The sequence below is a fragment of the Oncorhynchus mykiss genome, chromosome 18 (assembly GCF_013265735.2).
Source record: "Oncorhynchus mykiss isolate Arlee chromosome 18, USDA_OmykA_1.1, whole genome shotgun sequence".
In the NCBI taxonomy this organism is placed as follows: domain Eukaryota; kingdom Metazoa; phylum Chordata; class Actinopteri; order Salmoniformes; family Salmonidae; genus Oncorhynchus; species Oncorhynchus mykiss.
Window position 1 is genome coordinate 24,032,501 of NC_048582.1, and position 245,689 is coordinate 24,278,189.

At 44.7% G+C, this 245,689-nt stretch overlaps 13 protein-coding genes and 1 non-coding gene across 73 annotated transcripts; 10 read left to right on the forward strand and 4 right to left on the reverse strand.

Moving 5' to 3' along the window:
* Nucleotides 1-10,735: 10,735 nt before the first annotated feature.
* On the reverse strand, nt 10,736-39,859 carry LOC110495873 (cyclin-dependent kinase 15). Its single transcript, XM_036952332.1, has 13 exons — nt 38,930-39,859; nt 29,465-29,496; nt 25,558-25,698; nt 24,876-24,970; nt 23,328-23,407; nt 22,971-23,128; nt 22,688-22,811; nt 20,294-20,414; nt 19,228-19,321; nt 18,846-18,909; nt 14,932-14,980; nt 13,592-13,734; nt 10,736-11,787 (listed from the first exon to the last, which is right to left on the reverse strand). The coding sequence occupies exons 1-13, from the start codon at nt 38,973-38,975 to the stop codon at nt 11,672-11,674; spliced, it is 1,263 nt and encodes a 420-aa protein (XP_036808227.1). The 5' UTR covers nt 38,976-39,859; the 3' UTR covers nt 10,736-11,671.
* A 6,373-nt stretch (nt 39,860-46,232) lies between these two features.
* Nucleotides 46,233-68,142, forward strand: LOC110497102 (alsin). Of its 7 annotated transcripts, XR_005037409.1 has the most exons (36): nt 46,233-46,377; nt 46,983-47,087; nt 47,355-47,503; nt 47,693-48,687; nt 48,933-49,362; nt 53,306-53,477; nt 53,704-53,800; nt 53,899-53,976; nt 54,942-55,139; nt 55,277-55,448; nt 55,771-55,960; nt 56,106-56,171; nt 57,154-57,316; nt 57,449-57,592; nt 57,858-57,986; nt 58,170-58,193; nt 59,232-59,302; nt 59,589-59,655; nt 59,850-60,040; nt 60,173-60,238; nt 60,338-60,436; nt 60,615-60,779; nt 60,953-61,064; nt 61,187-61,264; nt 61,419-61,552; nt 61,831-61,995; nt 62,107-62,230; nt 62,498-62,655; nt 62,763-62,879; nt 63,261-63,437; nt 63,688-63,733; nt 63,826-63,887; nt 64,001-64,150; nt 65,766-65,862; nt 66,065-66,176; nt 66,224-68,142. XR_005037409.1 is itself a non-coding variant. In XM_036952333.1 (35 exons), the coding sequence occupies exons 2-35, from the start codon at nt 47,068-47,070 to the stop codon at nt 66,101-66,103; spliced, it is 5,145 nt and encodes a 1,714-aa protein (XP_036808228.1). In that variant the 5' UTR covers nt 46,233-46,377; nt 46,983-47,067; the 3' UTR covers nt 66,104-68,142. The 7 variants fall into 7 exon arrangements, 6 of the variants coding, with proteins under 6 accessions (XP_036808228.1, XP_036808229.1, XP_036808232.1 ...); XM_036952333.1 differs by having other exon boundaries at nt 66,065-68,142; XM_036952334.1 differs by having other exon boundaries at nt 57,449-57,580; nt 66,065-68,142.
* Nucleotides 68,143-78,771: 10,629 nt separating this feature from the next.
* LOC110495875 (MAGUK p55 subfamily member 4-like) lies at nt 78,772-90,145 on the forward strand. Of its 7 annotated transcripts, none has more exons than XM_036952347.1 (10): nt 84,805-84,976; nt 85,060-85,145; nt 85,276-85,347; nt 85,565-85,833; nt 85,981-85,994; nt 87,258-87,299; nt 87,695-87,912; nt 88,149-88,229; nt 88,406-88,499; nt 88,913-90,145. In XM_036952347.1, exons 3-8 carry the CDS (start codon nt 85,297-85,299, stop codon nt 88,167-88,169), a joined length of 615 nt encoding a protein of 204 aa, XP_036808242.1. In that variant the 5' UTR covers nt 84,805-84,976; nt 85,060-85,145; nt 85,276-85,296; the 3' UTR covers nt 88,170-88,229; nt 88,406-88,499; nt 88,913-90,145. The 7 variants fall into 7 exon arrangements, with proteins under 7 accessions (XP_036808241.1, XP_036808242.1, XP_036808238.1 ...); XM_036952343.1 differs by lacking the exon at nt 85,981-85,994 and having other exon boundaries at nt 88,913-89,141; nt 89,244-90,145; XM_036952346.1 differs by lacking the exons at nt 85,981-85,994; nt 87,258-87,299; nt 87,695-87,912; ... (1 more) ...; nt 88,406-88,499; nt 88,913-90,145 and adding exons at nt 78,772-80,752; nt 80,878-80,999; nt 81,193-81,270; nt 81,403-81,486; nt 81,639-81,770 and having other exon boundaries at nt 84,895-84,976; nt 85,565-85,633.
* Nucleotides 81,790-84,092, forward strand: LOC118941123 (formin-like protein 13). Its single transcript, XM_036952340.1, has 2 exons — nt 81,790-82,652; nt 82,846-84,092. The coding sequence occupies exons 1-2, from the start codon at nt 82,358-82,360 to the stop codon at nt 83,790-83,792; spliced, it is 1,242 nt and encodes a 413-aa protein (XP_036808235.1). The 5' UTR covers nt 81,790-82,357; the 3' UTR covers nt 83,793-84,092.
* Nucleotides 90,146-90,255: 110 nt separating the features above from the next.
* LOC110495876 (transmembrane protein 237B) lies at nt 90,256-101,727 on the forward strand. 4 transcript variants are annotated; one of them, XM_021571379.2, is made up of 14 exons: nt 90,256-90,447; nt 90,650-90,691; nt 92,001-92,032; nt 92,153-92,166; nt 92,275-92,346; nt 92,594-92,731; nt 98,598-98,697; nt 99,211-99,368; nt 99,635-99,758; nt 99,850-100,041; nt 100,341-100,414; nt 100,568-100,655; nt 100,843-100,964; nt 101,483-101,727. In XM_021571379.2, exons 1-14 carry the CDS (start codon nt 90,427-90,429, stop codon nt 101,545-101,547), a joined length of 1,242 nt encoding a protein of 413 aa, XP_021427054.1. In that variant the 5' UTR covers nt 90,256-90,426; the 3' UTR covers nt 101,548-101,727. The 4 variants fall into 4 exon arrangements, with proteins under 4 accessions (XP_021427054.1, XP_021427055.1, XP_036808245.1 ...); XM_021571380.2 differs by having other exon boundaries at nt 92,597-92,731; XM_036952350.1 differs by lacking the exons at nt 90,256-90,447; nt 90,650-90,691 and adding an exon at nt 90,804-91,317 and having other exon boundaries at nt 92,597-92,731.
* A 13,773-nt stretch (nt 101,728-115,500) lies between these two features.
* On the forward strand, nt 115,501-120,585 carry LOC110495879 (cytochrome P450 20A1). Its single transcript, XM_021571383.2, has 13 exons — nt 115,501-115,803; nt 116,154-116,203; nt 116,466-116,632; nt 117,074-117,219; nt 117,636-117,803; nt 117,905-117,983; nt 118,128-118,240; nt 118,394-118,448; nt 118,617-118,737; nt 119,028-119,139; nt 119,288-119,352; nt 119,454-119,543; nt 119,762-120,585. Exons 1-13 carry the CDS (start codon nt 115,732-115,734, stop codon nt 119,910-119,912), a joined length of 1,389 nt encoding a protein of 462 aa, XP_021427058.1. The 5' UTR covers nt 115,501-115,731; the 3' UTR covers nt 119,913-120,585.
* Nucleotides 120,586-120,744: 159 nt separating this feature from the next.
* On the forward strand, nt 120,745-135,095 carry LOC110495878 (abl interactor 2). 19 transcript variants are annotated; one of them, XM_036952356.1, is made up of 12 exons: nt 120,746-120,959; nt 126,349-126,516; nt 126,800-126,976; nt 127,394-127,411; nt 127,565-127,668; nt 128,733-128,885; nt 130,033-130,163; nt 130,410-130,628; nt 131,125-131,295; nt 131,926-132,012; nt 132,346-132,537; nt 132,693-135,095. In XM_036952356.1, exons 1-12 carry the CDS (start codon nt 120,843-120,845, stop codon nt 132,866-132,868), a joined length of 1,713 nt encoding a protein of 570 aa, XP_036808251.1. In that variant the 5' UTR covers nt 120,746-120,842; the 3' UTR covers nt 132,869-135,095. The 19 variants fall into 19 exon arrangements, with proteins under 19 accessions (XP_036808268.1, XP_036808251.1, XP_036808256.1 ...); XM_036952355.1 differs by having other exon boundaries at nt 120,747-120,959; nt 131,923-132,012; XM_036952357.1 differs by having other exon boundaries at nt 120,747-120,959; nt 130,419-130,628; nt 131,923-132,012.
* On the reverse strand, nt 135,080-143,483 carry LOC110495882 (integral membrane protein 2B). The gene is made up of 6 exons (XM_021571393.2): nt 143,271-143,483; nt 138,668-138,796; nt 137,440-137,640; nt 136,249-136,359; nt 135,961-136,111; nt 135,080-135,729 (listed from the first exon to the last, which is right to left on the reverse strand). Exons 1-6 carry the CDS (start codon nt 143,355-143,357, stop codon nt 135,641-135,643), a joined length of 768 nt encoding a protein of 255 aa, XP_021427068.1. The 5' UTR covers nt 143,358-143,483; the 3' UTR covers nt 135,080-135,640.
* Nucleotides 143,484-143,810: 327 nt separating this feature from the next.
* shroom2b (shroom family member 2b) lies at nt 143,811-166,930 on the forward strand. Of its 7 annotated transcripts, none has more exons than XM_036952351.1 (12): nt 151,962-152,115; nt 155,664-155,755; nt 156,049-156,159; nt 156,545-156,562; nt 156,655-156,789; nt 157,105-159,724; nt 159,943-160,028; nt 160,534-161,259; nt 162,019-162,609; nt 163,447-163,627; nt 164,625-164,897; nt 165,182-166,930. In XM_036952351.1, the coding sequence occupies exons 3-12, from the start codon at nt 156,053-156,055 to the stop codon at nt 165,452-165,454; spliced, it is 5,010 nt and encodes a 1,669-aa protein (XP_036808246.1). In that variant the 5' UTR covers nt 151,962-152,115; nt 155,664-155,755; nt 156,049-156,052; the 3' UTR covers nt 165,455-166,930. The 7 variants fall into 7 exon arrangements, with proteins under 7 accessions (XP_021427060.2, XP_021427059.2, XP_021427067.2 ...); XM_021571389.2 differs by lacking the exon at nt 151,962-152,115 and adding an exon at nt 153,832-154,309; XM_036952352.1 differs by lacking the exons at nt 151,962-152,115; nt 156,545-156,562 and adding an exon at nt 153,834-154,309.
* A 143-nt stretch (nt 166,931-167,073) lies between these two features.
* Nucleotides 167,074-169,114, forward strand: LOC110497103 (claudin-34-like). The gene is made up of 2 exons (XM_021573101.2): nt 167,074-167,255; nt 167,917-169,114. The coding sequence occupies exon 2, from the start codon at nt 168,218-168,220 to the stop codon at nt 168,995-168,997; it is 780 nt and encodes a 259-aa protein (XP_021428776.2). The 5' UTR covers nt 167,074-167,255; nt 167,917-168,217; the 3' UTR covers nt 168,998-169,114.
* A 5,729-nt stretch (nt 169,115-174,843) lies between these two features.
* On the reverse strand, nt 174,844-176,955 carry LOC110495883 (putative claudin-24). The gene has a single exon (XM_021571394.2). The coding sequence runs from the start codon at nt 176,591-176,593 to the stop codon at nt 175,910-175,912; it is 684 nt and encodes a 227-aa protein (XP_021427069.2). The 5' UTR covers nt 176,594-176,955; the 3' UTR covers nt 174,844-175,909.
* Nucleotides 176,956-178,484: 1,529 nt separating this feature from the next.
* On the forward strand, nt 178,485-188,599 carry LOC100653456 (H(+)/Cl(-) exchange transporter 4). Its single transcript, XM_036952374.1, has 14 exons — nt 178,485-178,662; nt 179,362-179,522; nt 179,759-179,858; nt 180,105-180,292; nt 180,502-180,624; nt 180,790-180,996; nt 181,095-181,175; nt 181,346-181,618; nt 183,294-183,566; nt 184,539-184,725; nt 184,847-185,048; nt 185,312-185,508; nt 186,360-186,579; nt 187,282-188,599. Exons 1-14 carry the CDS (start codon nt 178,650-178,652, stop codon nt 187,370-187,372), a joined length of 2,316 nt encoding a protein of 771 aa, XP_036808269.1. The 5' UTR covers nt 178,485-178,649; the 3' UTR covers nt 187,373-188,599.
* A 1,729-nt stretch (nt 188,600-190,328) lies between these two features.
* LOC110495884 (CLIP-associating protein 1-B) lies at nt 190,329-230,606 on the forward strand. Of its 21 annotated transcripts, XM_036952375.1 has the most exons (42): nt 190,329-190,475; nt 191,144-191,708; nt 194,234-194,312; nt 194,519-194,622; nt 194,736-194,827; nt 194,936-195,011; nt 196,212-196,309; nt 196,483-196,553; nt 203,638-203,772; nt 204,515-204,600; nt 204,751-204,843; nt 205,091-205,236; nt 205,442-205,577; nt 208,264-208,334; nt 208,431-208,490; nt 209,127-209,204; nt 209,406-209,573; nt 210,222-210,268; nt 212,977-213,156; nt 213,692-213,721; nt 214,577-214,684; nt 215,673-215,828; nt 216,097-216,201; nt 216,931-216,993; nt 217,431-217,561; nt 217,814-218,058; nt 218,680-218,743; nt 218,874-218,876; nt 219,054-219,217; nt 219,803-220,025; nt 220,303-220,404; nt 221,479-221,622; nt 222,136-222,251; nt 222,469-222,588; nt 222,966-223,107; nt 223,367-223,577; nt 223,959-224,032; nt 224,194-224,361; nt 224,534-224,662; nt 226,368-226,574; nt 227,351-227,467; nt 227,685-230,606. In XM_036952375.1, exons 2-42 carry the CDS (start codon nt 191,514-191,516, stop codon nt 227,766-227,768), a joined length of 4,821 nt encoding a protein of 1,606 aa, XP_036808270.1. In that variant the 5' UTR covers nt 190,329-190,475; nt 191,144-191,513; the 3' UTR covers nt 227,769-230,606. The 21 variants fall into 21 exon arrangements, with proteins under 21 accessions (XP_036808270.1, XP_036808277.1, XP_036808274.1 ...); XM_036952382.1 differs by lacking the exon at nt 222,469-222,588; XM_036952379.1 differs by lacking the exon at nt 220,303-220,404.
* LOC118941245 lies at nt 193,770-193,899 on the reverse strand. Its single transcript, XR_005037574.1, has one exon. It is a non-coding gene; the product is annotated as a U4atac minor spliceosomal RNA (small nuclear RNA).
* Nucleotides 230,607-245,689: the final 15,083 nt, after the last annotated feature.

The window sequence follows — 245,689 nt, forward strand, 5'->3', positions numbered from 1 at the left end:
TGCAGTGGTCTGATACTCCTTCCATTTCAATATTATCGCTTGCACAGTGCTCCTTGGGATGTTTAAAGCTTGGGAAATCTGTTTGTATCCAAATCCAGCTTTAAACTTCTTCACAACAGTATCTCGGACCTGCCTGGTGTGTTCCTTGTTCTTCATGATGCTCTCTGCGCTTTTAACGGACCTCTGAGACTATCACAGTGCAGGTGCATTTATACGGAGACTTGATTACACACAGGTGGATTGTATTTATCATCATTAGTCATTTAGGTCAACATTGGATCATTCAGAGATCCTCACTGAACTTCTGGAGAGAGTTTGCTGCACTGAAAGTAAAGGGGCTGAATAATTTTGCACGCCCAATATTTCAGTTTTTGATTTGTTAAAAAAGTTTGAAATATCCAATAAATGTCGTTCCACTTCATGATTGTGTCCCACTTGTTGTTGATTCTTCACAAAATAATACAGTTTTATATCTTTATGTTTGAAGCCTGAAATGTGGCAAAAGGTCGCAAAGTTCAAGGGGGCCGAATACTTTCGCAAGGCACTGTACCTCGGCCTTAACATCAGCGCCACAGGTAACTTCCAAAAAGCTGTGAACGAGCTGAGAGACAAGGCAAGAAGAGCCTTCTATGCCATCAAAAGCAACATAACATTCAACATACCAATTAGGATCTGGCTAAAAATACTTGAATCAGTTATAGAACCCATTGCCCTTTATGGTTGTGAGATCTGGGGTCCGCTCACCAACCAAGAATTCACAAAATGGAACAAACACCAAATTGAGACTGCAGCAGAATTTGACAAAAATATCCTCAGTGTACAACGTAAACACCAAATAATGCTTGCAGAGCATTAGGCCGATACCCGCTAATTAACAAAATTCAGAAAAGAGCCGTTAAATTACAACCACCTAAAAGGAAGTGATTCCCAAACCTTCCATAACAAAGCCATCACCTACAGAGACATTGGCCTGGAGAAGAGCCCTCTAAGCAAGCTGGTCCTGGGGCTCTGTTCATAAACACAAACAGACCCCACTGAGCTCCAGGACAGCGACATAATTAGACCCAACCAAATCATGAGAAAACAAAAAGAGAATTACTTGACACATTTGAAAGAATTGACAGAAAAAAACTGAGCAAACTAGAATGGTATTTGGCCCTAAACAGAGAGTACACAGTGGCAGAATACCTGACCACTGTGACTGACTCAAAATTAAGGAAAGCTTTGACTATGTACAGACTCAGTGAGCATAGCCTTGCTATTGAGAGAGCCCCCCTCCCCCCCCCCATAGGCAGACCTGGCTCTCAAGAGAAGACAGGCTATGTGTACACTGCCTACACAAGTAAGTGGAAACTGAGCTGCACTTCCTAACCTCCTGCCAAATGTATTACCATTTTAGAGACACAAAGAATTCAAAAACAAATCCAATTTTGATCAACTCCCATGTCTATTGAGTGGAATTCCACAATGTGCCTTCACAGCAGCAAGATGTGTTGCCACAAAAAAGGGAAACCAGTGAAGAACAAACGCCATTGTAAATACAGCACATATTTATGCTTATTTATTTTTCCCTTTTGTACTTCCACTATTTGCACATTGTTATAACACTGTATACAGCCATAATATGACATTTGAAATGTCTCTATTCCTTTGGAACTTTTGTGTGTGTGATGTTTACCGTTCATTTTTTTGTTGTTTATTTCACTGTTGTTTAAATATTTATTTCACTTGCTTTGTCAATGCAAACATATGTTTCCCATGCCAATAAAGCCTTTGAATTGGAGAGAGAGACAGAGACAGAGACAGAGACAGAGAGAGAGACAGAGAGAGAGAGAGACAGAGAGAGAGAGGAGACAGAGAGAGAGAGAGAGAGAGACAGACAGAGAGACAGAGAGAGAGACAGAGAGACAGAGAGAGAGAGGGAGTTAGAGACAGAGAGACAGAGAGGGAGTTAGAGACAGAGAGACAGAGAGGGAGTTAGAGACAGAGAGACAGAGAGAGAGAGAGAGACAGAGACATAGACAGAGACAGAGACAGAGACAGAGAGAGAGACAGAGAGAGAGAGAGACAGAGAGAGAGAGAGGAGACAGAGAGAGAGAGAGAGAGAGACAGAGAGACAGAGAGAGAGACAGAGGGAGTTAGAGACAGAGAGAGGAGACAGACAGAGAGAGAGAGAGAGAGCGAGAGAGACAGAGAGAAAGAGAGAGAGACAGAGAGAGAGAGGAGACAGACACACAGAGAGAGAGAGAGAGAGAGAGAGACAGAGAGACAGAGAGAGAGACAGAGAGAGAGAGGAGACAGACAGACAGACAGACAGACAGACAGACAGACAGACAGACTGAGAGAGAGAGAGACAGAGAGACAGAGAGAGAGAGAGACAGAGAGGGAGTTAGACAGAGAGAGGAGACAGACAGAGAGAGAGAGAGAGAGAGAGAGACAGAGAGAAAGAGAGAGACAGAGAGAGAGACAGAGAGAGGCAGAGAGAGAGAGAGAGAGACAGAGAGGGAGTTAGAGACAGAGAGACAGAGAGGGAGTTAGACAGAGAGACAGAGAGAGAGAGAGAGAGAGAGAGAGAGACAGAGACATAGACAGAGACAGAGACAGAGACAGAGAGAGAGACAGAGAGAGAGAGACAGAGAGAGAGAGAGAGAGAGACAGAGAGACAGAGAGAGAGACAGAGAGACAGAGAGAGAGACAGAGGGAGTTAGAGACAGAGAGAGGAGACAGACAGAGAGAGAGAGAGAGAGAGAGCGAGAGAGACAGAGAGAAAGAGAGAGAGACAGAGAGAGAGAGGAGACAGACACAGAGAGAGAGAGAGAGAGAGAGAGAGAGACAGAGAGACAGAGAGAGAGACAGAGAGAGAGAGGAGACAGACAGACAGACAGACAGACAGACAGACAGACAGACAGACAGACAGACAGACAGACAGACAGACAGACAGACAGACTGAGAGAGAGAGAGAGAGAGAGAGACAGACAGAGAGACAGAGAGCGAGAGAGACAGAGACAGAGAGGGAGTTAGACAGAGAGAGGAGACAGACAGAGAGAGAGAGAGAGAGAGAGACAGAGAGAAAGAGAGAGACAGAGAGAGAGACAGAGAGAGACAGAGAGAGAGAGAAAGAGAGAGAGAGAGACAGACAGACACAGAGAGAAACATAGAGGGAGACAGAGAGAGAGAGACAGAGAGACAGAGAGAGAGGAGACAGACACAGAGACAGACAGACAGACAGACAGACAGACAGAGAGAGAGAGAGAGAGAGAGAGAGAGAGATAAAACAACATTGACATCAATATTCTCACACCTGGCTCAGACACCTGTGCTGATATAAAACTCCTAGAACCACAGGTGTCCTGGATAGAGTTCCATGCAGCTGGCACAGTAGCCTTCCATGGCCTGAGGTCTGACACGCTATATGGATGTACCACATTGCCCTGCCTCAGCTGCTTTCAGCCCCATAGGCTAAGGACAACACTAGTAATGTCCCAAACGGCAAAGTAGTGCACTAAATAGGATATAGAGAGCCATTTGGGACGCACTCACTCTCTGTCTGCTGAGAACAATCATAACCAGTCCCAAAGAGGAGACAGGGAAACCGTGAATCTCTCTAAAGGATCAGCTAATATCCCTGGCATTCTGAAGAGAGGGCTGCTGCTCCACTTGGACTGACAAGGCCAGCAGGTTTTCTTACAGTTTTATCGAAATCAGTCTCCAAAAACTCATTCAACTCTGCGTTGGAAAATGAGCAGCCATCTTCTTATTTATAACATGTCTGTATGGTCTGGCCCTCTCTCTTTCGTCTCTCTCTCTCTCTCTCTCTCTCTCTCTCTCTCTCTCTCTCTCTCTGTCTGTCTCTCGGTCTGTCTCTGTCTGTCTCCCTCTGTCTCTCTCTCTGTGTCTGTCTCCTCTCTCTTTCGTCTCGATCTCTCTCCGTCTCTTTCTCTCTTTCTGGCGTCTCCACGGAGTCCTGTTTATCTAGTTGTGTTTATTTACCGTCTCTCAGTCAGATGACATCTGTTGCTGTGGGGGCTCCTCGTGGCTAGTGTGTGTGTGTTTATATATGTGTGTGTGTGTGTGTGTTCTCACATGGGGGGAGGACCAACACCAGGCCCAGGCTAGAGATTTGTTCTCCTCTGGAGGTGTTATGCTAATGGTAGGAGGGGTGAGAAGCTACAGGGAAGGGTAGTAGTGGGTGTGGTCACACACACACACACACACACACACACACACACACACACACACACACACACACACACACACACACACACACACACACACACACACACACACACACACACACACACACACACGGGTGGGAAATTAGATTCCTTTGGTCCCCCCTCTCAAAGTGCTCCTCCCCCTTCGGCTCCCATCTGCTGTGACAGAGGTAGAAGTTGAGCGTGAATGACAAACACAGTCAAACATCCACAGCCACCCGGCCGTTCATTCTAGCTCTGTGAGAGAGAATGGGAGAGTGAATGAGTGACCCCATCCCCCCCAAAGCTACCTCTCCTCTATCCGTCTCCAGAAAGGAAGGGAATCATTTTTAAGATCTTACAAAATAATATCTTACCCTGGCTCAAATTTGAATCAGGTACTTTGAGTTGTGTCTAGCACCATTCCCTGCCCCCTCGCTATCCCTTAAGTGGATAGAGAGAAAACAATAGACATTTTCCTAGACAATTGAATTAAGCCCATATCAGGCCATGGGATCTCCATGCAAAAGAGAGCACTATTTACATGCTAATGTAATGCAGGGCCCCTGAGCTCCAGTCCCTACAGGTGTGCATCACAAAACACTGAGGCCCCCTGTTCGTATAATAGCCTGTTTCCTCTGAGATAATGTTTTGAATAGGATTAAAATAATGAGGTATGCATTGTGCATTCAATGACTCAATTTGACACCTGCTGACATTGGATAGGGACAGAATTACATTTACTCAGGGGGAGGGTTGGTCCAAAAGGGGTCTCCCAAGTGGCGCAGGGGTCCAAGGCACTGCATCTCAGTGCTTAGAGGCATCACTACAGTTCGATTCCAGGCTGTATCACAACTGGCCCGTGATTGGACGTTCCATAGGGCAGCGCACAATTGGCCCAGCATTGTCCTAGTTAAATAAAGGTTAAAAAATAATTAAAATAGAGGGTTGTCAAACGTTTTATTTTTGCTTTGTGGAGGGTTGGGTGTTTTTTTTTACAGGGATAAAGTTTAGAAACATTTGTGAAGGTTTGGTGTGGTGTGGCTATTATTAAGCTTTAGCTGCTGCAGGTCTATGATATGAAGGCAGTGCGCACCGGCGCTCCAACTGACACCGACATTTGAACATGAGTTGAGGAAGACTTACTCCTATAATCTAACAACAACCCGCTTATCTTTTAAGGACACGTACATGTGGCTCATTTGGCCAATATTCCTCGTTTATTGGTGGCGCAGGCTGCGCCAGGTCGGATCTGAATGCATATGGATGTCCGTTAAATTTCGCAAATGGTAAATTAAAATCTTCCCGGTCATGTTGTCCAGCGTTAACATTTTCTAAAAGAAACTCTGAAATTGCACATCATTTTAATGATGATTTTTTTGAATATCCACATGAAAACCTGTTGCCAGTTGGATGGAAACCTAGCTATAGACACCCTAAAGACTCTGGCAAGTGCGCTAGGCCAGTGTCACGTTTGATTTTGCCTGCACATCACGGTTCACCAGCAGCTCCAAACATCTAAAGAATACGCTACCAGCCAAACAAGCTTGTAAGAATTGTACCCAAACTCCCCCGTCATACTCATCTGGAGGTTGAGAATGTTTTTGACTTTATTGTGCAATCCCAGTCGCTTTTAAAAATCTTTGTGTATATATTTATTTTTTGAACTGACAAATCAAATCAATCAATCCAAACTGTGCAGTGGCCATTTGATGAATGGAAAGAGACATCTGTTACAAAACATCAAAACTGTAACGGTTTTCTTCCTGGGAAGGAGAGGAGGACCAAAATGCAGCGTGGTTATTTATAAACATCTTTAATGAAAGATGAAAACGTGAACACTATACAAAATAAGAAAACGTGGAAAAAAAAACGAAACAGTCCTAGCTGGTGCAACACACAGAGACAGGAACAATCACCCACAAGATACCTAAAGAATATGGCTGCCTAAATATGGTTCCCAATCAGAGACAACGATAAACACCTGCCTCTGATTGAGAACCACTCCAGGCAACCATAGACTTACCTAGAACACTCAACTGAACACAACCCCATAGACTACAAAACCCCTAGACAAAACAAGACACATAAATCACCCATGTCACACCCTGGCCTAACCAAAATAATAAAGAAAACACAGAATACTAAGGCCAGGGCATGACAAAAACATTTAATGACATTTGGAGATGGGGTGTTCAATTTATTTTACAGTACAGTGGGAGGGTCATGTGACAATCTTTTAATGTTGGGGCGGGGGATGCATTTATTCAGCACACCTTGAGTTGGACCAGCCCCTCTCCCGCGTACATTTCAATCTATCCCTAAGCTCTCATTAAATGAAAGATGCTAGGATGAATTACTGTAAAGGATCATAAATATTATCACACAGAACTCAGTTAGACAACACTTTACAATAAGGTAAGCGTTGTAATGGGTTTATTATATTGCAATGGGCACACCTGACGTTATCATTGTAAGACTTCAGTCTTCTAAATGGCACCCTATAGTCCACTTCTCTTGACGCTATGGGCTCTGGTCAACATCTGTGCACTACATAGGGAATAGGGTGCAATTTCAGACGCGCCCATGGTATTTCCCATCAGGGAAACAGAGTGCAAAAATGGAAGAGCGACTCCTGCCTTTAGTTTCCTTACATTCTCTGACGACGTTTGTAAGGAAACGCTCTATCTCCCCTATCTCCTTTGTCTGTGCCTGTAAAAACACTTGCCTTCTCCAGCGTCTTCCTGCAGTCTTCCTTTCCTGCCTTTCCTGTCCTCCCTGGATATCTCATACTGCACTCCGCTTCTCCACCTCCCTCATACTGCACTCTCTGTCTCTCTGCAGATCTGATTTCAAATTTGGAGGCCTCCTGGAATTCCTAAAAACGTTTCTCCCCCCCCCAATCCCTTATTCCTCTAGTTGTGTAACACTGAGTGTGATTTTATGGACATCTGGCAGGGATGGAAGACAGGCATGTCTCCTTCTGGGGAAAAAAAATAGATGATCAGCTTGTGTAATACAAGCTAAACTACTCAGTTACAACTGAAGCATGATAAATAAACAAAATACAATCATTCATCCAAATACTGTCATAGCATTTTCATTGGCTTGAGAAAGAGTTTCGATAATGGAAGAGGTGGGTGTAAAGACAAAGCAGTAGAGCAAATGAGAAGATAGACAAGACAGTGATTGAGTGGGAGGGGGGGGGGGGGGCATAAGCCAGTGAGAGACCATTTATTTATAGCCCAGTGGTTGATAGCTGGCAAGGCTGAGCGGAGGGAAAGGTCGTGGTGCTGGGGGGAGTCTGGCCCTGTGGAGAGGGGGTCAGTGTGGATGCTGTGAGGGCTTGACCACGCTGTGGGACCAGACCTCCGCTCCCAGACCCAGAGCATATGGTCCCTCTCACCGCTGCCCACAGGACCGTTCACACACACTCCTGGAAGTCACATGTGCTAAGCAAGCAACTGTTACTGAGTGAGGCAGCCAGGGTTCAAGTTCACCATCCCAGGCCCTTGCTCTACAGTTCTCCGGGTTCGTATTGCTTTAGCCTGACTAGTTGGATCCAGTCTAGTACTGTGTGAGTGTGGAGGTCGCCCAATGCCTAGTGACACCTCAGCCAGCGGGCGACTTAAACGGGCCAAATGTCAAGGTGTTTGAGTAGGGAAGTTGAAGGGTTGGACACCTTAGGAATACTCATAGGATGTTTGTCAGGGGGGAAGATGGTGTGTGGGCATGGAGCATCCCATTACATTGTCTGGCCTTCAAAAGGAGGCTGATGGTGTGAGGTGGATTAGGGGCTGTTGAATGTAGGAAGCAGCTGTCAATCATCAGTTAGGGACATGTCAGTTAGTGGTGGCTCACTAAGCATAGTAAATCACATTAGTTTGTTAGACAACGTTTATGTTACACGGTAACACATACCCCCCCATTCTGGAGAACAGCTTGTTTGAATAGGAGTCTTACCTGGCTGTTCGATTCTCGGTCTTTGTTGTAGTTCTAGGACCATTTTGTCATTGTTGGCTGTAAACTGAGCGAGAGCTGGCTCAGAAATGCTATAGGCTTCATGGCACAGAGTGATGACAAGCTAGCTAGGTGTCATGTGTGTCACCTCGGTTAGGTGTCACCTCGGTCCCCTGTGCTTGTCACACCTCCTCGTGAACTGGCAAAGCAACACTTCCATTTGGATAAGTTTCTGCTCAAATAAACACAATGTACCCTCTCCATCTGTGCGTGTGTGTGTGTGTGTGTGTGTGTGTGTGTGAACTTCTCGATAAAACTCTCAGCATAACAACCACCTGTGTACCAGTGCGGTCTCAAGGGGACGACATGCATAGCTTGCAGTGTCCCCTAGTGGCCAACATATACACTGCCCTCAGATGATGGGAGAGAACAACTTCATTTAGGGTAAACCCTCGCTCGGGGGTGAAGGTCCCTTAAGTACAGATGTAGGATTAGCTCCCCCTCCCCCAATCCTAACCATAGCCATTAGTGGGGGAAAATGCAAAACGGACCCAAGATCAGCATCTAGGCCCTAAGGGTAACTTCACCCTACTCCTTAACCCTCAGACTAGGGAGTTAACGCAGGACATGTGAGACTGGAACTCTCTTGCTTCTCACAGAGACTCTGTAAGTAAACATAACATTGCCCCATATTTCTACTCAATTTCCTCTCCCCTTGCTCTCCTTCTCTCCCTCTGCGGTGACCTGGTGTCTTTTCATTAAGTATGAAAGCTAATACAGTACATGAGAGCCAGCCAGTGGGGATAGTGTTGTGAAATGAGATTATGACAGAAAAGGAAGTCAGAGTTGTTCATCACCTGGACATGTCTTATTTTACACGGTTACGCTACATTTAGCCCCCCCACACGCACACCTTTCTCTCTGCCCTCCCTCTATGTCTCACACACACACAGATGTGCACACACACGACGCACGCGAACACACGACGCAGGCACGCACCTTTCTCTCCCCCCCTCTATCTCTCTCACACACACAAAGATGCACACACACATTTTGTCTTGTGCCAGCCCAGTCCTGTGTCTTCAGTTTGTTTTACAGTATACTAGAGTTGAAACATGATGTAGTGGTAGATTACATACCAGCTGAGGCCCTGCAGCAGCCAGTCTTCAGGAGGTCCAGACTTGCAGTCTTAGAGGAGAGATGGTCTGTGGGACGATAATGGACGGAGTCGGAACGACTGGAGGAGCCTCCTAGGAATGTAGTCACTTCACAAAACAACGCGGTTGCCATGCTACAGAAGTCTTTCTAAGTTCATGAGAGAAAAGGGGAGGATGGCAGGAAGGACAAAAGCCATTTACAACAATATACACCACATGACCAAAAGTATGTGGACACCTGCTATACGAACATCTCATTCCAAAATCCACTCTACTGGGAAGGCTTTCCACTCGATGTTGGAACATTGCTGCAGGGACTGGCTTCCATTCAGTCGCGAGCATTAGTCAAGTCGGTCACTGATGCTGGGCGATTAGGGCTGGCTTGCAGTCGGCATTCCAATTCATCCCAAAGGTGTTCGATGGTGTTGAGGTCAGGGCTCTGTGCAGGCCAGTCAAGTTCTTCCACACCAATCTCAACAAACCATTTCTGCATGGACCTCGCTTTGAACACAGTGACATTGTCATGCTGAAACAGGAAAGGCCTTTCTCCAAACTGTTGCCACAAAGTTGAAAGCACAGAATCGCCTAGAATGTAATTGTATGCTGTATGGGCCCGAACCATGAAAAACAGCCCCAGACCATTATTCCTCCTCCACCAAACTTTACAGTTGCCACTATGCATTGCGGCAGATAGCGTTCTCATGGCATCCGCCAAACACAGATTAGTCCGTCGGACTGCCAGATGGTGAAGCGTGCGTGACTCATCACCCCAGAGAACACATTTCCACTGCTCCAGAGTCCAATGGTGGTGAGCTTTACACCACACCAGCCGGCGCTTGGCATTTGCGCAGGTGATTTTAGGCTTATGTGTGGCAGCTCGGCCATGGAAACCCATTTCATGAAGCTCCCCTGACGAACAGTTATTGTGCTGACGTTGCTTCCAGAGGCAGTTTGGAACTCGGTAGTGAGTTTTGCAACTGAGGACAGAAGATTTTTTACGTGCTTCAGCACTCGGCGGTCCCGTTCTGTGAGCTTGTGTGGCCTACCACTGCGTGGCTGAACCCTTGTTGATCCTAGACGTTTCCACTTCACAATAACAGCACTTACAGTTGAGCGGGGCAGCTCTAGCAGGGCAGAGATTTGACTAACTGACTTGTTGGAAAGGTGGCGTCCTATGACGGTGCCACGTTGAAAGTCACCGAGCTTTTCAGTGAGGCCATTCTGCTGCCAATGTTTGTTTTTGGAGATTGCATGGCTTTGTGCTCGATTTTAGACGCCTGAAATAACCAAATTCACTCATTTGAAGGGGTGTCCGTGTACTTTTGTATAGATAGTGTAGCGTGTTTGAGAAGACAACAAATTACATATGATATGTAGACCTGCAGGCATATCTACATGTATACATCAGAAAATAACACAAATATATCATTACTGCAACATTTATTGACTCACACACTCCTTCACTCATTCTCACGAAACACACACACACACACACACACACACACACACACACATTTTAAAGGCAAAGCTGCACCCAAGTGTAGGACAATTGAAGAGTGGACATCACAAGATTGCCGAAAAATACATAGCGTGGGGTGTTGAGGAGGAAGTTTCACGGTACAATACGTCTTGAGTTACAGTGTACACACAACCGTCACAGTCGTTCTGTTGCAGGGATACCCACCCACATGCTGTGCAAAAGAACAATCATGGTTCACAAGGACCTGATTAATATAAGAGGTATATAATATATGCATGTTTTGGCAGTACAAAATAAAACGCTCATCTGCAAAACAAACCCATAGTCATCATTGAATCTCAGTGTAGATTTAGAAGGAGGCAGAGAGAGCATAGTGAGTCCAGGGAGACGCTCTGATAAGGAGAGGGAGGACGCAGGAGGAGGTGGTTCCGCAGAAGGAAGATGTTAAGGAGTTCTGAGCTTCCTGTCAGTTCTCTTAGACATTGCCTAGCTTTCCGTTGCCACCAACAACAGACACCGGGTCTCAGATAGAGAGTATATACAGTGCATACCGTACTTCTGACATCATCTAATATGTGATATACCAGGTACCATTCAAAACCTCCCTCTTCTCTCCTGTCTTCTTACAACATGGGAACTGTGACTGAGGAATGCTGGGTGGAGTCAAGAGCAGAGGTTGGTGGAGGACGCTGGTGGTGTAGTTAAGTGTTGTGTGTGTGTGAGACGCCTCATGCCTCTCCATCTTGATCAGATGGGGGTCTAGCCTGCAGGCGGGGCTAGGAGCCTGGGGTTAGGGGCCTGGGGCTAGGGGCCTGGGGCTATGGGCCTGGGGTTAGGGGCTAGGGGTCAGGGGTCAAGCCCAGTGGTTTAGGGGTCCATTATCACCAGCACTTAGCCAAGGGCACCAGCTGGGACGGTCTGATCCTTAGACTGGGACTGAAGATATCCTTCACCTCTGTCTCCAGCCTCACTCCGGGGACCTTGAAGACTGATACAGCTAGAGAGAGAGGGGGGGGGGGGGGGTACAGAGAGAGACAGATACAGAGGGGGAGAGAGAGAGAGCGAAAGAGAGCGAGAGAGAGAGCGAGAGTCAGGCAACTCTTACGGCTTCACATCATTATAAAGTCAGGTGAAAAAGTTCCTCAGCCAGCTCACTAACAGTAACCAAAAGATAAACATCTCCCACACTAACTCCCGGAGAAGCCTTATAGGGCAGTTGGTCTGACAGATACCGATCATGGCAGCTCAGACAGCTTAGAGCCTAAAACGCCACCACGCCCTCCTTCCAGACTTACTGGCTACTCGCTGGGACGCGATCAAAGGGGCCTCTCATAGGCACCTGGTGTTGGGTGTGGTCGTGTACAGTCCAGCTAGAGCCCCATCCCTAACAACTACAATGACTTCTCTTCTCAACACTTGATGCTGCTCGCCTCTGTTCCAGTTATATTGTGATACATTGTGTGAAATTAGAAGGGCTACTCATTACTACTGGTCTGTTTCTAGGCCTTCTCCCTTCTGCCCTGCCAAGACCTTGGCATCATTAAAATAAGTTTGTTCTTCCTGGAGAGAACCTTTTCTCCCCACGCTCTTTCACTTCTTAGTTGCTCTCTCTCGCTCTCTTTCTCTCAGTTGCTCTCTCTCGCTCCCTATTCTCCTTCTCCGCTCTGTGCATTGATGTCTCTCCCCTACTGTCTATTCTCCCTGTCTGGGATGCCATGCAGAGTAGTAGTAGTAATGATGGCTCATTCTCGAAAGAGCAGAGTGTGTGTGTGTGTTTAACTATACTTGTGGGGATAGTAAACAAACAAAACATTTATCAACTGGGGAAATTTTGTTGGTGGCAGGTCAAATGTGTTCAGTTTTGGGTTAGGGTTAGGAGCTAGGGTTAGGTTTATGGTTAAGGTTAGGTTTTTGGGTTAGGGTAAGAGTACGGGTTTGGGGTTAAGAAAAATAGGATTTTGAATGGGACTGAATTGTATGTCCCCACAAGGTTAGATGCGCAAGACTGTGTGTGTGTGTGTGTGTACGCTCCCGCGCATGCATCTGCCAGCATGTGTGTGTAGGACACATTCAGCTGGAAGGCTACTGCTTGACCATATCAGACACTATCCCCTGAGGCTTTATTCCTGTCTAATACATTCCTACATTTTCACTAATATCTATCCCTGTACTCTTCCTCTGTTCACTGAATATTATTTCTACGGCCTGGAAAAACACATCTATGTTCAAACCGAACCAGGCAGACTGTCAGCGGGATAGACAGACAGGTGGAGAGAGACTTCAAATGCAACTCTGCTTACTTATACATCCACTTTCCTGATGTATATCTATTTAGCCACCCGAGAGCTGTGGAGACAGTCTGATCTCTTCAAAGGAGCCATCTGTGCTCACAGTAGGAAGCTCGTGTCTTTAATCATGCGTCGGATGGGTAGACTGTTTAAGTGACAAACTGCACTGGAGTTTAGTGCAACGGAGTGTCAATCTCTCTCCCCGGCAGGGAGAAACAGAGAATGTTGATGGGGGGTGTCAGAGGAGGGAAATACTGTATATGAATACGCACGCACACGTACAAACACATGCTTAGTCTCCCACATGTGTATACGACACACACACACACACACACACACACACACACACACACACACACACACACACACACACACACACACACACACACACACACACACCACATTATGCATCACTTGACTGTCATTGCTGTGACAAAATAACACAAATTCATTTTGCATAGATAGATTGATATGTTATGTGTTTCATTGATGTGGAGTGACACACACACTCACTGTCTCGTAGCTGCATGATGGGGGGCGGTAGCGTGTTGAAATAGGGGTGCTGCAGTGCATCCTGGGCCGAGATGCGGTCTCGTGGGATGGTGATCAGAATCTTCTGGGCCAGGTCCTCCGTCTTATAGGGCAACTTGGACAGTCTGAGGGGGAGGCAGAGGGGACTGACTATAAGAGATACAAACACACACACTGACGGACAACCCCCAATAGATACACGTACTTTATGTAAATGATTTTACATCCACAGCCATTAGACATATAACAACAACCCAGCCACACTTCACTTCTCAGTCATTTGCATTAATTCAAGTAAATTTACCCTACTGGCGTGCATAGCTCTGTACCCCCCCCCCCCCGCTTTGTGTGCCTCCTCGCTGTCCTACCGAAGCAACTTTTATTTCACAATGTAATTATCTGCTATTTCTGTGTGTGTTTTTCTGACAGTGTCCATGTATTTGGAGAAAAGAGCGTTTGGTCCCAACAGGGGGTCTAGTTAATTAAATCCATGGCTAGAACAAGAGAGAGAGGGGGAGATGGGTGGGGGAGGGGGGGGGGGAGATGGGCGGGGGAGAGACCGACTCCCATTCATCAGTCTTGAAAAGACCTGCATTAAAAATCACACCATAACTCCCCTGAGTCTCGCTCAAACTCTCTCTCTCTCTCTCTCTCCCTTCCTCACTGTCTCTCATTTAAATCCATTAGATCCATATTCCTAGTAATGTGTTTTCCTATTTCAGAGTGATTTTTTTTCAGACAAGACTGCATTAGTGTGCTACAGACTGTTGAGTGGGTCTCATATTTGTTATGACAGCGAGTCAGAGACTACTCCAGACATCCTCTCTCTCCCATAACCCGACTGTGTGTGTGTGCACGTGTGTGTGTGCGTGTGTGTGTGTCTGGCCCCCCCTGTGGGCTGATACAGGAGCAGAGCTGTGTTGGGTCAGATGTCACCATGATGGTAGGAAGGGGGAGGAAGGCGGGAGGAGGGGAGGAGACACGCCTAGCCAGACAAAGAATCTCCTGTTACCACAGGGCTAACTGCCCACCTCTGCTGCCCCCCCCCCCCCAGCCAGAGGCAATGGAATGGGCAAACACACACGACCGTCCAAAACGGGGTAGTTCCGTACCCTACACTATGTACACATGTGTCCAAACTCTACCTCTACAGTCACTTATATGCTGGAACGGAATACTATTTGTATCAAATGTTCACATTTGCAGGTTGCTGAGATACATTAGACGAACCTGCACGAGTTAAACACATCTGCAAGACATGTTAAACACATTCCCAAACTCATAGTACTGACAGAACACTGAGCAAACTGATTTCACCGTACCTTTTCCAAACATTCCTGAATTGCTGGGGCTCACACGGTTGAAACCACTCTGTAGGAAGAGGAGAGCAGCACGAGCAGGTTAGTTAGGAAATGTTTGGCCTGCAACTATGGCTGCAAAGGCACGCACGATGGAACAGGGAGGTGGTCAGCCCACAGGACACAACAACAACAACAACAAAGAATATCTGTGTAAACTTCCAGTAAAGTAGGCCTTGTTCTCTTTGATGATTAATGCTACAGCTAGGGTATCCTGGCGGCGAGACTAAGTGAAACATGCTTTGGCACTACTGATCGCAATTTGTGGTTTCTGGGCCCTGGCGTAGAGTTTTAATGAGAGTGTTTTAACGGGTTGATTAGCCGGTGCTTTGGACAGCTCCGATGGTCCATGATGAATTAATAGTGAACCGTGGAGATTGAACTGTTTGAAATAAAAAACACTTCAAAAAAATATTTAAAAAATGTATACGCTCAGTCTCGCCTGCAGGGTGCAACGGAGCATAAACAAACATACATCTTTAGACAAGCATTCTCTATAGTATAGGCTAGCTATCGCTTTCCCCTGGCCAGTCAGGTCACTGAAGGAATATTTTCCCAATATTTTCCCTCTTCCCTTCTTGGCCTCTCCCTGTTCTGTGCTGGCCACCCGCTCTGCCCTGCTGAAAGCCGCCCAGGCCTTTATCTATTAGTCCATTCAGCTCCCACATCTGGAGAGGCCCAGTGGTGCCAGCAGCAGTCAGGGGGCCAGGTAGGGAGCTAGCCAGGAGGGAGAGAGGGGGAGAGGAGAAGATACCTAGGGTCATGCCCACACAAGGACAACCAACATGGGTGTCCTAAAACACCACAGTAACGTGCATGTAACGTGCAACACCACACGCCTGCACTCGCTCTCACCCCCCCCCGTCAGACACAGAGATTCTAAGTCCAGCCATTCTTCATGCCCAGATTGCGCCCCCCCCCCCCCACACAGACAGGGCAGAGAAAGCTGTCTGGCTCACCCTCCTGCCTGTGTGTGTGTGTTTGTGTGTGTGTGTGTACCAGAGCATGTGAGCGGAGTTGAGCGGTTGAAAGTCCCGCTCATCTCTGGAGTTGATGCTTGCACACTGTTCCCGGCGCTCCATGTGCTTCCATACTGCTCAGCTAAAAACCACTCCGGGCTCACAGGGGAAATCAAACTGCCAAATTCGCTCCATTCATTCAAATCCCAATTTAACCAACACCCATCTATTTTCGTGCCTACCTGGAACTACCAATTGGTTTTTAAGTATTGAAACCAAACCATATGGATTTGAATGAAAACTATTTTGAATAAACATGAAAAGGTGAATGTAAGAATGTCATATAAACACTCTAAATAGGTCAGGAGACAGACAGGAAGCGTAAGAAGGAACGGAAACGGAATTACTTAGGCTATATTATTTCAATTATTTCAAAGCTATAGCATACAAAGAAATACATTGTGAAGCGTTTATGAGTGCGACACAATAGGCTGGTAGGGACACAAAGGGCTCAGTATTTCAACCACATTTCATTGTATTAAACCATTATAATCTATATATTGTGCACATAGGCTGCGACTTACTTAGAATGAAATACAAATTCAACAAAAAAAAAATGAAAGCATTTAAAGAATTCATTTTTCAGAAACATGAGTGATGGTACCTGGAGAGCCGGTCAGCAGCTGACAATAATATCCTCCCCACACTTGCAGAACAGTTGTGGATGTTAAACACCCTTTTGGTCCTTCTTGCCAGGTTGGGCAGAGACGCTGAGTTGTGTTTTGTTTTTCTATAGGTAGGCCTAAAGTTTTTTTAGGCAAAATAACTAAATGAAAACGGAAGCTCCTTGAACGTGGGAATATGCCAGGCCCATTGGGCCAAAATCAATTATGGCCTATTGTATAGATATTAGAACGAAAATGAACAAAACGTTTAAGTTTATAAATACTTTGCCACGATGACACACTTAGTTATCTACCCACCTATTTCCTTTCTTTTAGCAGGTGCACATAGCATGCTTTTGGGATATGTGTCTTTTCAGGTTCCACAAGGATTCTTTAGTTGTGGACACTACATCATCGCACTTGCTCTTCATCCTCATCTTTGTACGTCACCTTGATTTAGCACCTGTGTGTTTTATCAGTGTCTTTATGAACATATTTAGGGAACTCCATGACAGTAGCTAAATCAAAGGGCTATAGCAGCACACACGCAGACTACAAATGCATGCTGGGACGGGCATGCCCTGAGCTCGTGAAATGAGCGCTACCGAAGCAAAATTGGAGCGGGCGAGAAGACCGACGCTCCAGTCTTTAAAAATCTCGCTCTTATGCTCCAGTCAAATTGGGCACGCTCTGCTCCTCGCTCCGCTCCACTCCACTCACATACTTTAGTGTGCGCAAGCATCTGCCTGTCTTGTCTATCTTCTCATCTCCCAGCCTCACCGCTCTGTTTGTTTTACACATATTTTATACAGAACGTTCTCTCTTTTTGACTTCCAGACCTTTCTACTAGCCCATCTTCTCTCAGCATCTCGTCGCCCCCAACCAATGTCCGAGCCCTTATTGAACTGCATGGGGCAGCGCAGACAGGACCCACTGTGTAGTTTGGAGATTCATCTATGCATTTATTCAGCATTTATGAATCTTATGTTTATTTATTCATGTTTGCTGAGGAACTGTAAGACTTTTAACAGTCTGAGGTTTTGAATTCCTATGGGTCTTGTAGGGGAGGAATTAGCAGAGACAAAGAGCAGCCCATATTTTCTGCAGCGCAACACACACACACACACACACACACACACACACACACACACACACACACACACACACACAGTATTGTATAACTAACCTTGTGGAGACACACAATTCAGTCCTTCAAAATGCTATTTTCCCTAACCCCTAACCCTAACCTTAATGCCAAAACCTAATCTTAACCCCAAAATGTAACCTTCACCATAACCCTAGCTCCTGACCCTAACACGAATTCTAACCTTAACCCTAAAACCCAAAGGAATAGCATTTTAACTTGTGGGGACTAACAAAATGTCCCCAGTTGGACAAATGTTTGTTTGTTTACTATTCTTGTATAGTTTACTATTCTTGTATAGTTTACTATTCTTGTATAGTGTAGTATAGTATAGTTAAACACACAGTCAGCTGTGAAACATGTCACCCTCGAACTCCCTTAGCCCATTACTGGAAGAGTGGGAAGACAGGCTGACTCAGGTTCAACTCAGCATGAGGTTTAAATCTCAGGGTTGGATGGAAGAGTACAAAAGACTGACAAGTACACACACCTGGGTATGGTGTCATTGAGCGTGGTTTACAAGGTGAAAGTGAGAGATCAGCATAGGCGAGTCAGAGGAGTAGAGCTCTGTCCAAAACCACACCGTCTGGAGGTCCATTTGAAGGTCTTTCTCGTTCCTGACATCATTCTCTCTCAGACCAAAGAGTTAACTCCCACACATAGCCTTCACACGGACTCCTCTCGCAGGTGTGTTTGTCGGCCACACGCCATGCATCTCAACTCTCTTAAACCACAGTGCATTAGAAAGAGCTGAAATACTCTCTTCCCACAGCCGTCTTAAATGCCACGAGTCTGGAAAGCAAAAGTAGTACAACAGACCAACAGGCCCACAGTCCCATACAACCCCAACAAAAATGTATCTCGTTGACTTCTTCTACCCCCTAGTGGTTAGGGATGAGCCACACAGCAAACCATGAGTCTCGTCTGCTGTGGTTTATGTCGAGCTTTATTAAGTGTGTAGATTACCCAGACTAATCCCAAACTAATCCCTCCCTGACCTTTCTCTGACCCAATGGGAATGACTGTATTTTCTCAGCAGCACATAGATTGAATTAATGTAATGGTCATGAGGGAGGAGGAGGAGGATGAAAGGGATGAAGAGGTTCTGACCTGGTTTGAAGTTGGGCAGCTCGTTCACTCCTGGCCACGTCTCCTCAGTCGGGACCCCTACGACCTGGAGACAGACAAAAAGGGTCCAGAGTGAGCCGTCAACCGCCATCTCTACTAGTTTTTATGGATCTACACTCTTAGTAAAAAGGCTTCCAAAGGGGTTCTTCGTCTGTCCCCATAGGAAAACACTTTTGGGTTCCAGGTAGAACCTTTTTGGGGTTCCACGAAGAACCCGCTGTAGAACGGTTCTACCTGGAACCAAAAATGGTTCTCCAAAGGGAACAGCCAAAGAACCCGTTAAGCATCTAGATATCACTTTTTTTTTCTAAGAGTGGAGAGAGGATGATACCATTGAAAAGAGTGAAAGGGGGATCCTACTCACAGTCCATACGTTCTGCAGCTGCTCAAAGACGTCTGCCACCCCTGGAAAGGCTGGCGTCCCCTGGAGCATCTCAATGAAGATGCATCCAGCTCCCCTGGAAGACAACACAGGTTGGAGGGAGTCATTTAATAATCAGTGAAAAGACAGAGAAGGACGGGACATCTTTCTTCAGTACTTCATAATCGGCACAATTAAGTGTCCTTGGTAAAATATGAAAACCTTCCGAAATATACAGCACGAAAGCAAATACCTAGGTTATGCCCAACCCATTTGATTATTGCTGTTAAAATACTAACCCTTTTGGTACATTTCTCTTCGTGTTCAAAGACCTTAAACAACATGTGGTCCCAATCTTTTCTATTTGGAAAGGTCACATAGAAACCTGCCCAGATATCATTAACAGTAATGCACAGGATGGTTTATACCAACGCTTATGCTATTCATTAGTACAAAATTATTTTAACTCTGGGGGGAAATAATATTTTGCTTAGGAGAGCAACTCTAAACGTTTGTTTTTCAGTATGGCACCAAAACATCGTTAGACGAAGGCCAAGAGGTTAAACTCTTCTGAACACGCAACATTCTCTGAGCCAACCTGAGGTAACTCACTCTGTAGGAGAGTACTGGTGGCAACACTAGTGGCAGCTACTCTTAAACCACCACTGATGCCGCGTTCAAAACAACTGAGAACTAGGAAATCTCCCACTTCAGTGCGTTCAAGGTAACTGGGAACTCCACTAGGAGAACAGCTCCGACTAGGAAAAATGACGTCATGATTTGACCTAGTTTCCCCCCCCCCCCCAGAGTTCCCAGTTGTCTTGAAAGAACCATGATACAGTGGTCTAAGTAGTTATGCAGTCTCTAGAACAGTATGGACACGGTCCAGTGGTATTCTGGTGTTGATCTGGTTCAATAATGGTGGGTTCAGATCTGGCTGTCCAGTGGGAAAAAGCTGATTGAAATGACGTTATTGCAACCTTGCCTGCAGGGTGGTTGTTTATGGAGGATGTTCAGACCCTGTCCAAATATGGGATATTGTATGTCCAAATATGTCCAGTCCACTCACCAGATGTCCAGAGCAGTGGAGTAATCAGTGGAACCCAGGAGGACATCAGGAGGTCGGTACCACAGAGTCACCACCTCAGACGAATAGGTCTGGCACGGGATGGACTTGGACCGGGCCAGCCCTAGTGGACACAGACGGAACCATATAGTTATAACATGAATACAATACCACATATAACACACATATCATATCAAATTTTATTTGTCACATACACATGGCTAGCAGATGTTCATGTGAGTGTAGTGAAATGCTTGTGCTTCTGGTTCCGACAGTGCAGTAATATCTAACAAGTAATCTAACAATTCCCCAACAACTATCTAATACACACAAATCTAAAGGGGTGAATGAGAATATGTACATGAAAGTATATGGATGAGCGATGGCTGAGCGGCATAGGCAAGGTGCAGTAGATGGTATAAAACACAGTATATACAGTCGAAGTCGGAAGTTTACATACACCTTAGCCAAATACATTTAAACTCAGTTTTTCACAATTCCTGACATTTAATCCAAGTAAAAATTCCCTGTCTTAGGTCAGTTAGGATCACCACTTTATTTTAAGAATGTGAAATGTCAGAATAATAGCAGAGAGAATGATTTATTCAGCTTTATTTCTTTCACCACATTCCCAGTGGGTCAGAAGTTTACATACACTCAATTAGTATTTGGTAGCATTGCCTTTAAATGGTTTAACTTGGGTCAAATGTTTTGGGTAGCCTTCCACAAGCTTCCCACAATAAGTTGGGTGAATTTTGGCCCATTCCTCCTGACAGAGCTGGTGTAACTGAGTCAGGTTTGTAGGCCTCCTTGCTCGCACACGCTTTTTCAGTTCTGCCCACAAATTTTCTATAGGATTGAGGTCAGGGCTTTGTGATGGCCACTCCAATACCTTGACTTTGTTGTCCTTAAGCCATTTTGCCACAACTTTGGAAGTATGCTTGGGGTAATAGTCCATTTGGAAGACCCATTTGCAACCAAGCTTCAACTTCCTGACTGATGTTTTGAGATGTTGCTTCAATATATCCACAGAATTTTCTTTCCTCATGGTGGCATATATTTTGTGAAGTGCACTAGTCCCTCCAAAGCACCCCCATAACATGATGCTGCCACCCCCATGCTTCACGGTTGGGATGGTGTTTTTTTGGCTTGCAAGCATCCCCCTTTTTCCTCCAAACATAACGATGGTCATTATGGCCAAACAGTTCTATTTTTGTTTCATCAGACCAGAGGACATTTCTTTGTCCCCATGTGCAGTTGCAAACCGTAGTCTGGCTTTTTTATGGCGATTTGGAGCAGTGGCTTCTTCCTTGCTGAGCGGCCTTTCAGGTTATGTCGATATAGGACTCAGTTTTACTGTGGATATAGATACTTTTGTACCTGTTTCCGCCAGCATCTTCACAAGATCCAAGGTCCTTTGCTCTGGGATTGATTTGCACTTTTTGCACCAAAGTACGTTCACCTCTAGGAGACAGAACTCCTTCCTGAGCGGTATGATGGCTGCGTGGTCCCATGGTGTTTATACTTGCGTACTATTGTTTGTACAGATGAATGTGGTACCTTCAGGCGTTTGGAAATTGCTCCCATGGATGAACCAGACCTGTGGAGGTCTCCAATTTTTTTTCTGAGGTCTTGGCTGATTTCTTTTGATTTTCCCATGATGTCAAGCAAAGGCACTGAGTTTGAAGGTAGACCTTGAAATTAATCCACAGGTACACCTCCAATTGACTCAAATTATGTCAATTATCCTATCAAAAGCATCTAAAGCCATGACATCATTGTCTGGAATTTTCCAAGCTGTTTAAAGGCACAGTCAACTTAGTGTATGTAAACTTCTGACCCACTGGAATTGTGATACAGTGAATGATAAGTGAAATAATCTGTCTGTAAACAATTGTTGGAAAAATGACTTGTGTCATACACAAAGTAGATGTCCTAACCGACTTGCCAAAACTATAGTTTGTTAACAAGATATATATATATCCAGGATGTGGATATGAAGCTAGGGTTAGGGTTGTGGTTGAGGCTAAGGTTAGGTTTGAACCGGGATGTGGATATGAAGCTAGGGTTAGGGTTGTGGTTGAGGCTAGGGTTAGGTTTGAACCGGGATGTGGATATGAAGCTAGGGTTAGGGTTGTGGTGGAGGCTAGGGTTAGGTTTGAACCGGGATGTGGATATGAAGCTAGGGTTAGGGTTGTGGTGGAGGCTAGGGTTAGGGTTGAACCTGGATGTGGACATGAACCTAGGGCTAGGGTAGAACCGGGATGTGGACATGAAGCTTGGGTTAAGGTTGTGGTGGAGGGTTAGTGTAGAGTCGGGGTGTGGACATGAAACTAGGATTAGGATTGAGGTTAGGGTTGAACCAGAATGTGGACATGAAGCTAGGGTTTGGTCTACCGAAGTCGGCCAGTTTGAGCTCCCCCAGGTAGCTGATGAGCAAGTTCTGGGGTTTGAGGTCCCGATGCAGGATCCTCCGACCGTGGATGTAGGACAGACCCCGCAGCAGCTGGAACATGAAGATCTGATGGACACACAGACAGACAGACAGACAGACATGCAGGAAGAGTATGGTCAATGGTGAACAATTAAAACAACTGAAAGAGCAGAGGACAGATTTTCGGGTGAGAGGGAAAAGGTATGGTATTTGTTGAGGTTCTGTTGATCAAAATATTGAACTTACCCTGACATTGTAGGAATGCAGGCCCCCTGGGTGCTGCGTCATATACTCAGCCAAGTCTGTTTGTACGTACTCAAAGACAAATGTGAGTGCCTCTTTGGTGTGGATGATGTCATGGAGCAGGACAATGTTGGCGTGTTTCAGGCCTTTCAGGAGGGAGGCTGGACAGAGACACAGAGCGAATACTAATTCACCTTGCTCACAGTGGAAATGGAATTCGATAAGCACCTGCAATTCTCCTTAACATGCTAAAGCTAACATGACTTGACTTCAGTTCATTTCCTGGGTGGTTGCTCTGAGACGTCGAAGTATCAATCCTGTTTCGCATGTACAGCATGTGCCTCCTGGAAAAGCTCTCACCCTCTCGGATGGCAGTGAATGGTACGCCTTCTTCCGTCTTCATACGGATCACCTTCAAGGCCACAAGGTGCCCGTTTATCCTGAGGGCAGAGTAGAGGAGAGTAACAGAGAAGGTGAACATCCCACGGCTCAGTTATGGTAAGAGAGGATACAGGCAAATACAGTAATCTATTATAATTTATAACGGAGAGATACAATTAAGGACCTCATTAAATGTCAAGAAAAACACAATCAAACCTCGCCCTCCATTTCTGCATTGCTGCCAACCAATCAAATCACATCTCCTACCTGACCGAAAAAACCCTTATCTTAGTGCAGCTGTGGCTTTTGGCAGCTCTCTGCCAGCTCTTCTGAAGTCTGACTTGATGAGTTAATAAAGCTCTCTGCCTGGTCTTCTGAAGTCTGACTTGATGAGTTAATAAAGCTCTCTGCCAGCTCTTCTGAAGTCTGACTTGATGAGTTAATAAAGCTCTCTGCCTGGTCTTCTGGAGTCTGACTTGATGAGTTAATAAAGCTCTCTGCCAGCTCTTCTGAAGTCTGACTTGATGAGTTAATAAAGCTCTCTGCCTGGTCTTCTGAAGTCTGACTTGATGAGTTAATAAAGCTTTCTGCCTGGTCTTCTGGAGTCTGACTTGATGAGTTAATTAAGCTCTCTGCCTGGTCTTCTGGAGTCTGACTTAATGAGTTAATAAAGCTCTTTGTCCTGAACATTAGCATAACGTCACCAACGATTTGTATAACTGAAGCAGGACAGACACACAGCCTGTCGTTTCAAATGGGTGGGCAGAGCCAAGCACAAGCTTGCGAGATCCTGTTGTCACGTTCTAGCACACACTTGCATATTTCCGTTAGGGAAAGCCTACTCTGTGAAGTGTGCGTGTGCAATAACTAAATAACTACATTTGCCTTCTAAACAAGGGTAAAGTCTACAAAACTTAGTCTCACTCTATTCGTAACAGATTATACTTTTGGAAACCATAAACTGTATTGAGATCAATCGTTTATTTGTCGGCCAAAATCCATCTCGTTCCATCTTCTCCCACTGCCGGCCACTGGGCTTCCTCTCACTACCATATTTGGTGAAATCCGGTGAAATACCTGTTCTATCTGTGACGTGACCTCTGGCAGCCTCGACTGTGTGCTGTGTGACCGTATGAAGGGAAACCACTGTGAGAGGCTTTATACGCTCTTTGCTCGTCAGCGTAGAACCGTCCAATAGACCCTCACAAAAAAAAAACAACCTTGTCCTTCGTCAAACAAACAGCACAGGGGGCAAATAGGGTCAGTCAAATCAATACCAGCTGACATAGCGGTTTAGTTTGTAGGGATAATATAAAAGATGTGTCATAGACGAATGACTACACTGACCTATTGGACGTTGTCAGGGTGGGTGACGTAATTATTGAGCTGTTGATCAGTGTTGAGTTGTGGTAATGTCTTACAACTTATAGCACCTGTACTGACTTCAGATTCCACTTGCTCTTCGGGGTCAAGGTCGGGTTACAGCATAAGCACTTGATGACAACTGATTGATTGATTGATACTGACCGGCTGATTCCCTTGTAGACTGTAGCGTATGTCCCCTCCCCTATCTTCTCCAGGTTCAGGTAGGAGTTAGCTGTGCCAAACTGTAGGCCTGTTTTCTGTGAGGACGGACACGCGTGTGTTAGGTGGGGTAAGGTGCCGACCTCAAACATTTACAGTACATCTTCATATTGACAGAGTGCGGTAACTGCAGGTACATTACAGATATAACCAGGTGCCCACCTACCTCACCAAGCCTGATCCCAGATCTGTTTGTACTATCTTGCCAAATCCTAAAGTCATTGTCACACATCATACAGGTGCATCAAAGCTGGGACCGAGTGACTGAAAAATTGCTTCTACCTCTTGGCCATCAGACTGTTAAACAGCCGTCACTAACACAGAGAGGCTGCTGCCTACATACAGACTTGAAATCATTGGCCACTCTAACAAATGGATCACTAGTCACATTATTCATGTCACTGTAATAATGATGTTTACATATCTTGCATTACTCATCTCATATGTATATACTGTATTTTATACCATCTATTGCATCTTGCCTATGTCACTCGGTCATTGCTCATCCATATATTTATAAGTACATATTCTTATTTCATCCCTTTACTTAGATTTGTGTGTATTGGGTAGTAACATTTGATTTGATAACAGATTCTGGGATCAGGCTAAACTTCCCAGTGCTCACCCATTGGAAGTCCTGATCGAAACTTTTCCCTCCCATAGGGTCACTGTTGCTGCGTCCTCTCTGGACCGCCAGCCTGCCGACCTGCATCGTGTGGAACCAGTGAGGCCGGGGCTTGGAGTAGGACGGGTCTGTCTCATCCAACTGGCCAGGTGAAGGAGAGAGAATAGAAGGAGACAGGAGAGAGAGAGTGGTGGATGCAAATAAACACATGGCAGGAGAGAGAGAGAGAGAGAGAGAGAGAGAGAGAGAGAGAGATAGACAGAGAGAGACAGAGAGAGACAGAGAGAGACAGAGAGAGACAGAGAGAGAGAGAGAGAGACACAGAGAGAGAGAGAGACACAGAGAGAGAGAGAGAGAGAGACACAGAGAGAGAGAGAGAGACAGAGAGAGAGAGAGAGAGAGAGAGAGAGACAGAGAGAGAGAGAGAGAGACAGAGAGAGAGAGAGAGAGAGAGAGCGAGAGAGAGAGAGAGAGAGAGCGAGAGAGAGAGAGAGAGACACAGAGAGAGAGAGAGAGAGACGGAGAGAGAGAGAGAGACAGAGACAGAGACAGAGACAGAGAGAGAGAGAGAGAGAGAGAGAGAGAGAGAGAGAGAGAGAGACGGATAGACACAGAAGGACAGACACAAGAGGCAATATGAGGAGACTGTTATGGGTTGAAAAGTTTCTCAGTCTCCCCACCAAACTGTGGCTAACAACATGAAAGACACAGAGGATGCTGGGTATACAAAACATTAAGAACACCTGCTCTTTCCATGACATAGACTGACCAGGTGAATCCAGGTGAAAGCTATGATCCCTTGTTGATGTCAGTGTAGACAGAAAGGGAGGAGGCAGGTTAAAGAAGGATTTTAAAGCCGTGACACAATTGAAACATGGATTGTGTAGGTGTGCCAGTCAGAGTGTGAATCGGCAAGACAAAATATTTAAGTGCCTTTGAACGGGGATATGGTAGTAGGTGCCAGGCGCAGTGTCGAGAACTGCAGGTTCCCCTGTGTATCAAAAATGGTCCACCACCAAAAGGACATCCAGCCAATTTGACACAACTGTGGGAAGCACTGGGCCAGCATCCCTGTGTGACACTTCTGACACCTTGTGGAACTCATGCCCCGACAAATCGAGGCTGTTCTGAGGGTAAAGAGGGGGGGTTCCTAATGTTTGGTGTACTCAGTGTAAAAGTCACAGTAGAGTACAGGACGTTTCAATGTGAGCTGTGCTGATCTAGAGGCCTGTGATGTCCCACGGGAACACTATCCATCACCTCACCACCGCTACGCTACTCAATTGAAACGCTTTCCTCTGTAGAATGTGTGTTGTGGATTCTCTGAATGTTGTGGACAGGCGTGGGCGGAGAAAGTGCCAAGAGAGACAGGCAGCCCGCTGTTGTGATGACACCTCTATTATCGTAACTGGCCATCTTGCAGCTAGTCAGCTAGAATACATTACCCACCAGCTTGGTTTACAACTTTGACATAAAAACAAAGGGGAATTCCCCGAGAGAAAAGGTTACTGTCAATGCAGAGGTAGGAGCGTTTTCCCCGAGAGAAAAGGTTACTGTCAATGCAGAGGTAGGAGCGTTTTCCCCGAGAGAAAAGGTTACTGTCAATGCAGAGGTAGGAGCGTTTTCCCTGAGAGAAAAGGTTACTGTCAATGCAGAGGTAGGAGCGTTTTCCCCGAGAGAAAAGGTTACTGTCAATGCAGAGGTAGGAGCGTTTTCCCCGAGAGAAAAGGTTACTGTCAATGCAGAGGTAGGAGCGTTTTCCCCGAGAGAAAAGGTTACTGTCAATGCAGAGGTAGGAGCGTTTTCCCCGAGAGAAAAGGTTACTGTCAATGCAGAGGTAGGAGCGTTTTCCCCGAGAGAAAAGGTTACTGTCAATGCAGAGGTAGGAGCGTTTTCCCCGAGAGAAAAGGTTACTGTCAATGCAGAGGTAGGAGCGTTTTCCCCGAGAGAAAAGGTTACTGTCAATGCAGAGGTAGGAGCGTTTTCCCCGAGAGAGAATTCCCCGTCAGGAGCATTTCATTGAACTTAATTGGTGTGCGCACAGGGCACACTGACAGCCAGAGAGAGATCCTTAAAGTCACGACAACATTGACATCATGTGACACTCAGTGTTGGTGTGATAATCCAAGGACACTGACAGTAATAACACAGTGGCACCAGCCGTCACCTTAACCAAGCCTGCAGAATCAGACATACGCACGTGCGCGCACACACACAAACACACACACACACACACACACACACACACACACGCACACGCTCACTGCTACCTCAGCAGACGGTAAGGACGTGACACTCCTGCTCTGGGGAGATGGGGGCTCCTCCATTCCCTCCTCCTCTTGCTCATCCTCCCTCCCCCCTCCTTCTCCTCTTTCTCCATCTTCTTCGACCACAACACAGCACCAGCAGCAACTCCGGGCACACAGAGTAGCTGTGGCCCTGACCACCCATCTCAAATCTTCTAATCTTCCTTTCCCTCCTCTCTTACTTTCTAGGCACTTTCATCTCTCCTCACACTCCTTCCCTCTCTCGGTCTCTCTTTCTTTCCTGTTTTCGGTGCGGTGGGTTGGCCCTGAATCTCATATGACAAGCGTGAGTCTGGCTCCAGGAGTACAGTCCCATGACCCCCTCCCTATCCCAGTAGCAGATAAACGCAAACACCATGGTAACTCGACCTAATTTGAACAAGAGTGTACATTCAAGTCAGCACAAGCTGAAGAAGAGATGACAAGTGTGTCTCGGAGTGCGTGTGTGTGTGAAGAGAGACGCAAAGGGAAGGGGACAGAGAGGAACTCATGGAGGGAAATCTAATTTGAGTGTTTTATACGAATTGACATTCTATTTCTGTTCCATTTAGGGGTTGGTGGAGGGGGGAAGGGGTTCTGTCTCATTTCCTCTACACACCACCGGAGGCTTCTCTCCTGTCTTCTTCTCTGGTATTTATTTGAATGGAATCACAAATATTTGCATGGGGCGTTCCGAATACAATACAGTGAGTGATTGATAGAATTCCTCCATTATCCCTCAACCGCCAGCGCTCATTGCTCATCCACCCCTCCAGAAAGACGTGGCGTGCCCGAAAACACAGTTTGAGGCCTAACACAAGCTAGCTCCAGACCCAGGGCGAGGTGTGAGGACTGAGGGGGACTGCGTGTGAGAGGAGAGACCAGCGGGTGAAAACAGTCCCCCACAGTGCTGCCATAACCTGCCAATCTGAACCACGAGCAGCTTTTACTGTATGTGGTCTATTTTCCCCATTTTCCATCCCCTGAAAACATTTTCTTAACTGCATACATAACATTTCTGTGTAGGTTTTGGAGGACACAGGGCAGTTAGTACCACCACATAATGATGCTTTCTGTGAGTGCTGAGTGGTCCATGTAGAGCAGCATCAAATGGGAATTAGCTCCATAAAGAGTGTAATTACTGTTTTAGTATTCGAGGTCAGGGCAGGCTAGGATGTAGAGCTCAGAGGGGAGACAAGGCTATTTTTGTCTCGCTTTCTTTTCAGAGACGTAGAATGTCGAATCTGACGGTGCTCTTTCCACTATGGGGAGGAGACAGGACTTAATGGCCCTTGAAATGAAATGCCTCTCCAACTTCAACGTGATAGCGGGAGCAACGCTGAGTGGTGGTGGTGGTGGTGGAGTGTGTGTGTGTATGTATCTACAGCCCCTCCCTCCCTCCATCTCCTCCACCCACTCTTCTCAGCAGGGGGCAGTGTTGACTATTCTGTTCATCTTCTCTCTTCCCAGGAGGGACGGAGGACGCCAGAGAGAACCAGAGAGAGGGAACAACAAAGTACGTCTAACTGTCTAAAACTCTTGTGATACATAGTCGAATCTGACCCTTAAAAATAGTATTTCGTAAGTGTTTCAGTCACAGACAATAACATAGGGTATCTTACCTCCTCATATCCCAGCTGTCTTTGCTTCAGACCTGCCAGGAACAAAAAACAGAAAGAGTGAACACTTGTTAAGAACACTTGGATAGAACACTGGTTAGAACACTATGATAGAACACTTGGATAGAACACTTGTTAGAACTTATGATAGAACACTTGTTAAGAACACTGGTTAGAACACTATGATAGAACACCTGGATAGAACACTGGTTAGAACTGATGATAGAACACTTGGATAGAACACTGGTTAGAACACTATGATAGAACACCTGGATAGAACACTGGTTAGAACTTATGATAGAACACTTGGATAGAACACTGGTTAGAACACTGTGATAGAACACTTGGATAGAACACTGGTTAGAACACTATGATAGAACACCTGGATAGAACACTGGTTAGAACTTATGATAGAACACTTGGATAGAACACTTGTTAGAACTTATGATAGAACACTTGTTAAGAACACTGGTTAGAACACTATGATAGAACATTGGTTAGAACACTATGATAGAACCCTGGTTAGAACACTATGATAGAACACTTGGATAGAACACTGGTTAGAACACTATGATAGAACACTTGGATAGAACACAGGTTAGAACACTATGATAGAACACTTGGATAGAACACAGGTTAGAACGCTATGATAGAACACTTGGATAGAACGCTATGATAGAACACTTGGATAGAACACTATGATAGAACACTTGGATAGAACACTGGTTAGAACACTATGATAGAACACTATGATAGAACCCTGGTTAGAACACTATGATAGAACACTTGGATAGAACACTGGTTAGAACACTATGATAGAACACTTGGATAGACCACTATGATAGAACACTTGGATAGAACACTTGGATAGAACACTATGATAGAACACTTGGATAGAACACTGGTTAGAACACTATGATGGAACACTTGGATAGAACACTGGTTAGAACACTATGATAGAACACTTGGATAGAACACTTGGATAGAAACACTGGTTAGAACACTTGGATAGAACACTTGGATAGAACACTGTTTAGAACACTATGATAGAACACTTGGATAGAACACATGGTTGGAACACTATGATAGAACACTTGGATAGAACACATGGTTGGAACACATGGTTGGAACACTTGGATAGAACACATGGTTGGAACACATGGTTGGAACACATGGCTAGAACACTATGATAGAACACTTGGATAGAACACTGGTTAGAACACTATGATAGAACACTATGATAGAACCCTGGTTAGAACACTATGATAGAACACTTGGATAGAACACTGGTTAGAACACTATGATAGAACACTTGGATAGAACACTGGTTAGAACACTATGATAGAACACTTGGATAGACCACTATGATAGAACACTTGGATAGAACACTTGGATAGAACACTATGATAGAACACTTGGATAGAACACTGGTTAGAACACTATGATGGAACACTTGGATAGAACACTGGTTAGAACACTATGATAGAACACTTGGATAGAACACTTGGATAGAAACACTGGTTAGAACACTTGGATAGAACACTTGGATAGAACACTGTTTAGAACACTATGATAGAACACTTAGATAGAACACATGGTTGGAACACTATGATAGAACACTTGGATAGAACACATGGTTGGAACACTATGATAGAACACTTGGATAGAACACATGGTTGGAACACATGGTTGGAACACTTGGATAGAACACATGGTTGGAACACATGGTTGGAACACATGGCTAGAACACTATGATAGAACACTTGGATAGAACACTTGGATAGAACACATGGTTGGAACACATGGAAACAACATTTGGACCAAACCATTTGGACCAAACCATAAACTTTAAGGTCCTGTGTTACAAGGATGCTACAATGTCTACTGCTGCTATCGTTGCTTTATAAGAATTCAGCTGAAGATAACATTGAACGTTAAGTCCATTGTGGTAAAATTCTGTAGCTGAGAGATTCTAATGGAATGTGAAAAGTGGAGCAGAGAAGTCAAATGAGAGAGGAGTGGAGCAGGGAAGGAAAGAGAGGAGGAGGAGGGAGAGGAAGAGGATGAGTGACAGGAGGAAGAGATGGAAATGTGAGCGTGTGACGTGAGTGATGATGATGATATAAGTTGGGGAGTGTGAGACAGTGAGAGACAGAGAGAGACTTGGAGAAAGACACGGACAGACAGAGAGACAGAGCGAGACTTGGAGAGAGAGACACGGACAGACAGAGAGAGACTTGGAGAGAGACACGGACAGACAGAGAGACAGAGAGAGACTTGGAGAGAGAGACAGAGAGACAGAGAGAGACTTGGAGAGAGAGACAGAGACAGAGAGAGACTTTGAGAGAGAGACAGAGAGACAGAGAGAGACTTGGAGAGAGAGACAGAGAGGGAGAGAGAGACAGAGAGACAGAGAGAGACTTGGAGAGAGAGACAGCGAGACACGGACAGATAGAGAGACAGAGAGAGACTTGGAGAGAGATACAGAGAGACAGAGAGAGACAGAGAGACAGTGACAGAGAGACAGAGAGAGAGAGACAGAGAGAGAGATACACAGACTTGGAGAGAGACACGGACAGACAGAGAGAGACTTGGAGAGAGAGACAGAGACACAGAGAAAGACCGAGAGACACAGAGAGACAGAGAGAGAGCGACACAGAGAGACAGAGACACAGAGAGACATGGAGAGACAGAGAGACTTGGAGAGAGACACAGAGACACAGAGAGATACAGAGACTCAGACAGAAGGGGAGAGAGAGAAAGAAAGAGATACAAAGACAGAGAGAGAGAGAACTTCGAGAGGAGTCTGGGTCAGTAGCTCTTTCTCATAAGTGACAGTCAAAATTTGCAGGAACATGACTGCTCCTTATCTTCTAAATGGGAAGGCTTCACTGTACCCATCCAGACAAGACATTACCATTAGGGCTGCTTGACTTTAATAACAATAGGCTTTACAGAAAGCCTTTTTCCCTGTATAGCAACACATACAGTGAGGCAAAAAAGTATTTAGTCAGCCACCAATTGTGCAAGTTCTCCCACTTAAAAAGATGAGAGAGGCCTGTAAAAAAAATAAATCCAGAAAATCACATTGTAGGAATTTATTTGCAAATGATGGTGGAAAATAAGTATTTGGTCAATAACAAAAGTTTATCTCAATACTTTGTTATATACCCTTTGTTGGCAATGACAGAGGTCAAAGTTTTCTGTAAGTCTTCACAAGATTTTCACACACTGTTGCTGGTATTTTGGCCCATTCCTCCATGCAGATATCCTCTAGAGCAGTGATGTTTTGGGGCTGTTGCTGGGCAACACGGACTTTCAACTGCCTCCAAAGATTTTCTATAGGGTTGAGAACTGGAGACTGGCTAGGCCACTCCAGGACCTTGAAATGCTTCTTACGAAGCCACTCCTTCATTTCCCGGGCGGTGTGTTTGGGATCATTGTCATGCTGAAAGACCCATCCACGTTTCATCTTCAATGCCCTTGCTGATGGAAGGAGGTTTTCACTCAAAATCTCACGATACATGGCCCCATTCATTCTTTCCTTTACACGGATCAGTCGTCCTGGTCCCTTTGCAGAAAAACAGCCCCAAAGCATGATGTTTCCACCCCCATACTTCACAGTAGGTATGGTGTTCTTTGGTTGCAACTCAGCATTCTTTGTCCTCCAAACACGACGAGTTGAGTTTTTACCAAAAAGTTATATTTTGGTTTCATCTGACCATATGACATTCTCCCAATCTTCTTCTGGATCATCCAAATGCTCTCTAGCAAACTTCAGACGGGCCTGGACATGTACTGGCTTAAGCAGGGGGACACGTCTGGCACTGCAGGATTTGAGTCTCTGGCGGCGTAGTGTGTTACTGATGGAAGGCTTTGTTACATTGGTCCCAGCTCTCTGCAGGTCATTCACTAGGTCCCCCGCGTGGTTCTGGGATTTTTGCTCACCGTTCTTGTGATAATTATGACCCCACGGGTTGAGATCTTGCATGGAGCCCCAGATCGAGGGAGATTATCAGTGGTCTTGTATGTCTTCCATTTCCTAATAATTGCTCCCACAGTTGATTTCTTCAAACCAAGCTGCTTACCTATTGCAGATTCAGTCTTCCCAGCCTGGTGCAGGTCTACAATTTTGTTTCTGGTGTCCTTTGACAGCTCTTTGGTCTTGGCCATAGTGGAGTTTGGAGTGTGACTGTTTGAGGTTGTGGACAGGTGTCTTTTATACTGATATCAAGTTCAAACAGGTGCCATTAATACAGGTAACGAGTGGAGGACAGAGGAGCCTCTTAAAGAAGAAGTTACAGGTCTGTGAGAGCCAGAAATCTTGCTTGTTTGTAGGTGACCAAATACTTACTTTCCACCATAATTTGCAAATAAATTCATTAAAAATCCTACAATGTGATTTTCTGGATTTTTTTTCTCATTTTGTCTGTCATAGTTGAAGTGTACCTATGATGAAAATTACAGGCCTCTCATCTTTTTAAGTGGGAGAACTTGCACAATTGGTGGCTGACTAAATACTTTTTTTCCCCACTATATAGTATTTAAACAGGAAAAGATACTGTAATATAAAGCTATAATTGTTTGTCAACAACCAATTTGATATGGGAAATTATTGAGGGTATAAATGTATGTTGTTGTTCATATAAAAGCCACATCTATAAATTGACACATTGGGTAATTAAACCCATCCAGTCTAAATATATTTGTCTTGGAAGAATACAGTACAGCTGGCACATTGCCTTTTCCAACTAACTAAAACTCCTCTTGGCTCAGCATGTGCAGCCATCGACAAAGTCAAGCTATAATTAGATTGGGTAGAAACTAGGAATGCCAACCAGAAAATGGAGGTCACGATCTCTGCAGTATGTGCAGCCATCCTGGGGTAGGGACGTTCTGGTATGACTCTGACTGAAGGGCATTGGACTAAGGTGAGGTAAAGTAGCTACCATAGAAATAGAATCCCTAGAACGGAGGTCTCCCGAGTGGTGCAGCGGTCTAAGGTACTGCATTGCAGTTCTTGAGGAGTCACTACAGACCCTGGTTCGATCCCGGGCTGTGTCACAGCCAGCCGTGACCGGGAGATCCATGAGGCAGCACACAATTGTCCCAGCGTCGTTCAGGTAAGGGGAAGGCTTGGCCGGCCGGGATGTCCTTGTCCCATCGCGCTCTAGTAACTCCTGGTGGCGGGCCGGGCGCCTGCAAGCTGACCACGGTTGCCAGTTTGGCGTTTCCAACGACACATTGGTGCGGCTGGCTTCCGGGTTAAGCGAGCAGTGTGTCAAGAAGCAGTAAGGCTTGGCAGGGTCGTGTTTCGGAAGACGCGTGGCTCTCGACCTTCACCTGACCCGAGTCCGAACGGGAGTTGCAGCGTTGGGACAAGACTGTAACTACCAATTGGGGAGAAAAAGGGGGAAAAGTAGGTTAGGATATTAGGATATTATATTATAGCCACTAGCTCTGCCTTGGTACAGCACGTCAGGGTTGTTTATGGAGGCACAGAAAGACAGTCACTCATGCTCCATCACACGCCGAGCCCACCTACCCTCCTCCCTCCATTCCTATCCCTCCATCTCGCCCTCATACAGACCCGTACATACAGATAGCCCTCATCAGTATTCCTGAGGCAGAACAGAGCAGAGCGGGCCGTAGCTGTTGGAGGTGGACACTTGTCACAGGATGGCAGGCTGCTTCCAGGCAGCTTGTTAATCCACTACCCACTGGGAGCAGCCTGGGGGGCTCAGGCAGGCATATGTTGAACGGACCGAGCCGCTGTAGCCTTCCAGCCAGGTCTACCAGACAGTCACACACAGATAGACATCACACAGATGGGCACTACACAGGTACAGCTTTGAGGGGTGTCGAAAAACGTTTGTGCGACTTTGTCTATTGTCCAACTCACCCAGGGGGGAGTGGGGGTATTGAGGAGGTGATGAGATGTGTCAGAGAGAGAGAGAGAGAGCGAAGCTGAAAAAGCACACACACACACACACACAGATTGGATTCTTCAAGTACCCACTCCTCAATGAATTGAGGTTGAGGCATTTTTGGGGGGAGTCGATGTGTCATTGATGCTCTTATACTATTTCCTCTGAGCTCTATTGGAATTGGAATGCCCTGTGGCGTGTCCCTCGTAGCCAGTCTAAGCCAGTCCTGTCCTCTGTAATCTTACCTCTGGCATACTATCATACTGTGTTGTGTGGGATACATGGAAAATAGCACAAGTACGTAATTATTCAAGACATGAGTAAACATGCAATCATGTGCAGAAGCAGTGTACTAGCAGCCTAGTGTTCAGACATACTATCAGCATCTCTGAATAGCGTAGAGATAGGCGCTCGTTTGGACACCCTGTGAGTTATGCTCCCAGGCCAAGCAGCTGAGCAGTACAGCTGCTCTCTCTCTCTGATAGAAATGTGCAACGCTCATCCGAGTCTCTTCAGATCACAGGAAACAACAGTTTCCTTGTTCAAACTGACAGGACAATAGAGAGGAGGAATATCGGCTGTCCTGTCTGTGTACGATAACAAAATCACTTAGCACAGTTCTGATTCGAACAAGACACAACCAATGTGGCGGAAACTGGTTAGTGGACGTGCCATTGCATTTGAATTGGCAGTGACCCCTTACAGATTTGCCCTGAGTCTTTTAGAGGACTACAGAGCACTTACTTTATTTTGTTTACACTGCAGCTGTGAGAGTGATGCATTATTCATCTCTGTCTACAGAACCACCAGCATCCTGCTTCCCCAGCACTATAAAATTATAACTACCCTGACTGTATAACAGCACTATAACTACCCTGACTGTATAACAGCACTATAACTACCCTGACTGTATAACAGCACTATAACATAACTACCCTGACTGTATAACAGCACTATAACTACCCTGAATGTATAACAGCACTATAACATTATAACTACCCTGACTGTATAACAGCTCTATAACATTATAACTACCCTGACTGTATAACAGCACTATAACATTACAACTACCCTGACTGTATAACAGCACTATATACATTATAACTACCCTGACTGTATAACAGCACTATATACATTATAACTACCCTGAGTGTATAACAGCACTATAACTACCCTGAGTGTATGACAGCACTATAACATTATAACTACCCTGAGTGTATAACAGCACTATAACTACCCTGACTGTATAACAGCACTATAACATTATAACTACCCTGACTGTATAACAGCACTATAACTACCCTGAGTGTATAACAGCACTATAACTACCATGAGTGTATAACAGCACTATAACTACCCTGAGTGTATAACAGCACTATAACATTATAACTACCCTGAGTGTATAACAGCATTATAACTACCCTGAGTGTATAACAGCACAATAACTACCCTGAGTGTATAACAGCTCTATAACATTATGACTACCCTGAGTGTATAACAGCACTATACCTACCCTGACTGTATAACAGCACTAAAACATTATAACGACCCTGACTGTATAACAGCTCTATAACATTATAACTACCCTGAGTGTATAACAGCACTATAACTACCCTGAGTGTATAACAGCACTATAACTACCCTGAGTGTATAACAGCACTATAACTACCCTGACTGTATAACAGCACTATAACATTATAACTACCCTGACTGTATAACAGCACTATAACATTCTAACTACCCTGACTGTTTAACAGCACTATAACATTCTAACTACCCTGACTGTATAACAGCTCTATAACATTATAACTACCCTGACTGTATAACAGCACTATAACTACCCTGACTGTATAACAGCACTATAACATTATAACTACCCTGAGTGTATAACAGCACTGTAACTACCCACAGTGTATAACAGCGCTATAACATTATAACTACCCTGAGTATATAACAGCACTATAACATTTTAACTACCCTGAGTGTATAACAGCACTATAACTACCCTGACTGTATAACAGCACTATAACTACCCTGAGTGTATAACAGCACTATAACTACCCTGACTGTATAACAGCACTATAACATTATAACTACCCAGACTGTATAACAGCACTATAACTACCCTGAGTGTATAACAGCACTATAACTACCCTGAGTGTATAACAGCACTATAACTACCCTGAGTGTATAACAGCACTATAACTACCCTGACTGTATAACAGCACTATAACTACCCTGAGTGAATAACAGCACTATAACTACCCTGACTGTATAACAGCACTATAACATTATAACTACCCTGAGTGTATAACAGCACTATAACTACCCTGAGTGTATGACAGCACTATAACATTATAACTACCCTGAGTGTATAACAGCACTATAACTACCCTGACTGTATAACAGCACTATAACATTATAACTACCCTGACTGTATAACAGCACTATAACTACCCTGACTGTATAACAGCACTATAACTACCCTGAGTGTATAACAGCTCTATAACATTATAACTACCCTGAGTGTATAACAGCTCTATAACATTATAACTACCCTGACTGTATAACAGCACTATAACTACCCTGACTGTATAACAGCACTATAACTACCCTGACTGTATAACAGCACTATAACTACCCTGAGTGTATAACAGCACTATAACTACCCAGTACCCATCCCCCCTGATAACCAACCTCCCCCCTAGGGACTGGAACCACCTGCACCTTGATACCTTAGCTGTCTACCTTCCCTCCCCCTGACAATCTGCACCTTGATGCCTTAGCTGCCTACCTTCCCTCCCCCTGAGAACCTGCACCCACCCTGGGGGAGATGTGGGTTACCATCTCACTCCTCTCCCGTCTTCTCTCCCACTCAGTGAGACAAACACATGTTCTGCTTCTTACCTCATCCTTCACCTCTCTCCTCACCCCTTTCCTCTCCCACTTAGCGAGCAAAATACCCCTATGCTCCCGCTGGGGCTGCCTCCTCTCTTCTCCTCTCTCCCCTCGTCATCACGTCACCCCTCACGTGTCTTCTCTCCCACTTTGGGAGCAAAACAGCCCCTTTGCTCATCATCATTTTTATGCTTTATTCAATAAGCTGTGGGCTTCCAAGCTGTATCTGCAGATCAGCAGTATAACTTGCCAGTCCGTGCCAAGCTACTGACGCTTGGAAAAGTCCAGTCCCTAAGGGTGCCCGCATCCCTGGAACACGGCAACATACCACACTACAACACCAGACCCTGTTAACAAGCTGCTGCCTGTCATTACCTGTAGAGTGTGTAAGGATAGTTGTCCTGCCAACAAGTTAGGTATTGTGTTCCCTAGGTAACATACAGTACATTCCCCATGCAGTGTATCCTGGAATCTGGCATAGTACAAAGATGGAACACAATAAGCATAGCAGGCTACCAACGAGAACTCTGTAAATACTGTTTGTGGGTATGAGGAAGCTTGAGCAAGCATTGCTCGATCCCCTAACCCGACTGGAGCCAGTGTGCTACTGTTTCTAGGGAGGGTAGGTTTGACTGATAGTCACCCAGGCGATGGAAAGCCTCCGTGGCTGCTTGTCGTAGGTTCTGCATCCCAGCGTTGGTTCCTGCCTGGTGGTACTGTGGAACTGCTGTGGAACCGCTATAGAACCTCACTTCCACCCCGGCATCCTTAGAACTGGACCCAGCTACAGCAGCGCTCTCATCTCAGTCACAGCCCCTCCTTGTCTTCAGCAACCTCGGACGTAAACAGCTTTAGCACCACAGACAGGATTTTCCTACTTTCCCTTTTTCTTCTTCCTCCTTTTGCCTGAAGGTGCTCTTGCTTCCTCTATTACTCTCTCTGTTTTGCTCTCTCCCTCTCACAATATTGCACTGTATCCTCCCTCTCTCTCTTTCCCTTCTTTCTCCCTGTCCCCTCCTGCTGACAGTTCCTCTGCTGCCTGGTAGACAACATTCAATAGCCAATCAGCGGAGTCAGATAGGAGGCACTGCCCAATGAGCTCTCAGTGGAGGAGAGAGCCGGGGCTGCTGGTGTGTTTTGAAAGGTTGGAGCTTGAACATTGTGTTCAGGGAGTCACTAATGTGTGTGTGTGCTGTGGGCAGAAGTGAGCCACACTTTTGATCATCTTCATTCCAATAACTCAAGCATAGATTGGTTAAAAAAAACAACACCTAATTCGGCACACAGAAACTAGAGGCCGTGAGTAACTTGGTCAAAAAGAATGGCACTTAAACCCTCATATTCGCCGACCCGTTTGACCTCGAGACTTGAAATACAGGGGTCTTTCCTCATGCTGAACAAACTTGCCTCAAGGACCCGTAAGGTCCATTAGGATAGATTTTCCTCCATCTTGGACATTTTGGAAAACCTGAAAAACATATTCTCACGAACCATATGTCCAAAGAACACCAAGTTTGGTATGTAGGTCCATGGTACATTGCTTAACTTAGTTTGAGAAACGCTTGATTGGTTAAGAGATGTCCTGATTTATCAATAACTCAGACATCTGATGTGACATGTCCACTTAAAATAAGTCCTTTGTAAATCCCCTTCACAATGGTCTATCAACTTGAAACATTGTAGGGTCATCACAGACATTACCACGGTGAACCATGTTAAGTTTTGATTATGTAATGATAATGCTTTGAATAATCCAAAAAAACTTCTCATTAACTAAAAGTCAGATTCACTCCAAATTAGTTGCTAAGGAGTATGAGAAAAGAACATTGACGCATTCAAAGATGGCCGCACGATAACAGCAGATGCATATTAGCATCTATGCTAAAATATGCCAAAAATAGATACATTTTTAAACATTTGAAAAACTTATTCTCATGAACCATAGGACCAATTAACAAATCAAATGAGTTAGTAACAAATCCAAAATCAGATTTTATGTGTCCATTTAAACCACTGTAAATCTACTCCATAGCGGCCTATCGACTTGAAATGTGTCACCACTATCGTGGACGTCCCTAAGATGAACCGTGCTGAATTTGGTTTTGATACCTGAAAAAACAAGGAAACTATGAACAACTCATTCATTGCATATGTAACTCTAACGCTCCAAATGATCTGCAATCATCTTCTCCTCATGAACCATACAGTGGCAAGAAAAAGTATGTGAACCCTTTGGAATTACCTGGATTTCTGCATAACTTTGACATACAATTTCATCTGATCTTCATCTAAGTCACAACAATAGACCAACTCAGTGTGCTTAAACTAATAACACACAAATTATTGTATTTTTCTTCTCTATATTGAATACATCATTTAAACATTCACAGTGTAGGTTGGAAAAAGTATGTGAACCCCAAGGCTAATGACTCCAAAAGCTAATTGAAGTCAGGAGTCAACTAACCTGGAGTCGAATCAATTAGACGAGATTGGAGATTTTGGTTAGAGCTGCCCTGACCCATAAAAAACACTCACAACATTTGAGTTTGCTATTCACAAGAAGCATTGCCTGATGTGAGCCATGCCTCAAACAAAATAGATCTCAGAAGACCCAAGATGAAGAATTGTTGCCTTGCATAAAGCTGGAAAGGGTGACAAAAGTATCTCTAAAAGTCAGTCCACGTTAAGACAAATTGTCAAATCAAATCAAATTGATTTATATAGCCCTTCTTACATCAGCTGATATCTCAAAGTGCTGCACAGAAACGCAGCCTAAAACCCCAAACAGCAAGCAATGCATGTGTAGAAGCACAGTGGCTAGGAAAAACTCCCTAGAAAGGCCAAAACCTAGGAAGAAACCTAGAGAGGAACCAGGCTATGAGGGGTGGCCTGTCCTCTTCTGGCTGTGCCGGGTGGAGATTATAACAGAACATGGCCAAGATGTTCAAATGTTCATAAATGACCAGCATGGTCAGATAATAATAATCACAGTAGTTGTCGAGGGTGCAACAGGTCACCACCCCAGGAGTAAATGTCAGTTGGCTTTTCATAGCCAATCATTAGGAGTATCTATACCGCTCCTGCTGTCTCCAGAGAGTTGAAAACAGCAGGTCTGGGACAGGTAGCACGTCCGGTGCACGTCCGGTGATGAACACGTCCAAGATGTTCAAATGTTCATAAATGACCACCATGGTCGAATAATAATAAGGCAGAACAGTTGAAACTGGAGCAGCAGCACGGTCAGGTGGACTGGGGACAGCAAGGAGTCATCATGCCAGGTAGTCATGTAGTCCTGAGGCATGGTCCTAGGGCTCAGGTCCCCGAGAGAGAGAAAGAAAGAGAGAATTAGAGAAAGCATACTTAAATTCACACAGGACACTGGATAAGGCAGGAGAAGTACTCCAGATATAACAAACTGACCCTAGCCCCCCGACACATAAACTACTGCAGCATAAATACTGGAGGCTGAGACAGGAGGGGTCAGGAGACACTGTGGCCCCGTCCGATGATACCTCCGGACAGGGCCAAACAGGAAGAATCCTGGAGTGTCAGCTAAAGACTTACAGAAATCTCTGGAAGATGCTAACATCTCTGTTGACGAGTCTACAATGCGTAAAAAACTAAACAAGAATGGTGTTCATGGGAGGACACCATGGAAGAAGCCACTGATTCTGACTATCTCTGAAACTCACTAAGATAATACCTTTGATGATACAGTGGTAGCAATAGATGGTTATAACATCTACCGAAAATACAGAAATGTTGCAGTCTATATTCAGAACCAGATTCCTGTAAAGCTTGGAGACGATCTAATGTTAAATACTGTTGAAGTAATATGGCTACAGGTTCATCTGCCTCACCTAAAGCCTATTCTTGTGGGAAGCTGCTATAGACCACCAAGTGCTAACAGTCAGTATTTGGATAATATGTGTGAAATGCTTGATAATGTATGTGATGTCAACAGGGAAGTATATTTTCTGGGTGATTTAAATATTGACTGGCTATAATCAAGCTGCCACCCCAGGAAAAAACTTCAAACGGTAACCAGTGCCTGCAACCTGGATCGGGTCGTCAGTCAACCTACCAGGGTAGTTACAAACAGCACAGGAATTAAATCATGCATTGATCACATCTGCAGTGTCAGTAAAGATATTTGCTTTAAAGCAGTATCCAAATCCAGAGGATGTAGTGTTCACAATATAATAGCCATATCTATGAAAACCAAAGTTCCAAAGGCTGGGCCTAATATAGTGTTAGAGAGGTCATAGAAGAAGTTTTGTAGTGATTCATATGTTGATGATGTAAAGAATACTTGCTGGTCTGTGGTGTGTAATGAGGAGAAACCAGACGCTGCACTTGACGCATTTATGAAACTACTTATTCCAGTTACTAATAAGCACACACCCATTATGAGAATGACTGTAAAAACGGTTAAAATCCCCTTGGATTGATGAGGATGGTTGAGAGGGATGAGGCGAAAGGTATGGCAATTAAGTCTGGCATCCCAAATGATTGGCAAACGTACTGCAAATTAAGAAATCATGTGACTAAACTAAATAAAATAAAAAAATAAACTACACTATGAAACAAAGATAAATTATATAAAGAATGATAGTAAAAAGCTTTGGGGCACCTTAAATTAAATTTAGGGGAAAAAAGCCAACTCCTTCATTTATTGAATCAGATGGCTCATTCATCACAAAGCCCACTGATATTGGAAACTACTTTAATGACTTTTTCATTGGCAAGATGAGAAAACTTAGGGATGACAGGCCAGCAACAAACGCTGACACTACACATCCAAATATATCAGACCAAATTATAAACGACAAGAATTGTACTTTTGAATTCCGTAAAGTCAGTGTGGAAGAGGTGAAAATAAATATTTTTCTCAATCAACAATGACAAGCCACCAGGGTCTGACAATCTAGATGGAACATTTCTGAGGATAATAGCAGAAATGTGCCACTCCTGTTTGCAACATCTTCAATTTAAGCCTACTAGAGAGCGTGTGCCCTCAGGCCTGGAGGGAAGCTTTACTGACTCAAATAGCCGACCAATCAGCCTGTTATCAACCCTTAGTAAACTTCTGGAAAGAATTGTTTTTGACCAGATACAATGCTATTTTACAGTAAACAAACTGACAACAGAATTTCAGCATGCTCATAGGAAAGGACACTCAGCAAGCATAGCACTATGCTTGATGACTGATGATTTGCTGAGAGAAATTGATGATAAAACGATTGTGGGGGCTGTCTTGTTAGACTTCAGTGCAGCTTTTGACATTATTGATCATGGTCTGCTGCTGGAAAAACGTATGTGTTATGGCTTTACACCCCTGCTATAATGTGGATAAAGAGTTACTTATCTAACAACACAGAAGGGGTTCTTTAATGGAAGCCTATCAAATATAATCCAGTTAGAATCAGGAATTCCCGAGGGTAGCTGTTTAGGCCCCTTGCTTTTTTCAATTTTTACTAACGACATGCCACTGACTTTGAGTAAAGCCAGAGTTTCTATGTATGCAGATGACTCAACATTATACACGTCAGCTACTACAGCGACTGAAATTACTACAACACTCAACAAAGAGCTGCAGTTAGTTTCAATATGGGTGGCAAGGAATAAGTTAGCCCTAAATATTTCTAAAACTTAAAGCATTGGAACAAAACACCCACTAAACCCTAAACCTCAACTAAATCTTGTTATAAATAATGTGGAGATTGGGGAAGTTGAGATGACTAAACTAACTGCTTGGAGTAACACTATATTGTAAACTGTCATGGTCAAAACATGTTGATACAACAGTAGCTAAGATGGGGAGAAGTCTGTCTATAATAAAGCGATGCTCTGCCTTCTTAACAAGACTATCAACACGACAGGTCCTACAGGTCCTAGTTTTGTCACACCTTGACTACTGTTCAGTCGTGTGGTCAGGTGCCATAAAAAAGGACTTAGGAAAATGGCAATTGGCTCAGAACAAGGCAGCATGGCTGGCCCTTGGATGTACACAGAGAGCTAATATGAATAACATGCATGGCTGAAAGTGGAGGAGAGGCTGACTTCAACACTACTTTTATTTATGAGAGGTATTGAAATGTTGAATGCACTGAGCTGTCTGCCTAAACTACTGGCACACAGCTCGGACACCCATGCATACCCCACAAGACATGCCACAAGAGGTCTCTTCACAGTCCTCAAGTCCAGAACAGACTATGGGAGGCACACAGTACTACTGTCAGAGTGTGCGCAACTGGTCGGAGGAAGTCAGGTGCAGGAGAGCAGAGATGAGTGAACAGGCACACTTTATTCAGGCAGAGGAAAACAGCCAGACGCAACTGCGTCACAACACTCCTGCCCAAGGGAAAAAAGTGAATGCGCACAAATGACACAAAATGATACAAAATACAAAAACCACGGGTACAACCATACCCTGGGGCAAAACCAGCCTGAAGCGTCACACACGTAATGAAACGAACAATACCACACACAGACATGGGGGGAACAGAGGATAATATACACGTAGAGTAATGAGGGGATATAAACCAGGTGTGCGGAAAAACAAGACAAAACAAATGGAAAATGAAAGGTGGAGCGGCGATGGCTAGAAGACCGGTGACGTTGACCGCTGAACGCCACCCGAACAAGTAGAGGGACCGACTTTGGCGGGAGTCGTGACAACTACATAGAGCCTTGACTACATGGAACTCTATTCCACATCAAGAAATTGACGCAAGCAGTAAAATTTGATTTAAAAAGCAGATAAGAAACACCTTATGGAACAGCGGGGACTGTGAAGCAACACACACACTGGCACAGACACACGCACACACACTATACATACACATGGATTTAGTACTGTAGATAGGTGGTAGTGGTGGAGTAGGGACCTGAGGGCACACAGTGTGTTATGAGGGAGCATCGTGGTTTGGGGCTGCTTTGCTGCCTAAGGGCCTGGACAGCTTGCTATCATCGATGGAAAAATGAATTCCCAACTTTATCAAGACATTTTGCAGGAGAATGTAAGGCTATCTGTCTGCCAATGCAAAATAAGTTAGGTGATGAAACAGGACAACAACACATACGACAGAAGTAAATCAACAACAGAATGGCTTGAACAGAAGAAAATGTGCCTTCTGGAGTGGCCCAGTCAGTCCTGACCTCAACCCGATTGTGATGCTGTGGCATGACCTCAAGAGAGCAGTTCACGCCAGACATCCCAAGAATATTGTGGATTTGAAACTGTTTTGTAAAGAGGAATGGTCCAAAATTTAGCCTGACCATTGTGCAGGTCTGATCCGCAACAACAGAAAACATTTGGTTGAGGTTATTGCTGCCAAAGGAAGGTGTTATTAGTTTAAGCAGACTGTTTGTCTATTGTTGTGACTTAGATGAAAATCAGATCAAATTTTATGACCAATTTATGCAGAAATCCAGGTAATTCTAAAGGGTTCACATACTTTTTCTTCCCACTGTATGTCAGAGTCACTCCAGATTTTGTATTTAGAGTCATTCAAATATGACTGCACTGTACCTATAGATACAAGTTAGCACATACTCTAAATCTAAAAATACTTATCATAATTTTTTCACTGATTGCACATAAAGAAAGATAGTTCCTACATGACAGAGTGCTTGCTTTGTTATCCAACTGATATTGTCCTTTCTCATCTTGTGGACCCCGATCATTGCTGCTCGCAGCTATATTTTTCCAAAATGTACAAATTGAAAAAAAAAAAACGTATCACCTACCTGCACCTTGTACCTGCACCCGTTTTTCACCTTGACATTGACACACATTAATCAAATAGGAAATTACAGTGTAAAACAGCAGAATTCCATATCTGGTGTATTTCAAAATAGATAGCTAACAAAGCTAAGCTACTTGACAGAATCGATGTAATAATTTATTTTTTGAAAGGCAAGAAAATACGCACGCTTTGAGGCCTCTCGGCTTCCGTTCAACTTGTGGTCACAACGACAAAGCGAAAATAAAAAGGATAGCAATTAGCTAGCCAGCTAATCCCTTGCATGACTCAGTCGCTGTACATTTCACAGGTTTATGAAAAAATGGATATGGTCAGGGGACCGGTAAGTGAAAGACAATTGTATCTCAGATTGTAAATAATACATGGTTAGTAGCTACAGTACAAGGAGCAAGTGGGAGGATACATGTCAGCTCCGGGTTGCTATTTAACGTTAGTTATACGGAGACTATAACGAAGTCAATACAGTATTGAGACTGTCAAAGGCTTTGGTAGGCATCTAGTAATTATGGCATGACGTAATTCTCCTAGCTAGTTACGTCATTTCAAGCAAACGCATTAGCTAATGGACTGAAAATAGTATTTCATCAAATAAATAGCTAATAGTATCTAGCTAACGTTAGTTAGCTGGCTACTCAAATAGGGGGGGGGGGGGGGGGGGGGGGGGAGTCAGTGTTAGCTAGTTTACCTCACTCCCACATGATTGACAGCTAGCCATGTAAACCGTGAAAAGAAACTCTCTCTCTCGCTCTCTCTCTCTCCTGTCAACAACAACACAAGCTTTCGCGTACTGTCACTCGTGCTGGTTATTCTGAAGCCACCCTAGCTACCTGTAGGGTCTGTATGCAATTCAGTTAGGCAGTGTTACCATTAGCTAGTCATTTTTGTAAGTTGTCTTGTGTCCAATGTTGTTTACCGTATTCGATACAGGGCTGAATTTAGAAACGGATTTGGAGTTTTTCAAGTTGAATTTCACCAGTCTATGCATCAGCATTGCCATGGATAAATCTCAGTGATGGAGTCCCAGAGGAAAAGGTATGTAGCCCGTAGGTAGGGTGTTGTCAATAAATGTTATGTGATCATCGTATGACAACAAATAATATTATTTGTGTAAGTCTGTCCTCACAAAGCTCTTGTTGTTTCTCTAGCTAGCTACTATAACTTCTGTTCCAGGGCATGTTTTGTCTTGGTAATTCAAAAACAATGTATGCTTTATCAGTGTGGTTGTTCAGAATCCTTGAGACATGACTTGTCTCTGTCTGTCTGTTTGACTGACTGTCTACTTCTGTATGTATTCTACAGCTCTGATGAGGAGGACAGTTCAGGGGAGCGAGGGTCGCTCCACACCTGGAAGGGCTACTCCTATAGTGTCACCCCAGAGAGAGTGCTCCTGTCCAGGCCTGTGCTGCAGGCTGCCCTGGGGACACGCCATGGGGTTCTACTGGTGGAGGGTGAGAGTCAATGGACAGCCTTTGATATAATGGCAAAACTCTGACATTTATGATTAGCCTGCTTGATCTATAATTAAAATATAAATGTATTTTGCTTTGTTTTTTAAAATTACTTATGTACACATACTACTGGCAATCATTTCTAACAGATCCTCTTGTCTAATAACTGGAATGTTGTGATGTATTTAGGCGGGCAGGTGTACAGCTTCGGTGAGTTCCCATGGAAACAGAGCCAGGTGTCAGAGGTGGGCCCCCTGAAGCCTGTCCTAGAGAGCGCTCTCAGTGGCCAGCGCGTGGTCGCCGTGGCAGCGGGCAGTTTCCATAGCGGGGCGCTTACTGAGGACGGCGGGGTCCACATGTGGGGGGAGAACTCGTTCGGCCAGTGTGGCCTGTCCAGCCTCACTGTAGTCCCCAATCCTACTCCAGTGGCTGTCATGGACCCCGACACCAGCCCCCCCCATACCATCCGGGTCCTGGAGCTGGCCTGCGGGGAGCAGCACTCCCTTGCTCTCTCTGCCCAGCACGAGGTGTGGGCCTGGGGCAGCGGCTGCCAGCTGGGCCTGGTCACCACCATCTTCCCCGTTTGGAAGCCCCAAAAGGTGGAGCACCTGGTGGGCAGATACGTCCTTCAGGTGGCCTGTGGGGCCTTCCACAGCCTTGCCTTGGTGCGTTGCCTACCACCTCAGGAGTCCCGGCGGCCCCTGCCAGACAAGTGTGGCCAGTGCAACCAGCTGCTCTACACCATGACGGACAAGGAGGACCACGTCATTATCTCAGATAGTCATTACTGCCCCCTAGGGGTGGAGTTGCTGGCTGAAGGAGAGACCAGGCTGGGGCCTGGAAGGTCCCCTCCACTAGGGCTTCTGAGCTCCCCTTCAGAGCCCCTCCTCTCCTCTCATGCCTCTGACTCAGCGCCAGGTCCCCATCCCTCCATAACAGAACATACAGACTATGAGAGGGGGAGGACAGTGGCACAGAATGGGGAAGTCTTGACCACCACAGATGCTGACATCTCTGCTTCTGGGACAGACTCTGATCGAGCTGTTGGAGGTGTGGGGGGTGCAAGGTCTCAGAACTCCCCCTACCCTAATGATCAGGCAGTGAAAGAATATCTCAAGAAACTGTCTGACACCTCTTTGGCTGAGGAGACTGCCAAGATGACCATAGCAGGAGCAAGTTTTCAGGTTAGTAATGATGAGTTGATGCTTTAAGCCTAAAGTTACCCATATGTGCGTACTTGGTGGGTGACAAATTGACTTTCTTGTAGTTTGAGGTCTTTGAAAAGTGACAATGAGCTGTCACGCTGTGTTTCCTGGGTTGTGTTCATTAAGGCACGCAAAATACGCTTTTCTTACAGGTCATAGGAACTCTTCCTGTTTCTGTCAGTTTTCTTTTGTGTGTTGCCTAATGCACCTTGTGTTTGTTTCAGCCCCCAGCAGATAGCCTTGACCTCCTGACCTCTGACCTCATCCCCGGGGTCATGCCAGTGACCACCAGCTCTGCCCTCAACAACCTGGTCTCATCCTGTGCCTCCGCCGTGGGCGAGAGAGTGGTCTCCACCTACGAGGCTCTGTCCCTGAAGAAGATGATTAACTACTACTACCCTGGGGTTGGGGGTGTAGCAGGAGTACCCGGTGGGTTTCCAGGGGGACCCGCGGAGGTGCGGGTGCGTCTGGAGGAGTCCATGCAGGGGAAGAAGAGCTGCAGCACGGGGGATATCCGTGAGGAAGAAGCCGAGGGCCTGAGTCGACGTCTCTCTCTGCCTGGACTCCTCTCTCAGGGTAGATACGCTGTTCGTCTCTTATCCTCCTTCTCTGCTCATCGCCTCTTATCCTTATCTTCCTCCTATACTCTGATGTGTAAGTATGCGTGTGTCCCCCCACTCATCCAGTCTGCGAACTATGTGTGTGTGTGTACGGTGGTTTTTGTTCTGAGATTAAAGCACTCCGCCATAGAGGAATGTGAGGCCATATTAATGTGAGGACTTAACCAGAAGGGTTACAGTAAGGAATGAGGGTGTGAGAATAAGATGGAGAAGGGAGCGAGAGGGAAGGAGAGAGAGAGCTGGGTAAGTCGGTGTGAAAAAATATATATCTGTGTGGGGGGGGGGGGCAAGATTGCCTAATAATCTCTTGAGAAACACAGTCAGTGGTAGGGCCTGCAGTAACGGAGGAATCCTCTATTGTCACTTTGGTAGGGTGAAAGCTGAAAGGTAGGATTTGTCCCTAGCTCTCTGAGGTTGTCTTAAGTGAATTTTGGATATGCAAGAAACTAATATGACACATGGGTATAATACACGCTTGAACATGTACTGTGAAACAGTACAAATTAAACACCCACCAAATGATTATTATTAGCTCTCTGCTGCAGCCAAGAAGGGGATAGACAGCTCACCGCTCTCTCTCTGGGCTGGCAGACCGCTCTCTCTCTCTCTGGGCTGGCAGACCGCTCTCTCTCTCTCTGGGCTGGCAGACCGCTCTCTCTCTCTCTGGGCTGGCAGACCGCTCTCTCTCTCTCTGGGCTGGCAGACCGCTCTCTCTCTCTCTGGGCTGGCAGATCGCTCTCTCTCTCTCTGGGCTGGCAGATCGCTCTCTCTCTCTCTGGGCTGGCAGATCGCTCTCTCTCTCTCTGGGCTGGCAGATCGCTCTCTCTCTCTCTGGGCTGGCAGACCGCTCTCTCTCTCTCTGGGCTGGCAGACCGCTCTCTCTGGGCTGGCAGACCGCTCTCTCTGGGCTGGCAGACCGCTCTCTCTGGGCTGGCAGACCGCTCTCTCTGGGCTGGCAGACCGCTCTCTCTGGGCTGGCAGACCGCTCTCTCTGGGCTGGCAGACCGCTCTCTCTGGGCTGGCAGACCGCGCTCTCTCTCTCTCTCTCTCTCTCTCTCTGGGCTGGCAGACCGCTCTCTCTCTCTCTCTCTCTCTGGGCTGGCAGACCGCTCTCTCTCTTTCTGGGCTGGCAGACCGCTCTCTCTCTTTCTGGGCTGGCAGACCGCTCTCTCTCTTTCTGGGCTGGCAGACCGCTCTCTCTCTCTCTGGGCTGGCAGACCGCTCTCTCTCTCTCTCTGGGCTGGCAGACCGCTCTCTCTCTCTCTCTCTCTGGGCTGGCAGACCGCTCTCTCTCTCTCTCTCTCTGGGCTGGCAGACCGCTCTCTCTCTCTCTCTCTCTGGGCTGGCAGACCGCTCTCTCTCTCTCTCTCTGGGCTGGCAGACCGCTCTCTCTCTCTCTCTGGGCTGGCAGACCGCTCTCTCTCTCTCTCTCTGGGCTGGCAGACCGCTCTCTCTCTCTCTCTCTCTCTGGGCTGGCAGACCGCTCTCTCTCTCTCTCTGGGCTGGCAGACCGCTCTCTCTCTCTCTCTGGGCTGGCAGACCGCTCTCTCTCTCTCTCTCTGGGCTGGCAGACCGCTCTCTCTCTCTCTCTCTGGGCTGGCAGACCGCTCTCTCTCTCTCTCTCTCTGGGCTGGCAGACCGCTCTCTCTCTCTCTCTCTCTGGGCTGGCAGACCGCTCTCTCTCTCTCTCTCTCTCTGGGCTGGCAGACCGCTCTCTCTCTCTCTCTCTCTGGGCTGGCAGACCGCTCTCTCTCTCTCTCTCTCTGGGCTGGCAGACCGCTCTCTCTCTCTCTCTCTCTCTCTGGGCTGGCAGACCGCTCTCTCTCTCTCTCTCTCTCTCTCTGGGCTGGCAGACCGCTCTCTCTCTCTCTCTCTCTCTCTCTCTCTCTCTGGGCTGGCAGACCGCTCTCTCTCTCTCTCTCTGGGCTGGCAGACCGCTCTCTCTCTCTCTCTCTCTCTCTCTGGGCTGGCAGACCGCTCTCTCTCTCTCTCTCTCTGGGCTGGCAGACCGCTCTCTCTCTCTCTCTGGGCTGGCAGACCGCTCTCTCTCTCTCTGGGCTGGCAGACCGCTCTCTCTCTCTCTCTCTCTCTCTCTCTCTCTCTCTCTCTCTGGGCTGGCAGACCGCTCTCTCTCTCTCTCTCTGGGCTGGCAGACCGCTCTCTCTCTCTCTCTCTCTCTGGGCTGGCAGACCGCTCTCTCTCTCTCTCTCTCTCTCTCTGGGCTGGCAGACCGCTCTCTCTCTCTCTCTCTCTCTCTCTCTGGGCTGGCAGACCGCTCTCTCTCTCTCTCTCTCTCTGGGCTGGCAGACCGCTCTCTCTCTCTCTCTGGGCTGGCAGACCGCTCTCTCTCTCTCTCTGGGCTGGCAGACCGCTCTCTCTCTCTCTCTGGGCTGGCAGACCGCTCTCTCTCTCTCTCTCTCTGGGCTGGCAGACCGCTCTCTCTCTCTCTCTCTGGGCTGGCAGACCGCTCTCTCTCTCTCTCTCTGGGCTGGCAGACCGCTCTCTCTCTCTCTCTCTGGGCTGGCAGACCTCTCTCTCTCTCTCTGGGCTGGCAGACCGCTCTCTCTCTCTCTCTCTCTCTCTGGGCTGGCAGACCGCTCTCTCTCTCTCTCTCTCTCTCTGGGCTGGCAGACCGCTCTCTCTCTCTCTCTCTCTGGGCTGGCAGACCGCTCTCTCTCTCTCTCTCTCTCTGGGCTGGCAGACCGCTCTCTCTCTCTCTCTCTGGGCTGGCAGACCGCTCTCTCTCTCTCTCTCTCTGGGCTGGCAGACCGCTCTCTCTCTCTCTCTCTCTCTCTCTGGGCTGGCAGACCGCTCTCTCTCTCTCTGGGCTGGCAGACCGCTCTCTCTCTCTCTCTCTCTCTCTCTCTCTCTGGGCTGGCAGACCGCTCTCTCTCTCTCTCTCTCTCTCTGGGCTGGCAGACCGCTCTCTCTCTCTCTCTCTCTCTCTGGGCTGGCAGACCGCTCTCTCTCTCTCTCTCTCTCTCTCTCTGGGCTGGCAGACCGCTCTCTCTCTCTCTGGGCTGGCAGACCGCTCTCTCTCTCTCTCTCTCTCTCTCTGGGCTGGCAGACCGCTCTCTCTCTCTCTCTCTCTCTGGGCTGGCAGACCGCTCTCTCTCTCTCTCTCTCTCTCTGGGCTGGCAGACCGCTCTCTCTCTCTCTCTCTCTCTCTCTGGGCTGGCAGACCGCTCTCTCTCTCTCTGGGCTGGCAGACCGCTCTCTCTCTCTCTGGGCTGGCAGACCGCTCTCTCTCTCTCTCTCTCTCTCTCTCTCTCTCTCTGGGCTGGCAGACCGCTCTCTCTCTCTCTCTCTCTCTCTCTGGGCTGGCAGACCGCTCTCTCTCTCTCTCTCTCTCTCTGGGCTGGCAGACCGCTCTCTCTCTCTCTCTCTCTCTCTCTCTCTCTCTGGGCTGGCAGACCGCTCTCTCTCTCTCTCTCTCTCTGGGCTGGCAGACCGCGCTCGCTCTCTCTCTCTGGGCTGGCAGACCGCGCTCTCTCTCTCTCTCTGGGCTGGCAGACCGCTCTCTCTCTCTCTCTCTCTGGGCTGGCAGACCGCTCTCTCTCTCTCTCTCTCTGGGCTGGCATACCGCTCTCTCTCTGGGCTGGCAGACCGCTCTCTCTCTCGCTCTCTCGCTCTCTCATCATCATCATTAACAGTCCCTCCCATACTCTTACTGTGGTACAGGACCTGTCTCCAGCGGGGCTCAATGCCTCGTCGTCTGGAGGATGCTGTGAGGGCTGCGTTTCTGGGTTATTGCAGGGGCTTAGAAATGTTTTGTATTTCCAGAGTAGACGAAGATCACTCCATGACTAAACCAGTCATCCTGAGCATTTCTTTAGTTGTTTACACTCACCTGTGGAACAGAGAGGACTTCATCTGTAACATTAACAGCAGTTGACCGTCGTAACTGAACATGGTTTGAGAGGAAGCGTAGAAAATGTACCATTTTAAGAAACATATTGGTCTGTCTCCGTCTGTAGTGTCCCCCAGGTTGCTGCGGAGGGCCAGCCGGCCCAGGGTGCGAGCGGTGCCCCTCACCCCTGTGGGAGGGCTCCCAGAGGCGGGGGAGCTGCTCCCCTCCCTGCAGACCGAGGTGTGGAGCTGGGGGCGGGGCGAGGAGGGCCAGCTAGGCCACGGGGACAACCTCCCCAGGTCAGTGTCCACTTCATCAATCGCTGGGGGATGAGAACCATGATGATTGACAGTTGTGTAGGCCATTAAAGCATCATAGTATGAACGCTAAATCTGACCTAGAATCTGTTTGGCTTTTGAGATAAATAAGATTACATGGACAGGTCGGACCTGATCCTAGATCAGCACTCCTACTCTGAAATGCTTTGGCCCTGGTTGTTGACTGAGAGGTGTTTCTGACCTGCAGGCTGCAGCCACTGTGCATCAAGTGCCTGAGCAGTAAGGAGGTGGTGCTTGTGGCTGCTGGGGCACATCACTCCCTGGCCCTGACTGCACAGTCCCAGGTCAGAAACTACATTATCACTCCTCATGGGAGTCTTGAGGGATTCCTCCCAACTGTGTGAACATTTTGTGTGTTTGTGTGCGTGTGTGTGTGTTCAAGGTCTTCTCCTGGGGTAGTAACAGCTCTGGCCAGCTGGGACACATGGCATCTCCTACTACTATCCCTCGCCTTGCCAAGGTAAGTGTGTTTCTATAATTGAGGAAAATGGTGCCCATACAGTAATCTTTACCACACACTAAGCCAGTGTTCCTCCTTTATTCATTCACCAGCGATGCCCCACCGCTGGGCAATGCATGTGAAGGGTGTTCTTTGGCTCCCTGCTACCTTGGCCACGGCTGCTGAAAACAGTCTTAGGAGAAACACTGCTAACCTTATATACCCACATGACTAAACTCTGCAACAGCGATTTAAAGCACTCTCCGTCGTAGAACAATAACGCCACATTTCCACTGGGGATTTAACCCAGTGTTTTACCCCCAAAGGCTGAGACTTTTCTGTTTCCTTCAACGCTCGCCTGCTCCTGCGTCTCACTGGGCCATGGCTCCAGCGGCCCTGCTCTGACTTGGAGCCAAGCCCTGGGTTATTTTCTGATTTTTATTTAACTAACTGTGAACTTGAACACCTCACGAAGCAACGGTCTTGAATGATGCGGAGGTTGTTGTTTCTGATGGAAACACAGTAAGACTACCTCAACATAAAACACAGGAGACACCCTGGTGTGGGGCTAAGTCTCAATGGAAAAGCACCCTCCGCTGCTTAGTGATCGCATATCATAGGACAAATATATAACTATTGAATTTGTGCAGGACTGTTTGTATAAGCGTGAGTAGCCTTGGCGTGTATCTCCTTTATTTGTAGCATGAGGCAGCTTGATGTACAAATACACCCCCTGGACAGAACACTAGTCTATCGCAGAGCCTTCCCTCCAATCTATCTCCTTAATGCTGATTGCCAAACAGAGACGCGTCAGGTCCCATTTTTACAGTCTTTGGTATGACTTGGCCGGGGATCGAGCTCCCAACCTTCCATTCTCGGGGTTGACTCTAACCACAAGGCCACCGAGTTGTAGAAGCCTAGCGCAACACAAGACTGTATGTACAGTGATCTGATCTGCTCTGTTTGTCCCTGGTGTGACCCTGTAGCTGTCTGAGGGGATCCGTGTCTGGGACGTGGGTGCGGGGGCGCAGCACACCCTCCTCCTGGCCGATGGGGACTGTTATCAGCCCATCCTTTACTATAGCGGACAGCAGGTCAGAGAGGGGGCGCAGGACGCAACCCAGGACCAGACGGAGGGGTACAGCTACACCCAGCAACCAGTGCTGCTCCCCTTCTGCATGAACGTGAGTAGTGGATAACACACACACAGTACTGAACCCCTGCTGTGTTCCACTTTTATTGTAGTAAGCATCTGCTTCGTGATTTCAACTGCCATTTGGCCTGACGGTGGTGTGTGTGGGTTTGTGTATCCGTGTTTTAGTTGGGCTACGTGAGCGGTGTGTTTGCGGGGGGCCAGAGCTGCGTGGCGCTAGCCGACCGCAACGTCATGGGTTTCATCGCCAGCCTCCACGAGCTGGCTGCTGCTGAGAGGAAGTTCTACTGCAAGCTGAGCTCTGTGAAGAACCACATCCTGCGCCCCTTGTTGGACCTGGGTGAGAACTACTGCTGCCGCTATAGCTCCGCTGGACAGAGGCCATGGGTCAGAGGTTAGGGAGAGAGGGAAGGATTAGTTTTTTTTATTTTATTATAATGGTAACCATGTCCAATCAAAAGCAACAAAAAAAAGTGAACAGTCCGTGTTCAAAAAGATCTGGCATAAAGCTTACATAATGTTGTTGTTCGTACAGACCTGTAACTGTGTGCTGAAATAAAGTTAGTAAGTATTAGGTTGATTTCTCTTGGATGTGTGTGTTCTTTCACATGGTGTTTGTTAACAGGTGTGTGTGTGTGGTGTGTTCTCCGTCTACCTCTCAGAGTCGTTGAGTACAGCTCTAGGCCCGGCGTCCACAGTGCTGCTACGGAGCCTGGCGAGGTGTTATAGCCGCCTGTGTCACCTGACTGGCCAGCACTCTGCCTCCCTCACCGCCAACCTTCGCCGCCGCCGGGAGTTTAAAAGCCTGGTTATGCTGGAGCATGCCAGCATCTTCCTGGACACGTACAATGAGTATGTACTGTTGTGTACACAAACGCACAATGTCTGACACTCCCACTGGTTTTTAACAGGTTGTTTACATGCAGTTCTGTGTGGATAATGACCTCTCCTTCTCTCCTCTTTCCATTCCTTCTCCCTCCTCATCGCTCCCTGCCAGGTACTGCTGCTCTGTGGGTAACTTCCTGGTGATGGGGGGCTTCCAGGCTCTGGCCAAGCCCTCGCTGTGAGTGTGTACACACACTAGGACATCTGGCAGCCCTAGCTTATTATCCTTACCATTTGCGTGCCCATTATACTATATGTTCATTATCTTTACCATTGACCTAGGCCTGTGTGCTCATTATCCTTGACATTGACCTAGGCCTGTGTGCTCATTATCCTTGACATTGACCTAGGCCTGTGTGCTCATTATCCTTGACATTGACCTAGGCCTGTGTGCTCATTATCCTTGACATTGACCTAGGCCTGTGTGCTCATTGACCTAGGCCTGTGTGCTCATTGACCTAGGCCTGTGTGCTCATTGACCTAGGCCTGTGTGCTCATTGACCTAGGCCTGTGTGCTCATTGACCTAGGCCCGTGTGCTCATTGACCTAGGCCCGTGTGCTCATTATCCTGGACATTGACCTGTGTGCTCATTATCCTTGACATTGACCTAGGCCTGTGTCAGAGGACAGCTGTTTGATGCCTCGTAATTCTGCACACGAGACTCAGGAAGCTCATGCAGCTTTAATTGGAAAGGGAAAAGTCAAAGGATTAATTCTTATGGATTATTTTTAATTATGAAACGGGTGGTAAGAGTCCTTAATGTTGATTGGCTGACAGTACCACGGGTATGACAAAACATTTTTTTTTTTTATATATACTATTCTAATTACGTGGGTAACCAGTTTATAATAGCGATAGGGCACCTTGGGGGTTTGTGGTATATGGCCAATATATCAGGCTAAGGGCTGTATCCAGGGACTCCATGTTGCGTCGTGGTATATTGGCCATGTACCACAAACCCCCGAGGTGCCTTATTGCTTAATTATAAACCAATGTGTTTCTTCATCAAGGCTTCAACCAAGAGTGACTAAATTACCCTTCTCATGCTTTTAACTGGAACAGTGAATTAAAACAGGAAATCTCTTATTTCCTTTTCCATCTCTCCTCTCTTCCCCGTCCTCCCTCCATCCCCTCCACCATCTTCTGTTCCTCTGCTCAGAGAATTCTTTGGGAAGTGTCCAGAGCTGTTGCAGCGGCTGGCAGAGTCCAGCGAGGAGAACATTCCTCTGAGTGACCTGTTGGTGACGCTCTTCTACCTGCCCATGAGACACCTTCACGAGTATGGCAGGCTGCTGCTCAAACTGGGAACCTGCTTCGAGGTGGTACGTAGAGGAACTAGGACCGGGGCGTGCACACACACACACACACACGCACACGCTCACACACCTTCATACATACTCTCACTTTCTTGTGTCTCTCTCTCTCTCGGTCTCTCTTTCTCTCGGTCTCTCCAGAGCTCAGTGGACTACCAGAAGCTGCAGGACGGCTGCTCTAAGTTTGAGGCCCTGGCTCTTCATCTGAAGAGGAGGAGGAAAGAGGCAGAGTACACATACCACTTCTGGAAGAGCTTCCCTGGCAAGATGACGGTCAGTGGCCTGGTCAGTTGGTTTGACCACAGTAGTCCGTGCCAGATTCACACTATTGAGCCAATGCCAACCATACTGTGCTCGCTCAGATATTTTCTTTTCACATTGTCCTTTCAATGGTTCCAGCAACTATGGTGGATTTATAGTCAGGCCACCACAGTACAGCTTGGTTTGGGTTTGGCTCCATAGTGTGAAATGGGTATAAGAGCTTTTATTCAGCCCAAAATCTCCAGTTTACCAACCTCTTATCCCATTTAACCTGGCGATCCTGTTCCAGGATTCCCTGCGTAAGCCCCGCCGGAGGCTGATCTGTGAGAGCAGTAACAAGGCCCTGACGCTACAGAACTCTGGAAGGTTCTCTGTCAACTGGTTCATCCTCTTCAACGATGCACTCGTCCACGCTCAGGTAAACACAGCTCCTCACAGCTCTTACAGCTGGTTCTTACAAAGGTGCCAATGTCCTTTTAGTTTGTTCGTTCTTTCTTTCACTTAAAAAAAATGGGTTAACACCCTCAGAGCATTTGATATGAATATATCTGGTGTGTTGACTGACTCCTATCAAGTTGTGTGTTTGTCTTTGTCCTATCAGGGAGTGGTTCCCTATAAAAGCCTTGTAAGTATGCAGCAGCCAGTGTACTGACCCCTAGTCATATGCAGCGCCCCCATGTGGCCAGGGCTTGGCTTAGGATGTAGGTTTGATGTAGCAGCTCTTTAGGCACCTTCTGCCTGTCCTAAACCACAAACACTGGCTTCCCAGCTTGAAGCAACACCCACACAGACAGACAGACAGACACAGTTTTTCTGATCTTCTTCATGCACATATGGTGTACTAACACCTGGCTGGAATAAGCCTTGATTTCTTGAAGCTCGCAGTAAAGCGTAAAAAATGGTGGTTATTTACCTTCTCTGCCTTCTCCCTCAGGCTTTAACTAATACAACTGCTCCTGAACATCAGGAGCCCCAGAGCGGGATCTGTACCCCACTCTACAGTGTGCAGCTTCTCCTCAGCCGAGCCCAGTGCCCCCTTGCCCTCTGATGCTAGCCTCAGGATACTGTGTTTTTAAAGCTGAACTGATACTTTTTAATAACTAAGGCTCTGTAGTATATTGCCTACTTCTATGACCTCGTCATAGCAACATAGACATCAATATAAACACAAATCTAAAAAGTTAAGACTGACGTTATTGGGTCTTCCCAACGTGTGCGTCTTGGTTATTTAACTAAGATGCCATTTGGGCCATTTTTAAAACCTTTTTTTTTGTTTGTTTTTGCTTTCTGGAGCCTTAGTTATCATTACTCTGAAACCATGTGACACAACACGTGAGGATCAGCCGTCTCAGGTTCACTTCTCTCAAACAGTTTCTGTTCCTTTTTGATTTATGTTTAATTCCCAGGAGAGCATTTTCTTGTGTTTTGATGACGTAGTGAGCGTTTTTAATCCCCGTCGGTTCCACCGTATGTGTGCTGTCTGTCGGCCTGCCTCGTGCCCTGTCGCCCTCGCCTTTCCGTGTGCCATGCATATTGGCATCTCCTAGGTCATGTGACTGTGTTAGCTCCAGTGCCCTGACTACTTCCCTGACTGTTGAACCAGTGTACTGTAGCTGAGTGTATCGGCATACTGAGGTCTCGCTCTCCCCTCCCTCTCCTGCAGTTCTCCACCCACCACGTCTTCCCATTGGCCACACTGTGGGTCGAGCCCATCCCGGAGGAGAACACTGGCCTGTGAGTCTGTCAATCACCCTATCTGTCCAATCAGTGTTTAACTGGTGTGTTGTTGACCCCTTAGCTCAGCGTTTCCCAAACTCGGTCCTGGGGACCCCAAAGGGTGCACAATTTATTTTATTTTTTTCCCAAGCACTACACAGCTGATTCAACTAATCATCAAGCTTTGATCATTTGAATCAGCTGTGTAGTGCTAGGGCAAAAACCAAAACGTGCACCCCTTGGGGTCCCCAGGACCGAGTTAGGGAAACGCTGCCTCAGCTGAGCTGTGCTATGTTCCATCCAGGCATGGACTGAAGTTGATCTCACCTGAGGAGACCTTCACCCTGTTGGCCTGTTCTTCCATGGAGAAGGTAGGCCACTAGCCAATAGCCAGGCTTCACTACTCACCTGCTCAGGTTACAAGTATGTAGTGGTTGTCTTTGTAGAGCTAAAGCTGCCTAGTTGGGTTCTGTTTGTGGAGCGTGTGGTGACAGATGGTGTAACAACCCATTCAGTTAAATAAAATTCACTTCAATATGACTATTAACCGACCTGTGTTCTCCAGGCCAAGTGGCTTCGCTCAATCAACCAGGCGGTGGACCAGGCCATGACTGGGGCGGGGCAGTCAGGCTCAGGGGCAGGGCAGAGGGCGGAGCCTCCCATCTCCCGGACCGCCTCCTACACCTTCTACAAGGACAGCCGTCTGAAGGAGGCCACCTACGAGGGTCGCTGGCTGGCCGGCAAGCCCAATGGGAGGTGGGTCTAGCTGGGGAAGGAGGGAATCAAGACCTTGTACTTCTGGTTCCACTTCTGTACAGTCACAATGAATTGAAAATTGAGGGGTTGTAGGAAAGCGCTGACTTGTTGTGTATGTGTCCTTGTTTCCAGGGGTATGGTGAAGTGGCTTGATGGGAGAATTTACACGGGGACGTTCAAGAACGGACTGGAGGATGGGTCAGTCAGTGTAAATCGATCAATAAATCAATGTATCAATCACCCTAGTCAGAAATAAAGGCATTTCTCATTGTTCTGCTATTTGTTTATGGGTCGTAGTTTTGGAGATTACGTTATGCCCAGCAAGACGTTGAACCTGAACGACCACTATCAAGGCCACTGGAAAGAAGGGAAGATGCACGGCATCGGAACGTACAAGTGAGTCTGTTTGCCTTTGTGACGAGTTCCAACGTTATTTAACAAAGACCCTTAAGATTAAAAATCACTTAAAAAAAAAAAAAAAAAGCTTGACCTGGAGTTTGCAGGCATGTCTATGTGTACATCGGCTGTAGGGTTTCCGCTGTGTATCCTACCAATGTGACTGTCATCTATGCAGGTATGCTACAGGTGAGTTGTACGAGGGCTCGTTCCAGGACAACATGCGCCACGGTCACGGGATGCTGCGCAGCGGCACGCTGAACTCCTCCTCCCCCAGCGTCTTCATCGGCCAATGGGTGCACGACAAGAAGACGGGCTACGGCGTCTTTGATGACATCATCAGGTAGTGGACCGCTCCAGCCCTCCCTTTTCATCCTACCGCGCTAAACTGTACCGAACTGGCCTGGTTACGCATCCAGCTAGCTCAGTACGGTTGGGGTTGGATTGATAGTGTGAAAGGGGTATTAGTGTATCTGAAGTACTGATGTTACGTGGTGACCTGTGTTGTTCCGTCAGAGGAGAGAAGTACATGGGCATGTGGCAGGATGACCAGCGGCAGGGCACGGGCGTCATAGTAACCCAGTTTGGCCTGTACTACGAGGGAGCCTTCAACAACAACAAGATGCAGGTGAGTTCTGGTCAGTGCGGTTCTTCCTCCTGATGCTAGCTGAACGTTAGCACCAAGGTGTTAGAGGAGAGGAAGAAGATCACCTCTCCATTTTGCTTCTTTTTTTTTTCTCGCTGTCTCAGGGCACAGGGGTCCTGCTGTCTGAGGACAACACCACATATGAAGGAGAGTTCTCGGAGGACTGGACTCTCAACGGAAAGGTCAGTGAAAGAGGAGCGGCACACAAACAAGCCTGAACACTCTGTCTGTCTCTCACACACACACACAGCTTGCACTCATACATATTTTCGCTTAGCCACATACATTTAAGCAGACACGTGTATAATACAGCACATTGCTGTCCCTATCTCTCAGGGTGTGCTGACTATGCCTAATGGGGACTACTTTGAGGGCTCCTTCACCGGGGAGTGGGGCTCCGGCCTGAAGGTCACCGGATCCTTCTTCAAACCCAACCTCTACGACTCAGACGGGGACAAGGGTCGCGCTGTGTACGTCTCTGTGCCATTGGTTTTAGTATGGTGGAGGATTAGCATATTCAAAGATTTTTGGTTTTGATCTTTAGTGTTTTAAAAAAAAGATGTATGTGTGTATATATATGTGTGTGTATGTATGTGTGTGTGTACAAATAAATTGCAAGGCTGTCTGTCTGCAGGACATCTTTTTGCATCTATGCCTTGAAAAAAGGTTTGATCGTTTTGAAATGAACCCGGTCAAGTGAATGTGTACATAGAAAATGTGTATTAATTCCTTGTATGTGTGTCTCCAGTAAGCTGGGGCGCCTGGCAGTGCCTCCGGAGGAGAAGTGGAGGGTAGTGTTTGAGGAGTGTTGGATGAGGCTGGGCTGTGAGGCCCCTGGCCAGGGAGAGAACCAGCGAGCCTGGGAGAACATCGCTGTAGCCTTGACCACCAGCAGGAGACAGCACAGAGACAGGTTGAGAGAACAGAGACCACACACAGTACTTCCATCTCACATTCACTCGCTATTTCACTCTCACTCACACACAGTGCAGTAGTCTAAGTGATATTGGTGTGTGTGTTGCAGCCCGGAGATGAACCTGAGTCGGACTCAAAACAGAATGCTGGAGAGTCTGGAGTTCATCCCTCAGCATCATGTTGGTCCTGTTACCATGGAGAAGTATGACAGTATCCGACGTTACCTCATCAAGGTGAGCCAACGACCCCAGGTGACTTACTAACCCGCCTAATCCCCCTCAGCTGATGGACCAACGTGTCTGACAAGCAATATCTTTCAGTATGGGTGAAGTTGTTTTTCTAATAATCATGAAGAGATGTCTGAACCGTCGTCCTGAGGTGTCCTTGTTCATACTGATTTACTCTTTAGTTCTAACCTCTGACTTAACACCACAAAACATGAATATCCTGAAACTCACACATGAACCTTCTGTCCTCCATTCTGTGCCCCTCCCCCCCAGGCGTGTGACATGCCCCTGCACCCCCTGGGCAGGCTGATGGAGACCCTGGTGGCTGTCTACAGGATGACCTACGTGGGGGTGGGGGCCAACCGCCGCCTTCTGCTGCAGGCTGTCAACGAGATCATGTCCTACCTGGCCCGCATCTTCCAGCTCGTCAGGTGTGTGTTGCCTTAAACAGTTGGATACTATTTTTCCATTCAGTTTGGCCCTAGGCTAGCCTGTTTAAGCCATGTGATGTACTGAATGTGTGGTGATTGTCTTTCAGGTTCCTGTTTCCAGATCTGCCTGAGGAGGGTGGAGCGATCCCTGAACCATCCTCTGACCCCCAGGACAAGAAGGACTCCAACTGCGCAGACACCCAGCTAGAATCCCCCAAACCTGGGTACGACAATAGCATATCCACCCTCCCTGGTTGGAGCCTGTGGAGAGTCTTCAGTGGTGTGGCTACGCAGCAGTCATATACTGAAGCCATAGTCTTAGAGATGACTTCTAGATAAATATGTAGGCTATGTATTTGGGTGTTTATTTGATTGAGAACACATCTATATCATGGATCTGTTTTGCAGTGGAGGGTCCAATGGGTGCTACCTATGGAGGATTATGTACAAAACTATAGAAGATTACGTTACAGTATGTCTTATGTAAAAAGAGCACATGTCACTTGTTCTTTAAATACTGTTTCCTTCTAGAAGAAAAATTACGTATTTAAGCCCCTGAATGTGTGTTGAATGATGTCCTGTGTGTGTGTGTGGGGTTTCCCCAGGCGTGTGGTGAGTAGCTCCGCTCTGCTCCTGCCGGTGTTGCTGCCTCGTCTCTACCCCCCTCTCTTCACCCTGTACGCCCTGGAGAAGGAGAAGGAGGACGACGTGTACTGGGAGTGTGTCCTCCGCCTCAACAAACAGCCAGACGTGGCCCTGCTCGCCTTCCTCGGCGTGCAACAGTGAGTCTCTCTCGGACTGACCAATGAGGTTGGGAATGAATAGTAGCCTCTACTGATCTCGCCATCTTACATTCTGTTGAATCCGTGTAGCGAAACAGAATGTAAGCTTGCGAGGTCAGGATAGTTGTACGAGGCTAAATGAAAAGGACACAAGTTTTTATTTTTTTTATCAATCATGTAACCTGACTGTCCTGACCTGGAAAAAAACTGTAATTATAGCATGTTAAAATGCATCTCTTTTTGCTTTCAGTAAGTTTTGGCCGGTTTCGGTTCCAGTGCTGGGGGAGAAGACCGAGGTATGACACTAAGTACATTCTGAATCACACTGCCCTCCTGTGGGTGAATTACAACATTACATCAAGTACATATTAGATTGTCGTCTTTCTAGGTTGTGTCCAGCACAAAAGACGCCTGTTTTGCCTCTGCAACGGAGACCTTACAGCAGATCAGGTACGCTTTATCCAGAGCAGTACTATATCGTCATGAATAAATGGGTCTCATGCACTCTTATGATATTGCAGTTCAATGTGGTTGATGTATATTAAGACTGTTTCTTTTGTCAGCACAACGTTCACCCCATCCGACAAGCTGCAGGTGATCCAGCTGACATTCGAGGAGATCACAAAGGAAGTGATGTCATCTCTGGAGGATAACTTCCTGTGGTCCATGGACGACCTGTTTCCTGTGTTCCTCTACGTGGTGCTGCGCGCCCGGTGAGTCGATGAGAACACACACGTCTCTGTTCCTGAGAGATGCACAGAAATCTGATTTTCATCAAATTACAATCAGAACTACAAATATATTTACAGTACCAGTCAAAAGTTAGGACACAACTACTCATTCCAGGGTTTTTCTTTATTTTTACTATTTTCTACATCGTTGAATAATAGTGAAGACATCAAAACTATGAAATAACACACATGGAATCATGTAGTAACCAAAAAATTGTTAAACAAATCAAAATATATTTGAGATTCTTCAAAGTAGCCACCCTTTGCCTTTGACAGCTTTGTACACGCTTGGCATTCTCTCAACCAGCTTCATGAGGTAATCACCTGGAATGCATTTCAGTTAACAGGTGTACCTTGTTAAAAGTTAATTTGTGGAATATCTTTTCTTAATGCGTTTGAGCCAATCCGTTGTGGCAAGGTAGTGTTGGTATACACAAGATAGCCCTATTTGGTACAATAACAAGTCCATATTATGGCAAGAACAATTCAAATAAGCAAAAAAGACAGTCCATTATTTTAGACATGAAGGTCAGTCAATCCCGAAAATTTAAAGCACTATGATCGTTTCTTCAACTGCAGTTGCAAAAACCATCAAGCGCTATGATGAAACTTGCTCATGAGGACCGCCACAGGAAAGGAAGGCCCAGAGTTACCTCTGCCTCAGAGGACAAGTTCATTAGAGTTACCAGCCTCAGAAATTTCAGCCCAAATAAATATTTCAGAGTTCAAGTAACACACATATCAACTGTTCAGAGGAGACTGTGTGAATCAGGCCTTCATGGTCGAATTGCTGAAGAAGAAACCACTAAAGGAAACCAATAAGAAGAGACTTGCTTGTGCCAAGAAACACAAGCAATGGACATTGTGGTGGAAACCTGTCCTTTGGTCTGAGTCCAAATTTGAGACTTTTGGTTCCAACCGTCGTGTCTTTGCGAGATGTTGAGTAGGTGAAGGGATGATCTCCGCATGTGTGGTTCCCACCATGAAGCATGGAGGAGGAGGTGTGTGGGTGCTTTGGTCTGTATAATTTTAGAATTCAAGGCACACTTAACCAGCATGACTACCACAGCATTCTGCAGCGATACACCATCCCATCTGGTTGGGGCTTAGTGGGATTATCATTTGTTTTTCAACAGGACAAACACCCAACACACATCCAGACTGTGTAAGGGGTATTTGACCAAGAAGGATAGTGATGGAATGCTGCTTCAGATGACCTGGCCTCCACAATCACCCAACCTCAACCCAAATGGGATGAATTGGAGGGCAGAGTGAAGGAAAAGCAGCCAACAAGTGCTCCGCTTCAAGACTGTTGGATAAACGTTCCAGGTGAAGCTGGTTGAGAGAATGCCATGTGTGCAAAGCTGTCAAGGCAAAGGGTGGCTACTTTGAAGAATCTCATATAAAATCTGTTTTGATTTGTTTAACACTTTGTTGGTTACTACATGAGTCATGTGTTATTTCATAGTTTTGATGTCTCCACTATTATTCTACAATGTAGAAAATAGTAAAAAAATAAAGAAAAACCCTTGAATGAGTAGGTGTTCAAACTTTTGACTGGTTGCGTTGTGTTAACCAAGGCTATGTTTCTCTTAAGGATCAGGAACCTGGGGTCAGAGGTGAGTCTGATAGAGGACCTGATGGACCCCTGTGTACAGCACGGAGAACACGGCATCATGTTCACCACACTCAAGGTATATATATATACACACACACACACACACACACAGCATACATTCTATGGCAGATACCATCCAAATGCATGCACTCAAACTCAACTTATTCAGATACTCATAACATATTAATGTGATTGATGCAGACTTTAACACACTGCTTCATAGATTCATTTATTCCCTATCTGTATAATATATTCATTTTTATTTCCCTGTCCGTCAGGCGTGTTACTATCAGATCCAGCATGAGAAGACCACATAAGAACCACAGAGAATCTCTGTACTGTATACTGCAGCAGCTCTATGTAGTGGCAGTCAGCCAATTAGAGGGCAGGGTTGGGAGAGGTTTGGAGTGATGCTGTCTCAGGGTCGTCACAGGAGGGTCACGATGACTGACAGACAGGCTGCTGAGTGTCCATCTGTTCCCCCGTAGCAGGACCACCTCCCCCTTACATACACACATACACTGACGCATGCGCTTACACACACATACGTAAACACCCACACACTACACAGCTCCCCGCTCTAACCACTACCTTTTGGTGACCATGTCATCAGGCTCATACACCTACTTGATTGATCAGGTTGACCTCTGTAAACCCAAGGTGTTGTAAAACTGTATTGGCAGTTTGGCCAGTTCATCTGTCCATAGGCTTTGTGACTCCTTAGCCCCTGAATGAAGGAACCTGCTCCTCGAGCCGTCTGGAATAGGGGCTTACTGTGATGTGCGCCGAGCCAGTGGCGATTTAGCTTGATCGTGGACTGTTGTGAATATGACTGGCTATTTCCTATTCGCGCTACACTAGTGGCAGAGATGATAACCGCCTCGTTTGTCACCCAGCTCTGGTAGTGAAATGGAAGTCTATGAAGAGAAACTGCAACGTTTAAAATCCAAGTGAGACTCACCCTGAACTTGGAGCCTGTCTAATAACAAGACACCATCCTGTATGTACAGTATAAGGTGGCAACTTCCATTGGACCTCAGCCCTCAAAAGCACATGTTATTTAATGGACCAACGCAATATGTCACATTGATGCCACTTAAAACACGGAAAAGGATTTAACCTCCGTGATATCTGAGGCTGTGTACGGATCGCTAGCCTGCGCTAGCCTGCGCTGTTTTGTAGTTGAAATGTCAAATGCACACTCGGTACAGTTTTGGTGTTATTGTTGTGTTCATTGTTCGGGGGGGGAACAGCTCTGTATTCAGGTGATTTTTGAAGATGTGAGGTTGGGTGACGCTCTAATTTTTCTCACGTGATGCAGTTAAATGACAGCCAGCTAATGTGCACCTCAAATGCTAGCCTTTTAAAATATTTCCATTCGTACTGCGTCATATGTATTTATAACCACTCTGTTTGCGCGGTATTTATAATGCTACAAGGTGTTTGTTTTTTCAGGTCACTTTGTTATTGTACACCAGAGCTGTAATTCAAATGAGCACCTATATGAAATGTTGACATTTGATGGGTAACACACAGTAGAAGCCATTTTCTTTTTTTTTGTTATAAATCTCTTCCTGCAATATAGCTCATGTAATGTTCATGTTTGGGGTTTGTCAAATCAGATTGAGGCTATTACCAGGAAGCAATATTGTTAATGTATTTGTTTGGTGTGCTCCTTTCATGCAGACAGACTTATGACAGTATGATGCAGTATTTGTTACTACCTGCAAGGCAATCACTACCCTGAAAAAACTGTCTCTGTTCAACTAGTTGGGGGCTGATCATGCTGTAGTGGCATTGTGATGGTTAGACAGTGGTTATACAGTGACATTGAAGTTGACCAAAAGCAATTTTCTTTTTTTATATCTCAAATCTAGGCAGAATTATTAATCTGGGGAATATAGTTTGTTACAACTATGAATTGAGTGTTTGATGGGACACGCAGTACATAAGAATTGCTATTTTAAACAGAATTTGATTGTAGCCTGGTATTTGGTTTATTCAGCTTGTTTGTAATTTGTATGGTCATTCCAAGATTTACCTCCATTTTCCCCAATAATTCCTTTGGCAAGGACTGGTTATTTATCTGTATATTTGTTTACACCTGAAACACATGACATGCTTCATGATAGGAAATGTATCAAGTGTTTGACCCATAGACTGACTAACACATCTTCCTTCATAGATTATGATGTGACTGCTTGTACTTCCAAGGTGTGTTCAATTGGGTAGCGTTATCTGTATGTTGTCACGGTCTTTTTTAGGGGAATGATGTCACCATTTGTCTAATGTACATCTTAATGTAAAGAAAGGGCAATAAAGCGAGCTGACAAATTTCCCTTTTAAATGACATTTGTGTCTGTATAAGTTTGCCTTTAAAAAGTAAACCGTCTGTTCCCTGTTTGGTTTAATTGTTTAGATACTTTGTTACAACCAGTCAGATTAGAGGCCAAAGGTGACTGTTTTGTAAATATTTGTAGTGCTGCCGACAATCCTCTAAGATTTGTCCCATTTCTAAAAAGCTAGAGGCAGGGGGTGAATTAATGACCATACAAAAATAACTTTTTAAATCCAAAGCCTTTTTAAAGTGCAGCAAGATAATCTTAGATTAATAAATTACTTCATAAATCACCATCAACAACCAGTTTCTGATGTTTGATGAAACGTTGGTAAATAAATCCACAGTAAGGAGTTGACTGTGTGACAGGCTTAGATTCAATCGGATAGAGGATGTTTTGGTGGTGTCGGAAGTGGAACTGCGTTGGAGCCGTCAAATTGGTGAGCAGCTGTTCTGGTGTTCTATTATGCTTGCCCGGGTGGAACTGGGCAAATCAAAATATGTTTTAGATTATTCAATGTAGCCACCCTTTGATGACAGCTTTGGACACTTGGCATTCTCTCAACCAGCTTCACTTGGAATGCTTTTCCAACAGTCTTGAAGGAGTTCCCACATATGCTGAGCACTCGTTGGCTGTGTTTCTTTCACAGCACTCCTGGTCAGTCCTTAAATGGGAAACCAGATGCTGCTGGAAGTGGTTTTGGAGGGCCAGTAGGAGGTACTCTTTCCTCTGGTCAAAATAAAAAAATATCCCAATGCCCCAGGGGACAGTGATTGGGGATATTGCCGTGTGTTGGGTCCTGTCTTTCGGATGGGACACTAAATGGGTGTCCTGACTCTCTGGGCACTAAAGATCCCATGAAACATATTGTAGGAGTATTAACTCCGGTGTCCTGGCTAAATTCCAAATCTGGCCCTCATACCACCACGGTCACCTAATCATCCCCAGCTTACAATTGGCCCATTCATCCCCCTCCTCTCCTCTGTAACTATTCCCCAGGCCGTTGCTGTAAATGAGAATGTGTTCTCAGTCCACTTACCTGGTAAAATAAGGGTTAAATGAAAAAAACATCCCAAACCACCTCAATTGGGTTGAGGTCGGGTGATGCAGCACTCCATCACTCTCCTTGGTCAAATACCCCTTACACAGCCTGGAGCTGTGTTGGGTCATTGTCCTGTTGAAAAACAAATGATAGTCCGACTAAGTGCAAACCAGATGGGATGGTGTATCGCTGCAGAATGCTGTGGTGGCCATGCTGGTTAAGTGTGCCTTGAATTCAAAATAAATTGCTGACAGTGTCATGAGCACAGCACCCACGCACCACCTCCTCCATGCTTCACGGTGGGAACCACACATGCGGAGATCATCCTACTCTGCGTCTCACAAAACACGGCGGTTGGAACCAATAATCTCATTTGGGCTCATCAGACAAAGTACAGATTTCCACTGGTCTATTGCTTGTGTTTCTTGGCCCAAGTCCCAACTCCCTTCCTCTCATTGGTGTCCTTTAGTAGTGGTTTCTTTGCAGCAATTGTATTTTTATACCCCCTTTTCGTGGTATCCAATTGTTAGTAATTACTATCTTGTCTCATCGCTACAACTCCCTTACAGGCTCGGGAGAGACGAAGGTCGAAAGCCATGTGTCCTCCGAAACACAACCCAACCAAGCCGCACTGCTACACAGCGCGCCTCCAACCCGGAAGCCAGCTGCACCAATGTGTCAGAGGAAACACCGTGCACCTGGCTACCTTGGTTAGCGCGCACTGCATCCGGCCCGCCACAGGAGTCACTGGTGCGCGATGAGACAAGGATATCCTAACCCTCCCTAACCTGGACGACGCTAGGCCAATTGTGCATCGCCCCACGGACCTCCCGGTCGCGGCCGGCTGTGACAGAGCCTGGGCGCGAACCCAGAGTCTCTGGTGCCACAGCTAGCGCTGCGATGCAGTGCCCTAGACCACTGCGCCACTCGGGAGGCCCTCTTTGCAGCAAAATCAAATTTTATTTGTCACATACACATGGTTAGCAGATGTTAATGCGAGTGTAGCGAAATGCTTGTGCTTCTAGTTCCGACAATGCAGTAATAACCAACGAGTAATCTAGCTAACAATTCCAAAACTTCTACCTTATACACACAAGTGTAAAGGGATAAAGAATATGTACATAAATATATATGAATGAGTGATGATACAGAGCGGCATAGGCAAGATGCAGTAGATGGTATCGAGTACAGTATATACATATGAGATGAGTATGTAAACAAAGTGGCATAGTTAAAGTGGCTAGTGATACATGTATTACATAAAGATGCAGTAGATGATATAGAGTACAGTATATACGTATACATATGAGATAAATAATGTAGGGTATGTAAACATTATATTAAGTAGCATTGTTTAAAGTGGCTAGTGATATATTTTACATCAATTCCCATCAATTCCCATTATTAAAGTGGCTGGAGTTGAGTCAGTGTGTTGGCAGCAGCCACTCAATGTTAGAGGTGGCTGTTTAACAGTCTGATGGCCTTGAGATAGAAGCTGTTTTTCAGTCTCTCGGTCCCAGCTTTGATGCACCTGTACTGACCTCGCCTTCTGGATGATAGCGGGGTGAACAGGCAGTGGCTCGGGTGGTTGTTGTCCTTGATGATCTTTATGGCCTTCCTGTGACATCGGGTGGTGTAGGTGTCCTGGAGGGCAGGTAGTTTTCCCCCGGTGATGCGTTGTGCAGACCTCACTACCCTCTGGAGAGCCTTACGGTTGTGGGCTGAGCAGTTGCCGTACCAGGCGGTGATACAGCCCGACAGGATGCTCTCGATTGTGCATCTGTAGAAGTTTGTGAGTGCTTTTGGTGACAAGCTGAATTTCTTCAGCCTCCTGAGGTTGAAGAGGCGCTGCTGTGTGGGTGGACCAATTCAGTTTGTCTGTGATGTGTATGCCGAGGAACTTAAAACTTACTACCCTCTCCACTACTGTTCCATCGACGTGTTCCCTCTGCTGTTTCCTGAAGTCCACAATCATCTTCTTAGTTTTGTTGACGTTGAGTGTGAGGTTATTTTCCTGACACCACACTCCGAGGGCCCTCACCTCCTCCCTGTAGGCCGTCTCGTCGTTGTTGGTAATCAAGCCTACCACTGTTGTGTCGTCCGCAAACTTGATGATTGAGTTGGAGGCGTGCGTGGCCACGCAGTCGTGGGTGAACAGGGAGTACAGGAGAGGGCTCAGAACGCACCCTTGTGGGGCCCCAGTGTTGAGGATCAGCGGGGTGGAGATGTTACCTACCCTCACCACCTGGGGGCGGCCCGTCAGGAAGTCCAGTACCCAGTTGCACAGGGCGGGGTCGAGACCCAGGGTCTCGAACTTGATGATGAGGTTGGAGGGTACTATGGTGTTAAATGCTGAGCTGTAGTCGATGAACAGCATTCTCACATAGGTATTCCTCTTGTCCAGATGGGTTAGGGCAGTGTGCAGTGTGGTTGAGATTGCATCGTCAGTGGACCTATTTGGGCGGTAAGCAAATTGGAGTGGGTCTAGGGTGTCAGGTAGGGTGGAGGTGATATGGTCCTTGATTAGTCTCTCAAAGCACTTCATGATGACGGAGGTGAGTGCTACGGGGCGGTAGTCGTTTAGCTCAGCTACCTTAGCTTTCTTGGGAACAGGAACAATGGTGGCCCCCTTGAAGCATGTGGGGACAGCAGACTGGGATAGGGATCGATTGAATATGTCCGTAAACACACCAGCCAGCTGGTCTGCGCATGCTCTGAGGGAGCGGCTGGGGATGCCGTCTGGGCCTGCAGCCTTGCGAGGGTTAACACGTTTAAATGTTTTACTCACCTCGGCTGCAGTGAAGGAGAGTCCGCATGTTTTGGTTGCGGGCCGTGTCAGTGGCACTGTTTTGTCCTCAAAGCGGGCAAAAAAGTTTAGTCTGCCTGGGAGCAAGGCATCCTGGTCTGTGACGGGGCTGGTTTTCTTTTTGTAATCCGTGATTGACTGTAGACCCTGCCACATACCTCTTGTGTCTGAGCCGTTGAATTGCGATTCTACTTTGTCTCTATACTGACGCTTAGCTTGTTTGATTGCCTTGCGGAGGGAATAGCTACACTGTTTGTATTCGGTCATGTTTCCGGTCACCTTGCCCTGATTTAAAAGCAGTGGTTCGCGCTTTCAGTTTCACGCGAATGCTGCCATCAATCCACGGTTTCTAGTTTGGGAATGTTTTAATCGTTGCTATGGGAACGACATCTTCAACGCACGTTCTAATGAACTCGCTCACCGAATCAGCGTGTTCGTCAATGTTGTTGTCTGACGCAATACGAAACATATCCCAGTCCACGTAATGGAAGCAGTCTTGGAGCGTGGAATCAGATTGGTTGGACCAGCGTTGAACAGACCTCAGCGTGGGAGCTTCTTGTTTTAGCTTCTGTCTGTAGGCAGGGAGCAACAAAATGGAGTCGTGGTCAGCTTTTCCGAAAGGAGGGTGGGGGAGGGCCTTATATGCATCGCGGAAGTTAGAATAGCAATGATCCAAGGTTTTACCAGCTCTGGTTGCGCAATCGATATGCTGATACAATTTAGGGAGTCTTGTTTTCAGATTAGCCTTGTTAAAATCCCTAGTTACAATGAATGCAGCCTCAGGATATATGGATTCCAGTTTGCAAAGAGTCAAATAAAGTTAGTTCAGAGCCATCGATGTGTCTACTTGGGGGGAATATATACGGCTGTGATTATAATTGAAGAGAATTCCCTTGGTAGACAATGCGGTCGACATTTGATTGTGAGGAATTCTAAATCAGGTGAACAGAAGGACTTGAGTTCCTGTATGTTGTTGTGACCACACCATGTCTCGTTAACCATAAAGCATACGCCCCCACCCCTCTTCTTACCAGAAAGATGTTTGTTTCTGTCGGCGCGATGCATTCCTGATGTCCCTCTGGAATGCTACCCTTGCTCGGATTTCATCAACCTTGTTGTCAAGAGACTGGACATTGGCGAGTAGTATGCTAGGGAGTGGCGCGCGATGTGCCCCGTCTCCGGAGCCTGACCAGAAGACCGCTTCGTTTGCCTCTTTAACGACGTTGTTGTTTTGGGTCGCAGGCTGGGATCCATTCCGTTGTCCTGGGTGAAAGGCAGAACACAGGATCCGCTCCGGGAAAGTCATATTCTTGGTCGTACTGATGGTGAGTTGACGCTGCTCTTATATTCAGTAGTTCTTCTCGACTGTATGTAATGAAACCTAAGATGACCTGGGGTACCAATGTAAGAAATAACACGTAAAAAAAACAAAAAACTGCATAGTTTCCTAGGAACGTGAAGCGAGGCGGCCATCTCTGTCGGCGCCGGACAGTATTTGATACACTGCCGATTTTGCAGGTTTTCCTACTTACAAAGCATGTAGAGGTCTGTAATTGTTATCATAGATACACTTCAACTCTGAGAGATGGAATCTAAAACAAGTCATGCAATGAAATGCTAATTAATTACTTAAAAATCATACAATGTGATTTTCTGCATTTTGTTTTAGATTCCGTCTCTCACAGTTGAAGTGTATCTATGATAAAAATGACAGACCTCTACATGCTTTGTAAGTAGGAAACACTGCCGATTTGGCAGGTTATCAAATACTTGTTCTCCCCACTGTATGTGTCTGTTACTTGAACTCTGTGAAGCATTTATTTGGGCTGCAATTTCTGAGGCTGGTAACTCGAATGAACTCTAATCCTCTGTAGCAGAGGTAACTCTGGGTCTTCCTTCCCTGTGGCGGTCCTCGTGAGAGCCGGTTTCATCATAGCGCTTGATGGTTTTTGCGACTGCGCTTGTAGGAATGTGAAAGTTATTGACCTTTTCTGGATTGATGTACCTTCATGTCTTAAAGTAGTAATGTACTGTTGTTTCTCTTTGCTTATTTGAGCAGTTATTCCCATGTTATGGACTTGGTATTGTACCAAATAGGGCTATCTTGTGTATACCACCCCTACCTTGTCACAAGACAACTGATTGGCTTGTGGAAACAGCAGAGGGAACACCCCCCTATCCACATCGATGGAACAGTAGTGGAGAGGGTAGCAAGTTTTAAGTTCCTCGGCATACACATCACAGACAAACTGAATTGGTCCACTCACACAGACAGCATTGTGAAGAAGGCGCAGCAGCGCCTCTTCAACCTCAGGAGGCTGAAGAAATTTGGCTTGTCACCAAAAGCACTCACAAACTTCTACAGATGCACAATCGAGAGCATCCTGGCGGGCTGTATCACCGCCTGGTACGGCAACTGCTCCGCCCTCAACCGTAAGGCTCTCCAGAGGGTGGTGAGGTCTGCACAACGCATCACCGGGGGCAAACTACCTGCCCTCCAGGACACCTACACCACCCGATGTCACAGGAAGGCCATAAAGATCATCAAGGACATCAACCACCCGAGCCACTGCCTGTTCACCCCGCTATCATCCAGAAGGCGAGGTCAGTACAGGTGCATCAAAGCTGGGACCGAGAGACTGAAAAACAGCTTCTATCTCAAGGCCATCAGACTGTTAAACAGCCACCACTAACATTGAGTGGCTGCTGCCAACACACTGACACTGACTCAACTCCAGCCACTTTAATAATGGGAATTGATGGGAAATGATGTAAATATATCACTAGCCACTTTAAACAATGCTACCTTATATAATGTTACTTACCCTACATTATTAATCTCATATGCATACGTATATACTGTACTCTATATCATCGACTGTATCCTTATGTAATACATGTATCACTAGCCACTTTAAACTATGCCACTTTGTTTACATACTCATCTCATTTGTACATACTGTACTCGATACCATCTACTGTATCTTGCCTATGCTGCTCTGTACCATCACTCATTCATATATCCTTATGTACATATTCTTTATCCCCTTACACTGTGTACAAGACAGTAGTTTTGGAATTGTTAGTTAGATTACTTGTTGGTTATTACTGCATTGTCGGAACTAGAAGCACAAGCATTTCGCTACACTCGCATTAACATCTGCTAACCATGTGTATGTGACAAATAAAATTTGATTTGATTTGATTTGGCTCAAACATATTAAGAAGAAAAGAAATTCCACAAAATAACTTTTAACAAGGCACACCTGTTAATTGAAATTAATTCCAGGTGACTACCAAAATAAGCTGGTTGAGAGAATGCCATGAGTGTGCAAAGCTGTCGTCAAGTCAAAGGGTGGCTACTTTGAAGAATCTCAAATTTAAAATAAATTTTGATTTTTTTAAACAATTTGTTGTAAACTACATGATTGCAAATGTGTTATTTCATATTTTTGATGTCTTCACTATTATTCTACAATGTAGAAAATAGTAAAAATAAAGAAAAACCCTGGAATGAGTAGGTGTCCTAACTTTTGACTGGTACTGTATATATATTATTTCTCATTTTTAAAGGGTTTTATATGGTGTCAAAGTTCAGGGACAGCATTACCACCATAATTCGGGAATGATCGACTAACTATTGGGGAATGGAACCAGAGAGGAAGCTTGTGTAACCTTTCTCACACCACTACAGTATTCATTTCAACAGACCCTGTTGAAATGCCCAGTTGATTATGCTAGTAGTCTTGTAGAACTGGTATTGACGGTCAATTTGAGGTTGACTCATTGATATGCATGCTCAGAGTGAAAGAGCTGTGAACTCACCTGTGGTGACTCATGTCTACCACAGCCTTTCCTAGTGTGTTAGTACGCACCACAGCATTTAAGGCAGCCATTGTTCAAAATGTGTTCATACGTACAGTACAAAGCGAGGGGGTGTAACATGCACAGAAGTAGACCAGGAGGTTGATCTCAGAATCTATTAATGACTAGGATCCTTCCACACAGAGTCCAAACCTAAAGTCACTGTGTCCTGATTGTGACAGTGGAGTGCAGTTTGCACCGTAGGAACCAGTGATGGCATCAGTGAAGCTAGAAGAACGCAGTCAAACACTGGAGCTGAATGTCAACATTAAAGATGAAGAAGAGGGGGAGATTGGGAAATCTGTTTATCATGGTAAGAGCAGGTTCTATCTGTCTATAAGTTATCTTCACAAGTTAGACCTCCATAAGTTATGACCCAGTCTATTGCTAGGTTGAAATCTGCAGTTCTGACATTACATGTCCTTGATGAACTCCAGACTGCACAGCAAAGCTTGTTGTTCATTGCAACTTCCCACTGTGCATGAAAAGTTTATTGTTTTATGATGAACTGTTTCAATGACAAGTTAGATGTTATTTCGTTCTACTAAGACTAACTTGGTTTGACACTAGTATTGCCAGCATGTTTTATTCACTGGGCTGTCTGGAGTGATCAGAGAGTAGACTAAAGAAATGAAGTAGACAAACCGCCATTGTTTAGAAGTTCTATGAAATGAGACCTACAAGACATGAGACCTACAACGGCTGTGGGCTACACTAGTTCGTTTAGCAGACAAGATTTGCTTAGAATTCCATGACATTATTTTATATTATTTTACAGTATGAGGAATACAATTGGACAAAGCTGAATAAAATAGAAAGGATATTTTCTCCAAACAAGTTCCAAGGAAGTGTGCACGTGGCTATTTTGTGTTGAGCGGTTAACAAAAAAACAGGTCCTCCTGTATGCTTAATTTAGAGTTAGTTATGCAACTTTAGTCGTGATACAAATGTTGGGCTATATGTTTTGATTTTCAATACATTCCAAGGCTGCATGACGCAACTCTGATGATGATCTTGTGATGGCTGCACCCACTTCATCAGTCTTTCATTCACAAGCACTTGATAATATTCTCCCTTGTGTAGCCATAATGCCCCCCTAAAAAATCCATGCCTTTTGAGGCCAAGGTGGCTCTTGGGTTGAATATAACAATTCTAATTTCCTTCTTCCGGCTGCCACGCTTCCGAAGCACCTCTCACTCCCATGGCTCTATCAGATATCTAAATTCTTATTAGCCAATGCTTGTCACGTGATCGGGTCCTTCTCACAGGAATATCAACTAAGAGGTAGGCTACAAGTGAAGACAGACACATCGGGGACGCAACTGCACCCGTCCCTCTTATCGAATTCCAAGGCCCATATTGGCTTTTCGTCAGCCAACAAGATAAGTAGGCCTAATGAACAGAAAAAGTGCTAGCTTATGTCAATCTACTATCCCCCATAATACAAAAGTTAATACAGTTGAAGTCGGAAGTTTACATACACCTTAGCCAAATATATTTCAACCTCATTTTTCACAATTCCTGACATTTTAAACCTTGAACAAATTCCCTGTCTTAAGTCAGTTAGGATCACCACTTTATTTTAAGAATGTGAAATGTCAGAATAATAGTAGAAATAATTATTTATTTCAGCTTTTATTTCTTTCATCACATTCCCAGTGGGTCAGAAGTTTATATACACTCAATTAGTATTTGGTAGCATTGCCTTCAATTGTTTAACTTGGGTCAAATGTTTGGGTAGCCTTCCACAAGCTTCCCACAATAAGTTGGGTGAATTTTGGCCCATTCCTCCTGATGGAGCTGGTGTAACTGAGTCAGGTTTGTAGGCCTCCTTGCTTATACACGCTTTTTCAGTTCTGCCCACACATTTTCTATGGGATTGAGGTCAGGGCTTTGTGATGGCCACTCCAATACCTTCACTTTGTTGTCCTTAAGCCAACTTTGGAAGTATGCTTGGGGTCATTGTCCATTTGGAAGACCCATTTACGACCAAGCTTTAACTTCCTGACTGATGTCTTGAGAGGTTGCTTCAATATATCCACATACTTTTCTTTCTTCATGATGCCATCTATTTTGTAAAGTGCACCAGTCCCTCTTGCAGCAAAGCACCCCCACAACATGATGTTGCCACCCGCATGCTTCACGGTTGGGATGGTGTTCTTCGGCTTGCAAGCATCCCCCTTTTTCCTCCAAACATAACGATGGTCATTATGGCCAAACAGATCTATTTTGTTTCATCAGACCAGAGGACATTTCTCCAAAAAGTACAATCTTTGTCCCCATGTGCAGTTGCAAACCGTAGTCTGGCTTTTTTATGGCGGTTTTGGAGCAGTGGCTTCTTCCTTGCTGAGTGGCCTTTTAGGTTATGTCGATATAGGACTCGTTTTACTGTGGATATAGATACTTTTGTACCTGTTTCCTCCAGCATCTTCACAAGGACCTTTGCTGTAGTTCTGGGAATGATTTGCACTTTTCGCACCAAAGTACGTTCATCTTTAGGAGACAGAACGCATCTGAGCGGTATGACGGCTGCGTGGTCCCATGGTGTTTAAACTTGCGTACTATTGTTTGTACAGATGAACGTGGTACCTTCAGGTGTTTGGAAATTGCTCCCAAGGATGAACTAGACTTGTGGAGGTCTACAGTTTTTTTTCTGAGGTCTTGGCTGATTTCTTTTGATTTTCCCATGATGTCAAGCAAAGAGGCACTGAGTTTGAAGCTAGGCCTTGAAATACATGCACAGGTACATTTCCAATTGACTCAAATGATGTCAATTAGCCCATCAGAAGCTTCTAAAGCCATGACATCATTTTCTGAAATTTTCCATGTTTCATGAGCTGAAATAAAAGATCCCAGAAATTTTCCATTTGCACTAAAAGCATATTTCTCTCAAATGTTGTGCACAAATTTGTTTGCATCCCTGGTTGTGAGCATTTTTCCTTTGCCAAGATAATCCATCCACCTGACAGGTGTGGCATATCAAGAAGCTTGTGTCCTATATTTATAGTGTGTTATACTGTAGCATTGTATTGATGTATTAATGTTGATTGTTTTCTGCCCAAGGACTACAGATGAAAATTGGCTATCTAGCTAAATCTGGTGCAATGGAATGTTGTACACGATCCCTTACAAATAAACGTGATAATAATAATGCTTTGGTTTTAACAGTCACATTAGAGGTCAAAGATGACTATTTCGTAAATATCTCTAGTGCTGCTGATAATCCTCTAGCTTTGACCTATTTCTCTTCCTAAAAAGCTACCCAGACGGAGGGTAAATTAATGACAATACAAAAATAAGAATTTTAAAGCCAAAGCTTTTTACAGTGCAGCAAGATAATCTTAGGTTAAAGTTCATCTCTAAAATCAATTCTGGATTGTCCTCAACATTAAATCACATTTTTTCCCTGGCAGATTACTTCAAAAATCACCATCGGCCACCAGTTTCTGATCAAATAAGTCTAATAAGTCCACAGCAAGGAGATGAGTGTGCGACAGACTTCCATGATCATTTGTATGGTTAGAGAAGCAAAAGTAGTTGTAGGGTACTAAAGTATATAATGACATCATCATGTTCTGTCCCCATCTCCTCCAGCTGTTGGGAGCTCAGTACAGTGATGTGTTTAATTACACACTGTGGGATATCCCCTCTTTTCCCTCTATTCAACACAGGGTAGCTGTGTGGCCATGGTTACGTCCCAAATGCACCCTATTCCCTATATAGGGCACAACTGTTGACCAGAGCCCTCCAGGGCCCATAGGGCTCTGGTCAAAAGTAGTGCACTGTATAGGGAAAAGGGTGCCATTTAGGACACAAGCTTTATCAGGCCACGGTCTGGCGGGTTTTATAAGCAGAAAGAGTTGAAGCTTTGGGAGCAGAGCTGTAGCATAGCCTTGGACAGGCCAGCAGCAGGTTGGACATGCTTCTGTCAATTCCGGAGAGTGAGAGACAACGGCTCACTTGCCCAGGATTAACTGGGATAGAGAGAGGATTACGCTCTTCTCTCCTTTCTTTCCGGCTCGCTACGTAGTAAAAGCACAGACCTGTTACCAGCAGATCCCCTGGGGATTCTCACTCTGCGGCAAAAATCGGTGAACTGTATTATACAGATGACAAATCCTCCTCTGGAGCTAAATATTAAGGGTTGAGGAAGCGGGTCAAAGGGACTGCAAGAAAGGAGACCACAGAGGTAAGTAGTGCGCACGCAGGAATGTGTGTTAAGTCTTTTATAGTTGGCACGAGCCCAGATACAGTAGACTCTCACTCTGACCGTTTTCAGGATTTTCATTGTTTTCCCATCAAGGGGATCCACTGTTTTTAATCCAAGTATTACTACATATTAGAGTCAATTTGACGCACCCACCCGTCAAGTAACATGATGAAAAATCCTCATACTTCGGTTTAAGATGTAATACTACGAGTATTGTTTTTTTCTTTCTGTTGAATGGGTGACATTGACCCACACAGGGACATGGTAGCACGTAGAATACGGAATTAGAAGAGACTGTGTTTAAGTGTGCCATTGACCTTTGAACCCTGAGTTTATTTCACACTCAGGGCATTTAAATTACCCCTAGGGCTTTTAATGTGTGACAGTTATTAACACCCCGTTGACATCCATCATAGCAGAACTGATGACTATGTACTAGACATGGAGTCTTATTAATCAGGATTAATGTTATGTTATTGTTATCTAAAATGTGTACAAAGATTAGATGTTATCATTCAGCTTTTAGATGAACTATTAAGCAATATTCTTAAAAAAAAAAAAAATGTATTACATTTTCTTTGTTCATTTCTCTCGTTCCAATGTCTGGGTTGGGGTGAATTTCCAGCAGTCAGTGCTGGGTGATCACCATGAGGCAGGCTGTGGAAGCCGAGAGGGTGATGTTGTCCCCTAGACCGAGTGAACATGGTCAGTAATAGGAAACAGCCTCTCTCTCAACTAGCTGATGGCAATGCACTTCTCTCCTGTATGTTGTGATAATCCTATGGTTGTTCATCTTTACGATTTACGTTTTTGTTGCTGTTGTCCTCCAGGCCTAAGGCAGATCCTGTCTGACGTGGTAGAGGAGGTGAAACATTCCATCAATAAGGAAATCAACGGAGCAAAGCTCCTAAACAGCCTCCTCAACGCCCCCTGGCTTAAGTCTCTGCTCCAAGTTAGTCTGGGAGTCTAGTTTGTGATATACTCTCATCTGGGGTTTAGAAAAGCTGTGTTTCACTATATCTCTATGTTCTCTCAGTCTCTGCTCCACCCAGTGAGTGGAGGGTGTCTTTGACTTGTGTTTGTCCATACTCTTGTCTTGTTCTCGGTGTAGGTTTTAACCTTTTCTCTGTCTCTGCACCACCCAGGTGTATGAGTGTCTGCAGCAACACCAGAGAGAGCCAGCTGCTCCCTTCCTACCGTACACAACACAGCTCATCCAACAGGTAGGACCTTTCCCTCTACTGCTTTGCCTCCTTCCCTCTTTGGCTTGTCAGAAGTGTCAGTGGTGTCAGTCCTGTCCTGTGTCCACTCTGCTGCTGTCTGTGTTCCAACCCGTCTTTCTGCTTCTCTTCTAGATTCTGGCTGACCTCAGAACAGTTCGGAACACTTCTGCTGAGGCCAGGGAGCTTTACAGTCTCCTCAGAGGACCACATTTCCAGGTGAGAGATCCTGAGGCAACAAGGGCTCCTATGATCCTAACCTTTGTATCTGTTGTTGCAGTAACTAAGGTCTTCTGGGTTGTGTGAGTTATTTATGTGTGTTGAGTCCGCCTGAATGAATGAATGTACTTAATAGCTGTGCTCTGTCCTAGGCTCTGACATCAGCCCATGATACGGTGGCCCAGAAGGACTATAACCCTGTGCTGCCTCCTATCCCTGACAACCTCGCTGACGATGAGGAGGCCATGAGGATAGTCTGTCTGGTGAAGAACAAGCAGCAGCTGGTGAGTCGTGGATTGGATACAACTGAACGTTTTTATTGCAAGGTTACAGAAATGCTGTACTTTATGCACACCGCGTGCAAAGCATCAACTCCTGAGGACCTGACAGAAGCTGTAAGAAAGAGCAGATGATTCTTTCATAACATGTCCTTCTTTTGATTGTTAAATTGTGTGACAGATGACTTCAATCAGAGTAATAGTAGTAGAGATGGTTTTAATACTTCAACATTTCAGGATGGCTTATGATTAGTGTCACGATGGGTCAGTTATGGACACCAAAATATACAATTTCCAGTCACTCAATTTGAACACAAAATGCTTTCCTATAGTTATTAAGCTGTATATACTCGGAAGCTCCTACCCATCCACATCTGACATTGCGACCTCTTTTGGAACCCATTTGGAACAAATCTAAATCCAATCCTGGTGGCAGACAGTTTTAGCAGTACCCTGTGTACCCAGATCCCCATTTCAGGGCTATAGAGGTATCTGTGGTCTCAGACAGAGGTAATCTTGTCTAGCCCTGTCTCTCCCCCTGAAAGAGGAGCTCGGGAGAGGGGATCCGCAGTCGCTGGGATACCCTGAGGAAGATGACCCGCCGAAGGCTGATCCACGGTGGGGCCAGGGCTGTGGAGGGCCCCTGGCACGGTGTGGGGGCTCTGGGGGACGTAGTGCCCGGGGAGCGACCAGTCATGCCCAGCACAAGGAGAGTCAGCTACCCACCAGCTGAATTGCTATCTTCTGCAGGTCCACCACCCCTGGGCAAGCCCCGCGCTCTGCCACATTTTAAGCCAATGAGTAACTGCAGAACGTACCAGACTGATGCACTCTGGAAAGAAGGTCTTAATCGCTCTGCCCCCTCGGTCTGTAGCTCTGTCCTGATTGGTAAGAACTACAGTTGAAAAGACCCTGAAAACAATATGATGCAATACTGTATCTACTGCCATGAGTTGTACAGTGCTGTACACTGCAATACATATCAGTTCAGTACATTATAATACAACACAATGGAACTTCTACTCTAATTCAGGCTAATAGATTACCTTTTCCAACCTCTCTCTCCTCCCTGCTTCTGGAGATAATGTGATCGAGGAGCTAGACAGCGACGAAGACAGAGAGTCAGCTAACACCCTGTCCCCTCTCCCACACCACAATCCACCCCTCCAGCCCCGGACTCTCACCCCTCCCTGCATGGCTGCATTCCATCTCTCCATGGGTAACTACCACCATTCCCCTGGAACTCCTCCGCGGTTCCGGAGCTACAGCGTCAGTCCCCGGGTGCGCACGGCTCCCCCCAGCCCCATGCAGCATCGGCGGGTAGATGAGATGCCTCTCAACCCCCCTGTGGAGCTGGCTAAGCAGAAGAGCCTGGATGAGTTGAGGTCCACAGTGCAGCAGGCTGCCAGCTCTATGGAGCGCAGCACCAATGATGTCCGGCTGCTGGGGCAGAAGATGGCCGCCGCCACAGAGCGCATGTCTGAGAGTGTCCAGGAGAATGCCCAGGCCCTGACACTGCTGGCCCAGGTGGTGAGCAGACTGCAGACACTCATCGCTGCCAGCAGGGCGGTAGCAGATACACCGGAACCACACAGAGGAACCAGCAGCAGTAGCCTGCCAGTCAACATATCAGCCAGGGTACAAGAACACACAGCCAGCAGCTTGAAGACTCAGACGTCCCTTTCACACCAGTCCAGAGTATGCTCCCTGAACACCTCTTCCTCCTCCTCCAGCTCCTTCACTGGCTCTATGGATGGCATATCCACATCCCAGGGGAAGATCTCTCAGCCTCGGCCCCCAGCCTGTAATGGGTCACCCAAAGCAGGGTTGAAGACCAGGGTTCCGCCTATGTCTCCCAAAAAGCATGTTGGTGCTTCCCCCACATCTCAAAAGAAGCATGTGGAGCCCCAGCAACCCCACCTCTACAACAGCCTCTCAACACCTCCACCACCTGCCCCACCTGCCCCCAACCACAACAAGACTGGCTGCTGCTCCAGCTCCAGCCAGGGGAAGAAGAAGAGGAAGTGAACCAGCCAGGAGGACAGTGGTGCTCTGGTATCTTCAGGGGATCTTATATTCCTCTGCTTCAGGGAATGGTCCTCTCCTCAAGATTCCCTCAGAGATCTCGGCTTCAAAAGGCATTTAACCTTCTGTTATCTTCGTCACCATCATGTCGCCCCCCCCATTCATCCCACAATTGTTATGTGTTGGCTATGTTCATTGTTGCGTTTCCATCCTCAAGCAATCCGTCTGTGTTTCATGCTACTCTGTTTCCCGAATGTCATCTGTTATTTTCACATTATTTCATTTTGTAATTGTAAATAAAGCATGTCCATTATTCCTTGATGACTCATGATGTTTTCATCTCATATCACATGACACCCTCCATAACCTGTAATTGGCCAAATGTGTCACTGTTGCTGTTCCACCCCAGCGATAATTCTCAGTTTGCATTGAGCTCCAAAAGTATTTGGACAGTGACACAATTGTTGTTGTTTTGACTTTGTCCTCCAGCACTTTGGATTTGAAATGATACAATGAGGTTGAAGTGCAGACTGTCAGCTTTAATTTGAGGGTATTTTCATCCATATCGGGTGAATCGTTTAGAAATGACAGCAGTTTTTGCACATTCACTTTTGTGTATTAAAGTAGTAAAAAGTGAAGTATTTGGTCCCAAATTCATAGCACGCAATGACTACATCAAGCTTGTGAGTCTAAACATATGTTGGATGCATTTCCTGTTTGTAATGTTTGTGTTTCATATTATTTTGTGCCCAATAGAAGAATGGTAAATAATGTATTGTGTCATTTTGGAGTCACTATTATTGTAAATAAGAATATGTTTTTAAACACTTCTACATTAATGTGGATGCTACCATGATTAATGATAATCCTGAATGAATCATGAATAATGATGAGTGAGAATGTTAGATGCACAACTATGGTATTAAAGTCTGCACTTTAACCTCATAATCATTGCATCATTTAAAAACCAAAGTGCTGGAGTACAGAGCCAAAGCAACTAAACATTTGCCAAAGTTCCAATACTTTTGGAGCTCACTCTATGTGTGAGAGCTACAGGAAAAGGTTTTAACCCTGGATTTATGTCCCCTCTCTGTCTCTCTCTTAGGGAGCCACGATAAAGCGAAATGGGATAACAGGGGAGATCTTTGTGGCACGGATGATCCATGGAGGACTGGCAGATCGTGGCGGTGAGACCACCTCTCTCTCTCTCTCACTCTGCCTTTAATCTGTTTCTTCTTTCTCATTTGTGCCCTCCCCCCTCTCCCTCTAGGTCTGCTGCATGCAGGGGACAGGATCACAGGGGTGAATGGCTACTCTGTAGATGGCCTGGAGCCTGAGTAGGTCATTGAGACACTGGTGAGTAGCAGAACACTGCCTGGCTGCCCAAACATGCACACATTTCACACAGTCAACACAGATAGTGTCTGTAGTACGTCTTTATCCACCAGTGATGTACATGGGTGTTTATCTGTCTTTGGACCCACAGGCCCAGTCTCAAGGCACTCTCATGTCCAAAGTGGTTCCCATCACAGATAGACCAGTCAGCAACCAGACGATAGTGAGTAATGGCATGTTTATCGACTTGCCCTTCCCTGGTAACAGTATCAGACAAGTCATGTAAGCTGATTGAACCATAATGGCACCAAAACCAAAGTCTTTCTCTTGACAATAGGAGGTTACTATTACCAAGAAAACCTATGGCTCAGTTCCTGTCTTCAGTGTTGTAGTAAAGATCTTTTCATTGCATTGTCCTTGTGTCTTGTTATCTGTTGTAGTGTGTCTCCTGGTGTCCCAGCTGTATGTGCTTGTCATGGCAGACTACAGTCCCCAGCAGGACCCGGCCATTCCCTGCGCCGAGGCAGGTATGGACTTCAGGAAGGGAGACCTGCTGGAGATCGTGGGCCAGTCAGACACCCTCTGGTGGCAGGCCAAGAAACTACCCAGCACCTCGGCCTGCGCTGGACTTATCCCCTCCACCAACCTGCTCAGGAGGAAACAGAACGAGTTCTGGTGGTCTCAGCACTACCAGCCTACATCAAACCCTGTGAGTAGAGTTCCCTACTCATCTTTACATCTGGCTTTTCAGCTCTTGTAGACCAAATTATAAGCAGCTGGTAACAATTATTACTGTATATCCATAACAGTAATACACATGCCAATGATCTTATTCCTCTTGCTTACCTGAATTGAGCACTGTGAATGAAGGTAAGAACTATGATCCTTTTTTATGGTGCCAGTTCTCAATTTGAGGCAGTTATTGTTACAATAGATGACCAAAAGTACAGTATGTGTACACCTGCTTGTCGAACATCTCATTCCAAAATCATGGACGTTATATGGAGTTGGTCTCCCCTTTGCTGCTATAACATCCTCCACTCTTCTGGGAATGCTTTCCACTAGATGTTGGAACATTACTGTGGGGACTTGCTTCCATTCAGCCACAAGAGCATTAGTGAGGTCGGGGACTGATGTTGGGCTCGCAGTCGGCGTTCCAATTCATCCCAAAGGTGTTCAATAGGATTGAGGTCAGGTCTTTGTGCAGGCCAGTCAAGTTCTTCCACACCGATCTTGAACAACCATTTCTGTATGGACCTGACTTTCTGCAAGGGGGTATTGTCATGGTGAAACAGGAAAGGGCCTTCTCCAAACTGTTGTCACAAAGTTGGAAGCACAGAACCATCTAGAATGTCATTGTATGCTGTAGCGTTAAGATTTCCCTTCACTGGAGCTAAGGGGCATAGCCCGAACAATGAAAAGCAGCCCCAGACCAATATTACTTATCCACCAAACTTTACAGTTGGAACTATGCATTGGAGCAGGTAGCGTTCTCCTGGCATCTGCCAAACCCAGATTTGTCTGTCAGAGTCCAATAGCGGCGAGCTTTACAGCTAACGCGTTGCATTGCGCATGGTGATCTTAGGCTTGTGTGCAGCTGCTCAGCCTTGGAAACTAATTTCCTGAAGCTCCCAACGAACAATTCATCTGCTGACATTTCTTCCAGAGGCAGTTTGGAACTTGGTAGTGTGTGTTACAACAGAAGACAGGCAATTTTTATGAGCTACGCTCTTCAGCACTAGGGGATCCCGTTCTATGAACTTGTGTGGTCTAACACTTTGCGGCACGTTGTTGCTCCTAGACGTTTCCACTTCACAGTAACAGCACTTACAGTTGACTGGGGCAGCTCTAGCAGGGCAGAAATTTGATGAACTGACTTGTTGGAAAGGTGGCATCCTACGAAGGTGCCACGTTGAAAGTAACGGAACTCTTCAGTTACTACTAGGCCATTCTACTGCTAATGTTTGTCTATGGAGATTGCATGGCTGTGTGCTCCATTTTATATATCTGTCAGCAACAGATGTGGCTGAAATAGACAAATCCACTAATTTGAAAGGGTGTCCACGTACTTTTGTATATCTAGTGCATTTCATTATTGACTTTGCACTGACCTGTCATACTTGGCTCTTTCAGATAAAGACCTGATGGCCATTGATGAAAAGTCTGACGAAGCTGGTAAGATTTCCCAAATTTCCTCTACAATGAATCATATTGTTTCACTCATTTGTTTACTTCAAGATTTGGTGGATTTTTTTGTATGTTTTTGTTCTATATTCTAAGAGATGAGGAAGATTTTTAATCTTTTAGGTAAGTCTTTGTTGAAGTAAGTTCTTCATGTAGCCTGTGGTATACAAAATACAGTATCACTCAACTATAACACTGTTTACTTTATTTCAATCATTTCTGAATTACAATTTGGAATGTGAGAGGAGCTAAGAGAAGGTGAACATAACTTGCTCTACTGAGCTCTCCTTTGATCTCAATTAGAATAAATTCCAACACCATGTCTAGTGACATACACATTCATCCCATTATCATGCTCTCCCCCTCCCTTTTCCCCCTGCTCCTAGAGGAGGGTGAGTTCAGCACTAAAATCGAGGGGATCTATCTAACTGGGTTCAGACGTAGCCTGCGTCTGTGCCGGCGCCAGTCCCTAAGCACAGGTTCCAGTCAGCAGTCCTGCTACACCCGCTGCTCCGGCAGCTGCTACAGTGCCCTCAACAACCCATACGAAGAGGTGGTACGATACCAGTGCAACCCACAGGACAAGCACCGCCTGATCACCCTGGTGGGTAATTCATCAGTCTGGCACTAACCAGCTACACAAATAGATTGGCACAAGATTCAAATATGTATTGACTGTCATGAGTACGTGCTAACGCGTAAATGGTTCTGTGGCCAATAATGCAGTATGATTCATGCTGTCACTGTTTTTGTACATGGGCAGTGTGCCTCTACTTGTATTGGCGCAGAATATGTGTGACGACATGACAGAGACCTCACAAGTGTGTTCTTCTCTCTCAGGTCCCTCTGGCATTGGAGTGAACGAACTTCACAGGCGGTTAATCGAAATCAATCCAGTGACCTTTCAAGGGGCCGTGCCTCGTAAGTAAACCACCTAACCTCTGTGAACCTGCCAATCTATTTGACTTTCTTCCATTGTTGACATGGATACAATCAATGTCTTGTTTGATGTCGTCCTATGATGTCTTGATATGATGATATGACGTCTTGTCTTCTTCCTAGGATGTCATCTGAAATATTTGTCCTTCCTGCTCCAGACACAACACGAGCCGCTAAGAGCCATGAGGAGTCTGATAAAGAGTATCAATTCATCAACAGAGAACTGTTTGAGAACATGGTTTACAACAACAAGTAGGTACTAACTGAATAACAGCTTATCACTTTCCTCTCACAAACACATGAATGGGGACAAAGAGGATTAAGTAAGTTAATAACATTGATGTGGACCACCTGATATTAAGCCAGGGTTTTGTGTTGCGTTTGTTTTAAACCATGTTTCTGGAAAATGGGGAGTACAAAGGTCATTTCTACAGCACAAGCTTTGACGCTGTGAAGGATGTTTTGAACAGTGGAAGGATCTGTGTCATCGAAATCGAGCCTCATGTGGGTCCTGCTGGGGTTCTTCCCCAGTGGGGCTTCATCATTGACTTGGCCCTATTGTGGAGTTAGCTCTGTGTTGACCTCAGTTGCATCTTGGCCAGGTCTTCATTGAAAATGAGAATTAGTTCTCAATTGCCCCATGTATGATGACTGTCCCGTTCTAGGCCATCCAGTCAGTGAGGACACATGTGCTCATGGCCTACATCATCTATGTGAAGCCGCCCACCGCAGAACAAATTAAGGAGACCAGAAAGGACACTCAGATCGCCACAAATGACTACGTCAACATCCCTTTCTAAATAAGCCCTCTTATGGTTTTATTATCATTTCTCCTTTTTTTTATTGACCAGGAAGTCGCTCACGGTTTGAACCTCTTTTTTCCAAAGATACCTGGTAATAATATGCCATCCCTATGGTGATCAATTGGTTGAAATACTGACCATCATGCCATAGTTAGGATAGTAACCAACTGTCATGTTATTCTGTTCCCAATAGGAGGAAGACTTCCAGGAGATTGAGGAGACAGCCAGAAAGATGGAGTTTCACAACTGCTAGTTCTTTGAAAATGTGATGGTGAACGACAGACTGCAAGACTCCTGTGTTCAACAACTGAGGGCTGTGAGGAGGGCTCAGGACGAGACACAGTGGGTTCCTGCCAACTAGATACGACCCACAGAGGAGTTTTGATGAGAAAAGAGGAGAGGAGAGAACATGAAAGGATCACAAACAGGGCATCGTAAAAGAGGGAATGGAGAACAACATGGATGTGGAGTGTCTGTCACCTTTGGCTGCTACTTCTGAAGATGCCCTCTGCTCTTCAGTGGAATTGGTTTTAGATTGGATTTCTTGTTTTGTTTTGTTTTGTTTAGTGTGAGTTTGAGAGACTCATACAGATACTGTCCTTGTGTCTGCTTGAATCTGTTGTTGACTAATTTGCCTATTCAAGGCTATGATGGCGCTGGATTAAACCAAAAATCATGTGTCTGTTTTTCTCTGAAATTGTGTGCATAGTTGGAGATAATGTATTGATGTGCTACATAGGTATGCTATGGGAGGTTGTAGGTTAACTTCTCATCTTTCGTTTACAATCAGAGCAAATAATTGTCCGTGCTGAATTTCTGTATTTTCTTAATGTTTTTATTTGATTTAATAGAATGAATGTTAACGCCAAAGAACGTATATTCAAGTGCTCTAGATTGGTACGATGTTTCAGTAGGAAGGTGAGCAAGTTAGTGGAGTTGTGTGCTTTAACACAATGTTTTCATAGTACTGAAGGATACCTTCAGCACAGGCTGTAATCCCAGGCTATTATTATACATCGTATTTTTTTGTGTAACATAATGGGATATGGAATAATGGTAAAATATGTGATGTAAAATTGTATAAATTGTATAAAAATACAATTTTATGTGTGAACGCGTGTTATTTAATATGTGCTTGTGTGACTTTTTGTGTCAACATGTGTAGAAGATAGGCTTTTATTTTGAAAACCGGAAGTTCCTTTTTGTTTTCTCAGCTAAAAATCACTGTAATGGCAAGGCAACGAGTGTAAACAAAGTGGTCGGGTAAACACCGTGGCTACCAACATGCGGACGTTACAAGCCCAAAACGTTTTAACAGCTAGGTAGCTAACTAGCTATCTCTTATCGGGGTTGTTTTAATAGGGTATCCCGCAGAAATGGACACAGGAGGATTCCAGGTATGTAGTTTACTAATCTTGTAAAGGTTGCTCTAGCCTAAATGTGCTAGCTAGCTAATTTAGCTGACCAGCTAGTTATTATTTTGCTCTGTCTTAGTTAGCTATTACTATTTATCCATAAATTCGTTATAACTAGTGATTTTTGTCCTATTCCAGTTGCCCAGTGTGTGCAGTTTGTTTTTTAATCCAAATATTTATTTAGGAACAAAGTTTGCGACGGAGGGACCTTCCGCCTCTTCCACAGGTACCATTAGCCGCGCATGCGCCAATACACTTACACGACAATCCATATCATAAATCTTAAGAGTATTTCGACTTGTAACTAGCTAGTATGCAGCACATTGGTAGCCTATGAGCACAAGCCGAGTCAAAAGACTGCTCTCAGACAGCCAGTTCCAATAGGTCTCTGGTTTCTGCACCCTGCAGAGGGCCCAACAACAACAAATCAGAGAGGGTGTAACAGGGACCTTGCTGCAGAACCATACAGCATTAGGGGTTAAGGTCAACAACCCCATGAAGAGGTGTAGTTTATGTCACTTCAAAACTGTGGCCCAATATGAGAGGGAAATGAAATACGGCCTTAATAATCAACATTGTTCTTACACCAAATTATTGCATCAATAAAGGTGTTGTAGTTTACTCTAGGCTATTTTTTGAGGGTCTTCTTCACTTTCACCTCAAGGGGTCAAATCCCTCAAGTCTGAATAGTCTGATCTGATCTATGCCTGGATTGGTTGGTATTCCAGTTCCTTGGCAGATGCATACTGCAGATTTAGCCCAGGATTAGGCAGTGCCACCAAGGCTGTGGCACAGGAATATCCTCAGAGCCCTTTCTGATTCTTGGGTGGAATGGTGAGAAAACAAATCACGGTAAGTTCTCTCTCATACACAGTCCTGGGCCTAGTTTTGGGAAACCAGGCCCTGGTGCTGCTGGATCTTCTCTCTGTACGAGAAGGACTCTGTTTTCTGAGTCCAGGTTGTTGAGTTTTGGAGGATTTTATTGTTGAGATTAGAGGTCGAACGATTAATCGGAATGGTCAATACATTTTTCATCTGCGTTGAAAAATCATAATCGATCGACCTAGTTGAGATCAATTGGAGAAATGTACTGTTTGTGACTGGGAGTGTTATCTACTTTAAGTTTTGGAGAGCGCTTTGTACAACCACTTGCTTTGTTCCTTGGTTCCCCTCTGATCCTATCTCTTGGCATGTATGGATTGAGGGCCTCCCAAGAGCGCAGCAGTCTAAGGCACTGCATTGCAGTGTTAGAGGCGTCACTACAGACCCTGGTTTGTTCTCAGGCTGTGTCATAACCGGCCGTGATTGGGAGTCCCATAGGGCAGCTCACAATTGGCCCAGCGTTGTCTGGGTTAGGGGAGTGTTCAGCCGGGGGGGTTGGCCGTCAATGTAAATAAGAATTTGTTCTTAAACTGACTTGCCTAGTTAAATAAAGGTTAAATAAGTGAATATAATGAAGTATATTAAGTAATCATTAAGGTGTGTTATGTAAGATGTTGGCCAAGCCTCATTCTCTTCTTCCTTGTCCTCTTTAGCGTGGACAGCGTGCCCTGCCCCCCATGTCAAGGTGAGTCTCGCCTCCTTATGCTGTTGTGATACTGTTTCAACTCATTTATCCCAGCAGAACATCTCTCTCACGCTCTCTCTTTCCCTTTTATATGTATGGCATTTGAACAACTGCATGAAGTCAAGATACAGGTGGTGAGTTGCCTTCAGAATGATGTTGTAATAGATAATTTAACTATTGAATATTGGTTGGCGCTGCTGGCTTGGATATAGTTTTCTTTACCTGTTTTGTCTCATATGTAGACGAGATGCCGGTCCCTAAAAGCAAGAGGAAGAAGTCGAAGAGTCAGGTGGATGGTGTTGAAAGCCCAGAGGGTGGGTGGAAAATGAATATTTCCAAGGAATAGTTATCGGGAGCTCCTTCTGTTGAACTGCTGGTGAACAGCATTGTTCCAGATTTTGGAGGCACTTTGCCTTTAAGTTTCAGGCTATGGGTTAACTATAAAGCTTGCATTCCACTGTCAAATAATCATGTATATACAGTTACTAGTAATGACTTGAACCACATAGTAAGTACACCTCAAGTATATAATAAGAGAGTTGTGTTGTTTTGTATGTGCAGCAGACTCAGGGATGGAGATGGCCCAGGTGGGGGGTCTGAGCAGTCGTAGGTCATCTGAGGTCATCCAGGCCTTGACCCCCGATTCGCCGGAAGCTGCATCACAGAGAAGGAAGAAGAAGAAAAAGGCAGCGACCGTAGGTAAACAACAAATCTCACTATAGCTACACAACATGTCTGGCTATAGGTAAACAGCATGCCTAACTATAGGTAAACAACATGCCTGACTAGGTAAACAGCATGCCTGACTATAGGTAAACAACATGCCTGACTATAGGTAAACAACATGCCTGACTATAGGTAAACAACATGCCTGACTATAGGTAAACAACATGCCTGGCTATAGGTAAACAGCATGCCTGACTATAGGTAAACAGCATGCCTGACTATAGGTAAACAGCATGCCTGACTATAGGTAAACAGCATGCCTGACTATAGGTAAACAGCATGCCTGACTATTGGTAAAAAACAGCATGCCTGACTATTGGTAAAAAACAGCATGCCTGACTATTGGTAAAAAACAGCATGCCTGACTATTGGTAAAAAACAGCATGCCTGACTATTGGTAAAAAACAGCATGCCTGACTATTGGTAAAAAACAGCATGCCTGACTATTGGTAAACAGCATGCCTGACTATTGGTAAACAGCATGCCTGACTATAGGTAAACAGCATGCCTGACTATAGGTAAACAGCATGCCTGACTATAGGTAAACAGCATGCCTGACTATAGGTAAACAGCATGCCTGACTATAGGTAAACAACAGGCTTGACTATACAGTTGAAGTCGGAAGTTTACATACACCTTAGCCAAATACATTTAAACTCAGTTTTTCACAATTCCTGACATTTAATCCTAGTAAAAAAATTCTCTGTCATAGGTCAGTTAGGGTCACCACTTTATTTTAGTGTGAAATGTCAGAATAATAGTAGAGAAAATTATTTATTTCAGCTTTTCTTTCATCACATTCCCAGTGGGTCAGAAGTTTACGTACACTCAATTAGTATTTGGTAGCATTGACTTTAAATTGTTTAACTTGGGTCAAATGTTCCGGGTAGCCTTCCACAAGCTTTCCACAATAAGTCCTCCTGACAGAGCTGGTGTAACTGAGTCAGGTTTGTAGGCCTCCTTGCTCGCACACGCATTTTCAGTTCTGCCCACTAATTTTCTATGGGATTGATGTCAGGGCTTTGTGATGGCCACTCCAATACCTTGACTTTGTTGTCCTTAAGCCATTTTGCCACAACTTTATAAGTAGGCTTGGGGTCATTGTTCATTTGGAAGCTTGCGACCAAGCTTTAACTTCCTGACTGATGTCTTGAGATGTTGCTTCCATATATCCACGTAATTTTCCTCCTCATAATGTCATCTATTTTGTGGAGTGCACCAGTCACTCCTGCAACAAAGCACCCCCACAACATGATGTTGCCACCCGCATGCTTCACGGTTGGGATGGTGTTCTTCGGCTTGCAAGCATCCCCCTTTTTCCTCCAAACATAACGATGGTCATTATGGCCAAACAGATCTATTTTGTTTCATCAGACCAGAGGACATTTCTCCAAAAAGTACAATCTTTGTCCCCATGTGCAGTTGCAAACCGTAGTCTGGCTTTTTTATGGCGGTTTTGGAGCAGTGGCTTCTTCCTTGCTGAGTGGCCTTTTAGGTTCTGTCGATATAGGACTCGTTTTACTGTGGATATAGATACTTTTGTACCTGTTTCCTCCAGCATCTTCACATGCTCCTTTGCTGTAGTTCTGGGAATGATTTGCATTTTTCGCACCAAAGTACGTTCATCTCTAGGAGACAGAACGCATCTCCTTCCTGAGCGGTATGACGGCTGCATGGTCCCATGGTTTTTATATTTGCGTACTATTGTTTGTACAGATGAACGTGGTACCTTCAGGCGTTTGGCGTTTGGCTCCCAAGGATGAACTACACTTGTGGAGGTCTACAGTTTTATTCTCTGAGGTCTTGGCTGATTTCTTTAGATTTTCCCATGATGTTAAGCAAAGAGGCACTGAGTTTGAAGGTAGGCCTTGAAATACATGCACAGGTACATCTCCAATTGACTCAAATGATGTCAATTAGCCCATCAGAAGCTTCTAAAGCCATGACATTTTCTTAAATTTTCCAAGCTGTTTACAGGCACAGTCAATTTAGTGTATGTAAACTTCTGACCCACTGGAATTGTGATACAGTGAATTATAAGTGAAATAATCTGTCTGCAAACAATTGTTGGCAAAATTACTTGTCATTCACAAAGTAGATAGCCTAACTGACTTGCCAAAATTATAGTTTGTTATCAAGAAATTTGTGGAGTGGTTGAAAAATGTGTTTTACTGACTCCAACCTAAGTGTATGTAAACTTCCGACTTCAACTGTGGGTAAACAACAGGCTTGACTAGGTAAACAACACGCTTGACTATAAGTAAACAACACGCTTGACTATAGAAAAACAACAGGCTTGACTATAGATAAACAACACGCTTGACTATAGGTAAACAACACGCTTGACTATAGGTAAACAACACGCTTGACTATAGGTAAACAACACGCTTGACTATAGAAAAACAACAAGCTTGACTATAGAAAAACAACAGGCCTGACTATAGGTAAACAACACATTTGACTATAGGTAAACAACACGCTTGACTATAGGTAAACAACACGCTTGACTATAGGTAAACAACACGCTTGACTATAGGTAAACAACACGCTTGACTATAGGTAAACAACACGCTTGACTATAGAAAAACAACAAGCTTGACTATAGAAAAACAACAGGCCTGACTATAGGTAAACAACACATTTGACTATAGGTAAACAACACGCTTGACTATAGGTAAACAACACGCTTGACTATAGAAAAACAACAGGCCTGACTATAGGTAAACAACACATTTGACTATAGGTAAACAACACGCTTGACTATAGGTAAACAACACATTTGACCATAGAAAAACAACACGCTTGACTATAGGTAAACAACACATTTGACTATAGGTAAACAACACGCTTGACTATAGGTAAACAACACGCTTGACTATAGGTAAACAACACGCGTGACTATAGGTAAACAACACATTTGACTGTAGGTAAACAACACGCTTGACTATAGGTAAACAACACGCTTGACTATAGGTAAACAACACGCTTGACTATAGGTAAACAACACGCTTGACTATAGGTAAACAACACGCTTGACTATAGAAAAAAAACAGGCCTGACTATAGGTAAGCAACACGCTTGACTATAGGTAAACAACACGCTTGACTATAGGTAAACAACACGCTTGACTATAGGTAAACAACACGCTTGACTATAGGTAAACAACACGCTTGACTATAGGTAAACAACACATTTGACCATAGAAAAACAACACGCTTGACTATAGGTAAACAACATGCTTGACTATAGGTAAACAACACGCTTGACTATAGGTAAACAGCAGGCTTGACTATAGGTAAACAACACGCTTGACTATAGAAAAACAACAGGCCTGACTATAGGTAAACAACACGCTTGACTATAGGTAAACAACACGCTTGACTATAGGTAAACAACACACTTGACTATAGGTAAACAACATGCTTGACTATAGGAAAAAACAGGCCTGACTATAGGTAAACAACACATTTGACTATAGGTAAACAACACGCTTGACTATAGGTAAACAACACGCTTGACTATAGGTAAACAACACGCTTGACTATAGGTAAACAACACGCTTGACTATAGGTAAACAACACGCTTGACTATAGAAAAACAACAAGCTTGACTATAGAAAAACAACAGGCCTGACTATAGGTAAACAACACATTTGACTATAGGTAAACAACACGCTTGACTATAGGTAAACAACACGCTTGACTATAGGTAAACAACACGCTTGACTATAGAAAAACAACAGGCCTGACTATAGGTAAACAACACATTTGACTATAGGTAAACAACACGCTTGACTATAGGTAAACAACACATTTGACCATAGAAAAACAACACGCTTGACTATAGGTAAACAACACATTTGACTATAGGTAAACAACACGCTTGACTATAGGTAAACAACACGCTTGACTATAGGTAAACAACACGCGTGACTATAGGTAAACAACACATTTGACTGTAGGTAAACAACACGCTTGACTATAGGTAAACAACACGCTTGACTATAGGTAAACAACACGCTTGACTATAGGTAAACAACACGCTTGACTATAGGTAAACAGCAGGCTTGACTATAGGTAAACAACACGCTTGACTATAGAAAAAAAACAGGCCTGACTATAGGTAAGCAACACGCTTGACTATAGGTAAACAACACATTTGACCATAGAAAAACAACACGCTTGACTATAGGTAAACAACACATTTGACTGTAGGTAAACAACACGCTTGACTATAGGTAAACAACACGCTTGACTATAGGTAAACAACACGCTTGACTATAGGTAAACAACACATTTGACCATAGAAAAACAACACGCTTGACTATAGGTAAACAACATGCTTGACTATAGGTAAACAACACGCTTGACTATAGGTAAACAGCAGGCTTGACTATAGGTAAACAACACGCTTGACTATAGAAAAACAACAGGCCTGACTATAGGTAAACAACACGCTTGACTATAGGTAAACAACACGCTTGACTATAGGTAAACAACACACTTGACTATAGGTAAACAGCAGGCTTGACTATAGGTAAACAACATGCTTGACTATAGGAAAAAACAGGCCTGACTATAGGTAAACAACACATTTGACTATAGGTAAACAACACGCTTGACTATAGGTAAACAACACGCTTGACTATAGGTAAACAACACATTTGACTATAGGTAAGCAACACGCTTGACTATAGGTAAACAACAGGCCTGACTATAGGTAAACAACACGGTTGACTATAGGTAAGCAACACGCTTGACTATAGGTAAACAGCACGCTTGACTATAGGTAAACAACACATTTGACTATAGGTAAGCAACACGCTTGACTATAGGTAAACAACAGGCCTGACTATAGGTAAACAACACATTTGACTATATGTAAGCAACACGCTTGACTATAGGTAAACAACACGCTTGACTATAGGTAAACAACACATTTGACTATAGGTAAGCAACACGCTTGACTATAGGTAAACAACACGCCTGACTATAGGTAAACAGCACGCTTGACTAGGTAAACAGCACGCTTGACTATAGGTAAACAACACATTTGACTATAGGTAAACAACACGCTTGACTATAGGTAAACAACACGCTTGACTATAGGTAAACAACACATTTGACTATAAGTAAACAACACGCTTGACTATAGGTAAACAGCACGCTTGACTATAGGTAAACAGCACATTTGACTATAGGTAAACAACACGCTTGACTATAGGTAAACAGCACGCTTGACTATAGGTAAACAGCACGCTTGACTATAGGTAAACAGCACGCTTGACTAAAGGTAAACAACACGCTTGACTATAGGTAAACAACACGCTTGACTATAGGTAAACAGCAGGCTTGACTATAGGTAAACAACACGCTTGACTATAGGTAAACAACAGGCCTGACTATAGGTAAACAACACATTTGACTATAGGTAAACAACACGCTTGACTATAGGTAAACAACACATTTGACTATAGGTAAACAACAGGCTTGACTATAGGTAAACAACACGCTTGACTATAGGTAAACAGCAGGCTTGACTATAGGTAAACAACAGGCTTGACTATAGGTAAACGACACGCTTGACTATAGGTAAACAGCATGCCTCAGGGGAACCATATACCTACTCTTCCTACTTTTAACTCAAACACATCTTGATTGTGTATTATTTATTCTATTACTTCTGCATGGTTAAGATTATATTACACTTATATTCAATACATTCCGTTCTGTTTTACCAAAACCATTTATAGGCTATATGTCATAGTTGTACTTACTGTATTTGTGAAATGTATTAAGTTACATGTGGAGCGTTGTTCGTTCGCTTGTTTGTGTCTCAGACATGGAGGATGACCAGGCTGACCTGGTGAATGGTGATGGACTGGTCCAGAACACAGCAGAGGCAGGGGAAGAAGTGACCAAAAAACCCAAGAGGAAGAAGTAAGAGACACTGTAATATGGCCTATCTATTCTACGGTATCTTAGTCACTTAATGTTTACATATCTGGTATTACTCATCTCATGTGTATATACTGTTTTCTATACTATTCTACGGTATCTCATTCACTTAATGTTTTCAAATCTTGTATTACTCATTTCGTATGTATATACTGTTTTCTATATTATTCTACGGTATCTTAGTCCGTTGTACTGTGACATTGCTCGTCCATATGATGTATATAGTCTTAATTCATTCCAACTTAGATTTGTGTCTATTGGGTATATGTTGTGTAATTTGTTAGATATTACTGCATATTACTGTATTTCGCTACACCCACAATAACATCTACTAATCTCATGTATGTGACAAATCTAATTTTATTGATTTATGGTGTAGAGTAAAATGTGTGTGGTATGTTTTCACTTGTATGGTTCTATTATGATGTGCTTTATTAATGAGCTCAGTTTCCCTCTCTTTTGTTCTTTCTTTCTTTTTTCGTGATAACTCCCTAGGAAGTCGAAAGTGTCAGAGACACAGTACGTCAACGAGCTTCATGTAGAGGACGATGACATCATCACAGACGCTCAGCCACCCGTCCCCCGGCATTCCCTGTTCTCTGCTCCCCTGGGACAGAGCCAGCCTGTGGGGAAGGTGTTTGTAGAGAGGAGCAGTAAGTGTCCCCCTTCCTTCTGTTATTTTATGTTAGCTGTACATGGTAGAGTTTTAAGAGTATAGGTTGGTTTCCAGGACACAGAATAATTAACCTAGTCCTGGACTATGAAGCAATTTCAATGGAAAACCTCCATTGGAAGCTTTACTTGGTCGAGGACTTGTCTTGTTTCTGTGTCTGGAAAAATTGGCCTTATATGAATTATTTGGACATCCTTGTGTGTCCTGTCTTCTATGTTGGGTAATGATGTGTTGTTTTACTTTCAGAGAGATTTCAAGCGGCCGATCGGTCAGACAGACTGAAGTCCAGCGATCAGGTGGACAACTTCGTGGACATCCAGCAGATGTGGACCACCAAGGATGTGTCTGTTAGGGTACATGGTGGCTTCAGGTGTGTGCGTGCAGGTGTCTGTTTGAAAGACTGTGTGTGTGTGTGTGTGTGCTCCCTCTATCTCACGTCTCTCTATCTCTCTAATGTACAGGGGGGTTGGGCTGTTCTGCCACGGCTTCCTAGCGGGCTATGCAGTGTGGAACATCATAGTGATCTATGCCCTGGCAGGAAAACATCTCACTACTCTGCCTAACCTACTGCAGCAGTACCACAGCCTGGCCTACCCTGCACAGTCTCTCTTCTACCTGCTACTGGCTATAAGCACCGTGTCAGCCTTTGACAGGTAAGGAGGGGAGAGAGAGTGGGAGTCTGCGTGTGGCACACTGGGGTCAGGCCCAAAATAAATGTGGCCATTGTTGTGAAAATATGGGAAGTCTGTGGCTAGAGCTAGGAGGTGTTTGTGTGTGTATGTATACAACGCACTGCCGTTCTGTTCCATCAATGGACACACACACACACACACACACACACACACATCTACTTTCTCTAGCTACAGGCTTGCACATTTTACAACAAACCCCAGTGTGCCCCTTCCCTCCCCAGTGTGTGTGTGGAGAGAGACTCATTCTCTTTCCATTTCAGGGTGAATCTGGCCAAAGGCGCCATGGCTATGAGAGAGTTTGTCACCCTGGACCCAGTTGCTCTAGCCTCTTTTTGTGAGTGAAACCATCTTTACAGTATGTTACTCAATTCATTCATTCAGGACAGACGGAGCCAACCTGTATATGATGCAGCCCAGCAAGCACTTTGTCTCTCTGGCCTTGGCAAATGGTCATTTCACTGAAGTAACTTTCCCTCTCCTCCTGCAGTGTACTTCTCAGCTCTGGTCCTCTCTCTCAGCCAGCAGATGACCAGTGACCGCATCAACCTGTACCCCAGTGCTAACGAGACCTTATGGTGTGCTAACTTACTGTTCTTATTGTCTTGATATTAACATGTTAAGTTAGTTCTTGTATATTGATTATCTTACTCAGCAATATCACTGTTGGGAGTCAGAGAGAAGATAACCCTCTTTTCTTCTGTTCCTCTGACTCCAGCCAAACAAACAAAGCATTGTGACTTTTACAACCCCTCTCCTCCCCAGGCCTCCTGGGTCAGAGCAACAGATCCTGAACCCGTGGATCATAGTGAACCTGGTGGTGGCTGTGCTGGTAGGAATGGCCTGGATCTTTATCTCCACTAGGCCTGAGATGGACTACACCGAAGGTGAGGCTGAAGTAGTTTTTTTTATTTTGTTTTTGTAGATTTAATTGAACAAACAGCAACTTAACATTTCCACAGACATAGTTCCACATGACATTGACCAAGACTTACTGCACAACAGTCACAATAAACAGAGACGAAAGAAAAAGGTCTACTGAAAACAACACCACCTACTCAGGCGTAGATAAATTGCGACAGACATTGTTGACGTGCTCGGTCCTATATGTTACCGCGGTCTCAATACGTATCTATATAAATTGTTTAATATGTTTTGGATACACCATACTGAAATTGTATACACCATAGAAATATAATTACTAGAAGGGACAAAGCACCTCAGACAGACCACAGCAATTTGACTGGATTGTACACACACTCAGCAACCTTCCCGAATGACGCACATGTTAAAGTCCCTTCAGAGATGTGTTTTCATTTTTCATGTGTGTAAAAGCTTTGTATGTCAGTTGCCTTTAGAAGTGACATGGGCTGCCAATCTCTCTGTCCACTTACCTCCAAACCAGGATTCCTAATGGCTATGGAGATCGAGTCCTTGAGACCAGAGGAGAAATCAGAAATGTCTACTTGAGGAATTGTATTTCCATTTTTTTCTTGCACATCTTTTTTTGTGCTGTATTTTATCAGCCAACACAAAATGTACACCTTGTTTGTGGTAATAAGCAGTTTATTTTTGTATGACCCAAATGTGTGCTTGTTTTGTCAAGTGTATTGATTACCATTGGAAATAATAAAAATGTTATCCCACTGAGAGGCTTCTATATGTAATTTTGGGGACTTTAAACCAAACATACCATTTGCAGTGTATTGACCTGAAACAGCATGTGTCTAGTTATATACCACACCATTAAATACAGTGCCTTCAGAAAGTATTCATGAGTCAAAACTGTAACTCAGCCACTCAGGAACATTCACGGTCTTCTTGGTAAGCAACTCCAGTGTAGATTTGGCCTTGTGTTTTAGGTTATTGTCCCGCTGAAAGGTGAATTAATCTCCCAGTGTGGAAGAAAACAGACTGAAATCAGGTTTTTCTCTAGAATTTTGCCTGTGCCCATTCCGTATTTTTTTTAACCTGGAAAAACTCCCCAGTCTTTAATGATTACATGCATACCCATAACATGCTGCAGCCACCACTATGTTTGACAATATGGAGAATGGTACTCAGTAATATGTTATTGGATTTGCCCCAAACATAACACTTTGTATTCAGGACAAAAAGTTAATGGCTTTGACACATTTTTTTGCAGTATTACTTTAGTGCCTTGTTGCAAACAGGATGCATGTTTTGGAATATTTGTATTCTGTACAGGTTTCCTTTTCACTGTCAATTAGGTTAGTGTTGTGGAGTGACTACAATGTTGTTAATCCATCCTCAGTTTTCTGTCACAGCCGTTAAACTAACTGTTTTAAACTCACTATTGGCCTCATGGTGAAATCCCTGAGAGGTTTTCTTCCTCTCTGGCAACTGAGTTAGTAAGGTCGCCTGTATCTTTGTAGAGACTGGGTGTATTGACACACCATCCAAAGTATAATTAATAACTTCACCATGTGCAAAGGGATATTCAATATCTGCTTTTTATTTATACCTATCATCTACCAATAGGTGGTCGTGATGTAGTGTCCCCATGAGTGACAAAACACGGAGCCAATCACGGTGCAATGCTCCTATTTTCTGCTGCCTTGCCCCACCACCACAGAAAGCACTGAGCTGAAACACCTGCATTTTGGAGCTGCCTTACTCAAGAAAACAAGAAAGAGATGTTTGTATGCGGCTTTATTAACTCAATAATATGTATATTTTTTTTACATTGTGTGCAAACTGATTTGTGATTCGTACTAATGGCCAAAATAACATGCAAAACAGATTACCAACAACAACGAGACAGCCTACAGGGAGGAGGTGAGGGCACTCAGAGTGTGGTGTCAGGAAAACAACCTCTCACTCAACGTCAACAAAACAAAGAAGATGATCGTCAACTTCAGGAAAGAGGGAGCACCCCCCTATCCACATCGAACACAGCGGTGTGGTGAAGAAGGCGCAACAGCGCCTCTTCAACCTCAGGAGGATGAAGAAATTTGTCTTGGTACCTAAAACCCTGACAAACTTTTACAGATGCACAATTGAGAGCATCCTGTCGGGCTGTATCACCACCTGGTACGGCAACTGCACCGCCCTCAACCGCAAGGCTCTCCAGAGGGTGCTGAGGTCTGCACAACGCATCACCAGGGTCAAACTACCTGCCCTCCAAGGCACCTACAGCACCTTATGTCACAGGAAGGCCAAAAATATCAAGGACAACAACCACCTGTGCCACTGGCTGTTCACCCCGCTACCATCCAGAAGGCGAGGTCAGTACAGGTGCATCAAAGCTGGGGACCGAGAGACTGAAAAACAGCTGTCAAGGCCATCAGACTGTTAAACAGCAATCACTAACTCGGAGAGGCTGCTGCCTACATAGAGACTCATATCACTGGCCACTTTAATAAATGGATCACTAGTCACTTTAAACAACATATCTTACATTACTCATCTCATATGTATATACTGTACCTTCTACCATCTATTGCACCTTGCCTATTCCGCTCGGCCATCGCTCATCCATATATTTTTATGTACATATTCTTATTCCATCCCTTTAGATTTGTATGTATTAGGTAGTTGTTGGGGAATTGTTAGATTACTTGTTAGATATTACTGCACTGTCGGAACTAGGAGCACCAGCATTTCACTACACTGGCATTAACATCTGCTAACCATGTGTATGTGACCAATACAATTTGATTTGATTTACAGTTTCAGAAACCACCCAGATTAGTGCTAAGGCCAGACGCAGGCGCCTGGAAGTCATGATGACCAGGTAGCAGAGGCCGTGGCCGTGGCATATGAAGTTGAAAATCTCCATAGCCATGAGGGCCAGAGTGAACAGAAAGCTCAGGACACCCATATTACTGACTCTGAACTGGACCAAGTGCCAGCCACCAAACACCAGGGTGTGCCTGATCAGCAGGCGGCGCAGCACAGTGGATGACAGAGCGATAGACACCAACAGGTCACTAACAATCAGATTCTTCAGCAGAGTACAGCGAGGCAGCCAGGAGAGGCTATCCGAGCTCTTCAGTCCTAACAGCAGGTAGCTGTTGAACTTCACAGAGGGGAAGAGCTATGAACAACAAGACCAGGAGGATCAGTGATGTCTCAGTTTGTACAATCTGCCCAAAGAGACACGTCATGGCGAGATGGAGTTGCCTTGGTGAAATTGATGTGCTCTGGTTGTGAGGAGAGAGGACCATGTGAGAGCAGTATTAAGGTTTACAACTGAGCTGTAGAACTGACAGACTAATTTGGACAGAATCAGTCACTTTGACCAGACCCTCTCATAGATAAAGGAGAGTTTACAGGAGGAGTTTTAAGATTAATAATATAAGTGTAACGTAGACGCAGGAAGCAGGTGAAGTTAGGGAGTTTAATAACAACAACCGCTACAGAACAAGAGGAGTATCTGACATAGAAACAAGACTACCTGATGAATGATAACAAAAAAGTACTGTATAAGGGTAAGTAATCAAGGGAGTAATGAAGTCCATGTGTGACTGATGATGAGACGCAGGTGTGCAGTAATGATGGTTGGCTGGTCTGCATAAAGATGGGTTGCCCTTGCCAGGACCGGTGGGGTCGAGCACCAAAGTGGGGGAGCAGGAGTGGACGTGCCTTGAGCCACAGGATTTGGGAGACTCCTTAAAACAAATGTATTTTCACCCCGTAGCAGTGCAGTTTAATATTCATAATTACAACCTATCCTGTCAGTTCAATAACTTATTTGAAACGCCTGCTCAAATTCAAAAGGAATTATGTGGCTCAGAATCGCAGATCGCTGTTCAGCTTCACTGAGGAGAAGAGCTGTGGTGAAATTGATGTACTCTGGTTGAGAGGAGAAAATAACTGTCACTCTGGGTAAGAGCGTCTACAAAATCGGTGTTCTGCTAAATCTGGTCCTCCAGAACCCCCAACAGAACACATTTTTATTGTAGCGCTGGACAAACACACCTCATTCAACTCATTGAGGGCTTGATGATTAGTTGACAAGTTGAATCCGGTGTGCTTGTCCAGGGCGACACTGAACATTTTTACTTTTGGGGACCAGGGTTGGGAAACACTGCTAAATGACTAAAATGTCATGTATCACTTTTGCAACATGGTAAATAGCCTATTAACAAATGATCTGTTGGATTCACGTCTCCATCTCAACAAAAATAAAAGTGAAAGAATAGGGTTAATCCAGTGCCTCAGATGGAACTATCCAAGGAGTAGATGCATCTCCTTTAAGTGTTAATATTTGGTTGCGTTTTCTACCAAACAATTCAATATTACTGAAAAAAAAAAAAAATTAAATAGCTTATCTTACAAACTAATGTAAGAGTATTTATTCAACCTTAAAATGAGTCACACAGCGATGGCCGCATTGAGGTTACTGTAACATCAAATGTCTTCTGTAATCATAGAAAGCATGCAGGTTCAGGGTCACAGGACTGTGTAAATCTTCACAATTGCTATAATCTGCACAGAATATCAAACAGTGTTGATCACTTGCACCATGTACTTTAATGTAATCTCAACTGCAAAGCAGGTCATTTTTTAGTTATGGTATTGGATGAAGCACAGTAACACACTAAGGGCTCTATTCAAACAGATGGGCTTTAGCTGACATTCTTACAGTGCCTTGCAAAAGTATTCGGCCCCCTTGAACTTTGCAACCTTTTGCCACATTTCAGGCTTCAAACATAAAGATATAAAACTGTATTTTTTTGTGAAGAATCAACAACAAGTGGGACACAATCATGAAGTGGAACGACATTTATTGGATATTTCAAACTTTTTTAACAAATCAAAAACTGAAAAATTGGGCGTGCAAAATTATTCAGCCCCTTTACTTTCAGTGCAGCAAACTCTCTCCAGAAGTTCAGTGAGGATCTCTGAATGATCCAATGTTGACCTAAATGACTATTGATGATAAATACAATCCACCTGTGTGTAATCAAGTCTCCGTATAAATGCACCTGCACTGTGATAGTCTCAGAGGTCCGTTAAAAGCGCAGAGAGCATCATGAAGAACAAGGAACACACCAGGCAGGTCCGAGATACTGTTGTGAAGAAGTTTAAAGCCGGATTTGGATACAAAAAGATTTCCCAAGCTTTAAACATCCCAAGGAGCACTGTGCAAGCGATAATATTGAAATGGAAGGAGTATCAGACCACTGCAAATCTACCAAGACCTGGCCGTCCCTCTAAACTTTCAGCTCATACAAGGAGAAGACTGATCAGAGATGCAGCCAAGAGGTTCATGATCACTCTGGATGAACTGCAGAGATCTACAGCTGAGGTGGGAGACTCTGTCCATAGGACAACAATCAGTCGTATATTGCACAAATCTGGCCTTTATGGAAGAGTGGCAAGAAGAAAGCCATTTCTTAAAGATATCCATAAAAAGTGTCGTTTAAAGTTTGCCACAAGCCACCTGGGAGACACACCAAACATGTGGAAGAAGGTGCTCTGGTCAGATGAAACCAAAATTGAACTTTTTGGCAACAATGCAAAACGTTATGTTTGGCGTAAAAGCAACACAGCACATCACCCTGAACACACCATCCCCACTGTCAAACATGGTGGTGGCAGCATCATGGTTTGGGCCTACTTTTCTTCAGCAGGGGCAGGGAAGATGGTTAAAATTGATGGGAAGATGGATGGAGCCAAATACAGGACCATTCTGGAAGAAAACCTGATGGAGTCTGCAAAAGACCTGAGACTGAGACGGAGATTTGTCTTCCAACAAGACAATGATCCAAAACATAAAGCAAAATCTACAATGGAATGGTTCAAAAATAAACATATCCAGGTGTTAGAATGGCCAAGTCAAAGTCCAGACCTGAATCCAATCGAGAATCTGTGGAAAGAACTGAAAACTGCTGTTCACAAATGCTCTCCATCCAACCTCACTGAGCTCGAGCTGTTTTGCAAGGAGGAATGGGAAAAAATGTCAGTCTCTCGATGTGCAAAACTGATAGAGACATACCCCAAGCGACTTACAGCTGTAATCGCAGCAAAAGGTGGCGCTACAAAGTATTAACTTAAGGGGGCTGAATAATTTTGCACGCCCAATTTTTCAGTTTTTGATTTGTTAAAAAAGTTTGAAATATCCAATAAATGTCGTTCCACTTCATGATTGTGTTCCACTTGTTGTTGATTCTTCACAAAAAAATACAGTTTTATATCTTTATGTTTGAAGCCTGAAATGTGGCAAAAGGTCGCAAAGTTCAAGGGGGCCGAATACTTTCGCAAGGCACTGTATAGCAGTTGTTTTGGCAATGTCAGAGGTGGAACTGTGTTAGTGCTGTCAAATCCACAAGTGGCTCCTGGTATTATACCTAAAGCAGACTTTGCCATTGGCTGCTCAGAGTCTCATTAAGAGAAATCCCATGCAACTTTGAATTTGAACAACACCATTTTTGGGGGGCAATGACAGAAGTGGAAATCAAAAACTTGTAGTGTATTTAAGGTTTAAAAAGGCTTCTGAAGTTTGTCATTTCCACTTTGACATATCAGACAAGCTTTTCCCTTATGAAAATCATGTCAACCCCTACAAAAATATCCATTATAATCCACATAATTCACATTTCCTGTTGCTGCATGATTATTTTCCTTCTGTGACAAACTGTAAAAATGGGTTTCCATGGCTGAGCAGCTGCACACAAGCCTAAGATCACCATGTGCAATGCCAAACGTCGGCTGGAGTGGTGAAAAGCTCGCCACCATTGGACTCTAGAGCAGTGGAAACGCATTCTCTGGTGTGATGAATCACGTTTCACCATCTGGCAGTCCAACGAATCTGGGTTTGGTGAATGCCAGGAGAATGCCACTTGCCCCAATGCATAGTGCCAACTGAACAGTTTGGTGGAGGAGGGATAATGGTCTGGGACTGTTTTTCATGGTTTGTGCTTGGCCCCTTTCTTCCAGTGAAGGGAAATATTAACCCTACAGCATACAATGACATTCTAGATGACATTTTTAGCTTCCATTATGTACAGATCCTTGCGACATGGGGCCGTACATTATCATGCTGAAACATGAGGTGATGGCGTAAGATGAACGGCAAGACAATGGGCCTCAGGATCTTGTCACATCTCTGTGCATTCAAATTGCCATCGATAAAATGTAACGGTGTTCGTTGTCCATAGCTTATGCATGTCCATACCATAACCCCAGCGCCATAATGGGGCACAGTAAACACTGTTTACAACTTTGACATCAGCTAACCGCCCCCCAACCTGACACCATACACAAGGTCTGTGGTTGGACATACTGCCAAATTCTCTAAAACATTAAATTCTCTGGCAACAACTCTGGTGGATATTATTGCAGTTAGCATGCCAATTGCACACTCCCTCAAAACTTCAAACATCTGTGGCATTGTGTTGTGTGACAAAACTGCTCATTTTAGAGTGGCTTTTTATTTTTCCCCAGCACAAGTTTTTTAAAATATATTTTTTTAATTTCACCTTTATTTAACCAGGTAGGCTAGTTGAGAACAAGTTGTCATTTACAACTGCGACCTGGCCAAGATTAAGCAAAGCAGTTTGACACATACAACAACACAGAGTTACACATGGAATTAACAAACATACAGTCAATAATACAGTAGAAAAAAAGTATATATACAGTGTGTGCAAATGAGGTAAGATAAGGGAGGTAAGGCAATAAATAGGCCATGGTGGCGAAGTAATTACAATATACCAATAACACACTGGAATGATAGACGTGCAGATGATGAATGTGCAAGTAGAGATACTGGGGTGCAAAGGAGCAAGATAAAGAAATAAATATAGTATGGTTGATGAGGTAGTTGGACGGGCTATTTACAGATGGGCTGTGTACAGGTGCAGTGATCTGTGAGCTGCTCAGACAGCTGGTGCTTAAAGCTAGTGAGGTAGATATGAGTCTCCAGCTTCAGTTAGGGTGAGCTGAGATAAGGCGGGGCTTTACCGAGCAAAGACTTGTAGATGACCTTGAGCCAGTGGGTTTGGCGACGAGTATGAAGCGAAGGCCAGCCAACGAGAGCGTACAGGTCGCAGTGGTGGGTAGTATATAGGGCTTTGGTGACAAAACGGATGGCACTGTGATAGACTGCATCCAATTTGTTGAGTAGAGTGTTGGAGGCTATTTTGTAGATGACTTCGCCGAAGTTGAGGATCGGTAGGATGGTCAGTTTTACGAGGGTATATTTGGTAGCATGAGTGAAGGATGCTTTGTTGCGAAATAGATGCTTAATGTGAGTCTGGTAGGAGAGTTTACACTCTAGCCAGACACCTAGGTATTTGTAGTTGTCCACATATTCTAAGTCAGAACCGTCCAGAGTAGTGATGCTGGACGGACAGGCAGGTGTGGGCAGCGATCGGTTGAAGAGCATGCATTTAGTTTTACTTGCATTTAAGAGCAGTTGGAGGCCACGGAAGGAGAGTTGAAAGGCATTGAAGGTCGTCTGGAGGTTACTTAACACAGTGTCCAAAGAAGGGCCAGAAGTATACAGAATGGTGTCGTCTGCGTAGAGGTGGATCAGAGAATCACCAGCAGCAAGAGCGACATTATTGATGTATACAGAGAAGAGAGTCTGCCCGAGAATTGAACCCTGTGGCACCCCCATAGAGACTGCCAGAGGACCGGACATCCAGGTCCATCCAACCTCACTGAGCTCGAGCTGTTTTGCAAGGAGGAATGGGAAAAAAATTCAGTCTCTCGATGTGCAAAACTGATAGAGACATACCCCAAGCGACTTATAGCTGTAATCGCAGCAAAAGGTGGCGCTACAAAGTATTAACTTAAGGGGGTTGAATAATTTTGCACGCCCAATTTTTCAGTTTTTGATTTGTTAAAAAAAGTTTGAAATATCCAATAAATGTCGTCCCACTTGTTGTTGATTATTCACAAAAAATACAGTTTTATATCTTTATGTTTGAAGCCTGAAATGTGGCAAAAGGTCGCAAAGTTCAAGGGGGCCGAATACTTTCGCAAGGCACTGTATAGTGGATTTATCGGTGGTGACAGTTTCCTAGCCTCAGTGCAGTGGGCAGCTGCGAGGAGGTGCTCTTATTCTCCAGGGACTTTACAGTGTCCTATAACTTTTTTGAGTTTGTGCTACAGAATGCAAATGTATGTTTGAAAAAGCTAGCCTTAGCTTTCCTAACTGCCTGTGTATATTGGTTCCTAACTTCCCTGAAAAGTTGCATATCACGGGGGCTATTCGATGCTAATGCAGTACGCCACAGGATGTTTTTGTGCTGGTCAAGGGCAGTCAGGTCTGGAGTGAACCAAGGGCTATATCTGTTCCTGGTTCAATTTGATTTGAATAGGGCATGCTTATTTAAGATGGTGAGGAAGGCACTTTTAAAGAATAACCAGGCATCCTCTACTGACGGGATGAGGTCAATATCCTTTCAGGATACCCTGTCCAGGTCGATTGCACCTGTGTAATGATCATGCTGTTTAATCAGTTTCTTGATATGCCACACCTGTCAGGTGGATGAATTATCTTGCCAAATGAGAAGTGCTCACAAACAGGGATGTAAACAAATGTGTGCACAAAATTAGAGAGAAATAAGCTTTTTGTGCATATGGAACATTTCTGGGATCTTTTATTTCAGCTCATGAAACATGGGACCAGCACTTTAGTTAGTTAGTATGTGATAGAAATTCATATGATTTATATGTTTAAAGAAATGGTAAGATAATGACAATGATTTATATGTTTACGGTAATGATAAGATAATGACTAAAAATATTCCACCCTGAAACCATATAATTGTATGAAATGTATTAGAATCATAAAACTATAATCTGATGATGTGTGTAGTTTTAGTCAGAATTAGAACAAGGACCTTTTGTTCCTTTTTAGTATGTAAGCAGGGTGCAAGTGGGGAAACAAATGATAAGAGGAGCTATTGACAGACAAGTTGTAATACTGTGTTCCTTACAGGACATTCTGTCTCCACCCCTGGAGGGGAGAAACTGTTAGGCTTGCAGAAAATTCTGAAACATGTTGCAGATTAAACAATGTATCTGTAGTGGAAAAACACCGACTGTCTGAGCAAGGCGTAGCTTAAGATTTGAACTTGTTTGTATGTGTTATAAGGACTGGGTTTGTATGATGGACTTCAGAGTGCTCTCGTGAATAAATGTTTTGACTAATGTAAGCTGGGAAATCGGTCTGTTTCATTTAACCGTACAAACTCTGGGTTGCAGACTGAGTAGATGAATTGAAGTTTATGAACATTGATAACGAAATTCTCATAACAATATGTTAGTTAGCCATGTTATGAATACAAAGCATCTGCTGTTGACATCACAATACGATTTAAAAACATTAGTTAGCTCCAAAAATGGTTTGTAACTTTGGCTGCATGCTGACAGTGCATTTAGCCATCCTGTGGCTAGCCACACTACAACCTTCATTTTTACCAGGTTCCCGTAAGCAATTGTAATGACAGTCCACCACAACATACCAGAGAGTCTCCTGATTAGCAAGGGATAGTCTGTGTTGAACTTAATTGCATATTAAAATCACAGTTTGAGGTCATTGTGAGGGAATTTTGAAAGTTGTTAGGCAAAATTGTTTTTCCTGGGAAAATGTTGTCCGAGGTTGCAATATTAACCAAGGAGGGCAGGGATTAGCGAAGGGTCTCCCTCCGTTTTTTATGCGACCACGTTTTCCAAAAACTCTTAAATATCTGCTCTGAATTAAGATTGAAAGATGTCTGCAGAAGAATGGGGTGTTAGCCACAGTATGACATGACCCCTTGAGTTTGTAAACATCTCTTTTGGCTATTGAACTACAGTAAATGAAGTGGATTTTCACCCATTAAAATAATAACGGAATGACATTACGCGTCCCTGATCTGAACAACACAGAAATGCATAATCATGTGTGACATGATAGACAACCATATAACGCCACCCCTTGGTATACACAAACTACCTCTGGCTCAGAACTTGTTCTTTCTCAATTTATCCTTTTCCACCTAATCACTACATCTTAGAGAAAACTGAAATATGTCATGGCGTTTATTTGCATGAATGGCCTACAACATATGCTTGTGTAGGACCGGGTTTCGCAAATTCAGTAGTGTGTGGCCCTTCATGGGTGCACGTTTTGGTTTTTGCCCTAACACTACACAGCTGTTTCAAATAACAAACTCATCATCAAGCTTTGATCATTTGCATCAAAAACATGCACCCAGTGGACAGGTTTCTAATGTTTTAGAGCAGGGGTGTCAAACTCATTCCACTGGGGGCTGGGTGTCTGCGGGTTATTTCCTTTCAATTAAGACCTAGACAACCAGGTGTGGGGAGTTCCTTACTAATTAGTGACCTTAATTCATCAATCAAGTACAAGGGCGCAGCAAAAACCCAGAGACCCTCTGCTCTCCGTGGAATGATTTTGAGACTTGTTTTAGAGGCTACTGAGTCAGAGGAGGCTGGTGGGAGGATCATTTGGAAGACGGGTATTAAACATATTACATATATGGAAACCACGTTTGACTCCATTCCATCGATTCCATTCCAGCCATCACAAAGAGCCCATCCTCCTATAGCTCCTATCACCAGCCTCCTCTGCTACTGATGCCACAATAATCATACTTACACACACCAAGTACTAAGATAGATCTCAGTCTAAGGAGATGCACTTTGTAGTGTTAGAAATTATTTTTGAGTTTAGGACCTGTTATACAGGATGCAATTTAGTAAATATTGAATTTTTACACCATTGGGTTTCACAGGGTTCAGAGGGCTTTTAGCACTTTCAAAAATACACACATCCATTCAACAAACAATTCTGGCACATGGATTCCAGGTAAAATGGCTTCTCCCAATGGCTTACTTCCACTTTCCTTATAAAGGCTGGCAGAAACTGCCCAATACCTGAAACAGTGCCACTACTGGTAGATCTCCCATGGTCCCACATGTTACATGAATAAATATGCGATATCCTCCTTTGCATATTTGAGTATTATTCTACAGACAGGCACTTTTTGCTATTGAATGAGCCCCGCCCCCAAACAAGACCAAAGTTGGTTGGTCTGGACAATATCTGAACCAATCATAGACATCTATGTTTCAGAAGTTTGGACAGTAGAGTGCAGTAAAGTATAGTTCAGTACAATACAATAAAGTACATTATACTGTACTCTATTGTCATGTACTCAAACATGTGGTTTCCATATGTTTGATAACATTCCATTCATTACAATGAGCCTGTCCTCGTTGAGCTCCTCCCACCAGCCTCCTCTGCTGTAGAGGTGGGGAGAGAGAGAGAGATGGAGGGGTTGTCCAGACTGTTTTCACACTTACTTTGATCACCTGACAACAGAAAGAGAAAGAAAACAGTTATAAGCTGAACATAACAGTATGCCAGTGGAAGGAAGGACAGTAGCAGGTGCCCCAACTATGGTTTGTGACTCCTATGATTTCCCATTGTGTCCAAATCAATTGCAGTAACTCTGTTACTGATTTTTTGCGTAATTCTGTTAACGATTTACAGCCCAGGATTCTTTCTCCTAACTGCTCCTACATATGTAGGATTAATTTGAGCCAGTTTGCTACAGCAGGAAAATAATCCTGCAGATACAGGAAATGTGAATTATTATGTGGATCAGTGGCAACCTGTCATTCAAAATGGGCTTTCCTGTTTTGTATGTTATTTTGGCATATATCAGTTTGCAAACAATGTAATATCATTGAGTTAATAAAGCCGCATACAAATATGGTCTCTTTTTCGTTTTCTTGAGTAGGTGTTTCAGCCTAGCTCATTGCCTTCTGTGGTGATGGGGCAAGCCAACAGTAAATATGCAGCGCTGTGCAGTGATTGGCTCAGTGTTCTGTCACTCATGGGGATACTACGTCACCGCCAAGTCTAAGGGTAGAGCTCGAAAATTCAAGCCCCATGGGTGCTGCCATAGAGTTAACATTAGAAGTGCCCATCAAAGAAGGTCATTGGCCACAGATTAAATGGCGTAAAATCACGTTATATCTACAGTAGCTTTGATTGGACTGATCATGTCAACATCATACTTTCTAAATCTTAGCTAGCAGTCATCATCATGAATGAAGTTGACAATCTACTGGTAAATCCTTTTTAATCCTTGTCATATGAAGATAGAAAATGAAGAGAAATTATAGATAAAACATATCGGTGCTCACCGGCCATTGGACATAAACATTACACAACCAGTTGGAAACCGGAAATTAAACAATGAGTGGCTTAGAAGGAATGAGTGGCTAACTGCAAGCGTTGCAAAGCAATCATTAGCCTGCTATTCAGTGGAGTGGCTGTGTGGTCCCAAGTCTAAGATTAAGGGTCTATTTTCCTAGTTTAAAATGGTTAACATTCAACATTGCTGTCAATGAAGCACGATTTGTGCTCAAAACAACTTAACTCTGAACTGCAAAATCGGACTTTAGTGAGTTCAAGACAAATGGGAACTCGGGAAAAACAAGCTACGACTGGGAAAATACGTTTTGAACTTTCATCCAACTCGGAATTGTAAATCAGGAACTCTGGTCTCTTTCTAGAGCTACGACCTGAAGATCACCGACGGTATCACGATTCAACCTTTTTTTTCAGTTCCCAGTTGTCTTGAAAGCACCATAAATCCAGAGAATGCTTTGATGACAAAGTTTCAAGACAAAATTTGCCCACGAAGGACCTTCCTGTTCAAGTGAGCACAGCACAACAAGGTGAGTTCAAAAATGAATTGTATGCAAATGCATAAATAATGTAATATGCCAGGGAGATATGTATACTGTAGCTAAGAAAGTAATACTAAGTGTATGTTGTGTAGTAAGCTGTTAGTAGCCTACCCTAATTTGTTGTCTATTTTCACCTCTTAATTGCACTTACTGTTCTGACTTGGTGGTGCACATGCAGCCTATAACCTGTTTTTGAGAAATGTATTGTCTGCTTATATGCCTCCTTTATTTATCCTGCAGTTCTGACTTGAAGTACAGGGAGAACACTGTAAGAACGGCCCATGTTTTGAATTCTGTCGCTGTACATTTCCCAAAGTGCTGAACAAATAGTTTTGACTAAAACATTTTTTGCCCCACTGAGATGTATATGCTAAAATCGTTAATGAGGGGGGTTAGGGGTTGATTATTTTAGTTTTTTATTGTAAGGGAAAATCAAGTCGGAAATTTCAAAGTGGAAAAAGTACAAACTTCAACTTCACAAAACCTAGAATACACTACAAGTGTTCTCTTGCAACAGGGTGATGAAATTAAGATACTCAAACTGTTCTCCTTTATCTGCTCTCGGATTTATGATCTACTGACACTTTTGTCATTGCCCAGAATATAAGTGTGTTGTTCGAATTTTTGGAAAATGGACCATTGCTTCCCCTCTTGCCTAGGTCTAAGTAGACCTGGCTAGGACCAATCACTAAATTATCTGGATAGGTGAAAATTAATTGATTTTACCAATTGTGCTATGCCAGATCAAGTAGTTTGTAACATTTTGTAGTTAGATTGTATCTGCTTCTGTACATTCTGATTTATCCATGCGCTCTGAGATGCATTGCTCTGGCCTCACTGACTGTGTGCAGGCTTTGCAGTAGAACACGGAGTTATGATGCTACCGTAGACGTGGTAGCGATACCGAATGTATAGTATCGTAGCTACCTGTCTAAACGTTTTTTTTTAGTAACACCAGCAAACATGCTGGACTTTGCGATATTTGCAGTGACTTTTGTCATCATTCTGGTCGGCGCAGTCCTCTATTTGTATCCAGTAAGTCAATGCCTGTGCTTATATTAGCCAATATTTGCAACATCGTATATCCACCCATGTCATTACTAGCTAACGTTACTTGTAAAGCTGCTAACTTTGTGCAGTTTTACAGTGACATGACAGTTAAAAAAAATCCCTGGACATTTTATGCATCTACCTTTAGCACCCAAATGTTTCAGCAGTTTAAGTGAATTGTGGAGTGGACAAATATTTTTTTCAAAGCTCAATAGGTTTTTAGAGGTTACTGCCATAGAGTTAGAATATGTAAACTGCACAGAATTTCTTGTCATGTTTAATTTATGTCTCTCTTGAAACTGAAAGTAACATGCTTGATTCATTTTTTTATCGAGTCATCAAGAAGTGCTTCTGGTATACCAGGTCTCAACCCTACCGAAGAGAAGTGAGTAGACTATGACCAAATATGTTTTACAACTTTCTAAGTACTTTCTCTCTTTAGCACTCCACACTTGATCTCAGCCCATATTTATAAGCGTCACTGTAGGAGTACTGATCCAGGATCAGATCCTCCCTGTCTATTCATCTCCATATAAAAGGCTAAACTGATCCTGGATCAGCACTCATACACTGAGAAGTTTTCTGAATACGGGCCCTGGCCTGACCTAGGTTCCTATTGGTTTATTCGTCTCATTCTCTTAATCTAGGGATGGAAATCTGCAAGACATAGTGAACCGAGGCAGTCTGCATGAGTTCCTGGCTAGTCTACATGGACAGTTTGGTCCCGTGGCATCCTTCTGGTTTGGAGGACGCCCTGTGGTCAGCTTGGGTTCAGTGGACCAGCTACGGCAGCACATCAACCCCAACAGGACTAGTGAGTACTGGGGAGGGAGGGAAACTATTGGGAGGAAAGGGAAACAGGTGCTCTGTCCCTACTAACATCAAATCAACGTTTATTTGTCACGTGCGCCGAATACAACAGTGAAATGCTTACTTAAGGCTCTAGCCAATAGTGCAAAAAAGGTATTAGGTGAACAACGGGTAAGTAAAGAAATAAAAACAACAGTAAAAAGACAGTGAAAAACAGTAGCGAGGCTATATACAGTAGCAAGACTATACAAGTAGCGAGGCTACATACAGACACCGGTTAGTCGGGCCACTTAAATTTCATGCTTAAAAGATTGCACCATTCTAAGTAGAATGTGGGTATAGATAGACATTGTAACAGATTCAGGTGATTTCCGTTATACATGTACAGTGTTGTTTTGAAATAAAGAAACAGTAACACTGTGACATCTTCTATCCTTACTTGTAGCGGACTCATTTGAGACAATGCTGAAGTCGTTGCTAGGTTACCAGTCAGGAACGGGTGGAGGGGCCACAGAGGCTGTAATGAGGAAGAAGTTGTATGAGAGTGCCGTCAACAACACCCTGGAGAAAAACTTTCCAATGCTGCTGAAGGTTTGCCTCTTACACAATGGCTCATTTGGCAGTTTTTAATATTTGGCTGTAGCATTCTGCAATACTTTCTTCTGTTTTTGTGTATCCATTAGTATTTGTTTACTCCAAAAGCTTGTTGTGCTCACTTCCCTGGAATGTTATAGTTCGGTAGCCTAGTGGTTAGAGCGTTGGGCCAGTAACCGGAAGGTTGCTGGATCGAATCACTGAGCTGATAAGGTAAAAATATGTTGTTCTGCCCCTGAGCAAGGCACTTAACCCACTGTTCCCCGGGCGCCGTGGACGTCGATTAAGGCAGCCCCCTTTGACTCTCTGATTCAGAGGGGTTGGGTTAAATGCAGTTGGACAACTGACTAAGTATCCCCCTTTCCCATTGACACACGCTCTCTATGTCTCCCTCCCCCTTTGTCCTGTTCTAGCTGGTGGAGGAGTTAGTGGGGAAGTGGCAGTCTTTCCCTAAGGACCAGCACACACCCCTCTGTGCCCATCTGCTAGGATTGGCCATGAAGGCTGTCACTCAACTCGCTCTGGGTGACCGTTTCCGGAATGATGCTGAAGTCATCGGCTTCCGAAAGAACCATGAGGCAGTGAGTGAGCAGTCACATTTAAAGTCACCGTTTCTGGTGAAAAGATGCCCATTACGACCGGTGTTTGCAGATTTTCACAGATTATTCCCTTTACTTGTCAGATCTGGTCGGAGATCGGAAAAGGCTATTTGGACGGTTCCATGGAGAAGAGCTCCATCAGAAAGGAGCACTATGAGAGCGGTGAGTGAGAACTAGTTCACTTCTATGGATCATATGTGTTACCTGTACATCTCAGCATACACTTCCTTATAGAATGTATCTGAAATAGAAAAGAGATGTGTATACATTTTCTGTCCTCGTGCTAAGTACGTTGTTTGTTTACAGCACTGGCAGAGATGGAAACAGTGCTGATGTCTGTGGCTAAAGACAGGAAAGGACAAAGGAGCCAGACAGCGTTTGTAGACACTCTTCTCCAGTCCAACCTCACAGAGAGACAGGTGATGCACATATTCTTTGATTATAAGGAGAACAGGCTCATTGAGGCAGAGCATAGAGCCTCCTGTTTCTGTTACTCACGTGTAGAGGAAAATAAAACTTCCTTCCTGGTTTTGTTTTAATGAACGCTTGTTTTCATTGTTTCTCTTTTGTAGGTGATGGAGGACAGCATGGTATTCACACTGGCAGGTTGTGTCATCACAGCTAATTGTGAGTACTAGTAATAAATAGATTATGCCTATCTACATCAGAACTTGCGGCTTTTATGGTGTAGCCAATCGTCAAGAGAATAAAATCATACATTTGGTTAGTATTCTGCCAGAAAATCTCTCTCACAAAGTGTTGATGTTTCTCTTTGTGGTTGTAATATTTTCCAAGTGTGCATCTGGGCAGTACACTTCCTGTCCACATCAGAGGAAGTTCAGGAGAAGCTGCATCAGGAGCTGGAGGATGTTCTGGGCTCTGAGCCTGTTTCTCTGGATAAGATCCCACAGCTCAGGTGACCTCTGACAGCCAAATAACATAAACAATGTGATGCAGTGTAACAGAGGTGTTTCAGATCCACTCTTGCATGACGTGTACCTTATATGAGACCTGAAGACTGGTGTAGCTTCCTGAGCTAATGCCTAAGCTAACAGGGGCTAATAGCCTTGTGGCCCACATGACACCTGGGTTCGAACCCTGGTCGGTCACAGCAGAAGGGGCAGGTATCCTCATGGTAGCATGTCTTCAAGGTATGTTTATAGATACATTTTATCATGCTTATCAAATGCATCTTCTATACTATAGGTATTTTCAGCAGGTTTTGAACGAGACTGTACGGACAGCCAAACTGACGCCCATCGCAGCCCGGCTCCAGGAAAATGAAGGGAAAGTCGATCAGCACATTATTCCTAAAGAGGTATCTTATTCTCCTCTAACCAACTTAGTCAATTTATTATCCACATCTCATTATCACAATCACCAAGTGCTTATAGATTTTAAATGATTTTTTGTTTTTTGTTTAAAGTGAATAATTAAAGCACTTTATTCCTATGTTTTTTTTTTAGACACTGGTGATCTATGCCCTTGGGGTAGTCCTACAGGATGCAGACACCTGGAGCCGTCCCTACAAGTCTGTTCATATGTATTTTCTTTTGAACCTTTTGCCACCTAGAGGCATTTTTGCTGGATTTTTTGGTACCAAGTTTGAATTTCTGCACTTTGTACATCCAGGTTTGACCCTGACCGATTCACAGAAGATTCAGCCAGGAAAAGCTTCTCTCTGCTTGGATTCTCAGGGAACCAGGCCTGTCCTGAGCTGAGGTAACGGGGATGGGAAAGGATAGTGGCGTGCACTTGAGATTAACCAAGGGGCTAGGGCATTTACTAGTTGTAATTGCACAGGAGCAACTTGTTATACAGTTTTACCATATTTCTTCTACAATATCAAATGAAAGGAAATGGAGGGAGTGTCACTACCAGGCAAAGAAGAATGTGGGCTTGTTACTAACTTTTTATACCACCATTTCGCCACATTTCAGGTTTGCGTACACAGTGGCCACTGTCGTCCTCAGCACTGTAGTGCGCCAACTGAAGCTGCATCAGGTGAAGGGACAGGTGGTAGAGGCCAGATCTGAGCTTGTGTCCACACCTAAAGATGACACATGGATCACTGTGAGCAGAAGAAGCTAACTAACAGTGGACATTTGTCTCAAACTCCATCTGTGGAAGAGGGACTGTGTTAATTGGGAAGGTACTTGTCAGTTAGCTTAGATTCTAGACCGAGTGGAACTGTTTAAAAAGCTGTAAACATGAGCTTAGTAGGGCTACTTGTCAGTCAGCTCTTGAACATGGTTTTGATTAGCTAAAGTCATTGCCAATGGTGACTCGGTTATTTGAGCTACCACCTGAAGTAGCTTTTTGTCCCCCCCATTTCAATATGAGGATCAGTAGCTATCTTTTAAAGCTACATGATAATTTATGTATTGTCTTAAACCTTGCCTTAAACCAAATGCTGCACAAGTGATGGCTATTTTATCTCCACTCTTGGACCCCCCACAACATTCCAGCTGAACTGCCTTCCAAAACACGTGGTCCCAACTCCCCCAGATGCATGACATTTTAGACAGTTCATTTTTTAATAAAGTTTACACTAATCGTGTGTTAGGATAGGAATATAATATTTTGCACATTTGTTGCAGCCCCTCTGTTGTGAGCATATCCTGCCACTGTCAAGACGTCTAGGCTGTTATTGTCAAAAAGTGCTCACTTTGTATCTGCAGTGTCTCTGATTCAATTCCCAGCCCTGTTTCCACTGTATCGCTACATTAGCTTTAATAGTTTAAAATAAAAATAATATTCGTAACTTCTGGATTTATTAACAGCCTTTTTCCAGGTGGTATTGTTTCCTTTCAAAACAGATTCTTGGGGTTTGTAATAATTTACATCAGTCACAATGTAAATTGGAAAGGAATGGAAAGAGCAAAGATCTAGGTATCATATCCACTTAAATTTGTCACAGATTGTCATACACTCCGTCATAGTTGGGATGCCCAACGCCACTTCTGCAGGAGCGTTGGAGAGGCTGCGATCTGGCATGCATTGATTGCTAAAGATGTGAAAATGGCGGAGTTACAAATGCTTTTGGAAGAGGAGATTCCAGCTGGACGTAGTGCATTATTAGATAGTTTTACCAATTTAGAAAGAGTTGCCGAGTATTGCGAAAGCAACTATGTTCAGGTAATGATACTTTATAACATTATCAATTATATATTCTACGACTATCATCTTTGACGGTGGGCGAAGTGATGGTTACGAGTTATGCCGATGAGGTGCAGCTACTCCACTGCAAGGGTGCTCCTGTTAGCGCGACCAAGCTAGGCTATAGATAGCTAGCTAACCTTAGTTAGCTACTTTATGCAGAACGTAGCTATGTTTTTCCTAATATGAAAACATTGGTTGCTGTTCTCCAACCGTCATACATGTATCGTAATTTATCAAACGTTTATTTAGTTGTTAGTATTTTTACTAACTTGACTTCGTTAGCTATTTACCTCCAACCAAATAATTCGTGCTAGCTCAGCTAGCATTATCTGGGCACAGCTGGTTTCATGATTGACTGTGTCGTGATGGGGTATACAACAAGGTATTCAGCTAAGGAATTGGATTTAAAATGTTGGTACACGTTCTGATACCAGAAGAGAATCAAAGGAGCCATAAGTAAACGAATTATGACTATAGCTAACTAATTCCAACTAACGTTAGCCACGGTTTCTAGTTAGCTGCGCTGCCATTACTGTCAAATTCTCCAGTGGTAGGGATTTGAAATTCCCAATTCGTGTCAACATTAGCAGGCTGTAAACATTGGTCGTGAAGAAAAATAATATATAATATGTGTGGCACTTGTAAGCGTTCTTCTCCTGCCAATACTTAGCGTTAGCTAGCTAATGTTATTGCCTTATTATGTGTTATGTGCCAAAACACACAACACAAGCAAATTGGATCGGACATCCTGTATCACCAATGCCGAACTTCTTGTACTACTGACTGTACAGTGGGAAAATCGGTGTTTCATAGACTACTGGTGGTTCATAACGTTAGTCATGCCATGAAGTACGTTTTTTCTACGTTTTTTCTAATATAAAGTGCGGCTCTGACACCGAGTGTGAAACGTTTGTCAATAGTGCCACTGCCCTGGAACTAGAGGTCTTCACGGGTCCCAAAAGTTGGGCCTGTTCCGAAATGGATCTGGGACTTTCCCACCGTGACTTGATATGCATAAATTCATTTTTTTAAATATAGAAACCCGTTCTGGACGGACCCGAGGACAATACACCCATTCCATTTAGACCGGAATAATCCAGGGCCGATCTGATCCGAGTGATGGAAGCAGCAGAAAATCATGTTTTTAAGCGACTTAATTAACTGGAGCTGATAAAGCCAAGAGGGAGAGGGGTGCTGCTATAGCAGGCGGGGGAGGGGCCATACTTTGAGCAAGTGACTTGGGGAGGTAGGAGGGAGAGATGAGACAGCAACCATCCAAGCCGACTCGCCCTATAGTAGACTAATAGCTGCCATAGCTAGGTTATTTATCATCAAATATGATTATGTAGTACCTATCTAGGACTGCATCAAACCGGGAGAAGCTAGCTAACGTTAGCTAGCTAGGCTAACTGAGGCTGCAATTTAAATGTTATTTGCCACATGCGCCCGAATACAACAGGTATAGATAGACCTTACAGTGAAATGCTTACTTACAAGCCCTTAACAAACAATGCAGTTTTAAGAAAATTAAAAAAAAAGAGTAAGAGAAGAATAACTAACAATTAAAGAGCAGCAGTAAATAACAATAACGGGGCTATGTACAGGGGGTACCGGTGTCGCGATAATTGAGGTAATGTGTACATGTAGGTAGAGTTATTAAAGTGACTATGCATAGATGGTAACGTTGCCATTTGATTAGCTGTTAAGGAGTCTTATGGCTTGGTGGTGGAAGCTGTTTAGAAGCCTCTTGGACTTAGACTTGGCTCTCCGGTACTGCTTGCCGTGCGGTAGCAGAGAGAACAGTCTATGACTAGGGTGGCTGGAGTCTGACAATTTTTAGGGCCTTCCTCTGACACCGCCTGGTATAGAGGTCCTGGATGGCAGGACGCTTGGCCCCAGTAATGTACTGGGCCGTACACACTACCCTCTGTAGAGCCTAGCAGTTGGAGGCCGAGCAGTTGCCATACCAGGTAGTGATGCAACCTGTCAGGATGCTCTCGATGGTGCGGCTCTAAAACCTTTTGAGGATCTGAGGACCCATGCCAAATATTTTCAGTCTCCTGTCAATGAGAATGGGGGCGTGCTCGGTCCTCCTTTTCCTGTAGTCCACAATCATCTCCTTTGTCTTGATCACATTGAGGAAGAGGTTGTTGTCCCTGCACCACACGGTCAGGTCTCTTACCTCCTCCCTATAGGCTGTCTCATCATTGTTGGTGATCAGGCCTACCCCCTGTTGTCATCAGCAAACGTAATGATGGTGTTGGAGTCATGCCTGGCCTTGCAGTCATGAGTGAACAGGGAGTACAGGAGGGTACTGAGCACGCACCCCTGAGGGGCCCCTGTGTTGAGGATCAGCGTGGCGGATGTTGTTACCTACCCATTACCACCTGTGGGAAGCCCGTCAGGAAGTCCAGGATCCAGTTGCAGAGGGAGGTGTTTAGTCCCAGGGTCCTTAGCTTATTGAGCTTTGAGGGCACTATTGTGTTGAACTCTAATCTGTAGTCATTGAATAGCATTTTCACATAGGTGTTCCTTTTGTCCAGGTGTGAGAGGGCAATGTGGAGTGCAATAGCGATTGCATCATCTGATGGTTTGTTGGTGCGGTATGCAAATTGGAGTGGGTCTAGGGGTTTCTGGGATAATGGTGTTGATGTGAGCCATGACCAGCCTTTCAAAGTATTTCATGGCTACAGACCTGAGTGCTACGGTTAGACTCACAGGGAGAGGTTGAAAATGTCAGTGAAGACACTTGCCAGTTGGTCAGTGCATGCTCGGAGTACACGTCCTGGTAATCCGTCTGGCCCAGCGGCCTTCTGAATGTTGTCCTGTTTGAAGGTCTTACTCACATCAGCTGCAGAGAGTGTGATGTCCGATGCTATTCCGGACGACTGTGTTATCATGTTCTCTGCAGCCGATGCAGTGCATGCACTTTCTAATCCAACAGTTACAAATAACTCTATTCAGAATATTAAGTAGCAGCCTGCCAGTTGGCTCGTTGTCGTTGTAACCTATCCTTCTCCTTTAACTTTTTCTGTCAAATCTCATTTTATTGGTTACTTACACATACACTTCATTGCCAGTTTATTTGGTACTCCCATCTAGTACTGGGTTGGACTCCGTTTGCATCCAGAACAGCTGGAGTTCTTCGGGGAATGTAAATGTTGCTCGGTTGGTATCCAGGGACCTAACATGTACCAGGAAAACATTCCCTACACCACTGCCACTCACCTGTACCATTGACACCAGGCAGGATGGGCTCATGCTACTTATGCCAAATCCTGACTGCCATCAGCATGACGCAACACATAACCCGGTCAGGTCGAGCCTCACTCGTCAGATGAAGCTAGCTGGCTGCTTATAACGTTAGCTTTGGGCAACAGGGTTAAGTAGCTGGCTAGCTATTTACTTTCATGAACTGAAGTTCAATTTCAATAGGAAAACAACAAAAAATAAGAATTTGTTCTTAACTGACTTGCCTAGTTAAAATAAAGGTAAAATAAATAAAATATTAGAGTTGTAGCTCTTATTGCGGGACTGTGACTGAAATCACCTCCCTTGTCAGCCTATTGTTAGTATTGACATTCATTTTGCACTGTACAGCTTTATCTAAGGATTGGGGACCAATGAAATGGGGTAACAACAGATTACTCAATACCCAATATATTTTTTCCCCAACATCCTCACTTATCAGACTCCAAAACATCCAAGCAGTATTGTTTTTCCTCATGAATATTGTTCAATACATATAGCTTGACAATAAATGTGGCTCAATTCAGTTGTTTCAGAGTCCCGCAATAAGAGCTACGATGCTAATGTTCTCTGGGTGTCACTGGAGTAGACTGGTACTCCATGTCATTGAGCCACAATCCATAGGTAAGTGAAATATGTATGCCCCCAATGCAATTCTAAAGTATAATACATCCAGTGTGATTGCAACAGAATCTTGTTAAATTAACAAATGGTATTTTTTAGATTTTTATATAACATTCCAACCTCGTTTAGCTTGATCTATTCAATTATGGCATAGTTCTATTATTTGTATGCATTTGCATCACTGTCAATTACATACTTTTTACTTTGAAGGCTAACCGCAAAGTCCACTATTGTGGCTAGCTTCACATAGATGGGTCTGACCACCATTAATCAAATAAGAACTGTCTTATAAATTAGGGTTATTTTAGATGACGACGCCTAGCTATTTAGTTAGCTAGCTAACCATCGCGACTGAAACAGATTGTTCTTCCCCAAAAACATAGCAAAACGACAATGTTTTGCATCCATGAGCAAGCTAGCTTTTTTTATGAACAGCAGGTAGTTGCGCGAGACAACTTTACCAGCATCGTAGCATACGAATCGATGACATATGAAATACGAGTGATAGTGTAACCAATGTGTAATAACTACGTAAAAAATATATGAACGCGTTCAATTATGTGACGTGCAGTCCTATTCAGGTGCTGGTTGGTCAACAAGTTATTTGACACGTAAACAACTTCTCTGATAGAAAACGGCCTACGTGACATCTATTAGTCAGACACATTTATTGTAGTGTCGAAATTGACTACAAAGTGTAAATGGGATAATTTTGTTCATAAAGTCGGTCTCGTCCACAATGAGTTTTGTAAGTGAGTTTTGACAATGCTCACTTGCTCTCTAACCCGGTATACACAGCTGCGGTGATTGCGCTCTATCTAATCCTACCGCAGACAGTGAGACAGACCTTCTCGTCAGTGCAGCGGATCTGATTTTGTTTACATAAGACCACACGTCGCGCATTTTTGTTTTTACTTAAGAAATACTGCACCAAACACCGTAACTAGATGTTAAACTGCGTGACTAAAATGTCAATTAATTACTTATTTCTTGTTCGTAGAATCATTGACTATTTTGAAGAAGTAATGCTGGCTTTGTTCCTATGGTGTCTCATGGGGGCAAACATCAGTAACTGCCGCATCGAACCACACCACCAAGACTGAAATCTTGTTTTTTTCTTAATGAGCAGCAGAGAAACACATGCCAGAAGCCATGCATTGTCTGTCTTTAACACACCATCCATGGCAGACGGGGGAGGGTCGAGGGTTGACCTTTGAGAAAAGTAATGTCATTCAGTACATACTGTCAACAAGGGAAGTCTTTTTCAGAAAAGCAAGGACAGCGTCATCTCCAGGAAATTGTTTCCCTCTGAAAACATATGGCCTTAGCTTGCCTAGTCATCCTTCAGCCCCTGCAAGATCCTATTTATATGATGTCGATGCTCTCCTTTTTTATGCTGCTTGTCTTTGTTGTTTTCTTATTGTCTCTCTACTCTCGTTTCTCTGTTACTGGTGTCTATCTGTTTATCCTCTCTCGCACTCTCACTCCTTAGTCACCAGATAAGCACAGAGCATTGGAGGAGACTAAGAACTACACCACCCAGTCCCTGGCCAGCGTAGCCTACCTGATTAACACCTTGGCCAACAATGTCCTGCAGATGCTTGACATTCAGGCCTCCCAGCTCCGCCGCATGGAGTCCTCCATCAACCACATCTCACAGGTACTGCTGCCGGGACGTGGAACACACTGTGTGTGTGTGTATATATATATATATATATATATATATGTGTATATGTGTGTGTGTGTGTGTGTGTGTGTGTATATATATATATATATATATATATATATATATATATGTATGTGCACACATTGCAAAATACACACACATCCATATAGCCTAAGAATACCTGATTCGAAACGATAAGCATAGTTCAACATGCTGTTTTGTTCAAGTCTGTCAAGAAATAGACTTAACTGTATTTCTCCCCCTTGTGCGGCCCCAGACAGTGGACATCCACAAAGAGAAAGTGGCAAGGCGGGAGATTGGCATCCTGACCACCAATAAGAACACCTCTCGCACGCACAAGATCATTGCTCCGGCCAATCCAGAGAGGCCGGTGCGCTACATCCGCAAGCCAATTGACTACAGCCTGCTGGATGACATGGGCCACGGCGTCAAGGTAGGGAGCAGTGGGGCATTGACGGTTAACAACTGGATTCCTGATGATAGTAGTACGTCTCGTTTTTGTACTGGAGTGAGTTATCATCAACCTTTTTTGTAGCACTAAGATCATGGACATACACTGATCTTAGTGCAACAAGTTTTTTGGGGGGAAACCCCCCCCTTGTTTGGTACAAAGACAGTAGTAGGCCCTTGGGATAAGCACGAGGGTGTGGTGGTACCGGTGTGAGTCACTTTGTCTAGGACAGTGTGTGACTTGTTCGCTGCTTCCCTAACAACATCTGTGGACTGTAGGCCTATAACATTGCTACATGTGTTTCTGTGCATTTTCTCACTATTAGTCACTAATCCTCCTCTTTCTCTCTCTCTCTCTCTCTCTTTGCATCACTTATTTGCCTTTTTAAAATGAACCTAGTGGTTGCTAAGGTTTAAGGTAAGGATTTCTAACGAAATTTAAAACTCTAAAAACAAAGTTGGTATGCGTGTAAAACCAGAGTGTGTTTTGTCTGATCCCAGGTTATGTTGTTGCTCTGTTGACTAGTACTTCCCTGTTGTTGTTTTTGTAACCTCTCACCATGTCCTACAGGCCAGTGCTCAGAACATAAAGGCTGGAGCCGCAGGTCTCCCACGCACCAACCCACCCACACAGAAGCCCCCCAGCCCACCCATGTCAGGGAAGGGAACCATTGGGTATGTAGATGTGGCAGGTACCACAACCCCTGTCCATGCTGCTCATGTCCTCGAGAAAAACATGCTTTCAGTCTCAGCCAACCACGATCAGACATCTAAAACACGTTCATCAATGGACAAGATCTGATCATCCAGGCACCAGGTGTCCCTTTGTACTACAGATTGCTGTAGTGTCCCTATAGGGCTAGGGACCAGGCTACCCCCTCACCACCCAGCAGTGACCTTCAGTGACATTTAGTTAAGGTCCGGAGCAGACCTCTTTGTGAAAGGTCAAAGCTAGCCTGTGGCACATTATATTCTGTTTGTTGATCTAATTAATGTGCATACCTAATTTCTTCAGATGTGAGGTCATTCCAGTGAATGGGTATCTTCAAATCTGTTACTTGACATTATGGGCTACTGTTATTGTTGCTCTGTCCTGTTATGTGTCCCTGTCCAGTTTGTATCGCCCTCTACAGACCTGTCCATAACAGTGATGAATGTAATGGTTTATGACATTGTGTTTTATGGCTCTTCTAAAGTTTAAGTGCTGTGTGTTTGTGTGTGTAACCTTCAAACATGTCCCCCCCTAAAACGAGACGCATGTCAGTCGTCCATGACACACTGCCCTAGTCCAGAGGAGGCATCTCTGTCTGTGGTGTTTTGGTTGCTTTTGTCCCCCACCCGCCCCCATATGTGTGATGTCATGTGACTCCTCCCCCCTCAACTCTAATTCAGGCTGTTCATGCTCTCCATGGCAACAGCGCTCAACGTTCCATCCCTTAAACAAGCACAGGGGGAGAAAAGACTTGGCTGCTCATCCATACTTTTGAGGCTTTTTATTCCACTGCAGCACATCAATAGACATCACTGTCCTCGGTTGATGTTGGGCTGTGTAAGAACCGAAGCAGCAGCAGCTGTGGACACGACTGATGCATTTAATGCCTTTTCCCACCTACACCCCATTTTGAGTTTGCACTAGTTCCCTTTTTTTTATTTTGGTTCCCATGTTTGTCCTCCTTTTCTTGTCCCCCCCCCCCCTCACTTGTGGATGTTAAACTCCTCTCATACCCCTCCCCTCGCAGGCGCCACTCCCCCTATAGGACACTCGAGCCGGTGCGTCCTCCCGTTGTCCCTAACGACTACGTCTCGAGCCCGACGCGCCATGGCAACATGGCGCCCCCACAGCAGAGCCCTGCACGCACTGCGTCTGTTAATCAGAGGAACCGCACGTACAGGTACCCCGCCCCGCATGCTCCCAGCACACCGCTAGCTAAAAACACGTCTAGAACACACTTCGAGCGGCCCTGGACTCACTGAACAGACACGCTTAGATTCAACTGCCCTGTAGTAAAGATCTGCTGCAATAGATTACAGACACTGTAGCTACATGCTACTAAACTCCTTTTTCCCCCAGCCCTACCCACAGGACTTAATATAATAATATCACCAAAAAACTGGTCTGAAACACTTTGAATAGGCACTACACCAAGCACACAAAACGAACGTACAGCTCAGATAGGCATGTATTCAAATATGTTTCTTTATCACCTGCGTAACAGCAGAGGATATTCAGATGAGATAAACACGAGCAGCTCTGGGTGTCACTGAGGCTCCTACCAGGCAGTGAGAACAAGATCTTTAGGACTACATGACAGAGTATCTGCCACCAGAGAATTGAAGCTTGGGCTTTGGAATACAGCTAATCCCTTTTCTCCGTCAGTCCCTTCTCTATTTCCTTCTGAGCACATTATTACGTTTGAAACTGACGTTAAAACTAATAGTAGCAATGGTTGACCTTGGCTTAAATTAAACAGACAGGTTGAGCTGAAAGAACTATCTATCTATGCGTTGGGCCTTTCTTCCATCCATCCAGTTTCTCACTCATTCCCTGTCTCCAGTCTCCTCTTTTTATTCTCGCCTTGATTTTCTTCAGATGCCTCCAGCTTTGTGGTGCCTCTGTCTTTGTCACGTCATGTCTCACTAATGGACCACCGCTAAATGTCATGTTGTAATTTGTGACGTTTTATTCATTTCTTTATTGCTGTACATGTCATCTCAAAGCAGAGCTGTTCATTTGAATCCATTCAGTGCTAGGTAGGTGGGGGGCAGGATTTTGGGCCAGGAGAGTCTCTGGTTTGGTAGGTTGTGCTTGCAGGTCCTCTGATACCAATAGGGCTCTAAAGGGCCGGTTTCCTCCACCACAGATTAAACCTAGTTCTGGACAAAAAAAATCACACTACTTTTTAGTCCAGTAGTAGGCTTAATCTGTATCTGGGAAACCGGCCCTACAAAGTGTATATATAACCTCTAATCTAGATGGTAAATGACTTAATGCAAGCGGGTGTTGATTGGGTTATGTGATGGGCTATGTGACATCATTAGCAGTGGCAGCAGTGGAGGCAGCCACCCCAGCAGCAGCAGCCGGAGCAGCAGCAGAGAGAATAGCGGCAGCGGCTCCGTGGGCTTGCCTATCGCTGTGCCAACGCCTGCCCCGCCCCCCACAGCATTCCCAGGTAAGGTCATAACCAAGGCCATAACAAAAATAACTTAAGGTCAGAACGTGACAGTACCCCCCCTGTCCACTGTCTAAGCTCCGCCTACTAGCTCTCTAAAGAGCAATACGGTCTGTCAGACTGCTTTAAACTCTCTCCTTCCTTCCCCCTTGATAGTGTCTGAGCACCTGTCTTTATCTCCTTCTCCTGTCTTTCCTTTTCCTTTCCTCTTTTTTTCTACTGCCTTCCTCCCTTTCCCACCTGCTGATGGTGCAGGTACTGCCCCTGCCCTTCCCAACCCTGCTAAGCCACCTCCCACTACCACCACTACTCCAGTCCCACCTGATGGCCTCCCTGTACTCTCTCTAGCTCCTAACCCCTCCCCCACTCCCCCTCCTGAGGGTCCACCCGTGCCCCCTCCCCCACCCCAGCTCCCCACTGCCGTCACTAGCACCGGCCCTGCTGCTTTCAGCACCCCCGCACAAGGTGAGTGTCCCACCATCACCACCCCTGCATCACATCCATCTCTCCCATCATCCCAGGATCACATCCATCTCTCCCATCATCCCAGGACCTGTATCTGTCTGTGTACCAGCAGGCATGTTGTCACGTGGGCCAGTCATTCTCCACCCTTGCATGATCAGAATTCCTCCATCACCCTCCCTCTCACTGTCTGATCTGTCACTCTGTCTTTTCCTTTTTCCTCTGGGCGTCTCTCATTCCCTCCTTAGGGCAACTCTGTCAGTCACCACCTGCATGCTATCATCACAACTTGTGCATGAGTTAAATTGTTCTTGTGTTCTTACAGTAAGTGATGTTGAAAAGGGTCTTTGACGATGTCTGAATACCAAAAACAGCAAAGTGCTTAAATTGATCCCATTAATTAAGTGCATCATGTGACGGGAACCAGAAGTGCTAAGTTCAGCAACATAGCTACACCGTACCAAAATCTCTCTTGTTCCCTATGCTGTCTGTACCCCAGGTGCCCCCCAGTTCTTCAGCATGAACCGACCGGTGCAACCACTGAACCCTCCTGCGGTGGGGGGGTCTCTGCCGTACCGCCGGCCCGCGTCATTGACGGGCCAGCCCAACTCCAACATGCCCCTGGCCCTGAACCAGCCCAATGGAGGACCCCACTTCAACCAGGTCTCAGGTAACAGCCCTGACCAGCAACACTATCACTCCTACCAGAACGCAAATTGTCTTTTGTGTTTAGATATTGAGTCTGCATTTGAGAGATTTCTTTCATATATTACTGTCTGGTTTGGATCCTGGAGCGTTTGGGCTCCTGGTCCATCCTGTAACTCATTTGTAGGAACAAAATGTATACGGACCCAAATGATTTATGTTACTTGGCTGAGAGTTTGGTTAAAAAACCTTAACTTTTGTCAGCTAGTATTTTTCAGATCTTGTGGAAGCAAACTGTCATTTTGTGAGTTCTCAGAACCTCAGAGTATTAAATTCATACACGAAAACGCCATTTGATTTCAGCAGACAGGTGAACCTATGGGAAGGCACAAAGCGCCTAGGTCCAGGCAGCTCGCTGTCTTTTTTTTGTGTGAAAGGATTCCTGCTCTTGATTTAGCCCTTTTTAATGCCTAGTCTGCCTACTGATCTAACTGGCTTCTATCATGTTCTAAATTCTAATTCCACCACATCTCTCTTTCTGCCTTCCTTCCTCACCTTTCTTACCTAATTACAATCTGCTGCTCTTTTTCTTCCCTCTTTCTTTCTCCTCTCTCGCTCTCCCCGCTTCTCCTGTGGTGTGGTGTGTCTGTAGCAGGTCCTCTTGTTGCCCCCCCTCCCCCGTCCATGCAGATCACTCCCCAGCTCCCTCTGATGGGCTTTGTGGCTCGGGTACAGGAGACCAGTAAGTGGCTTTTAGCTCCTCTGCCTTGTTGCCTCGTCTTCGCAGTGGCTCCCTCGTGCATGTGTTTATTTTACTCACAAAGTGAGTCTATTTTTGTTGATACTTCAAAGCTGAACTATCCATCAACTTCGATAAAAAATAAACTTCTCATCTGTGCACGTTGAAATTGTTCTCCTTTCCCCCAGTTTTTCTTTACACTTTCAGCATGGATACCCAAACAACCACTGCAGCCCTATGCCACATGCTTGGGAATGCCAGTGTCAGTCAACATGTAACTAACCAACCAGTGGAATGTAAGCATGGTGGTTTCTGACTGTTGTAACCCCCCCCCAGTCTCAGACGTTCCCCCTCCCCCGCCCCCCATAGAAGAAGCTGTGTTTGAGGAACCCACCCCGCCCCCTCCACCTCCAGAGGACTATGAGGATGATGATGAGGAGGAGGAGGAAGAGTCGGCCGTTGTGGAGTACAGTGATCCCTACGCAGAGGAGGACCCCCCGTGGGCCCCACGCACCTACATGGAGAAAGGTAGCGAGTGATTCTCTCTGCCACCCTGATCTAACCCCTGGCCTGTCCACTTCTCCTGTTCTTCCCTCTGTCTTTCGCCCTCATCTCCCTGTCCTCTACCCATCTCCCCTGACCTCTTCGTTCCTCTAACATCCTCCTCTCTCATTGGTGCACAGTGGTGGCGATCTACGACTACGCGGCGGACAAGGAGGATGAGCTGTCCTTCAACGAGGGCGCCATCATCTACGTCATCAAGAAGAACGACGACGGCTGGTACGAAGGAACGATGAGTGGCACCACCGGCCTCTTCCCCGGGAACTACGTCGAGTCCATCATGCACTACACCGACTGAGGAGAGGTATAGATAGGTCAAAGACTTTGTTAGGCAGAGCATGATCACATTGTGGAAGTCGACGAGGAGGAGGAGATGAGCGTTCATGAAGAGTAATCAACTATCCTCAACCGGTCTACCAGATGAAGTACATCGTACAACGGCCACTTGTAGATATTCCCTGTGTTTTTGAATGATATGAGACTGTATGGTGGTGGTTTTTGTATGTACTATTAGGGCTTCATTTTGTCTTTACTATTATTATAAGGAAGGCCACAAGGATTATTGTGATTTAAAAAAATATTTTTCTCATTTCCTTTTGCCCGTTTGCGCTTATTTTAAAGTTGTATTTATTTGGACCATGTATTATATAGGGAGGGATGGTACGGCGGGCAAGGCTGCTGATTTAAGGATAGAAATAGGTGTCAGATGATCCCGATGAAGTTCTCTACTCTCAGCCCAAGAGAAGACACTAGAGAATGCTTTCCAATATTTTCTCTCCTGACATTCCCAGAGCCTTTCTAGACTCATATTTTATTTAAAACCAGGAGCTCCTATTGGTTAGTGGGATGAGATGGACTGTTGCGCTTGAACTTTATATGATGTCAAGTTTGGCGACACAACAAAGCTTGACAGTCCCTGACAAAACATAGACATTAGTGGTGGGTAAGAATGGGGGGAAAAGAACTATGAAACTCTCTTCAGTTTGGATTCAGTAGTTAATGAATTGGTTCTGGCCCCAGGCTAGCTAGGGCAGCTTAAAACACTAGGGCTTAGAGCATGCTCAGTCACTACTGCACTTGCCTCACTTCACAGGCCAGTTCTAGTATCAGGATAGTTAGGTAGAGCAGTTGTTTCTCAACCTTTGGTCCCTGAGATGACGACACTGATTTGGTCAGCTCTAATTGAAGACGGCTTCAATGGCACAAAACAAGTTTGAGAAACACTGAGATGGTGTCTGGCCCAAAGTAGAAAGGATAACTCAAATTGCAAAATTAGTGTCTTAAGTCACTGCCTCACCTTGTAATCAAGACAGAAGAGATTGATTTTGCCTGTCTTGGTAGAGGGACTGTCAGGAAGCCACCTTTTAGGTAGACAAACATTCTGGCCACTCATTTGCATCAACGATTTCAATATTTCATTCTTATTGTAGTGGGACCTCAAAGGGTGGCAGACTGCATGTTTTTGGGAAAAAAAATATTCATTAGTCTCCTTTTCTGCTATATTATTATTCCTGTCTTAATATTTTAGATATGGTGTGGTTATTGGTTTGGTTTTAAATATTCACCCATATTACCATCGTTGACAGGTGGGGTTTCATGATGCATTTATAGGAGGTGATAAAGGAAGCTTGTGCCATATTGAAGTGTGTGTGTAAGGTATGACTTCCATTTGCAATAAAAATAGCCAGTGGGATGGGTTTGAAAATGTAGATCTTTGAGTTGTTTGGAATTGAAAGCACATACATTTGTAGTAAGATAATTGTTACTGAAATTATAAAATTAAGCTGTATTACTGCCTCGGATGAGGACTAATTAAAATGAGCATAAAAGCCGGGCGTTGATTACAAACCGGCACCAAAACCGATGCATTGAGTGTTTGAGGTACAAGTATTATTTCCAATGTGCTTGGCCGTGTCTGAGGGCTCTGTGCTTGTCTGTCAGTCAAATCCTTATTTTTTATTGAAAGTGCGTCTGTTCTTGCATGCCATTTTTCGTAATATGTAGTGGTGTCTGAAACCCAGTTGGCCCTTCACAAGGCAGCCCCAGAACTGGACCCTAGGGGCAAGGTCAGTGAAGCACAACCTTTTTGAATATTCAGATATGTTATGTAGAATAAACATGCCTCTGACATGTAGCATAAGGACTCATGTCAGCTCTATTCAGGACATTTCTATCTGCAATGTTCCACAATGCTGTGCAACGCTAAATGCAACCCCAGGTACTACTAAACCAGCCTCATCCAAAGACTAAAGTGTAAGCTAAATCCATGGCAATTTTTATCCCAACATCTGAAGATCAATAAAGTTATGGGATTTGACTACTCCAGGAGGAGCCATTCATTTAATGTGTAAATGGAGAATATAAGTGTAAGAACAAGTGTTCTATTCCCTCAGACCAAGATCTCTCTGGATGTCAAGTTAACAGTCCATAATGCCATTGTGTTGCACAGTAAAAAAAGTTTAACTTTAGAAATATCATATTTGTAAAACCATGAGAACAAAAACCAATAAAACGATTAAGATTTATTGTGGTATTAATCTTCCTTTTTACAGACTATATTAACATGTTAGTTACCACGTGCTCTGTTTTCAGACGGACCTGTGGGGTATGAGATTCCTCTTGTTTCATCCCACTGTACTTGTGACAGCAGATACAAAAATCATTCATTTTCTATGCTAAAGTAAGCATATTCTCATTGAGTTTATATTTCATCAATCTAGTTATACCTGATAAGTGTAATTAACTGACTTAAGTGTCCGTTTAAACACTAACAATAATAAACCCCAGAGTAAAGAAAAGCTGAACACATATCTTATTCTTTGAAGAGAAGAGTTGCCCCCAAATGAAAATGGTACTTTACACAAAGTGAAAAATTCATTAGTTTTATACAACAGTATTGACTTGGAATCATCTGGACTTAAATTTGACAACTCTCAAAACTACCAGCAGTACAGAAGAGTAAAGGATCTATGAGGGGTGATATGGGAGAGAGAGAAGGGTTAAAAATCTCACTGCAGACAGTGAGTGAAACTATACATGGATTGTCTGAAGCAGCCAGTCCCCTTTCACTTTAAGGCTCACAGATGATTGTCTCGACCACAAACTTGCTCTCAAAGTGACGGATCGTCCTGCAGTTCAGGGCTTCACGCTTCTCTCTGCCTGCAAGGTACAGATGAAGGAATATGTATTAAAAATGGGTGTGTAGGCCTATATAAAACATCTGCTATGGCACCTGTTCATTGGCCAGAGTATAATGCTGTGTGTCCTCAGGTCCACCAAGGGGCCGAAGGAAATTCACAAAATGGTCAATACATGACTATTCGGGGTACATCTTAAAAAGTGTGTGTGCCAGTACTGACCCAGTATGGTGTGTGTGTCAGCAGTACTAACCCAGTATGGTCTCTCTGCGTTCCAGCTTGTAGGTGTCTCTGCCCTTGCAGAGGCTGTAGATGAAGTATCCCAGCTGGTCAACGTTCTCCAGACGCTCAGTCACCATCATCTGCTCATGGACCAGGTAGGACTGGGGAAGGTAGGTACCAGCCTAGGGGGGAGGGGGGGGGGGCAACTCACACACTTAATTAACATTATTTCCTCCAACATTTGATAGATTTTTTTTAATACATAAAAATACATAGAAATACATAAACAGCTCCAGTCGTATGTGTGTGTTACCGGTACCTTGATGTTGATGAGCAGCTCCAGCAAGTCTTTGGGGGGCATGACGATGGAGGTGTTGAGGGGGATGACGTAGCACTTGTTCAGGCTCAGGTCCAGGTAGGCTGTCAGCCTCTGAGTAGGAGGAAAGGAATTCGATCCAACGCTACAAAAACACCCGGAGGTACTTTACATTCAAACCTCAGACCTCAACACACGATTACGTTCAACTTCAATTCAGCACGTGTTTTATTAACACAGTATTGAACACTTACCGGTTTCTAGAAATCGGAGTTTGACGGATAATACGCTGGAGGAATGACTTTCCTCTTTGAGCCGTAAATGCATGGTAGCAGCTAGATAGACAGAGCTCTGTGATGTCACATATGCAGTATTTCTCAACAACAATTCACACCACTGTGTGTGTGTGTGTGTGTAGGTTTCCATCCAATTAAACAGATTCATGTGAATTTTCTAAAATCCACATAAAAACAACATGCACATTCCCCCACCAGAGATGCATTTCATCAAATTGACTTGTTGTGGATAAAAGGCTGTGCCTGATAACTTAATACCTTTTGCAGTTAAATTCCCATGAACCAAATAAAAACATACAAGTTAAATGGGTTTCCATCAGATTTTCAGTGTGCCCACTCTGGTATTGCCAAATGCGCTCAAGCCAACAGCTCAGATACATATGGGAGTATGAGCCTACACGACAAGATTATGGACAAAAGAGCAAGATTTTTGATTTGTCAAAACGGCAGCCAAGCATTTGCTGATCATGTCGCCAGAATAAGACTCTGGATATTTATTGGAAAGGCGCACCGTGGTCATTACCTTCCACGTTCACCACTCCGAAGTTCTTCAAAACGGATTTCATCTGTAGCCTAATAAACTGCATGGTTCCCAAACAAGTCGCAGTGAGAGGTGCACATGTCATCGAGTGACTCCCAAGTTTACTTCGATGTGATGGTTATTATATCAATATTTGCACATAAAAGCGTTTCCACCGACTTTTCTCACAATTAATTTTACTAACACAAAACACAACCTTGTCTAGTGTATTTAGGGTTGTCGACATTTGGAAAGTTGACCGACAAATGTTCAGTTTCGGCCTGTCATGACTCTATCCGACATACACTTCAGTCGCATAAAAAAGGTTGGATGGAAACCTGGTGTGTGTGTGTGTGTGTAGCAGTGTTCTCTTCTCACGCTTTTGAAGTCATGGACGATGTCGGCCGGGTCGCTGTCGGAGAACTCGGGCACGGGCACGTTGATTAGCTCCACCTCCTCCAGCACACGGATGCTCTCCTGGATGTGTCTCAGCGCAGAGGGCAAGACCACCTCGTCCTCGTCCTGAACCATGTAGTCCTGCTCAAGGTAATCCACCCCGCACCAATACACCCTGCGCTCCTGAGGAAGTCAAGGGAAGACGACAACAGTGAGGACTTGTCTCTCACCCTGACTCGCTCTACCTTACCAACACTGTAGCTGGCTAGCACACTGGGCTGGTTTCCCAGAAATATCTCCTGATTAGGGGCTGATTCAAAAGTCCAAGACTAGGCTTAATCTGTGTCTGAGAAACCAGCCCACAGCATATGCAAATGTGTCACCTTTCCTTGGTTAGAGATCTTTAACTACACTGAACAAAAAATATAAAAACGCAATATGTTAAGTCTTGGTCCCACATTTAATGAGCTGAAATAAAAGATCCCAGAAATGTTCCATATACACAAAAAGTTTATTTCTCTCAAATTGTGTGCACAAATTTGTTTACATCCCTATTAGCATTAATCCTTTGCCAAGATAATCCATCCACCTGACAGGTGTGGCATATTCAGAAGCTGATTAAACAGCATGATCATTACGCATGTGCTGGGGACAATAAAAGGCCACTCTAAAATGTACAGTTTTGTCACAATACAGTGCCACAGATGTCTCAAGTTGAGGGAGAGTACAATTGGCATGTTGACTGCAAGAATGTCCACTACAGCTATTGCCAGAGAATTGAATGTTCATTTCTATACCACAAGCTGCTTCCAACGTCGTTTAAGAGAATTTGGCAGTACGTCTAATTGGTATGAAAACCGCAGACCACGCGTAACCATGCCTGCCCAGGACCTCCACATCTGGCTTCTTCATCTGCGGGATCGTCTGAGACCAGCCACCCCGACAGTTGATGAAACTGAGGAGTATTTCTGTCCGTAGTAAAGCCCTTTTGTGGGGGAAAACTCATTCTGATTGGCTGGCCCCACCCATGGCTGCGCCCCTGCCCAGTCATGTGAGATCCATAGATTAGGGCCTAATGAATATTTAAATTGACTGATTTCCCGATATGAACTGTAACTCAGTAAAACCATTGAAATGGTTGCGTTTATATTTTTGTTCAGTATATAGTTGAGCCTATGGCATTATAGGGGTCTAACCAACAGTCCCTCACCAGTATGTAGGTCTTGTAAAGGTAGGCCCCTCCCACCACCACACCTGACAGCATGAGAGCCAGGCCCAGGCACCTGTACCAGCAGCACACCTTGGACTGCCGACGCACTCGCATGCCATCCTCCAGGTCCTGAGAGTAAGAAGACAAATATAGTGCATGCACATTTGATTTGATCACTTAAAATGCATTACACCAGGCAACAGATACAGTACATAGGCCTATATTAAAATTGCAGAGGATACATAAAACAAAAAAGTCAAAAGACTTCTTGCCATTGTGGTCCTCTATAACATACAGAGTAGAGCCTACAGACAGCCTCTCGCAATACCCGCATGTCTGCCTGTGTTCCATTACATAGGTTCAACCCATCAACCTTTCTCAATGAACAGTAGGCTATGTCAGCCCAGATGAATCATGGCTAGCATTAAGAAAACTGACCTCTATAAATCCTCTTTATTGTTCAAATAAAAATCGCTCCAACACAACATAGCCAAACAGTGTTTGATTCAAATAGTGTGATTATGCAAGCACAATACAGCTGTGGTGTGTTCTGTGGATATCAGTTGGAGTATGGTAGTAGTGATAGAGGGATGCTTATGTAACGTACCCTTCAAAACACACAGCTAAACCTCCCTCCCTTTCTCACCAACCCTCCCTCGCTTCTCTGTGACCTCACACCTCCTTTCCATCATCTACTTCAAGACATTCTTTCTAACCTTTACTCATTTACTGCCTTATCTTTTAGGCCTCTCCACCATCTCTGTCATTTTTGCTCCCTCACTTGAATATTACGTGGCCCAGGGGCACATGTTGTAATTTGGCGGCAGGCCCTTTTCCTGAACTTGCTGAAGTTGTTTATGCAGAGTTGGGGTGGGGTTCGTATTGAAACAAAAGAGTGGATGTCAACAGCTAGCTCTCCCTGGAGATCAGATGAGGAAACAGATCTGAGAGATCCCCATGCTCGTACTTTAGTGGAAGAACATATTGTTTTTCCTCCCCGTTAGTCCAGTGTCGATACAGAGACGTGCTTGAGGTAAACCAAGGTGCATATTTTCATTAATCCAACATTTGCAACAGATACTGGGGCTATTGAATGATGGACATGCTTGTCTCACTCATCACTTCAGGTTAGCTTATTAACATGGCTACAGGTCTGGAATAAAGAGGTGGCTCATGGATGGTCTCTGTGGACCATGCTGTCTGGTCATGTCACAGACCGTCACTAGTCTGACACCTTATCCAGGATATTAGCATTTAATCTCACCCGTCTGACTGTCCAAACTGCTCCCCTACAAGTGAAACAGACATGATGGCCAGGTCTTTCTATGCAGGGGCATTTTCTCCCCAGGTCTGTCCCTGGCTGCTGCATTCCTCTGCTATTATTCCTCAATCACTCAGATTCTCTATCGACTTATAATCTCATCTGCATTCTATTTCCAATGGAACCATGTATCCACCCAGATACTTTGCATTTGGAAAGTAGTCAGACCACTTCCCTTTTTCCACATTTTGTTACTTTACAACTGTATTCTAAAATGGATTAAATAGTTGTTTCCCCTCAATCTACACACAATATCCCACAATGACAAAGCAGTGATTACAGCCTTGAGTCTTCTTGGGTATGATGCTACTAGCTTGGCACACATGTATTTGGGGACTTTCTCCCATTCTTCTCTGCAGATCCTCTCAAGCTCTGTCAGGTTGGAAGGGGAATGGCGCTGCACAGCTATTTTTAGGTCTCTAGAGATGTTCGATCGGGTTCAAGCCCGGGCTCCGGCTGGGCCACTCAAGGACATTCAGAGACTTGTTCCAAAGCCACTCGTGCATTGTCTTGGCTGTGTGCTTACGGTCATTGTTCTGTTGGAAGGTCAATCTTCAAATCAAAAGTATTTGTCACATGCGCCGAATACAACAGGTATAGTAGATCTTACAGTGAAATGCTTACTTACAAGTCCTTAACGAACAATGCAGTTTTAAGAAAGTCCCTAACAAATTGAGATAAGAATAACAAATAATTAAAGATCAGCAGTAAATAACAATGGGGGGGCAACGACAATGCAAATGATAGGTAGCCATTTAATTTACTGTTCCAGAGTCTTATGGCTTGGGGGTAGAAGCTGTTTAGAAGCTTCTTGGACCTAGACTTGGCGTTCCGGTACCGCATGCTGTGTGGTAGCAGAGAGAACAATCTATGACTAGGGTGGCTGGAGTCTGACAATTTTTAGGGCCTTCCTCTGACACCGCCTGGTATAGAGGTCCTGGATGGCAGGAAGCTTGGCCCCAGTGATGTACTGGGCCGTACACACTGCCCTCTGTAGTGTCTCGCGGTCGGAGGCCAACCAGTTGCCATACCAGGCAGTGATGCAACCTGTCAGGATACTCTGTAAAACATTTTGAGGATCTGAGGACCCATGCCAAATCTTTTCTGTCTCCTGAGGGGGAATGGGGTTTGTCATGCCCTCTTCACGAATGTCTGTGTGTGCTTGGACCATGTTACTTTGGTGATGTGGGCATCAAGGAACTTGAAGCTCTCAACCTGCTCCACTACAGCCCCATCGATGAGAAGGGGAGGTGCTCGTTCCTCCTTTTCCTGTAGTCCAATCATCTCCTTTGTCTTGATCACGTTAAGGGAGAAGTTGTTGTCCTTGCACCACAGTGTCAGGTCTCATCGTTGTCAGTGATCAGGCCTACCACGGTTGTGTCATTAGCAAACTTAATGATGGTGTTGGAGTCATGACTGGCCGTGCAGTCATGAGTGAACAGGGAGTACAGGAGGGGACTGAGCACTCACCCCTGAGGGGCCGGCGTGTTGAGGATCAGAGTGGAGGATGTGCTATTACTGCTGAACCTTCTCCCCAGTCTGAGGTCCTGAGCGCCCTGGAGCAAGTTTTCATCAAGGACACCCACTCCACGGAGGAACTCTGGAGTTCTGTCAGTGACCATCAGGTTCTTGATCACCTCCCTGATCAAGACCCGTCTCCCCAGATTGTAACATTGAAGGTTGTACAATGTAACAAGAATATTTAGACATAGGGATGCCACCTGTTAGATAAAATATGGAACGGTTCCGTATTTCACTGAAATAATAAACGTTTTGTTTTTTTGAAATTATAGTTTCCGGATTCGATCATATTAATGACCAAAGGCGGGTAATTTCTGTGTGTTATTATGTTATAATTAAGTCTATGATTTGATAGAGCAGTCTGACTGAGCGATGGTAGGCAGCAGCAGGCTCGTAAGCATTAATTCGAACAGCACTTGTGCGTTTTGCCAGCAGCTCTTTGCAAGCACAGCGCTGTTAATGACTTCAAGCCTATCAGCCTAATGGCTGGTGTAACCGATGTGAAATGGCTAGCTAGTTAGCGGGGTGCGCGCTAATAGCGTTTCAAACGTCACTCGCTCTGAGACTTGGAGTAGTTATTCCCCTTGCTCTGCAAGGGCCGCGGCTTTTGTGGAGCGATGGATAACGCTGCTTCGAGTGTGGCTGTTGTCGATGTGTTCCTGGTTCGAGCCCAGGTAGGGGCGAGGAGAGGGACGGATGCTATACTGTTACACTGGCAATACTAAAGTGCCTATAAGAACATCCAATAGTCAAAGGTTAATGAAATACCATTGGTAGAGAGAAAAATAGTCCTATAAATACTAACTACAACCGCTTACCTTGGAATATTGAAGTCTCATGTTAAAAGGAACCACCAGCTTTCATATGTTCTCATGTTCTGAGCAAGTAACTTAAACCGTAGCTTTCTTACATGGCACATTTTGCACTGCACTTCTCCAACACTTTGCTTTTGCATTATTTAAACCAAATTGAACATGTTTCATTGTTTATTTGAGGCTAAATTGATTTTTAGTGATGTATTATATTAAGTTAAAATAAGTGTTAATTCAGTATTGTTGTAATTGTCATTATTACAAATAAATAAATAGGCCGATTAATCGGTATCGGCTTTTTTTGGTCCTCCAATAATCGGTATCTGCATCGAAAAATCATAATGGTCGACCTCTAGTGCCTTTATTATGGGCAATACCCTGCGCCAACCGTAAACATGAATCCATGCGGTTGGGGTGAGTTTGGACTCACAGGCTTCTTATTGCTGATACAGCATCTACTAACAATTGATAGGTTAACAAAAACGTCTGTACACAGCATGCATTTTGTCAGGAGGAAAGACAACACACCGACCTTAAGACATGAATACACTTAATTTGGTCAATTCAGATCACGACTGTCTATGGCGTCTACATAAACGCATTTACATTTTACTCTTCATAACCAAAACAGGAAGAACTGTTCGAATGAATAGGAAAGACGACCTGAATGTTCTTCAGGTATTTCAAGCCTCCAGGCCTCTACTAAATCAACACCGAATCGAAAAGCTAATACGGTCCTGCCCAGGCCAGGAACTGCGAACAACACTCAGTCTGCCGAAAATGATTTGTGTAGCAGCCATTTTCAGACATTATCAAGAATCTAGACATGTTTCTAATCGACGTTACTTTGTTTCAGTTATGGTTGGTTATACGTTGTTTGAACGGTTACAGTTGCGTCTTCCACGTTTGATGCAACAAATATTAACTACATTGGTTTAGCTCAACTCACCCTCTCCTCCGGAATAAGCGCTTCGGCATTGCATGCTTTCTTCAAATCCCTTTGTCCAAAGGACGAGTTAAATGTTACCTTCACCATTTGTAAAATCTAAATGTTAGACCAAGCGACGAAATCACCTTCTGCAGGAATGTCTTCGTGCGGCCTCTGATTACAATGACGTTGCTAAAAAAAAAAACACAAAACATCCCGAACGGGTCACATGAGTGATTGCAGGCATTTGGCTGCATTCAAGAACCTATACGATTTTACAAACTTTCTTGAACGTTTTTTTTCTCCCCACTGGGGGGCAGTACAATCTCAAATATATTTAATGGTAGATAGGCATTTATCGTATGGGATAAAATGTGTTGATTAAATGTTGCACATGAGACACTCAAAAGAGATCGAAATCATTAATAATGTTAGTCTGACGATCGAGCACGCGCGGCTAGACCAGAGCGCGCGCCTCTGCTCGCCAGCTTGTGGTCCTAAAACCCGGAAATTAGTTATATCTGCTTCGTTCAGCCATCCCTATGGGAAAACTGAATGGCGAAATAATACCGTTTTGGGACAAACGCCAAAAATAAGGTCTGAGGTTAAACACAAGTTTAGGAGAGTTTATACGTTTTGTTCTATGATATAGTATCAGTCAGTTAACATTACTTTAGCGAATTATGAAGCCTTAGTTTTTTTTATTTTTATGACATAAATTCGTCAAAACTCTCAAAGTGACATTAGCTGAGGAAGATGATCTCATAGAATAACATGTTCGAAGCCCGTATTTACCATACTTTATTTTCGGAGTTAATCCAAAAACACCATTCATTTTCTCCATAGGCTTTTATAGAACGAACCATGGCGGATTATAGTGCATACAAAAATACGCCATTACTATTTCTGTCTGCGCAGGTGTCTCGTCGCAGGTGCCTGTCCCGTGCGGACCTTCAACACTGGGTTTTCACCGAACTCCGTCTTCTTTTCTTGTTCTCCTCAAGTAGGCTTGCCTAAATTATTTGATTTAATATTTTTTTATTATTTCTAAAACATTAACCATGTTTTTTTCAGACGTGTCAAAACTTTGGGTTGTTGTTTGCTTAAAGAGAAGCCAGCTGGTTGAAAACGATGCGTGAGGCATCAAATTATGCCTGTTGAATAGGCACAATTGGAGAGGAGGGTAGGTCTATGTTTTTTCGTCACCGTTGGTTACTATGAGTGACTGGGAAAATATGTCTGTGATGGAAAACATAAGGAAAGAAAGAGGACAGTTTATATCGATTCGCTGTCTTAACCAGGATAAACAACAACTGTACAAGCTGAGCGTTGTTGTTATTCATCAGCTAAACGGATTGTCGAGTATGGCAGGTGTTCACATATGACAGCAAATTATAGTGACTAAGTTAGTTGATCTTTCTCTTGTGAAATAAAACGGGGGCTGGTCGGGAACTTCTGATTGTCAGAATTCCCATCCCTCTTCAACACCATGGACGTCGTCGACTACAGAAGCGAGTTAAGGATGTCAGCCAGAGAAGTCAAAGCCTTCCTAGGCGCGGACATATTCACGGCTGTCGGGGACAGGAATAAGGATGATGTTGAATATAGATTTGTGGATGTCATGCTGTTTGGTGGGGCCCCTTGGGGGTTCACTCTGAGAGGGGGCCTGGAGCACCGAGAACCACTGCTCATAACCAAGGTATATCTATCTATCTTATCTATCTATCTATGATGATGATGATTAGGATGAAGACAAATACAGAGAACCGTATTGACTTAACTTTAGCCACACTAGTTAACAACGTGCAAATTAACAGCAATGTGCAAATTAACAACAATAACAAGTACCATAGATCAATCATGCAAATAAAAACAATATAAATATATGTATTTCTCCACTGTCACAGATGGGTTTTACCTTTCCTGTTTCCCCTGATATGAAAATAAGGCTGTGTGGAGATTAAACACTGGAACATCGCTGAAGTTTCCTGTTTGGTTAACTGTGTGTGTTTCATCAAACACTGACATGTTTTCTCAGTCCATAGATAGTTGGGGCTGTCCCCACACCTTTTATGCCTTTGGTATGTTGCACATTTTCACCTTTAAACTTCTGCCCTGCTCAATGTCTTGAGCACATCTCCTCTAGCCACCACTAGTTTTGTTCTATGTGTGTTTGGGTGGGGGGGCTGCGGCTGTCTTCCATACTCATCACAGCAGTGCCAGGAACCAGTGGGGAATGCAGAAGTGAAGATAAGGTGTGTTTGGCAGACCAGGATTGGCTCAGTCAGTGCTGCTCTCCAACAGAATGAGGAAACAGTTTATCAGTTTCCATTCTCCTCCCCTCTCCTGTACTCCTGTATGTGTAGAGAATAAGTGATGGAATGTGCAACAAGTCTGCTCCAACCGTTCTCAAGTTGCTTATGGTTAAATTTTTTATCAGAGCTCTCAGGTTGCCACAGTATAATTGTTCCAGTGCAGGCTGGACACAATGGACTGAGCACAGATCCATGGTCACTGGCCACCATCTCTTACAGGGATTGGGTTTACTCCATATTGCTTGTGTTCTCCAGCTGTTCGTCACATTCAGAAGCTACAGAAAATAACAATCCATCTTGTTCATTTTAGATTTATAGAATTTACAAAATCATACATCTCACAGTACTTTGTAACTTGCTCCATTTGCTTGTCAGTAGTAGACTAGTCCCCCTCTGAACGTTGAGACGGGGCTGGATAGAGGGGATTTGGAAGGGTGGATATGATGGGACCATTTTTAATGAAGTTGACTCAATGCCAGCATGGCAGGGTTGAAGAGAAGGTCCTGTCAACAGTCTGTGGATGGAATGTGATATTCTTCTAAACCGATGAACTATGGAAAGTGAACTGTTATTAAAATATACTTCACTAATGAGAAATTAAGTCTAACATGTTATTTTATCCACGTCACTATCAGACAGCATCCCTGGACTGTGCCCCTTTTCCCCTGCCAACACTATCTGTGTGCAATTGTTTTCTTATACTCTTCACTTCAGAAATGTTACCAGTCACAAAATCTCAAAATTTGCCCCAGTATGTTATAACTGTTTTATTAAGGATGAATAAACTACTTATAAACACCTTTAATTAAACATTCCTGGTGTGTGATTCAGGTGGAGGAGGGCAGCAAGGCGGCGACAGTCAGCCTGCAGGTGGGAGATGAGATCGTCAACATCAACACAGTTCCCATCAGTGGATCCAGACAGGAGGCCGTCTGTCTGGTCAAGAGCTCCCACAAGACCCTCGCCCTGGTCGTCAGAAGGTGGGCTATGAGCTGCAACTAAATTGCCGTTACACCTAGGCACAATAGATTTCTATTTAATTGAATATGACAGACGTTGAATAAGAGTACAATACAAGATGTCTCAATGGGCACTATCATAGAGTGATTGCTGGGTACCATCTCTCCCATTGTGCTGAGAAGTGCCCTGTGTTTAAAACAGTATATACATCCCACTTACGGATATGAATTAATATATTGTTTTATCTTAAACTGACACACCAATACCAAATTCAGCACACAAGAGTTGGGCATATCAGGAAGTGTTTTTTGTACAAATTACTTTCACTCTGGACTCATGTGTCTGCAAAGTGTCAAACAAGCTAACCTTAACCCACAAAGACACTATCTTGGAAACGAGGAGTCCTGTGTACTGTAGTCGGTGCATTCAGAAAGGGCATTTCAGAACCAGCTGGGGGTGTATCATTTCAACACACTTTGACCTGCTGGGATGATACATAAAGCAGTTGTAATTGGTGTTGCGGACAAGATGCAGTCACACATTGACCTTTGTTGGGGTTTGTTAACAATATTTTATGTACAGTACCAGTCAAACATTTAGACACACCTACTCATTCCAGGGTTTTCCTTTATTTTTGCTATTTTCTACATTGTAGAGTAATAGTGAAGACATCAACACTATGACATAACACACATGGAATAATGTAGTAACCAAAAAAGTGTTAAACAAATCTAAATATATTTTATATTTGAGATTCTTCAAAGTAGCCAAGCTTTGCCTTGATGACAGCTTGGCACACTCTCAACCAGGTTGATGAGGAATGCTTTTCCAAAAGTCTTCAAGGAGTTCCTTGTTGGCTGCTTTTCCTTCACTCTGCGGTCCAACTCATCCCAAACCATCTCAATTGGGTTGAGGTTGGGTGATTGTGGAGGCCAGGTCATCTGATACAGCACTCCATCACCATCCTTCTTGGTCAAATAGCTCTTACACAGCCTGGAGGTGTGGTTTTTTGGTCATTGTCCTGTTGAAAAACAAATAATTTGGACTTAGTGGGACTCACTAAAAATCAACTTTTGACTGGTACTGTATGTGTGAAGATAATGTGTATGGTCACAGGGACTATATATTGGTGCAACTCTAACCACTGACATGCATATACAGTACTGTCATTATACTAGACACGTGTCATTTAAAGAATATTGCTTGGTCATAAAGTACAGTATATCTTAGTTTGAACTGGAAGAGTGGAATGCTAACCGATCATTACTTAACCACAAAGGGCAAGGCCACAGCTTGTTATGGTTACACTAGGACTAGGTGCGAACTTCTGTCTTTGTAAAAAAAAAAAACTCTTTCATCCGTGATATCTACTATGCTTAGTAAAGCAGTGTGAAGTATTTATTTTTATTTTTACAGATATCTACCCAACAGGGACTGGATGCAGTACATGGCTTATATTATGTGAGCAAAATAACCCCTTCACACAACAGTGAGAGAAAGCCAGTGTAGAGAACATTGAAGACTGCCCTATAGGGAAAGTCTCTTTAACCAGTAATGACGTCATTCATTAGCAAATTCATTAGCAAGAGTGGGGTGCAGGGATGCCAATTTAGCAATTTTGTTGCTAGATTTAGCAACTTTTCAGACTATCCTGGCAACGTTTTTGTCAAACAGCAACTAGCAACAAATTTAGCTACTTTTAAAATTGTATTTTGAACTTTTAGCAACTTTTGAAAAGTGACTCAAACGCTAAAATGCACGCATTTTCCCTTCTAAATGACACAAAAACGATTTTCTCTGTCACACACTCAGTCACAACACACGTGCCTGGCTGCAAAAGTGCATTGTGAGTGACGTCAGCAGCAGGCGTTCAGCTCGTGCACAGGCAACAGCAATTTCAGTAAATTGCAAATCATTGTTGCCTGACTGCAGCAGCACGGATTCTACGAGCAAAACCCAATGAATGTAGTTGGTCACGAATGTTTGATCTTGAACAGAACTTGCAACATCAATCAACATGTCTCAATCAAAAGTGTACAGCCAGAAGTACAGAAAAGAGTGGGAATCTGTATCTGAACAAATGTCAAATCATATTTTTCGCCGAGATGGCCAGCCAATTTGAGTAACGTTGTTGTGTATTCTACGTAATGGCGCAATTTGACGTTATCACGCAACGACATCGCAACGTCATTTAGCAAAAAATCAACCTGCCTCTAGCAATTTACCCTGAAAATGTGTTGGCTACACTGGTGGGGTGGCCGTCAGAGCCCTATTCTCTCACACAGTCAATAAACGGAGGCAGAATAGATCGTTTTTGGAATAGATATTGATTTAAGCGATAGAGTTCAGTTTTGGTGGCAATCTGCTTTGAAATCAGCATATTTTTCATTATGGTTTCTCAAACAAAGTACCAGAGAGTAGTGAATTGACGTTAGCTTCAGCTGTAAGCTAGAAAGGGAAGTTAGCCTACAAAGCTGGAAGCTACTGGTATCTTCCTGCATAGTAAAGTGTTGTAGCCTGTATGGAGATTGTTTTGTGAACAGTTTCAACATTTTTACATTCAGTGTCACATTATTCAAGTGTGTTAGCTCCCCACTCATGCTGCATAGAAGTTAACAGCCCAGGACTCACAGTGCAGGTTGTGGAGCAGACACGGTGTGCTCGCGCTATAAAGGCGGAAACATTCGGTAGAGTTCGTGCTTATATTATGACGACATTTTGTGTCATTTTGGACTTCAGCAAGTCATTGTTTAGGCTGTTCAGGCACACCGCATTTTTTTCTGGAGGCAAGCCGAAGTTCAGAGCTGAGTCTACGCCCCTTCGTCGGCGTTTGGTCAACTGTAGGGATTCTTCAATAGTCTTTGTTGTTATTCAATGAGAGATGACTCGTTTTCATGCCCATTTTTTCACAGAAAAATACTTAGTTAGAGGTAAAATTGCGCGACTAAGCTCTTTTGGGGGGGAAAAACATCAAATTAAAGACAGATTTCTTGAGTTAGATTAATTGAATGTATTACTGGCTACGCCGTCTCAAAATGGACAAACAGTACTTAAGGGAGTATGCGAGCACACTCGTTCGTTTTGGCAGCGCGGATAGACAGACTTGATTCGTGAGACACATTTGACAAAGGTACAGAAAATAAAAAATTCTAGTACCAAACCGTTTTTCATGCTCTAATGTCGAAAAAGTACAGAACTTTTGGTATACAGTGCAACACTAATATCTAGTTCCTTGGAGTGTATATTTACACTAGAAAAGCCAGACTTACGGCCCCAGTGTTGTGGTTTTTCTCATGCTCCTCTGGCTGGCTGTCTGGGTTTGTGTCCCAAATGGCAGCCTATTCTATAGTGCAATACTTTTCACGAGGGCCTATAGGGCTCTGGTCAAAAGTAGTGCACTGTATATGGAATAGGGTGCCATTTGGAATCCAACTAGGTTGTATACAGCAGAAATATACTGCCCATGTCATGACTTAGGCAGGGGGGCTGCATGTCCTGTAGAGACTGACTGGGCCTCTCTGCTCATTGGCTGAGGAAGACAATGGACCCATTGTCCAGACTTCTCTCTGTGTGTCACAGCTGTTATTTCAGGTTAGATAATAACTCTTAAATGGCACAGAGGAGTATCTGGGGAGTAGGGGGTGAGGGTAGGGGCAAGAGCGAGATATGCCAAGTTTCGAAACATGGAGGACCTTTAGCCCACTTTACCTCGGCTCTCTGTCATCATCAGACATCACTCTGTCCAGAGACACCCATCGGCTCTGTTTCCCTTATGCTTCTTACACTTTTAAATCCCATTGACAGACCCTTAAACTTTCAGCGCCGACTGCCCCACTACAGGTCAAACACTTCCTCATTATGACTCATTCATTACTCAGGAATGTTACCCTTTCAATGCCAAATGACAAGGTTTTCTGAGATGACTTGGCAATTGAAGGTAAACATCAATTTAAGCACAATAATTATGTTACTTGCGCACATCTCAAGCGCTATAGCGCCATTTGAGACTGTCCTCTAGTTTATCAGTCGGCCACAGACGTGTGATACACTAGCTAGCCCATCACACCATTAGAGAAGGGACCACGGAACAAAAGGGGAACCATTTTCCATGTGAGTGCACCCTGTCAATCACACAAAGAGGGCCAGTTAGGGTCATTGTTTGGGGAGCCAGGACCAACCAGCGCTCTCTCCCAGGGGCTTTGTCTGAATTCCAGGGTCCTGGCTGGTTGGTCTAGCTGCCTGGCTGTGGCTGTGTCGTTGGCTGTCCCTGACGTAGATAGACCCAGAGACAGCTGGTGGTGGTGGTAGGGGACCGTCACCACTCAACCGGCAGGGCCCCTGTGTGTGTGAAAGGAATTGTGTGTGAATAGACCATGGCCAAACTGCCAACCCGTTGCGTTTTGGCACCACCAGTAACTAGCTAATGACCGTATGCTGGTCTAAAAGGCATGCAGAGTATTCTTAGGTGAATTCTTTGTGAACCCCCCTGTGGATTTTAGACTTTAACTCTCTCTCACACACAGTGAATTGAATGGGGGGCCAATGATGGATCAACCCTGATTTGATTTAGGCATCCAGTATTGATTATCCTCAATCAGACGTTCACACCTCTGTGTTGTATTCTGCTGTTAATGTCATTTAATATTTCCGGACTCTGGTCTTCCACACTCCCTGCTGCTAACCAGAACAAACAACTGCAGAAAACATGGGATAAGTAGAAGAGGCACAACAACATGCCATCTAGTGGATGAAGTTGCTTTTTTATATGTAATATATATATATATTTATATGATTTTTAACAAGTTTTATATGTACTATAAGCCTAGTGAATTCATGTAACTCAAAGTGCTCTATGAAAATCAGAATGGTTTTTATATGTAGTTGAATTTCTCTTTGGGGTTTTTGTGTTCTTATAAACGTGTTTCTTCTCTGTTCAAGTGTGTTATAGGCCACTCTTGAGGCACGTACTTGCATAAAACGGATTAAAAAAAAATAATTGAACGTGAATCCAATGAAATATGTTAGTAGTTTAGTGTAAACTCATGCCTCATGACATCGTACAAGGTCCCTGCTGACTGGCTCCAGCGTCTTAATGCCTGAATCCTATTACAACCTGTAAAGCCACAGGCATGAACTCACTCCGCTTAGAGAGAGGGCAAAGTAGTAAACACTGTTAAAAAAAATATTTTTGAAAAGGTGGGAATTGACTGATTGTACCAGGTAAAATCTTATGCAAATCCTATATGAACCAGTGTAAAATTATATGCTTTATTTCTGGTGTAGACTCCATAGTTTGTGGAGTATCTGGATAGATGGTCTTTTACTGTATTAACTCTTTTAATGTGTTGTAGATTTAGCCTCCCCCCGCTTGGTGTGGAAAGTGGAACGTTCCATGTTGCCTAGGTGAGTTGACATTGCTAGTTGGGATAGGTTGTCTCACTAGAGCTCATTGTTTTCATCATCTCTGCTTTGGGAAGGCAGTGTAGTCAAATGAGGACAGCCAGGCTCTGGGGGTGGTTGCTGTTTTATCTCCCTTGATATGCCTGGATTGAGAGGGTAGGAATAGGACGTCACTGAAGACATCATTTCAGGTATGCTTTTCTCTGTTATTCACTTTAATGGTAAGAGTTATCTAGAAGTAAGACTCACAGGACAAGGAGGACACAAACTATCTGCTGTAAAGCTCATCTTTTAGGAGTCTTAGTTTTTCAAAAATCGTCATTTTTGCACAATGACAATTGTCTATATTGCTTTATTATAGCTATGTCACACACTAGCTTTGTCCTCCATCCATGATAAGATTTGAAAACCGGGTTGCTGACAGCCAAAATAAAACAAGCACATCTTTCCAACTTTTCCTCCAACTTTTAATTGAATTGGGCTATGTGGTTAAATGGTCCTTTAGGAGGCATTGTATAGTCAACTTAAACATGTGAGGAGGGAGAAGAAGATCCTATAGTGTTTACTCTGTCAGGCAGGGAGTCGCCCATCCTCAGGCAAAGCCCTGGATTAACACTGAACCATTAACATGACAGTGAGGGCCTCTCTACTCTCCCCTCTACCTCCACTCCCACACAAAGACAAACTGTTCTACTCTAGAGTAAGCATTTGCTCTGAGACAGACGCTTTACATTTTTGGGGTGACTTTATCAGATCTGTGTTAGGACTTATTAGGCCATCAGTTTATTGTTCCAGATGTCTTTGTAGAATGAGGGTAAAGAGGACTGACCGTCGTTCCTCTGCCACATACTATACCCACTTATTTTACAGACTGGTATCTGAACCCTGTAGGAACAGAACGGCATGTAACGTGGGTGTGGAGCCTGATGCTGAGGTCTCCTCTCTGTAACCAGCTGATAAGCCCAGCTGTGATTACGCTTGCACTTTCTATTGTGTTGCTTGTTTCATTCAGCCCCCATTTAAAAAACCAGGCAGTGGGGCTCAGCGGGCCGAGCCATAGCAGGGCACACTGCCTGATTCTGTTTGGGTTGGTTCTTCTGTCCAGCGAGGTGGTGATTCAACAGTTCTACGTCCTTATTAGAGTCACTGGTTTTTCGCTGGTTATCTGAGCCAGTCGAAAAATAGCTCTTCTCTTAGAAATGTTTACTGTTATTTTAAACTGGGATTGATTGTGTCTAGGGACTTGCAGTGTTTGGTTTACATACATCAACCGCCAACCCCCTCGCCATTCTGGAATGTAATGGTGGAATATCTGTCAATGACGCTTGTTCTTCGACTGCAGGACTAAATAATCTCTACGGGTGCCTTTTTCTTTTCCCTCTGTATCGAGTTGCTGTGTTTTCCACCATGACTGATATCATTCAGATAGTGAAGTCAAGTAGTTAGTTATCTTGGCCTTGTCTTTCTGCCGTCAAGGTCATTACGGTGTTCACTAACGAGAGAGCGTACTATTAGTTGTTTTTCTGTATTCTTCTCTCCATTGTCAGCTGACCTATGACTCCGTTAATTAAGTGGAGATCTCGGTCTCGTTGCTACGATACGGCATACTTCCCAACTCCAACTGTGTGTTGTGCATTGGTTGGTTGCCAATTGCCTGTTTTGTAATGCTGTCATCAAATCAGCTTGACAGATTCCTCTGGAATGGGAGCTGTTTAAAACAAATCTTTATGTCCAAGCTAACTGCAATTAATGTCCAAGCTAACTGCAACGTGCCAGGATTCACTGTGTGACTATCGAGTGTGTGTGTGTGCTGACTGACGATGCGAGCAATCTTACTTTTTAAACTCCATGCGAGTTGTTAATGGGCTGTGAGCCAATGAGAGAGCCCTATAGACTGATCTAAAGCAAGGACACTGGGCATGACAATAACCCAGACCCCTCCCCTCCCGAGGTAAATCCCCACAATCCCCTAGGAAATCTCCTATTATATACAACACTGGGAGCAAACACACTTGTTGGAGCCACACCAAGATGGAGTGTCAGTCAATTTGTGTGTGTAAAGAGTATGGCAGAAGAGCTCTCTGTCTCTGTTTGAGATCTCTGTGATTGGACTGATGCAGCAGAAGTTATGGATGTGGAGGATTCCTTTGCACAGATAGCTCCTTTGCCAAAGAAGCTGTAAAATCTGACCAGGGTCTGTAGAAGTGCCTTGTCAATCATTGAAGTGTCTCAAAGGAATGCACTGCGTAGAAAGGCTCTGAGGAGAGGAGCAGTCATTTTCAGCCTGCTTTATCAGTGCTCTCTGAGGCACTGTTATTTGCTGAAAGAGAACTTGACAACAAAAGAGTGCATCTGAAATGCCACAGCGTGATTGATAATTCTTTGGTAAGTTTTCTTTGATTTCTTCTTAAGCTCATTGGACTTCCCTCTCTTTCATCCGTCTCCCTACCTAATGCTCTGTCAACTCCACGCCGAGCGACTTAAAATTTAGTTTCAATAAATCTCTTCTTTCAGTTTGAAATGCTAATTCCCTCCATGTGTATTTTTGAAGCTTTCTTCTAGATTTATTCTGTTTTTTATCTAAGCCTACAGTCTAGGTTACGCGTTTCACACTTGCTGCCCGCATAGCCTAGATATTCACACCCAATTGGGTCAGTTTCGCTACTGTTGGTTTTTGAATGTCATTTTCACTGAAACCGGAGGAGGATTTTCAAAAACTAGCCCCAACGTCTCCTCCTCCTCCCCTCTGAGTAGCTGTGGCAGTTCAGCTGTAACCCTGACAATAAGGACTCCTGACTAGAATACTATTTGCATTTCTATTGTGAGCTCTGTTAGGGTTCTGTTAGGGCAGCGTACCACTCTCAGGACCACTGACTGACTGGAGGGAAGGAGGTAGTGAGTGCGTGTCGGTGTGCGTGCGTGCCTACGTGGTCCGTCTTTGACGCTCTCTTTCTTTATGCTTCTTATTGAGGAGAGCTTCTCAGGTTGCCCTCTGCCTCCCTCCCATAAATTAGCTTGACTCCATGAACCAAGTGTGTGAGCTTTTGGAAGATTGCCAACGTTGATGTCCCACTTTAGACTGTGCTCCTTTGGGGCTGACTGCAAAGCAAAATACATCTTCACATTCCTTTGGCCCCCATGATGGAATGTAGGAGTCTTGTATCGTAGATCAGAGAGGTTAAGGATTTGAGTGGGTGGGCCTTACGCTTATACAGTATCTGTAGTCCACAATATGTTGCTCTTGTCTAGTCCATTCTGGTCGTTCCAACTGGGTGTGGGTCACAGGGTGAATTAAAACTGAAAATGCCCTGTTGGACCATACATGGGTTGAAATACTATTTGATATCATTTCACATTCTTTATCTGTGCTTGACTGAACTTTCCTGATGCAATGGAACCAATATAATAGTTGTAAAAGTGCAAATGCCACCCATCTGGCACTCCAGGCAGGCTAAAGCAAAAACTAAATGTATTTGAAATATTTCAAATGGTATTTGAACCCAGGTTTGTGTTGAACAGACGCCAGCTTGCACATAGTGTGAAACCACTGATCTCATCTTTCTAATTGATTCAAAGGCTAAGCCCCCGCCTACACCATGCTGTTTACACTCAAGGGATCTCTCTCTGTCTGTCGCCGTACAGCCATATGGCAGTGGGTTGACCACTAGACAGACCATGTTAAAGGTCATTTCTATTCTGTCTCAGTGTTGTTCTTCTAAATAACAGATATTTCTCACAGATTTCTACTGCAATGGTGGTTTCTTCTCGCGTTTTGAGGACTGATTCATCAAACGTCTTAAGAGTTGACCAAATGAACTACTAATTATTAAGGTCTGTCACCCATGTTACATACCATTCAATGAATATAAAGCATAAGTCTCTTATTGGCCAGAAGGGGATGCACAGTTCTCATTGGTCAGTCACTGACATTATACTGAGGATCTTCAGTACTTTGTAGCTCAGTTGGAAAACCAGTATGGAAAAAAAAAAGTGTGCTCACTATTGTAAGTCGCTCTAGATAAGAGCCTCTGCTAAATTACTAAAATGTTAAATGATATTGACTAGGGATTTGTTTTAGGATTTTGACAATATTGTATGTTGTTCCTCCTCTGCTGCATGCCCAGGAAAATGAAAATGGTGGATATTGCCTCACAGACCACCATGCCATCAGAATCAGAAACTGACAAACATGTGGCCAGGAACTTTCTCACCAAGATATTACGAAGTTCTATGAGGTATTGTGGAATAGCAACCTCCTCCAGTACACTGGCAAACCCAAACCAATCCTTCAGTGGTCCCTTGTGACCTTCAATGTTTGAACCCAATCCCATTCTGTTGTTGATGTCACCCATTGCATCCCAGCTTCCTACATTAGGTGGCGTAGAGTACTGTAGTTGTCTGTGGTGCTTGTCTATGTGTCAGGTTTGTTCGGTGAAAGCTTCACATTGTATCTCATCTGTCCAGGTCTATATTTCATTGTTTTGGTTCATATCTTCTACACAATGAACGTAAAACAACAACTTTTCAACATCAGATTTTTTTTTTTTTGTAGTAGTAGTTTCTTTTTTTTTTTTCTCCTGATGCCATATTTTTGTTACCTCTCTCCGACATGCATTTCAGGAAGAACCGCTTCAAGGGGTGAGACTGAAATGAGAAAGAATTGTTTGTCTGTTACCTTCTGTTTTTAATTGCATTTCAATAACATGCTTTCCTTAACCTTCTCTCTGTAGGAGGAATGAACCAGTCTCCCGTCCCCATTCATGGCACTCCTCCAAGTTTACAGAAGACCACCCCGAACCCACAGAGAGTCACAACGAGCCTCCACCTGCACCCCCACCTGTGTGGCAGGTCAAACATGAAGTCAGGTGAGCTGCTGGAAGAATCTATGACCTCCTCCTAGTGTCATTGTTACTCAGACACTGCCCGTTAGGGTCATCACAGTTCATAGAGAATTTGTCTGAGTGACATTCAGAGAGTTTATGGTTACTCCATCTCGTCAGAGGTAGGGGCAGCCATTATTCTCATGGGGTTCTCATCTCCGGTCATTATATACAAAAATGTAAAAGTAGGTCAGTTATCAAAGAACAAAACACAGAATAAATGGCTAATAATACCTAATATAAATCTAATTTAGCTACTGCTAACCAGATTATCAACACAATGTCTTGTTTTATTTCTAGTGCATCCACAAAAGACCTTTCCAGCTGCGGGGACCACGACTCGAATCTACGCCAGTTATCCAGCCAGTTCAGCTCCGTGGGGAATATGGAGAGAGTAGAGCGCCCCTCACACCCCTTCCAACCAGGATGCCTCTCCCCCAGCAGGTACCACCGCAGCGCTGAGCCTCTCTCTGGGGGTGGAGGGTCTGGTGGGAAGAGAGAATCGGCCTTCAGTTGCCTCTCCTCCACCAGCCCTCCCCCGGAGCCTGCTCTGGCCCTCGCCAACACTGACACTGCTGCAACTGAGAGCAGCATGTTCCATAAGGGGGTCCAGACTCAGACCAGTGGGGATGGAAGGCCGGGTGAGCAGCGCCACAGCCGGTACCTCCAGCGGCCCCAAGGGGACGGAGGCTCGGAGAGCCCCAGGACAGTCCCAGAGGAGCAGCCTGGCTCCCGCTACTCCAGTTCAGGCTCTGGCAGATCGCACATAGGCCCTGTGTGGCATGTCCCAGAGAGGAGGAGGGTAGCAGCGCCCCCCTCTCCTCCTCCTCCTCCCCTGCGCAGTGACAGCTTTGCTGTCACCAAGGTGTACCCTGCCTACACAGAGGGGCCTGGAGCTCCACCACACGGGCAGATGAAGGCCCAGGACAGGTTGGCAGAGGCCCCAGAGAACAGCAGCTACAGAGGCCGGGGCAACCATATCTCTCACGATGAGAACGGTGTAGACCCTAGGTGCAGTTACAACCCTCCACCGTGCAAGAAAGACTTCTTCCACCCAAACATAGCAGCAGGAGCACCTGACTACAACCACAACCAGCTCAGCAACCCAAACAAACTGTCCTCTGTGTCTAGCCAGGACGTGAGACAGAGTCAGTCTCCCTTCACTTGCCTGCCCAACCACCAGCGGCAGTATAGCGACGAAAGCACTTTCTACCTGCAGACCAGATCCGCCCCACATCCACCGAAGCCGCAGAGCGTCGGTAGCTACTACCACAGCCTCCAGGAGCTCCCTACCAACTGCACTAACAGCAGGAACCACGTGAGGTCCTCCACCACGTCCCTGTCCACCTCGACCATCGACCAGAACTATGACTGCGGAGGACACATCCGGTACTACTGCATCACAACCAAGCAGCCAGCCCAGCCAGAGACTCATGTTAGACAGAGCAAATCAGAGGTCTGGAGATCTGACATGGAGCTAGCTAAGGGCTCCAACGACAGGGGCTCCACAAGTTCCTCCCACAAGACCAACAAGGTCAAGTATCCTCCTAATCCTCAGCCTGCTTACACCAACAGCAAGGAGCGGAACGGAAATTTCCAACCGGCCAATGTTCTGCTTTACGGCCACACCGCCTCTAATTCCCTATCCTCATCTGCTAAACCTACCACTGAGGAGAATGAGAGGAAGAGTGAGGGCCAGAGACCTACAGAGGCCCAGCTTAGAAGTTCTTACTCTCCCAGTCCGCCCAAGGACCACAAGGTGGCACCACTGAGAGAAGACCCTTGGGTCTCTCAGGAGAACCATAAGATCTCTTCTCAAAAGACACCCATGCTCCACAGTCTGGCTCAGGAGAGTAGAAGCCTAGCCCAGGAGATTAGGAGCCCAATGCTTCATTCTCTAGCCCAGGAGAGTAAGAGCCTGGTGGAGAACAATCACCCTGCTACGGCACAACCACCACCATCCAACGGCGGGGGAGAAGCCAACCACGCCCTACAGGAGGCTTTAACGGACAACACGGCAACGGGCAAACTGGCGAGACGCAGCGACCGATACGCCACCACCCTCCGCAACGAGATCCAGCTAAAGAGGGCCCAGCTGCAGAAAAGCCGGAGTGCTGCCACCCTGACCTGCCCCAGCGAGACGGAGGAGCCAGAGGAAGAGGAGACAGACCCGGGGGGGTGGAAGTCCACCTCCTCCACCTCCTCTGATGGCTCCTTTTCCACGTCCTACAAGGACCACCTCAAAGAGGCGCAGGCGAGGGTCCTCCAGGCCACGTCCTTTAGGAGGAGAGACCTAGAACCTCCCGGGTCAGGGTCGGAGGCTCCGTTAACCAAACCCAACTCACACATAGTCTCCCGCATTGGCAGCCGCAAGCGTTTCCCTCTGAACAAGAGGGTCCACTCGTTCTCCGAGCCAGACAAGATCAACAAGCTCGGAGTGGAGGGTGAGGGAGAACATCCTGTTGGAACAGCACGGTCATTTATAGACCGGCGGAAGTTCTTTGAAATGGCTGCTAAACCTTCCTTCTGCAGACCCATCTCAACCATCCACAAGTCAGGCCAGCAGAGCTCCAGCACCACCTCTGGCACTTTGGAGCGCGGAGAGGGCAAGGCCAGAGGGAGAGCCCACTCAGGCGAAACTGAGGAGGGCTGGAGGCCAGGCCTTGCCAATGAGACTTCCAGTGACCACCACCCAGACCCCCTCAGCCCCGCAGGCAGACAGGCCCTACTGGAGCAGCAGAGGCTGGGGACCTTCGCTGAGTACCAGGTCACCTGGAACATGCAGAGGAAGGCTTCAGACACAAAGCCCCAGGGGAGGTACCACTCTGCTGACAACATCCTGGACCAGGGTACAGAGGAGACACCTGTCTGTGTCCATGAGAGGTCCAGATCGTCTCCCTCACAAGACTTCCACACACAGGTGAGCGTTTCCATCAAATGGTTCTTAGTGTAGCGGTAGTGAAGGGATCTGCGTGACTTCCTTTGACATTAGCACAGACATGCATGAGTTTGTTTTATAGATATCAAAGTCCATGTTGTCTAAACATTAAACCAGCTGGCCAGAGTGCTGTTTTAAAAGAAGGTTATATTGTGCCAGCTATATTAAGGCAATTCAGTGTGTTCTTCATTTTCTTTCAGAAGATCCCTATGCCATGGAGAGAGACTGTTGAAAACCCGTATCTGGATCACAGACGGGACCAGCAAGGAGGCAGTTACACCGCCAGGTGAGCATTCCACATTATTCACAGTTTCTGTGCTCAGATCGGTTATAACCTATCCACCTGTTGTTGGAACACATTTCAAGGTGATAGTTACCTGTTGGCGGTGCAGTAACGCACACCCGCATGTACATGAGTGTGTACTACAGTTTAATACCAATAGCAGTTTGAATTAGGGCAGGTGGGGAGCATGCCAGTTCAGCCCAGGTGTAGTTATTAGGGTTTGGGAGGTCAAGCTACAGCTAAAAGTGTTAGCCTGAAACAGGATTGGTTATCACAGTCAACTCAGGTCTCCGGTTATAAACACACTCGCTGCATCCTGGGTGTTATTACAGAGATTCGTTTTTAATTCAAAAAAAAAATGTAAATATTTTTTTCCACAGTATGTGCTGGATTTGTGAAAATAAAAATGAATAAATCAATTCAGAAAGGACTCTGCTCCTCATTTCAGTTGAATATGTACTTAGTGTGAGTATGTCGATGTCTTATAGTTTCCTCTTCTGTTTGGCAGAGGGCAGAGCGAGAGCAGAGGGCAGCCAGCCCAGCTCCACCACTTCCCACAGCCTCCACAACCGTCTATTCCAAGACTGACCGACACAGAGCCACACAGCAGCAGAGACGTGGCCACCCCCGCCCCCCTCCCTCTCCCCTCCGAACACAGATACAAACGTGACTCTGCGAACCCCGCCCACAACCTCCCCGCTCTCCCCCCGTACCCCTCCAATCACACCCACAGCTCTGTGTCTGAGCAACCACTACCACCTCCAACGCCCGCTCCCAAGCCCCAGAATACAGGCCTCATCATCATGCCACATTGTCCTCTCCTAGGCCTGGAAACCTCCTCAACCACATCCTCCTCCTACGGACTGTCTCCCCAGGAATTCCTGCCTGGCCCTTGCACCCATCAGGCTGAACCATCATCCAGCAGCAGCTGCTCCTCCCATGGCACAGAGCTGGATCCTGCACCAAACCAAGCCTGCTCCTTGGGCTCCACCCAGCTCCCCTCTCCCTCCCCTCGGAGAACCGCTGGACTGCGCACGGAGGAGGGAGCAGCTGATTCAACACTAGAGCCGCCACCCTCCCCCTCTTCCCACTCTCCTTTTTTCTCCTACCAGCCTGCCAGTCTGACGGTTCCCTCCTCAGGTGGGACTAGTTCTCCCTCTCCTCATTTTGCTCCACAGAGGTTGACGGACCAGCCCCCTGTCTCTGTGTCTATGCAGGATGAAGCCCAGAGCAGGTAAGCGCTAAGCAGCTTAACTGGCGTTCTTATGCCCGTCTCCTCAGCTCCCCCTCAAACTACTGTACAGCCTTACGTAACTAACTGGGGATTGTTGTCCTGTGTTGTGTTGCTTTACTTACAGTAAGCCTTGTCCGAGCCAGCACGGCCCCTAGTTGCAGGAGCCTATTTCCTGATTCTGTAGCGTGAGGCAGCTCGATTTGAAGTCTTGTTTCTTTATCGTAGTAGCAGCACATTGATAGAGGAGGCCATGGAAGATTGTTTGGAATTACATGGTGTGATGTGCCACAGACCAGAATGCAATGGTTTAGTTTTCCTATGATCCATTTCCCAATGATTTGGTTTCAGCTGCTCAGCATTGGGGCTCATGTAGTATTTTTGCCACAGTAGCCAGTACATTAACATTAAGCCTGGAGACAGAAGGCTGTAATTTTATTTGGTCATATGATTGACTGACTGCATGACCTTTCAGTCGACGGCGCCGTTCCATCCCTCTAATTATCATTGACTCAACCTGTCCACTGTCAGACAGTAACATGGACTGTAAGCTTGTATATGGTAGATGTGGTTAATGTGACTCACTCCTGACATAAAATCCTATTTCAGTTTCAGTAAACTGAGCTGTAAAGTAGACTAAAGGTTAAAGAATGTGTTCATAACATTATTTGTGTCATTTTTATGTGACAACATTCCACACATTTTTCTCACAATACATTGGTTAACTGTAAGTTATGACTAGCTACTGTTTTCTCTATACAGGCCAGAGAACAGGACCAACGCTGTGATGGAGATGAGCAGTGTAGGGAAGAAGGTCCCTGTTAAAATCGTCCATGCTGAGAGCACCACAGAGAGGGAGAGCCGCCAGTACCTGCTGCACAGCGAGAAAAATAGGGCCCCTGGAGTTTCCGAGGGGCCCGACCTTCCCCCGCCCCTACCGACCAGCCTGCCCTCCCCTGAGCCGCAGCCCTACTCCCTGTTCCGTGCCTACACCCCCTACACACGCCATGGGCCCCAGAGTCCCCCCAGGGACCCAACCCTCACTGTAGCCCCAGAAGAGGCCCTGTCCCCTGGGCAGTCTCAGACAAACGGCCCCTCCGGTACCTCCACCATGGGTCCCCAGCAGCCTCAGAAGAGTAACTCAGACGAGGATGTGAAGAGAGAGGAGCTGGCCAGAGACATCATGGACAAGGATAAGTCCCTGGTGGACATCTTGGACCAGAGTAAGATGAAGACCACCATGGATCTGATGGAGGGGATCTTCCCCCAGGGGGAGCAGATCTTGGATGGGGGGCACCAGAGGAGGAAAGTCTCCCCCAAACAGGGATTGCCGCCCAGGGGAATGGATGACCGGTGAGCTGACTGGGAATGGGATCTGCCTGTCCAGAATTATAACATTTATGAACAAATGAACTGGGCATTTACTGGTAGTCATAACATAATCTAGATAATCACACATCGTTTTTTGTGTTGTTTACGTTTTTATTAGACTGACTTCCTCTCCCACTTCAGAGGTATTTGTTCAGATGAGTTAAAAAAGCACATTATGGGGTGTTAATGTTTCTTCCCATTGAGAGGATGAGTAGAGGGAAATGTATTCATGACAAAAACACATTAGTCCAATTATAAACACTGATCAACCCATAGACTGTGGCTGTCTTAACATGGATGCCCCCTGTTGGCAATATATTGAATCACAGACTACAACTGAATACAATGGAGGGGCATAAACCTTCCATTTTACCTGCAATTTGAACCGGCCTCTCTGCGATCTTAGAAGTGTAGGAGTTGCTCTGGCCCATCGATACTGAGCGATCACCTCCTGCATTTCACGTGACATCCTATTGCCTGCTTTCTTCTCAATAGTATTGCACTACATAGGGAATATACAGTACTAATAACCAGAATTAAAAACCAGGTAGTTTGGGTCCTGGATGCTGACTGGCTAAAACAGCATTCCAGATGTGTGTGCGTATCAGATAATAATGACGCAAAACAACTTATATTTATGTTGGTAACCGGTTTATAATAGCAATAAGGCATCTCTGGAGTATATGGCCAATATACCACGGCTAACGGCTGTATCCAGGCACTCCGCTTCGTGCTGTGCTTAAGAACAGCCCTTATATTGGCCATATACACACATCCTTGGGCCTTATTGGTTAAAGAACCCTCTGCTTTCCCTTCCAGGAGAGAGGAGGAGGGCATGTCTGCTGCCACAGGGTCCCTGGTGACCAGCTCCTCTTACTACAGCACATCTGCCCCCAAGGCTGAGCTGCTCAACAAGATGAAGGACATGCAGGAGGACGAGCTGGAGGAGCTGGAGCAAGACTCGGAGGACGAACTGGACATCAACCTGGCCAGCAAGAAGGTACAGAGACACAGCGTAGTATACTGACCCTTTAAAACCACTTTCTCCAACCCTGTTCCTGGAGAACTAGCCTCCTGTAGGTTTTTGCTCCAACCCTGTTCCTGGAGAACTAGCCTCCTGTAGGTTTTTGCTCCAACCTTGTTCCTGGCGAGCTAGCCTCCTGTAGGTTTTTGCTCCAACCCTGTTCCTGGAGAGCTAGCCTCCTGTAGGTTTTTGCTCCAACCCTATTCCTGGAGAGCTAGCCTCCTGTAGGTTTTTGCTCCAACCCTGTTCCTGGAGAACTAGCCTCCTGTAGGTTTTTGCTCCAACCCTGTTCCTGGAGAGCTACCCTCCTGTAGGTTTTTGCTCCAACCCTGTTCCTGGAGAGCTACCCTCCTGTAGGTTTTTGCTCCAACCCTGTTCCTGGAGAGCTACCCTCCTGTAGGTTTTTGCTCCAACCCTGTTCCTGGAGAGCTACCCTCCTGTAGGTTTTTGCTCCAACCCTGTTCCTGGAGAGCTACCCTCCTGTAGGTTTTTGCGCCAACCCCCGTTGTAACTAACCTGATTCAGCTCATCAACAAGCTAATTATGGAATCGGGTTCGCTAGATTAGGGTTGGAGTAGGAACTTACAGGATGGTGTCTCTCCAGGAACAAGGTTGAAGAGCCCTACTCTAAAACAACACATTTCACTGCACCCATCTGGTGTATGTAACAATGAAACATTGTTATTATTTATTATTACTGACTGTTTCATGCCATATCTATCACTGATCATCAATCCAGCTCCCGGAGAGTCACAGGACTGCAGCTTCTCCCCAAGTTCAGCGTCGTCATACCCGATTCCACTGATCTTCAACACTTTGATTAGCTGCATGTGGTTCACTGCTGAGCCAAGACAAAAACCTGCCGTTCTGCAGCTCTCCGGGATTAAGGAATAGTTCCTCAAGTACGATTCAGTTTGTGAAATGGCTCTCTCCAATGTCATCCCCTTGTCTGTCCCTGTCTTTCTCCCCACAGCAAGAGCTGATTGACAGCCTGGGTAAGAAGCTGCAGGTGCTACGCGAGGCCAGGGAGAGCCTTCAAGAGGATGTCCACGACAACAACTCTCTGGGGGACGAGGTGGAGGCCGTGGTGCAGAAGGTCTGCAAGCCCAACGAGCTGGACAAGTTCAGGATGTTCGTGGGAGATCTGGACAAGGTGGTCAGTTTGCTGCTGTCCCTGTCTGGCCGACTGGCCAGGGTGGAGAACGCTCTCAACAGTCTGGAGGAAGACACTACACCAGAAGAGAAGGTAGGGGCTAGGGTGGAAGTTAAGTCACTCCCCGCGCTGCTTGTGAGGCAGGATTAGATGGTTAACACTCGTCCTCATTAGCTCAGAGCTATAGTGGTATTACACACCAGACTAAAGGGATGTTTGCATTTACCAACTTACAATATTCATGTTCAACATTAATTGATGTGTGTACTGTAAATGAATCAGGAAGGTTTTCGACTGCTTCCATCACAACTGCTTCCCTGCATTTGTTAGTATCCCTCTTACTGATCTGCACCCTCTGTTTGCCCTCTCTCTCTCAGCGTACCCTGTCAGAGAAGAGGAAGTTGTTGATCAGACAACACGAAGACGCCAAAGAGCTCAAGGAGAACCTTGACCGGCGGGAGCGCCTGGTTTACAGCATCATGGCTGCTCACCTCAGCCACGAGAGCCTGGCAGACTACCAGCACTTTGTCAAGATGAAGTCAGCCCTCATCATCGAGCAGCGCAAGCTGGAAGACAAGATAAAACTGGGAGAGGAGCAGCTGAAATGTCTGCTGGATAGTTTATTGTTGGAGCAAAGGCTGCTGTTCTGACGATGCTTAGTGCAATCCGAGATGCTTGGGACGTCCCTAACCCCAACCCTTACCCTGACCTTAACCCTCACCTAACCTTTACCTTTCAACTTCAATAGGGTGACATCAGAGTTGGGACGTTCCAAGGATCTCGTTTAGACTTTTCCTTCTGACAATGGCCACACAGAGGTGATGTGGTGTACTGACACAGACTGGCCACTAGAGAGCCTCAGAGAGGCGCTGTTGGATTTGGATATGATGGATTTTCCGTGTGCTTTCTGTTGTAGTTGACTGACTTCTTGAAGCCTGTTACATTTCAGGTCCACAGTACAGACAGGAGCTGTTTTTCTGTGCTGAAGAAACACCCTGTTTCTGGATTTAAAGTAGCTCCTTCGAAGAAATTCATTAAGATCGATGAAACTTGCTTTGCTAAATGTGTTTGGTTCAGGGATGTTGGTGAGGCCTCATGGTGAGGGCTATGCTCTCAAATGATTCTCAAGACGAGGCGGAGCGTCTCCGTTTAATATAATGCGTGATGGAACATGTTTTTTTTTTTTAGTAATTTATTGTAGCCTTTTAAATATTTACAGGTGACTTGACATTTCAGGTAAACTCACCCATAAACCTACGTTCTAGTTAATTACTATACAAATGATACATATTCTCATTGTGAAGTATAGGTTTTATATTTAGATCATTAACAGGGTTTTTCCTCAATGGGACAGTGCTGGTTTGGGTCAGAATTCTAAAGTTATTTTCATATTTGCCCAACAGTACATATCATACTACACACACCACTAATAGCTACAACACAGATGTGTATGTTTTCAACCAATGTTGTTCTTAGCCCCCACTACCCATTCATTAGTATGGTATTTCTTGACAATGTTTATTTTATACTCATGTGCTGGGTCTTTTTTTATTTAATCCAAAAGTATAAAAAGGTAATTTAAACATTTGAAATCCGTTGTGAGCAGCAGGTACAGAGGCGAGCCGGGAACCGGAGGATTGCCCATTCGAGCCCCGGGTCCGGCAAGAAAAAATCTGTCAGGAAGTGAGCTGGCAACCGGAGGGTTCCTGGTATCAAATCCTAGATGCCATTGCATGCCATTGTGCCCTTGAGCAAGGCACTTCACCCCCCCCCCCCCCCACACACACACACACACAACAACAGGTGCCCAGTGTGTCAGACCCCGGCCCCTCTCCAAAACATGTATGTGTATTTTGAATGGCAGTTTCTTTCTTTTGGAAGAGTTGGGTTAAAAGCAGAAGGTGCGATTTGACCAACAAAGGGATCTTAAAATCAAATATTGAATTAGCACTTTATCGTCCCAGAATTCCCCTGTTTAGGGACCCATCTCAACCTGACGTTGTGCCTGGGCGTCTGCCACTGTGAACACTAAAGGATTTGTATGTCCATGCTTTGTATAACCATACATACATACATGCATTGTACTCTCACATCAATTTGAAGACAATAAACATTATGACTCTTGACGGTCTTGGTATTTGTGACCTTATTACCCAACTGGCCAGTGGCCGTAACGACAATGACTAAGCTAAGAAATGGCAGGGTTTTAAGTGTGGCCTGATTGTAGGATCGGTTAATTAGCCCCGCCTTCCCTTTCCTCTTTCTGGTGAATAGCAATAGAGGAGTCAATCATTCACAGAGATGTTATGACTGTGACTTTATATGTAGTACAAGATGAGGAAGCGTCGGTCTTGTTTACATCGGTACGAACACAGGACGATTGATGGCCGGTCCGGCACACTGACTGCTGATCTGTAGCTCTCACCACTACTAACCTGTCAGAACTAAGAGGTAATGTGTTGTTTTGTCCGATATAAGTTTGTATTTTGATTTTTATCACCACATCCTGTGTATTTGATTATCGATCTAGCGTGCTCTGTCAGTCTTTTACATCATACAGTTGATATATAAAGGCAATTTTCAGACAAGGCAAACTAAATTGAAAGATTTCCATAGTGATAATTAGGTGCTCGATGTCGCCATGGGGATTGTGTTGTTTTAATGACATTTGTCAAGGCTTTCTAGAAGTATGCTATATGCTTTAACCCACTGGCTTATATCCAATCAACGTGTTCACATGCTATTCTTGGTTACTGCATGTGTCTTTGAACTAATCTGTTCAGTTTAACAACAACCTCAGCTATGACATTTTTAAGTTAACTTTTTTTTATTCTCCCACCTTCGTCATACTCTTACACATGTTGATTGCGTTGTGGCATGCGATAAACCATACCACGGCCTTTTGAGGTAGTTAAAATGGGGACATAAAGCCCCATTATAATTTCCCTGTTTGTAGACTTTGTCATGGCACCAGTTGCCATAGCCATTCAGTCATTCAGCTCTCTGTTTTGTCTTTCCTCCTCAAATATGTATTGTGTCGAGGCTCCTCACATTCACAGGTGTGGTGTTAGTTGCCTGCTCTCACCACATGCATGTTTATTTTTCCTCTCAGAGGGCAGCAGTTGCTTTGTCTTCCAACCTAGAGACAGCAGGACCGGATCTGGGGGAAAACGACCACGTATCCAAGCCTCTTCCTTAATATGAGGTGCGAGACTGGAGCCTGAGGGTGATAAACAGGAACAATAAGAAGATCGATCGCAGTATGGCAGCTCTCTGAGATGAGCTCTGTCTGAGATGACGGGGCTTCAGTTCATCTGATCGGAAGATGTTGTTTGTCTGTAGGCAGACTAAGAGAACTGTCGGTGGATTATCTTGGCTGTCCGTTTAAGGTGAAGCTCTCTGTGTGTTGTGATATGGCATACCTGGTTCACACGGCTCACCCTCAGTTCGTCAGCCTGTGGTTGAGCGCCGTGGGTTGGGTCCTTACCGCGGTGACCCTTGGCCTCATCCAGTGGAGGGTCTGGCAGGTGGCCGACTTGACCTTCATCACCTCAGGAGAGGCCTGGGTCGGAATCTGGAGGGTGTGTTTCTATAGCCATACCCTCGTGACCTCGGGATTCAGGGTCATGTATTGTCAGAATATGGCGCTGTCGGACGCCTTCACGCCCCTGGAGGTCGCCACGGCCCAGGTGCTCACTCTAGTAGGGTTGGTCGTGGGGTTCTGTGGGAACGCTGCCGCTGTCTACGCCCTCAGGAACGTCTATTTTGGCCTGGAGAAGCAGACGCCTATCCGCTGTGCGTTCGCAGTGGCTGGTACTCTGTGCTTGTTGTCCGCTGTGTGTTTTCTCATACCTCTCCTGTGGAACCTGAACTCGGTGGTGACCAATCAAACGATCGCGTTCCCGTCGAACTTCCACATGCCCCCTGCACCTGTGACCCAGAACGCTGGGGCAGGGATCGGGGTCGGGATCGTAGGGTCGTTCATGATGATCGTCAGTGGAGTTATCTTCATCTTCTACAGGTTCCCTGTCAAGGTAGGACCCAGAGTGGAGCCGCCTCGTCCAAAGGCGAGACACTTTGATGGGTCAAGTGTTGGGACATTATCCCTACCGTGTCCCACAGACCCAGGAGACAGTCTGATTAACTCTCAGGCCATGGACAATCCTGCCTTCCGCTCTGATGAGCACTTGTGATTGTAGTTTGTTTCTGAAATCAGACATATGATTTGACCATATTCAATGTTGTATTTGATGTGACATAAAGGAATAGCCGTTTGATGCAACTATGTGTTTCGTATGAGAATCCCCCCCCCCCCCCCCCCCCACGACCTCCGAACAAGTGACATCAACAAGGTATCATAGCTTTCACCTTTGATTCACCTAGTCTGTTATATGGAAAGAGCAGGGGTTCTTAGTGTTTTGTATACTCAGTGTACACCCATTATGATTCTTGAAGAATATAACTTAGAAATGCGCCATGAGTTCGACTGTTATACCCATCAGAACCCCAAATATAAGCTTGTTTAACTCCGCTTGTTTAACTAACTGTAAACAAACACTGTATAGCGTCAATGCGTTTAAAACTATAATTTTGTTACCCTGGATGGTCAGTCCTCGTATCCATACTTCTGTCTATGGATTTGAGAATGCTGAAGTTTCTCCAGCCCGTCCCTCCAGCTGTTTACCAAAACGGTGGTGGGGTAACCACTTTGCTATTTGTTTGAATTGCAGATTGCCCCTTTAAAATGTGTCAGATTATATGATCCTACATTGATTCGTAACATTCTTATACCGAATGATTTGTGCTGTAGTTGATATCAGAAAAGCACCTTCATTTAATAGTCAAGAGTATTTCACAGTGTGTTTGTGTTGTATTGAGTTAATACTGCTACTGTAGAGAAGCAGTAAATTGGAGGCTACACAAAGACGCACGCTTTCTCTTTTGAGGACATGCTTGCAACACACCTCTTTAGTCATTGCCTTGCAATAGCTCCAAAGGGAGTTTAACAACTGATTACATTAAATGTTTTACATTTCATACTTGTATTGCTGATGCCATTTAATGTGTTTCTTTGTAAATTATGCAGAATTTGTACCGTTTCGGTTTTATTTGATCACATTCAAAATGTGTTCTTCAACTTTTAAGGGCTCTTGACATCCAGGAAACAATATTATACACATGCACAATTCAATCAGAAATAGTTGTGATAAATCATGTGATTTAAAAGAGACCATGTTTGAATCAATACAATCTTATCACACACTGTATTTGTTTTGATGTGGAGTAGCAACGGGATTCTTCCTCGGTCTGGTTTTAGACAGCCCGGCAAGGACCTCAATTATCCTCTATCCCTGGCTGTGCCTTGCAGTCTGCACTCTGTAGAGCTCCCCCACTGACTGGTGAACGCTGGGTAGTTACTGGCTTTGTCCCAAATGGCACCCTATTCCCTATATAGTGCACTACTTTTGACCAGAAACAAATTGTAGTGCACTATAAAAGGAAAAGGGTGCAATTAGGAACACACACACTGTCTGCCCCTATTAGACCACATAGACCACATTGTTTCCTGGTAACGAGGCTTCCGTTAGGGGCCGTAAGGTGTTATCGTGTTCAAGTCAAATATTGGCTCTGGCAGAAAGGTGTTTTGACAGTCGCGGTCCCACAAAATCATATCATCCATTTGATTGTGCTACAGAAGAGGAAGGGATTCGATTTTTTTTCCCCCAAATGTGTTCATTCATTGCTCTTTTTTGATGATTTTAAAGGTTTTCATTCAGGTTTTTTTTTTTACTTGCTCTGATAAATGTAAGTAATGTCCTTGTTAACTACGTTCCCAAAATGAAGACACCAGTGGCCAAGAAGAAGTGATGTGTAATGTGGAGCCTCTCATTCTCATTTGGGCCCCGTTCATGTGAACAGTGCAGGAGAGGAGGCTGAGACTGGCTGTGGCAGGACATATGAGTCCTTGACCAGACCTCTCAAAGCCGGAGTAAGGACAATCACAGTGGGGGTTGTTACTCTGGCTGAAAGTCCGAACAGTCAGATCCTGTGGACAGCACACTGTGTTGGAAAAATCTATTTTGTTCCCTCCCATCAGGGGTCCAACACTTTTTTTCCAACACTCATTGAGAGGATTGGTTGTGGTCTGGCTAATAGATGCAGAGGACTTTATAGTGGGCAGGACACACTCTCATCATGGGCAGAATGAGGATATTAAAGCACCTGACTGTGGGTTTAGTCTCTAGTCCAGGGCTATCCAACCCTGTTCCTGGAGAGCTACCCTCCTGTAGGTTTTTGCTCCAACCCCAGCTGTTATTAACCTGGTTCAGCTTAACAACCGGCTAATTATTAGAATCAGGTGCCCTAGATTAGGGTTGGAGTGAAAACCTAGGGGACAGTAGCTGTCCAGGGACAGGGTTAACTTGGAGAGCCCTGGTCTAGTCTATAGTTAGCATAGTGTTACTACAGCATAACTGCGTGGCATAGTGCTGTTGGCTGACGTAAATCTCAGACATTAAGGTAGAAGGTTGAAAGGTGATGACAGGTTTATTGTTTTGTAGATGTTGTGTAACATGTTCTGGATTCCCCACCATTGTGTAATCACTCGCCCTGGCATTGAAGTTCTTAGTTATTGTCCCCAGGGCATCGACTTCATTGCGTTACCACCTCCTTATTGCCTTCAGCATAATGTTTCAGGGGGGGAAATATTGAATTTTTTACATTTTTATTTTTTTTTAACTTATTTAACCAGGTAGGCCAGCTGACAACGAGTTCTCGTTTACAACTGCGACCTAGCCAAGATAAAGCAAAGCAGTGCGACACAGACAACGGGGCGGCAGGTAGCCTAGTGGTTAGAGTTACACATGGAATAAACAAATGTACAGTCCTTGACGCAATAGAAAAGTCTATATACAGTGTGTGCAAATGAAGTAAGATTAGGGAGGTAAGGCAATTAAATAGGCCATAGTGGTGAAATAATTGCAATTTACACTGGAGTGATAGATGTGCAGAAGATGAATGTGCAAGTAGAGATACTGGGGTGCAAAGGAGCAAAAATAATATGAGGTAGTTGGATGGGCTATTTACAGATGGGCTATATACAGGTGCAGTGATCTGTAAGCTGCTCTGACAGCTGGTGCTTAAAGTTAGTGAGGGAGATTTGAGTCTCCAGCTTCAGTGATTTTTGCAGTTTGTTCCAGACATTGGCAGCAGAGAACTGGAAGGAAAGGTGGCCAAAGGAGGAATTGGCTTTGGGGGTGACCAGTGAAATATACCTGCTGGAGCGCGTGCTATGGGTGGGTGTTGCTATGGTGACCAGTGAGCTGAGAATAGGCGGAGCTTTACCTAGCAAAGACTTATAAATTACCTGGAGCCAGTGGGTTTGGCGACGAATATCATCAAGTTTGCGGACGACACAACAGTGGTATGCTTGATTACCACCAACAACGACGAGACGGCCTACAAGGAGGAGGTGAGGGCCCTCGGAGTGTGGTGTCAGGAAAATAACCTCCCACTCAACGTCAACAAAACTAAGGAGATGATTGTGGACTTCAGGAAACAGCAGAGGGAACACCCCCCTATCCACATAGATGGAACAGTAGTGGAGAGGGTAGTAAGTTTTAAGTTCCTCGGCGTACACATCACAGACAAACTGAATTGGTCCACCCACACAGACAGCATCGTGAAGAAGGCGCAGCAGCGCCTCTTCAACCTCAGGAGGCTGAGGAAATTTGGCTTGTCACCAAAAGCACTCTCAAACTTCTACAGATGCACAATCGAGAGCATCCTGTCGAGCTGTGTCACCGCCTGGTACGGCAACTGCTCCGCCCACAACCGTAAGGCTCTCCAGAGGGTAGTGAGGTCTGCACAACGCATCACCGGGGGCAACTACCTGCCCTCCAGGACACCTACACCACCCGATGTCACAGGAAGGCCATAAAGATCATCAAGGACAACAACCACCCGAGCCACTGCCTGTTCACCCCGCTATCATCCAGAAGGCGAGGTCAGTACAGGTGCATCAAAGCTGGGACCGAGAGACTGAAAAACAGCTTCTATCTCAAGGCCATCAGACTGTTAAACAGCCACCACTAACATTGAGTGGCTGCTGCCAACACACTGACTCAACTCCAGCCACTTTAATAATGGGAATTGATGGGAAATTATGTAAAATATATCACTAGCCACTTTAAACAATGCTACCTAATATAATGTTTACATACCCTACATTATTCATCTCATATGTATACGTATGTACTGTACTCTATATCATCTACTGCATCTTTATGTAATACATGTATCACTAGCCACTTTAACTATGCCACTTTGTTTACATACTCATCTCATATGTATTTACTGTACTCGATACCATCTACTGCATCTTGCCTATGCCGCTCTGTATCATCACTCATTCATATATCTTTATGTACATATTCTTTATCCCTTTACACTTGTGTGTGTATAAGGTAGTAGTTTTGGAATTGTTAGCTAGATTACTTGTTGGTTATTACTGCGTTGTCGGAACTAGAAGCACAAGCATTTCGCTACACTCGCATTAACATCTGCTAACCATGTGTATGTGACAAATAAAATTTGATTTGATTTGAATATGAAGTGTGGGCCAGCCAACGAGAGCACACAGGTCGCAGTGGTGGGTAGTATATGGGGCTTTGGTGATAAAACGGATGACACTGTGATAGACTGCATCCAATTTGCTGAGTAGAGTGTTGGAGGCTATTTTGTAAATGACTTCGCTGAAGTCAAGGATCGGTAGGATAGTCAGTTTACGAGGGTATGTTTGGCAGCATGAGTGAAGGATTTTTTGTTGCGAAATAGGATGTAAGACCGTACATCCAGTACAATTATTTTTGTAATTGAGTCTGTAACAATACTAAAGTTGTTACAGTAAAGTTGATAGTGAAGGAATATATCGATGCAACTCATTGAACTTCATTGATCCAGACCCAAATCCTCAACCTAACCTGTCCTTAACCCGTAACCCAAACCCTAATCGTCAATAGTGATAACCCTAACCACCCTGACCCTAATCATTAACCACCAAGCGATAGACATATCCCACAAGGCATTTCACAATCTGCTGAGAAAGGAGCATAACTTTATCAGCACTGTACAACAGAGCTGTTGTGGTTTTCTGTGAGATTGAGGTAGGATAGAATGGTTTCGAATGTTCCCTTTCATTGTGTTTCAAAGTGACATGTGACAACAGAGCCGTTTAACATATAGTGGTTGTCTTCATGTGTTTCTCTGATGCAGGACCAACCACTGCCTATGATAGATCAAGCGATTAACATAGGAAACTATAATGACTTCCATTGTGAGGGGACAACAATGGGATCTTTCAGATGACAACATGGACACAGGAGGCGGTGGGGAGCAAATCGAGCATTTCAAAGTCCAGGCGGGTTCTCGTAATGTGAAGACCTGAAAGGAACTGTAGCAGAGCACACTCAGAAGCAAGTTTGTGTCCCAAATGGTGCCCTATTCCTTAAATAGTGCAGTACTTTTAACCAGCTCCCTATGGGTCCTGGTCAAAAGTAATGCACTGCATAGGGAACATGGTCTCATTTGGAGATTAAATTATAGCATTGAAATAGACAGGAAGTATTTTATGGCTGTTGTTTCCGCTTGGCCATGTAGGGAACCCTTGAGAAAGAGATTAATTTCTCAATGGGACTCACCTGGCTAAATAAATAAAGGAGAAATTATATTAAAAAATGGAAGTATAAGAACATGACCTGCCTGAGCAAGCTTGTGTGTAATGGGCGATGTCTAGGAAATCTGACATTCCTCACATTACGTATCATTATTATGATGTTCATTAACTACAGCTTAGCCCAGGAGCCAAGACCGAAATCAGCGGGAATTAGACTTCAGCTCCGTTTCCACTGGACTTGGTCTGTCACCTCACCTTACTTAAACTCACTTCCTCCTCGTTGTCTAGCAACAGTTTGAGCTTGTGTAACACAAGCAAGTGGTTTGTGAGCTTAGGAATGAATCGTGGTCAGGTTTTTGTCAGGTTTTTTCTTTATTTGATAATATCAACTTTTGTTATGTACAGATTTCTCCACACTATGGATATAACTGATATAGGGATATGTAGCCCTGTGGCACTATAATGTCTGATCAATTCAGAGTCAGAAAACCACTACAGAGGAATATACAAGATAATGTATATTGATATATATATATCTGATATAATGTATGTGGTAAATCTGTAATATTGGCCTCTAACTAGAGAGAATGTATAGTGGACATTTCAGCAGAAATGCAACGAATACAATCAGATCCTCAAATATCCATGAAGTCATTGTCTTGTCCAGTTGTTGCAATCAAGTCCTTATATTTTAAAACACACATTCCCAAATGCTTAGTACATTCCTCACATGAATTCTTACTTGCTTTCTACAATATAGTGTTATACCTTTTCTCTTTGTTCCATTTACAATTTGTATGATTCATTATTCCTGTAATGCATTGTTGATTGAGTAACTGTGTAGGCTATAAAAAGGGATACATTTTTTTATGGCCTTGCTAGTGAGAAATCAGCTTCATTCATTCTGGCTTCATGTAGTTATTGGACAATAATGATGACAGATGCTGTAAAAAATCATTTGTATTGTGATAAGATATGATATCCAAGACAATCATTGACATTGACATACAGAATATTCAACCTTGGTCAGAATAGTTTACAGTCATTTCACAGACAAAATACTGCTTGTCATCAAATTCTCTGGCACCATTGCACTCTATCTCTTACACAGTACCAAGGAAGAAATGGCAGCTTTAAAAGCTTTAGTCTCTTTGGTTCCATCAAGAATTTCTGTTTGATAAATGTAGGTGATATTTTTGCAAACATGGCATGCACCAAACCCTGTTTGAGTGATTGAAATAAATACCACCATTGTGTGCAAATTCTGTCTCAGAATATGAAGAAAGATTTGTCCCAGCAAAAGTACTCAATAACTAACTATAGCTAATGTAAATAAGCATGAAAAAGCTTTAGATAAGCAGTGTTTTATTCACCATCGATAGAGAAAGGGCAGAGGCTACTGAGAATACTGTTCTCACTTTTCAATAGCTCATCAAACATATTCCATGGACCTCTTCCTATGTGGGGTATTGGTACTGTGTACGTGTGTATGTCTTCTCTGTAGTGGTATAGGCATTTGTAAGGTGCAGGGCTCCTCTTGAAGGCACACGCAGGAGGTGACCAGCAGAGAGCCAGCCACCAGGTGTAGAAACCCCGCCGTCCAGCCACAGAACAGGGCATCCCCAAACTCCCAGCGTGGCACGATTGCCGGCACGGCCTCATCAAAGAACCGCATGACCGTCAGGTGAGCGATGTAAGACACGGGTATGAGACCCAGTATCCCTGCGACCAAGCACAATATCCCCCCCAGCATCTTCATCAATCTCTTCACCCTCAAACCCTCAGGCCCCTGGTTGCAGCTGTTGATCCAGTAGATTCCAGGAATGGCTAGCAGGAGACCCAGGAGGCCCGTGGCCACTGTTACACACATGAGGATCCGGGCTAGTTTGATGTCCGGAGGCAGGCCGAGGAGACTGTCATAGGGTCTGCACTCCAGAATTCCAAGGTCCTGCACCACACATGTCTCCCACAGGCCCAGCTCGTAGCTCTCCGCGGGCAGCAGGTCGGTGGACAGGGTCAGCCAGGTGGACATGGTGGTGGTGACCAGCGAGCAGATCCAGGCACCAATAGAGAAGAAGACCCCGAGGAGTTCCATAGCGCACACCCCCGGATCCATAGTGCTGCCCACTCTGAGTGGCCACTCTCTGGCTCCCGAGATGCCTGCTCTCCCTGTCTCTCTGTGCCACAGTCAACTGCAGCCAGGACTCCTGACTGCTTCTCTCTGTTCCTGTCCTTCTGAACTGCAGCCAGTTGAAGCGAGAGGAAGCCACGGCCAGTAGGTTCCGATCGAGGCTCAATTTGTTCAAAAGACCGTACACCCAATTAGGGTTTACTACTACCAGCATGGGCTGGGAGGGAGTAACTTCTTCAAACGATCAGTAGCTCACTCACATGCACGCATCATCTGCAGTTGAGAGGAGGAAAGCAGCGGCTTGATGACATGTTGCCCTCCCCTTGGAGGCTGCTATACTCAGTGGTCAGGAGAGAGTGACTGAGTGAGAGTCAGACGCATTGAACAACAGCATCATTCAGATCTATGGTGCTGTCCATTTCCACACACACAGGATGCTTTTAAAATGCAGACAGGATGTTATAAAAATACTGATTTATTTCACAAAATGTACACACACACACATAGGGGTGTTGTGAGGATGGGGTATAGTGGGGGCATAATGGAGGGAGGCATAATGATTCTCATCTGGAACAATTTTGCATTTTTCAAACACCTGAAAGAACCTTTCCCTGCAATCTAGAGCCATAATCATAATGCCTAATTCTATGTAAAAAAAAATATTATATTACAGAGAAACAGCAAAATATTTGTTTTGATTTATTCATCAAGAAGGAATCAATAGGCTACATAGCTTGATCAAGTTATACTGAACAAAAATGTAAACGTAACGTGCAACAAATTCATCGATTTTACAATGTTACTGTTCATATAAGGAAATGAGTCAATTCAAATGAATTCATTAGGCCCTAATCTATGGATTTCACATGACTGGGCAGGGGTGTAGCCTTGGGTGGGCCTGGGAGGGCATAGGCCAACCCACTGGGGAGCCAGGCTGAGCCAATCCGAATGAGTTTTCCCTCACAAAAAGGGCTTTATTACAGACAGAAATACTCATCAGTTTCATCAGCTGTCCGGGTGGCTGGTCTCAGACGATCCCGCAGGTGAAGAAGCTGGATGTGAAGGTTCTGGGCTGGCGTGGTTACACGTGGTCTGCGCTTGTGAGGCCGGTTGGACGTACTGATAAATTCTCTTAAACGACGTTGGAGACAGTTAATGTGCCCTTTATGGGCATGACGCCACTGAACACACACACACGCACACGGTGAAAATGCTATTTCTTCTCACTACTAACTTTGTCTCTTTAGAAACTGTGGGGCACCATGGAGTGTTGCCAGGGAGATGAGATTAAGTAAGAATAAAACTGACTGTGTGTACCTTTTTAAAATAAGGCTGATGGAAATGGGAGAAGACATCAGATTATTAGGTTGCTATGTCAACTCAAAAGACAAAACAAGCTATGCTGCTACTTGGGCATTGACATGTCATCTATAGATTTAGGAGAGATTTAGGAGGCTCTGAATTGATCTAATACATTCAATAGCCTGTTTATGAAGTGCTATTTTAAAGAAATCAAGTGATTGTTTTACTATACAGAGGTACTCAAAGTGGTGCATTTATTTGATGTGGAACAATATCCGGTGATACGTTCCTTTTTCCTGTATCAGATCTCTGACATACAGAGCTTGTGACCCAAGTAGGAGGCTGAATATGCAGGCCATGTCAAGGAGAGAAGAACAAACATTTTCAACACACAATAGTACGCAAATGACCCTCTTTATAGAGGCGGTTTAGTGGTCTGGTGGTCTCTCTGAGTGAACAGTAGCCTACGCACTGATATGAATGAACGGATTAAAATAAAAATATTTTTATTTCAGCCACAAGGTGTCACTATTTCACTACTCACAATTCCACCTTCATGCGTTGACAGGTTGAGCAAATGCATTGTGGGAAGCAGAAATCTATGACGTCCTCTTCTCTCTTTTCTAAACAGGTTTGGCCGGCGATAACCTAACACAGTATCAAAATGCATTCAATATTGATGATTATATAGCTAAGAGATATAGATGTCTTTATTTTGAGGAGTCGGGTTGTGTGAACAATGGACGGAGACGGTAAGCATGCATTTCATAGCATGTCTAATAATTAATAAAGGTTGACGCATATCTGGCCAAATCTTAACTAGAATTAACGTTAACATTATTGGTCTCATTACATCCATATCTACTTGCTATAGCTAGCTATATCTAATAGCTACATGAAGGCATATGTCGCTGTCACTGATCAATGATTTGTAATTCAGTATTCATGCATGGCCCTCAAGTAGCTAGCCTACTCTTGTATTCTTGACTGCTCAGTAGCGTTACTGTTTTCACTGCTTCTGCATGACGTAGACCCCCAGAGGAAAAAAAAACAGCACAGAATTATAGCGACCATTTATCCAAGTAAGCTGCTAATGTAGTTATGTGCAATAAAATGCTAATAAGAACATAAAAATAGGGCCCACTGTCTGCCCTGGACAAATGTCCAAACTGAAGCTAAAACTTGGACACAGTATCACAAGGTCTGTCTGGTGATCCGAATCCCAAGAATTACAATTTTATACATCTCATGGGCATTATTGGCAGCATAGTGCTTCATACCGTGTTGAGAATCAGAGACCTGCCTTGGCTGGGTTCGCGGTCTCTTCAACCTCTTGTCTGTGTGTGTCTTTTAGAGGGGTTGGGATAAAGCATAAGTTTATCTCTGTTGGACATGTGTGAAGGTCTTCATTAGACAATAAAAACCAAATCTTATTTTGTCTCTCTGTCCAGGGGCCAGCAGTACTGGGGCCACTCCCTCAGAGGAGATGAATGGTACTGGGAATCTGATGGACTTCCTGGACGAGCCCTTCCCTGACGTCAGCACCTACGAAGACTTCCACACCATTGACTGGCTCCGGGAGAAGTCACGCGACACAGACCGCCATAGGAAGGTGAGGGGAACACACACACCCACACCCACACACACACACACCCACACCCAGCTCTACACTCTAAGCATTTTCTTCTTCTTCTTCCCCAGAGGATATAATTCTTCTTCTTCATCCTCTTCTTCATCATCGTCATCACCATAGAAAAACTCTTGATGTCCACCTGATTATGTTAACCTGATGATCTGTTGAATCTGCCGCTGATGGTTGATTGATGGTTGATTTGATGGTTGTTCTAGATCACCACCAAGAGTAAGGAGTCTTACTGGGAGCTGATTAAGAGTCTTCTGGATGCCTGGTCAGGATGGGTGGTGATGCTGCTCATAGGAATGCTCACAGGTAGGAACTGAGGAGGCATCCTGCAAAAAGTCTGACCTCTTCTCTAGTCTCTTGTAGTATGGCGCACATGAGATTTGCTTCTGGGTGCCGGGATTCATACTGCACACACATGACATGACACGTGGCTCTCTTAACAAACAATCAAAAGTCACACAGCCAGAGTCTGGTTTGAATCCTTTTGATAGGCTTGCCTGTTTCCTTGCTTAGTGTGATCTGTGATCTCGTGCTGTGTGTCCTCCCGTGTAGGCACGCTGGCTGGAGTGATCGACCTGGCTGTGGACTGGATGACCGACCTGAAAGAAGGGGTGTGTCTGTCTGCATTCTACTATAGCCATGAGCAGTGCTGCTGGACCTCCAACGAGACCACCTTCGACGACAGAGACAAGTGTCCGCAGTGGCAGAAGTGGGCCGAGCTGATGACCGGTCACTCTGAGGTCAGCAGATCACTAAACCGCTAACCAGACGTCCTCTTGATTTAAAGCCACATTACTGAGTTTGCGTTTTAGCCCGACGAATGGCAGCGAACGGAGTGTAACCTCTCTCAGTTTCTGAGGTTTATCTTGGTGTTTGTTGTGGTAGCGGGTGGGATGATTGTGTACCAGGTCCTTAAACCCATAAATCCCACCTGTTCTTGTTTCTCCAGGGTGCCGGGGCGTATGTGTTGAATTACTTCCTGTATGTGTTGTGGGCGCTGTTATTCTCTTTCCTGGCTGTGTCTCTAGTAAGAGTCTTTGCCCCCTACGCCTGTGGGTCAGGTATACCTGAGGTGAGTGTTTTGAAATGGTAGCGTTCACAAATAGAAAATAACCGTGCCTATAGTATTTGAAATACTTCGTTTTCATTGGCTGAAAAGAGTGTGCATTCATTTCCGATAACTGCACAGTTGCAAAGGTTATCCCAGTGAGGGGACGCTGTGTGTCGTCTTGTGTAGATCAAAACCATCCTGAGTGGGTTCATCATCCGGGGGTACCTGGGGAAGTGGACCCTGCTGATCAAGACGGTGACCCTGGTCCTGGCTGTGTCCTCCGGGCTCAGCCTGGGGAAGGAGGGGCCCCTGGTCCACGTGGCCTGCTGCTGTGGTAACCTCTTCTGCTCCCTGTTCTCCAAGTACAGCAAGAACGAGGGCAAGCGCAGAGAGGTACAGTAATAGCCCATTACGCTCCCATTTCTGCGGAAATAATACAATTTGGGTATTTAGTTGTAGTCTGTATGCCACTCGGCTTGTCATTTGTGCAGGTGTTATCGGCTGCTGCTGCTGCTGGGGTGTCCGTGGCTTTTGGAGCTCCGATTGGAGGAGTTCTCTTCAGCCTGGAGGAGGTGTTGTATACTTAAGTCTGTTATATCACCTGCTGTGTCCATTCATTCAATCAATCAAATGTCATCTCACTTCCAGATATGTCACTGTTATTCTTTTTGATCCATTGCCTTTGAAATGCTAAAGTGTTTCAGTTGAACTGCCGTCGCTATGTAACCTCTGTCCTCTTCAGGTGAGTTACTACTTCCCTCTGAAGACTCTGTGGCGCTCCTTCTTCGCTGCGTTGGTGGCAGCCTTCACCCTGCGCGCCATCAACCCGTTCGGCAACAGCCGTCTGGTCCTGTTCTACGTGGAGTACCACACCCCCTGGTACATGGCTGAGCTGGTCCCCTTCATCCTGCTGGGGGTGTTCGGGGGCCTCTGGGGAACCCTCTTCATCCGGGGGAACATCGCCTGGTGTAGGAGGAGGAAGACCACTTTGCTGGGGAAGTACCCCGTTCTAGAGGTAACGAACTGTGGCACCCTATTCCATCTACTTTGTGCATGATACAAGTCATTTTTCCAACTATTGTCTACAGACAGATTATTTAACTTATAATTCACTGTATCACAATTCCAGTGTGTCAGAAGTTTACATACACTAAGTTAACTGTGCCTTTAAACAGCTATTCCCGAAAAGTATGTCATGGTTTTAGAAGCTTCTGATAGGCTAATTTACATAATTTGAATCAATTGGAGGTCTACCTGTGGATGTATTTCAAGGCCTACTTTCAAACCCAGTGCCTCTTTGCTTGACATCATGGGAAAATCAAAAGAAATCAGCCAAGACCTCTGAAAAAAGTTGTAGAGGAGCAATTTCCAAACGCCTTGAGGTACAACGTTCATGTGTACAAACAATAGTACGCAAGTTTAAACACCATGGGACCACGCAGCCGTCATACCGCTCAGGAAGGAGACGCGTTCTGTCTCGTTGAGATGAACGTACTTTGGTGCGAAAAGTGCAAATCAATCCCAGAACAACAGCAAAGGACCTTGTGAAGATGCTGGAGGAAACAGGTACAAAAGTATCAATATCCACCTTAAAACGAGTCCTATATCGACATAACCTGAAAGGCCGCTCAGCAAGGAAGAAGCCACTGCTCCAAAATCACCATAAAAAAGGCAGACTACGGTTTGCAACTGAACATGGGGACAAAGATCGTACTTTTTGGAGAAATGTTCTCTGGTCTGATGAAACAAAAATATAACTTTTTGGACATTGTTATGTTTGGAGGAAAAAGGGGAAGGCTTGCAAGCCGAAGAACACCATCCCAACTGTGAAGCACGGGGGTGGCAGCATCATGTTGTGGGGGTGCTTTGCTGCAGGAGGGACTGGTGCACTTCACAAAATAGATGGCATATGAGGAATGAAAATGATGTGGATATATTGAAGCAACATCTCAAGACATCAGTCAGGAAGTTAAAACTTGGTCACAAATGGGTCTTCCAAATGGACAATGACCCCAGGCATACTTCCAAAGTTGTTGCAAAATGGCTTAAGTACAACAAAGTCAAGGTATTGGAGTGGCCATCACAAAGCCCTGACCTCAATCCCATAGAAAATTTGTGGGCAGAACTGAAAAAGTGTATGTGAGCAAGAAGGCCTACAAATCTGACTCAATTACACCAGCTGTGTCAGGAGGAATGGACCAAAATTCACCCAACTTATTGTGGGAAGCTTGTGGATAGCTACCCAAAACGTTTGACACAAGTTAAACAATTTAAAGTCAATGCTACCAAATACTAATTGAGTGTACGTAAACTTCTGACCCACTGGGAATGTGATGAAAGAAATAAAAGCTGAAATAAATCATTCTCTCTAATATTATTCTGACATTTCACATTCTTAAAATAAAGTGGTGATCCTAACTGACCTATGACAGGGAATTTTTACTAGGATTAAATGTCAGGAATTGTGAAACTGAGTTTAAATGTATTTGGCTAAGGTGTATGTATACCTCCGACTTCAACTGTAACTAAGTTGCTCTGGATAAGAGCAACTGCTAAATGACTCAAATGTAATGCCAGTTTCTGCTTCTTGCTTTTTGGGATCTTTGCCGGTTTACTGTAAAGCACCTTATGAGAACTGCTGATTTCAAAAGGGCTTCATCAATAAACGTGATTGATTTGATTGATTTAAGGTGATCGTGATAACGGGTATCACCGCGGTCCTGGCGTTCCCTAACCCGTACACGCGGCGCAGCACCAGCGAGCTCATCTCCGAGCTGTTCAACGACTGCGGTGCGCTGGAGTCCTCTCAGCTGTGTGACTACGTTAATAACCCCAACATGAGCCGTCCGGTGGACGACATCCCAGACCGCCCTGCTGGACCCGGGGTCTACAGCGCTCTGTGGCAGCTGGCCCTGGCGCTTATCTTTAAGATAGTTATTACGATCTTCACCTTTGGCATGAAGGTCAGTATGCTGTACGGCATGGCTAGATGGGGGTTATGATAGCTGATAGCTATGAAATGTTACCGAACTGCTTATGAATGCATTATGTATGAGATATGAAAATGTTAGGTCCTTTTATGTAGGTGCCCTTCAAATAAAGTGTTGCCACGTTTTGATCCCAGGTATTGTGAGTATGGTCACCGTGCTCTTGGGGGATTGTGTTCAGATCACTTCTCAACCGTGTTGTTTTATGTCCTCTGTGTTGTCTTCAGATCACCTCTCAACCATGTTGTTTTATGTCCTCTGTGTTGTCTTCAGATCACTTCTCAACCATGTTGTTTTATGTCCTCTGTGTTGTCTTCAGATCACTTCTCAACCATGTTGTTTTATGTCCTCTGTGTTGTCTTCAGATCACTTCTCAACCATGTTGTTTTATGTCCTCTGTGTTGTCTTCAGATCACCTCTCAACCATGTTGTTTTATGTCCTCTGTGTTGTCTTCAGATCACCTCTCAACCGTGTTGTTTTATGTCCTCTGTGTTGTCTTCAGATCACTTCTCAACCATGTTGTTTTATGTCCTCTGTGTTGTCTTCAGATCACTTCTCAACCATGTTGTTTTATGTCCTCTGTGTTGTCTTCAGATCACCTCTCAACCATGTTGTTTTATGTCCTCTGTGTTGTCTTCAGATCACTTCTCAACCATGTTGTTTTATGTCCTCTGTGTTGTCTTCAGATCACTTCTCAACCATGTTGTTTTATGTCCTCTGTCTTCAGATCACTTCTCAACCATGTTGTTTTATGTCCTCTGTGTTGTCTTCAGATCACCTCTCAACCATGTTGTTTTATGTCCTCTGTGTTGTCTTCAGATCACCTCTCAACCATGTTGTTTTATGTCCTCTGTCTTCAGATCACCTCTCAACCATGTTGTTTTATGTCCTCTGTCTTCAGATCACTTCTCAACCATGTTGTTTTATGTCCTCTGTGTTGTGTTCAGATCCCGTCTGGGCTGTTTATCCCCAGTATGGCTGTGGGGGCCATCGCTGGGCGAATCGTAGGCATCGCTGTGGAGCAGATGGCCTACCATCACCACGACTGGATCATCTTTAAGAACTGGTGTCGTCCCGGGGCCGACTGTGTTACCCCAGGCCTCTACGCTATGGTGGGCGCTGCCGCATGTCTGGGTGAGTTATCATCAGGGTTGTGTTCATTAGGCACCAAACGGAAGAAGACAGACTGAAACAGAGAGGGATTACTCTATAAAATAAACACTCAGGTCATCAACTTTTGTTTTGTTGTTTATAGGAGGTGTGACCCGGATGACCGTGTCCCTGGTGGTCATTATGTTTGAGCTGACCGGTGGTCTGGAGTACATCGTCCCCCTCATGGCCGCAGCCGTCACCAGTAAGTGGGTAGCGGACGCCTTTGGGAAGGAGGGTATCTACGAGTCCCACATCCAACTCAACGGCTACCCCTACCTGGACGTCAGGGACGAGTTCACGCACAGGTATTACGGGATACATATTAGGAACTTTGTCATTCCTCCTCCTCAGGGGAGGAGCCTCACACCTCCCCTAGTCCAAGTCTCAACCCTGCATTAGTCAAGAGTCAACCCTTCTCAAAGGGCTGGTTTTACCAGACACAAAAGCATAGTCCTGAACTAAAAATATATTTCAATGGAGATTCTCCATGCTTTTGCTTCCAGGAGTTGGATTAATCTGTGTCTGAGAAACAGACCCTAAGAATTCCCAATATGTGATCCATACACAGGACCCTGGCCACGGATGTGATGCGTCCCAGGCGCAGTGAGCCGCCCCTGGCCGTGTTGACCCAGGACAGCACCACAGTGGAGGACGTGGAGACGCTCATCAAGGACACCGACTACAACGGCTTCCCTGTGGTCGTGTCCCGAGAGTCAGAGCGCCTCATCGGCTTCGTCCAGCGCAGGGAACTCACTGTGGCCATCAGTAAGACATTAACCCTGGCTCTCACGCGCACACACACACACACACACACACACACACACACACACACACACACACACACACACACACACACACACACACACACACACACACACACACACACACACACACACACACACACACACACACATTTTAAATACTTTATTCAAATCCACAAATCACATTACGATCAGAAGGATTCAAACATTTCGAAGGTCTTGGATGCATAGACACTTAAGGATACAAAAAGCACGTTCTCCATACAGCTAGGATGCCCGTAACAGCTGCAAGAGAACAGTACCTTGCTAATTGCTTTGCTCAAGTCTTAAACGGGCCTGCAATCTAAAGGCCGTGTACTGTAAGCCTACAGTATGCAACGTGGCCGAGGCTGCCAAATATCAGTGCTACCGACATGCACTCATATCCAAGGCTGTGCATGCGTGATATGAGGGGCTTGTATTTAAGAAGCTTTTCAGCAAAGGCCCACTCCATCCAACAATCAAATGAGCAACCCACTTCCAAAATGACCTCCTCTCTCTGGCCTCCCTCGACAACATCAATGTCTAGGGTACTAATAAAGGTTCCATTTAACGAAGAATAGTGGGACTGTTACATTAGGTTGTTTTCACCGTGAAATGACAGGCTAAATATTAAAAAAAATGTTTGGAGAACGTGAATTGTAAGTTGTGATCTATAGCTACTGTATGTCCCATATAAAGCCATCAGCATGTGTTGAGCAATACTGTATTTAATGTGTCGGTTCATTATTATCTGTCGTGTCTGAGGAGCCACAGCTGATACTTCTCTCTCTCTCTCTGTCTCTCTGTCTGTCTCTCTCTCTCTCTCTCCCTTAGAGACTGCCCGTCAGAAGCAGGACGGGGTGGTGAGCAGCTCTGTGGTCTACTTCACGGAGGACAACCCCCAGGTGGCCGAGGCCTGCGACCCCCAGCCCCTGAAGCTGCGGCGCATCCTCAACCTCAGCCCCTTCACCGTCACGGACCACACCCCCATGGAGACCGTGGTGGACATCTTCAGAAAGCTGGGCCTCCGACAGTGTCTGGTCACCAGAAGCGGGTGAGTCTGTCATCAGTCAATGAACCAATCAAACATAGTCTTCGTCCACCAGATGAGTTTAGAATGTATTATGTTGCAGTCATCGAGCAGTTGCCCATGAGCGACATACAGTCCAGGGCCCCGGTTTCCCGATAGCGATGGAATTTAGGCTTACGACTGTTTTAACAACGGACCTTTCCTACAACGGCCCGTAAAATGTAACGAATACGTTTCCCAAAACACCACCCAGATAGAACGTTCGCTAAATGCGTTGTTGATGCATTAGCGCAATAATAATGGGATCGAAAGGAAGACGGCGCTGCTGTCGGATCAGCGTTCTCCCTTTCAAATCTTACCTTAACATTAGAATTAATCCACAACACTGACGACAGATCAGCTCCCATGAGATATTATCACCTATGGCAACAAATATTAAAGTGTCTAATTCTAATGCTTACCCTGTAACAATGCACTAAATCAAGTGCAACTTTAGTAACGGTGGCTTTGGGAAACAGCTCAGAGATTTAAGTATGCTCCTTTTGAAGGTTCTAACAATAAACTTAGCCTTGAGATGCTTTTGGGAAAAGGGGCACAGTATTCTAAAGTAGGCTCATTTTACTTTGGTGCTAGATTTATGAAGACTATAGACTCTGTTGAATCATTCCGAGGTTTATTGGATGGTGGAATGATTTCTATTTTGTTTTGTCCCCCCCTCCCCTCTAGGCGTCTGTTGGGCATCATCACTAAGAAGGATGTCCTCCGTCACATGGCCCAGATGATGAACCAGGACCCAGAATCCATCATGTTTAACTAGTTGCCCAAGAAGAAGAAGCTTTATTATCCACAGCACCTCTTTGCCCCTCCCCTCCCTTAGACTGTAAATAGTGAAACGCTACTGTAACCTGTAATAAAGAAAAGTCACCTCTCAAATACAGGCCCCCAGTGTTTAGAATGCAGGGATGGAGCAAGAGGGGTGAAGAAAGAGGGGGATCAGGACTAAGATGGATAAATGCAACAAAGAAAATGGACGGATGAATAAAGTGGGGTGTAAGGACGAAGGAGGAGGATGAATGAAGAGGGTGTGAGGACCAGGAAAGAGGGATCAAGAGGGCGGGGTGGAGGAATAGGGGTGTGAGGACCAAGATGGAGAGATGCCGGAAGAGAGGTGTCAATCATGGCAAGGAGGGAAGCATCTTATGTCTGGGGTGAGTATGTTTTAGTTTGATGTGCTGCTGACGCCATATTTATGTTTTCAGTGACGCTTCAAGGCCGACTGCAACTGACTTCAGTCTAAGTTGTCAATGTTACGTTGGTGGCCCTTAGAACCCATTGTTCCCAGGGTATGTTTCACATGTTGATGTTACTTTGACATTTGCGGCTTCTCAAATGTTTCTCAATATTGAACTGTAATAACATAGTTTTAACACTGGTACTGTATGTATTTGCTAGAAGACCGCGTATCGCGTATCATGTCAATTGATTTAGTTTATCCAGGATGTTTTTTTGTTTTTTTTTGCAATAAAGAATGCACTTTGGAAGAGAAATAGCTGAACCAGAAAACACCACCAAGTACAATGTTTTTCTTGTTACTTTATATTTCTCACTCCATGCTGTCCCTCACCAGTTTCCTAGGTTTTGTTTTAATATGCCGAGGGAATGTATTGTGGAAAACAACTGTGGAACTATTGAACCTGCCTCACTTCCGTTCTGTTTGTTTTATTCTGACGAGCCACTGTGGTTGTGGATTTAGCCACACTAGGTTCTCTTTGTCATTTCATACCGATATTTTTTTTAAATCCATCCATCCATTGTTACTACTGTATTGAGAAACTATCAATTTGTCATTATCTCAAGCAATTGAACACTACTGTAGTGTATATGTATTATTCTAATATGAGCTGTTCAACATTACTGTAACTTGGAACTGGTACAGAAAACGGATATTAGCACTTTTGTTGGTGTTTGTAAATAACGTCTAAGTGATGCACAATATACTATTTGCAATGTTCTGACATTAAAAGGGAGGTTGTGTCAACAAGGATGAGATTGTATTTATGTAATTGTATTATATAACATAGATACAAAGTTTAAGACATAATTCAATTGCGGGAGGCATATGATACTCATCACATGCTAGTAATATATTTGTCATATGTGAGGTTGAAACACAAGGAACCCAGACAAATTAATAATTGAGGGTTGCTATAATAAACTTAGCAAAAAAAGAAACGTCCCCTTTTCAGGACCCTGTCTTTCAAAGATAATTCCTATGCTTGTTCGATGAACCATAAACAATTAATGAACATGCACCTGTGGAACGGTCGTTAAGACATTAACAGCTTACAGATGGTAGGCAATTAAGGTCACAGGTATGAAAACGTACGACACTAAAGAGGCCTTTCTACTGACTCTGAAAAACACCAACAGAAAGATGCCCAGGGCCCCTGCTCATCTGTGTGAACGTGCCTTGGGCATGCTGCAAGGAGGCATGAGGACTGCAGATGTGGCCAGGGCAATAAATTGCAATGTCCGTACTGTGAGAAACCTAAGACAGGGAGACAGGACAGACAGCTGATCATCCTCGCAGTGGCAGACCACGTGTAACAACACCTGCACAGGATCGGTACATCCAAACATCACACCTGACAGGCACAGGATGGTAACAACTGCCCAGTTACACCAGGAACGCACAATCCCTCCCATCAGTGCTCAGACTGTCCGCAATAGGCTGAGAGAGGCTGGACTGAGGGCTTGTAGGCCTGTTGTAAGACATCACCGGCGACAGGAACAGGAATGTCAGTGTTCTGCCATGGCCAGCGAAGAGCCCGGATCTCAATCCCATTGAGCACGTCTGGGACCTGTTGGATCGGAGTGCGAGGGCTAGGGCCATTCCCCCCAGAAATGTCCGGGAACTTGCAGGTGGAAGAGTGGGGTAACATCTCAAAGCAAGAACTGGCAAATCTGGTGCAGTCCATGAGGGGGAGATGCACTGCAGTACATGCAGTACCAGCTACAGATTGTAACTTTTGATTTTGACCCCCCACCCCCCCCATGTTAAGTTTGCTGAAAATGAACGCAGTTGATAATAAGAGGACGTTTCTTTTTTTGCTGAGTTTATTATTTTGGTTCTACTGACAAACAGGTTATGGTCACATTATTTTTTAAAAGAGGACCAAGTTCTAAGACCAGGTCATCCCATAACAGCCTGCTTTGACACCTGCGCTGTTTTAAAATTCAAATAGTGTTATTTACACATAGTGTTTTATTATAAATAAAACTGAAACTATTTGAGATACAACACACTGTACAAACTCTTAATTGTCAGTGTTACTGTTTTGCAATGAAATATTTGAAAGTGAGACATAGCTTTCAGTAATAGACAGCAGAGGGCACTACCCTGGGCCTGGGGCGGCAGGGTAGCCTAGTGGTTAGAGCGTTGGACTAGTAACCGAAAGGTTGCAAGTTCGAATCCCCGCGCTGACAAAGTACAAATCTGTCATTCTACCCCTGGACAGACAGCTGAGGGGTTTTAGGTTCCTAGGCCGTCATTGTAAATAAGAATTTGTTCTTAACTGACTTGCCTAGTTAAATAAAGGTAAAATAAACTGTTGTCGTGCAAACAAGCTACAAATGTATGACATTCATTGGAAATTATTACTGTAACCAAATAGCTAATGTAGCTAGCAGAACCTTTTTTAATAAACTGTTGCTAGCTAGATGATATCATCACACATTGGATCGAGCTAGCTAGCAAGCTACATAACGTTTGCTGTGAGTACTGTACTTGGCTCCACGCATACAGTACGTGCGGGTTCATCGTCTACTACTAGCTATAATACTCCTGTTGGAAGTCCAGTGTCTCTTGATTTTTTCAGAACAAATCTGAATTGAAACGAGCGGCTGGATGCAGATGATTGGTAATTGGCTAACTAGATAGTTAATAATCCCTTGATACATTAGTGACAGGAATTGCTTAATGAGTTGACCGCTGATATTTGTTAGCATCATTTCAGTGTTTGCTGGTAGCTGCTAGAGACAGTTAGCCAACGGAAGCTAGCTAGCTGGCTAGAGGAGCCAGAGATTCAGCGTTGATTTATAGCTTTAGCTGCATTTAATCAAATGTTAGCTAGCTAACTATTTAACACTACTGTTTTAACTACCCAGATAGTTATGTGTCTGTATAGCAAGTCATTCGTAATGTTTCAAGTTAGCTAGTTATCAATTTTGTTTAGCACAAATGCGACCTAGCTAGCTCTCATTTACTAAGCTAGCCAGCTAGCATGGCTAAACCAATAACACTAGCTAGCAACTTTCACAACATGTGAAGTAGCTAGCTAACTAACTCGGTAACTGACGTTAGCGAAGTAAATTCTGTATCGATGCTTCAATAAAAATGGGGCATTATTGCTGTGTAACGTTCGTGTGTAATTCTCAGTTCAGTAGTCCACCTAAATACTATTGTTATTAACTAGCTACTCATTGTTACACTGACTGTAATTACACTGTGTTGCTTAGTTTGTGTTACAATGAGGTCTATTGTTTGCAGTACTTGTTATAATAGTTTTGTATCCCCTTTCTATTTTAGGTCTACAGGAAAGTGAAGAATTACTGAAGAATGAAGTACAATCATTTCAGCAATCCTCTTCTTCATCCTCAGTCCTCTTGTCCACAACTGATCATATTTGTAGTTTGATCTGGAACACGAGTGACTTAAAGCCCCTGGACAGTTCCTGACTGGACTCTGTTATCTCTGCATTCTTGACTTCCCCGTGATTTCATCTCCACAGCATATTTTTGGGAAAAACATTACACACTTTCTGGGATATAGGAAAGTGTGTAATATATCTGGGATATAGGCCTACACTACACTTGAGATCTTCTCTGTGAGCAGTCTAGGCCTATACATTTTCCCTTGTCTCGTGATATTGTGGGCGTTACACCATTGGTGAGACACTATGGAGTGGAATATGGAGTACTGTATGGAACAGGTTATGCAGAAGGACCTGGGTAGGAGACTACAGGTGGGCCAGGACATCATAGACTCCATCCTGGACAAGGACAAGTCCCAGGTCCTGGAGCAGGACCAGACCATGCTGGACAGAATGGTGGATGGTGTCGCTACCAACTGGGTCAACTCCAGCAATTTCAAGGTATGGGATACCATGGGATGGCACTGTCACAGGCAGCCAAAAACTTGCCGCTATAACCATAAGGTGAAAGTGGCTGGTGTAACACAAGTGTAGGAAAGAATCTGTCACTCACTGGGACATAATTCAGCAATGGTGTGTGAGACTGTCACCTGGGGGGAGAATATAACCTACAGGCCCAGTGGCTTCAAACGTCACACAAAGGCTTGCTGTGCATAATATTAGGTGAATTGCTTTATAGGCCTACTTCATGTCGGTGATGAGCTGACCAGTGGGTTAGCTCCTGATGGCCGCTCGGTACAATGGGGCTTTTAATAGCTGGTTGTCATAAAGAACAGTGCAGAATGAGGTGGATGGACTCTAAACCACGTGGTGTCTGTGATCCCTGTGTATCCTAGTACTCTGCTAATTTGAAGGTCTTCTTGACCCCCAGATCCCACCAAAGTAGATCTCACCTTGTCAGTCCTAGATAAGATGTGATTGGGATTCATCAGATGTAGCCTAAGCCTAGCTAACCTACATGTCCAGCAAACCAAAACATTACATCACCCACCCATTCTTTCACTGTTAGGTCTTCAGCCTTAGCACAGGCACAAACACAAGATGAAGGCTGAGCGGTAAGGAATTAATTCTTCACCAAGGGGACGGTTATCTGTTTGGTGGCCTGAATCCTTTGTGTTTGATCTGTATCCACTCGAGACAGTATTCCCCTAGGGACATTTGTCCTGCAAACTCTAGCTAACTACAACATCACTGCACTGCGGAAAGGCTATAGTATAATATGGGACCCTGATGTTATCAGCAGAGCAGACAATTCGGCCCAGCTATTCAAACTCCACAAATGTTCAGCCAGACTGTCAGGGGTCAGAGTCTCTAACTGCTTCTTCCATGTAAACATTGAGGTGGCGGAGCGGGACACTTTCAACACTAAACCTTGTTTTTCTCATGCTCTGATGTTGAGCAATCTATCGACTGAGCTCGAGCACGGGGTTCGCTTGCTTTGATTTGTCTGTGCTTTCAGGCTGGAGCTGACCTCTGAACTCTGTGTGTGATGAAGGGAGAAGCCATGTCAACAACTCTGCTGCCACACACACACGCGCACTCACACGCATAGAAAACAGCTTACCTCTCTCGCAGCGAATCAGAAAGCTGCACCCTGTGCTGCTCTAGAAACGGTGTCCCCTTCAATCAGAGTGATTACTCCGAGAGAACAGTACAGTAATGGGGACATGGACTCCCACGGCGATAGTGGTGAGCTTATTTTACAAACTATCATTAGGCTACCCCAGATGAGACCCAGTTTGTCTGGTGTCTATCTACCAGAGCTGGCCCCCACAAGTAGAGGGGAGGAGAATGCCACATATGAATGACTAAGAATCAATGAATAGGCTAAACCCCTACGTGAAAAATGATCAGGATTTAGTTGATTTTTTTTATTTTTGCTTGCTTCTGTCATTGCCCTACTAGTAAAGACCAGTTCGTTTTTACTATCAGCGCCGGAAGTGCTGTGTGTTTGTTTCAGCATCAGATGGGAGTAGGTTGAAAGCTGTTGATGAAGAAGGAAAGGAAGGCAGGCCTAGTCAAACATTGCAGGACTTTCAGAGGGAGGGGGCACTTTAGTTGATTTTTTTTATTTTTGCTTGCTTCTGTCATTGCCCTACTAGTAAAGACCAGTTCGTTTTTACTATCAGCGCCAGAAGTGCTGTGTTTTTGTTTCAGCATCAGATGGGAGTAGGTTGAAAGCTGTTGATGAAGAAGGAAAGGAAGGCAGGCCTAGTGAAACACTTCAGGACTTTCAGAGGGAGGGGGCACTGCAGCAGGCTCACAGCTCTACACAGCTGTTGACGGACAACCTGTTCTGAAATGGTGTGTTTTTGTGTCCTGTCACTTCTGAATAGACTTCAGCACCTTTTTTTAAATGTCAATTAAAGCTATTAACACATTTTTTATATTATGAACTTGTTGTTACAACACTATTGCTGGTTGTATGTGCAATGTGAACTTATCCACTAGGGGACATAAGACAGCAGGAAATGGTTATCTTTCTACAAATATAAACCCTGAGGTTCCAAAAATTGCACCACAGCCCAAGCAAGAAGCTCAGGTGATGCGAAGGTGTTGATTATGGTGTTAGCAGGGATACTCTCACTACACGTTCATTGAGTGTCCCATACCACCCCAAGACAAGGAAAGTTACCTTCCCTGGTGCCAGCCAAGACCTAATCAAATCTCAAAGTGGTTTCTGACATGGTTAATATTTTATTTTCTACTGTAGTCCTACAGCAGCATCAGTACGTTGTTACAATATATATTATTTGTGTTTGAGGGCTTCCTTTGCTTTTAAACATGTAATAAAGGGAACAAAAGCAAGATTTTTCACATTACCCACAATCCTTTGCAACAAAACTTGTATTTCAAAGGATTCTTTTTTTAATGTTATGTATTCTTTCTCAAAATATCTAACATTTATGCTTTTGTTGAATAGCCTAGTTAGTATTTACATTTTTTATTTTGATCTTCATTCTTAGGTGGCTTTGTTGGGAATGGACATACTCTCAGCTTTAGTAACAAGACAACAGGAACGGTTTAGGACACAGATTGGAACTGGTAAGCTATCTCTGGCAATTGTATGCATTCCAACAAATGTTTATGATTCATCGTTTTCTTCAGTCAAAATCAAATCAAATTTTATTGGTCACATACACATGGTTAGCAGATGTTAATGCGAGTGTAGCGAAATGCTTGTGTCCTTGTCACCTTGAGTTGTTGTCACAAAATTCATATCTTTGTCCTTGCCTTCTTCCTCCCGTTAGTTTTGCCGAGTTTGATAGATCGACTAGGCGACTCAAAGGACCAAGTCAGAGACCAGGACCAAGCTCTTCTACTAAAGATCATGGACCAAGCTGCTAACCCACAGGTAATGTCAGCACGTACTGTAGACTCACCTACGTGTTAGTATAGAAAATAAACGTTTCATTAGATTTTTTTTAACGGACTACAATAAATGTTTTTATTTGTATTTATTTGCAGTATGTATGGGACCGAATGTTAGGAGGATTCAAACACAAGAACAACAGGACCCGGGAGAGTGTCTGCATTTGCCTTATCGCCACGTTAAATGTGTAAGTTCATAATAGCCAGGAATGGTTTAAACGTACTATTTCATCTGTTTTGTCTTACACATTCTTTGTGTGCTTTAAAACATATATAAAATGCTCTTCTCCTTACAGATATGGAGCTCAAGGCTTGACCCTCAGCAAAATTGTCCCCCACATATGTCATCTTTTAGGAGACCCTACAAGCCAGGTATAGTTACATTATTTTAGACTATTCAATTATACTGAACAGAAATATATAAACGGAACAATTTTAACAATTTGACTGAGTTACAGTGCATATCAGGAAAATCAGTCAATTGAAATAAATTCATTCGGCCCTAATCTATGTATTTCACATGGCAGGGGTTCAGCCATGGGTGGGCCTGGGAGGCAGTAGGCTCACCCACTTGGGAGCCAGGCCCAGCCAATCAGAATGAGTTTATCCCCACAAAAGGGCTTTATTACTGACAGAAATACTCCTCAGTTTCATCAGCTGTCCTGGTGGCAGGTCTCAGACGATCCCGCAGGTGAAGAAGCCAGATATGGAGTTCCTGGGCTGGCGTGGTTACACGTGGTCTGCGGTTGTGAGGCCAGTTAGACGTACTGTCAAATTCTCTAAAATTATGTTTGAGGTGGCTTATGGTAGAGAAATATTTTTTTTTATTCTCTGGCAATAGCTCTGGTGGACATTCCTGCAGTCAGCACGCCTCTCTAAAAACTTGAGACATCTGTGGCATTGTGTTGTGTGACAAAAGTGCACATTTTAGCGTGTCTTTTTATTAACAGGGATGTAAACAAATTTGTGCACACAATTTGAGAGAAATATGCTTTTTGTGCATTTGGAAAAATTCAGGGATATTTTATTTCAGCTCATGAAACATGGGACCAACACTTTACATGTTTATATTTTTGTTTCGTATACATTGTGGTGTTAAACTGGATTTTAGCTTTGACAACAGCATTATTGGTGTTTTAGAACTCTCTGGTGGTTGACCAACAGTGTTACAGATTCCATGTGAACTTATCAGACTTCAGTATTTTCCTGATATCTCATGTCTGTTTATTCCTTGCAATTAGCCTGTTTTGTAGACTTTTTCAAAAGGCTTTGCTCTGTCTCCGGTCATCACGCACTTCAACAGCTTTTCCCACTTCCTGTTGGGAACAGGAAGCTGTGTCCATGGACCTCTCTTCCTGTACGGATATAGTGCCAGCCATCTTTTATCGTTGTCCGTTTCATATGCACAACTATATTGACTATTAGTCAACAAGAGAGGATTTCTGTCTTTTTTACATCTCATTTTATGTTCATTCCAGACAAATGATTATGTCCGCAGAGTCGAGCGGTTAGTGGGCAGACCGATGAGTGAAGCCGTGTGAAATGTCTCCTGTTTTATTTCCTGACACACAGGTGCGAGACGGGGCCATGAACTGTCTTGTTGAAATCTACCGACACGTTGGGGAGAGGGTGCGGATGGACCTCGGGAAAAAGGGACTGCCACAGTCACGGTACCTTCATCCTCTGTTGTGTTTCCGATACCAAGGCTTTCTGTGGGAAGTGCAATCCCCATGACCCAGTTCTCTGCTATCACCAGGGAGCCTGACTCTGCTTTTAGGCTTGCGCCTCGTCATAAATGTATGATGATGCCTCTAAAACAATATACTGTCTTTTGTCTTTCCAGGTTGAATGTCATTTTCAGTAAATTTGATGAAGTTCAACGATCGGGGAACATGATCCTGTCCCCTGTCTCAGGTAAGCACAGTACTTCCTTTGCTCCCACGGTTGTACGTTCCCTCTATCCAACAACTCATGGAAACATTCCTCCCTTTCCATTGAGCTTTGTTATATTGAAACGTTCTGGTGTAGTGCAAGCAGCGCACTGGGATTATGACTATGCTTAGGGAGTTGATGGGGATCTCCTATCCAATCTGGGCCCATATCAATAAAGCATCTCAGAGTATGATTGCTGATCTAGGATCAGTTTTTTGGCTTTTAGATCACAATGCATCAAATTATACACAGCTGCTATCTTCATTTGATCACTGCTGTTGCAGAGAATTGTCCTGCCCAGCATGAAATGCAACTTGTAGTGTATTTGAGGTTTAAAAAGGCTTCTAAAGTTGGTCATCAACCCCTACGAACGTGTCTATTAATGATGATGCACATAATAATTCACATTTCCTGTTGCTGCAGGATTATTTTCCTGCTGTGAGAAACTGGTCAAATTAAGATGAGACGTATGTACAGGTGGGGACCTGATCCTAGATCAGCACTCCTACTCTCAGACGCTTTGTGGATACAGAACCTGGGCTCAGATCACTCAGAGCTGGACAGAAAACCAACATCGGAGAAACCAGTTCCGTGTCCAGGCTCTTTCAGAAGAGAACAGTTAGTATGCACTGAGCAGTCTCTCTGCAGAAATGCAAGGCTGCAGGCAGGGGGTCAGATTCTCCTTTCAGCTGCTCTCTATTGGACATGTTCTTGGTATTCTGCGCACAGAGTAGGGCCTTGCCCTGAAGCAGCAGTATTGTGGCAGGACCGGCTGATATCGGAGCTGTGTTCCTTTGTTGCTTGGGCCGTATCATGTTCGTCTCCACAGGCTTGTTAAGTCTGGGACATAAAGGTTCTAATTGCTGTGGTCACGAGGCTTCACTTTCATCACAAGAGTTCACCCTGTAGAGATTAGACTGGAGCTGCTGTAATCTCTGCTTTCATTTAGCAGGCTGAACGACTTCATATCAAACCTGAGCAAATTGGCCAAAGCAAGGTGTCATGCTAGTTCTTTTATGGTAATGCCTCATTGACGTCATCGACCGACATCTCATTGCCGTTTTCTAGTCACCTAGTGGGGCAAAGAAAGGGGAAAACCCTTTGCTGTCGACACAGTTTTTTCTCCCCCTGTGCGGCTTGAAGGTTAACCAGGCATAAAGGCAATGCCTTGGCCTTGCCTCTTTACCACACCAGATACATCAAAGGGATGCCTCTCCTGTGCAGCTGACAGCTCATGAATGTCAACTGTCCAGGCAAGTGGAAAGAACCTCTCTCTCTGCCCTGGAATCCTGTGTCCTACTCATTTGGTACCAACCCGATTGAAACGGGGAGGTATTACATCTGAATTTGTCCAATGAGAAACACACATTTTCATTTTTTATTTATGGTGTGCACTAATTAATACTGAATTTGAATCTGGGCTGGCGAAGGGAAAGGTAGAGTGCCTAGGAAGAGGCAGCAACACAAGGGACTCTGCCGCAGGCTCTTATTTTGGAGAAGAGAGTGGTGTCATTTTGTCGTCCGTACGGTCACAAGACCTAGCTAGAGGGGAGGGGAAGGAGTAGCCCGGAGTACAGTAGGTAGACACAATAGAGCAGAGACAGACGGCAGTGTTTGTCCTTATTGCTCACTGTTACTTAGCTCTGTTTAGTGTGTGGAATCAACAGCCCTGGCTATGACCACAGGAGAAGGTATGGATCTCTTTTCACTCTACAAAGTATAGCTACTGCGTGGGTAGATTTGCTGTAGTCGTGTTTGCCTTGGGATTATTAGCCTATGTTATGACTATGCGTATGGTGTTTACCGGTGGCCTCCGTAGGTAAATGAAAGGAAGCGATGTTGGTGAGAACCGCAGGAGATTTCATACAGGATGTTTCTCTTTCTTTCATTCCTTTATAAAGGAAATAGTTTGGGCTATTTATGTTACTGTGTTTGACATTGTTGAAACATTATACGAAGATGATGTTAGATACAAGGCAAATTAGGCCTGGTTCATTTAGCTCATATTCCTCCCCTTTGGAGAACTTGGACACATGTCTTGGTCAGAAGAAAGAGAGGAGGACTGAATGTTACTTCTGTCTACTTCCTCATCACTTCCTTGTTGTCAATTCAAATACATAACAACATTACAATACATAGCATTAATAGACATGAAGTACATACATTTAAAATAAGAATACACACACTTTCATATTGTTATGCCTTAGCAATCCATGCAATAATAATGGCTACGCTGCATTCATTCATTTTGTTACAGTTTCTTACTGTTACAATTGCAGGTCCTGATCCTAATCTCTCAGGACCAGTTGTTCTGCAAACACTGGCGAGAATCTCACAACATTAGGAACCCGTTTTGAAGTCAATACTATTCATAATGATAACGTGATTCATAGATTCTACTGAATGCAATTGCACCGAAAACGGCAATGGAGATGCTACAATTCTTCCAGCCAAGGCTTCGACCACAGTTTGTCACCCCAGCAACTGTGCCGTTCAGCTCTTAAATGAGCTACAGATGGCGTTTCCTCCCCGTTCAAGGCTTAAATTTAATCCTTCACCTTCAGCAACCGTGTTGGAGTTTTCTCCAGCCAGCCTTTCAATCGAATCCTTCAAATTAGCGACATGTGTGGACTTTTTAAGAGCTCCGTCCCTTCACTCTGTTCAATAAATTGAACAGAGTTGTCATTACTGTCAGAAGGGCTTCATCTACCTCATTCGCCTTGTCTAGTGCATAGAAATGAACCAAACCAAACATTTGACGTGTTAGTCTACCGTGTTAGTCTACTGTGTTAGTCTACCGTGTTAGTCTACTGTGTTAGTCTACCGTGTTAGTCTACCGTGTTAGTCTACCACCCGTAAAGGCTTAGCTAAGGTTTAGTGCGTGGCCTGGTGACACGGAGAAGTTTAGTTTTCTCAACTTGTCCTATAGCCACATCTTTCATAACCAGATCCAGCTTAGGTCTACAGAAAGATCTCCGACAGGATGATCTCCAGGCCACCTATGAGTAGCAATTCTGAAAGTACATGCAATTTTCATGTGTTTCACTGCAACCTGTCATTTAACAAATCTCGCAAGTGTCAGACAGCGCAAGCTCCCAGCTACTATCTAATCAACGCAACATTGACATTTATCCCACCCCTGGTTAGCCACTATCGACCAATTAAGGTCCAGCAATATTGCCCATCTGTCTGTGTGGTGCATTTGTCTATCACTCCGTGTGTATCCAGTTGGTGTGATGACCGTCTTGTGGGTTGACAGAAATGCTTTCCCCAACACTATCTCAATTAAATGTTATATGCAAAGTAGGCTTACCTGGCAGAAGTATATCACGAGGAAGTATATCATTTGTATCTGTTATTTGTTATTTTCTATTATTTATGAAATTAAAAGCAGCAGTGCAGAACCATCACTAGACCGGCACATGTCACTCGCTAGATGTGCAATTAAAGGGAAAATATTTATTTTGTTTTCTTCCAGACCTAAAGAAAAATTGCCTTCTGATGTGATTTAACCAATGACATTGACTCAGAACATCCAATTCCATTGTTTCTCTATGAACACTTGTAATTTTTGAGAGTGAAAAAAAAATTATAATCTAAAACCAGGAAGAACACAAATAAAAAAAATCCCATTTTATAGAGCCCCCCTTAAGAGTTGTTTATTAACCATTATTTTACCAGGTATATTGTCAGAAAACAGTCCGCTACTTTCTCTTGTAGAGTAAGGAACAGGGAAGAGTTGCAGGGGAGAGGAAAAGAGAAGAATGTTTCTATTTGAACGCCAGAAACATTTTTGTAGCTCGTGACGTTTCATATTTTTCAAGTGGCTCCCCTGATCTAGAGCTTAAGGAATGATTTGAACTGAAATACTATGCTCTTAGATATATTCAGAACTAGTGGTAAATCATTAGTAAAAATAGAAAACAGTAACAGGCCAAGACAGCTCCCTTGCAGAATTCCACAGTTTACATGTATTAGATTAGAGAGGCTTCCATTGAAAAAACCCTCTGTTCTATTAGATTGCCATATCCTTGATCAAAAGCTGAGGGTGTAAAGCCATAACACACACTTTTTAACCACTAACAGATTATGGTCAACAATGAAATTGGTCTGCTGTTAAAACCAGGAAAGGGTGGTTTACCATTCTTGGGAAGAAGAATGACTTTAGCTTTCCTCCGGGTCTGAGGGAAAAAATGTTTCTTCAAGCTCAGATTGAAGATATGAGAAATAGGATCTGCAACATATTCCCGCTACCATCCTCAGTAGTTTTCCATCTAAATTGTCAATACCAAGTGGTTTCTCATTATTAATGGCCAGCAACAATTTGTTCACCTCTTCCACTCTAACTTTATAAAAAAATAAATAATGAAAATTGTAATTTACATTGCTTTTCTTTCATGATAATGGAGATCTAACCAGAGTGAAGAGAGTGCCCGTATGCATGGGATTGGTTATGTGCACATGTAGGCCTCTTCAACATTCATTCATTCAGGCCACACCGGATGAATTGTTTTGATGCTGTCTTCGTTTCACTCCTATTTGTCTCGTTGATTGTGAGAAATGACTCCTGAAATGTATGGATTTTCTTGCAGGAATTGCGTTCATGCTTGAAACGAATGGGGCTGCTGAATTGTGCTGCTCCTGTGTTGTCCGGTGCTCGACTAGCTCGTTCCCCGGTGAGAAAATGGCTGGTTTGTGTTCAAGGTATCGGATGGTGAAGAGGAAGAGCTAGCTGTGTGTTGATAGTAGGTGTCCTCAGGTACCGTGGAGGTTAATGGAGGCTTTTCCTCAGAGGTACTGTAGGTTGAATTCCACAGTATCACTTTCAGGTTGAAGCTGTTGTTGCTCTCTTCTCAGACAACAACTGGTGCGTTTATCAGGGGGCACTGCCATCTAGGGGATGAATTAGGGAACGTCTGGTTTGTGTGACATTACTGCGTTATACAGCAGGTCTCATGTGCTTATGATTCATTGCTGATTTTGTTGTATTCTTTTAGGATGCACTCATGCATATTGACCTGGAACCATAGACAACTATTTTAGACACATAACCTATGTTCTTTAACGAGACAGGGTGTTTTGCATTCAGACAAGTTGTACTGCCCTTGCTCACACAGAGTCCAGGGTTTTTCTGCATAGAAAAGTATTAGGCGGGGCTCCTAAGTGTTTTTTCGGATGGAAAAACGTTTTCAATGTAAACTTAAAGGAATAAAAATGAACAATCACCAAAATTAAAGCTAGACAGTCAAGGAAAATAAAAAATTCCCCAAAAGATACAAACAGGAGTATTTTTGTCATGGCATGGGGCCCCCATTGATTTTGTTATAACGTTTGAGTCACTCAGATAGCAAATAAATGTCTGGAAATTTGCTTTAAAACAGCATCTGAAGTTGTTTGGACTGTGACCGAACCATTGGCCACTCCCATGGCCACACCTACCAACTAAGGCCCGTTTTTTTAATCCAGAAAAAAACGCAGTCTTTATTTACAATGCAAATCCTGAACCTAAACTATACTCTAGCATTTGCATTCAGCCCATCCTTCAGCCGTGAATTTCCCTGCATTTTGCTCCGCTGTCTGTGCTGACAAAATCTGTTAAGGAAAATGATCTTGAAGGACAGAGAATAACAGCCTGTAGATGGAGTGTGATATTCCCTCATGTCTCTCACTCTCCGGTGATGGCGCTTGGCTCACTGACCTGTTAAGATTGAATTCATGGCTCATCAGTTTCTGTCTGGCTCCTCCCACTCCCAGGCTGGGTGTCATATCATGGTGATAGAGAGGGTGTGTCCTTGCCTCTCCCCCCCCCCCTCCCCCCTCCCCCCTGTGGGAGGTGGAGCTGCCCATCTGCTTTCTCTGTCGTCACTGCTCTACGGGCCGGCTCACTGTGCTCAGTAGGGGGTGGCACCTAGAATCACAGCACAGCAAGCGCTTGTGTGTTAGTGGGAGAGAGTGTGAACTGTGCAGCAGGAGGGCAGCAAAGCCTGAGCCACGGGTGCTCACGCACCAGAGAGGGGAGAGTGTAGCTGTCATTTGCTAGCTGCCTGCAGCGAGGGAGCTAGCTGGGAGACCTGTGGAGACTGGAGACTATGAGGAGGGGGTCTGGACTGGACTGTCTGGCGACATGCTGAGGAAACTTGTCTGCAGGAGGATCTGTGCCTGTAAGCTCTGCTTCTCTTTCTTCTTGACACGTGGTGGGGGGTGGAGGTGGAGGAGAGACCCGTTGTATTAATATTAATGAGCGCCATGGAGGAATGTGGGTCAGGTCAACAGTGTTGAGGGAGTCACCTGTCACTAAGATGAAGATTGAGAGATTGTGGACAGACAGTTGAACAGTGACAGACAGGAGAGGACAGCTGGGTACAGAGTACACGCTATGAAGTCTGATGGCTCAGACATTCTGAAGGCTATCAGTAACAATGTCTGGATTTTATGAGCTACCCTCATCACAACTGGTATTGATGACAGCGGTATGCTCAGAGCTGGGTTTTATACCAGGCTGGTTAATTAGACGTTCACCTCGTTGTGATATGGACAGTGTACCTCATTTTAATATTGCAATGGGGAGAGGAACAATGTGAGGTAGACTACACATAACTGACGGGATGCGTTGGTGTGCTGCCCCTGCGTTGTGTGGACCTCTGAATAATGCATGGGGTTGTGTTTCATCGATTGCTGGCCCGGCAGATGACTCTACTCCCTCCGGGCCGACTGACCGGGACTGACATGTTCAGTTCACCACTGTTTCGGGGGGGGGGGGGGGGGGGGGGTAGTGACTTCACCTCCACAGCATGAGGGCGCAACCACCGGTTACCGGAATCAGACCTAGACATTTGACTACAGAATGTACTCCGATGACCCCTCCCCCCAATGTTTGTGTGTTTGTGTAAAGGTCATGCCAAAAGGTCATGCATGCTGCTGTTGAAATGTGTTATTGTTGTAGGAGGGGGTGGGATTGAGCACACGGCACTGATATAAAACATTCTTTGTTTGTTCAGTACAGTCAGCATTCAAATTGTGCCAGAGTGGAAATAACTTGAATTCTCTGTTTTGCCTTCCCTCCCAGATAAGAACTTTGAAGATGATGATTCGGTGGACGGGGGGCGGTCCTCCTCTTCTAAGGGCCCGTCGTCAGGGAAGAAGACAGTGAGCATGGGGTCGTTCCGTAGGCCCAGCTCTGCTTCCAGCACCAAATCAACAGGTGAGACGCCCATTCCTGTTCGCACCAGCAGAGATCGTGTTGGTGATGGAACGGCGAGAATACTCCTACCACAGTATTCCGTTCATTTGCTTCCTGAAGAATCCTTGTGTGTCTCTGTGTGCGTCTGTCTGTGTGTGTGTGTGTGTGTGCATTTCTTATGCTTTTTGGACATTATGATGACTGGATTATCTAGATAAGCCTTTATTTGGCAATGGGTAATAACAGGGCTCAGCAGTGCGAGCATTTTACTCACATATGCACATTGAATTATAATTTAGGAGCACCAGTGCACCTAGAAAAATGAATATCTCAAGTACTTTTCATTGTGCTCCTAAATTTCTTTGTGTGGGCCTACATTTTTCAACTTATGCGTGCTCCTTGTAAAAAGAAAAGGTCAGCGCAGAGCCCTGAATAATGACCTCTGTCCAGGATTTGTATGGAAGATAATTCACTGTGGAGCTGTCTAGTGTCTATCTGTACCCTTGGGACAGTGCAGATGGTGAGGATTATGTGATGATGTAATGGAACCAGAACACAGAGAGAAACAGAATACAGATTGATAGAAACATGGGATATTGAGAATTGAGCGTGATATGCCCTGCGTGAATCCCATAAGGCTGCAGCCAATCCAAGATTCATATTTGTGTGAATAATAGATTCATGTTTGTGTGAATAGTAGCTCACTAGAATAGCTTCCTGGTAAAGTTAACAATTCGACCTGGTGCTCCTCTGCTTAAATCAGGGAGAGATGGTCCTAGTGCGGCTGCTGCAGGGGCTGTGGATGAGGAGGACTTCATCCGTGCCTTCGAGGAAGTGCCCGCTATGCAAGTACGTGTTTCGCTCTCATAACAATATCAAAACTCGTTCCTCGCTATTCTCGCTTGGGCACGTGAAACAGGCCCTATGTGACAAGTCGTATATTAAACCCATTAGGAATGTGCTTCCTCTTCAGTGGTTCTTCTTCTCTCCTCCTCTCAGCTTTTCTCTAACAGGGAAATGGAGGACGCCATGACCAAGATCAGGGAGGTGCTGGCTGACGACAAACGAGACTGGGAGCACAGAGTCACTGCGGTAAGAGACGACCAACCAATCGGCCCTCACCTCCAGATGACTTCATCACACTGGCTGCCTTCCAGTATCCACGCTAGCGTACCATTTGACGCCATGTATTGGCCATGCATTCTGAGTGCGGATTTTGGATTGTAGCCACTGACCATTAAGTGGCTGTTTCTATGAAGCAGCCACGTCTATCATTTGATTGGAAGTGTGACGTCGATTGACGGCTTGCTGGTTTTCGCTGCGTCTTCGTCTTCTCTAGTTGAAGAAGATGCGTTCTCTGCTCCTGGCGGGAGCGGTGGAGTTTGACGGTTTCTCCCAGCAGCTGCGTCTCACGGAGGCAGCCTTCAAGATGTCCTCTAAAGACCTGCGCTCTCAGGTGGTCAGAGAGGCTTGTATCACTCTGGGGTAAGGAGCCCTCCGGTCCTATCCTCTTACTCACGGTTTCAATTCAAATCAAACAGAGCTTTATTTAACGTTACCGAAGCCATACTGTTATTACGTCATACAAACTAATAACACACACACTTTATTGTACAGCCCCATCAGTAGAAAATAAGATAGCATTCATTATAACTTGTCTCCGTGTCCATACGGTCCCTCTATCCCGCAGCCACCTGTCCTACATCCTGGGGAACAGGTTTGATCATTGTGCTGAGTCCATCATGCCCACTCTCCTAACCCTGGTCTCTAACTCGGCCAAGGTCATGGCCACATCCGGAATCGCTGTCATACGACTCATCATCAGAGTGAGTGAAGTTATTTACATTTGAAATAAGTAGAGTATAATTAGAATTATATATATATATTTCTTAGGGGGTAGATCAGCTTTAATTGTGCAGATAGATTGAAGCTTCCATCAATGTAATTGTGTGCATCATTTCCAATTTGGATAAGTGTGTGTGTATATATATACAGTGCCTTGCGAAAGTATTCGGCCCCCTCGAACTTTGCGACCTTTTGCCACATTTCAGGCTTCAAACATAAAGATATAAAACTGTATTTTTTTGTGAAGAATCAACAACAAGTGGGACACAATCATGAAGTGGAACGACATTTATTGGATATTTCAAACTTTTTTAACAAATCAAAAACTGAAAAATTGGGCGTGCAAAATTATTCAGCCCCCTTAAGTTAATACTTTGTAGCGCCACCTTTTGCTGCGATTACAGCTGTAAGTCGCTTGGGGTATGTCTCTTATCAGTTTTGCACATCGAGAGACTGACATTTTTTCCCATTCATCCTTGCAAAACAGCTCGAGCTCGAGCATTTGTGAACAGCAGTTTTCAGTTCTTTCCACAGATTCTCGATTGGATTCAGGTCTGGACTTTGACTTGGCCATTCTAACACCTGGATATGTTTATTATTGAACCATTCCATTGTAGATTTTGCTTTATGTTTTGGATCATTGTCTTGTTGGAAGACAAATCTCCGTCCCAGTCTCAGGTCTTTTGCAGACTCCATCAGGTTCTCTTCCAGAATGGTCCTGTATTTGGCTCCATCCATCTTCCCATCAATTTTAACCATCTTCCCTGTCCCTGCTGAAGAAAAGCAGGCCCAAACCATGATGCTGCCACCACCATGTTTGACAGTGGGGATGGTGTGAGCTGTGTTGCTTTTATGCCAAACATAACGTTTTGCATTGTTGCCAAAAAGTTAAATTTTGGTTTCATCTGACCAGAGCACCTTCTTCCACATGTTTGGTGTGTCTCCCAGGTGGCTTGTGGCATACTTTAAACAACACTTTTTATGGATATCTTAAAGAAATGGCTTTCTTCTTGCCACTCTTCCATAAAGGCCAGATTTGTGCAATATACGACTGATTGTTGTCCTATGGACAGAGTCTCCCACCTCAGCTGTAGATCTCTGCAGTTCATCCAGAGTGATCATGGGCCTCTTGGCTGCATCTCTGATCAGTCTTCTCCTTGTATGAGCTGAAAGTTTAGAGGGATGGCCAGGTCTTGGTAGATTTGCAGTGGTCTGATACTCCTTCCATTTTAATATTATCGCTTGCACAGTGCTCCTTGGGATGTTTAAAGCTTGGGAAATCTTTTTGTATCCAAATCCGGCTTTAAACTTCTTCACAACAGTATCTCGGACCTGCCTGGTGTGTTCCTTGTTCTTCATGATGCTCTCTGCGCTTTTAACGGACCTCTGAGACTATCACAGTGCAGGTGCATTTATACGGAGACTTGATTACACACAGGTGGATTGTATTTATCATCATTAGTCATTTAGGTCAACATTGGATCATTCAGAGATCCTCACTGAACTTCTGGAGAGAGTTTGCTGCACTGAAAGTAAAGGGGCTGAATAATTTTGCACGCCCAATTTTTCAGTTTTTGATTTGTTAAAAAAGTTTGAAATATCCAATAAATGTCGTTCCACTTCATGATTGTGTCCCACTTGTTGTTGATTCTTCACAAAATAATACAGTTTTATATCTTTATGTTTGAAGCCTGAAATGTGACAAATGGTCGCAAAGTTCAAGGGGGCCGAATACTTTCGCAAGGCACTCTATATATATATATATATATATATATATATATATATATATATATATATATATATATATATATATATATATATATATATATATATATATATACATATACATATACATATACATATACATATACACAGACATATACATACAAACAAATATTCCTCTAACCTCCACCTCTCCCATCTATTTCTGATGTCCTTCCTCTAACCTCCACCTCTCCCATCTATTTCTGATGTCCTTCCTCTAACCTCCACCTCTCCCATCTATTTCTGATGTCCTTCCTCTAACCTCCACCTCTCCCATCTATTTCTGATGGCCTTCCTCTAACCTCCACCTCTCCCATCTATTTCTGATGGCCTTCCTCTAACCTCCACCTCTCCCATCTATTTCTGATGTCCTTCCTCTAACCTCCACCTCTCCCATCTATTTCTGATGTCCTTCCTCTAACCTCCACCTCTCCCATCTATTTCTGATGGCCTTCCTCTAACCTCCACCTCTCCCATCTATTTCTGATGTCCATCCAGTTTGATTTCTATTTGCCACATATGTGTGTACATTCTACAGACACAGTTTATTTTTTACATGTGTTATCTTGTTGTTTATTAGTCCCACCAGTTGAACTGAGTTGAGTTTGAATTGAGCTGGGTGGTTCAGTTGAGTTGAGCGTCAGTCAGACAAAATGGCCGAGTGGCTGGCCTTTCTTTGTTTAGAACACTAACTCACATTTTTCCTACCCGAGGGCTGCAAACGACATTCCACTGCATTCCGATGTGGGCGTCCATTGTTGGTCGTTGCTTGCGATTGTTCTCCAAAGATGCCTCGTGTGTTCCTCACTCAATCTGTAATAGAGCAGCTAGTAACTGAATGGGTATAAAACTGGACCAGTGACACGAGGATGACTATATTTCCGTCTTCTCTCTGTCTTCCAGCATACACACTACCCTCGTCTCATTCCTATCGTGACCGGCAGCTGCCAGTCCAAATCTGTGGCCGTGAGAAGGTAAACAAACAAATTGCCTCAAAGACTTATCCCTAATCACACTCTAGCATGAGCGCCTGCTTGTTTTCCCTGACTGTCTTCTTGTTCTATTCCCAGGCGCAGTTTTGAGTTCTTGGACCTCCTGCTGCAGGAGTGGCAGACCAGCTCTCTAGAGAGGTTCGCTTAAATGGCTGCTACTAGACAGGCCTATGAACTCATACTTAGAGTTGTCCCCCCTCCTCAACAACTCAATGTTGTATTGCCGTGTTGTAGGTAGCTACTGTACTGTAAACCTTTTGTTCTAGCCACTGCCCAGTGAGTTTGTGATGAGCCCGTCCAGGTAACATGAAACTACGTTGTTGTCAGTGAGTGGCTCCTCATCTCAGCAGTTTCCATGGCAATGCCAGGGAGGGATATCTATCCCATAAAAGCACACTGTGCTTCGTCATTGTGGTGAAACCAAATCTCTGACTGGGATGTCAGGGGAGCGCTCTTGTCGCCTTCTCATTGATTTACTCTGCGTCCCAAATGGCACCGTATTCCCTATATAGTGCACTGCTTTCGACTAGGCCCCATGGGCACTACTTTTGACCAGAGCCCTATGGGCCCTGGTCGAAAGCAGTGCACTATAAAGGGAATAGGGTGCCATAGGGCTCTGGTCAAAAGCAGTGCGCTATATAGGGAATAGCGTTGACATTTGGGACGTAACCGTAGCTTTTTATGCTGTGGTGGTTTTGGTGGAGAGGAGGGTGTTGGGATGCTACAGGCAGAGAGAATGAAGCTGGTGTTCCTACTCTTCTTGATCCCTCACAGGAATGTAGCTGTTCTGACAGAGACCATCAAGAAAGGAGTCCATGATGCAGACTCCGAGGCCAGATCAGTGGCCAGGAAGTAAGTCACTCTCACACTATGTCGGACATGCATTAACCATGTTCCTATTTGAAAATATGAGTTCACCAACATCGCATGTCGTCACGGTAACAACTTTTCCTCCGCATTTGATGTTTTATCTGCCAACCTGAAACATTGCCCCGTTGACGACAGGCTGTGTCACTGTTTCTGGGCCTCTGTTCTCTCTGTCGTGTTGTGCAGGTGCTACTGGACGTTCCACGGCCACTTCAGCCGGGAGGCGGAGCAGCTGTTCCAGGCTCTAGAGTCGTCCTATCAGAAGGCTCTCCAGTCCCACATGAAGAGTTCTGACAGCATCCTGTCCCTCCCTGCCTCAGACCGCTCCTCCTCCTCCTCACAGGAGAGCCTCAAGTGAGACACTCCACCCGTTCTTTCCTTCTCGCCCTCTGTCTCCCTGTCTCCGTCCTTCTCTCCATGTCTCTCTTACTTGGCACTCTCTGTCTTTCTTTCTCTCCATGTCTCTTACTTGGCTAGTGCTCTGTCTCTCTCTCTCTCTTGTAGTGCTCTGTCTCTCTCTCTCTCTCTCTCTCTCTCTCTCTCTCTCTCTCTCTCGTAGTGCTCTGTCTCTCTCTCTCTCTCTCGTAGTGCTCTGTCTCTCTCTCTCTCTCTCTCTCTCTCTCTCTCTCTCTCTCTCTCATAGTGCTCTGTCTCTCTCTCTCTCTCTCGTAGTGCTCTGTCTCTCTCTCTCTCTCTCTCTCATAGTGCTCTGTCTCTCTCTCTCTCTCTCTCTCTCGCTCTCTCTCTCTCATAGTGCTCTGTCTCTCTCTCTCTCTCTCGTAGTGCTCTGTCTCTCTCTCTCTCTCTCTCTCTCTCATAGTGCTCTGTCTCTCTCTCTCTCTCTCTCTCATAGTGCTCTGTCTCTCTCTCTCCCTCTCGTAGTGCTCTGTCTCAGTTTCTCTCTCCCTCTCTGTCTGTGATCTGAGAAGTAGTAGTATTGAAGGAGTATTGATCTTAGTCAGTCAGGTTAATCACTGTTTATCTCTCTGTCTGTCTCCACAGCCGCCCTCAGTCTGCCAAGAGCTCCATGGGAAACACTGTGACCAGGAGTAAGGACTGTCATTATATCACTGTTATTACATCACTGTCATTACATCACTGTCATTACATCACTGACATTACTATCGCTGACGTTAGTACCGCTGACGTTACTACCGCTGACGTTACTACCGCTGACGTTACTACCACAGACATTACTACCGCTGACGTTACTACCGCTGACGTTACTACCGCTGACGTTACTACCGCTGACATTACTACCGCTGACATTACTACCGCTGACATTACTACCGCTGACCTTACTACCGCTGACATTACTACCGCTGACATTACTACCGCTGACGTTACTACCGCTGACGTTACTACCTCAGACGTTACTACCACAGACGTTACTACCGCTGACGTTACTACCACAGACGTTACTACCGCTGACATTACTACCGCTGACGTTACTACACGTTACTACCGCTGACGTTACTACCACAGACGTTACTACCACAGACGTTCCTACCACAGACGTTACTACCGCTGATGTTACTACCACAGACGTTACTACCGCTGACATTACTACCGCTGACGTTACTACCGCTGACATTACTACCGCTGGCATTACTACCGCTGACATTACTACCGCTAACATTACTACCGCTGACATTACTACCGCTGACGTTAGTACCGCTGACGTTAGTACCGCTGACGTTACTACCGCTGACATTACTACCGCTGACATTACTACCGCTGGCGTTAGTACCGCTGACATTACTACCGCTGACATTACTACTGCTGACATTACTACCGCTGACGTTACTACCGCTGACATTACTACCGCTGACGTTACTACCGCTGACGTTACTACCGCTGACGTTACTACCGCTGACGTTACTACCGCTGACATTACTACCGCTGACATTACTACCGCTGACATTACTACCGCTGACGAATAATACCGCTGACGTTAGTACCGCTGACGTTACTACCACAGACATTACTACCGCTGACATTACTACCGCTGACATTACTACCGCTGACGTTAGTACCGCTGACGTTAGTACCGCTGACGTTAGTACCGCTGACGTTACTACCGCTGACATTACTACCGCTGACATTACTACCGCTGACGTTACTACCGCTGACGTTACTACCGCTGACGTTACTACCGCTGACGTTACTACCGCTGACGTTACTACCGCTGACATTACTACCGCTGACATTACTACCGCTGACATTACTACCGCTGACATTACTACCGCTGACATTACTACTGCTGACATTACTACTGCTGACGTTAGTACCGCTGACATTACTACCGCTGACGTTACTACCGCTGACATTACTACTGCTGACATTACTACCGCTGACGTTACTACCGCTGACATTACTACCGCTGACGTTACTACACGTTACTACCACTGATGTTACTACCGCTGACGTTACTACCGCTGACATTACTACCGCTGACATTACTACCACTGACGTTACTACCGCTAACGTTACTACCGCTGACATTACTACCGCTGACATTACTACTGCTGACGTTAGTACCGCTGACATTACTACCGCTGACGTTACTACCGCTGACGTTACTACCGCTGACATTACTACCGCTGACGTTAGTACCGCTGACGTTACTACCACAGACATTACTACCGCTGACATTAGTACCGCTGACGTTACTACACGTTACTACCGCTGATGTTACTACCGCTGACGTTACTACCGCTGACGTTACTACCGCTGACGTTACTACCGCTGACGTTACTACCGCTGACATTACTACCGTTGACGTTACTACCGCTGACGTTACTACCGCTGACGTTACTACCGCTGACGTTACTACCGCTGACGTTACTACCGCTGACGTTACTACCGCTGACATTACTACCGCTGACGTTACTACACGTTACTACCGCTTATGTTACTACCGCTGACGTTACTACCGCTGACGTTACTACACGTTACTACCGCTGATGTTACTACCGCTGACGTTACTACCGCTGACATTACTACCGCTGACGTTACTACCGCTGACATTACTACCGCTGACGTTACTACACGTTACTACCGCTGACGTTACTACCGCTGACGTTACTACCGCTGACGTTACTACCGCTGACATTACTACCGCTGACATTGCTACCGCTGACATTACTACCGCTGACGTTACTACCACAGACGTTACTACCACAGACGTTACTACCACAGACGTTACTACCACAGACGTTACTACCACAGACTGGAGAAAATATCTCAGGTCTCTTCTATCAGTTAAATGATCCACAGCTCTGGATATAATCAGAGACCAGAAGATATATTTTTCATAAAGATGTCGATCATGATTTTTCAAGCACAGCAACAATGTCCGTGATATCTACTGTCTGTAATGTATCCAGAATCCCTGCACGTTGTAAAGATAGTATTGGAACTGACCCTGTATGTAGTGTCTTACTTTCTGGGGTTCTTCTTATTTGTATTTCCTGTGGGTTTTGGTTCTACCTTGTGTTATTTGTGGTGCTACATTGATATTGATCACGTCATTGTTGGGTTTAGAGTTTGCAAGAAAGGCATTTCACTGTACTTGTGCACGTGACATTCCAACTTGAAACGGGAGTTTGGTTTATAGCTTTTCTCGCCCTCTCTTTCCTCTCTCTATACGAAATGCGTTCGGGTAGAGAGCTTGGCTGATAACCATTGTTCCTCTCTCCTCCCTCTCCGTTTCCTCTCCTCCCTCCCTCTCTTCCCTTCACTCCTCTCCCCGAAGCAAAAGTGGCTTCCTCCAGAGGTCCCTCCACCCCGGGCTCTCTACAGCGTTCCCGTAGCGACGTGGACGTGAACGCTGCCGCCACCGCTTGTGCCAAGACCAGGATGACTCCCGTGCCCTCCTCGCCGGCCCCCTTCAGCGCTGCCTCCGCTCTGCCACCCGGCTCCTACGCCTCTCTTGGTGTGTGTGTGTGTGTGTTCTTATTAAGCAGTAAGGTCCGAGGGGGTGTGGTATATGGCCAGTATTCCACAGCTAAGGGCTGTTCTTAGGCACGAGTGCCCGGATACAGCCGTTAACCGCGGTATAGTGATCATACACCACAAAACCCTTGGGGCGCCTTATTGCTCTTATAAACTGGTTACCGATGTAATTAGAGCAGTGAAAATAAACTGTTTTGTCATTCCCGTGGTATACGGTCTGATGTACCACGGCTGTCAGCCATTTCGGCATTCAGGGCTTGAACCACCCCGTTTTATAATTCTATTTCTGTGAGCCTCATACCTTCACAGACACTGACTATGGGGGATATAGGACCATAGCATGGAGATTTATACAACAATTTCAATTTTATTTTTCAAAACGTGATGATTAAAATACATCTTAAGGCCTTTCCAAAATCTTGTAACCCCCCCCCCCAGTCTTCCATATGGGGATTATCCTGCTAACTTCTGTTAACCTCTCTCCTGGACTCTCCTGCTCTTGTTTTTGCCCTTAGACAACACACCTGGTAACATTAGACCAGAGGGTAAGATGAGATGGCTAACTGTGTGTTTGTTCTTGATGTGTGGGAGCTGGAAGACTTCATCTCTGTCCCCCTTTTGGTCTGTGTAATATACTGCGCCATGTTCACAGTGGTCGTCTTTGTAGTGTGCTCCGTCATTGAATATATACGCTGCTCATCTGTGGAACTCTGCATGGACTGTCTGCATGGTAGAACTACGTTGAACTGGGTCATCAGGACTGGGGTTGCTAGCCAGGGAGAGGAGACTGAGACATTGATTGTGTCCACAAATAGACCTGTCCAACTCACATGGCAGCCTCAGTGTCTGTTGGGTTATTGACTTTTATCGTTGCCTGTTTAACTGTAATTTCATGAAATCCTGTTGTGCTGTACTCTCCTTTTCCCCTGAATGAACCACTGTCCTACCTAGAACAGAATACTGGAATAGACTTGTTGTGAATCATGTTTCTGTATTTGTATCTATTGTTGTGAATGAATATGATGAGATGGAACATTTGTTATAGAGGATGAGGCATTTGTGACTTGAGATTTCTTGCTTGGACCAGCTTAATAGAGAGTTGAGTGCATGTGTCTGTTGAAATGGCTGGCAGCAACCTGCAAGTATAGACTAGCCAGTGTCTCGGTTTATGTATGAAATCTCTGGCTGTAGGTGATGATGGCTGGTATCACCAAGCCGGGTGTGTCTGCATTTGAATGGAATCTGTGTCCACGGGAAGTTAAGTCTGTTTTCTCCCTCTCTCTCTCTCTCTCTCTCTCTCTCTCTCTCTCTCTCTCTCTCTCTATCTATCACTGTCTCTCTCCATCTGTCTGTCTGTCTCTCTCTCTCTCTCTCTCTCTCTCTCTCTCTCTCCCTTCCAGGCCGCGTGCGTACCAGGAGAACGAGTTCGGGGAGCGGTGTGGGGGCGAGTCCCTCTGTCACAGACAGTAGGGGGAGAAGTCGAGCCAAAATGGTGTCAGTGTCTCAACGTGAGTGTCTTCTCCCGATATATGGGAAAAAATACACATTGTTTCTCTTGATCAGTGTTTCTCTTGATCAGTGTTTCTCTAGATCAGTGTTTCTCTAGATCAGTGTTTCCCTAGATCAGTGTTTCTCTTGATCAGTGTTTCTCTAGATCAGTGTTTCTCTAGATCAGTGTTTCTCTAGATCAGTGTTTCCCTAGATCAGTGTTTCTCTTGATCAGTGTTTCTCTAGATCAGTGTTTCTCTAGATCAGTGTTTCTCTAGATCAGTGTTTCTCTAGATCAGTGTTTCTCTAGATCAGTGTTTCTCTAGATCAGTGTTTCCCTAGATCAGTGTTTCTCTAGATCAGTGTTTCCCTAGATCAGTGTTTCTCTTGATCAGTGTTTCTCTAGATCAGTGTTTCTCTAGATCAGTGTTTCTCTAGATCAGTGTTTCTCTAGATCAGTGTTTCCCTAGATCAGTGTTTCCCTAGATCAGTGTTTCCCTAGATTAGTGTTTCCCTAGATTAGTGTTTCCCTAGATTAGTGTTTCCCTAGATCAGTGTTTCCCTAGATCAGTGTTTCCCTAGATCAGTGTTTCCCTAGATCAGTGTTTCCCTAGATCAGTGTTTCCCTAGATTAGTGTTTCCCTAGATTAGTGTTTCCCTAGATCAGTGTTTCCCTAGATCAGTGTTTCCCTAGATCAGTGTTTCCCTAGATCAGTGTTTCCCTAGATCAGTGTTTCCCTAGATTAGTGTTTCCTGGGGACACAAAAGGGTGCACATATTTGTTTTTGCCCTGCACTACACACCTGATTCCACTAATCAAGTCATCAAACTTTTAATCAGGTGTGTAGTGCCAGGGCAAAAACAACCCTTTTGCACCCTTTTGGGTCCCCAGAATCAAGAATCACTGATCGAGAGCGATTGTTTGACATTTTTTACCACCTTTTCGATATTTGTGTGGGTATGTATTTCTCTCCCTTTATAAATACACCATACTATCTCGTGCTGCAGCTGGCAGTCGGTCTGGCTCCCCTGGTCGTCTCCTGAGCCACACATACGGCAGGATCCCCAGGGCAACTGGAGTGACAACGCCAGCAGACAGGAGGCCTAAAGTCCCCCGTAGCCATGGCTGCAGCCGAGACACCAGTCCAGACAGATCAGGCCTGGGTAAGGACCAGGAAGGACAACACACAGATACACTGAAGACAGAAAACAGCCCCTCTACAGCTGTACTCCTCTCCTCTCTGAACCGCCTCATTTCCTGTCTGTCACTGAATGCAACCTCCTCTCCTCTGTCCTGACTAATTCCACTCCTTTCTCTCTCTGAGTGTGTTGGGCTGTCTGTCTGGCTGTGTGTTATAAAGCTCTTTCGTCTTCCTCCTGCTGCTGCTCTCTCTCTCTGTGTCCCCCCCCCAAACCACCACCACTATGCTAGCGAGGAGTCGTATCCCCCGGCCCAGCATGAGTCAGGGCTGCAGCAGGGACACCTCTAGGGAGAGCAGCCGGGACACCAGCCCCGCTCGGGGATTCTCTCCTCTGGGTGAGTACGGTATAGTAACATGCCCAGCCCAGAGACCATAGCCACCATGCCCCTCAAATGCTTGGTTGTCCGGGGGCCTGAACCCTGACTAGCCCCTATCTAGAGTAGAACACAAAGGCCATCATCAGACCACGAGGAAACCAACCGAAACGAACCTCTTCTGCTTCCGTCTTCTGCATGCCTTTTACTTGTGTCTTTCAAATTGTTCCTTTTCACCCCTGAGTGACAACCACATTTTCCTCCGCAACCATTTTTTACTAATCATGCCAGAGTTATTGATGACATGGCACGGGATGAGCTGATGCTTAACTTGTGTCCGCGGTCAGCTTATGGACCTGCCATCAGAGCCTTTGTGTCCAACGCCGGGGCGCCTCTCAACCTTTTTCCCGCAAATGTTTGCATGAAGCCAGTTAGCGTTGCCACATGGTAGAATTCCTCCTGCTCGGGTTGACAAGTCATGTACTGTATGAGTTGAAGAAGATGCTCTTTTTAAAGCCGTGTCTAACTTCACGTGTGTGATGTCCTCTCCCGGTTTTCCATCTGTAACTCGACAGATGGTCAAACTATCTGTTGATAAGCCACTGGTTTCTAAGGTTACGGTTAGTTTTAAAATAAGCGTTAGGCTAAGGGTGACGTTTAGGGTTAGGATAAGTGTAAGGTTAGGATAAGGGTTAGTAGTTGGGACTATCCAAGTAAAGTGTCACCCCACTCCCACTGTTCCTCCTCTAGCGTCCAGACGTGTCTCCCGCTCCACCAGTGCTCTCCACTCGGCTGAGTCCGTAGGCCACTCAGGTGACCTGTCCTGCATGTCTCTATTAGACCAGACATATGGCATGTCAGTGTTCCATCGTGCAGTTCACCTCGATCACCCACAGAGGGCGATGGAGAGCTGAGCATCCTCTTTATTTCAGTTTGGATGTGTCTTATTTTTCAAGTCAATCTGTGTTATTTTGTGTCATTCTGTTTTGTTAGTACACTTTTTTTATTGGCCCTTATACTGTGCTGTAAAATAAAACTTCAATTCATCATATTATTATTTTGTGTTTTCTTCTCTTGAGTTTCTCATGACCTGCTGATGAAATTTGCTTCATTTGTTTTTCCCCCTGTGACTTTTACACCCCATTTAATAGATTGACTGCTTTTCCTTCGTAATAATACTGTGTTACTGTGCTCCTATAATACCACAGTACTATTCTAAAAGTACTACAATATCTCTGTGTTTCCTCCAGAGCGTCTAGGTCTGGCCCACCAGGCCCGTATCTCAGCCTCTGTCAACGCCATGAGGATCCTCAACACCGGGACCGAGGTGGAGGCAGCTGTAGCCGACGCCCTGTTACTAGGAGACGCCAGGAACAACAAGGTGGATGTTTACTCCGGCATGTGTGACTTAGATTCTCTATCCTCTTTACCATCGGAGTCACAGCATGCTGATCATAATAGCTTTGATGGCTTTTTCTCTTGGTGGAACATTTTCTTGGATTCGCATCTATTTGGACTCTTATTTGCCCCTCAAATGTGTAGTCAGTCTCATGGCAGCTTGTTGAACAGTAAGTGTCGTTGGTTTCTCTTCACCTGTATGACCATTTGACCTCTTAACCCTTGACCCCCTCAGCGGCGGCCAGTCAGGCGGCGGTACGAGTCCCCGGGCATCTACTCAGACGACGACGCTAACAGCGACGCCAGCAGCGCCTGCTCTGAGCGCTCGTATGGCTCGCGGAACGGCGGCCCGCCCCACTACATGAGACAGACGGAGGACGTGGCCGAGGTGCTGAACCACTGTGCCAGTTCCAACTGGTCTGAGAGGAAGGAGGGGCTGCTGGGACTACAGAACCTGCTCGTTAGCCAGAGAATTCTCAGGTGGGATAGAGACCATCTATTTTTGTTTTGAACTCTTGTAATGTCGTGTATTTGAGGCCGTCACTGAGACAACTGTGCTCTAGATACAAATCTGTTTTCTCTGCTACTGCACGGCAAGCGGTATCGGAGCGCCAAGTCTAGGACAAAGGCTCCTCAACAGCTTCTACCCCCAAGCCATTAGACTGCTGAACAATTCATAAAAATGGCCACTGGACAATTTATATTGACCCCCCCCCCCCCCCCACCCCCCCCCCATACACTGCTGCTACCCGCTGTTTGTTTGTTACCTATGCATAGTCACTACGCCCCCACCTACATGTACAGATTACCTCAACTGGACTGTACCCCTGCACACTGACTCGGTACCGGTGCCCCCTGTATATAGCCTCGTTATTCTTATTCTTATTGATACTTTTTATTTTAGCCTACTTGGTCAATCTTTTGTTCTTTTACTGCACTGTTGGTTAAGGGCTTGTAAGTAAGCATTTTGCGGTAAAGTCTACACTTGTTGTATTCGGGCGGATGTGGCAAATAAAGTTTGACTTGATTTGAAATCTGGCTGAAACCAAAAGGTGTTGTGCGATTGATCGCCTTACTTTTTTCCCCGCTCGTGTGTCGCAGTCGTGTGGAGCTGAAGCGGTTGTGTGAGATCTTCACTAGGATGTTTGCTGACCCACACAGCAAGGTGAGCCCCCAATCGATTCCCCTCTGTGTCTGATATAACCTGTGTTCTGACGGGACGCTAATGTAGTTACTGTACTAACTGTCTGTTTTTGTGTCGCATGGTGGTCTTTGCGGTGGATTTATAACATCAGCGAGTAAGTGTTTTTTTGGTTTTGTCCGTCACTTTTTAATAGTAATGCAATCGAATCCAACTATTCAGGTAGTTGATTGGTTAATTATTGATGTTCTGTATGTCATCCATGTAATACTCCTTAACAGTGAAGTAAATATGTATAGCCTATTGTTGACTGGCTGGGTGGTCACTGTGTCAGGTGTTCAGCATGTTTCTGGAGACCCTGGTAGACTTCATCACCCTGCACAGAGAGGACCTGCAGGACTGGCTGTTTGTCCTGCTCACCCAGCTGCTGAAGAAGATGGGAGCTGACCTCCTGGGTTCCGTACAGGCCAAGGTCCAGAAGGCTCTGGACGTCACCAGGTCAGAACTAAAGCCCCATCTCTATTAGCGTTTTCACACAGGTGTTGTTGATTTTTCTTCCCTCCACTTTTTGCTTTTCAGCACGATTCCACCCACTATGGTGGATGTGTAACCAGGCCAGCTCGAGTACAGCTTCTTTTGGCTCTGCTTGGTAGTGTGAAAAGCCCTTAGATGTTGCTTTTGTCTGTTTGTAGAGTTTCTAGTGCAGGGTTCCCCTCATGTTTGTCCCCCCATGTTTTTTCTTGCATTTTCATTGTTGGACATAAGTTTTTTTTAAATCAGGTCCAGGTGATTTTAATTTGGGAAATCTGTTCAAAAGTGTTTCCACACATAAACGAAAGACACGTGATAATATACAAATTAGGTTTGAAATTATTATGTTTTAGTTAAATATTATATCGGTTTGGGCTTCTTCCAGTTAATTTGCCTTCTACAAATAATTTGTAATTGGGTACCGGCCCCACGACAATCCACGCAAGAAAAAAAAACGTCCCTTGCCTGAATCTAGTTGCTGATCCCTGTTCTAGTGGATCAATCCCGCTCATCTCATGCCCTTTTCTATTTCTTTTCCTCTCTCTTTCCCAGGGACTCGTTCCCGTTCGACCAGCAGTTTAACATCCTGATGCGTTTCATCGTGGACCAGACCCAGACCCCCAACCTGAAGGTCAAGGTGGCCATCCTGAGGTACATTGAGTGCCTGGCCCGTCAAATGGACCCCGCAGACTTTGTCAACTCCAGCGAGACACGCCTGGCCGTCTCCCGCATCATCACCTGGACCACGGAACCAAAGAGCTCCGACGTCCGGAAGGTGGGTCGAGTTGTGTTTTGTTGTTGTTTTGTTTCCATAGCAACAGCGTCAGACATTTTTTTATTTTATTGACTTTGTATTTCACAGGGACAATGCACATTAATCAGCATTTCTGTAAATGTCCCAGATTTAACCAGCCGGACAATTTTCAACTGATCAGCCGAAGCTCTAAAATAACTATTGTTTGCTGGCTTTATCCCTTTTTTGGTTGTTTTTATTTTTGTATTTTAAACGGATCATTTCCCCACCCTACCCGTCGGTCGACCCCCAACCCCAGAGCTTCCACCATAGCTGGGCAGGTGAGGAGTTGTCAGGCAGGCCCAGCACCACCGTAGCCTCTCTACATGGAGAGGGGAACGTGGAGGAGAGGTGCAAGCAGGTAGTAGAGCCCCCCGACCCATCAGTCAGCTGCACGGTCTGCAGTCTGCCTCACATAACTTCCTCAAGCCTGGGCTCTCTGTCTCTAATCCAACTTCGCCTTGCTGGCAGACACAGAGTTGTTTCTGCTTTATAACTGAATGTAAAGGACAGTGCAGGGGTGGGATTGGGGACTGAAATGGCTCTGAATGAGCCAGAACACTTGTTTCTGCTTTCAAAGTTTTCTTCATAATGAGTGAATGTTAAAGGGGCAATCAGCAGTTGAAAAGATAACAAGGTGTTGACCCCACCACTGTTTTGCTAAAAAAAAAGACAAGAGATTTGGCTGGAGAAATGCAACCACTCTCAAATTCATAGACCGAGCTGGGGATGCAAGGACTAACCATCCATGATATCAAAATGATAGTTTTAACTGTGTTTTGAGGCTATACCGTGTTTGTTTTAAGTTGACTTTGTTTACAAACAATGGAGTTAAGCAAGCTAATATTTGGGTACGTATAATTCATTTATAAGTCAAACAGTTTATGTCACAACTGCAGATTGCCCCTTTAAGCGACGGGGTGGGAATGGGCAACACGATGGCTCTGAATGTGCGGTAATATTGTGTTTTTCTAATAGCCTGTGCTGCTGTTACTCGTTACTCATAGTTCTTGTTTATCTGCAGTGACCAGGTTTGGTTGATCAACATGCATGGGATTTCACCCGAGAGCATTGCGATGCTGGTTCTTGAACTGGTTTACGAGAACTGACATTGGTTCTAACTCGCCTGACTAACTGAATGCTAGCTGAACCTCAACAAATGTGTGCTTCTGTATTTCCGTGCGGTGCATATGGATCATGTGTTCGCCAGTACGTTGACTGATGTGACTCATGGTTCCGTGAGAGCAGAATGGGCTTGTCGAAAAGTTCCCTCTCTTCTCTAAGGGCCAAACATTACCTTGAAATGCAGGTAATGCATTACCTTGAAATCCACTGTTGCGTGATATCGCATATCAATGTTAGTGGGGGGAAAGTGAACACCCTCTTTGATGATGACCTCTAACCTTTGACCTCGCTGTGACCTTTTAATCCCCAGGCGGCCCAGGTGGTTCTGATCGCCTTATTTGAGCTGAACACCCCAGAGTTCACCATGCTGCTGGGAGCCCTGCCCAAGACCTTCCAGGACGGAGCCACTAAACTGCTGCATAGCCACCTGCGGAACTCCAGCAACACCGGAGTGGTAAGACCTGACTCTGACGTTCACGTCTAGTCAACGTCATCGAGAGGATGAGACTGAGCAGGGCTAAAATGGCTGGATCACAAATATCTACTCACCACGAGAAGAGTAGGGAATTTGCTCAGGAAGGTCCTCTTCTCACTGGCACCGTTAGCCATCAACATAAACCTTGCTTGCTGTAACATGGACAATTGTAATATAAACATACTGGGATAGCATCAAATGATTAAGCAATAAAGACCGAGGAGGTGTGGTATATGGCCAATATACCACGGCTAAGGGCTGTTCTTAGAGTGCCTGGATACAACCCTTAGCCGTGGTATAATGGCCATATGTCACAAACCCAGAGGTGCCTTATTGCTATTTATAAACTGGTTACCAACGTAATTAGAGCAGTTTTGGCATACCCGTGGTATACGGTTTGATATACTACGGCTGTCAGCCAATCAGCATTCAGGGCTCGAACCACCCAGTTTATAATGTACTGTACCTGCTCCGATTCTGTGTGATCCACAGGCTTCTCCCAGTAGCACCATGGGGCGGACTCCTCCCCAGCCTCGCCACCCCAGCAGTCGCAGCAGCCCCCTCACCTCTCCCACCAACTGCTCCCGTGGGGGCGCGCTCTCTCCCAGGTAGGTCTGACGTAACCTTTTAATACCTGGTCCCCAACACACTGTAGAAGTTGGTTACATCACTACTAACTTAACTAACAACGACAACAAGTAGTCCCCCCCCCCCCCCGCGCTCGGCTCTGTTCCCTCCTCACGTCTCTCTTTTTCTCCCTCGCGCCTCTATCCCCCCTTTTCTTTCCCTCCCTCCTTCCTTCCCTCCCTTGCTGGCACATTACAGTCGGCTATGGGGTTGGAGTGCCGATGGCCTGTCAAAGTACCCCCCTCCCTTCCCTTCTCCTCTCTCCTCCACCGCTGCTGCCCCCTCCCTGAAGACCCTACGAAGTGCTTACTCTCCCAGGTACATTGTCACATAGCTGACTTGATTTGTCCCTACCCCCACGGTCTCTTTTGTTTTTCCTTTCACTTCATTCTTTAATTTTTTTTTTCATTCCGCAGCAGCAATCTGTGCTCTCATGTGCCCACATTTCGGGGGATTCACCACATTAACACCTTGACTCCCCAGTCTGTTCCACTCTGTCTCTGTCAACACCTACTGTTATGCACGGTTGATCTTTTACATGAGAAACTGCTTGAAATGACATCTTTACGTACTAGGTAAATAAAATGGCGTCATTTCAACCAGTTTTTTCCCCCGCTTTTGCCCACTGGGCAGATGTCTTCTTCCTGTGGTGGTGATGTAAGTGTCATACTTGATTAATAACCCCCCCCCTGAAGCATGTTGGAGTACGACACAGAGAACCTGAACACCGATCAGATTTATAGCTCCCTGCGAGGCGTCACTGAAGCCATCCAGAACTTCAGCTTCCGCAGTCAGGAGGACCTCATGGAGCCGGGCAGAGGCAAGAGAGAGGACACGGTGAGGGGCTTTGGCAATTCCCTACTATTCTCCACTCACTCACCCCCCCTCATTGATTTAAAATATTTGGGTTGGTGTTAGAATGGACTAGCCCATTCCTTTTAAATCCAGAGGGGGGAGTGAACAAGTGCACTTGTTTGGCAAATGTTCTCTCTGGTGAATATTTTTATCTTCTCTAGAATGGAAATAGGTTTAGTTATTTTTCTAAAACTGTAGGTTTGTTATGTTACGTTTTAACACTAGTCTTGTTTCTCCTCAGCCGGGTGTTGGACCAGCATCACACTCTGGTGCCGACGTGGTGGAGGGGCCCGGGGGTCGCACGGCCCTGGACAACAAGACCTCCCTACTCAACACCCCCTCCCAGCGTTCCTTCTACAACCCCTACAACTACTCTGACACCATCAGCGCTTACGACAAGGCTGCCCTGAAAGAGACGGTGTACGAGGACGACGTGGAGCAGCTTCGAGATGGTGAGGCTGTCTCATGGGTCTGAAATGGCACCTTTTGTTCCCTATGTAGTGCACTACTTTTGACCACCCTATTCCTTACATAGCTCTGGTCAAAAGTAGTGAGCTATATAGGGATAGGGTGCCATTTTGGATGGTCATAAAACATTTTAAGCAATAAGGCCCAGGTGTCGTATATAACACAAACCACTGAGGTGCCTTATTGCTGATATAAACTGGTCACCTACGTCATTAGAGCAGTAAAAATACATGTTTTGTCATACCCGTGCTGTACGGTTGTCAGCCAATCAGCATTTAGGGCTTGGACGACCCTGTTTATAATAGGCTATATATTAGCTGTAAGGTAAGACTCCCCCACCCCCCTCTCAACCCTCTTCCTCGCAGGCCGCCAAGAGTGTGGTGGAGAAAACAAGATGCTGCACACCAAGAACAGTTCCCCTGCGGAGCAGCTGGAACTGGTGATTGATTGAATTCATTTAACAACAATCTTTTCAGTGTTTTACTATAGCTACATAATAACACTATAAAGTCACGGCCATGGAGATCCTATCAAATTCCATTTAGTGATCTATATGTAATTCTATGGACACTGACTAATATCTATTGTGGTCGTTGAAAGGCGGGTGAGCTGCTGAAGGAGCTGTCTAACCCCAGTGAGAGGCCAGAGGAGAGGAGGGGAGCCCTGTTGGAGCTGCTGAAGATAGCCCGGGAGGACAGCCTGGCAGTGTGGGAGGAACACTTCAAAACCATGCTGCTCCTGCTGCTGGAGACCCTGTCAGACCAAGATGTAAGGACTCTGGAGGAAAAGATAAATGGATGGATGGATGGATGGAGAGATAAAGTAAACTCCTGTCCTGGGAGCAATGCCACAATCTGATGTTTTAATCCATTGTTTTTCTTTCCGCTGTCTCTGAATGGTTGGTTCTGAGCATGTCATGTCCTTTTCCCCCAACCTGCAGCACACCATCCGGGCCCTGGCACTACGAGTGCTGAAGGAAATCTTACGTAACCAGCCGGCCCGCTTCAAGAACTATGCAGAGCTCACCATCATGAAGACTCTGGAGGCACACAAAGACTCCCACAAAGAGGTAGCGCTCACTCGCTGTCTCTGTTTATGAGGCTCTGCTTTAGAGGACATGCTAAGTCTACACATCTTGAGTTAATAGCCTCGCCTGTACCAGTCAAAAGTCTTAGAACACCTACTCATTCAAATGTTTTTCTTTATTTTTGCTATTTTCTACATTGTGGAATAATAGTGAAGACATCAAAACTATGAAATAACACATATGGAATCATGTAGTAACGAAAAAGGTGTTAAACAAATCAAAATATATTTTATATTTGAGATTCTTCAAAGTAGCCACCCTTTGCCTTGATGACAGCTTTGCACACTCTCGGCATTCTCTCAACCAGCTAAATGAGGAATGCTTTTCCAACAGTCTTGAGGGAGTTCCCACATATGCTGAGCTCCTTTTCCTTCACTCTGTGGTCCAATTTATTCCAAACCATCTCAATTGGGTTGAGGTTGGGTGATTGTGTAGGCCAGGTCATCTGATGCAGCACTCCATCACTCTCCTTCTTGGTCAAATACCCCTTACACAGTCTGGAGGTGTGTTTTGGGTCATTGTCCTGTTGAAAAACAAATGAATAAGCACAGACCAGATGGGATGGGGTATCGCTGCAGAATGCTGTTTTAGCCATGCTGGTTAAGTGTGCCTTGAATTCTAAATAAATCACCAGCAAAGCATCCCCTCACCATTACACCTCCTCCATGCTTCACGGTGGGAACCACACATGTGGAGATCATCCGTTCAACTACTCTGCGTCTCACGAAGACACAGTGGCTGGAACCAAAAATCTCAAATTTGGACTCATCAGACAAATGGACAGATTTCCACCGGTCTGATGTCCATTGCTCGTGTTTCTTGGCCCAAGCAAGTATTTTCTTCTTTTTGGTGTCCTTTAGTAGTGGTTTATTTGCAGAAGTTCAACCCTGAAGGCCTGATTCTCCTCTGAACAGTTGATGTTGAGATGTTTCTGCTACTTGAACTCTGTAAAGCATTTATTTACGCTGCAATTTGTGAGGCTGGTAACTCTAATGAACTTATCCTCTGCAGCAGAGGTAACTCTGGGTCTTCCTTTCCTGTGGCGGTCCTCATCAGAGCCAGTTGCATCGTAGCGCTTGAAAGTTTTTGCAACTGCACTTGAAGAAACTTTAAAAGTTCTTGAAATTTTACGTATTAACTGACCTTCGTGTCTTAAAGTTATGATGGACTGTCATTTCTCCTTGCTTATTTCAGCTGTTCTTGCCATAATATGGACTTGGTCTTTTACCAAATAGGGCTTTCTTCTGTATACCACCCCTAACTTGTCACAACACAACTGATTGGCTCAAGAAATTCCACAAATTAGCTTTTAACAAGGCACACCTGTTAATTGAAATGCATTCCAGGTGACTACCTCATGAAGCTGGTTGGGAGAATGCCAAGAGTGTGCAAAGCTGTCATCAAGGCAAAGGGTGGCTACTTTGAAGAATCTCAAATATAAAATCTAGTTTGATTTGTTTAACACTTTTTTGGTTACTACATGTGTTATTTCATAGTTCTTCGGTCTTCACTAATATTCTACAATGTTGAAAATAGTCAAAATAAAGAAAAACCCATGAATGAGTAGGTCTGTCCAAACTTTTGACTGGTACTGTACATGTACCCTTCTCTGCCAATAAACCAAAATGAATCCATTCCATGATCAACCATTTCACCCTCCTCACTCTACCCTTCCCTCTCTACCCAGGTTGTGCGGGCAGCAGAGGAGTCAGCCTCCACCCTGGCTGGCTCCATCCACCCAGAGCAGTGTATCAAGGTGCTGTGTCCCATCGTCCAGACGGCTGACTACCCCATCAACCTGGCTTCCATCAAGATGCAGACCAAGGTGATCGAACGCATCACCAAGGAGTCACTCCACCAGCTGCTGCCTGACATCATACCAGGACTACTGCAGGTAAAAAGGGCTTTATAGGTCAAGTTGAATGATTGGTTAGTCCATTGGTTGATTTATTGATGTGCTTACTGATTGGTGGACACGGAATAGAAGCACTTGAAATGTATCTACTTCAAATAGAAGCACTTGATATGCATCTACTTCCAGTAAAGTGTTGATGCTTGGGGTTTAGTTACATAAGATAATGACTTTCTGTCCTTGGGATTATGCCACACTGTCTAGACACTGAGTATATACAAAACATTAAGGACACCTGCTCTTTCCGTGATATAGACTGACCAGGTGAATGCTATGATCCCTTATTGATGTCACCTGTTGAATCCACTTCAATCCGTGTAGATGAAGGGGAGGAGGCAGGTTGTAGAAGGAATGTTAAGCCTTGAGACATGGATTGTGTATGTGTGCCATTCAGAGGGTGAAATTGGCAAATACAAAATATTGAAGTGCCTTTGAACGGAGATTGGTAGTAGGTGCTTGGCGCACCGGTTTGTGTCAAGAACTGCAACGCTGCTGGGTTTTTCACACTCAACAGTTTTCCGTGTGTATCAAGAATGGTCCACCACCCAAAGGACATCAAGCCTACTTTACACAACTGTGGGAAGCATTGGAGTCAACATGGGCCAGCATCCCTGTGAAACGCTTTCGAGACCTTGTAGAGTCCATGCCCTGACGCAAAAGGGGGGGGGGGGGCTGAAACTCAATATTAGGAAGGTGTTCCTGATGTTTGCTGTACTCGGTGTATGTCTAATATTGTTCTGATGTCTCTCTGTGTACAGGGGTATGACAACACAGAGAGCAGTGTGAGGAAGGCCAGTGTGTTCTGTCTGGTGGCTGTCTACTCTGTCATCGGTGAAGAGCTGAAGCCCTACCTGGCCCAGCTCACAGGAAGCAAGGTACGCTACCCTCTCATCTCAGCGCCCTGTCTGGGTCGGTCTCAAATGGCACCCTATTCCTTATGTAGTGCACTAGGAAATAGGGTGCCATTTAGGATGCAGACAATGTCTTTAACTCCCTTCTTTTTTTTTTCAAGATCTACTGGTTGCAGAATGTTTTTCAATATCTTGAAACGTCATGTGTTGGTTTCATTCAGCATCTTTACTATCCCATCAGATGAAGCTGCTGAACTTGTACATAAAGAGAGCCCAGACATCCACCAGCAACAGCAGCAGCTCTTCAGACATCTCCTCATACTAATGAGCATGGCCCTCCGGCTTCATCCATGTGTGTGCAGGTACATACAGTACAGGGTTATGTTCATAGGGCACCAAATGGTGCAAAACAGAATGAAACAGGAAGGGACTACCTGGACTACTGGTCCAATAAGAAACACTAATTTTATTTTATTTTTACCGTTTTGAAATATTTTCCGTGGCGTGCCCTAATGAACGTGACCCAGATAGGGAAACAGTTGTGCCTCAATCTTTCTTTCCAGACCTCCTTGTGGTTTAATGTATTCTAATAAAGGCTGTAGGCTGTTCCTGGTTGGGAAACCCTATGCCTGTTGCAATCAGTATTTTATTTCCTGCTGTTTTGTCGTCTTGTAAATACGTTTATTCCACCTTTTTTATTAAGATACACTACTTCAGACCTAGTCGAATGAATGTAAAGAGCTTTGAATGAAACCGGAGTCCTTTTTAAACCGTCTGAAAGGATTTAATGTTGATGGAAGCAGAGTGTCGCTCTGCACACGACCGCCTCATTGCCTCTGTTCCTTCTCGCGATGGACAGATGGGCTTATTTGGAAACGTGCTATTTGTAAAGGGGCAGTTTAAAAATGACGATTTTGATAGTAATTGTCCTGTAGTATTTGCCGTCTGAAGAATTTGTTCTTAGTGACGATGCTATGTTTTTAAGCCTGTATTTTAAAGAATAATTCTTGTGAAGCGATAGAATTTCTTAGTTAGTGAGAATCTAAAAAAAAAAAAACGTTCATTTCCATTAGTGGGAGAAGATCATTTGGCTGGCCAATGATTAGTACATGCAGTGAAAAGCTGTGTTGTAAACTGCTTCTGTGTGTAACACCTGTGTTTTGACTGTGGTTTGGGCCCAACAACTAGTGAAGGAATGTTTTCCTTTTTCACAAGGATTACAGTCTCACCCTTCATACATTATTATTATGGAAGGGGAGTTATTGGTTGAGTTGGTGGCGTTTTGAGTCTGCTGTTTCTTTGTGCTTTAACATTCGGGCCACGTTGTAATGAGTCAAAACTACTGGGATCTGAAGTATTCTTGCAAATGTATGAGTCCTAGAATTTTCAAATGTGAAGTATTTAGTCTAAAATCGAAATATGGGCAGTACCTATTCGTCACATAGTAGAAAGACAATGACAATCTGACATATTAGTCGATAATCTTAAGGACATTTTAAGTGCCAGTGCAAATATTATTATTTTTTACAATTTAAAGACAGGGGGAAAAAAAATATGTATTTTAAATTGAATCCAGCAATAATGAATTAGTTACAAAAAATCCAACTACTTGGATACATTTTTTTGTCAAAGCACTGTAAATGACCATTGTAAGTTAAACCGTCCTTGTTTGAAATGTATAGATGTCATTTTTATGCGCACCTATGAAATGTTACTGCTGCTTTAGAAATACTAATCATGGCGTTAAACCTAATGTATTTTACTCTCCTTATTATGAATGTTAAAGGTTACAGTTGTTTCGGTTAGAACTAGAATTCAGAGTTGGGGTCAATTCCATTTCAATTCAGTCCATTCAGGAATTCCAATTCCCAATTTTCCTCAATGATTGTCTATGGGGATAAAAAATGAAATTGCAATTTCAGTTTACTTCCTGATTTGATTGAAAGGAATTGAGCCCATCCCTTGTTAAAAGTCCAGATCAAGGTGGCTTGTTACTGAGAACACTATCGGGCCTTACTGTTTCTGTAGTACAGTTTCACTACATTGACTGTTAAAATGTACTGTAACAGTGCACAATGTTTCTCTTTTTCTCAAATGTGAGAACTCAGCAATTTTATCAGCTATGGCTATGACCAAGTACAAAATGTTGTCAAATACAAACACAGTATTTCTTTTGTTAGACTTGCCTGTTGCAATTGAATCAAAAATGAAACTCAAAATGAGTGTTTTGTACAGTACTTTTAATCATTGATTCAGAAACTTGTTATAAAAAGAGAGTCCGAGAGAGACCTCGTTTGCATGCGAGGGAACATGCAATATTATACCCAGCAAACCTCAATGATTAACTAACATTCCCAACTGCGACTTTATGTTGAAGAAACGTTGCTTCTAATCTATGAATGTCTGGTCAGCTTGTATTATATAACACACACACTATGGATATCCATCACAGCTACCAAGCTAGGGCTGATTTAACAGACCAAACATTGTATACTATACTGTAATTGTATGCTGTGTGCACACACTGGCCTGTATCAAAAACCAAACCCTATTATCCTCAAGCCATGTATCTTGAGTGTGTATTTGCTTGTGCCTTGTTTTAGTTTTTTTTACAGTATACCTGCAATACTAATCCATACTAATAGCTTCTGAATACTGCTTTTGAATTGTTGGTTTTTTTGCCCCTATTTCAAAATGCTGTATTATACATCATGAATTAGACAGGAAAGGTGTTGCGTCGAAGACCAAGGTTATGTCCCAAGTGGCACCCGATTCCCTACCCAGTGCACTACTTTTGACCAGAGCCTTGTGGGACCCGGTCAAAAGTAGTGCCCTATATAGGGCATAAGGTTCCATTTGGGATGCATCCCAAGGCTGCTGTAAATAAAGCCAATAGTTTAATGGCAGTATTTTCCCACAGATGTAATATTGGCTTGGCTGTTCTATTCCTTGTGAACCATTTACAATGCATGCTTCTTCTGTTTAGCTTCAGTCATTGTTTTATCCCTCCCGTACCTATATTTATATGCCGTCTGTTATATTTTCTGTGTGTTATGACTGTACATATTTCATGTTTTGTTCACTTCTTTCACCCGTGATAGAATTAGTTGAAATTTAAACTTGAAATAAACCGGCTTCAGTCCCTGTCCGAAGCATGTAATCACATGTGTTGTATATTTGAAGTATAAATTGAGAGCAGATGTACAGTATCTTCCCGAGAATGTGGGAGAAAAAAAATCTCCTGCAGGACATGGGAATAGCAGCAGATGGCGCTGTTTGCATTTTCTTGAGAGGAAAAAAGCATCCTCTGTGTATTTAATATATATATTTTTTGAAATAATTTTGGGTGCAAAAGTAGGCTACCACGGTCCTCTGCTTCTAACCGCTTTCCTTCCATTGAAAACGAATGGGAAGCGGCGTTTCACTGCGCGGCACCGCGTGCTAGTGTACACGGCATTAGAGGAGGCAAACTGAAAGTTGAATTGAACAGTTATTAGCTGTCCTGCTGCTCTTATGGGCTCACAGGTGCACCGTAGCCTTCCCCAATCAGGGGTAGGATAGAGGGCACAGACCATTACACTAGGGATGTGGTGAATCAGCAATGAGACCGCAGACGCTCATTTGTCACTGCCGCATCCTTGGTTTGTGTGCGTTCTCCAGTCATCTGAAGACTCACCAATAAAGAGTGGAAAAACACTATCGCCACCTGCCTCATTAGTGATAAAAAAAAAGAAAGTGTTAGTAGGCTGGCCAGCTTTGAAGTGGATTCCCTGTATTGTTTGTTACAATCAGCAGCATATGATCAAATTAACATTGGGGCAAATGTGTGACCGTTGAGACATCCAGGTTTTACCAGCTTTAACTAGGCATTCATCTTTGAACTCTTCTGGATCACCCAAGACTCCAAAAAGGTCCTTTTTCAATTCGAGATCAAAAAGCTGAAGGAGAAACGGTGCAGGAGCTACGGTGCGCGGCCTGTCAGGCAGCTACCTCGTCTCCACCGTCCTTAATAACCTAAAACAGTCTCATTAAGGCCGGTATCTCTCTGCGGTGGCCGCGTCTCATCTCCGACACGCCGCCACCAAGGTCTGCTCTACTCGGCTCTATTAGTATTCACACGCTGTTGAAATTAATTTTATAAAAGCCCCTTCCATTTCCACTGCCCCCCCCCCCCCCCCCCCCCCCCCCTTCTGTTTAAAGATCTTTATGGTGTATGATTAGCACACATTTCCCCAAGCATGCAGGGGAGTGGCGGCTGGGTCGGGAGGTCGCCATAATGAAAGAAAACAACTTCATTGTGAGATGACTAGGCCATAAATCATCGGCCATTTTCTATAAATCACGGCAGATGGCAGGGAGCGGTGTGGGGACTCATGGGAGCTCGTATGCCCCTGTGCATGATGGGAATGGTGGTAGCATTACCGCGGCAGCAGACGCTGGCAGACTAAGAGGTCAGTGAGGAGAGGAAGACAGTGAGGCATAGCAGGCAGTGGGGGAGAGAGGAGAGGTTTCCTTCCTGTTGTGTGTGTGTGTGTGTGTGTGACTGCACTACCGTACTTGCCTGATGAGCAGCAGGACCCCGGAGGTCTCGGTAACAGCACCTCTCCAGGCTGCCCTCCGTTTAACGTGTCTAATCTGCCTGTTTAATATGGAAGGGCCCTCATCAGGCCCCTGGCTTAGTCCCCCAGCTGTAGAGAGCAGATCAGCACCAGTGTCAAACTGACACTAGATGTCTGCTGATCTGGGAATCCAGGAGGTGAATTTCTCTGTTTTATTATTCAGGATGATAAGAAACTGGAACAAAGTAGGATTCAGGGATTGATGTGATAGTCAGTGTTTTAAGCAGTCTGAACACACCACATGTCATGTCATTTCAAGCCAGCAGAGAGCCACTTCTAGTTAAAAGGATATTCCGTAGAAAATAATTCAATCTGACGATAAAAAAAAAAAACTAGAACACCTTACAAACACTCTAATTCAATGCCTGTTAATGATTGTATCCCTTCTGAAGATGTGTGATGTGAAATATACAGTACCATTCAAAAGGTTGGACACACCTACATTCAAAAGGTTGGACACACCTACATTCAAAAGGTTGGACACACCTACTCATTCAAAAGGTTGGATACACCTACTCATTCAAAAGGTTGGACACACCTACATTCAAAAGGTTGGACACACCTATATTCAAAAGGTTGGACACACCTACTTATTCAAAAGGTTGGACACACCTACTCATTCAAAAGGTTGGATACACCTACTCATTCAAAAGGTTGGACACACCTACATTCAAAAGGTTGGACACACCTATATTCAAAAGGTTGGACACACCTACTTATTCAAAAGGTTGGACACACCTACATTCAAAAGGTTGGACACACCTACTCATTCAAAAGGTTGGACACACCTACTCATTCAAAAGGTTGGACACACCTACATTCAAAAGGTTGGACACACCTACATTCAAAAGGTTGGACACACCTACTTATTCAAAAGGTTGGACACACCTACTCATTCAAAAGGTTGGACACACCTACTCATTCAAAAGGTTGGACACACCTACATTCAAAAGGTTGGACACACCTACTCATTCAAAAGGTTGGACACACCTACTCATTCAAAAGGTTGGACACACCTACTCATTCAAAAGGTTGGACACACCTACTCATTCAAAAGGTTGGACACACCTACTCATTCAAAAGGTTGGACACACCTACTCATTCAAGGGTTTTTCTTTAATTTGACTATTTTCTACATTGTACAATAATAGTGATGACGTCAAAACTATGAAATAACACATATGGAATCATGTAGTAACCAAAAAAGTGTTAAACAAATCAAAATATATTTTATATTTGAGAATCTTCAAAGTAGCCACCCTTTGCCTTGATGACAGCTTTGCACACTCTTGTAAAAAAAAAAACTCTTCAATGAGTATGTGTGTCAACTTTTGACTGATATTGTATATATTTTTAAAGTAGTGATTTAATTACACTGTAATTACACTATAATCAATCTACTCACTGTATGTACAGTATGGCAAATGTCTTAAAGGCCTTCTGTCAAATTTGTTCGTGACTTAAAGCTGTTCCATGTGTGTCCACTAGAGAGAGCTTAAGGGCTGCTAAATTGAACTAGACTGCTCTAAGTTGACAACACTTCAACCTGTTGAACATGCATTCTACAATGGATCAACACCATTTCATTCATAGGCTATAGAATATGTTTTTGTTATTCTGTCTGTATAATGTTCTCTCAACTTACAGTGAGCACTTCGAAGTAGATATAAACTCAGCAAAAAAAGAAACGTCCTCTCACTGTCAATTGCGTTTATTTTCAGCAAATTTAACAGATGTAAATATTTGTATGAACATAGCAAGATTCAACAACTGAGACATAAACTGAACAAGTTCTACAGGCATTTGACTAACAGCCCTGGACAGAGGGGGGGTCAAAATCAAAAGTAACAGTCGGTATCTGGTGTGGCCACCAGCTGCATTAAGTACTGCAGTGCATCTCCTCCTCGTGGACTGCACCAGATTTGCCAGTTCTTGCTGTGAGATGTTACCCCACTCTTCCACCATGACACCTGCAAGTTCCCGGACATTTCTGGGGGAATGGCCCTAGCCCTCACCCTTTGATCCAACAGGTCCCAGACGTGCTCAATGGGATGGAGATCCGGGCTCTTTGCTGGCCATGGCAGAACACTGACATTCCTGTCTTGCGGGAAATCCCTGTAACGCACAGCGTTGAGATTGCCTGCAATGACAACAAGCTCCGTCTGATGATGCTGTGACACACCGCCCCAGACCATGACGGACCCTCCCCCTCCAAATCGATCCCACTCCAAAGTACAGGTCTCGGTGTAAAGCTCATTCCTTTGACGATAAACGCGAATCCAACCATCACCCCTGGTGAGACAAAACCGTGACCTGTCAGTGAAGAGCACTTTTTGCCAGTCCTGTCTGTTCCAGCTACAGTGCGTTTGTGCCCATAGGTGACGTTGTTGCCGGTGATATCTGGTGAGGACCTGCCTTACAACAGGCCTACAAGCCCTCAGTCCAGCCTCTCTCAGCCTATTGCGGACAGTCTGAGCACTGATGCAGGGATTGGGCGTTCGTGGTGTAACTCGGGCAGTTGTTGTTGCCATCCTGTACCTGTCCCGCAGATGTACCGATCCTGTGTAGGTGTTGTTATATGTGGTCTGCCATTGCGAGGACGATCAGCTGTCCGTCCTGTCTCCCTGTAGCGCTGTCTTAGGTGTCTCACAGTACGGACATTGCAATGTTTTGCCCTGACCACATCTGCCTAAGGCACGTTCACGCAGATGAGCAGGGACCCTGGGCATCTTTCTTTTGGTGTTTTTCAAAGTCAGTAAAAAGGCCTCTTTAGTGTCCTAAGTTTTCATAACTGTGACCTTAATTGCCTACCGTCTGTGCGCTGTTAGTGTCTTAACGTCCGTTCCACAGGTGCATGTTCATTCGTTGTTTATGGTTCATTGAACAAGCATGGGAAACAGTGTTTAAACCCTTTACAATGAAGATCTGTGAAGTTATTTGCATTTTTATGAATTATCTTTGAAAGACAGGGTCCTTAAAAGGGACATTTCTTTTTTTGCTGAGGTTATGTTATCATTTAGGATCTATATATTCATATAAAATGATTAGTTTAGTATTTTTAATGCAGAAAATAAGTGATTTTATTTATTCATTATTTATAAAAAAGATTGGTAAAGCTGACAAAATGTATTTTTGCGAAGCAACAGAACAATCTCTCTCTCTCTCTCTCTCCCTCTCTCTCTCTCTCTCTCTCTCTCCCTCTCTCTCTCTCTGTGTATCTCTCTCTCTCTCTCTCTCTCTCTCTCTCTCTCTCTCTCTCTCTCTCTCCCTCTCTCTCTCTCTGTGTATCTCTCTCTCTCTCTCTCTCTCTCTCTCTCTCTCTCTCTCTCTCTCTCTCTCTCTCTATGTATATCTCTCTCTCTCTGTGTATCTCTCTCTCTCTCAGAGCAGCACATTATTTTCCTCCTCAGCTCACAGGCTAATTGATCTCTTTCCGTATTGTAGCTTCCTCTCTGCGCCATGGGTCGGGGCCAGCAGCACAATGCAAGGCTGTGATTATAGTTTGATTTAACAGCATAATACAAGATTGCTTCCTCTGAGAGAGGGGATTTATGGGCCTGTCTTGGCAATGGGCCCGCCGTTTCTCAGATCTGCTTTTTACTCTGGTGACCCCTCTGACCTAGGGGTCATTAGAACCCCCAGAGCTTCTCCGATTGGCTGGACGGAGGATTCTGGAACGCTTGTTCTCCATCAAACACTGTAGTTACCGTAGCCGCAGCCCGGCAAATCCTACAGACATCTGGTTGAAATTGCCACTTGTGATAATTGTGTTTGTTTTTTGTTTGTTTTCCCCCTCAGTGCTCAGAGGCTACTGAATATTCATGAAGGTGATATGAGTGGAAGGAGGATCACATTTTGTTTCAACAATCCTCTAAATGAATGCAAACACATAAATCCTCCCTATGACATCGACATCTGTGGTAAAAATAGAAAGGACAAAAAGGACCATTTTGTTTCATTTAATTTGTAGAATTTCTTATCTCTCCAAGGAAATGTGTACGAATTGATGCTAGTTAAAGTATAAATTCACCTCATGTATTATGCATAGAGTACAACACATACTATTCTTATCTTCAAGAGAATATCTTAAAATAAGCATAATTGATACACCACAAAACAAAACAAAAACATGATTTTGTCTCAATCCAGTATCTCCGTTAGTTGATGGATGTCAACACTGTATTCATTTTAGGATATTGTTTAACTTCAGCCTCAGTCCTATTTAAACACAGGTTTGAAAGTTCCTCAGCCAAAAGACCGAAAAGGAGAAAATTAACAGTGTTCCTCCTCAATGTCAATTGGTGCATGTGGGGAATTCTCCACATTCGTCTATTCCTCTGGTACTTCACACTTAAAAGGAGTGGAGCCCCATTAGCCTCTTCCCTACTTTTTCTACAACTTTTATGTCTTCTTCTTTTTAGTCCAGCTGGCCCTCCACCAGAGGCTCCGTTTCCCTTGGAGACCCCTCGGTTCAAACACTTAGTAAAAACAGGACAACTGAACTGGCTGAGGCAAATGTTTCCAAGTCCTTGGCTGCTTTGTCATCTAGTGAACATTGCTCTGCTCAAGGGGTTCAAGGACTTGTTCAACTGGAACGTCTGTGGTTCAGGTCACTCTCGTCTGTGGTGTTGGACAGATGGAGGGTCAGATGAATGGTCAGTGTCTAACTTTGGTAGGATGATACTACTGTATATATTTATCGAAAGAAACGACCGTAGAAAAGGACGTACTTACTGACAATTGGTGCATGTTGGAAATACCTACTAAATCGGTATAAAATGAGAACAGCAGTGGAGGCTGCTGAGGGGAGGACGGCTCATAATAATGGCTGGAAACTAACTAACCAATGGAGTACAGATATGAGCAATTCAGTCATTCCAGATATCAAGACGCTTTATGTTGTTGAGGAAACTATGTTGAATACGTCCCACTGTGCACATGGTTGAATCAACGTTGTTTCCACGTCATTTGAATGAGAAAAAAAAACGTTGAACCAACACGGAATATACGTTGAATTGACGTCTTGTGCCCAGTGAGATTGACGCAAAGTCCAGGCTATCTTTCTCAAGGTCAGTAATGAGTCCTAATGATAGTGACCGTCATCATAAGACAATCATTCTCTGGAGGCCAAGGGCAATGGGTGCGCTTGAAGGTGGACTCGTCCTAACAAGCCAGAGCGGCGCGGGGGCCCTAGCTAGCTGTCAAGGCCCCCGACACCCCAACCAGACATTAATGCAAATTATTGCCTGATTATTTAACTTTAGAGGCTTGATCTGTCCTTTTTATTACAATTATCATCAGTCGGGGGGGCTGCGTTTCATCATCACAAAATAAACATCATCTATCATCGTTGTGGTGATTAGCCGGTGACAGGCATCGGGCTCTGGCTGCTTTGCATATCTGGGTTCTAATGCTGGGCAGTCCGGACGAGGAACGAGGGGTGAGGGGTGGAGAGAGCGAATGTTGTCTGTCTGCAAATGTTGTCTGTCTGCAGAGGGCTTTATGTGAGGTTATTACTGTGCTGGTAATCAGACAGAAGAAAAAGGGAGTGGGTTTTCTTTAGCGAGAGAGGCGATGTGATGAGAGGACAGGAGAGCAGAGAAGAGGACAGGGTAAGGGGTTAAGAGAGGAACGGAGAGGAGAGGGGGAGAGGAGGCCAGCTCGCTCTCTGTGGCAGCATTGCATCACCATGTCCTCTTGCCCAAATCCAGTCCTGCTTTCCCAGCCAAAGCATGCGCTGCTCAGCCGCTGTAGCCCTGTTAAGTCCTTCCAGCAAGGCTAGAAGGAGCCATACAACATGCCTGGTGCCTCAGCCAAGTTACTTTACATCAGGCTGTCTAATTGCTGTGGAAAATGATGTTGCATTTTCCTGCTTATTGAAAAGGCGTGTTAATTGCCACGGTGATTTATAAACTGAGAATGACTGCAGGTTTTCCTTCTTCAAAAAAACAGGAAAATAATAATGATTTGGAGCCTTTTTACTTGATAGATTTTGGCAGGCGTGAATTATTTTCTCACTAGGAAAACCATTAGCATGTGTTACTGTGGAGTTATTGCATCAGTCTGTAAACCCATGATATCAGTAGCTTAGTCACTGTTAAATCCTTTTCACAAATAAGATCATTTTCATGGAGACAATCTGTATCTATTTTCAATGGCTACAATAGTTTAAACTCTACTTTAAACAGTATAGTCTTTGCCACTGGAGGAACACAATCCCATCACAGACAGAGACGTACTTTCACCCTATGTAGCCAACACAGGGCTCCTTTGTTATTTTGGGCCTTAGCTACAGTACATTTTTGTTTTGAAATTCTGGCTTGAGATGAACTTCCCTTCAGGAGAACCTGTCTTCTCAGACCGCAACGGAATGCAATCTTCAAACCAGCTCTTCTTTGTGAAGATGTAGAAATCTATTATTCATGTTTGAACCAAACCACCGTTACATTGTTGACCTTGTGTGCCATGCAGATCAAAGAGGGATGGTTCTTGTGCGGGTCTTTGCTCTCTGAGTGAACGCTTCAGTGTTTTGGGGAGGTTTGCTCCGTTGCGCCGTTATGGGGGTAAGTGGGTATGTTCTGGGAGAGGTTGTCTTGACAGCTTCATGGTTAAGATATTCTGTGTCTCAACTGCATTCCCAGTCAAACCTTTGTTACTTCATCTTCTCAAGCCAGCACTAGATGTAGAAACCAATGTACTGCTACAGACTTATGCTGTATGGCAAATTGTAGGTTATATAGAAGTTATTTTATTGAGGCCTTATGAAACATCCCTTTCAGTATAGATTTGTTCATGAAAAAAGTAAGAAACATTCAAACAAATACATGGAAAAGGTGTCCAAGTACACAGAAGTCAAATCCTCTGTCTTGATTGCAAGTATCTCAAATTAAATTAAAGTTCAACTGATTTTGTATCAGTCCTGCTCATTGAATTAGTTCCATCGCCGGGCCTTGTTACTACTGTGTCCTTGCTCATCACAGTCCAGGGACAATCACGCCATCAAGGGCATAAGCCCTCGTCTCCCCTGCTAGTGATACAACACTACCACCATCCTGGCCCTATAAACATCATCATCCACCGTTAGTCTGTCCCAGAGAGGGTGGTAAAAACACTGGATACCCTTTTAGTTGAATGGTGAACCTGACAGTAACAGCAAAACCTCCACTTTTAGCACTTGAAAGGTGTTCATCATTTTAGGTGGGAAAACATCTCCGACATGAGGCATCGCTTGACATCCTGGGTAGTGCAGGGCGAGAGAGGGAGGGAGAGTAGGACCACTGTCAAAGCACCTCGAGCATCTCTATCCCAGTCCCACTGCAGTGATGCTCAGTAGTGATCAGCTGTTGGACTCTAATATCCAGGCCCTTAGTAGCATTTCAGGAAAGTTCAAGGCTGACACAGCGAGGGAGAGGTGGAAGGGAGGGATGGATGGAGCATGTTAAAACTCTGCAGATAGCGGGGTCTGCGAGAGTCAGGAAGCCAGGGTAGTGGCGGCAGCAGAGGGAGGTCAGAAATGCCACCTTGCTGTTCACAGGACCTCCAGGTCTCCCCTCTCTGGGGCTTCAGGAAGCACTCATTAAAAAAAACATAGCCTGGCTTCAGGTTCACCTCACTGCCCCCTCATCCTCTCCTCTCCTCTCCTTTTTGAACGAATACTAAAGGGGACATTCCGTCATCCACATCAACAAATGTCTACGCATCAAAATACCACTAATACCTATTTTTTGTGTATAAACTTTCAAGGTAATGAGCATCACGATTGTTTTCCAAACGCCTTATTGTGTGGTATTTCTTTACTAAACAGTTAATATTACAGTCCCTTAAACAGATGGTAGGCTATTGAAAGACAGCTGCTATTTTGCATAGCAACACATCATGAATATGTATGTTATATTAGTTAATGACACTGATGGCCTCGCAACCGATTGGATAAGCCTTCTCAACTGTTTTTGAAATACTAGTAAACATATCCGGGATTATAGCGATATTCATTATTTTCAATTGTGCTGTAATGTGTGTGATGTAATATTTTGTAAAAATTTGCTCTAATGTTTTTTCTTCATCAAAATTAAACCCAACACTGCTCTTGTTGGAAAAGTGTGCTATCGTATTCTATCACATTTGATTTAGAAGAAAAAATGTTCAGAACTGAAGTACTTATTTCCTTCCCATTGTATGTCCTCATTTCCATCGCGTGATTAACACGGACAACAAACTTCACTTGACGCCCCCCTGCATCCTTTAACACTTTCTCCCCACCCCTATTGTCTAGGATTTATGATGAATAAGTTCCCCCAAAACCGCTGCATTTAAGCTGCAGAGCAGAGAGACTCCTTCTTGACTGTTGTGTAAATAGGTGGGTCCCAGGTGAACGAGCATGTTTTTGGGCAGTTGATGTGGGACCATAATGGGCACTGATGGGCCTCTGCTTAGCGCAAAGACAATCTTTCCCTCTAATAACCTGTCCTTTCTTGCATTCGTGAACTACTCGCCACAATTTTAAAAGCCTATTTCTTCCATCAGTCATTTTCTATCAAATCCATGAAGTGAGGTTAACAAGTACACGCTGCAGGAGAAATGAACTTTTATTGGGGCGCAGGGCTGGTAAGCAGAGGGTGCCTACTGCTCAGCGTCTGCTTGGATAGGGGCTGTCTGCCACCAGAGTTCTGCTGAGCTGCTCAGAGCATCACAACTGGGACTTGGTGTTTTTGAGCCTGCATCTGGAATCCATTTTCAGTAAATCTTTCAACTTTAAACCACGCCATCTGATTTGACATTCCCCACAAAGCTTCACCGCATGACTGCGTGACAGAGGTGCTCGCAGTACACGTAAGTTCAAACACACACACACACGGCCGTACAGTATTGGTAGATGCACACATTCAAACACATATACAGTGGGGCAAAAAAGTATTTAGTCAGCCACCAATTGTGCAAGTTCTCCCACTTAAAAAGATGAGAGGCCTGTAATTTTCATCATAGGTACACTTCAACAATGACAGACAAAATGAGAAAAGAAATCCAGAAAATCACATTGTAGGATTTTTAATGAATTTCCTGATCGTCCTCGCAATGGCAGACCACGTGTAACAACACCTGCACAGGATCGGTACATTTGAACATCACACCTGCGGGACAGGTACATGGTAACAACAACTGCCCGAGTTACTCCAGGATTGCACAATCACTCCATCAGTGCTCAGACTGTAGGCCTGTTGTAAGGCATGTCCTCACCAGACATCACCGGAAACAACTTCGCCTATGGGCACAAACCCACCATCGCTGGACCAGACAGGACTGGCAAAAAGTGCCCTTCACTGATGAGTGAAGTCACAGCATCATCAGACGGAGCTTGTTGTTATTGCAGGCAATCTCAACGCTGTGCGTTACAGGGATTTCCCGCAAAACAGTGTTCTGCCATGGCCAGCAAAGAGCCCGGATCTCCATCCCATTGAGCACGTCTGGGACCTGTTGGATCGGGGAATGGGGCTAGGGCCATTCCCCCAGAAATGTCCGGGAACTTGCAGGTGTCATGGTGGAAGAGTGGGGTAACATCTCACAGCAAGAACTGGCAAATCTGGTGCAGTCCACGAGGAGGAGATGCACTGCAGTACTTAATGCAGCTGGTGGCTTTTGATTTTGACCCCCCTTTTGTCCAGGGACACGTTATTCCATTTCTGTTAGTCACATGTCTGTGGAACTTGTTCAGATTATGGCTCAGTTGTTGAATCTTGTTATGTTCTTACAAATATTTACACATGTTAAGTTTGCTGAAAATAAACGCAGTTGACAGTCAGAGGACGCTTCTTTTACAAGTTTGCAGCTATTTAAATCCGTTAACTTGGCCATTTTATAACACTTTATCATGAGTAAGACACCAGCTTTTGAAGTGAGTGACTCCCTCTCCCTCACTAACTCAGCCAGTGGGTATCTTTCTTTCCCACTCCACTCTGTAACCTTTCGGCAGAAGTAGATTATGCAGGGAGCATTGTTAATATTCACCAGGTATAGAGACATGGCCCTTGACATCCTGCTCTTCCTAGCCCTTCTCCTATTGGCTGTGTGGTGGTCCTATTGTAATGAGCGGATCAGAAGTCAGGAAGTCAGTAGGACATCCCCATGAGTTATTCATATATTATCAATACTCCTTATAAACCAACCTCAGAAGGGTTTATGACTCCCAGGTTGCTGCACCGCTTTGCCGCAGGAGAATACTATTCAATGAGATCTTTCTCTCTCTTTGGACGATCTAAAACATGGATCATCAAGTAGATTCAGCCGCGGGACAATGATTTTATTGAGGGGAGGGTCAGGGGGCCAGAACTAAATTTTCAATCATTTGTGGACTGCAAATTGACCGTAAGAAGCCCAAACAGATGTCCTATTTGACTAAAACATAATCATTTAAAACCTTGCTTACATTTGTTTACGAGCACATACATGTATGTCTCTATTATGCTTGGGAATACTTTAGAACATATTTCCAATATTGAAATCACTTGGAGTGGATTTGCCCTTGTTTTGACAGTCTTATGCCCAACAATAAAAAATATAAACTTTTTTTTTTATTGCTCAGAGAACATGGGGGCCAGTTGGGGAACCCTGCTCTAAAACAACTTGCATCTTGGGTTTGCCTCCGAGACAGCGCTCACTTTACATTGCACCACCATAGCTTCCTATTTCATTTCTTATTTCTCATGTTTTCTTTATTGTATATATATATTTTAATTAGTTATACATTTGTTATATTGATTACTGCGCTGTTAGGTAGAACATGCAAGTTAAGCGTTTCACATTAACTGTGCAGTTGTCAATAGCACTTATCACTAAAATATACAGTTGAGGTCAGATGTTTACATACATTTAGGTTGAAGTCATTAAAACTCGTTTTTCAACCACTCCACACATTTCTTGTTAACAAATTATAGTTTTGGCAAGTCGGTTAGGACATCTACTTTGTGCATGGCATAAGTCATTTTTCCAACAATTGTTTACAGACAGATTATTTCACTTATAATTCACTGTATCACAAATCCAGTGGGTCAAAAGTTTACATACACTAAGTTGACTGTGCCTTTAAACAGTTTGGAAAATTCCAGAAAATTATGTCATGGCTTTAGAAGCTTCTGATAGGCTAATTGACATAATTTGAGTCAATTGGAGGTGTACCTGTGGATGTATTTCAAGGCCTACCTTCAATCTCAGTGCCTCTTTGCTTGACATCATGGGAAAATTAAAAGAAATTAGCTAAGACCTCAGAAAAAAATTGTAGACCTCCACAAGTCTGGTTCATCCTTGGGAGCAATTTACAAACAATAGCACGGAAGTATAAACACCATGGTACCACGCAGCCGTCATACCACTCAGGAAGGAGACATGTTCTGTCTCCTAGAGATGAACGTACTTTAATGTGAAAAGTGCAAATCAATCCCAGAACAACAGCAAAGGACCTTGTGAAGATGCTGGAGGAAACAGGTACAAAAGTATCGATATCCACAGTAAAACGAGTCCTATATCAACATAACCTGAAAGGCCGCTCAGCAAGGAAGAAGCCACTGCTCCAAAACCACCATAAAAAAAGACAGACTACGGTTTGCAACTGAACATGGGGACAAAGATCGTACTTTTTGGAGGAATGTCCTCTGGTCGGATGAAACAAAAATAGAACTGTTTGGTCATAATGACCATCGTTACATTTGGAGGCAAAAGGGGGAGGCTTGCAAGCCAAAGAACACCATACCAACCATGAAGCACGGGTGTGGCAGCATCATGTTGTGGGGGTGCTTTGCTGCAGGAGGGACTGGTGCACTTCACAAAATAGATGGCATCATGAGGCATGAAAATTATGTGGATATATTGAAGCAACATCTCAAGACATCAGTCAGGAAGTTGTCCAAATGGACTATTACCCCAAGCATACTTCCAAAGTTGTGGCAAAATGGCTTGACAAAGTCAAAGTATTGGAGTGGCCATCACAAAGCCCTGACTTCAATCCTATAGACAATTTGTGGGCAGAACTGAAAAAGCGTGTGCGAGCAAGGAGGCCTACAAACCTGACTCAATTACACCAGCTCTGTAAGGAGGAATGGACCAAAATTCACCCAACTTATTGTGGGAAGCTTGTGGAAGGCTAACCGAAACGTTAAACCCAAGTTAAACAATTTAAAGGCAATGCTACCAAATAATAATTGAGTGCATGTAAACTTCTGACCCACTGGGAATGTGATGAAATAAATAAAAGCTGAAATAAATAATTCTCTCTACTATTATTCTGACATTTCACATTCTTAAAATAAAGTGGTGATCCTAACTGACCTAAGACAGTGGCTTTTTACTAGGATTAAATGTCAGGAATTGTGAAAAACTGAGTTTAAATGTATTTGGCTAAGGTGTATGTAAACTTCCGACTTCAACTGTATATTCATGTGCTGTTTTGACTATTCCTGTAATGTGGTTGTTTAACCATTATTGAGATCATATAATGACCAGGGATATCAAGGAGACGTGGTGATACTTAAAGCCAATGCTAGTTGCTGGGTTGAATGGTGTCTCTGACCGATGGAAAATGATGATTAAGTGAATGATTGAAATGTTGCTGGTCCAATGAGCACCGGATCCACCCTGTCAGTCAAATCTACTTTGTCACAAATGAGATGGTGAAGGAGACTGCATGTCCTCTAACCCCCCCCCCCCCCCCCCTTACACTCCCTTGTGCTGCTTATAAAACACTACATTACACCATTAAAGCCCCAGCCGTGCATTATCACACATATTATTACATATTACATGCTAACAAGGCCAAATCTTCCCCACAAATAGCCCCGCAGCCCTAGTTCCTGCTTGTGATGCCATCCTTAATGGATCATGCACAAAAATCCCTGATAGGTCATTCATTTATATTAAAATAATATCATGCACATTTCTCTGAATTCTAGCCCGGCCTCTTTGCCACTGAAAGACAACGTTCATTTATGAATCAATTTGGGTCCCCATGCGGCCAGTCAAACAGTGAGCAACACTGTCGTCGGGTAGACTGGCTGCCCATGTATAAAATGTGCTGTTCCAACTGAGCAGGCATGGGACAATCCCATTTCAAACAATAATAATTTCCCCAATAAGGACCAGCCCAGGCACTGTTACATCCAAAATGCAGGGAAAACCATCATCTCCTACCCTCCCCCTCTCCTCCTCATTGGGAGTGCGTTTGCTGACAACTTTGTGGCTGCTTGCGCTCTCTCTCTCTCTCTCTTTCTCTCTCTCTCTCTCTCTGACAGAAGCCCCTGACACCACTTTCGGAGAGGAGCGCTTTGGTATTGTGCTATATCTAATTAACAACATCCAGGAGATGTAGGAGAGGCACTTCAAGTGTGTTGGCCCGGGTGTGTCTCATGCAGCAAATGCTCTTCACTCTGGAAGTTAAATGAGAGCAAGCACCAGCAGAGTGGAGCGGCGGGAGGAGGGGGGGGGGGGGGGCTGGCTGCCCCTCTTGGAAGCTCTCACGGGGGCCTGGTGAGAACGGAGAGACCCTCAGATCTCCGGCAGATCACTAACAGACATGTGTAGGCCCCTCCGCAGGGGGAAGTGTGTGTGTGTGTGTGTGTGTTGAGGCTGATCTGATGCACCACCG

What these genes read in the sequence shown, in the direction of transcription:
- LOC110495884 (XM_036952375.1), top strand. Translation starts at nt 191,514, where the DNA reads ATGGAGTGGAATATGGAGTACTGTATGGAACAGGTTATGCAGAAGGAC. An exon ending in CTTATCGCCACGTTAAATGT is followed by an intron (nt 194,828 to 194,935) that starts GTAAGTTCATAA and finishes TTCTCCTTACAG; the next exon opens with ATATGGAGCTCAAGGCTTGA. An exon ending in GATCCTGTCCCCTGTCTCAG is followed by an intron (nt 196,554 to 203,637) that starts GTAAGCACAGTA and finishes CTTCCCTCCCAG; the next exon opens with ATAAGAACTTTGAAGATGAT.
- LOC110495879 (XM_021571383.2), top strand. Translation starts at nt 115,732, where the DNA reads ATGCTGGACTTTGCGATATTTGCAGTGACTTTTGTCATCATTCTGGTC. An exon ending in CAGTCCTCTATTTGTATCCA is followed by an intron (nt 115,804 to 116,153) that starts GTAAGTCAATGC and finishes TTTTTTATCGAG; the next exon opens with TCATCAAGAAGTGCTTCTGG. An exon ending in ACTTTCCAATGCTGCTGAAG is followed by an intron (nt 117,220 to 117,635) that starts GTTTGCCTCTTA and finishes GTCCTGTTCTAG; the next exon opens with CTGGTGGAGGAGTTAGTGGG.
- LOC110495878 (XM_036952355.1), top strand. Translation starts at nt 120,843, where the DNA reads ATGGCGGAGTTACAAATGCTTTTGGAAGAGGAGATTCCAGCTGGACGT. An exon ending in TCAGGGAAGGGAACCATTGG is followed by an intron (nt 127,669 to 128,732) that starts GTATGTAGATGT and finishes CTCCCCTCGCAG; the next exon opens with GCGCCACTCCCCCTATAGGA. An exon ending in GCCCCCCACAGCATTCCCAG is followed by an intron (nt 130,164 to 130,409) that starts GTAAGGTCATAA and finishes TCCCACCTGCTG; the next exon opens with ATGGTGCAGGTACTGCCCCT.
- LOC110495875 (XM_036952342.1), top strand. Translation starts at nt 85,111, where the DNA reads ATGGCCTGGAGCCTGAGTAGGTCATTGAGACACTG. An exon ending in CAGTCAGCAACCAGACGATA is followed by an intron (nt 85,348 to 85,564) that starts GTGAGTAATGGC and finishes TATCTGTTGTAG; the next exon opens with TGTGTCTCCTGGTGTCCCAG. An exon ending in ACCAGCCTACATCAAACCCT is followed by an intron (nt 85,834 to 87,257) that starts GTGAGTAGAGTT and finishes TGGCTCTTTCAG; the next exon opens with ATAAAGACCTGATGGCCATT.
- LOC110497103 (XM_021573101.2), top strand. Translation starts at nt 168,218, where the DNA reads ATGGCATACCTGGTTCACACGGCTCACCCTCAGTTCGTCAGCCTGTGG.
- LOC110495873 (XM_036952332.1), bottom strand. Translation starts at nt 38,975, where the DNA reads ATGCAGAACCTACGACAAGCAGCCACGGAGGCTTTCCATCGCCTGG. An exon ending in GTCTACAAGGGAATCAGCCG is followed by an intron (nt 23,408 to 24,875) that starts GTCAGTATCAAT and finishes CTCTGCCCTCAG; the next exon opens with GATAAACGGGCACCTTGTGG. An exon ending in TCCACTGCTCTGGACATCTG is followed by an intron (nt 19,322 to 20,293) that starts GTGAGTGGACTG and finishes GTTGTCTTCCAG; the next exon opens with GGGAGCTGGATGCATCTTCA.
- LOC110495876 (XM_021571379.2), top strand. Translation starts at nt 90,427, where the DNA reads ATGGACACAGGAGGATTCCAG. An exon ending in GAAAAAGGCAGCGACCGTAG is followed by an intron (nt 92,732 to 98,597) that starts GTAAACAACAAA and finishes TTTGTGTCTCAG; the next exon opens with ACATGGAGGATGACCAGGCT. An exon ending in GGTGTTTGTAGAGAGGAGCA is followed by an intron (nt 99,369 to 99,634) that starts GTAAGTGTCCCC and finishes TTTTACTTTCAG; the next exon opens with AGAGATTTCAAGCGGCCGAT.
- LOC100653456 (XM_036952374.1), top strand. An exon ending in TTCTCTTCAGCCTGGAGGAG is followed by an intron (nt 181,176 to 181,345) that starts GTGTTGTATACT and finishes TGTCCTCTTCAG; the next exon opens with GTGAGTTACTACTTCCCTCT. An exon ending in AGGGACGAGTTCACGCACAG is followed by an intron (nt 185,049 to 185,311) that starts GTATTACGGGAT and finishes ATCCATACACAG; the next exon opens with GACCCTGGCCACGGATGTGA.
- LOC110497102 (XM_036952333.1), top strand. Translation starts at nt 47,068, where the DNA reads ATGGAGTCCCAGAGGAAAAG. An exon ending in CGCATCTTCCAGCTCGTCAG is followed by an intron (nt 62,656 to 62,762) that starts GTGTGTGTTGCC and finishes ATTGTCTTTCAG; the next exon opens with GTTCCTGTTTCCAGATCTGC. An exon ending in GAGACCTTACAGCAGATCAG is followed by an intron (nt 63,888 to 64,000) that starts GTACGCTTTATC and finishes TTCTTTTGTCAG; the next exon opens with CACAACGTTCACCCCATCCG.
- LOC110495883 (XM_021571394.2), bottom strand. Translation starts at nt 176,593, where the DNA reads ATGGATCCGGGGGTGTGCGCTATGGAACTCCTCGGGGTCTTCTTCTCT.
- shroom2b (XM_021571384.2), top strand. Translation starts at nt 144,739, where the DNA reads ATGGACGTCGTCGACTACAGAAGCGAGTTAAGGATGTCAGCCAGAGAA. An exon ending in AACCACTGCTCATAACCAAG is followed by an intron (nt 144,949 to 146,395) that starts GTATATCTATCT and finishes TGTGTGATTCAG; the next exon opens with GTGGAGGAGGGCAGCAAGGC. An exon ending in CAGGTCAAACATGAAGTCAG is followed by an intron (nt 156,790 to 157,104) that starts GTGAGCTGCTGG and finishes TTTTATTTCTAG; the next exon opens with TGCATCCACAAAAGACCTTT.
- LOC118941123 (XM_036952340.1), top strand. Translation starts at nt 82,358, where the DNA reads ATGACCCGCCGAAGGCTGATCCACGGTGGGGCCAGGGCTGTGGAGGGC. An exon ending in CTGTAGCTCTGTCCTGATTG is followed by an intron (nt 82,653 to 82,845) that starts GTAAGAACTACA and finishes CTGCTTCTGGAG; the next exon opens with ATAATGTGATCGAGGAGCTA.
- LOC110495882 (XM_021571393.2), bottom strand. Translation starts at nt 143,357, where the DNA reads ATGGTGAAGGTAACATTTAACTCGTCCTTTGGACAAAGGGATTTGAAG. An exon ending in CGCTTATTCCGGAGGAGAGG is followed by an intron (nt 138,797 to 143,270) that starts GTGAGTTGAGCT and finishes TCTTACTCTCAG; the next exon opens with GACCTGGAGGATGGCATGCG. An exon ending in AGCTGCTCATCAACATCAAG is followed by an intron (nt 136,112 to 136,248) that starts GTACCGGTAACA and finishes CCTCCCCCCTAG; the next exon opens with GCTGGTACCTACCTTCCCCA.